At 58.6% G+C, this 215,801-nt stretch overlaps 15 protein-coding genes across 28 annotated transcripts; 7 read left to right on the forward strand and 8 right to left on the reverse strand.

Moving 5' to 3' along the window:
- Positions 1-42: 42 nt before the first annotated feature.
- On the forward strand, positions 43-9,631 carry LOC142004791 (advanced glycosylation end product-specific receptor-like). Its single transcript, XM_074982482.1, has 8 exons — positions 43-115; positions 596-634; positions 1,648-1,944; positions 5,143-5,472; positions 5,714-6,043; positions 7,086-7,406; positions 7,900-8,004; positions 9,180-9,631. Exons 1-8 carry the CDS (start codon positions 85-87, stop codon positions 9,275-9,277), a joined length of 1,551 nt encoding a protein of 516 aa, XP_074838583.1. The 5' UTR covers positions 43-84; the 3' UTR covers positions 9,278-9,631.
- A 3,379-nt stretch (positions 9,632-13,010) lies between these two features.
- LOC142004999 (basement membrane proteoglycan-like) lies at positions 13,011-17,268 on the forward strand. 2 transcript variants are annotated; one of them, XM_074982674.1, is made up of 6 exons: positions 13,011-13,082; positions 13,743-13,781; positions 14,395-14,676; positions 15,383-15,703; positions 16,156-16,257; positions 16,924-17,268. In XM_074982674.1, exons 1-6 carry the CDS (start codon positions 13,055-13,057, stop codon positions 17,007-17,009), a joined length of 858 nt encoding a protein of 285 aa, XP_074838775.1. In that variant the 5' UTR covers positions 13,011-13,054; the 3' UTR covers positions 17,010-17,268. The 2 variants fall into 2 exon arrangements, with proteins under 2 accessions (XP_074838775.1, XP_074838776.1); XM_074982675.1 differs by lacking the exon at positions 15,383-15,703.
- A 5,575-nt stretch (positions 17,269-22,843) lies between these two features.
- LTB4R2 (leukotriene B4 receptor 2) lies at positions 22,844-24,001 on the forward strand (the record flags this gene model as incomplete). Its single annotated transcript, XM_074982222.1, has 1 exon — positions 22,844-24,001. A coding segment is annotated over one exon (1,158 nt), but the record flags the coding sequence as incomplete, so codon positions are not given.
- A 16,186-nt stretch (positions 24,002-40,187) lies between these two features.
- Positions 40,188-41,610, forward strand: LTB4R (leukotriene B4 receptor). The gene is made up of 2 exons (XM_074982223.1): positions 40,188-40,203; positions 40,438-41,610. The coding sequence occupies exons 1-2, from the start codon at positions 40,188-40,190 to the stop codon at positions 41,499-41,501; spliced, it is 1,080 nt and encodes a 359-aa protein (XP_074838324.1). The 3' UTR covers positions 41,502-41,610.
- Positions 41,611-44,191: 2,581 nt separating this feature from the next.
- ADCY4 (adenylate cyclase 4) lies at positions 44,192-71,579 on the reverse strand. 3 transcript variants are annotated; one of them, XM_074982431.1, is made up of 26 exons: positions 71,435-71,579; positions 70,022-70,433; positions 68,269-68,466; positions 68,024-68,185; positions 67,460-67,609; positions 63,692-63,834; positions 63,346-63,457; positions 61,277-61,404; positions 60,979-61,137; positions 60,572-60,704; positions 60,056-60,232; positions 59,581-59,624; positions 56,822-56,908; positions 56,646-56,715; positions 54,698-54,795; positions 54,510-54,594; positions 54,258-54,395; positions 53,554-53,652; positions 53,222-53,406; positions 49,273-49,357; positions 48,751-48,909; positions 48,154-48,300; positions 47,844-47,951; positions 47,459-47,573; positions 46,792-46,916; positions 44,192-45,647 (listed from the first exon to the last, which is right to left on the reverse strand). In XM_074982431.1, the coding sequence occupies exons 2-26, from the start codon at positions 70,175-70,177 to the stop codon at positions 45,495-45,497; spliced, it is 3,216 nt and encodes a 1,071-aa protein (XP_074838532.1). In that variant the 5' UTR covers positions 70,178-70,433; positions 71,435-71,579; the 3' UTR covers positions 44,192-45,494. The 3 variants fall into 3 exon arrangements, with proteins under 3 accessions (XP_074838532.1, XP_074838533.1, XP_074838534.1); XM_074982432.1 differs by lacking the exon at positions 53,554-53,652; XM_074982433.1 differs by lacking the exon at positions 70,022-70,433 and having other exon boundaries at positions 44,193-45,647; positions 71,435-71,468.
- Positions 71,580-71,916: 337 nt separating this feature from the next.
- LOC142004736 (ubiquitin carboxyl-terminal hydrolase CYLD-like) lies at positions 71,917-136,483 on the forward strand. 6 transcript variants are annotated; one of them, XM_074982405.1, is made up of 18 exons: positions 71,917-71,946; positions 100,097-100,217; positions 101,685-101,790; positions 113,224-113,372; positions 127,277-127,706; positions 127,988-128,317; positions 128,423-128,528; positions 129,332-129,642; positions 129,776-129,944; positions 130,036-130,177; positions 130,851-130,973; positions 131,948-132,039; positions 133,259-133,322; positions 133,389-133,530; positions 133,622-133,730; positions 134,192-134,310; positions 134,391-134,607; positions 135,109-136,483. In XM_074982405.1, exons 5-18 carry the CDS (start codon positions 127,293-127,295, stop codon positions 135,291-135,293), a joined length of 2,523 nt encoding a protein of 840 aa, XP_074838506.1. In that variant the 5' UTR covers positions 71,917-71,946; positions 100,097-100,217; positions 101,685-101,790; positions 113,224-113,372; positions 127,277-127,292; the 3' UTR covers positions 135,294-136,483. The 6 variants fall into 6 exon arrangements, with proteins under 6 accessions (XP_074838506.1, XP_074838510.1, XP_074838511.1 ...); XM_074982409.1 differs by having other exon boundaries at positions 127,277-127,505; positions 135,109-136,481; XM_074982407.1 differs by lacking the exon at positions 71,917-71,946 and adding an exon at positions 81,726-81,811.
- On the reverse strand, positions 91,648-104,575 carry RIPK3 (receptor interacting serine/threonine kinase 3). Of its 2 annotated transcripts, XM_074982413.1 has the most exons (12): positions 103,564-104,571; positions 102,643-102,973; positions 102,368-102,528; positions 101,756-101,805; positions 100,027-100,197; positions 99,812-99,894; positions 97,563-97,728; positions 96,687-96,778; positions 96,403-96,472; positions 95,771-95,862; positions 95,463-95,496; positions 91,648-91,901 (listed from the first exon to the last, which is right to left on the reverse strand). In XM_074982413.1, the coding sequence occupies exons 1-12, from the start codon at positions 103,707-103,709 to the stop codon at positions 91,783-91,785; spliced, it is 1,515 nt and encodes a 504-aa protein (XP_074838514.1). In that variant the 5' UTR covers positions 103,710-104,571; the 3' UTR covers positions 91,648-91,782. The 2 variants fall into 2 exon arrangements, with proteins under 2 accessions (XP_074838514.1, XP_074838515.1); XM_074982414.1 differs by lacking the exons at positions 91,648-91,901; positions 95,463-95,496; positions 95,771-95,862; positions 96,403-96,472 and having other exon boundaries at positions 96,758-97,422; positions 103,564-104,575.
- NFATC4 (nuclear factor of activated T cells 4) lies at positions 106,170-124,845 on the reverse strand. Its single transcript, XM_074982412.1, is given in 11 exon segments — positions 106,170-108,007; positions 108,341-108,850; positions 108,947-109,073; positions 110,306-110,361; positions 110,987-111,127; positions 111,367-111,539; positions 113,202-113,401; positions 114,577-114,739; positions 116,816-116,917; positions 116,919-117,687; positions 124,622-124,845. Coding segments are annotated over 11 exon segments (2,406 nt in total). The 5' UTR covers positions 124,719-124,845; the 3' UTR covers positions 106,170-107,939.
- On the forward strand, positions 136,482-142,525 carry LOC142004740 (uncharacterized). 2 transcript variants are annotated; one of them, XM_074982416.1, is made up of 2 exons: positions 136,482-136,531; positions 139,327-142,525. In XM_074982416.1, the coding sequence occupies exons 1-2, from the start codon at positions 136,487-136,489 to the stop codon at positions 140,365-140,367; spliced, it is 1,086 nt and encodes a 361-aa protein (XP_074838517.1). In that variant the 5' UTR covers positions 136,482-136,486; the 3' UTR covers positions 140,368-142,525. The 2 variants fall into 2 exon arrangements, with proteins under 2 accessions (XP_074838517.1, XP_074838518.1); XM_074982417.1 differs by lacking the exon at positions 136,482-136,531 and adding an exon at positions 136,649-137,284.
- A 4,663-nt stretch (positions 142,526-147,188) lies between these two features.
- Positions 147,189-164,353, forward strand: KHNYN (KH and NYN domain containing). Of its 4 annotated transcripts, none has more exons than XM_074982452.1 (10): positions 147,189-147,316; positions 148,051-148,169; positions 150,056-150,126; positions 150,561-150,823; positions 157,491-159,055; positions 159,663-159,793; positions 160,135-160,231; positions 161,217-161,324; positions 161,868-161,969; positions 162,436-164,353. In XM_074982452.1, the coding sequence occupies exons 4-10, from the start codon at positions 150,596-150,598 to the stop codon at positions 162,749-162,751; spliced, it is 2,547 nt and encodes an 848-aa protein (XP_074838553.1). In that variant the 5' UTR covers positions 147,189-147,316; positions 148,051-148,169; positions 150,056-150,126; positions 150,561-150,595; the 3' UTR covers positions 162,752-164,353. The 4 variants fall into 4 exon arrangements, with proteins under 4 accessions (XP_074838553.1, XP_074838555.1, XP_074838554.1 ...); XM_074982454.1 differs by having other exon boundaries at positions 150,060-150,126; XM_074982453.1 differs by lacking the exon at positions 147,189-147,316 and adding an exon at positions 147,704-147,840.
- A 4,251-nt stretch (positions 164,354-168,604) lies between these two features.
- Positions 168,605-170,579, reverse strand: LOC142004789 (uncharacterized). Its single transcript, XM_074982480.1, has 2 exons — positions 170,242-170,579; positions 168,605-169,685 (listed from the first exon to the last, which is right to left on the reverse strand). The coding sequence occupies exon 2, from the start codon at positions 169,669-169,671 to the stop codon at positions 168,646-168,648; it is 1,026 nt and encodes a 341-aa protein (XP_074838581.1). The 5' UTR covers positions 169,672-169,685; positions 170,242-170,579; the 3' UTR covers positions 168,605-168,645.
- A 14,879-nt stretch (positions 170,580-185,458) lies between these two features.
- On the reverse strand, positions 185,459-189,051 carry LOC142004787 (uncharacterized). The gene is made up of 3 exons (XM_074982478.1): positions 189,020-189,051; positions 188,401-188,463; positions 185,459-187,863 (listed from the first exon to the last, which is right to left on the reverse strand). The coding sequence occupies exons 2-3, from the start codon at positions 188,425-188,427 to the stop codon at positions 186,781-186,783; spliced, it is 1,110 nt and encodes a 369-aa protein (XP_074838579.1). The 5' UTR covers positions 188,428-188,463; positions 189,020-189,051; the 3' UTR covers positions 185,459-186,780.
- Positions 189,052-196,074: 7,023 nt separating this feature from the next.
- On the reverse strand, positions 196,075-199,659 carry LOC142004788 (uncharacterized). The gene is made up of 3 exons (XM_074982479.1): positions 199,606-199,659; positions 197,974-198,036; positions 196,075-197,436 (listed from the first exon to the last, which is right to left on the reverse strand). The coding sequence occupies exons 2-3, from the start codon at positions 197,998-198,000 to the stop codon at positions 196,393-196,395; spliced, it is 1,071 nt and encodes a 356-aa protein (XP_074838580.1). The 5' UTR covers positions 198,001-198,036; positions 199,606-199,659; the 3' UTR covers positions 196,075-196,392.
- Positions 199,660-202,725: 3,066 nt separating this feature from the next.
- Positions 202,726-203,646, reverse strand: LOC142005026 (olfactory receptor 10D3-like). Its single transcript, XM_074982704.1, has one exon. It carries the CDS (start codon positions 203,632-203,634, stop codon positions 202,726-202,728), a length of 909 nt encoding a protein of 302 aa, XP_074838805.1. The 5' UTR covers positions 203,635-203,646.
- A 4,771-nt stretch (positions 203,647-208,417) lies between these two features.
- LOC142004604 (olfactory receptor 10D3-like) lies at positions 208,418-209,350 on the reverse strand. The gene has a single exon (XM_074982224.1). The coding sequence runs from the start codon at positions 209,348-209,350 to the stop codon at positions 208,418-208,420; it is 933 nt and encodes a 310-aa protein (XP_074838325.1).
- Between the last annotated feature and the right edge of the window lie 6,451 nt (positions 209,351-215,801).

Raw genomic sequence — 215,801 nt, forward strand, 5'->3', positions numbered from 1 at the left:
AGCTTTGGTCAGACGCCCTTGTGGAGGAGACCAGACTGGTGGCTGACCAAGACCTCAGCTCCCAGCCCAAGAGACTAGCTCAGTATGGTGGAAACTCTGCTTCTGCACCTGCTAGGTAAGTGACCTGCCTCATGCCCCATCCTTCTGTGTCTCTGTCTGGAGTCCCTCCCCTTCCTGCCCCATATCCTCCTCTGCATCACGTCCCCGGAGCTCTCGCCACCGTCAGAACAGAGGGGCCCATTCCCTTAATTGTGTGTAACCCACACACCTCCTGGGTGTGAGTGACTGTCCCATCGAGTGGCACCCAGACCACTTACAGCTACAGAACTAGCCTCTTCTGCAGCCTTAGCTGAGTGGCGGCTGGAATTTAGCTCAAACTGTAGAGGCTTCTGCTCTGAGCTCCAGAGGTCCCAGGTTCACGCCCCTCTCTTAGGGGTTACATGTGCTCACATGGAGAACAGCCCAACGTGGTGCTAACTCCTCCTCCTGCCTTTCCTAGGTAAGTGACCTCTTTCTCCTGTTACCCACTCCCCTCTCCTCCCAACATCCCACCTCCTGTGAACTTGGATCTCATCAGCTCTCCTCTCACTTCCAGCCTCTCTGCAGCTCCTTCCCCGGCTGGTGTCCTCTGCAGGTAAGACTGATCCCTGTCCATGCTGAGATGCCACTGCTGGGGCTGGGAATCTCTTAGGAGCCGGGGTGAGGTGTCCCCCCTCCCCACACTGAAGCTGTGGGATGTGGAAGTGTAGGCAGCTGTGTGTCTAGAAGCCTCTGACCCACTCTCTGCTCCTGACAACAAGCCAGCCCCTGCTCCTCCTGACCCAACAGGGTTCTCAGCCCAGGTCTTAGCTGAAAGGCTAAGGCCAGGTCAGACCCTGGAAGCTGAATGCCTCTTGGCCCCTTAAAGGGATGGGGGCCTTCCATGGGTGGGCTGGATTTTCTGTGTGTACAGGAGAATGATGAGTCGAGCTCTGGAAAATGCTGAAGCCGCACTTTCTCCTGGGAATGTGCAATGTGCTTTCTGACCCCTCCCCCTCTGCCCTGGCCCCATGCCTGCATGAAGCTCCCAGTTCCTCTTTCTCCTTCATCCCGTTTCCACCATGCCACGGGGCAGCCGTGAGGAGACGGGATGCCGGGAGGTCCCCCCTGCCCAGCTGTGTTCACCTCAGCCCTGTTGTATGAAGGCCAGCTCCCCCTTCTTCCAGCAAAGAGAAGGCATAAGAATGGCCACAGTGGGTCAGACCAAAGGTCCATCTAGCCCGGTCTCCTGTCTTCCAACAGTGGCCAATGCCAGGTGCCTGGAGGGAGTGAACCAAACAGGTCATCATTGAGTGGTTCCTCTCCTGTCATCTGTTTCCAGCCTCTGACAAACAGAGGCCAGGGACACCGTCCCTCCCCATCCTGGCTAACAGCTCTGGGTGGCGCTAACCTCAGTGCAGAGCAGACTCTTAACCCTGCATACAAGGAGTTCACCTTAACTCTTGAGTTCTGGGACTCCAGAAGCAAAGCCCAAAGGAAAAGTCTGTGATAGCTCCAAGTGAGCCTCCCCACCTTGGTGGCTTGGAGGTCGGGCAAATAGAAAGCTCTCCCTTGTGGTTGAGTCCATGTTGGTTATGAGCTGGTGACAAGGGACCTTTCTTGTCCCAGTTCTACACCCGGCCCCGAGCTTCTCTGTGACCCCGCAGCAGGATGAATACCTGTTTGGAGATGTCGTCAACCTCTCTTGTTCGGCCCCCGCTACGAAGGATAATCTGCGGGAATTCCACTACTACAGCGATGTGGGATGGGCTGTGACAGCCAGGGTGTCCAACAGGAAACACACATACAAGCTCAATGTCACAAACCCACAGCAGAGCGGCGTGTACACCTGTGCGTATTACACAGAGAAGCACGGCAGTTACACCAAGTCTGAGGAGAGCCATGGTATCGCCATCAAAGTCAAAGGTGAGATCTCTCTATCTACACCGCATCTATCTACCTATCTATCTATCTATCCCCACACACCGTATCTATGTATCTATCTATCTATCCCCACACACCGTATCTATCTATCTATCCTCACACACCGTATGTACCTATCTATCTATCTATCCCCATACTCTGTATCTCTCTATCTATCCCCACACACCATATCTATCTATCTATCTATCCATCCCCACACACCATATCTATCTATCTATCTATCCTCACACACCGTATGTACCTATCTATCTATCTATCCCCATAATCTGTATCTCTCTATCTATCCCCACACACCATATCTATCTATCTATCTATCTATCCCCACACACTGTATGTATGTATCTATCCCCATACACCGTATCTATCTATCCCCACACACCATATCTATCTATCTATCTATCCCCACACACCGTATGTATGTATGTATCTATCTATCTATCTATCCCCATACTCTGTATCTCTCTATCTACCTATCTATCTATCTATCCCCACACACCGTATCTACCTATCTATCTATCTATCCCCAGACACCGTATGTATGTATGTATCTATCTCTCTATCTACTTATCTATCTATCCATCCCCACACACTGTATCTATCTATCTATCTATCCATCTATCCCCACACACCGTATCTATCTATCTATCTATCTGTCCATCCCCATACACCGTATCTATCTATCCATCCTCACACACCGTATCTATCTATGTCTATCTCTCTATCTACACCACATCTATCTATCTATCTATCTATCTATCCCCACACACCGTATGTATGTATGTATGTATGTATCTATCTATCTATCCCCATACTCTGTATCTCTCTATCTACCTATCTATCCATCTATCCCCACACACCGTATCTATCTACCTATCTATCTATCTATCCCCACACACCGTATCTATCTACCTATCTATCTATCTATCCCCACACACCGTATCTATCTACCTATCTATCCATCTATCCCCACACACCGTATCTATCTATCTATCTATCTATCCCCATACACCGTATCTATCTATCCATCCTCACACACCGTATCTATCTATGTCTATCTCTCTATCTGTCTATCCCCACACACTGTATCTAGCTATCTATCTATCCCCATACACCGCATCTGTCTATGTATCTATCGATCTATGTATCCGCATGCACCGTATCTATCTATCTATCTATCTATCTATCCATCCCCATACACCGTATCTATCTATCTACCTATTGTCGGGGAAGCCACTTTCCCCTGGGGTACAGTGTCTCCCAAAGGTCCAAGGCTGGAGGTCAAAGCAGTGAGGCAAGAGTGAGATCTAAAAGGAGACTTTATTTGCATGCATGCAGGCTGCCAGCTTCCAAAGAAGTGGGAGCCCTGAGAACCAGTTCCAAGGACTCTTTGTACAGTTTGTTTCGACAGTTTAGTCATTAATTGTTTTCTTTAACATGTGAAAGTCTCAGCAGAATTGTCCTGAGACATGTCTGTAAGCACCAGCTGTGCCAGAGGCCAGTTTACACCACAAAGGTACCTGATAACCCAGACAGAAGAGCCTACAGGATAAATTGTCTCTAGGTGACCAGGTAGGGACTTCACAGAGGTGCAGATGACTCCCTAGTATCCCTTACAGAGTGAGGTCTGGTTAGTGTGGAAAAAACTCTTTTAACCCTTAGAGCAGTTTTTCCCCTACACTATCTATCTACACCGTATCTATCTATCTCCGTACACCATATCTATCTATCTATCTATCTATCTATCTATCCATCCCCACACACCGTATCTATCTATCCATCTATCTATCTATCTATCCCCATACACCGTATCTATCTATCTAACTATCTAGCCCCATACACCATATCTATCTATCTATCTATCCCTCCCACATTCAATAAATGCACAGCTATATCAGTGTGAGACCTCCTTCTCTATTAAGGTCACCCACCACTTCCATCCCTGTTGGGAAGGTATTTAACACTCTCCCAATCCCAAGATGCACCGTTAGCTTTTGAAGGTAAATGAAGGTCTATGGGTTTCCATGATGGAGGAAGGTCTCTCTGGCCCTTTGTTGCTCAACAGCAGGGGGGTCTGTGCCATGGGTTATCTGTCATGGCTAATTTCACCCCGTTCTCTCCAAAATCATGGGCATCCAACATGGCTGCCCGCCCAAATTGGCAAGTCGCACTGCACAAATGGTGGGTAAATACGGCTGCTCACGTGGGAAAAGCTTCTCTGCCCAACATGGCCACCCAAACACAGACACAGTGGACGCTCACCCTGGGCGTAATAAAAGGGGCTGCCCAAATTCCCACCCAGCTCAAACATAAGAATGTAAGAATGGCCACACTGGGTCAAGCCAAATGTCCATCTAACCCACCCTGGTCAACGCCAGGTGCCCCAGAGGGAATGAACAGAACAGGGAATCATCAAGAGAGCCATCCTCTGTCACCCATTCCCAGGCAAGAGACACTGTTCCCACTGACCGAGTCTGAGGGCCATTGATGGACTCTTTTCCAGGGATTTATCTAACTCCTTTTTGAACCCTCATAGAATCCTACAGCTGGAAGGGACCTCAGGACGTCATCTAGTCCAGCCCCCTGCTTCAAGCAGGATCAACCCCCACTAAGTCATCTCAGTCAGGATCTTGTCCAGCCAGGACTTAAAAACCTCAGGGGATGGGGAATCCACCACCTCTCTAGGCAACACATTCCAGTGCTTCACCAACCTCCTGGTGAAGTAGTTTTTCCTAATATCTAACCTACACCTCTCCCTCTTCAACTCCTTGTTCTGCTGTCTGACACCACTAACAACAGTTCCTCACGCTTCTTAGAGCTCCCCTTCAGGAAGGTGAAGGTTGCTATTAAATCACCTCTAAGTCCGCTCTTCTGTAAACCTGACAAAGTCCTGGTCTTTCCGACATCCTCTGGCAGCATGACGGCCCAGCTGAGCTGGGTACCGGGCCACCACTCTGAGTGCCCAAAGAAAATCAGGACTCGAAGGGATTGAGGAGCCTGGTTGCCCCACACAGTTGCCCAATGGCTACCTGCACCCCCCCCCCCCGGAGCTTTTTGGGAAAGGAGTTCCCAATTCCTGCCCACAATCCTGAGCCTAACCCATTCCATTATCCAAAGCACGTCTCCTCTGTCCTCCATCCCCCACCCCGGCTGACCCCCCTCTGGTTTTGCTGTCCACCTCAGACTTTCCTCCAGCACCAAAGCTGACTATGGATCCCCTGTCTGGAGACGTGGGTGAGGGGCACCCACTCGTCCTCACCTGCACTGCCCCCGGGGATGCTGCAGACCGGAGGTTTCATTTCTACCACAATGGCGCCCAGGTCCTCCCCGAGGACATGGGATCAGAAGTCAGCACCTTGGAGCCCATCGCTGGAGGGATGAAGGTCTCCTCGCTCAGCATCCCACAGTTCAGCGTCAACCGCACCGGACAGTACAGCTGCCAGTATGATGAAGTGGACAGCGGCAGGTGGATCCCGTCTACCATGAGCCAGGCGATGACGGCCACCTTGAAAGGTGAGGCTGTCCATGGGAAAAACACCCAGCCCTGGATGTGCTGACCACGTCCTACAGCACAGGCAACCACATCACACAAACGCACACACACAGTCACAGAGTTCAGCTCTCAAACGCTGCCACCCAGCATGGTCACCCCATCCCTGCTCCCCTAGTGCCCATTATAGACTATAGCTGCCTCTTCATTGCACTCGGCACTGGGGTTCCCTGGCTGACCTCCCCTCTCTGATGTTCCCCACAGATCCCCCTTCCCCGCCAGTGCTGAGCATGGATCCCCCCTCCGGAGTGGTGGCCGAAGGGCTCCCCCTGCTCCTCACCTGCACAGCCCATGGGGGCCCAGCTGAGCGGAGGTTTCACTTCTACAAGGACGGAGCAGAGCTGGTTCCTGGAGACGCTGGGTCTGATGTGAACATGGCCAAGCCCGGCACCGGCTCAGCGAGTGTCTCCATGCTCAGCATCCCCCGGACCGGTTCAGACAGCGCCGGGATATTCGCCTGCGGGTACGAGGAGTCCGTGAACGGGAGATGGGTCTTGTCCCCCAGAAGCCAAGCGCTGAACGTCACCGTGAAGGGTGAGGCTGCCTCAGAATCCCCCATTCCAGGCTGGGTATGGGCAGGGCTTACTCAACCAGGGGGCGGGCGGGACCCTTGGGCATCGGTAGCTGTTCAGCTGCCCTTGAAGGGGAACAACACTTCAATGAGACAAACGATTCCACCACACGTCCACTTAATTCTGCCCATCGATTGCTCTAACGTCCCGTTGACTGACGTTTACCGTGGCGATGGGCTCGCCAGAGAGGTTTGCAAAAGGGCAGCGCGTGCAGCAAGCTAAACGAGGATCGAACGCATCCATGTTTCCAACCCGCCACCGAATACGCCGCCCGCCAGCGAGCACGGACGCGTTTCCAGCGTCTGCTCAACGCTGTGCCGGGGACGTTGCGTAAAGGTGGAAATACTGGGCACGGCTCCCCTCCCCGCCAGCCCATTGGAGCCAGGACTTGGCTTTGAAACAGCTGCGGTTCCCCCTCCCCTTTTGCCACAGCAGGGAGTGGGGGTGGGCTCTGTTACAGCTCTTATAGGCAAGGAAGCAGCATTTCAGCTGCCTCCCAGCACGAGCAGGGCCCTGTCGGGGTCGGCATTTCCCCTCAGGCTGGCTCTGCAGAGAGTCGCCCTGCAGGAGAAACTGATGAGCCCCTCGCCAGTTGGGACTCGGGCAGCCTTGCTGCTTCAGCTCCAGCTGGCCTGGGGTCGTCTATTTCCCCCTTCCCCGTGGCTCTGCAAAGAGCCACCGGGGGGAGAAATGGATGAAATTTCACGGCACACCGGAACAATTCTCAGGACACACCAGTGTGCCACAGCACACCAACTGAAAACCACTGCCCTATGTTGTCCCAAATTGCCTGCCATCATGAAGACCTGTCCCTCTGCTGCCCTGGGTGCCCGTTATACGGTATAGCCACCGCTTCCCCCCCGAAGCTACCCTAGAGCCCACTCTACAGGATTGCCACCTATTCCCCACCCCCACCCTCTGCAGGCCCTAGTTATATGACCTTGGTGTGTCTCACACAATATGCGCTGTGGGTCTCTAAGTACCCAGGCTTATGTTCCCCTCAGAGCCCCCTCCCCAGCCACAGCTGCATGTGGATCCCCCTGCCGGAGCCGTGAGTGAAGGACTTCCCTTGCTCATCACCTGCACGGCCCCTGTGCCCTCTGGAGGGCAGAGGTTTCATTTCTACAAGGACGGGGCCGAGATCATCCCCGGGGCCTCAGGACCGGAGCTCATTACCCCCAGGCCCGGCACCGTCTTGAAGAGTCTCAGCATTCCAGAGGCCGGTCCTGACGCTGCTGGTGAATTCACCTGCACGTACGAAGAGAAAGTGAGCGGGCAATGGGTCAGCTCCCCGAGGAGCCAGGCTGCAACGGTCACCGTGAAAGGTGAGTGGCTGAATTCTACTGGGTAGATTCCCAACATTAAGTCCCCCCAGCATCACAGCAGGTGCTCTAACATTAGAAGGTGGGCAGGGAGAATGCAGCGGTTTGGGCATTGACCTTGTAACCCAAGAGTTTTAGGAGGCTATTTAGGGGTCTGGGGTAAATAGACTTAAAAAATATCAGTGAGGGACGGTCCTTGGCCAGGACTGGACTTGATGACTTCTCATCTTTCTTTCCAGGTCTATTGACCATGTATAGCTCCATATCAGAAATAAAGATGCTGCAAACCTGGGGTAGTATCCATGTTCAACCAACAGGTGGCAGCAAGTCCTTTAGCAAAAGTCTCTGGCAGGCAGAAAACCATCCCTTAAAGGGATGGACGCTGCAATGCCCTGCACCAGCTGGTTTATAGTGATGGTAGGAGATCCTTATTTGCTGTCCTCCTTACCCTGTGATCACCGTCTGGTACCTCCTGCTTTTTTCCCTCTTTCTCCAGGTAGGGCGTCTCTGCTCATCCCCCTGGTGGCTGGGTGCAGCGGCGTGGCCGTGGCTCTGATTTTGCTGCTGCTTCTCATCTGTCTCTGCAAACGGACGAAGAAAGGTGCGTGGGGAGGGGAGAAGGGGCTGGGACACGGGAGACAGAGCCCCAGGTGTTCAAGCTGTTCGTGTGAGTCCCCACATCCCACTCCCACTCTCTTGGACCCTCTTGCAAAGGATGGGTTGACTGGCGACAGCAAGACTGCTCTGCAAGGGTTCATGGGACTGCATAGAATCGTGGAGTCCTGGAGCTGGAAGGGACCTCAGGAGGTCATCTAGTCCAGCCTCCTGCCCAAAGCAGGATCAACCCCCACTAAATCATCCCAGCCAGGACAAGTCCAGAATAGCTTATTTGGAAATAACCCTGCGGTGTAGGTATGTCATATTGAATTAGAGCAGGGCTCTAATCGGAAACGGGCTCTATTGGGTGTGGACGCACTATTTCGGAGTAAGTTCTGCATGTTTTGTGGCTTCCCTGTAGTGTGGACGCGTTATTCCAGAATAGCTTATTTTGGAATAACAACTCTGGAATAACTCTGTAGTGTGGACGCGTTATTCCAGAATAGCTTATTTTGGAATAACAACTCTGGAATAACCCTGTAGTGTGGACGTAGCCCCGGAGGCTTGCACGTGGGGCTGTGCGAGCAGGCAGTGGGGTCAGTCCCTGGACATGATTAGACATCAGATCAGTGGCGAGTGCGTGGGTTCCAGGGTGCAGCTTGGAGGTTCAGAGACTCGGAGGTCCTCACTTAGTTCTCTGGGTTCTCAGAGTGAGGCAGATGGCCCAGGGGCGTCGTTAGGTTTTGACCCTACAACTCTGCCACATTGTTAAATATAGTTGCATTACCCACCCGTGCTCCGGTGAAGCTCTGTGCATCCTCTCACCCTTGGGAGACAAGTCTAGTCGAGTCAAAATGTAGCCAGCTCGTCTTCTCTGAAAGCCACCTTTGTATCTCCGGAATACTGTCAACTCTTCTGCTTTCCTGCCTGAGGTTAGCTTAAGAAAGAGTGTAGAGGCTTTTGATCCCTTAACCACTACTACTAGGCTTCAGTTTCAACCTTCTGCTCAGCAGACGAGGCAGAGCATGCCGCCTCCTCACTTCCATACAACATCCCCTTCTGGCATCCTCCCTTTGCCGTTGCTTGTTGGCCTCCCATCTAAGCCCGTCCTCAGAACAGAAATGCACCAAGTACGTTGGCGTTTCAGTCGCAAATATGGTTGTTTCTCTCATCCGGCAGGATCCAAGTGGCAGCTGAGGACGAGAACCCAGAACGATGGCTCCATCAGCAGTTACTCTCCGATACCTCTGGCAAGCTACAATACAGACACTGCTTAACTTCCCAGGCCAAGGACACCACCCCACAACTCTTGGCCTCAGTTTCCCCCACAGTGTCATAAGGCCAAAGAAGAGCTGTGAAGCTTACCACACTCACTACATGTCCCGCCAAGGTCTCACACAAGGGGTGGGTGGAGACCGCCTCGCAGTGAAAACATCGCTGGCAGAATCAGATGGGGTTGCGTCTCTTTGTCCACCGCAGAGAGTCTGGGACTGTTTAAAAGGAAGAAGGAAGTTTCTAGTCTCTTAACTTCTCAGCAAATCATGCCCTGTCTTTGCTGTGAACATTCAAGCTGATGTAAATTGCTGTAAATTGCCTGTCTCCTGTTTGTTATTAAACCTCAGTGTAATCTCCCATGGTCTTTTCCTCCCCATGAGTGTACAAAATGAGGTGTGTTGGGCTGGCAGAAATTTGAATGACCATGAAGTCCAGTTCTGGTCACTAAGGTAGGACCATGTAGACCATCACTGACCAATGATTGTCCAGCCTCGTCTTCAAAACCTCCAGTAATGGGCCTTCCACAACCTCCCTGATGTGTCAGTTCCAGAGCTTGGCTAACCTTCTAGTTAGAAAGCTACCTACTCTCAAGATCCCTTGCTGCAGAGAAAGCCCATTACTTCTTGCCCTCCCTTCGGTAGACATGGAGAATATTTATCATAGAATCCCAGGGTTAGAAGGGACCTCAGGAGAGCACCAAGTCCAGCCACCTGTCCAAAGAGGGACCAACCCCAACTAAATCATCCCAGCCAGGGCTTTGTCCAGCCGGGACTCTAGGGATGGAGATTCCACCACCTCTCTAGGTAACACATCCCAGTGCTTCACCACCCTCCTGGGGAAATAATTTTTCTTAATATCCAACCTGGACCTCTCCCGCTGTAACTTGAGACCATTGCTCCTTGTTCTGCCGTCTGTCACCACTGCGAATAGTCTGTCCCCAGCCTTTTAGAGCCACCTTTCAGGAAGCTGTAGGCTGCTACCAAACCACCCCTCATTCTTCTCCTCTGCAGACTAAATGAGCCCAAATCCCTCAGCCTCTCCTCATAGGTCATGTGCTCCTGACCCCTAATTATTTTGGTTGTCTTCTGCTGGACCCTCTCCAATGCATCCACATCTTTTCTGTATGGGGGGACAGAGGCAGGAGTGGGTACAAAACTCACCAGCGCCAATTAGAGGGGAATAATCAGTTCTCTAGATCTGCTGGACGTGGCTCCTCGTGGGTACGACCCCAGAGAACATTCATCCATTGTCCTCTTTGTAACAGCCCTTCACATATCGGAAGACTGTTCTCTTCTCTTCTCTCAAGAAGACCGAGAGGACCTGAGAACATTGTCCCCTCGTCCTTTTCACCTTTCCTCAGAGATCAGGTCTTCAAAACCTTTGTTCCTCTCCTCTGGACCCTCTCAAGTTTCTCCACAACTTTGCTACGATCCTGGAATTAGAAGGTGTTCTCCAATTCAGCCACAGATAAGCCCATGACCCAGACTCCCCATGTGTTACATGTGACCCCCCTGCTTGTGTGCCTCAGAATTATATTAGCCTTTGTCACAGCTGCATCACATTGGGGATTTCTCTTCAATTTGTGGTCCACACCACCTCTCCTACCTTATTCAGCAGTGCTATCAAGTCATCAGTCATTCCCCACTCTGCATTTGTGCATTCAATATATCTTTTCTCTGTGAAGTACTTTGCAGTTACCTTTGTAGTATTTCACTCTGGTGATTTCAGGCCAGTCCCCCAACTGGCCAAGATTGTTCTGAATTTTAATCCTGTCCTTCAGTCCCGTAGGCCCAGCCATAAAACGCTTGCAACCCCTCCCAGCTTGGTGTCATCCATAAAATGTATATACCCAATAAAAGATTTACCTGGTGTCATTGGGGTCCTTGTGGGGTGTCAGGGCAAGGGGTGGGGTGCAGGAGTTTCAGCCGATGGCCGGGTAATGAGTGGTCTGTGAGCCTATTTTACATCCAATTCTTTAGTTGCTAGAATGGCCTGTCCCTTCGCAGCGGGCAGCCAGAGAGGCTGACGGATGCCCCGGGAATGGGCTCAGTGGAGGCAACACGACTCAGCGCCCAGCTTTTACTGCACCTTACCACTGACCAGGCTGAATACAGCCAAACCGGCTAAGGTTCTTTGTGTTTGGCCGAGTTACAGCAACTAGGAGTCGTCAGGCTGAAGCTTAAACATGGTTACGCTTTATTACAAAGCAGAAATGAAAATCTTCATGCTTGCAGAATTATACAAAGTCGTAACGGTTACAGTTGCAGGGAAAGTTAGATAAAATCTTAATGGTGACACTGTTATCGCTCTATCTGCTTAGCTACTGTAGTAGGATGATACAAATGACATGTCAATTAGAGAAAGTTACTCATTTGAGGACCGGACGCCTCAGCCTAAAGACCTCTTACTATTAAATGTGCACAAAAAAACCCATTGCAGGTATAATTCTCACCTGAGTCCTTCGACTCCGACGTAGCCAAGGTCGTTCACTGAATCCCTTGGGAAGAATTGTACGAGGAAGGGGGTCCCCTGGGTCCCCGGGAGGCAAAGATCTTACCCGACCGGCAGGCCCAGGAAATTGGAGCTCATTTAGAGTAGGCTGCCGGGCCCCTCTTTATACCCCTTGGAGCACGTAGGTTCTTATCCCAAGGTACCAATTTGGCTGGTTCGTCTCTGACACCAGCACTTACAAGGCAGTTACACTTGTCAGGACAGAGAGAACTAAATTTACAGAAACGGGGCAAACTTTCACACGGGCAGGAAAATTCCCCCTCCTGGGACCAAGTGTGGGCGGATCAACTATCAACACCAGCCTAGGACAGCTTGAAGCCTTGAGGCCGCCGGCTAGGCCGTTAGCCCTCTTATCGGTATTCTCCAGTCCAGGGTCATGAGGACATAGCACATCTCTCTGTGAGGCACCAGGTGGACAGTGCGCCCTCAAAACACTCCAGGACTGTGCTGTTTCCTTGTGCTGTGTGCTCTGAGGCACCGAAGAAGGGCAGGCAAGATGGAGTAGAGCGGGGGGGAGTCAAGAAAGGAGGCTGGGAGTTGTGGGGGACCTGGTTCCTGGAGTGTGGATGTGGGGGTGGGGCCTGGGAGGTCTTGAGAGGGCAGGGGTGTGTAGTGGTGGGAGCAGGGGGGTAGGGGCTGGGTGTCAGGACTCCTGGGTTCCAAGATGGGGGCATTATTTCCATGAGCTGGGAAGACACGCCACCAGGTTTTCCAAACCTTACAAGGCATTGTAAGTGCTTGGAAGCCTGAGTCCCAGCTGCTTCCCCATCCTCATCACGGGTGTTCAACTCCTTCAGGCTCTGCATAACCAGGCAAGTTTGAAAGGGGTGCAAAATTTCAGCGCAAATGGGGGTGAATTAGTTATTTTCTTATTCATTGGCCACCGCAAAGATCTGCCTCCCCATGGGGACCGTAGAAAGGATGGTGGCCCGGGCCTCAGTTTCCCCAGGTAGCGAGAGAAGACACCTCTCTGGGGGTGGAGCTGAGCTGGCCCAGAGCCCAGTGGCATTTGCAAAGCACCGAGAGAGAAATGCAAAGAGCCAGGCTTGTTTGTGGTCACCAACCGTAGTCACGTTTTTCAACACACCAGCATATGACCAGCCCTGAGATGGTGCAACTTCAGCTCGCAGAGGAAACAGGCGTTAGAAGACACATTCACAGTGGGGTTTGACTTCCTGGACAGGAAGGGCCTGTCACATCCTGGGCAGAGTTGGTGGAGGGATGGTCAGCTGTGAACCCAGCTCCTAGCAGAGACAGTCCCGCTCAAGATGGTGCTGACTCTGCTACCGCTGCTGGGTGAGTGACCGCCTTAGTCCACTTTCTTTCTTTCACCGTCTCCTCTCTCGTTTGCTGGCTTGTTCGCCATCCTTCCCTCCCTCATTTGTCTCACTTTTCGGCTTTCTCCAACTCCTGCTTTTGCTTTCCCTCACTTCTATTTCTTTTGAGTTCTGCGGCTTGTCGCTCCCGCTCGCTTCTGTGTCATCTCTGCCAGTCTCCCTCCTTGCTCGCGTTCTCCTCTCCTTGCTGCCTTTCTCTTCTCGCTTGCTTTCTGCGCTCCTTTTACGGGTTTGCTCGCTTTTCTGATTCTGCTTCCTTTCCCTTTTGTTTCTTTCTTCTTTCTGTTGTTTTTTAATTTCTAGCTCACTTTCATGTCGTTCTTCGACGGCTTGTTTTCTTGCTCTCTCTTTTCTGTCTCACTTGCAGTCCATCCTCCTGTTCACGCCATCTCTTGCTTTTCTTACTTGCTTGCTCATTTTTCTGCTTACTCCTTATATCTTTTCCTCATATTTCCATCTTGCTTTCCTGCCGTGTCTTTTCTCGCTTGCTTTCTCATCTGAGCTACGCAATCCCACCATCCACTCTACCTCCACCCCTTGACTTTTTTTCCTGGCGTCTCTAACTCTGAACAAGCTCACCCCTCCCCAGATCTATGACTCACCTTCTCTTCTCTTCCAGCTGCTCTCCAGCTTTTCCTCCAGCCGGTGTTCCCTCAAGGTAATGCCAATGCCTGTGTTTGCTGAAATGACTTATTTTGGGGTTGGGTGGCATCCAGAATTTCCCTGTAGTTATGCTGCGGGGGTTGGAATATCAAGGGGTGATTTCTCAGGACCCCCTATGGAAGACCAAACTCCCCCTTCATCCAGCCCAGCTCCAATGCCAGCCCCACCCTAGAATGGCCCTTAGGTCCCATGGATGGATAAGGTGGCAGGGTCTCAGCCAAGAAAGTCCAGGGACTGGATGGGTGCTGTGCTGTCTTCGAGTGGGGAGGGTGTAGGATGGGGTGTTTTGGGTAGACCTCATCCCATGAGGGCTTAAAAGACCAATTTAGGAACACATCCCATTGTTGGAGAACATTTGCTTCCTTCCCCACCCGACCCCTTTTCTCCTGCTCTCACCCATAGTTCAGCGTCTGCATGCCCCAGGTGGAAGTGGGTGGATCCTCCTTTGCCCTTAATGGCCTCCTCTTCCTCATCTCCCTAAGTCTTCAGCCTGGCCTGTAGGTAGCCCATGTCCAAGGGCTGGGTGGAGGGTGGCTGTGGGTTCCTTTTTGGACTGCCACATCTGCTTTCCTTCTCAACCGGTGCCCACAGGATCTTTCCTTTGCCAGGTGTCCCTGCAGCCCCATCCCTGTCCGTGCAGCCCCCAAAGCAGGAGTACCTCGCTGGAGACACAATTAATTTCAGATGCACCGCCCCGTCGTCGGTGAACGGCATTCAAGGATTCCATTATTACCACACCAAAGAGAGCACCTCGTTGACCTCTCCATTGCGAACCCATACTCACCAGAAGAACCTCACAGGGCCTGAGGATGGTGGGCCATACCAGTGCAGCTACTGGACAGACCAAAGTACGTCCAACAAGAGCAATGCAATCTACATCAAAATGAAAGGTGAGCTCAGCATGACCTCTAACCTTAGGGGCAGGGTGGACACACGAGAGACGTATAAACTCCTAGGCAGACAACAATATGGCAAGCAACCAGGCATTGACGCAGTCCCCCAAAATGTCTTTGAGATCCCCAAAGATGGCTGCCCCCCATGGGGTGATCTCTCAGGCAACGTCACCACTAATATGGCTGAAAAACTGTCCCCAACCAAGCCGCCTCATATGGCTGTCCAGCAACGAACAACATGATTGCTCCGTGGCAAATCAAATGGCACCTAGGGGCCAGCCACTTCAACATGGCAACCCAACGACCAACAACATCACCCAATTTGCCCACCCAATGGCCGAAAACCAGGAATCCAACATTTCTAACCAATGGCCAAACACGGCACTCAACATGACTACTCCGTTACCAAAAGCGTGGCCCCCCCAAAATCCCTGTTTTGCTGCCAACAGCGTGGAGGTTCAGCCTGGGTACCTCACTGAGAACATCGGGCTATCTAATCTCCCAGAAACAGGTCATCCAGTGTGGTAAATTAATGGCTAGCAGTGCTCTTCTGGGAGATTCTTGAGGAAGGGCTAAACGTTAGGCCACTCAACGGTCCTCTTCTCGGGATGTACAAGTTTCAACCTTATTCGTGTTGAGTTTTGGGCAACCTCTCTGGTTTCACCTCCTCTTGATTCATTGTCATTGCCTTTCTTAATTTCAGGCTCCCCTCCCTGGCCAGCGCTGAGAATGAATCCTCCATCCAGAGTGGTGAGTGAAGGGCTCCCCATGTCCTTCACCTGCACAGCCCCGAGAAGTGCTGGTGAACAGAGGTTTCACTTTTACAAGGATGGAGAAGAGATCATTCCCAGGGATGTGGGACCTGAGGTCAAAATAACAGTGACAAAGAATGACTCTGTGAGGCTCAGCATCTCACAAGCCAGTCCCAAAAACGCTGGGGAATTCACCTGTGCCTATGAGGAGAACGTGAATGGGAAATGGTTTCTCTCCATCATGAGCTTGGCTATGAATGTTACTGTCACAGGTAAACTTGCAAGGACCTCATCAATCTCCCACTACATCTACACTACCAGGTAGATCAACTGGGTCAAGGTTGAGCTTCTGGGATTTGATTTTGCATGCCTAGTGCGGATGTATGAAATCAAACTATCAAGGACCAACCGTTGACCCATTCACTCCTCATAAGCATGAAGCACAAGGGAAGTCTGTGGGTGAGTTTCTCCCATCGACCTCCCTCAGGAAGGACGGCCAGGTAAGTCAAATCGATTCCAGCTACTTAATTGCTGTAACTGAGATTGAGTAGCTACAATTGACTTTACTGTTGAGTGTAGACCTGGCCTGAGACATACTTCGTGCTTTCTGAAGGGGGCGGACGCCGTGAATTCACACACAGGGTGGGGCTCATGCCCTCCAGCAGGGGGCAGCCCATACACACACACCTGCCAGTGTGTTATTTTCCATCGGTTCTCTTTTTAGCACGTGGCCATTCCTGGGCAAGGCAGCTGGTGGTGGGTGGATCTTTCTTTGCCATTAATGGCCTCATCTTCCTCATCTCTCACCTCTGCATGAAGAGTGAAGGTAATTGTCAGGTTCTGGGGTTCTGCCCAGCTTGGAGTACCACAGACACATGAACCCTGAAATTTCTCCTCCCGATTCCACCTGGGATAGTGGCTCCAGCTGGAAAGAACCCTGAGAATAATATTTGCCTGATAGCTACACATCTGCTGTTCCAACCCCTCTCTTCCACCTACTGAGCTATGGCTGGCTCTGGGGAGGAGCAGCTGGGTAACTGCCTGGTAATACTGCCTAGCGATCCCCCAGGCAGAAAGACAGCTGTTTCCCGGGGGAGGCGGGAGGTAGCCGGCTTAGAGTAATGCCGCAGAAGGATGGCTCCTCCAGATGCAGCCACCTCTGGGGTGGGGTGGGCCGGGGCAGTGGTTTGGCCGCTGGCGGTATATTAGGGAAGACGCAGCAAGCCAAACAAACCTGAGAATGCAGACTCCTGGAGAAGCCACAGGTTCAGCATCACCCCTGTGGGGACAGAGGCCCTCAAAGCTCACCCCTCCCTCTCGCTGTCCCCTAGCACCCCCTAGGCAGCCCCCTACCCTGTCCCCAGCACTTCAGCGCCCCCTACTGATGACCCACAGCTGCTCCCCACTTGTTTCCCGCCCCCATTGCTTGCTCTAAAACTGTATCTCATCAAAACATGGCTTACGTGTCTTTCTTATGTGTTCTCCTTCTCAGCTTCCAAGCAGGCACGCACAAGGGACGTCAACCAATATCAGCCCAGTATTTACTCCACCCCCGATTACTCCAGCCATTCTGCCTGAACCATGGCAAGCCACGCACCTAGCCCCGCGCTCCCGGCCCGTCGGCAAAACTACTGCAAGGAACAGCCCTGAAGGCTCTGCCATTGACTGAATAAATCTCTCCCCGCCCCGCCAATCCCTCAGCCCAGCTGGGCTCTGGTGGGAATCTACTTCTGAAATATTACAGACACCTCCTCCTTCCGTACATACAGCCAAGGGTGCATGAAACCGTCTCTTTTGCTCCACATTCCAGTCGTTAATTAAACCGCTCCGGCCTTGGCGCTCTGGTTCCTTCAGCGTGGGTGTTTTGTCCCGGAGAAAGCATTAGTCATTGGCCCCGCACTGCTGACACACGAAGGTGAGTGGCTTTCGGGCCGCTTCCTCTGCTGAGCCGGGCTGAGGCTGGCAGCTCCCACGGATCTCTGAGCAGGGAAGAGTCACCTCGCCCTGAATTTTGAAGGCCACAACGGGCAGGGAGCTGGCTGGACTTCCTTGGCAGCACCCCAAACTCCTGGTTGCTCTTCATCCTTCATCCCACCCTGTCTCCTGGCCATGTTCAGCTGGGACACGCAGGCAGCTGGACTAATCATGGTGTCTCTGATCCAGCCCCTGCTCTGGGAAGGGAGGGGAGGCTAGTGGTTAGAGCAGGGTGCTTGGGAGGCAGAAATTCTGGGTTCTCTGCCTCGCTCTGGGAAGGGAGTGAGGTCTAGTGGTTATAACAGGGAGGCTGGGAACCAGGACTCCTGGGTATTAGTCCCTGCTCTGGAAAGGGAGTGGGGCCTATGGTTAGAGGGGGAGAGCTGAGAGCCAGGATTCCTGGGTTCTCTCCCCAGCCCTGGGAGGGAGGTGGGATTTTGTGGTTAGTGTACAGGGGACTGGGAGCCAGGACTCCTGGGTTCCATCCCCAGCCCTGGGAGGGGAGTGAGGCCTAATGAGATAGACCTGGGGGCTGGGAGCCAGGACTCCTGGGTTCTCTCCTCTTCTGTGGGGGGGGGAGTGGGGGCTAGTGGTTAGAGCTGAGTATAAGGACTCCTGAGATCTCTTCCAAGCTCAGTGAGGGGGAGTCGGAGATGGTACCACCCCACCGTTCAGCACAGCTCTGTAGGCCTTATCAGGGCTATGTTGCAACCAAACCACTGGTGCAACCTCCAGCTTCCTTCCTCCTTCCAACACAGCTGGTCTCTTCCATTCCCTCCACAGCACTTTACACCATCTCTGATGAATCTTTCCACCCCCGCCCCCCCGCCACCACAGAGGCCCTAATGTGACCCCAGAGTCCCATGGTCCTATCTGGAGAATGGATCCCAGGTGGTCTCCAAAGAACCTGGTGTAAGGTCTCCACCGATTTAATCCCTGCCTTCTGGAGACAGGTGGGTGAGTCAGCCTCCAGAACCAAGCAGGAAAACCCCTGGCCAAGGTGGCTATACCAGGAAAATACCACGGGTCAAACACACCGGATTTCACCAGCTGCAGAGATCATGAGCTGGGCTGGTGAGATCACGGCAGGCGTTTCACTGAGGAGGGGACAAAACCCGGCTGCAGAAAATTACGAATCACTAATCTGATGAGCCACGAGGCTTGACGATATCTGGCAAAATGGTCACCAGAAGAGAAGGGGGACAAAGGGGCATGGAGACACACCCCATCCCCTCCAGCAGGGGGCGACAGGTACGCACGGAGCAGGTCCCCTCCCCTCCAGCAGGAGGCGACAGGTACACACGGAGCAGGTAGCTCCCCTCCAGCAGGGGGCGACAGGTACACACAGAGCAGGTACCTCCCCTCCAGCAGGGGGCGACAGGTACACACGGAGCAGGTCCCTTCCCCTCCAGCAGGGGGCGACAGGTACACACGGAGCAGGTCCCTTCCCCTCCAGCAGGGGGCGACAGGTACACGCGGAGCAGGTACCTCCCCTCCAGCAGGGGGCGACAGGTACACGCAGAGCAGGTCCCTCCCCTCCAGCAGGGGGCGACAGGTACACACGGAGCAGGTCCCCTCCCCTCCAGCAGGGGGCAACAGGTACACGCGGAGCAGGTCCCTCCCCTCCAGCAGGGGGCGACAGGTACACAGGGAGCAGGTCCCCTCCCCTCCAGCAGGGGGCGACAGGTACACAGGGAGCAGGTCCCCTCCCCTCCAGCAGGGGGCGACAGGTATACGCAGAGCAGGTACCTACCCTCCAGCAGGGGGCAACAGGTACACGCGGAGCAGGTCCCCTCCCCTCCAGCAGGGGGCGACAGGTACACACGGAGCAGGTCCCTCCCCTCCAGCAGGGGGCGACAGGTACACAGGGAGCAGGTCCCCTCCCCTCCAGCAGGGGGCGACAGGTACACACGGAGCAGGTCCCTCCCCTCCAGCAGGGGGCGACAGGTACACGCGGAGCAGGTTACCCCCCCCCAGCAGGGGGCGACAGGTACACACGGAGCAGGTCCCCTCCCCTCCAGCAGGGGGCGACAGGTACACACGGATCAGGTTACCCCCACAGCAGGGGGCGACAGGTACACACGGAGCAGGTCCCCTCCCCCCCACCAGGGGGTGACAGGTACACACGAAGCAGGTCCCCTCAGGGGGAGCTTTGGGGGGCCCAGCCCCACTTCTCCAGGCCAGACCCGCCTGCACCGTTGCAGCCCTGAGACTCGAAACTCACAGTGGGCTCCTGAGGGCAGCCAATCAGGGCGCACGGGGGCAGAGGGCTGGGGAGCCGTCAGGAAGGCAATGCCTCCGAATATGCAAACGAGCCCCTCTAACGAGCTCAGTAATTACCCTCCCTCTTGGAGCCGGCGCTCGTGGGGCGCCCCTGCGTGCAAAAACCTCCCCTGGAAGCCGCCATGGGCGTTTGGGGGGTCGTTCTCAGGGGCCATTTGCATATTTGGCCTCCTCTCAGTTTTGGCCCCGCCCCCGGATCCGCTCACCTGGCCGATCGTTTTGCTGTTCCTCCGCCTCCGTTACGCCGTGTGGGGCTCGGGGCTCAAGCGATGGACGCGGCCCTGGCGTGGCTGTGCCTGGAGGGGTGGGGCTGGGCCCCCAAAGCTCGCCCCCTAAGCAATTCTTTGCTGTTGATGGGATATGGCCTAGCTGGGTTTCTCCACCCTGCTCTGCCCCACAGTTCCCTCCCAGCCCCCTCGCTCACCATGGCCAGGTGCTGGCACCCCCCCCACCGCCCCACATCACAGCTCCCACTTCTTTCCCCAGCCAGGCTCTCCCCCTGCCCCCTTTCCGCCTGCGGCTCCGTGGGTCCCAGCCCGCGCTCTGGGGCCAGCCAGGGGCACCGGTTTCTCCTCGCCCTCCGCGCCAACCCGGCACCGCAGCACCCAGGCCATGGCGTTGCTGTGGGGTGGGGGAGGGGGGGCCAGGACTCCTGGGTTCCATCTGGGGCACAGAGGGGAGCAGGGTCTACTGGTTAGAGCAGGAAGCCAGGATGCTTGAATTCCATCCATGGCTCTGGGAGGGCGGGAGCGGGGGGCTGGTGGTTGGAGCAGGGGGCCGGGAGCCAGGACTCCTGGGTTCTCCCCGGCTCTGGGGGGGCAATGGGGGCTGGTGGTTAGAGCACAGGGGCCAGGAGCCAGGACTCCTGGGTTCTCTCCAGCTCTGAAGGGCAGTGGGGCCTGGTGGTTAGAGTGGGGGGGCTGGGAGCCAGGACTCCTGGGTTCTCCCGGCTCTGGGGGGGCAATGGGGGCTGGTGGTTAGAGTGGGGGGGGCTGGGAGCCAGGACTCCTGGGTTCTCCCGGCTCTGGGAGGGCAGTGGGGCTGGTGGTTAGAGCCGGGGGCCAGGAGCCAGGACTCCTGGGTTCTCCCCAGCTTCAGCCCAGGGTGCCCATTACATAGCTGAGCTGACAGCAGGAATTCAGAGCTCCCTCTCTCCAGTCCCAGCACGCCCAGCCGGGAACCGACACTCCCTGGCGGAGAACTGCGGCTCGCGTGGGCGCAGGGGCTGGGTGGGGCCCTGCGTCCTCCAGGCAGGCCAGAGCGTCTCCCCCCTGAAGTGGGGCTCCTGTCTGGGTCCCTCGGCGCGCAGCGGGGCTGTGGGCACAGGTAGGGGCGCGTGGGGGTCGTGACTGGGGGTGCTGGGAGGCTGCCGGGTTCAGTCCCGGCTCTCGGGCAATGCGGACTAGTGGTTAGATCGTTGGGGCCGGGGGGCGGTGGCAGAAGCCTGAGGCGAACCTCTGTCATATGAGCATGTCCCACTGGGGGCAATGCCAGAGCCTGGGGGGCAGGGCTGTGGGGCTGGAGCCAGGGAACCGTCAGGGCTGGGGGGGCAGGGCTGTGGGACTGGAGCTGGGGGGGCACCAGTAAGGCTGGAGCGGGGGCACCAGCAGGGCTGGGGGCAGGACAGTGGGGCTGGAGCCAGGGCACCAGTAGTGCTGGGGGGCAGGGCTGTGGGGCTGGAGTTGGGGGGCACCAGCAGGGCTGGGGGGCAGGGGGAAGGGGCACCAGTAGTGCTGGGGAGCAGGGCTGTGGGTCTGGAGCGGGGATGCCAGCAGGGCTGGGGGGCTGGAGCTGGGAGGCAGAGCTGTGGGTCGGAAGTGGGGGGCACTGGCAGGGCTGGGGAGCAGGAGCGAGGGGCACCGGCAGGGCCGTGGGGCTGGAACAAGGGGCAGAGCTGTGGCCGTTCCCGGAGCCCTCCAGTTAATCTCCCCGAGGGATCCTGGCCCCTTATCAGCCCCCCACACCCATCCTGCGCCGGCAGCGCCTCCCTGAGCCAGTGGGGCCGGGGGAAGGACAGACACTCAGGCTCCACCAGCCACATCCTCCAGCCGGGCGCTGCCAGGGGTCCCCCAGTCCTCACCCCACCGCTCCTCCGCCCAGCCCCACACCTCACCCAGAGGGTCCCGTCTCCACCTTCCTCGCTTACCGCCAGCCCCACCCAGCCATGGAGGGACCCGGCTAGAAGAGGAGGGGACACGCCTCTGGCGGGGTATGTGGGGCAGGAGTGAGGGGCCCAGGGGGTCAGCAGTGAGAGGCTCTGGCAGGGCTGGGGGTTGGGAGTGAGGGATCCAGCAGGGCTGGGGGGCGGGGGCTGTGGGTCTGGAGCAGGGGCCCTGCAGAGCTGAGGGGCAGGAGCTGTGGGTCGGGAGCGAAAGGCACTGGGATTTCTTTCTTTCAGACCTTTGGTCTGCTCTATTGCTGGGTCTTTCTATCTGTTTGTCTGTCTGTCCATCCGTCTAGCCCCACACATCCCACACCTCTAACCACCAGGACCTATGCCCAAGCTGAGAAGAGAACCCAGGAGTCCTGGCTCCCAGCCCCTGCTCTAACCCCCAGCCCTCACTGCCCCCCCAGAGCTGGGGAGAACCCAGGAGTCCTGGCTCCCAGCCCCTGCTCTAACCCCCAGCCCTCACTGCCCCCCCAGAGCTGGGGAGAACCCAGGAGTCCTGGCTCCCAGCCCCCTGCTCTAACCACCAGCCCCCACTGCCCTCCCAGAGCCGGGAGAGAACACAGGAGTCCTGGCTCCTAGCCCCTGCTCTAACCACCAGCCCCCACTGCCCCCCAGAGCTGGGGAGAACCCAGGAGTCCTGGCTCCCAGCCCCTGCTCTAACCCCCAGCCCCACTGCCCTCCCGGAGCCGGGGAGAACCCAGGAGTCCTGGCTCCCAGCCCCTGCTCTAACCCCCAGCCCCACTGCCCTCCCGGAGCCGGGGAGAACCCAGTAGTCCTGGATCCCAGCCCCCTTTGCTCTTTCTCTATCCCCATTCACTGTATCTATCCGTCCGTCTTTCCATCTATGTGTCTGTACATCCACCCCTCTCCCCACACACCAGATCTATCTAACTGTGTCTGTCCATCTGTCCCTGTGTCCGTGCATCTGTCCATCCATCTCCATACCTCCCACCTAATCCCAGGATTCCCTTGAAACCTCCTCCCCTCCCCTCCCAGGGAAGCCCGGCCCAGCCCCACGCCCCACGCCACCATGAACAGCTGCCAGCAGATCTCCGGCAATGTCACCCTGCTGTCCTCCCCGGGCTCCAGGGTGGCCGGCACCGTGCTCCTCCTGCTGGCCGCCCTGATCGGGCTGCCGGGCAACTTCTTCGTGGTGTGGAGCATCATGTGGAAGATGAAGCCCAGCCGCCGCTCGGTCACCTGCCTGTTGGTCCTCAACCTGGCCATGGCTGATGGGGCCATCCTGCTGTTGACACCTTTCTTCATCCTCTTCCTCACCTTCAAGACCTGGTTCTTCGGCCTCTTCTTCTGCAAAGGCGTCTACTACCTCTGTTGCGTCAACATGTACGCCAGCATCTTCATCATCACGCTCATGAGCGTGGACCGGTGCTTGGCCGTCAGCAGGCCCTACCTCTCCCAAGCCATCCGCAAGAAGCACCTGGTGGTCAAGATCTTGGCTGCCCTCTGGGCCGCTGCCGTCCTCTTGGCCGTGCCGGCCTTCCTGTACCGCCAGCTGCTGTCGGACTCCACCGGGCAGCATTACATCTGCGAACCGTGCCACGCCACGCCGGGCCTGGCCATCTTCCACTTCACCATGGAGACGGTGGTGGCCTTCGTGGTGCCCTTCACCATCATCGTGGGCTGCTACTCGGCCATCTTGGTGCAGCTGCAGGGCCGGCGGTGGCATCACCGGGGAGCCCGGACGGGGAAGCTGATCGCTGCGGTGGTGCTCTGCTTTGTTGCCCTCTGGGTGCCCCACCACGTGGTCAACGTCTTGCAGGTGGCCTCCAACATGGTCACGGGCCGGGCGGCGGAGAGGCTGGGCCAGGCGTGGAAGTCCGGCCGGGCAGGAGCCACAGCCTTGGCCTTCCTCAGCAGCAGCATCAACCCCGTCTTGTACGTCTTCGCCGCCGGGGACCTCATCAAGAGCTCGGGGGCCAAGTTCATCGCCCAGTTCTTCGAAGGGGCGTCCGGAGAGATGGACAAGAAGTCCCTCTCGCAGCGGGACCTGGCCAAGGACGCAGTGGTGGGGCAGGGGGCAGAGACAGGGCAGAAGCAGGTAGCGGAAGAGCTCCGGCAGGAGGGGGATGTGGGGCAGGCAACCCCCCCTGGACAGGATCCCCACCAAGCTCCAGCTTCTTAGGCCACCGCTACGGACGGCCTCCTCCCGAGAGTGGAACGTTTCCCGGCCGGATTTGGTTTCTCATGGACACTTCCCCTTTAAGAGCCAAATTCTTCACTGCCAGATGAGTCATTTGCTCTTAAAGGAGAGTAGCGCGCTGCCCAACTTTTCTCCCTGAAGAACACACACGTCTTTGTGGACTCGGCTCCTTTAATTTGCTCTTAAAGGGAAATGTATTGGCGCCAAGTGTATCTCAGCACCAGAGTCTGATCCATGAGGCTGCTTCCCCTTTAAGAGCAGTTTCTCACAGGCGAACTTTGGTCTTGTGGATACTTCCCCTTTAATTGGCTCTCAGAGAGGACTTTTGCACTGCCAAATGTTGGTCCTCGTCAATGTTTCCCATTTCGTTTGCTCTTAAAGGGAAATTTCACACTGCCAAACATTTCTTACTTCCAGATTCTGGCTCTCATGGACGCTTCCCCTTTAATTTGCTGTTAAAGGGGAATATCTCAATATTAAACATTTCTCACTGCCAGACTCTGGCCCTCCTGGACGTTTTCCTTTCAAGTTGCTCTTAAAGGGGAATTTCGCACTGCCAAACATTTCGCACTGCCAGATTCTGGCCCTGGTGGATGTTTCTCCTTTAATTTACTCTTAAAGGGGAATTTCTCATGATTAAACATTACTTACAGCCAGGTTCTGGCCCTCATGGATGCTTGCCCTTTAATTTACTCTTAAAGGGGAATTTTTTTACAGCCTAGAAACATTGTGCCTTTCCTGCGTCATGGGCCAGGCTCTTCCCAGGGGCACTTTGTCTCTGCCAGAGGCCCAGCATTGGTTTCTCACTGCCACGTCATAGGCTTCCCCTTTAAAGACAAACTTGGGGGTCGCTGCCCCTTTAAGGAGCCCTTAAAGGGCCATGGCCTTGTGCTGGCCGACCAGGGTGACACCCACGACGCCTCTTTGTAGAAGACACTTGGCACAAGCCTGGCTCCAGGGCTGGTGGTGCTGTGCCGTGCCCTGGGGGGTCCCAGGTAGCACCCATAGGTGCCTGGACCACAGCTCTGCACGAGGACCCCCTCATGCCCCACAGGCAGTGGGGGAGACAGGCCAGCCCTGCGAGTCGCCCCATGCAATGAGTCTCGGGTTCTGGCCTGGAGCTGGGAGGAATGTGGGGTCTGGTAGGTTACAGAAGGGCAGGAGCCAGGACTCGTGGGTTCTCTCCCAGCTCTGGGAGTGGGGACTAGTGGTCAGAGCACAGGGCTGGGAGCCAGGACTTCTGGGCTCTCTCCCGGCTCTGGGAGTGGGGACTAGTGGTCAGAGCAGGGGGCCGGGAGCCAGGACTCCTGGGTTTTCCCCCTCCCTGGAGAAAGGAAGTGGGGGCTAGTGGTTAGAGTAGGGGGAGGCTGGCTGACAGGACTCCTGGTTGTGGTCCCAGCTCTGGCAGTGGATGGGAGGCTAGTGGTCACATCAGGGGGCTGGGAGGCCAGGCCTCCTGGGTTTCATTCCCCAGCTTGTCCACTGGAACTCCGCTGCCTCGGTTTCCCCTCCCATCCCTTTGCTCAGGGCCTGCCTCTCCCTCTGACCCTGTGCCCTCAGAAGTGCCCTGCTGTTGGACGGGGACCGTGCAGGCCACAGCTGAACAGGACCCTGACCTTGGACGAGGTCCATGCCCGGCCTTGCCCCACAAGGCCGTGACGTGGCTCTGTTTTTTGATGCCAGTATTAAAAATAGCTCCGGTTTGACTCATGGCCTGATATCAGCTCTGCTTGTCAACCACAATGCTCCTGCACCTGCCCTTGTGAGTGCCTGCCAGAGGCCCTGGGTTGCGTGTGACATGGCTTGGGCAGATCGGCCGATAAGAGGGTGGCTGGGGTGTTCTGCTCCCAGGGCTGGGTTACGGGGTGCTGGTTGTAGTAAACCACTCCATCCGGCCTCGCAGCTTTCCCGTTCAGCATCGGGCATCGCTTCCAAAAGGCTGCGAAATGGGCTGACTCACCAAAGGCGGCTTCGCGCCCTGGTTTTGAGCGAGGGGTGGGAGGGTGAGCCAGGACGCCTGGGTTCTCTGGCAAGAGAGTGGGTGGTGGTTAGAACAAGAGAAAAGTGGGGCCCACAACTCCTGGGTTCTGTTCCTGGCCCTGGGAGGGGGGGTGGGATTAGTGGTGAGAGTGCAGGGGGTGCTGGGAGTCAGGATGCCTGGGTTCTTTCCAGCCTTAGGAAGTGGGGTCTAATGGCTAGAGCAGGGGGTGTGCTGGGAGTCAGGATGCCGGGGTTCATTCCAGGGTTAGGCAGTGGGGTGTCATGGTGAGAGCAGATGGGTGCCAGCAGTCAGGACACTGGGGTTCATTCCAGGGTTAGGCAGTGGGGTGCTGTGGGTAGGGCAGGGGGTGCTGGGAGTCAGGACGCTGGGGTTCATTCCAGGGTTGGGCAGTGGGGTGCCATGGGTAGGGCAGGGGGTGCCAGCAGTCAGGATGCCGGGGTTCATTCCAGGGTTAGGCAGTGGGGTGCCGTGGGTAGGGCAGGGGGTGCCAGCAGTGAGGACGCCGGGGTTCATTCCAGGGTTAGGCAGTGGGGTGCCAGCAGTCAGGATGCCAGGGTTCATTCCAGGGTTGGGCAGTGGGGTGCCATGGGTAGGAGTAGGGGGGTGCCGGCAGTCAGGACGCCGGCGTTCATTCCAGCGTTAGGCAGTGGGGTGCCATGGTGAGAGCAGAGGGTGCCAGCAGTCAGGACGCCGGGGTTCATTCCAGGGTTAGGCAGTGGGGTGCCATGGGTAGAGCAGAGGGTGCCAGCAATCAGGACGCCGGGGTTCATTCCAGGGTTAGGCAGTGGGGTGCCAGCAGTCAGGATGCCAGGGTTCATTCCAGGGTTGGGCAGTGGGGTGCCATGGGTAGGAGTAGGGGGGTGCCGGCAGTCAGGACGCCGGCGTTCATTCCAGCGTTAGGCAGTGGGGTGCCATGGTGAGAGCAGAGGGTGCCAGTAGTCAGGACGCCGGGGTTCATTCCAGGGTTAGGCAGTGGGGTGCCATGGTGAGAGCAGAGGGTGCCAGCAGTCAGGACGCCGGGGTTCATTCCAGCATTAGGCAGTGGGGTGCCATGGTGAGAGCAGAGGGGTGCCAGCAGTCAGGACACCGGGGTTCATTCCAGGGTTAGGCAGTGGGGTGCCATGGGTAGAGCAGGGGGTGCCGGCAGTCAGGACACCGGGGTTCATTCCAGGGTTGGGCAGTGGGGTGCCATGGTGAGAGCAGAGGGTGCCAGCAGTCAGGACGCCGGGGTTCATTCCAGCGTTAGGCAGTGGGGTGCCATGGGTAGAGCAGGGGGTGCCGGCAGTCAGGACGCCAGGGTTCCCCTGGCTTGGGAGGTATCGCACACGGCAGAACCACAGCTCATCTGGGTCCTGCTCCCCGCCCTACCTTGCCCCACTTTCCTGTGGGTTGGGCTTGCCTGCGCCCACGCAACAAACAAGCCAAAGTAGGTCAGGGAGTGGGACCTGCAGCACGTGGTATATACTCCCCTCATGGTTGGCCCGGGGGAGGCGCTCGCAGGCCCTGTGCTGCTGGGAGGTGGAGGGGAGTGAGTGGCGGGGGGGCTCCTGGACTGTCAGTGCAGCACTCGGGGGGAGGGGGGGCTGGGCTGTGGGGACCAGGGCAGGGGGTTCAGTGGGGGTGCTGAGCTGTGGGGACCAGGGCAGGGGCTCAGTAGGGGGGGCTGGGCTGTAGGAACCAGGGCGGGGGCTCTCATTAGGGTGCTGTGCTGCAGGGAGCAGTGCGGGGGCTCTCATTTGGGGTGCTGGGCTGTAGCGACCAGTGCAGGGCTCCCACTGAGGGTGCTGGGTTGTAGGGACCAGGGTGGGGGATCAGTAGCAGGGCTGGGCTGAAAGGACCAGTGCAGGGCTCTTTTTGGGGGTGCTGTGCTGCAGGGGACAGGGTGCTGGATCCCAGTTGTTGCTCCCCCTCCCGCTGCGGGCGGGTTGACTCACCCAAGGCTGATTCATCGTGTGAGGACCTGTTTCCCGGCTGCGGCAGGTATCCCAGGGACATGTGCGATGGGCGGGAAGGAGCTGCTGCAACTTCCCTTTTGCCTTCCTCCTGTGGGGCTCCACTGGGGAGGGGAACCGGCGCAGGACGCCTGGGTCCCCAATCCAGGTCCCTTCCCCGCTCGAGCCAGCATGACCCGGTGACACCATCCAATGAGGGCCAGGCTGCTCTTGTCCACACCGTTATCCCCTCCTGCCCCACCGGCCCCCGCCAACGTGTCTCCCAGTATTGCTTTCAGGTCACCCTACCTTCACGTCTGTCCAGCCCCTGCCCCCCAAGCCTCACCGCACTCAATCTGATGGTGAGTTAGTCAACTCTGCCCTGACTTCCGCTAGATGCTCCCACCCGCTGACTCAGCCTTCTCGCAGTTGCCAGACGGACTGGGGCGCTTCTGAGAGACGGGGCTGGAGGAAACGTGGACCTGCGTGAGAAAGTGATAAGGATGAATCGTAAGTGCCCGGCACGTGCCCACCTCGGGCCGGGGCGGGGGGGGCGGGGAGCCTGTATTAGAAGTGTGGGCCTCCAGCACAGGTGGTGTGGGGAGAGACCAGGCGTGGGTAGGCAGGTGCTGTGAGTCCAGAATGAGGGACACCAGTGGGGTTGGGCTGCTTGGAGGCTGTGGGTCAGGACTGATGGGCACTGGCCAGGCTGGGATGGAAGCCAGGGCTGAGCTGGTAGAGGCTGTGGGTCAGGACTGATGGGCACTGGCCAGGCTGGGATGGAAGCCAGGACTGGGCTGGTAGAGGCTGTGGGTCAGGACTGAGGGGCACTGGCCAGACTGGGATGGAAGCCAGGACTGGGCTGGTAGAGGCTGTGGGTCAGGACTGAGGGGCACTGGTCAGGCTGGGATGGAAGCCAGGGTTGGGCTGCTCGGAGGCTGTGGGTCAGGACTGAGGGGCACTGGCCAGGCTGGGATGGAAGCCAGGGTTGGGCTGCTCGGAGGCTGTGGGTCAGGACTGAGGGGCACTGGTCAGGCTGGGATGGAAGCCAGGGCTGGGCTGGTAGAGGCTGTGGGTCGGGACTGATGGGCACTGGCCAGGCTGGGATGGAAGACAGGGCTGGGCTGGTAGAGGCTGTGGGTCAGGACTGATGGGCACTGGCCAGGCTGGGATGGAAGCCAGGGCTGGGCTGGTAGAGGCTGTGGGTCGGGACTGAGGGGCACTGGCCAGGCTGGGATGGAAGCCAGGGCTGGGCTGGTAGAGGCTGTGGGTCGGGACTGATGGGCACTGGTCAGGCTGGGATGGAAGCCAGGGTTGGGCTGCTCGGAGGCTGTGGGTCAGGACTGAGGGGCACTGGTCAGGCTGGGATGGAAGCCAGGGTTGGGCTGCTCGGAGGCTGTGGGTCAGGACTGAGGGGCACTGGTCAGGCTGGGATGGAAGCCAGGGCTGGGCTGGTAGAGGCTGTGGGTCAGGACTGAGGGGCACTGGCCAGGCTGGGATGGAAGCCAGGGTTGGGCTGCTCGGAAGCTGTGGGTCAGGACTGAGGGGCACTGGTCAGGCTGGAATGGAAGCCAGGGCTGGGCTGGTAGAGGCTGTGGGTCAGGACTGATGGGCACTGGCCAGGCTGGGATGGAAGCCAGGGCTGGGCTGGTAGAGGCTGTGGGTCAGGACTGAGGGGCACTGGCCAGGCTGGGATGGAAGCCAGGGCTGGGCTGGTAGAGGCTGTGGGTCGGGACTGATGGGTACTGGCCAGGCTGGGATGGAAGCCAGGGCTGGGCTGGTAGAGGCTGTGGGTCGGGACTGAGGGGCACTGGCCAGGCTGGGATGGAAGCCAGGGCTGGGCTGGTAGAGGCTGTGGGTCAGGACTGATGGGCACTGGCCAGGCTGGGATGGAAGCCAGGGCTGGGCTGGTAGAGGCTGTGGGTCAGGACTGATGGGCACTGGCCAGGCTGGGATGGAAGCCAGGGCTGGGCTGGTAGAGGCTGTGGGTCGGGACTGAGGGGCACTGGCCAGGCTGGGATGGAAGCCAGGGCTGGGCTGGTAGAGGCTGTGGGTCGGGACTGATGGGCACTGGTCAGGCTGGGATGGAAGCCAGGGTTGGGCTGCTCGGAGGCTGTGGGTCAGGACTGAGGGGCACTGGTCAGGCTGGGATGGAAGCCAGGGTTGGGCTGCTCGGAGGCTGTGGGTCAGGACTGAGGGGCACTGGTCAGGCTGGGATGGAAGCCAGGGCTGGGCTGGTAGAGGCTGTGGGTCAGGACTGAGGGGCACTGGCCAGGCTGGGATGGAAGCCAGGGTTGGGCTGCTCGGAGGCTGTGGGTCAGGACTGAGGGGCACTGGTCAGGATGGGATGGAAGCCAGGGCTGGGCTGTTAGAGGCTGTGGGTCGGGACTGATGGGCACTGGTCAGGCTGGGATGGAAGCCAGGGCTGGGCTGGTAGAGGCTGTGGGTCGGGACTGATGGGCACTGGTCAGGCTGGGATGGAAGCCAGGGCTGGGCTGGTAGAGGCTGTGGGTCAGGACTGATGGGCACTGGTCAGACTGGGATGGAAGACAGGGCTGGGCTGGTAGAGGCTGTGGGTCAGGACTGATGGGCACTGGCCAGGCTGGGATGGAAGCCAGGGCTGGGCTGGTAGAGGCTGTGGGTCAGGACTGATGGGCACTGGTCAGGCTGGGATGGAAGCCAGGGCTGGGCTGGTAGAGGCTGTGGGTCTGGACTGATGGGCACTGGTCAGGCTGGGATGGAAGCCAGGGCTGGGCTGGTAGAGGCTGTGGGTCTGGACTGATGGGCACTGGTCAGGCTGGGATGGAAGCCAGGGCTGGGCTGGTAGAGGCTGTGGGTCGGAACTGATGGGTACTGGCCAGGCTGGGATGGAAGCCAGGGCTGGGCTGGTAGAGGCTGTGGGTCTGGACTGATGGGCACTGGTCAGGCTGGGATGGAAGCCAGGGATGGGCTGGTAGAGGCTGTGGGTCAGGACTGATGGGCACTGGTCAGACTGGGATGGAAGACAGGGCTGGGCTGGTAGAGGCTGTGGGTCAGGACTGATGGGCACTGGCCAGGCTGGGATGGAAGCCAGGGCTGGGCTGGTAGAGGCTGTGGGTCTGGACTGATGGGCACTGGTCAGGCTGGGATGGAAGCCAGGGCTGGGCTGGTAGAGGCTGTGGGTCTGGACTGATGGGCACTGGTCAGGCTGGGATGGAAGCCAGGGCTGGGCTGGTAGAGGCTGTGGGTCAGGACTGATGGGCACTGGTCAGACTGGGATGGAAGACAGGGCTGGGCTGGTAGAGGCTGTGGGTCAGGACTGATGGGCACTGGCCAGGCTGGGATGGAAGCCAGGGCTGGGCTGGTAGAGGCTGTGGGTCAGGACTGATGGGCACTGGTCAGGCTGGGATGGAAGCCAGGGCTGGGCTGGTAGAGGCTGTGGGTCTGGACTGATGGGCACTGGTCAGGCTGGGATGGAAGCCAGGGCTGGGCTGGTAGAGGCTGTGGGTCTGGACTGATGGGCACTGGTCAGGCTGGGATGGAAGCCAGGGCTGGGCTGGTAGAGGCTGTGGGTCGGAACTGATGGGTACTGGCCAGGCTGGGATGGAAGCCAGGGCTGGGCTGGTAGAGGCTGTGGGTCTGGACTGATGGGCACTGGTCAGGCTGGGATGGAAGCCAGGGATGGGCTGGTAGAGGCTGTGGGTCAGGACTGAGGGGCACTGGCCAGGCTGGGATGGAAGCCAGGGCTGGGCTGGTAGAGGCTGTGGGTCGGGACTGATGGGCACTGGTCAGGCTGGGATGGAAGCCAGGGCTGAGCTGGTAGAGGCTGTGGGTCGGGACTGAGGGGCACTGGCCAGGCTGGGATGGAAGCCAGGGCTGGGCTGGTAGGAGGCTGTGGGTCAGGACTGAGGGGCAACATCAGGATTGTGGGGAAATGCATAGGGGGTACCACCTAATCAATTAGTCAACTTCACATCTCTTACCCTTTCTCACCAGAGTGACCCAGCCCATATCCTTCCATCCCCATCGGCCTCTAGACCCTTGAATGGCTCTTCCTTCCCCTCTCCTTGGGGAGCAGCCCCACCGCCTCAGCCACTCCCCACCATCCACTGCCCTGAGCTACCACACTCTGAGAGAATTAACACCACACAGAGCTAGTACAGGGAGGAAATTGCTCCATCATGCCCCACATTGTCTTCAGGAAACCATGCACTTCTTTCCGCCTTGAGAACCACCCGTTCACCTCCTCCACCCGCCTGTAGAGCTGTGGGATGGAGGTCCAGAGATAAGGGTAGAAATTTAGATAGGATCATGGCTTCATGGACAGGTGGGCACACATGCAGGTGGGTGGAGAGGTAGAAAAGGGATGTAGGGCTATTTACAGGGAAGTCTGGGTGGATGGGGTGGGATATAGGGGGCTGGTAGGAGCTCTCAGGATCTGCAGGGGGTGAGCTACCAAGGTGTGTATGAGGACCGATAAATGTATATGGGTTTCATGGAATGCTGAAGGTTTAGGGGATTACTAGACAAAGGCATGTGGGGTAGATGGAGGGGGTGTGAAAAGAGGTGGATGGATGCACATGGGTGTGGGTGGATGGAGGGGTGCATAGAGAGGTGGATGGAGGCACATAGGTGTGGGGTGGATGGAGGGGAGTGTAGAGACATGGATGGGTGCACACGGGTGTGGGGTGGATGGAGGGGTGTGTAGAGAGGTGGATGGATGCGCACAGGTGTGAGGTGGATGGAGGGGTGTGTAGAGAGGGGGATGGATGCGCACAGGTGTAGGGAGGGGTGTGTAGAGAGGTGGATGGATGCACACGGGTGTGGGGTGCATGGAGGTGGGTGTAGAGAGGTGGATGGGTTCACATGCATGTGGGGTGGATGGAAGGGTGTGTAGACAGGTGGATGGATGCGCACAGGTGAAGGGTGGAGGGAGGGTGTGTAGAGAGGTGGATGGGTGCACACAGGTGTGAGGTGGATGGAGGGGTGTGCAGAGAGGTGGATGGAAGCGCACAGGTGTGGGGTGGATGGAGGGGTGTGTAGAGAGATGGATGGATGCACACGGGTGCGAGGTGGATGGAGGGATGTGTAGAGAGGTGGATGGGTGCACACAGGTGTGAGGTGGATGGAGGGGTGTGTAGAGAGGTGGATGGGTGCACACAGGTGTAGGGTAGATGGAGGGGTGTGTAGACAGGTGGATGGGTGTACACAGGTGTAGGGTGGATGGAGGGGTGTGTAGACAGGTGGATGGGTGTACACAGGTGTGAGGTGGATGGAGGGGTGTGTAGAGAGGTGGATGGGTGCACACAGGTGTAGGGTGGATGGAGGGGTGTGTAGACAGGTGGATGGGTGTACACAGGTGTGAGGTGGATGGAGGGGTGTGTAGAGAGGTGGACGGGTGTACACAGGTGTGAGGTGGATGGAGGGGTGTGTAGAGAGGTGGATGGACACACATGGGTGTGGGTTGGAGGGAGGGGTGTGTAGAGAGGTGGATTGACACATGCGTGTGGGGTGGATGGAGTGGTGTGTAGAGAGGTGGATGGACGCGCACAGATGTGGGGTGAATGGAGGGGTGTGTGGAGAGGTGAATGGACATGCACAGGTGTGGGGTGAATGGAGGGGTGTGCAGAGAGGTGGATGGGTGCACACAGGTGTGAGGTGAATGGAGGGGCGTGTAGAGAGGTGGATGGACGCACACGGGTGTGGGGTGGGTGGAGGGGCGTGTAGAGAGGTGGATGGGTGCACATGCGTGTGGGGTGGATGGAGGGTGTGTAGAGAGGTGGATGGGTGCACAGAGGTGTGAGGTGGATGGAGGGGTGTGCAGAGAGGTGGATGGAAGCGCACAGGTGTGGGGTGGATGGAGGGGCGTGTGGAGAGGTGGATGGGTGCACACAGGTGTGAGGTGGATGGAGGGGCGTGTAGAGAGGTGGATGGGTGAACACAGGTGTGAGGTGGATGGAGGGTTGTGTAGAGAGGTGGATGGGTGCACACAGGTGTGAGGTGGATGAGGGGCGTGTAGAAAGGTGGATGGGTGCACACAGGTGTGAGGTGGATGGAGGGGTGTGGAGAGAGGTGGATGGGCGCACACAGGTGTGAGGTGGATGGAGGGGTGTGTAGAGAGGTGGATGGGTGCACACAGGTGTGAGGTGGATGAGGGGCGTGTAGAAAGGTGGATGGGCGCACACAGGTGTGAGGTGGATGGAGGGTTGTGTAGAGAGGTGGATGGGTGCACACAGGTGTGAGGTGGATGGAGGGGTGTGGAGAGAGGTGGATGGACGCACGCAGGTGTGAGGTGGATGGAGGGGTGTGTAGAGAGGTGGATGGACGCACGCAGGTGTGAGGTGGATGGAGGGGTGTGTAGAGAGGTGGATGGGTGCACGCAGGTGTGAGGTGGATGAGGGGCGTGTAGAAAGGTGGATGGGTGCACACAGGTGTAGGGTGGATGGAGGGGTGTGTAGACAGGTGGATGGGTGTACACAGGTGTGAGGTGGATGGAGGGGTGTGTAGAGAGGTGGACGGGTGTACACAGGTGTGAGGTGGATGGAGGGGTGTGTAGAGAGGTGGATGGACACACATGGGTGTGGGTTGGAGGGAGGGGTGTGTAGAGAGGTGGATTGACACATGCGTGTGGGGTGGATGGAGTGGTGTGTAGAGAGGTAGATGGACGCGCAAAGATGTGGGGTGAATGGAGGGGTGTGTGGAGAGGTGAATGGACATGCACAGGTGTGGGGTGAATGGAGGGGTGTGCAGAGAGGTGGATGGGTGCACACAGGTGTGAGGTGAATGGAGGGGTGTGTAGAGAGGTGGATGGACGCACACGGGTGTGGGGTGGGTGGAGGGGTGTGTAGAGAGGTGGATGGGTGCACATGCGTGTGGGGTGGATGGAGGGTGTGTAGAGAGGTGGATGGGTGCACAGAGGTGTGAGGTGGATGGAGGGGTGTGCAGAGAGGTGGATGGAAGCGCACAGGTGTGGGGTGGATGGAGGGGTGTGTAGAGAGGTGGATGGGTGCACACAGGTGTGAGGTGGATGGAGGGGTGTGTAGAAAGGTGGATGGGTGCACACAGGTGTGAGGTGGATGAGGGGTGTGTAGAAAGGTGGATGGGTGCACACAGGTGTGAGGTGGATGGAGGGGTTTGTAGAGAGGTGGATGGGTGCACACAGGTGTGAGGTGGATGGAGGGGCGTGTAGAGAGGTGGATGGGTGCACACAGATGTGAGGTGGATGGAGGATTGTGTAGAGAGGTGGATGGGTGCACACAGGTGTGAGGTGGATGGAGGGGTTTGTAGAGAGGTGGATGGGTGCACACAGGTGTGAGGTGGAGGGAGGGGCGTGTAGAGTGGTGGATGGGTGCACACCGGTGTGAGGTGGATGGAGGGATGTGTAGAGAGGTGGATGGGTGCACACAGGTGTGAGGTGGATGGAGGGTTGTGTAGAGAGGTGGATGGGTGCACACAGGTGTGAGGTGGATGGAAGGATGTGTAGAGAGGTGGATGGGTGCACACAGGTGTGAGGTGGATGGAGGGGTTTGTAGAGAGGTGGATGGGTGCACACAGGTGTGAGGTGGAGGGAGGGGCGTGTAGAGAGGTGGATGGGTGCACACAGGTGTGAGGTGGAAGGAGGGATGTGGAGAGAGGTGGATGGGTGCACACAGGTGTGAGGTGGATGAGGGGTGTGTAGAAAGGTGGATGGGTGCACACAGGTGTGAGGTGGATGAGGGGTGTGTAGAAAGGTGGATGGGCGCACACGGGTGTGAGGTGGATGGAGGGGTGTGTAGAGAGGTGGATGGGTGCACACGGGTGTGAGGTGGATGGAGGGGTGTGTAGAGAGGTGGATGGGTGCACGCAGGTGTGAGGTGGATGGAGGTATGTGTAGAGGGGTGGATGGGCGCACACAGGTGTGAGGTGGATGGAGGGGTGTGTAGAGAGGTGGATGGGTGCACACAGGTGTGAGGTGGATGGAGGTATGTGTAGAGGGGTGGATGGGCGCACACAGGTGTGAGGTGGATGGAGGGGTGTGTAGAGAGGTGGATGGGTGCACACAGGTGTGAGGTGGATGAGGGGTGTGTAGAAAGGTGGATGGGTGCACACAGGTGAGAGGTGGATGAGGGGTGTGTAGAGAGGTGGATGGACGCACACAGGTGTGAGGTGGATGGAGGTATGTGTAGAGGGGTGGATGGGCGCACACAGGTGTGAGGTGGATGGAGGGGTGTGTAGAGAGGTGGATGGGTGCACACAGGTGTGAGGTGGATGAGGGGTGTGTAGAAAGGTGGATGGGTGCACACAGGTGTGAGGTGGATGAGGGGTGTGTAGAAAGGTGGATGGGTGCACACAGGTGTGAGGTGGATGAGGGGTGTGTAGAAAGGTGGATGGGTGCACACAGGTGTGAGGTGGATGGGTGCACACAGGTGTGAGGTGGATGGAGGGGCGTGTAGAGAGGTGGATGGGTGCACACCGGTGTGAGGTGGATGGAGGGGCGTGTAGAGAGGTGGATGGGTGCACACAGGTGTGAGGTGGATGAGGGGTGTGTAGAGAGGTGGATGGGTGCACACAGGTGTTAGGTGAATGGAGGGGTGTGTAGAGAGGTGGATGGTTGCACACAGGTGTGAGGTGGATGAGGGGTGTGTAGAAAGGTGGATGGGTGCACACAGGTGTGAGGTGGATGAGGGGTGTGTAGAAAGGTGGACGGGCGCACACAGGTGTGAGGTGGATGGAGGGGTGTGTAGAGAGGTGGATGGGTGCACACGGGTGTGAGGTGGATGGAGGGGTGTGTAGAGAGGTGGATGGGTGCACGCAGATTTGAGGTGGATGGAGGGGTGTGTAGAGAGGTGGATGGACGCACGCAGGTGTGAGGTGGATGGAGGTATGTGTAGAGGGGTGGATGGGTGCACACAGGTGTGAGGTGGATGGAGGGGTGTGTAGAGAGGTGGATGGGTACACACAGGTGTGAGGTGGATGGAGGTATGTGTAGAGGGGTGGATGGGCGCACACAGGTGTGAGGTGGATGGAGGGGTGTGTAGAGAGGTGGATGGGTGCACACAGGTGTGAGGTGGATGAGGGGTGTGTAGAAAGGTGGATGGGTGCACACAGGTGTGAGGTGGATGAGGGGTGTGTAGAAAGGTGGATGGGTGCACACAGGTGTGAGGTGGATGGAGGGGTGTGTAGAGAGGTGGATGGACGCACGCAGGTGTGAGGTGGATGGAGGTATGTGTAGAGGGGTGGATGGGCGCACACAGGTGTGAGGTGGATGGAGGGGTGTGTAGAGAGGTGGATGGGTGCACACAGGTGTGAGGTGGATGAGGGGTGTGTAGAAAGGTGGATGGGTGCACACAGGTGTGAGGTGGATGAGGGGTGTGTAGAAAGGTGGATGGGTGCACACAGGTGTGAGGTGGATGGAGGGGTTTGTAGAGAGGTGAATGGGTGCACACAGGTGTGAGGTGGAAGGAGGGATGTGTAGAGAGGTGGATGGGTGCACACCGGTGTGAGGTGGATGGAGGGGCGTGTAGAGAGGTGGATGGGTGCACACAGGTGTGAGGTGGATGGAGGGGCGTGTAGAGAGGTGGATGGGTGCACACCGGTGTGAGGTGGATGGAGGGGCGTGTAGAGAGGTGGATGGGTGCACACAGGTGTGAGGTGGATGGAGGGATGTGTAGAGAGGTGGATGGGTGCACACAGGTGTTAGGTGAATGGAGGGGTGTGTAGAGAGGTGGCTGTATGTTCAAGGGGGTGGGGTGCACAGTGGGTGGAGGTAGGTATGGAGACATCTCGAGTGGATGGAAGGGTCACAACTGGCTTTGGGTCAGTAGACAGCAGGCAGGCGCATGGATGTGAATGGGTAGCTGGGCGCGTGGGTGTGGATGTGGATGGGTAGATTGGGGTGTTGTTGTGGATGGGTAGATTGGGGCATGGACGTGGTTGGGTAGCTGGGCGCGTGGGTGTGGAGGGGTAGCTGGGGGCGTGGGTGTGGAGGGGTAGCTGGGGGTGTGGATGTGGATGGGTAGCTGGGCGCGTGGGTGTGGATGTGGATGGGTAGATTGGGATGTTGTTGTGGAGGGGTAGCTGGGGGCGTGGATGTGGATGGGTAGCTGGGCGCGTGGGTGTGGGTGTGGATGGGTAGATTGGGGTGTTGTTGTGGAGGGGTAGCTGGGGGCATGGACGTGGTTGGGTAGCTGGGCGCGTGGGTGTGGAGGGGTAGCTGGGGGCATGGACGTGGTTGGGTAGCTGGGCGCGTGGGTGTGGAGGGGTAGCTGGGGGCGTGGGTGTGGAGGGGTAGCTGGGGGTGTGGATGTGGATGGGTAGCTGGGCGCGTGGGTGTGGATGTGGATGGGTAGATTGGGGTGTTGTTGTGGAGGGGTAGCTGGGGGCGTGGATGTGGATGGGTAGCTGGGCGCGTGGGTGTGGGTGTGGATGGGTAGATTGGGGTGTTGTTGTGGAGGGGTAGCTGGGGGCATGGACGTGGTTGGGTAGCTGGGCGCGTGGGTGTGGAGGGGTAGCTGGGGGCATGGACGTGGATGGGTAGCTGGGCGCGTGGGTGTGGAGGGGTAGCTGGGCGCGTGGGTGTGGAGGGGTAGCTGGGCGCGTGGGTGTGGATGGGTAGCTGGGCGCGTGGGTGTGGAGGGGTAGCTGGGGGCGTGGATGTGGATGGGTAGCTGGGCGCATGGATGTGGATGGGTAGCTGGGCGCGTGGGTGTGGATGTGGATGGGTAGATTGGGGTGTTGTTGTGGATGGGTAGATTGGGGCATGGACGTGGTTGGGTAGCTGGGCGCGTGGGTGTGGAGGCGTAGCTGGGTGCGTGGGTGTGGAGGGGTAGCTGGGGGCGTGGATGTGGATGGGTAGCTGGGGGCGTGGGTGTGGAGGGGTAGCTGGGTGCGTGGGTGTGGAGGGGTAGCTGGGGGCGTGGGTGTGGATGGGTAGCTGGGGGTGTGGATGTGGTTGGGTAGCTGGGCACGTGGGTGTGGGTGTGGATGGGTAGATTGGGGTGTTGTTGTGGAGGGGTAGCTGGGCACGTGGGTGTGGAGGGGTAGCTGGGGGTGTGGATGTGGATGGGTAGCTGGGCACGTGGGTGTGGAGGGGTAGCTGGGGGTGTGGATGTGGTTGGGTAGCTGGGCGCGTGGGTGTGGATGGGTAGCTGGGCGCGTGGGTGTGGAGGGGTAGCTGGGGGCGTGGGTGTGGATGGGTAGTTGGGCGCGTGGGTGTGGATGGGTAGCTGGGGGTGTGGATGTGGTTGGGTAGCTGGGCACGTGGGTGTGGATGGGTAGCTGGGGGTGTGGATGTGGATGGGTAGCTGGGCACGTGGGTGTGGAGGGGTAGCTGGGGGTGTGGATGTGGTTGGGTAGCTGGGCGCGTTGGTGTGGATGGGTAGCTGGGCGCGTGGGTGTGGATGGGTAGCTGGGGGCGTGGGTGTGGAGGGGTAGCTGGGGGCGTGGGTGTGGATGTGGATGGGTAGATTGGGGTGTTGTTGTGGAGGGGTAGCTGGGCGCGTGGGTGTGGAGGGGTAGCTGGGCGCGTGGGTGTGGATGTGGATGGGTAGCTGGGCGCGTGGGTGTGGAGGGGTAGCTGGGCGCGTGGGTGTGGATGGGTAGCTGGGCGCGTGGGTGTGGATGGGTAGCTGGGCGCGTGGGTGTGGAGGCGTAGCTGGGTGCGTGGGTTTGGATGGGTGGCTGGGGAAGTGGGTGTGGATAAGCAGATTGGGGTGTTGGTGTGGATGGGTAGATTGCGGCATAGACGTGGATGGGTAGCTGAGCGTGTGGATGTGGATGGGTAGCTGGGGGGCGTTGGGGGGGTAGTTGGGTGCGTGGGGAAGTGGGTGGGGCTAGGTAGCTGGGGGTGTGGGCATGGACGTGGACGGGTAGCTGGTTGCGTGGGTGTGGAGGGGTAGCTGGGGGCGTGGGTGTGGAGGGGTAGCTGGGGGCGTGGGTGTGGACGGGTAGCTGGGCGCGTGGGTGTGGATGTGGATGGGTAGATTGGTGCGTGGACGTGGTTGGGTAGCTGGGCGCGTGGGTGTGGAGGCGTAGCTGGGGAAGTGGGTGTGGATAAGCAGATTGGGGTGTTGGTGTGGATGGGTAGATTGCGGCATAGACGTGGATGGGTAGCTGAGCGTGTGGGTGTTGATGGGTAGCTGGGGGGCGTTGGGGGGGTAGTTGGGTGCGTGGGGAAGTGGGTGTGGACGGGTAGCTGGGGGTGTGGGCATGGACGTGGACGGGTAGCTGGTTGCGTGGGTGTGGAGGGGTAGCTGGGGGCGTGGGTGTGGACAGGTAGATGGGGGTGTGGACAGGTAGCCGGGGGGCGCGGGTGACTGCAATGGTGTGCAAGGGGATGGATAGACACAGGGCCGGGGGAGGGACGGACGTGTGCAGAGATTGCTCACCAGTGGGGTATGGGAGCTGGAGAGAGGTGTGGGGCAGGCCAAACCCTGCATGCACGGAGAGGCGTTTGGGGGCTGTTGTACCTGATGATGGAGAACCAACAGACCATCCCGCTTGTCATCGTTAACCCTCCTTTCCTCCAGACACGTCTCGCCCCTTGGTGCTCAATGCCACCACCAACGCCACCCAGCAGCTGGGCGCGCTGCCCCCCTTGCCCGGAGCCAAGCTGGGGCTGGCCGTGCTCTCCTTGGCCTTCATCCTGGGCTTCCCAGGCAACGTCTTCGTGGTGTGGAGCGCTCTTTGTCGCATCCAGAAGCGCACGGTCACCAGCCTGCTCATCCTCCACCTGGCCGTGGCGGACTGCGCCGTGCTCCTCACCGCCCCCTTCTTCCTCCACCTGCTGAGCGTCGGGAAGTGGGAGTTCGGCCAGGTGGTCTGCCAGCTGTGCCACTACGTCTGCGGGGTCAGCATGTACGCCAGCATTGCCCTCATCACCCTCATGAGCCTGGACCGCTGCCTGGCCGTGTCGAAGCCTTTCATCTCCCAGAAGATCCGCACCGCGGCGGTGGCCAGGTCTTTGGTGTTGGCCATCTGGGTGGTCTCCTTTCTCCTTGCCAGCCCAGTGATCTTCTACCGCAGGTTGGTCCTCAAAGGTCCGCACCTCCTCTGCGACCTGTTCCATCCGTCGCCCGGCCACCTCGTCTTCCACAACGTCTTCGAGACCCTGACCGGCTTCGTGTTGCCCTTCACGGCGATCATCTGGAGCTACTGCATCATTGGGCGCCGGCTGCGGGAGACCCGCTTCCGGAGGAAACGCCGCACCAACCGGCTCATCGTGCTGATCGTGGTCGCCTTTGCCCTCTTCTGGCTGCCTTTCCACATGGTGAATATCCTAGACGTGGCCGGGGCGCTGAGCCTCTCCAAGACACTCATCAAGGCTGGGAAGATGGCCAGGCCCACCCTGACGGCCTTGGCTTTCTTCAGCAGCAGCGTTAACCCCATCCTCTATGCCTTCACTGGTGGTGCCTTGATCAAGACGGCCGGCATCGGTTTCATGGCCAAGCTATTTGAAGGGACGGCCTCGGAGATGTCCAGCACGCGGGTGGGGACAGGGCGGACCATCCAACGGCTTGGGGAGGCCAAGCTGGAGATGGCACAGGATGGGAACCCAGAGAGTCTTACCCTCTCCACCAATCCACTGGAATAGCCCTAGGCCGTGTGGGACAGGCTCTCCAACTATCCCACCTCATTCATCAGTGCCCAGTCCTAGACACGGGGCCATGTGGGACAGGGAGCTCCAACAATCCCTCTGCATCCACCAGCATTCTGGGCTAGCTATCCCACTGCATCCACCAACACCCTGAGTCACCCCTGGTTGGGGGGCCATGTGGGACAGGAGCTTTACAAATGCCAGGCCCTCCACCCTCACTCTGGAGTAGTTCTGGGGACTTGTGGGATGGGAGCTCCAAAAAAAATCCCACTACATCCACCAAGACCCTGGGCTAAACTTACGTCCGTGGGGAGCAAGAATGGGCCATACCTCCTTGAGGGATTCAGAAGACAATGATGCAGCCTTGACAGCAGCTGGGACCAGTCAAGCTACACATGGAAAACAATTAGATTTGGTGGAATTATGGGACAGGGACTTGACCCTGAATGAGGGGTGTTCAATTTTAGGCCCAAAGGAGCTGTGATTGGTCTATGGACTGGAAGCCGCTCATCTGCTCAGGCACCCTCTGAGCCAGCCACCGCTTCTGGGCCCCTGCAGCCTAAGTGGGCTGAGGCAGGCTTTATTTTGCAAATGGGGAAACTGAGGCAGGCAGGCTCTGCAATGACTTGTCCCAGGTTATAGAGGGGGTCTCCGACAGTGCCAGGAATAGAGGGCTGTGGTCACAAGAGCCAGGGCCACCAGTGGGGGCAAGGCAAAGTGGGCTGTTGCCTAGAAGCCCGGCCATTCAAAAGGACCCCAGCGTCCTGGCCGCTACGACTACCACTGCAGGAGTCCTGGGGCCCTTTAAATCATCCTCAGCCCCGCCCCTTCCCCGCTGAGCCCTGCCCCTTCTGCCATCAGCCCCGCCCTTTTCAGGAGCACAGCGCTGCCTCCCCAACCTTGCCGAGGGGTCCAGCCAACCTGTGGGCCCTCCTGACAAGGCCATTCTCACCGGAGGACTATTTTCCCGGCCAGCTCGTAAAGAAAATCTGGGATTTCGATGGAGAACTTTCTCGTCTGCTCTCCACGCTCAGATGTGCGTATGGTGGCTCCCACTGGCCGCCTGGGGTATTCAAATCCGTTGTTCCCTAGTGGCCCAAGGATGAGTAGCAACTTCCCGTCCAATCACCTGATCAATTCATCCCGTCTCGGGGGTTCCAGCTCACATCCAGCCCCATCTTGGTTGGGGGACCGGCTGCCTTAGGAGAGCAGGGAATGGGTCACAGGCTCACTCCTCCCATGGAGCCCCCGCAGGTGTGTCTGTCCCTCCCTCCCTCCCTGCCACCCCCCTTGCTTGGGGGGTGAAACCTACTCCCTGTGTGTCCAGAAGACAGAATAACAGCGAGCCCCAGGAGTGCCTTTTAAAAATCAATAATGTTGTGTACTTCGACCTGAACTTTTCATGTCGCTTGGAGAAGTGACTTCTGGCCTTTCAAAAAAATAAACTAATGAGCACACAGACAGCCCCTACTATGGCTCCTCTGCAGGGCTGGAATCCACAGTGCACAGCTCTGCAGCAATGGTAAGTTGTTATCCTTTCTGAGGACCTGCCCAAGCGGCGGACAAGGATGGGCTGAGCAGCGGATTGCTTGGGAATGGGGAGATGCAGGGAGCCAGGACTCCCTCCCAAACGCTGGAGCGGGGTATGTTCAGGTGGTTCTCAGACATCTCTCTGTCTCCTCAAGGTTGGCCCCCTGACTGCCCCCTGAACCTCGTGGTCTTCGCCAGGCAGTCCCCGATCCCCATACCGGTGCATCAGCAGCATGCTGTGTCCTCACTAACCTCTGTGAGTTCCCAGCCCCCAACCTTCACCTCCCACCTTTCACTTCTCTCTCTGGCTTTTAGGCCCACTCTCCATGTCCAGCCAAGCCCAGTGACCGCTGAGGTTAGACTAAATGAGCTATTGTTCTGTTCTGGTCCAAAAATCCCCCATCCCTGTGTCTCGTATTGGCTCCCAGCATCATGAACCAGCCAGCCCTGGTCTCACCTCCTGATCCCACCCTCCCTGTCCAGACAGCCCTGTCCCCTTTCTTTGCTCCTGGTCCCATTCTCCGTCTGTTTCCAACTGTTCCCCCTTCTACTTTCCAGCACATCTACTTCTACTACCCCTTTTCTTCCACCATCTCTCCAATTAGGCAGCTGCCATCTCCTGGGCAGGGGAGGCACGGACAGAAAAAGCATCCATGTTCCCAGTCCTTGTCCTCAGCATGATCTCCGCCCAGCACAGAGGTTCTCACCTCGAAGCTCTCAGCAGTCTGTGCTGAGCATATGCAAAACGTGCCTTTCTCCTAAGGTTTATAACCTGGCCAAACCCAGGCAGATGTTCTCAGCCATGGTGAAAGGTGCTCCCTGTCCTTCTAAGCCAGCTCCCGGCCAAGTTTCCAAACAGAGGCATTTTCACCAGCCGCGCTCTCTCAAAGGGCTGGATTGAGAGAATCATGGAACACAAGAACTGGAAGGGACCTCAAGAGGTCATCCAGTCCGGTCCCCTGCCCTCATGGCAGGACCAAGCACTGTCTAGACCATCCCTGATAGACGTCTATCTGACCTGCTCTTAAATATCTCCAGAGATGGAGATTCCACAACCTCCCTTAGCAATTTATTCCGGTATTTAACCACCCTGACCATTAGGAAGTTTTTCCTAATGTCCAACCTCAACTTCCCTTGCTGCAATTTTAGCCCATTGCTTCTCGTCCTATTTTCAGAGATTAAGGAGAATCATTTTTCTCCCTCCTCCTTGTAACACTCTTTAGGTATCTGAAAACCGCTATCATGTCCCTTCTCAGTCTTCTCTTTTCTAAACTAAACAAGCCCAGTGCTTTGTCTTCCCTCATAACTCATGTTCTCTAGACCTTTCATCATCCTTGTTGCTCTTCTCTGGACCTTCTCCGATTTCTCCACATCTTTTCTAAAATGTTGTGCCCAGAACAGGACACCATGGTGCAACCGAGGTCTAATCACCACAGCGTAGAGCGGAAGAATTACTTCTTGTGTCTGTCTCACAACGCTGCTGTTAATACATCCCAGAAGCATGTCGGCTTCCCCCCCACCCCAATAGCATCACACTGTTGACTTATACTCCACTTGCGCTCTTACTTAGCTGGTGCTGCTGAAGTTTTCCAGAAAAAAAGAAAAGAAAAAAAAAACCCAAACAAAAAACAAACAATCCACCTGAGACGGACGCCCCCGGTGTGGGAAATTTCAGCCTGAATGATTCATGGTCAGCAAGGTTGTTAGAAAAGAGGATCTTGTAACAAGAACTGCCGGTCAGTCGGTAAGCAAGCTCATGGGCCTACCTCTACTAAATCAATCAGGAGTATCCCCTACCTTCACGACCTCTAGAGATCAGTGCCTTTAGCCACACAATTCCCACCCCCTTCAGGACGCCCAGCCCCCAGGCTTTGGTGTGCTCGGGGGCAGCTGATCTCACCGGAGAAGCCAGTTTTGGTCTCTCCGGAAGTTGAGGCTTCCTGATCTGGGGTAACAGGAAGCACATACACATATCATGCTGAGACCACAGCACATCCGGAGGTTAGTAGTTGGCCTCCAAGGAAGAGGCTTGAAAAGGGTAGAAGGGGTAATTTTCCCTCTCTGCCTCCCCAGCCTCTCATGGCGGGGAGGGTCATTTTATTCCAAATTCTCCCTTTACTCTCATATTTACTCCCCCGCCCCGGCTCACTCAGTTTCCCCTCTGACTCTGCCTTCCTGGTGTCTGTCACAAAACAGGTCTCCTCCAGGCCTCCTTCAAGTGGAGTTGATCTCCCTCTGTGCCCCACCCCACCCCCAGAAAGTCTCCCCCGGCTCTTCCCTTCTCCCACTGTGAAAAGCTGAGTCCAGGGATCAGTTCATCACATGAGTGGGATGAACGCAAAGCCGTTACTATCCTGGGCCAGCTCCCCCCATTGGAGGGGAGGAAGTACTTCAGTAGGGCCAGGGGGAGGCTGGCCCTGCGTGGACTGGGCTGCGTCCATTTGTCCAGGTGGGGAGCTCTCAGCTGAGCATGGGAGCCTGCAGGCTGGAGCGGGATAGGTCTGTGCTGACATAATAGGTCCGTAGTTGGCCTTTGCCTTTCACCTTGATGACTCCACGCAAGTAGCAGGAGTAGCCCAGGGTCTCCAGGGCTCTGGCCGTTTCTTCTGTGACCTGGTAGGCAGGAGGAGAAGAGGAAGGTGTGAAATTTCTGGGGTTTGAAATTCAACGTGAAAGCCATTCCTACCGCCATCATATGCAATGGGCACCCAACCTCCTGCCAGGTGGGCCAAATGAGGGAGCTCATGAAAGCTGGTGATGCCCTGAAGCTGTTTACGTTACTTGCACGTCTGTGCCGGGTTTGTAAACTTACGGCCATTGCCTTGCTACCTGAATGAGAAATGTTTTAGTGCAAGGATTCCCTCCCCGGTCAGGTGACCTGGCTGGGACTGATCCTGCTTCGGGCAGGGGGCTGGACTTGATGACCTCCTGAGGTCTCCTCCAGCCCTAGAGTCTATGACTCTATGATCTGGACTGAACAAACGGATGGATGCCTGGATGCTGAGCCCGTATTTTCTGGAAACGGACTGGGACGTGCCGGCTAGCCCAATGACCAATGACAGAATGCCACAGCAGAACACCTGCTCCGGCAGTTCTGCAGCGTCTCCGTACCAAGCAAGAAACCGTTCCTCAACATGCCAAGCTGGAAGATGACCCTGGCAAGAAGGGTCTTTGTTCTCCATCCTGATGCACTAAGCCTGTGTGGGCTGGGGCCCATCCCTTGTGGGGCGTATTTTCGGATACGTTCAAGAAATCAGCAGATAACTGCATCGGCAGCTCTAATCCATGTATGGAATTTAACGACCTTAATGATATTTCTCTCACTCCCTATTCTTTCTTTCTCTATTAATAAACCTTTCGATTTTTGAGTCTAAAGGATTGGCATGGTAAGATCTAAGTATATATTGACCTGGGACTGAGGCTGAACCCTTTGGGACCTGAAAGGCTCTGAGTGGATTTGGTGAAATAGGTTTTAATAACCTTTCACGTGAGTTAAGGAGGATTCCTGCTTAGGGCATGAGGAGCAGCTGGAGAACCTCTGGGATTACTTGTGTAGCTTCTGGCTGGCCAGTGGGGCTGGTGGAGGTGCTTTTGTGGGTAGCTTCATTTGCCCCAGTGATGACACAGTCCTTGAGTAGCTAAGATCTAGGGAAGGTGGGGGACCACCCTGCTCCCCCAACTTTCTCCCCTCCAGTCTCAACAGTGTGCATGCCCAGCTGGGGACCAACATTTTCCGTGGCACAGTCATTCTTCATACCTGGATCTTCCCCAGAACCCCCGTGCTCTCCATGCGACTTGCCACATTCACTGTGTTCCCCCATATGTCATACTGGGGTTTCTGGGCTCCAATCACACCAGCCACTACGGGGCCATGGTTTATACCTGGGAAGGTGGAGGGGAGAGAGAGAGAGATGGAGGAGGATGCAGCTGTTCAGATTGAGGCAGGGTGAGACCACATGAAGTTGTCATGGGAGTTTCAAAAAGTATCTGGCGTGGTGCAATCTGCCGGAACACCCCTGAAATCTCACCACCGAATCTCAGCACCCCAAGAATCCCAGCACCAAACATTGAGATCCTGACACCCAAATACCAATCTCGTTCCCCAAAGTCCCTATTTTGCATTTTCCTGTTCCTAATTACGTATCCTTCAGTCAACTGGGAAGGGTCAATGCTTCCCATTAGGCATGTAGCCAAGTGTGTGGGGCCATCACTAGAAATTGGGGAAGTACGACCAGTCGGATGATGTCAACATTGGCCATAGTCAGTGCGCCCAACATGCAAAGCCAGCGTTGGCCGATGGCCATGATCAACCCTCAGGTTGAACGCTGGCCATCCTTCAGGGCCAACATTGGCCATGCATGGACAGCAACGATAACAGACTGGGGTGGACAATGGTTCCTGCGTCTACGTTGGAGAGGACTCACCCACACGGAGCTTGAAGCTGTTGAAGGAGTGTTTGTTGATCATGTCCAGCTTGGCTATCAGGGCGACTGCAAACTCCACCATGATCCCCAGGTGGGTATAGCTCCTCTCGCCATCCTGAAGGTAAATCCCACCACCACCACCACCACCACAATAGGAGAGGAGGAGAAACCATCAATCAGGAACAGGGAGCCAACAGTCAACTCCACCCGCAACCAATGGGAAAGCAAATCAACCCACCAGGCGACCGTACATTCAGGAGACGAGGAAGGGTCTAAGGGAGATGGACAATGGGGAAGCCCAGGAACTGTCACCCAGCCCCAAGGAGTTCTGGGAAACATCGGGAAATTTTGATGGTGACCCAAAAAGCTGCAAGAAAGGAAGTACCTGCTGGTTCTCCTGGCCAGAGGCGGCGTTTAATCCTGTAGCGGCCATGTAGGTGCTGCCAATAGTCTTGATTTTCTCCACACCACTGAATTTTGGCTTCGAGAGCAGCTGCAGGATAGGAAATCACCAACTCACTGGTCCATTCAGCCTCTTCTCACCCCCGTCCTGCCTTTGGATTGGGTCCTGAGCTCAATCAGCTGTACTGAGAGAGCAGCCCAATGCCCCCCAATCATCCTCCCGGCCCATTCTCAACACACCGAGATGCTGCCCACTTTCCAGTGCCCAGATCTCCTCTGAACCCCCCTCAGACCTCATCAAAATCCGCAATGATCTCGTTGAGCAGCCGCAGACATTCCAGCCCTTCATGGTTGACGTTGGACTCGGAGTAGAACTCCTTGAAGTCGGGGATAGAGGCAAAGAGAACACAGACGCAGTCATAGGATTGGTGGTAAAGGTCCTGGATAGGTGGGAGAGAGGCGTGTTATTGACACAAAGTGTGGACATGGTAGGTAGACACAAATCCAACCACAACCACCACCCATCCATCACAGCCAACTCAACTCAACCTCCCCCAGGTTAGTTTGGCAAGGATCTGGGGAGGGCAGGTTTCCAGCTTTCTGTGCAACACCGGGTAAAGGTGTCCTGCTAGGACCACCTGGGGACAGGTCAACAAACCAATTTGCGGGGTCCTTGGGCACTGACAGAATCTCAGGGTCTCCAGTGGCCCCAACAGTTCAGGTCTAACCCAACTTGGGTTGAAAACTCGGGTGAAGCTACAGCAAGTCAAAGTAGATGCGCTTGTCGTCCCTTCCGGCCTTAAATTGGAGGCCATTCCAGCTTACGCCCTTCCGACCGCTCTCCCTTGCCTGGCCACTGGGTGGTGGTGTTGGGAAACCATCGGCCTCACCTCGTTACGCCGGTTCTGGCCGATGAACTGCTGCGCCACGTCGGCCGGGAGCACGTTCTCCAGCAGGACGCGGTTCAGGTTCTCCATGGTCTCGATCTCCTCGCGCTCCTTCTTAAACTTCTTCTTCCACAAGAAGTCCAGTCGGCAGTAGTACTCGTTCTTTGAGGGAGACGCAAACAGGCCTGAACCAACGGGCTGGGCTGGGCAGGGTTCCCACCCTGCTGGCCCATGCGCTTCCCAGCCCTCAGAAAGGCAGGAGTGGGATGGGACCCAGGCGTCCGGGACTGGGACTTTGGAGAGCCGTACATGGCACTCGCTTCTGGAGGCACCGCAGCAGGGCAACGAGGACGGAGAAGGCCATAAGGTGCCACAGGACTTCCTGCTGTTCGCTAGGAGGGAGAAGGGAACCCAGGACTCCCCCCCAGGGGGACCCTGCAGCTCTCGGCCCCCAAAGGGGGAAGAAGCAGGAGGGGGAGTGGGACCTACTTGTCTGCCTCACCCCTCGGGGGCCCCAGGGCGCACCTGTCGAGCCAGGGCCAGCAGGGTGAAGAAGAAGACAAAGAAAGACACGGCTCCCATCAGCTTGGGCTCCTTCAGGACCCCCGGCCTGTGGACAGAGGGGTGGAAATAGAAGTCTTCTGCTGGTGGACAACCAGCCCCCTCTGCCCCGCCCCAGGCCTCAAGGCCCCACCCTCTGCCCCGCCCCTGCCCTGAAGGCCCCGCCCTCTGCCCCACCCTTGCCCCCTGGCCTCGGCCTCTTCTCCCCCTCCCCCTTCCTCTTCGCTGAGTCCTCCCCACCGCCTGGGATTCCCTCTCCAGTGTGATGCGGCCCCCCCAGTTCAGGCTGTGGGGACGGGGGGTCAGTAGGGGGCCCCACACTTCGACACTGGGGGGCGCAGTGCCATGGGAAGGGGGGGCACTAGGGGGGCTCTGCCCCTGTAGTCATTGCTGTGAGGCAGGGGTGGCGGGGGGGACTGGGGGGTTCTGCTGGTCACTAGGGGGTGCAGTGCAGCAGGGACGGGGGGGGCACTGGGAGGGGCTCCGCTGGTTCCAGTATCACACTAGGGGGTGCTGAGCAGCGGGGAAAGGGGGTCACTAGGAAGGCTCTGCCGGTCACTGGGTGGCGGGTCACTGGGGGGCCCTGCCGGTCACTAGGGGGCCCTGTGAGGCAGGGACGGGGGGGTCACTGGGGGGCACTGTGCCACAGGGACGGGGGGTCACTAGGGGAGCTGTGCTGCAGGAATGGGGGGTCACTAGGGGGCCCTGTGAGGCAGGGACAGGGGGTCACTGGGGGGCTCTGCGGCAGAGACGGGGGGTCACTAGGGAGCACTGTGCGGCAGGGACTGGGGGTCACTAGGGGAGCTGTGCTGCAGGAATGGGGGGTCACTAGGGGGCTGTGCTGGTCACTAGGGGGGTGCTGTGCCGCAGGGACAGGGGGTCACTGGGGGGCTCTGCCAGTCACGGGGGGGGCTGTGCGGCGGGGACGGGGGGTCACTGGGGGGCTCCTCCGGTCACTAGGGGGCACTGTGCGGCAGAGACGCGGGGTCACTAGGGGGCTGTGCCGCAGGGACGCGGGGTCACTGGGGGGCTCTGCGGCAGAGACGGGGGGTCACTAGGGGTGCTGTGCCGCAGGGACGGGGGGTCACTAGGGGGCTCTGCTGGTCACGAGGGGGGTGCTGTGCCGCAGGGACAGGGGGTCACTGGGGGGCTCTGCCAGTCACGGGGGGGGCTGTGCGGCGGGGATGGGGGGGCACTGGGGGGCTCTGCCAGTCACTAGGGGGCACTGTGCGGCAGAGATGGGGGGTCACTGGGGTGCTGTGCAGCAGGGACTGGGGGTCACTAGGGGTGCTGTGCAGCAGAGACGGGGGGTCACTGGGGGGCTGTGCAGCAGGGACGGGGGGTCACTGGGGGTGCTGTGCCGCAGGGACGGGGGGTCACTAGGGGTGCTGTGCCGCAGGGACGCGGGGTCACTGGGGGGCTCTGCGGCAGAGACGGGGGGTCACTAGGGGGCACTGTGCGGCAGAGACGGGGGGTCACTGGGGGGCTCTGCGGCAGAGACGGGGGGTCACTGGGGGGCACTGTGCAGCAGAGACGGGGGGTCACTAGGGGGCGCTGTGCCGCAGGGACGCGGGGTCACTGGGGGGCTCTGCGGCAGAGACGGGGGGTCACTAGGGGTGCTGTGCCGCAGGGACGTGGGGTCACTGGGGGGCTCTGCGGCAGAGACGGGGGGTCACTGGGGTGCTGTGCCGCAGGGACGGGGGGTCACTGGGGGGCTCTGCGGCAGAGACGGGGGGTCACTAGGGGGCACTGTGCGGCAGAGACGGGGGGTCACTGGGGGGCTCTGCGGCAGAGACGGGGGGTCACTGGGGGGCACTGTGCGGCAGAGACGGGGGGTCACTAGGGGGCTCTGCGGCAGAGACGGGGGGTCACTGGGGGGCACTGTGCAGCAGAGACGGGGGGTCACTAGGGGGCGCTGTGCCGCAGGGACGCGGGGTCACTGGGGGGCTCTGCGGCAGAGACGGGGGGTCACTAGGGGTGCTGTGCCGCAGGGACGTGGGGTCACTGGGGGGCTCTGCGGCAGAGACGGGGGGTCACTGGGGTGCTGTGCCGCAGGGACGGGGGGTCACTGGGGGGCTCTGCGGCAGAGACGGGGGGTCACTAGGGGGCACTGTGCGGCAGAGACGGGGGGTCACTGGGGGGCACTGTGCGGCAGAGACGGGGGGTCACTGGGGGGCTGTGCGGCAGGGACGGGGGGTCACTAGGGGTGCTGTGCCGCAGGGACGCGGGGTCACTGGGGGGCTCTGCGGCAGGGACGGGGGGTCACTGGGGGCTCTGCGGCAGGGACGGGGGGTCACTGGGGGCTCTGCGGCAGAGACGGGGGGTCACTGGGGGGCACTGTGCGGCAGAGACGGGGGGTCACTGGGGGGCGCTGTGCGGCAGAGACGGGGGGTCACTAGGGGTGCTGTGCCGCAGGGACGCGGGGTCACTGGGGGGCTCTGCGGCAGAGACGGGGGGTCACTGGGGGTGCTGTGCCGCAGGGACGGGGGGTCACTAGGGGGCTCTGCGGCAGAGACGGGGGGTCACTGGGGGCTCTGCGGCAGAGACGGGGGGTCACTAGGGGGCACTGTGCGGCAGAGACGGGGGGTCACTGGGGGGCACTGTGCGGCAGAGACGGGGGGTCACTGGGGGGCTGTGCGGCAGAGACGGGGGGTCACTGGGGGGCTCTGCGGCAGAGACGGGGGGTCACTGGGGGGCGCTGTGCGGCAGAGACGGGGGGTCACTAGGGGTGCTGTGCCGCAGGGACGCGGGGTCACTGGGGGGCTCTGCGGCAGAGACGGGGGGTCACTAGGGGTGCTGTGCCGCAGGGACGCGGGGTCACTGGGGGGCTCTGCGGCAGAGACGGGGGGTCACTGGGGGTGCTGTGCCACAGGGACGGGGGGTCACTAGGGGGCTCTGCGGCAGGGACGGGGGGTCACTAGGGGGCTCTGCGGCAGAGACGGGGGGTCACTGGGGGGCGCTGTGCGGCAGAGACGGGGGGTCACTGGGGGGCACTGTGCGGCAGAGATGGGGGGTCACTAGGGGGCTCTGCGGCAGGGACGGGGGGTCACTGGGGGGCACTGTGCGGCAGAGACGGGGGGTCACTGGGGGGCTGTGCGGCAGAGACGGTGGGTCACTGGGGGGCTCTGCGGCAGAGACGGGGGGTCACTAGGGGGCTGTGCGGCAGAGACGGGGGGTCACTGGGGTGCTGTGCGGCAGGGACGGGGGGTCACTAGGGGGCGCTGTGCGGCAGAGACGGGGGGTCACTGGGGGGGGCTCTGCGGCAGGGACGGGGGGTCACTGGGGGTGCTGTGCCGCAGGGACGCGGGGTCACTGGGGGGCTGTGCGGCAGAGACGGGGGGTCACTGGGGGGCTCTGCGGCAGAGACGGGGGGTCACTGGGGGGCTGTGCGGCAGAGACGGGGGGTCACTAGGGGTGCTGTGCCGCAGGGACGCGGGGTCACTGGGGGGCTGTGCCGCAGGGACGCGGGGTCACTGGCGGGCTCTGCGGCAGAGACGGGGGGTCACTGGCGGGCTCTGCGGCAGGGACGGGGGGTCACTGGCGGGCTCTGCGGCAGGGACGGGGGGTCACTGGGGGCACTGTGCGGCAGAGACGGGGGGTCACTGGGGGGCTGTGCGGCAGGGACGCGGGGTCACTGGGGGGCTGTGCGGCAGAGACGGGGGGTCACTGGGGGGCTCTGCGGCAGGGACGGGGGGTCACTAGGGGTGCTGTGCCGCAGGGACGCGGGGTCACTGGGGGGCTCTGCGGCAGAGACGGGGGGTCACTGGCGGGCTCTGCGGCAGAGACGGAGGGTCCCTGGGGGGCTCTGCGGCAGAGACGGGGGGTCACTAGGGGGCTCTGCGGCAGAGACGGGGGGTCACTGGGGGGCTGTGCGGCAGGGACGGGGCTCCATGCCCCAGCAGGGGGGGGGTACCTGAGCGCACTCTGGTTGCGGTAGAGGTGCCCCACGTAGCAGTCGGACAGCCAGGCGTGGCTGCGGAGGAACAGGCTGTTGTAGACGACCAGACAGAGCAGCAGAAGCAGCAGCTTGAGCTCGAAGTTCATGTGGAGGAAGAGGGAGCAGGAGACGAGCCCCAGGATGCAGCAGTAGATGTAGTACTGGGGGGAGAAGTGGGAGGGGCATATGCAGAAGGGGCGGGGCCCAGAAAAAAGGGGGCGTGGCCAGGGAGAAAGGGGACGGTGACGTCAACACCGTCCCAGTCCCTCTTCCGCACCGCCAGCCCCCCACCAGCGCCCGACGCTCACCGGGATACTGAATAAATCATCACTCGGTTCTCGAGTGACGTTCCCCGGCACCGCGGGATTGTGGGATGCTGGAGGACACCAGGGCGTGGGGATGAAGAACTGCTCAAAGGGGGGGTGTAAATCAGAAGCTGTGAGCTGCTCCCCCCCCCCAGCTTTGACCACTAGACCCCACTCCCCAGCCCAGAGAACCCAGGAGTCCTGGCTCCCGCCTCTAACCACTAGACCCCACTCCCCAGCCCAGAGAACCCAGGAGTCCTGGCTCCCCCTCTAACCACTAGACCCCACTCCCCAGCCCAGAGAACCCCAGACTCCTGGCTCCCACCTACTCCCCAATCTAACCACTAGACCCCACTCCCCAGCCCAGAGAACCCAGGAGTCCTGGCTCCCGCCTCTAACCACTAGACCCCACTCCCCAGCCCAGAGAACCCAGGAGTCCTGGCTCCCCCTCTAACCACTAGACCCCACTCCCCAGCCCAGAGAACCCCAGACTCCTGGCTCCCACCTACTCCCCAATCTAACCACTAGACCCCACTCCCCAGCCCAGAGAACCCAGGAGTCCTGGCTCCCGCCTCTAACCACTAGACCCCACTCCCCAGCCCAGAGAACCCCGGAGTCCTGGCTCCCCACCCCCCCGCTCTAACCACTACACCCCGCTGCTCTCCCAGTGCCAATGACGGGCCCCCCCTTTCCCTCCGGTTACTCACGAGGTTGAACACGGCCATGGTGAGGACGACCAAGATGGTGGAGATGCCCAGGGTGACCCGGAGCCAGGGCTGGGTGCAGACGGCCACGGAGAGGGGGGGCACCCAGCTGAGCACCTCGGGGCCTTTGTGGAAGCATTTCTGGGAGGGGGGCAGCGAGCAGAAAGGGAGCTGAGACCGACCCCGGCTGGGGGGTGGGAGGGGAACTCGGGAGCTGCGAGCTTCCCCCAGCAGTGCCCGGCCCGGGTTACCTACCACCAGGTTCCCCGAGAAGCAGGCGAGGAGGAGGAGGGTGAAGAGGAAGAAGGAGACGCCATAAGAGAGTCCCAGAGCCGGGGTCCTGCCGGGGAACAGGAGACACTGCAAATTACAAGCGTCCCAGGGGCAGGGGCAGGGGCTGGGGGGCAGGAGTGGGGAGATCCTGGCCCCCGTCGCAGCCTCACTTGTGGGCCACCAGCATCTGGATGAGGAAGTTGGAGACGAAGACGAAGAAGGTGCAGCCGGTGTAGTACTTGAAGGCCGGCAGAGGAGAGAGTCGGTACTGCAGGGGGGCAGAGGGCTGCGGTGAGGGACTGTGCCCACCAGGGGGCCCGTGGGGCAGGGAGTGGGTCCCACGGGGGTGAGAGGGCTGCGGTGAGGGACTGCGCCCACCAGGGGGCCCGTGGGGCAGGGAGTGGGTCCCACGGGGGTCAGAGGGATGCGGTGAGGGACTGCGCCCACCAGGGGGCCCGTGGGGCAGGGAGTGGGTCCCACAGGGGGCAGAGGGATGCGGTGAGGGACTGCACCCACCAGGGGGCCTGTGGAGTAGGGAGTGGGTCCCACAGGGGGTCAGAGGGCTGCAGTGAGGGACTGCGCCCACCAGGGGGCCCGTGGAGCAGGGAGTGGGTCCCACAGGGGGTCAGAGGGCTGCAGTGAGGGACTGTGCCCACCAGGGGGCCCGTGGGGCAGGGAGTGGGTCCCACAGGGGGCAGAGGGCTGCAGTGAGGGACTGTGACCACCAGGGGGTCCATGGGGCAGGGAGTGGGTCCCACGGGGGTCAGAGGGATGCGGTGAGGGACTGCGCCCACCAGGGGGCCCGTGGGGCAGGGAGTGGGTCCCACAGGGGGCAGAGGGATGCGGTGAGGGACTGCACCCACCAGGGGGCCCGTGGAGTAGGGAGTGGGTCCCACGGGGGTCAGAGGGCTGCGGTGAGGGACTGCGCCCACCAGGGGGCCCGTGGAGCAGGGAGTGGGTCCCACAGGGGGCAGAGGGATGCGGTGAGGGACTGTGCCCACCAGGGGGCCCGTGGAGCAGGGAGTGGGTCCCACGGGGGTCAGAGGGCTGCAGTGAGGGACTGCGCCCACCAGGGGGCCCGTGGAGCAGGGAGTGGGTCCCACAGGGGGTCAGAGGGCTGCAGTGAGGGACTGTGCCCACCAGGGGGCCCGTGGGGCAGGGAGTGGGTCCCACAGGGGGCAGAGGGCTGCAGTGAGGGACTGTGACCACCAGGGGGTCCATGGGGCAGGGAGTGGGTCCCACGGGGGTCAGAGGGATGCGGTGAGGGACTGCGCCCACCAGGGGGCCCGTGGGGCAGGGAGTGGGTCCCACGGGGGTCAGAGGGATGCGGTGAGGGACTGCGCCCACCAGGGGGCCCGTGGGGCAGGGAGTGGGTCCCACGGGGGTCAGAGGGCTGCGGTGAGGGACTGAGGCCACCAGGGGGCCCGTGGAGCAGGGAGTGGGTCCCACAGGGGGCAGAGGGCTGCAGTGAGGGACTGTGCCCACCAGGGGGCCCGTGGGGCAGGGAGTGGGTCCCACAGGGGGTCAGAGGGCTGCAGTGAGGGACTGTGCCCACCAGGGGGCCCGTGGGGCAGGGAGTGGGTCCCACAGGGGGCAGAGGGCTGCGGTGAGGGACTGTGCCCACCAGGGGGCCCGTGGAGCAGGGAGTGGGTCCCACAGGGGGCAGAGGGCTGCGGTGAGGGACTGCGCCCACCAGGGGGCCCGTGAGGCAGGGAGTGGGTCCCACAGGGGTCAGAGGGCTGCGGTGAGGGACTGTGCCCACCAGGGGGCCCGTGGGGCAGGGAGTGGGTCCCACAGGGGTCAGAGGGCTGCAGTGAGGGACTGTGCCCACCAGGGGGCCCGTGGGGCAGGGAGTGGGTCCCACAGGGGGCAGAGGGCTGCGGTGAGGGACTGTGCCCACCAGGGGGCCCGTGGAGCAGGGAGTGGGTCCCACAGGGGGCAGAGGGCTGCGGTGAGGGACTGCGCCCACCAGGGGGCCCGTGAGGCAGGGAGTGGGTCCCACAGGGGGCAGAGGGCTGCAGTGAGGGACTGCGCCCACCAGGGGGCCCATGCAGGAGCCCATAGAGGGTTGGGGTCCTGGGTGCTGCCAGCTCATTGCCCCCCCAGAGCCCAGCTCACCTCCTTCTCCATCAGCGTCTCCTTGAAGTAGAGGGTGATGCGGTTAAAGTCCTCCAACTTCTTCCACTGCCTGCAACGGGGCAGAGGCGAGATGTGGGGGGTGTGGGGCAGAGCCCCACCGACGGCCCAGCCCCTCTGCTCCCCAGACCCCGCCCCCCGGCTCCCCTGGGACCTACTTCTGGGAGTTGAGCTGCTCCAACAGCTGGAAGAATTTCTCGTCCACCCCGTCCAGGTCGTCGTCCGGGCCCTTGGGGGCTCGAGCCCTGAGAACGGAGGAGGGGATGAGCCGTGGGGGGGACACAGAGAGCCCTTAGTGGCAGCGGCTCCCAATGGGGGTCTGACCCGGAGCCCCCAGGCGGGAGGGGGGGAGCTTCTGCTGTGCTGGCGCTGTGGGGTGGGCAGTGGGGTGGCCCCGGAGCCTGGTGCTGCTGGGGGGTGAATTGAGCTCCACAGTCCTTGGCCACCCCAAGAGAAAGGGGGAACAACAGGGGAGTTTTCCCGGCACGCACCGTCGTACCCCAGCCCGGTGCCCTGCGCTACCTCCCTGGCTCTGCACAGCCCCGGGACCCCCCTGCCTTCCCCCCACCTGCACACACCCTGGTCTCCCTGCCTGTCCCCCACCCACCCACACATGGTCCTAGTCCCCCCTGCCTTCCCCCCACCTGCACACGGTCCTAATCCCCCCTGCCTTCCCCCCACCTGCACACACCCTGGTCTCCCTGCCTGTCCCCCACCCACCCACACATGGTCCTAGTCCCCCCTGCCTTCCCCCCACCTGCACACACCCTGGTCTCCCTGCCTGTCCCCCACCTCCAAACAGCCCCTGGTCCCCCCTGTCTTCCCCCCACCCGCACATGTCCCCTGCTCCCCCCTGCCTGCCCCCCACCTCCAAACAGCCCCTGGTCCCCCCTGTCTTCCCCCCGCCTGCACAGGTCCCCTGCTCCCCCCTGCCTGCCCCCCACCTCCAAACAGCCCCTGGTCCCCCCTGCCTTCCCCCCGCCTGCACAGGTCCCCTGCTCCCCCCTGCCTGCCCCCCACCTCCAAACAGCCCCTGGTCCCCCCTGCCTTCCCCCCGCCTGCACAGGTCCCCTGCTCCCCCCTGCCTGCCCCCCGCCTCTAAACAGCCCCTGGTCCCCCCTGCCTTCCCCCCACCTGCACACGGTCCTAATCCCCCCTGCCTTCCCCCCACCTGCACACACCCTGGTCTCCCTGCCTGTCCCCCACCCACCCACACATGGTCCTAGTCCCCCCTGCCTTCCCCCCACCTGCACACACCCTGGTCTCCCTGCCTGTCCCCCACCTCCAAACAGCCCCTGGTCCCCCCTGTCTTCCCCCCACCCGCACATGTCCCCTGCTCCCCCCTGCCTGTCCCCCACCTCCAAACAGCCCCTGGTCCCCCCTGTCTTCCCCCCACCCGCACATGTCCCCTGCTCCCCCCTGCCTGCCCCCCACCTCCAAACAGCCCCTGGTCCCCCCTGTCTTCCCCCCGCCTGCACAGGTCCCCTGCTCCCCCCTGCCTGCCCCCCACCTCCAAACAGCCCCTGGTCCCCCCTGCCTTCCCCCCGCCTGCACAGGTCCCCTGCTCCCCCCTGCCTGCCCCCCACCTCCAAACAGCCCCTGGTCCCCCCTGCCTTCCCCCCGCCTGCACAGGTCCCCTGCTCCCCCCTGCCTGCCCCCCGCCTCTAAACAGCCCCTGGTCCCCCCTGCCTTCCCCCCACCTGCACACGGTCCTAATCCCCCCTGCCTTCCCCCCACCTGCACACACCCTGGTCTCCCTGCCTGTCCCCCACCCACCCACACATGGTCCTAGTCCCCCCTGCCTTCCCCCCACCTGCACACACCCTGGTCTCCCTGCCTGTCCCCCACCTCCAAACAGCCCCTGGTCCCCCCTGTCTTCCCCCCACCCGCACATGTCCCCTGCTCCCCCCTGCCTGCCCCCCACCTCCAAACAGCCCCTGGTCCCCCCTGTCTTCCCCCCGCCTGCACAGGTCCCCTGCTCCCCCCTGCCTGCCCCCCGCCTCCAAACAGCCCCTGGTCCCCCCTGCCTTCCCCCCACCTGCACATGTCCCCTGCTCCCCGCTGCCTGCCCCCCACCTCCAAACAGCCCCTGGTCCCCCCTGCCTTCCCCCCGCCTGCACAGGTCCCCTGCTCCCCCCTGCCTGCCCCCCGCCTCCAAACAGCCCCTGGTCCCCCCTGCCTTCCCCCCGCCTGCACAGGTCCCCTGCTCCCCCCTGCCTGCCCCCCGCCTCCAAACAGCCCCTGGTCCCCCCTGTCTTCCCCCCGCCTGCACATGTCCCCTGCTCCCCCCTGCCTGCCCCCCGCCTCCAAACAGCCCCTGGTCCCCCCTGTCTTCCCCCCGCCTGCACATGTCCCCTGCTCCCCCCTGCCTGCCCCCCGCCTCCAAACAGCCCCTGGTCCCCCCTGCCTTCCCCCCGCCTGCACATGTCCCCTGCTCCCCCCTGCCTGCCCCCCGCCTCCAAACAGCCCCTGGTCCCCCCTGCCTTCCCCCCGCCTGCACATGTCCCCTGCTCCCCCCTTCCTGCCCCCCGCCTCCAAACAGCCCCTGGTCCCCCCTGCCTTCCCCCCGCCTGCACATGTCCCCTGCTCCCCCCTGCCTGCCCCCCACCTCCAAACAGCCCCTGGTCCCCCCTGCCTTCCCCCCGCCTCCAAACAGCCCCTGGTCCCCCCTGTCTTCCCCCCGCCTGCACATGTCCCCTGCTCCCCCCTGCCTGCCCCCCACCTCCAAACAGCCCCTGGTCCCCCCTGCCTGCCCCCCACCCCCAGGCAGTTCCCCATCTCTGCCCCCCAAACGCACCCAGGAGGGGGTTCAGGGTGCAGAAGGGGAGGGGTCTGCAGCCTGAGGAAGGGCCCTCCCATCACCCCCCCAAAACCATCCAGCCCCCAGCCCTGGGGGGACAGAAGGGGGACTTCTCACCGCTCTGCCGTCCGGGCCTGGCTGAGGGAGCCCACGGAGCTGTCCTGTGGCAAGAAAAGGGGGTTCAGAGATCTGGGGTGCTGGGGGGCTCAGTGGGGGACCTGGTGGGGTCGTGCTGCAGGGACTGGGGGCTCAGTGGGGGGACCGTGCTGCAGGGACCGGGGGCTCAGTGGGGGGAACCAGGGGGCTTAGTTGGGGGGGAGCGGGGGTTCAGTGGGGGACCCACAGGGCGGTCATGCCACAGGGACGGCGGAGGAGGGCTCAGTGGGGGACCCACAGGGGGGTGGTGCCACTGGGACTGGGGGACTCAGTGGGGGACCCACAGAGGGGTCATGCTGCAGGGATGGAAGCGTCAGTGGGGGACCCACAGGGGGGTCATGCCACAGGGACCGAAGCTCAGTGGGGCAGACCGTGCCCCAGAGAGGAAGGGGGCAGGGTTGCCCCCGCCCCCCAGGCCGCCCCCCACGGGACGCACCGAGTGGTTGCTCCGGGGGCCGCCGGGCGGGTCGGCCGGGCCGGCGTCGCGCTGCTTGAGGTTGGCGAAGGGCTTGGCTGCGCCCCAGGACTCCAGGTAGCGGGTCATGCGGACCGAGGCCCGAATCTTCTGGCCCTCGCCGGGCACCGGGGACAGGGCGTCAACCTTGGCTCCCGCCTGCCACCGTGGGAAGCAACCCAGAGAGCCGCTTACCCGCTAGCCTGGGCCCTGCCCCGAGCCGTCTGCCGGAGGCCAGAGTGGGCCCAGCCCCCTGGAAGGGACACGCCTTGCGCCCCATTGCCTGCCCTCCAACAGCCAGCCTGGGCTGGGGTTAGATGGGGACCAGCGCCCCTATATGGGAAGGCCCATGCCCCACTTCCTGGCCCCCCAGGAGCCCACCGGGCCCCCATCCCGGTGGGTGGTTCAGGCTGGTGTCCCCCAGAGGGACGCCCACCTGGGACCCACGCCCCCTTTAACCCTTTGCGCCCCAGGGTCCGGTCACCGGCGGGAACTCACCCAGGGGTCAACCACCAGGAAGGTCTTCACCTTGTTGTCCCTCAGGAAGGGGTCGCTCTGCCAGCGGCATGTCTCCTCCACGGCGTAGGCCCCTCCCAGGTGGGCCAAGGTGGCCTCGGTTATGTGCACCCTCCTGCGGGAGAGGGGCTGGCGGTCCCACTGGGCTCCCCTGGGGGGCGGCTCAGCATGCGGGGACATGCCATTGCTTCATGCACCAGTAGGGGGCAGCCCTACACACCAGGTCCTCCATCCACCCTTGGGGGGCAGCCCTACACGCCAGGTCCTCCATCCACCCTTAGGGGGCAGCCCTTTCCACAGACATACAATTGCTTCATGCATCGCTTGGGGGCAGCCCACCCCCGCCCCCCAATTTCCTCCATGCACCACTGGGGGCCCCGGCCTCTCACCCCGGCACGCCTCCTGCCTCCATGTGGTTAGCCAGCGTCACGTCGTGGGACCAGACGTCATATTGCCACTTCTGCAGCCCTATGACTCCGCACAGCACGTTCCCCGAGTGCACCCCGACCCGCATGTTGATGTCCACGCCGGTGGCATCTCGCAGCTTCCTGGCGGGGGGCACAAGAGACAGGGGGGAAAGCAGCCCATGAGCATGGGGCTCTGATGCCCCTCACAAGCCAGTGCCGGGCCACCTGCGTTGTGTCCAACCAGAGTCATGGCCTTGTCTTGGCATCCAACTCCACTCACTTGATGGCCTGGCACATGTCCAAGCCCATCTTGACACAGTTGCGGGCGTGGTTCGGCAGCGAGACCGGCAACCCCGAGACGCAGTAATAGCAGTCACCCAAGATCTTGATGCGCATGCATTCGTTGTCCTAGAGAAAAGGCGAGAAGAGAAGGTCCTTCAGTACCTCCCAGCCTCACCGCGAGACGCGACCGTAGGATTATCCAGTCCGACCTCCAACGCTTCTCACCCGGCTCCCCCTGGAGTGACTCAATCACTCCTCCCCCGTAGCGACCGCGTCCCCAAGCAGCCAAAACATCTTCCAGAGAGGCCTGAAGACATGAGGAGATGAGGAAGCCACCAACTCCCGGGGGAATTTGTCCCACTGGTTCATCACCTCCGCGCGGCAATGTGGATTTTCTTTCCCGTTTGAGGTTCTCCACTGAAGGGAGGCTGCAAAGAGGCTGGAGAGAGGCTGTTCACAGCGGTCACGGACGGCAGAACACGGAACAACGGTCCCAAGTTGCGGTTGGGAAGGTCCAGGTTGAACATTAGGAAAAACTTTTTCACCAGGAGGATGGTGAAGCATTGGAATGGTCTACCCAGGGGAGTAGTGGAGTCTCCATCCCTGGAGGTGTTTAAGTCTCTCCTCGACAAAGCCCTGGCGAGGCTGATCTGATGGGTTTGGTCCTGCTTAGAGCAGGGGGCTGGACTCGATGGCTTTTTTAGGTCTCTTCCAGTTCTATTGGTCGATGATTTTTAACGTTAACTTCCAGCCATGGGCTCGTGTTCCTTCTCTAGTAAACAGGCCTCTGGTACCTGGAATTTTCTCCCCAGGGAGGTCTTTGAGGACTTCTCAACTTTCCTGGGGAGAAGCTCAGAAGAACAAAGCTTTGAAGTCTCAGAGGAGGTCGACGCTTGACCTGGGTTGATCTTGCAGGTAGTGAAGAGGTACCCTCAGGCATTTCTCCAGCCCACGAGTTATTTTTGTCTCTCTTTCCCAGCCCCTCTCCAAGTTTCCCTTGGTAAGAGGCGGGCACCAGAACTGGATGTGACGTCCAGTGTCTGTGTCAGCAACGAGGCTATAATCACCGCCCCTTGCTCCTGCTCTGCTCGAGGTCCACGTTCATCCCATTTTGTCCCAGCATTGAGTTGCTCGTGTTGAACTGCTGGTCTCCTCCACCAGCACTCATGAGAGAAACACCCGGGGAGGGAGAGGCGTTTCTGATGTTCAGAAGCAACTTTGGCAGGAGAGCAAAGAATCTCAAACGACCCCTGCTAAGTTTAGACTTGAAACGAAACAGAGATTTCTGACCATCGGAGACGTGGAGATCTGGGACCAGACCCCCAACTGGCGGCTAAGTTTTGTGTCTCCGATGGCACATGGCCCATCTGTACTGGCTGAGGGCAAATATCTCCGGGTGGAGGAGGGCGTTGAGTCGCCACAGGGAAAGACGTGAGGTCAGAGGAAAGGATCATGATGGCCCCAATCATGATGGCCCCATCTGGCCTTTAGGTCTTTGAAAGAGATGAGAAATTCCTCCTTTCTGTGGCCAGTCCTTGGAGACCCGGGCAGGGCAGAGGGGGTCCCCAGGAGGTTCCAGGGAGAACGTAGGTGGCCCCGTGGAATGTTGCCTCCACTTTTTCCACACGTGGATGGAATAAATATTGTTCTGTGCTCTGAGGCATGGTCAGACGTGCTCACTGCCTGTGGAAACACAGGCTGCCGGCGGTGAGCACGCTGCTAATCAGCTGAGGGGTACCCGAGTCTCTCCAGGGCAGCTGCCAAAGCTCTCAGCTTACAGAGAAAGCTGGTTCTATGGAGCTGGAGGACTTTTGATCTGAGGCACTGGGTCTCTCAAAAGGTGGGGTTCCCACGGGGTGCAGGGAATAAGGATGGCACAGGAAGGAGCCAATCTCCCGGGCAACAGAGGAAGTGGAATTGTGGGGTGGTGCGGGGGTCCTATAGGAGGCATAAGGGGATCCCAGGTGGGACTGGGAAACCAGGAAGCTGCCAGGGTTCCCCACATGAGGTTGAGGAGCCATAGGGGGGCTGGGGTCCCTCAGGGAGGTGGGAATCCAGCCGTCTCACCTTGGCGATCTGGTCGAACTTGCCGAAAAGTTCATTGAGCATCAGGACCAGCTCTTTGGGGGAGCAGTCGCTGGCCAGCCGTGTAAACCCCACGATGTCAGCGTACAGGATGCTGGTGGGGGAGGGGAAACGTGGTCAGGATCAAGGGGTAGCTCAGAGAGTTGGGGAGACACCCCAAACCCTGCCCCTCCCCACCTCACCCCAGGACGTCCCCAACCTGGCACCCATCGGCAGAGAGGGGGCTTACGAAGAGGAGTCGTTGGGTTGACCCCAACCTCCCGCCCATCACCCCTCCTGTCCCAACATCCTTTCCCCTCCACCCATCCCTTGGGTGGGGATTTGGTACCTGACGTTCTTGTGATGCTTGACATAGAGGTTGTGGAAGTTGTTGGGACTCTCCTGCTGCCCCCCGTCCCGCAGGCGCTCAATGATCTCGGCCTTCATCTCCAAGGCAATGTATGCCGGCAGGATGGAGAGGAGGAGGTGCTCCTGGTGGTGGAGGCGGGTGGCAGAAGGTGCCCGGTGTGAACGAAGAGGGTTAGGGGTGAGCGGAGTGGTGTGTAAGGAGACGGGTGGACAGATGGAAGCAGTGGATGGAGGGAGGGTTGTGTGGCTGTCAGATGGAAGGATGGGGCAGGTATGTGGATGGATGGATGGATAGGGGGTTATGGGGCTATCGGATGGAAGGACGGGGCAGGAATGTGCAGAGAGGATGGATGGATGGATGGAGAGTTATGTGGCTATCAGATGGAAGGACGGGGCAGGAACGTGCAGAGGAGATGGATGGATGGAGGGTTATGTGGCTATCGGATGGAAGGACGGGGCAGGAACGTGCAGAGGAGATGGATGGATGGATGGAGGGTTATGTGGCTATCGGATGGAAGGACGGGGCAGGAATGTGCAGAGAGGATGGATGGATGGATGGAGGGTTATGTGGCTATCGGATGGAAGGACGGGGCAGGAACGTGCAGAGGAGATGGATGGATGGATGGATGGAGGGTTATGTGGCTATCGGATGGAAGGACGGGGCAGGAACGTGCAGAGGAGATGGATGGATGGATGGATGGATGGAGGGTTACGTGGCTATCGGATGGAAGGACGGGGCAGGAACGTGCAGAGAAGATGGATGGATGGATGGATGGAGGGTTACGTGGCTATCGGATGGAAGGACGGGGCAGGAACGTGCAGAGGAGATGGATGGATGGAGGGTTATGTGGCTATTGGATGGAAGGACGGGGCAGGAACGTGCAGAGGAGATGGATGGATGGATGGATGGAGGGTTATGTGGCTATCAGATGGAAGGACGGGGCAGGAACGTGCAGAGGAGATGGATGGATGGAGGGTTATGTGGCTATCGGATGGAAGGATGGGGCAGGAACGTGCAGAGAAGATGGATGGATGGATGGATGGAGGGTTACGTGGCTATCGGATGGAAGGACGGGGCAGGAACGTGCAGAGGAGATGGATGGATGGAGGGTTACATGGCTATCGGATGGAAGGACGGGGCAGGAACGTGCAGAGGAGATGGATGGAGGGTTACGTGGCTATCGGATGGAAGGACGGGGCAGGAACGTGCAGAGGAGATGGATGGATGGAGGGTTATGTGGCTATCGGATGGGAGGACGGGGCAGGAACGTGCAGAGGAGATGGATGGATGGAGGGTTATGTGGCTATCGGATGGAAGGATGGGGCAGGAACGTGCAGAGGAGATGGATGGATGGAGGGTTATGTGGCTATCGGATGGAAGGACGGGGCAGGAACGTGCAGAGGAGATGGATGGATGGATGGATGGAGGGTTATGTGGCTATTGGATGGAAGGACGGGGCAGGAACGTGCAGAGGAGAGGGATGGATGGAGGGTTATGTGGCTATCGGATGGAAGGATGGGGCAGGAACGTGCAGAGGAGATGGATGGATGGATGGAGGGTTATGTGGCTATCGGATGGAAGGACGGGGCAGGAACGTGCAGAGGAGATGGATGGATGGAGGGTTATGTGGCTATCGGATGGAAGGACGGGGCAGGAACGTACAGAGGAGATGGATGGATGGATGGATGGAGGGTTATGTGGCTATCGGATGGAAGGATGGGGCAGGAACGTGCAGAGGAGATGGATGGATGGAGGGTTATGTGGCTATCGGATGGAAGGACGGGGCAGGAACGTACAGAGGTGATGGATGGATGGAGGGTTATGTGGCTATCGGATGGAAGGATGGGGCAGGAACGTGCAGAGGAGATGGATGGATGGAGGGTTATGTGGCTATCGGATGGAAGGACGGGGCAGGAACGTGCAGAGGAGATGGATGGATGGATGGATGGAGGGTTATGTGGCTATCGGATGGGAGGACGGGGCAGGAACGTGCAGAGGAGATGGATGGATGGATGGATGGAGGGTTATGTGGCTATCGGATGGAAGGATGGGGCAGGAACGTGCAGAGGAGATGGATGGATGGATGGATGGAGGGTTATGTGGCTATCGGATGGAAGGACGGGGCAGGAACGTGCAGAGGAGATGGATGGATGGAGGGTTATGTGGCTATCGGATGGAAGGACGGGGCAGGAACGTACAGAGGAGATGGATGGATGGATGGATGGATGGAGGGTTATGTGGCTATCGGATGGAAGGACGGGGCAGGAACGTGCAGAGGAGATGGATGGATGGATGGATGGATGGAGGGTTACGTGGCTATCGGATGGAAGGACGGGGCAGGAACGTGCAGAGGAGATGGATGGATGGATGGATGGATGGAGGGTTACGTGGCTATCGGATGGAAGGACGGGGCAGGAACGTGCAGAGGAGATGGATGGATGGAGGGTTATGTGGCTATTGGATGGAAGGACGGGGCAGGAACGTGCAGAGGAGATGGATGGATGGAGGGTTATGTGGCTATCGGATGGAAGGATGGGGCAGGAACGTGCAGAGAAGATGGATGGATGGATGGATGGATGGAGGGTTACGTGGCTATCGGATGGAAGGACGGGGCAGGAACGTGCAGAGGAGATGGATGGATGGATGGATGGATGGAGGGTTACGTGGCTATCGGATGGAAGGACGGGGCAGGAACGTGCAGAGGAGATGGATGGATGGAGGGTTACGTGGCTATCGGATGGAAGGACGGGGCAGGAACGTGCAGAGGAGATGGATGGAGGGTTACGTGGCTATCGGATGGAAGGACGGGGCAGGAACGTGCAGAGGAGATGGATGGATGGAGGGTTATGTGGCTATCGGATGGGAGGATGGGGCAGGAACGTACAGAGGAGATGGATGGATGGATGGATGGAGGGTTATGTGGCTATCAGATGGAAGGACGGGGCAGGAACGTGCAGAGGAGATGGATGGATGGAGGGTTATGTGGCTATCGGATGGAAGGATGGGGCAGGAACGTGCAGAGAAGATGGATGGATGGATGGATGGATGGAGGGTTACGTGGCTATCGGATGGAAGGACGGGGCAGGAACGTGCAGAGGAGATGGATGGATGGATGGATGGATGGAGGGTTACGTGGCTATCGGATGGAAGGACGGGGCAGGAACGTGCAGAGGAGATGGATGGATGGAGGGTTACGTGGCTATCGGATGGAAGGACGGGGCAGGAACGTGCAGAGGAGATGGATGGAGGGTTACGTGGCTATCGGATGGAAGGACGGGGCAGGAACGTGCAGAGGAGATGGATGGATGGAGGGTTATGTGGCTATCGGATGGGAGGATGGGGCAGGAACGTGCAGAGGAGATGGATGGATGGATGGATGGAGGGTTATGTGGCTATCGGATGGAAGGATGGGGCAGGAACGTGCAGAGGAGATGGATGGATGGATGGATGGAGGGTTATGTGGCTATCGGATGGAAGGACGGGGCAGGAACGTGCAGAGGAGATGGATGGATGGATGGATGGAGGGTTACGTGGCTATCGGATGGAAGGACGGGGCAGGAACGTGCAGAGGAGATGGATGGATGGATGGATGGAGGGTTATGTGGCTATCGGATGGAAGGACGGGGCAGGAACGTGCAGAGGAGATGGATGGATGGATGGATGGAGGGTTATGTGGCTATCGGATGGGAGGACGGGGCAGGAACGTGCAGAGGAGATGGATGACTACCCAGGTGTCCCTCTCCTCACCTGGTGCTGCTTCTCAGACTCCAGCTTGACCCGGGACTGGATGAGTTTGAAGGTCTCCTGGAAGGTCTCCCGCAAAGCCACCTCCATCAGGTGCTTGTGATATGCCCCCACCAGGTTGCCACAGACGAAGATCACCATGTTGGCCAGCAGCTGGGGCAGGGGGGCAGAAGAATGAGTTAGGGCATGAAAGAGGAATCAATGGGGCACCGGGGAGGGGGTGGGGGCGCTGGGATGGGAGATGCCAAGGAGATGGACGTGAGGTTAGGGGACAGAGATGGAAGCTGGGGGAAGGAATGTGCAGAGGGATGGAAGCTAGAAAGGGGACAGGGAGACAAGTGGGGGGCTGGGAAATAGGGGGCATGAACTGGATGGAGGACAGGTAGCTATGGGGCTGGGGACCAACAAGGGGCAGTGAGAGCAACAAGAAGTCCTGTGGCACCTTATAGACTAACAGATATTTTGGAGCACCAGCTTTGGTGAGCAAAGACCCACTTCATCAGATGCATGAGGGGCAGTGAGGGAACTCAAGGTGAGAAAAGTGGGGCGGAGAGGGGGGGCTCTCACCTGCACAGCCAGGTCTGCCCTGGAGCCCTGCCTGGCCGCCAGGTAGACCCCCAAGACGACCAAGTGGGAGAGGGAGGAGGTGCAGCCGGCAATCACCGCGTCCCGCATGCAGACCGGCAGCATGGTGTACACGGTGAAGATGATGAAGAGGAAGAAGGAGACCTGGAGGGGAAGGCAGGGGTCAGCATGGGGCACGGCCGGCCCCCCCCCCGCCACCGGCCCCCCGCCGCCCCCCTAGGGCTGACCTGGTCCCAGGCATTCACAGCTCCGCCGGTGAAGACGAAAACGTAGCCCATGGCGAGGAGCCCGGCCCAGATGACGGCGGAGAAGAACCGCGTGCAACACCGGAAAACGCGCTCGATGCAAACCAGGAGGAGGACGAGGGAGAAGACCGCCAAGGCCGCGAGCAAGGTGAGGAGGAAGCTCAGGTTGGGGGAGAACTCCTGGGGGGCAGAGGCGGGGTGGGGTGAAACCCCAGCCGCGGCGACGCCCCTTTGGGGGTCCTGGCGGAGCCGGGGGGGGCTTGCAGAGGTGGCACAGGGTTTGGCCACCAGGGGCAGCGACTGGTCTGTGAATGCTTTGGGGGGCAGGTGGAGATCTGGGGGGGATGTCAGCCAAGGGGGACGCAGACCCCCAGCTGCCCCACTCTGGTGGCTCTCACCTGCCTCAGCAGGGTGTCGGCCTCCCCCCCCCCCGCACCCCCGGCCTGGAGGGTCCTTCCATGAGGGCCACGTGGGAAGGGGTGGGGGATTTGTGGTTGGGGGTCAGGAGGTGGGATGGAGGGGATGGCGGAGGGTGGCTGGGGGCCAGGAGGCCGTCGGGGCTCAGAGTGGCCGGGATGGGGACTGGGAGCAGCCGCAACCCCCCTGCCAGCAGATTTCCCTGTGGGTCAGGCGGAGGGGCAGCGCCCCACTTTCCCCAGAGCCCCTTCCTGCCCCTCCCTCAGGTCCCTGGCCCACACACTAGCCCCCCAACCCCTAGCAGTGCCCTCCCCCTGTGCCAGCCCCCCGGCTCCTCCACCCCCAGCATCTTTCCCCTGCCAGACCCCCAGCCCCTCCAGTGCCCTACCCCTGTGCCAGCCCCCTCAGCGTCTTCCCCCTGCCAGCCCCCAGCCCCTCCAGCGCCCTGCCCCTGTGCCAGCCCCACAGCTCCTCCACCCCCAGCATCTTTCCCCTGCCAGACCCCAGCCCCTCCAGCGCCCTACCACTGTGCCAGCCCCCTCAGCGTCTTCCCCCTGCCAGCCCCCAGCCCCTCCAGCGCCCTGCCCCTGTGCCAGCCCCACAGCTCCTCCACCCCCAGCATCTTTCCCCTGCCAGACCCCAGCCCCTCCAGTGCCCTACCCCTGTGCCAGCCCCCTCAGCGTCTTCCCCCTGCCAGCCCCCAGCCCCTCCAGCGCCCTGCCCCTGTGCCAGCCCCACAGCTCCTCCACCCCCAGCGTCTTCCCCCTGCCAGCCCCCAGCCCCTCCAGCGCCCTGCCCCTGTGCCAGCCCCACAGCTCCTCCACCCCCAGCGTCTTCCCCCTGCCAGCCCCCAGCCCCTCCAACGCCCTACCCCTGTGCCAGCCCCCTCAGTGTCTTTCCCCTGCCAGACCCCCAGCCCCTCCAGTGCCCTACCCCTGTGCCAGCCCCCCAGCGTCTTCCCCCTGCCAGACCCCCAGCCCCTCCAGTGCCCTACTCCTGTGCCAGCCCCCTCAGCGTCTTCCCCCTGCCAGCCCCCAGCCCCTCCAGCGCCCTGCCCCTGTGCCAGCCCCACAGCTCCTCCACCCCCAGCGTCTTCCCCCTGCCAGCCCCCAGCCCCTCCAGCGCCCTACCCCTGTGCCAGCCCCCTCAGTGTCTTCCCCCTGCCAGCCCCCAGCACCTCCAGCGCCCTGCCCCTGTGCCAGCCCCACAGCTCCTCCACCCCCAGCGTCTTCCCCCTGCCAGCCCCCAGCCCCTCCAGCGCCCTACCCCTGTGCCAGCCCCCTCAGCGTCTTCCCCCTGCCAGCCCCCAGCCCCTCACCCTGCCACTGGCCAGGTGGGTGACCAGCAGTCCCAGGCAGGTGGCCAGCGTGATGACGAGCAGCAGCAGCAGCAGGGGGTACAGCTGGCTCAGGGTGTAGTAGGTCGCGTAGAACAGGTCCTCGCGCTGGGCCGGGGGGCGCCGGCGACAGCCCATCCTGCCCTGGGGGCACCCCAAAGCCCTCCGGGACCCCCCAGGCTCCCCCTTGGGACGCCCCGCTCAGGGTCGAGCCGGCGTCACCTCTTAACCATCAGCCCCCTTGGGGTCCCCCTGCTGCCTCAGCCGGGTGGGGAAGGGTTAACTGGCCCCCCAGAGATGGAGCCAAGGGCCCGGGGCAGGACCCCCCAGGGAAGTAGGGGTGTGGAAGGGGCGGGGCCTCTAGAAACGTGGGGGGGAGCAGGTGGTTATCAACCTGGGGGGAATAGAAAGGGTTAATGGGCAGTTACCCCCAGCCCTGCCAGTGCCCCCCACTCCTGACCCACAGCCCCTGCCCCCCGGCTCTGCCCCACCCAGCCCTGCCGGTGCCCCTCACTCCCGACCCACAGTCCCTGCCCCCCAGCTCTGCCCCACCCAGCCCTGCCGATGCCCCTCACTCCCGACCCACAGCCCCTGCCCCCCAGCTCTGCCCCACCCAGCCCTGCCGATGCCCCTCACTCCTGACCCACAGCCCCTGCCCCCCGGCTCTGCCCCACCCAGCCCTGCTGGTGCCCCTCACTCCCGACCCACAGTCCCTGCCCCCCAGCTCTGCCAGTGCCCCTCACTCCCGACCCACAGCCCCTGCCCCCCGGCTCTGCCCCACCCAGCCCTGCCGGTGCCCCCCACTCCCGACCCACAGCCCCTCCCCCCGGCTCTGCTCCACCCAGCCCTGCCGGTGTCCCTCACTCCCGACCCACAGCCCCTGCCCCACAGCTCTGCTCTACCCAGCCCTGCCGGTGCCCCCAACTCCCGACCCACAGCCCCTGCCCCCCGGCTCTGCCAGTGCCCCTCACTCCCGACCCACAGCCCCTGCCCCCCGGCTCTGCCCCACCCAGCCCTGCCGGTGCCCCTCACTCCCGACCCACAGCCCCTGCCCCCCAGCTCTGCTCCACCCAGCCCTGCCGGTGCCCCTCACTCCCGACCCACAGGCTCTGCCCCCCGGCTCTGCCCCACCCAGCCCTGCCGGTGCCCCCAACTCCCGACCCACAGCCCCTGCCCCCCAGCTCTGCCCCACCCAGCCCTGCCGGTGCCCCTCACTCCCGACTCACAGCCCCTGCCCCCCGGCTCTGCTCCACCCAGCCCTGCCTGTCTCCCCTCCCGCGCGTCCCCCGTGCCTCAGTTTCCCCCTCTGGCCGGGTGCCCCGGGCTGATGGTGGGGCCCGAGGGACACGCTGGAGGGTTAACGGCCCCACCCCAGGTCCGGCCCCGGCCCCCTACCTGCCCGCTCCGGGTCGGGCTTGCCCCAGACTGGAGCGTCTGCGGCCGGGCGCTGAAACCCGGCTCCCCTCCCCTTTAACCCTTCCCTGGCCGGGGCGGAACCCAGAGGAAGGGACCCAGGCGTCCGGGTGCGCTGAGGAAGGGCCCGGCCCGGGGAAGAGGACCCAGGCGTCCGGGAGCGACCCTCCCCCCCACCTCCCTCCTCCGCCCGTCCGATCGGGAATTGGACCCAGGAGTCCGGCTCCTCTGGGGAGGGGGAGGGGGAGGGGGAGGGGGAGGAGCCCCATAGTCTCAGCCTCCCGCCCCCCCGGGGGAAATTGGACCCAGGAGTCCGGGCAGGAGCCTTCAGCCCCGCCCGGTGGGTGGAGGGGAAGGAAGGAAGACGGGGGAAGGGACCCAGGCGTCCGGGCGGGCCGAGTTCCGTGGGGTTAACCGAGGGGAGGGGCGGGAGTGACCTGCCCCCCCCCCCCCCCCCCCACCAAGCGGCTCTTCCCGGCAGGACCCAGGGTCAGGTAAATGGGGGGGAATTCCAGCAGCCCGGGGGGTCCCAGTGCGCCCCCTTTCCCACCCCACAGCCCTGCCCCATGTGTGCCCCCCACTCCTGCCCCCCAGCCCTGCCAGTGGCCCCCTTTCCCACCCCACAGCCCTGCCCCATGTGTGCCCCCCACTCCTGCCCCCCAGCCCTGCCAGTGCCCCCCTTTCCCACCCCACAGCCCTGCCCCATGTGTGCCCCCCAATCCTGCCCCCCAGCCCTGCCAGTGCCCCCCTTCCCACCCCACAGCCCTGCCCCATGTGTGCCCCCCAATCCTGCCCCCCAGCCCTGCCAGTGCCCCCCTTCCCACCCCACAGCCCTGCCCCATGTGTGCCCCCCACTCCTGCCCCCCAGCCCTGCCAGTGCCCCCCTTTCCCACCCCACAGCCCTGCCCCATGTGTGCCCCCCACTCCTGCCCCCCAGGCCTACCAGTGCCCCCCTTTCCCACCCCACAGCCCTGCCCCATGTGTGCCCCCCACTCCTGCCCCCCAGCCCTGCCAGTGGCCCCCTTTCCCACCCCACAGCCCTGCCCCATGTGTGCCCCCCACTCCTGCCCCCCAGCCCTGCCAGTGCCCCCCTTCCCACCCCACAGCCCTGCCCCATGTGTGCCCCCCACTCCTGCCCCCCAGCCCTGCCAGTGCCCCCCTTTCCCACCCCACAGCCCTGCCCCATGTGTGCCCCCCACTCCTGCCCCCCAGCCCTGCCAGTGCCCCCCCTTCCCACCCCACAGCCCTGCCCCATCTGTGCCCCCCACTTCTGCCCCCCAGCCCTACCAGTGCCCCCCCTTTCCCCCCCCACAGCCCTGCCCCATGTGTGCCCCCCACTCCTGCCCCCCAGCCCTGCCAGTGCCCCCCTTCCCACCCCACAGCCCTGCCCCATCTGTGCCCCCCACTCCTGCCCCCCAGCCCTGCCAGTGCCCCCCTTTCCCACCCCACAGCCCTGCCCCATCTGTGCCCCCCACTCCTGCCCCCCAGCCCTGCCAGTGCCCCCCTTCCCACCCCACAGCCCTGCCCCATCTGTGCCCCCCACTCCTGCCCCCCAGCCCAGCCAGTGCCCCCCCTTTCCCACCCCACAGCCCTGCCCCATGTGTGCCCCCCACTCCTGCCCCCCAGCCCTGCCAGTGCCCCCCTTCCCACCCCACAGCCCTGCCCCATGTGTGCCCCCCACTCCTGCCCCCCAGCCCTGCCAGTGGCCCCCTTTCCCACCCCACAGCCCTGCCCCATGTGTGCCCCCCACTCCTGCCCCCCAGCCCTGCCAGTGCGCCCCCTTTCCCACCCCACAGCCCTGCCCCATGTGTGCCCCCGACTCCTGCCCCCCAGCCCTGCCAGTGCCCCCCCTTTCCCACCCCACAGCCCTGCCCCATGTGTGCCCCCCACTCCTGCCCCCCAGCCCTGCCAGTGCCCCCCCTTTCCCACCCCACAGCCCTGCCCCATGTGTGCCCCCCACTCCTGCTCCCCAGCCCTGCCAGTGCCCCCCTTTCCCACCCCACAGCCCTGCCCCATGTGTGCCCCCCACTCCTGCCCCCCAGCCCTGCCAGTGCCCCCCCTTTCCCACCCCACAGCCCTGCCCCATGTGTGCCCCCCACTCCTGCCCCCCAGCCCTGCCAGTGCCCCCCTTCCCACCCCACAGCCCTGCCCCATGTGTGCCCCCCACTTCTGCCCCCCAGCCCTGCCAGTGCCCCCCCTTTCCCACCCCACAGCCCTGCCCCATGTGTGCCCCCCACTCCTGCCCCCCAGCCCTGCCAGTGCCCCCTTTCCCACCCCACAGCCCTGCCCCATGTGTGCCCCCCACTCCTGCCCCCCAGCCCTGCCAGTGCCCCCCTTTCCCACCCCACAGCCCTGCCCCATGTGTGCCCCCCACTCCTGCCCCCCAGGCCTGCCAGTGCCCCCCCTTTCCCACCCCACAGCCCTGCCCCATGTGTGCCCCCCACTCCTGCCCCCCAGCCCTGCCAGTGCCCCCCTTTCCCACCCCACAGCCCTGCCCCATGTGTGCCCCCCACTCCTGCCCCCCAGCCCTGCCAGTGCCCCCCTTTCCCACCCCACAGCCCTGCCCTATCTGTGCCCCCCACTTCTGCCCCCCAGCCCTACCAGTGCCCCCCTTTCCCACCCCACAGCCCTGCCCCATGTGTGCCCCCCACTCCTGCCCCCCAGCCCTGCCAGTGCCCCCCTTCCCACCCCACAGCCCTGCCCCATCTGTGCCCCCCAATCCTGCCCCCCAGCCCTGCCAGTGCCCCCCCTTTCCCACCCCACAGCCCTGCCCCATGTGTGCCCCCCACTCCTGCCCCCCAGCCCTGCCAGTGGCCCCCTTTCCCACCCCACAGCCCTGCCCCATGTGTGCCCCCCACTCCTGCCCCCCAGCCCTGCCAGTGCCCCCCCTTTCCCACCCCACAGCCCTGCCCCATGTGTGCCCCCCACTTCTGCCCCCCAGCCCTACCAGTGCCCCCCCTTCCCACCCCACAGCCCTGCCCCATGTGTGCCCCCCACTCCTGCCCCCCAGCCCTGCCAGTGCCCCCCCTTTCCCACCCCACAGCCCTGCCCCATGTGTGCCCCCCACTTCTGCCCCCCAGCCCTACCAGTGCCCCCCCTTCCCACCCCACAGCCCTGCCCCATGTGTGCCCCCCACTTCTGCCCCCCAGCCCTACCAGTGCCCCCCTTTCCCACCCCACAGCCCTGCCCCATGTGTGCCCCCCACTCCTGCCCCCCAGCCCTGCCAGTGCCCCCCTTTCCCACCCCACAGCCCTGCCCCATGTGTGCCCCCCACTCCTGCCCCCCAGCCCTGCCAGTGCCCCCCCTTTCCCACCCCACAGCCCTGCCCCATGTGTGCCCCCCACTCCTGCCCCCCAGCCCTGCCAGTGCCCCCCTTTCCCACCCCACAGCCCTGCCCCATGTGTGCCCCCCAATCCTGCCCCCCAGCCCTGCCAGTGCCCCCCCTTCCCACCCCACAGCCCTGTCCCCAGCTGTGCCCCCACTCCTGCCCCCCAGCCCTGCCAGTGCCCCCCTTTCCCACCCCACAGCCCTGCCCCATCTGTGCCCCCCAATCCTGCCCCCCAGCCCTACCGGTGCCCCCCTTTCCCACCCCACAGCCCTGCTCCCCATCTGTGGCCCCCACTCCTTGGCTCTGGGGGGGCAGTGGGGGCCGGTGGTTAGAGCAGGGGGCCGGGAGCCAGGACTCCTGGGTTCTCCCCGGCGCTGGGAGGGCAGTGGGGGCTGGTGGTTAGAGCAGGGGCGGGAGCCAGGACTCCTGGGTTCTCCCCGGCTCTGGGAGGGCAGTGGGGGCTGGTGGTTAGAGCAGGGGCCGGGAGCCAGGACTCCTGGGTTCTCCCCGGCTCTGGGAGGGCAGTGGGGGCTGGTGGTTAGAGCAGGGTTGGGAGCCAGGACTCCTGGGTTCTCCCCGGCTCTGGGAGGGCAGTGGGGGCTGGTGGTTAGAGCAGGGGCTGGGAGCCAGGACTCCTGGGTTCTCCCCGGCTCTGGGGGGGCAGTGGGGGCTGGTGGTTAGAGCAGGGGCGGGAGCCAGGACTCCTGGGTTCTCCCCGGCTCTGGGAGGGCAGTGGGGGCTGGTGGTTAGAGCAGGGGCCGGGAGCCAGGACTCCTGGGTTCTCCCCGGCTCTGGGAGGGCAGTGGGGGTGGTGGGTAGACCAGGGGGCGGGAGCCAGGACTCCTGGGTTCTCCCGGTTCTGGGGGCAGCAGGCCTGGTGGTCAGCGCAGGGGGAGGGGTCAGGACTCCTGGGTTCTCCCCGGCTCTGGGAGGGCAGCGGGGGCTGGTGGTTAGAGCAGGGCCGGGAGCCAGGACTCCTGGGTTCTCCCCGGCGCTGGGAGGGCAGTGGGGGCTGGTGGTTAGAGCAGGGGCGGGAGGCAGGACTCCTGGGTTCTCCCAGTTCTGGGGGCAGCAGGCCTGGTGGTCAGCGCAGGGCTGGGCAGCGGTGCCCGGCGGGTGGGGGCTGGGCTCAGCCCCAGGGTGAGGCCAGGCCCGGGGAGGGGCGAGGCGCCTGGGTGGCAGAGCTGGAGCAGTAAAGCAGGTTGGGCCGGTTCCCCCTCGCTCGGTGCCTCCCCCGCAGGGGTCCCCGGCCCCCCACTTCCTGGCCCTCCTCTGCCGCCCCCACCCCGGGAATGAGCCGCCAGCCAGGTCTGGCACTGGGCCCGCTGGCAGGGCCCATGGGGGGGGAGGGAGGGGTGCTGGCAAGGCTGGGGGTGGGACTGTGGGGGCAGAGAGAGGGGCACCGGGAGGGCTGGGGGGCAGGGGCTGTGAAGCAGGAGTGAGGGGGCTGGGGGCAGGGGCCGGGGGACAGGAGTAAGGGGGCCAGAGCCAGGGCTGGGGGGCAGGAGTGTGGGGCATTGGCAGGGCTGTGGGGCTGGACTGTGGGGCGGGAGTGAGGGGCTCTGGCAGGAGTGAGGGGGCTGGGGGCTGATGCCAGGAAGCAGAAATGAGGGGCACTGGGAGGGCTGGGGGGTGGGGCTGTGGGGCAGGAGTGAGGGGCACCAGCAGGGCTGTGGGGCTGGGCTGTGGGGTGGGAGTGAGGGGCTCCGGTAGGGCTGGGGGGCAGGAGTGAGGAATGCAGAAATGAGGGGCACTGGCAGGGCTGGGGGGTGGGGCTGTGGGGCAGGAGTGAGGGGCATTGGCTGGGCTGTGGGGTGGGAGTGAGGGGCTCCGGTCGGGCTGGGGGGCAGGAGTGAGGAATGCAGAAATGAGGGGCACTGGCAGGGCTGGGGGGTGGGGCTGTGGGGCAGGAGTGAGGGGCATTGGCAGGGCTGTGGGGCTGGACTGGGGAGCAGGAGTGAGGGGGCTGGGGGCCGGGGCCAGGAAGCAGAAATGAGGGGCACTGGCAGGGCTGGGGGGCTGGGCTGTGGGGCGGGAGCAAGGGGCACCGGCAGGGCTGTGGGGCTGGGCTTGGCTAGGGGGCAGGGAGGGGGCAGACGGAGGGTCCCTGCCCCACACGTTTCCCCTGCGTCAGAGGAAGGACCCGCCCGGCCTGGCAGCCCCACACCCCCGGCTCCGTGTTTCCTTCCTGCGGCCGTGCCCAGCGCCAGCTGCTCCGTGAGCCTGGGGCCGGCGCCCGCTCAGGCAGCCCCTGTGGGGGTGTGATGGAGTGGGGGATACCTGTGTGTGTGTGGGGCTCACAGAGGGTGTGGGGCTCCTGCTGAGGGTAACCTGGCGCCCAGGTAACACCTTTGTACTGCAGACAAAGTGGGAGGTGGAGCCTGAGGGGTTTGAATGGGAACTGGGAGTTGGAAGCAGTTAGTCTGGGCTGGGAGAGAGACAGACACAAAGGAGGGGGCCAGGCCCCGGCTCTGGGGGCCCCTCAGGGCCTCCTCTCCCCAACATGGATGGGACTGGCTGTCTCTGCCTGCTGTACTGACTCCTCTGTACGATGCTGTGTCCTGTCGGCTAATAAACCCGCTGTTCTCCTGCTGAGTGAGAGACTCTCCTGCCTGCGGATGGGTGCAAAGCTTGGGGGACCCCAGAACCCCATCACACTGGTGTCAGGAGTGGGATGTTCTCTACCCCGAGGATGGAGCATCCAGCAGTAAGTGACCGGGGCCCTGGAAGAAGTGGGGCCTGTGAGACCCAGGTGTGCTGAAGGGCAGTGAGGTGCAGTTCCCCAAGGCGGAGGGGCCTGCGGCCGAACCCAAGCAACTGCGGTCGTGGTCCTCGAGAGGGGGTGTCACACCCGAGGAGGGGTCACTCCTGGGAATCTGTTGGAGTCGGTCCCAGAAGGTGGAGGGGCCGAGAGCCCAACCCCCAGGAACAAGTGACCCCTGAGGAGGCTGACGCTGAATGAGTCCTTCCCAAGACAGGGTGCTCATGGTCCTTGAGAGCGGGTGTCACACTGAAGAAGTGGTTCCGCTGGGAGTCTGTTGGAGTCAGTCCCAGAGGGCAGAGGGGCCTACGGCCTAACCCCGGGCAGCTTGTGACCCGCAAGGAGCCTGGCACACTGAAGGATTCTTCCAGGAATCGTGGGGTGCAGAGGGCATCAGCCTGAGAGCCTGCAACCACGCTGAGCAACTCCACTGTGAAGTGGCAGCACCTGGAAACCGAATCGAGATTAAAGAAGCTGGACAAGGCAGCGTGGATGTGCAGTGGCAGAGCTGAGGGTTAAGGAAAATCCTGCAGAGGTGAGCCCGGATCGGGGCAGGGAACCCTGGACTGCCTGGAGCTCTGAACCGAGTGGCCTGCCGCAGCTCAAGGAGGGAAGGAGCGATTCCAACCCATCATCTACTAGTGGCCAAGACAGACCTGCGAAGAGTTTTCCAGGCCTGGGCCGAGGAAGGTGCCTGTGTGTCTCTGCAGGAAAGCAGCTGATCCACTGGGAATGGCAAGTTGTCTGTGAGAGAAGCTGCTCCACCTTCTATGTGTGTGTGGAGACCAGCCGGGGGGCTGGGACAAAGGAGAGAGTGTCTCCCATTGTCTGTCTGTGTTGAACAGCAGCAGCAGCCTGGGGAGAGAGCAGAGCCTGCGTTTGGAAAAGGTGCCAATGAGGAAACTAGCCCATTGTCTGAGGAAGATTCCCCAGCCTGGGGTGGCTGGAGAAGGATCCACCAGAAAAGAGCATTCCAGGTGTGTCTCTGAATCCAGCCATGGGGGCTGGAGCAGAGGGAATGGCTCTGGGATGGGCAGTGGTATCCCTGCTAAGGACACTGGTCCTTGGTGCAAGAAAAGTGCTTCTGCTTCTGGGGAAGTGAATCCTTTGCCTGAGCCTGTGGGGGCTCCAGATGGAGCCAAGATCCCAGAGCTGGATCTGAGGGCAGCTGAAGCCCAGATGGGAAGTGGGCCTACCTCTGTGTCTCTCAGGGGGGGTGATGCTTTAACTCGGTCTGATCCAGTTAGTATCATCAGGGAATCCCAGAGACCAGACGATTCTGGTACTTGTTCTTTGCCTGATGCTAAGGTGTTACTGGGAGGGGGTGAGAGGACTCTGTCCTACCAGAGTCATCCTCTCGCCAGGACACAAGAACAGACGGGCAATGGAGTTACGCTGACTGATGAAGATAAAGGAGCTGGTAGCAGAAGGGAGGAAAGGGACCCTGACCTTCTGTCCGGTGGTACTGGCTGTCTGCCTGGAGGGGGATTACGTGGGAATCTGCCTAATGGGCCAGAAGTGATCCTGGGTGTAGGTGAACCCCAGGAGCTGGTTGTGGCTCAAGGGAGCAGTGCCCCCGTGGAGGCAGACAGGGGTGAGTTATTGTTTGGGGGAGCTCTTGAGGAAGAGAATTTCCCTGAAACTTTTCCTGACCCGTCTGTGGGGACTGCAGAAAATGGGAGTGAGGTGAAGGAAAGTGAACAGGAAAGGTGCTTGTCTGTAAGAGCCAGAGCAACCCTTTGCCTGGGGAGAAGTTTGTTTCAGCTCCTGATGGTCAGGACCTGCCTGAGTGTGAAACCACTGGCTGTGCTCTGCAAGGGTCCAAAGCAGGCAGGGTAAAAGTTTCTCAGGAATTGGAAGTTGATGCAAGTAAAGTAAAAACTCTCAGGGAACGTGAGCAGCCCTGTGAGAACCAAGTAAAACAGCTGCACAGTCAGTCTCTGTAGGATGCAGGAGAGCGCCAGCAATTCCCCATCTCCAGATGGTGGAAACACTTATATTCTCGTACTGGATTCGACTTCTGATTCCATGGGGAGGCAGTAGTTGGAGGTAAAAGGACAAAGATGCTGTGGGCCTGGTGGGCCAGTAAGGGATAAACAGGGATTCCTTCATGTGGATTCTGCGTCTGGGACTCACAAAACAACTCTCAGAAAGCAGTTTGGTTTGCAAATTTCCAGACTGGCAGGAAGGGGGCCATTTCCCTGAGATCATCAATGGCCCAGCTCTTGTTAGAAGGGAGGGCACAGCCAGAGAGATCAAATTTCCACCCCAGGGGGCAAGAGAGAAGATTAGAACTTGATGGTGCTAAGAAAGGCCTCAGCCATTTATCCCCAAAATACCAGATTCTCAAGGAGGTTACTGTGATGGGGTTCAGGGGTCCCCCTGCACTGCACCCCGTCCGCTGGCAGGAGAGACTCTCACTCAGCAGGTACAACAGCAGGTTTATTAGGCAACAGATGTCCAGTTTCTCACAGAAGCGACAGTACAGCAGCCAGAGACAGTCCTTCCAACCCGTCCTGGGGGGAAGACCCCGAGGGGTGCCCCTCTGGGGTGTAGCTTTCCCCTCCTCAGGCTGGCTGCCTTCCAGCTCTCCCTTTTCCTCGCCTCTAACTGCCGCCCCTGATTCAAAAACCCCGCTCAGCTCCTCCCTGCTCTTTGTTCAGGCAGAGGTGTTATCTGCCAGTTGTAGCCCCAGGGTCATCCTTAGCCACTGGGAGCTGCTGCTTGCCTCGGACATCCAGCCTGACTCACACAGGCACTCCCCCCACTCCATCACATCTCTCCCCCCTTCCAGACCGCACTGAGCGGGGTCACTTAGCCAGTGACCCGGGGAAGTTCGGGGCCCTCCCTGCGTGACAGGGCATCGGCTATGGTGTTGTTGTTCCCCTTGACGTGGACCACCTCCATGTCGTAGTCCTGCAGGAGCAGACTCCACCGCAGGAGCTTGGCGTTGGCCCCTTTCATGTGATGCAGCCAGGTCAGGGGTGAGTGATCGGTGTACACGGTGAAACGCCGTCCAAACAGGTACGGCTGCAGCTTCCCCAGCGCCCACACCATGGCCAGACATTCCTTCTCTATGGCCGCGTAGTTCTGCTCCCGGGGCAGCAGCTTCTTACTCAGGTACACGATGGGGTGTTTCTCCCCTTTGTCAGTCACCTGCATTAGCACCGCCCCCAGCCCCACGTCCGAGGCATCGGTGAACACCAGGAAGGGTTTGTTGAAGTCTGGATTTGCCAGCACTGGGGCCCTGACCAGAGCCTCCTTCAGCGCGCAGAGGGCCTCTTGGCACTGCTCGGTCCAGACCACCTTGTCAGGCTTTCCCTTTTTACACAGCTCCGTGAGGGGGGCTGCGACGGAGCTAAAGTGGGGCACAAACCTCCGGTAGTACCCCGCCATCCCAATGAAGGCCTGGACCTGCTTCTTAGTCTGGGGTGTGGGCCAATCTCTGACAGCCTCCACTTTAGCTGGCTCTGGCTTTAAGCAGCCGCTGCCCACCTTGTGGCCCAGGTAGGTCACCTCAGCCATCCCCACCTTGCACTTCCCTGCCTTGATAGTCAGACCAGCCTTCTGGAGTCGGTCCAGCACCTGCTTGACTTGGGACACATGGTCCTCCCACCTCTGGCTGAAGATGCAAATGTCGTCCATGTAAGCCAGGGCAAAGCTCTCCATCCCTTTCAGTAGCTGGTCCACCAGACGCTGGAAGGTAGCGGGTGCCCCCTTGAGGCCAAAGGGCAGGACCAGGAACTCGTAGAGCCCCACAGGGGTGATGAAAGCCGACTTCAGCCGGGCATCTTGGTCTAATGGCACTTGCCAGTACCCCTTGGTGAGGTCTATGGTGGTGAGGTAACGGGCTCCCCCCAGCTTGTCTAAAAGGTCATCAGGCCTGGGCATGGGGTAGGCGTCCGAGACAGTGATGGCGTTGAGCTTGCGATAGTCCACACAAAACCGAACAGACCCATCTTTTTTAGGGACTAACACCACGGGAGAGGCCCAGGGGCTGGACGAGGGTTGGATCACCCCCAGAGCCAGCATGTCTTCAACCTCCCGCTCTATGTCCTGAGCCGTCCTCCCTGTGGCTCTGAACGGCACACACTTGATAGGGGCGTGGATGCCTGTCTCTATCCGGTGGACAGCCAGGTCAGTGCGTCCGGGCGTGTCCGAGAACAGCTGTTGATGCGAATGCAGCACCTCCTTGATCTCCGTCTGCTGGGCAGGGGTCAGCTGGTCTGAGAGGGGAATAGACTCCAGCAAGGAGCCGGCTCCAGTCCTTGTGAGTAAATCCACCAAGGGATCATCCCCCTGCCCCTCCCAGTGTCTGCACACGGCCAGCACCAAGTTCTGTCTGTCCCAGTAAGGTTTCATCATGTTCTCATGATAGACCCGGTGGCTGTGGGCCCGGTTCGACAGTTCCACCACGTAATTCACGTCATTTAGCTGTTTGACGACCTTGAAGGGCCCATCCCAGGCCGCTTGCAGCTTGTTTCGCCGCACAGGTATAAGGACCATCACTTGATCCCCGGTGGCACAGGCTCGGGCCCTGGCGTTACGGTCATACCAGACCTTTTGCTTCCTTTGGGCCATGGAGAGGCTCTCCCTGGCCAGGCCCATGAGCTCGGTGAGTTTTTCCCGGAAGGTCAGTACATACTGTACCACTGACTCCCCTTCAGGGGAGGCCGTCCCCTCCCACTCTTCTCTGAGCAAGTCCAAGGGTCCCCGTACCCTCCTTCCGTACAGCAGCTCAAACGGGGAGAACCCCGTGGATTCCTGGGGCACCTCCCTGTATGCAAACAGCAGGTGGGGTAAGTACTTGTCCCAGTCATGGGGGTATTGATTCATGAAGGTTCTCAGCATCTGCTTCAGAGTCCCATTGAACCTCTCCACCAGCCCATTGGTCTGTGGGTGGTAGGCTGTGGCCCAGGTGTGCCGGACCCCACACTTGTCCCACAAGCTTTGCAGTAGGGCCGACATGAAGTTGGACGCCTGATCTGTGAGGACCTCCTTGGGGAACCCCACTCTGCTGAAAATGGACAGCAGTGCATCTGCCACGGTGTCAGCGTCGATAGAGGTCAAGGCCACTGCTTCTGGGTATCGCGTGGCAAAATCTACCACTACCAAAATATATTTCTTCCCCGAACGCGTTGCCTTGCTGAAGGGGCCCACTATGTCTATAGCCACTTTCTGGAAAGGCTCCTCTATGATGGGCAGTGGCCTCAAGGCAGCTTTCCCCTTGTCCCGGCTCTTCCCCACCCTCTGGTAGGGATCGCAGGACAGGCAATACAGACGGACAGCTGCAAAGATCCCTGGCCAGAAAAAGTTCTGTAACAACCTTCTCCTGGTGCGGTGGATCCCCTGGTGTCCTGCGAGCGGGACATCATGGGCTAGGTACAGCAGCCTGCACCGGTACTTTTGGGGAACCACCAGTTGCCTCTGGACCTTCCATGGCTCCGCTTTGCGTCTGGGAGCCCATTCCCGATACAGGAATCCCTTTTCCCACAGGAATCTCTCCCTGCAGCCCTCCCCCAGCTGTGGAGCTGGGCTGAGACTGGCCAGTTCCCTCAGCTTCTGCAAGGAGGGGTCTCTCTGCTGCTCTGCCTGGAATTCTTCCGCTGGGGCAGGGGCGGAAGCTACTTCCCCATCCCTGCCTGGCTCCAGCACCCCTGGCCTGTGAGATCTGGTTTTTGGGAACCCCCTTTCTCTCAGGGTTGGCCCCTGTGGCTTTGGCTGGGCCTGTACCCCTGAATCTGGGGAGCGCACCCCTCGTTTTCTTTGGCTACGGGTCAGGACCAGGGCACGAGGGCGTTCACCTTGCCAGTTCTCCAGGTCAGCCCCCATCAGTACATCTGCTGGCAAATGGCTGTGCACGCCCACTTCCTTGGGGCCTTCCTTCTTCCCCCATTTCAGGTGCACCCTGGCCATGGGCACCTTGAAAGGGGTCCCATCAATTCCTGTTATCGTCAGGTGGGAATCGGGTATCATACCCGCATACCCGCAGGGAGATCATCTGCTGGCAAATGGCTGTGCACGCCCACTTCCTTGGGGCCTTCCTTCTTCCCCCATTTCAGGTGCACCCTCGCCATGGGCACCTTGAAAGGGGTCCCATCAATTCCTGTTATCGTCAGGTGGGAATCGGGTATCATGCAGCCCGGTACCACCACCCCGGGTCGGGCCAGCGTCACGTCAGCGCCTGTGTCCCAGAACCCCGTGACCTTTTTCCCGTCTACCTCGAGGTGTTTGAGACACTTGCTCCACAGAGGCATTGCCGCCCCCACTCTGTAAACTGGCCTCTGAGCATTTGGTCCCCCTGAGGAGCTGGTCTGTGGGGCGGATTCGGCCCAAGCTGAGTGCCCATTGTCAGCACCACCCGCCTTGGCCGCCAGCCCCTCTGACTTCTGGGACCCCACCCAGTTGACTCCATGACCCCCCGGCCTGCTCAACCTGTCTGGGAGCCTGGGGCACTGGGCTGCTCTATGCCCCTTTCGCCCACAGCGGTAACAGCCTGGGTCTTGTGTCCCTCGGGCCGGCTGCTCTGTCCGGGCTCTGTTTGGCTCTCTGGGGGGTGGGTGGCTGGCCCCTCTTTCCTGGGCTTGCCCAAGAGGTGGTCCCCTCTGTCGTACAGTTAGGGACCGGTCTCTCTGAGATTCTCGGTTTCTCCAGGACTCCCTCTCCCTCCGGGACTCCCTCTCTCTCCGAGACTCCCTCTCCTTGTGGGGCTCACTTTCAAACCTGGCCCGGCTGTTTGTGAAGTCATCTGCCAGTTTCCCTGCATCATGTGAGTCCCCCGGCTTCCGGTCCACGAGCCACACCCTCAGGTCAGGTGCGCACATCTCGTAGAATCGCTCCACGACCGCCAGCTCGATCAGGTCGTCTACGGACTGGACTCCCATTCCGAACGCCCACTTCTGGTAGTATTGCTTCAGGCGGGCGGTTGTATCTACATGGTTTTCCTCTGGCCTCTTCTGCGCCTCCTGGAACTTCTTCTTGTACATCTCCGGAGTCAGCCCGAACTTATGCAGCAGGGCCTGTTTGAACCGTTCATAGTCCCCAGGCTGCAGCCCCACCAGCTGGCTGAGCACCGCTGCGGCCTTCTGGCCCAGCAAGGGGGTGAGGTGCCGGAGCCGCTCATCTGGGGGAACCTCATGCAACTCACAGGCTCGCTCGAAGGCGGTAAGGAACTCGTCCATGTCCCCTGTGTCCTGACACTGGGCCAGCACACGCGTCTCCAAGTGACTGGCCACCCCGATCCGTCTGGCCCTCTCCCCGCTTACCGCAGCTGGGGTCTCTTGGCGTCTCGCCTCTGCCATGGTTCGCTCATGCTCCCGCTCTCGCTCTCTCTCCTCACGCTCTCTTTCTCGTTCCTGGCGCTCGTGCTCACGCTCTCTTTCTCTTTCCTGGCGCTCGTGCTCTCTTTCTCGTTCCTGTCGCTCACGCTCTCTTTCCCGTTCCTGGCGCTCACGCTCTTTTTCCCGTTCCTGGCGCTCACGCTCTCTCTCCCGTTCCTGGTGCTCCAGTTCCCTTAATTTCACTTCGAGCTCCAGCCGTCGCAGCTCTGCGGCAGGGGACTCTGCCCGCGATGGACCACCGCTAGCTGAGCGCGACCTGGCGGGCACCGCGTCTGTCTGACGGCGTCGAGCCCCTGCTCCTGTCGGAGAGTCCGAAACGCTTCCCGAGGTGGACCGGCCACTTTCTGTCGGGACAGGCTCTGCCCCCCCGGATCGGTCATTCTCTTCCAGCTGTGCCATCAGCTGGGCCTTGGTCGCCTTCCCTACGGTCAGGCCCCTCTCTCTGCACAGCCCTGCTAGCTCTGCCTTCAGGAGTCGGGTATAATCCATCTCCCCGCTATCTCCCGGGGTATCCACTCACCAGCAGCAGCAGCAGGAATTGCTCTGTTCCACCTCTGGCTCTTGTGAGACTCCTTCCTTCTCTGGTGCTCAGTCAACCACTGCTGGGAGCTCATCCGTGGGTGCAGTGCATCCCACTTCTGACACCAGTGTGATGGGGTTCAGGGGTCCCCCTGCACTGCACCCCGTCCGCTGGCAGGAGAGACTCTCACTCAGCAGGTACAACAGCAGGTTTATTAGGCAACAGATGTCCAGTTTCTCACAGAAGCGACAGCACAGCAGCCAGAGACAGTCCTTCCAACCCGTCCTGGGGAGAAGACCCCGAGGGGGGCCCCTCTGGGGTGTAGCTTTCCCCCTCCTCAGGCTGACGGGGGGACACTGGGGGTGCTGTGCTGCAGGGAGTGAGACGGGGGACACTGGGGGTCGCTGTGCTGCAGGGAGTGGGACGGGGGGACACTGGGGGTCGCTGTGCTGCAGGGAGTGGGACGGGGGGGCTCTGGGGGTCGCTGTGCTGCAGGGAGTGGGACGGGGGGACACTGGGGGTCGCTGTGCTGCAGGGAGTGGGACGGGGGGCTCTGGGGGTCGCTGTGCTGGAGGGAGTGGGACGGGGGGCTCTGGGGGGCGCTGTGCTGCAGGGAGTGGGACGGGGGACACTGGGGGTCGCTGTGCTGCAGGGAGTGGGACGGGGGGACACTGGGGGTCGCTGTGCTGCAGGGAGTGGGACGGGGGGCACTGGGGGTCGCTGTGCTGCAGGGAGTGGGACGGGGGGACACTGGGGGTCGCTGTGCTGCAGGGAGTGGGACGGGGGGGCTCTGGGGGTCGCTGTGCTGCAGGGAGTGGGACGGGGGGACACTGGGGGTCGCTGTGCTGCAGGGAGTGGGACGGGGGGCACTGGGGGTCGCTGTGCTGCAGGGAGTGGGACGGGGGGACACTGGGGGTCGCTGTGCTGCAGGGAGTGGGACGGGGGGGCTCTGGGGGTCGCTGTGCTGCAGGGAGTGGGACGGGGGGACACTGGGGGTCGCTGTGCTGCAGGGAGTGGGACGGGGGGACACTGGGGGGTGCTGTGCTGCAGGGAGTGGGACGGGGGGGGCTCTGGGGGGCGCTGTGCTGCAGGGAGTGGGACGGGGGGACACTGGGGGTCGCTGTGCTGGAGGGAGTGGGACGGGGGGGCTCTGGGGGTCGCTGTGCTGCAGGGAGTGGGACGGGGGACACTGGGGGGCGCTGTGCTGGAGGGAGTGGGACGGGGGGCTCTGGGGGTCGCTGTGCTGCAGGGAGTGGGACGGGGGGACACTGGGGGGTGCTGTGCTGCAGGGAGTGGGACGGGGGGACACTGGGGGTCGCTGTGCTGCAGGGAGTGGGACGGGGGACACTGGGGGTGCTGTGCTGCAGGGAGTGGGACGGGGGGCTCTGGGGGTCGCTGTGCTGCAGGGAGTGGGACCGGGGGACACTGGGGGTGCTGTGCTGCAGGGAGTGGGACGGGGGGCACTGGGGGTCGCTGTGCTGCAGGGAGTGGGACGGGGGGACACTGGGGGTGCTGTGCTGCAGGGAGTGGGACGGGGGGACACTGGGGGTCGCTGTGCTGCAGGGAGTGGGACGGGGGGGGCTCTGGGGGGCGCTGTGCTGCAGGAAGTGGGACGGGGGGACACTGGGGGGCGCTGTGCTGCAGGGAGTGGGACGGGGGGACACTGGGGGTCGCTGTGCTGCAGGGAGTGGGACGGGGGGCTCTGGGGGTCGCTGTGCTGGAGGGAGTGGGACGGGGGGCTCTGGGGGGCGCTGTGCTGCAGGGAGTGGGACGGGGGACACTGGGGGTCGCTGTGCTGCAGGGAGTGGGACGGGGGGACACTGGGGGGCGCTGTGCTGCAGGGAGTGGGACGGGGGGGACACTGGGGGTCGCTGTGCTGGAGGGAGTGGGACGGGGGGCACTGGGGGTCGCTGTGCTGCAGGGAGTGAGACGGGGGACACTGGGGTGCGCTGTGCTGCAGGGAGTGGGACCGGGGGACACTGGGGGTCGCTGTGCTGCAGGGAGTGGGACGGGGGGGACACTGGGGGGCGCTGTGCTGCAGGGAGTGGGACGGGGGACACTGGGGGTCGCTGTGCTGCAGGGAGTGGGACGGGGGGCTCTGGGGGTCGCTGTGCTGCAGGGAGTGGGACGGGGGACATTGGGGGTCGCTGTGCTGCAGGGAGTGGGACGGGGGCACTGGGGGTCGCTGTGCTGCAGGAAGTGGGACGGGGGGCTCTGGGGGTCGCTGTGCTGCAGGGAGTGGGACGGGGGGCACTGGGGGTCGCTGTGCTGCAGGGAGTGGGACGGGAGGCTCTGGGGGTCGCTGTGCTGCAGGGAGTGGGACGGGGGGCTCTGGGGGTCGCTGTGCTGCAGGGAGTGGGACGGGGGGACACTGGGGGTCGCTGTGCTGCAGGGAGTGGGACGGGGGGCTCTGGGGGTCGCTGTGCTGGAGGGAGTGGGACGGGGGGCTCTGGGGGGCGCTGTGCTGCAGGGAGTGGGACGGGGGACACTGGGGGTCGCTGTGCTGCAGGGAGTGGGACGGGGGGACACTGGGGGGCGCTGTGCTGCAGGGAGTGGGACGGGGGGGACACTGGGGGTCGCTGTGCTGGAGGGAGTGGGACGGGGGGCACTGGGGGTCGCTGTGCTGCAGGGAGTGAGACGGGGGACACTGGGGTGCGCTGTGCTGCAGGGAGTGGGACCGGGGGACACTGGGGGTCGCTGTGCTGCAGGGAGTGGGACGGGGGGGACACTGGGGGGCGCTGTGCTGCAGGGAGTGGGACGGGGGACACTGGGGGTCGCTGTGCTGCAGGGAGTGGGACGGGGGGCTCTGGGGGTCGCTGTGCTGCAGGGAGTGGGACGGGGGACATTGGGGGTCGCTGTGCTGCAGGGAGTGGGACGGGGGCACTGGGGGTCGCTGTGCTGCAGGAAGTGGGACGGGGGGCTCTGGGGGTCGCTGTGCTGCAGGGAGTGGGACGGGGGGCACTGGGGGTCGCTGTGCTGCAGGGAGTGGGACGGGGGGCTCTGGGGGTCGCTGTGCTGCAGGGAGTGGGACGGGGGGACACTGGGGGTCGCTGTGCTGCAGGGAGTGGGACGGGGACACTGGGGGGCGCTGTGCTGCAGGGAGTGGGACTGGGGGGCTCTGGGGGTCGCTGTGCTGCAGGGAGTGGGACGGGGACACTGGGGGTCGCTGTGCTGCAGGGAGTGGGACGGGGACACTGGGGGTCGCTGTGCTGCCGGGAGTGGGACGGGGGACACTGGGGGGCGCTGTGCTGGAGGGAGTGGGACGGGGGGCACTGGGGGTCGCTGTGCTGCAGGGAGTGGGACGGGGGGACACTGGGGGGCGCTGTGCTGCAGGGAGTGGGACGGGGGGACACTGGGGGGCGCTGTGCTGCAGGGAGTGGGACGGGGGGACACTGGGGGGCGCTGTGCTGCAGGGAGTGGGACGGGGGGACACTGGGGGGCGCTGTGCTGCAGGGAGTGGGACGGGGGGGACACTGGGGGTCGCTGTGCTGGAGGGAGTGGGACGGGGGGCACTGGGGTGCGCTGTGCTGCAGGGAGTGAGACGGGGGACACTGGGGTGCGCTGTGCTGCAGGGAGTGAGACGGGGGACACTGGGGTGCGCTGTGCTGCAGGGAGTGGGACCGGGGGACACTGGGGGTCGCTGTGCTGCAGGGAGTGGGACGGGGGGGACACTGGGGGGCGCTGTGCTGCAGGGAGTGGGACGGGGGACACTGGGGGTCGCTGTGCTGCAGGGAGTGGGACGGGGGACATTGGGGGTCGCTGTGCTGCAGGGAGTGGGACGGGGGCACTGGGGGTCGCTGTGCTGCAGGAAGTGGGACGGGGGGCTCTGGGGGTCGCTGTGCTGCAGGGAGTGGGACGGGGGGCACTGGGGGTCGCTGTGCTGCAGGGAGTGGGACGGGGGGCTCTGGGGGTCGCTGTGCTGCAGGGAGTGGGACGGGGGGACACTGGGGGTCGCTGTGCTGCAGGGAGTGGGACGGGGACACTGGGGGGCGCTGTGCTGCAGGGAGTGGGACTGGGGGGCTCTGGGGGTCGCTGTGCTGCAGGGAGTGGGACGGGGACACTGGGGGTCGCTGTGCTGCAGGGAGTGGGACGGGGACACTGGGGGTCGCTGTGCTGCCGGGAGTGGGACGGGGGACACTGGGGGGCGCTGTGCTGGAGGGAGTGGGATGGGGGGCACTGGGGGTCGCTGTGCTGCAGGGAGTGGGACAGGGGGACACTGGGGGGCGCTGTGCTGGAGGGAGTGGGACGGGGGGCTCTGGGGGTCGCTGTGCTGCAGGGAGTGGGATGGGGGGCTTTGGGGGTCGCTGTGCTGCAGGGAGTGGGACGGGGGAACACTGGGGGGCGCTGTGCTGCAGGGAGTGGGACGGGGGGCTCTGGGGGTCGCTGTGCTGCAGGGAGTGGGACGGGGGGACACTGGGGGGCGCTGTGCTGCAGGGAGTGGGATGGGGGGACACTGGGGGGCGCTGTGCTGGAGGGAGTGGGACGGGGGGCTCTGGGGGTCGCTGTGCTGCAGGGAGTGGGACGGGGGGCTCTGGGGGTCGCTGTGCTGCAGGGAGTGGGACGGGAGGCTCTGGGGGTCGCTGTGCTGCAGGGAGTGGGACGGGGGGCTCTGGGGGTCGCTGTGCTGCAGGGAGTGGGACGGGGGGACGCTGGGGGTCGCTGTGCTGCAGGGAGTGGGACGGGGACACTGGGGGTCGCTGTGCTGCAGGGAGTGGGACGGGGACACTGGGGGGCGCTGTGCTGGAGGGAGTGGGACGGGGGGCACTGGGGGTCGCTGTGCTGGAGGGAGTGAGACGGGGGACACTGGGGTGTGCTGTGCTGCAGGGAGTGGGACCGGGGGACACTGGGGGTCGCTGTGCTGCAGGGAGTGGGATGGGGGGGACACTGGGGGGCGCTGTGCTGCAGGGAGTGGGACGGGGGGCTCTGGGGGTCGCTGTGCTGCAGGGAGTGGGACGGGGGACACTAGGGGTCGCTGTGCTGCAGGGAGTGGGACGGGGGACACTGGGGGGCGCTGTGCTGCAGGGAGTGGGACGGGGGGCTCTGGGGGTCGCTGTGCTGCAGGGAGTGGGACGGGGGGACACTGGGGGGCGCTGTGCTGCAGGGAGTGGGACGGGGGACACTGGGGGGCGCTGTGCTGCAGGGAGTGGGACGGGGGGCTCTGGGGGTCGCTGTGCTGCAGGGAGTGGGACGGGGGACACTGGGGGGCGCTGTGCTGCAGGGAGTGGGACGGGGGGACACTGGGGGGCGCTGTGTTGCAGGGAGTGGGACGGGGGACACTGGGGGGTGCTGTGCTGCAGGGAGTGGGACGGGGGGGACACTGGGGGGCGCTGTGCTGGAGGGAGTGGGACGGGGGTGCTCTCGGGGTCGCTGTGCTGCAGGGAGTGGGACGGGGGAACACTGGGGGTCGCTGTGCTGCAGGGAGTGGGACGGGGGGACACTGGGGGGCGCTGTGCTGGAGGGAGTGGGACGGGGGGCTCTGGGGGTCGCTGTGCTGCAGGGAGTGGGATGGGGGGCTTTGGGGGTTGCTGTGCTGCAGGGAGTGGGACGGGGGAACACTGGGGGGCGCTGTGCTGCAGGGAGTGGGACGGGGGGCTCTGGGGGTCGCTGTGCTGCAGGGAGTGGGACGGGGGGACACTGGGGGGCGCTGTGCTGGAGGGAGTGGGATGGGGGGCTCTGGGGGTCGCTGTGCTGCAGGGAGTGGGATGGGGGGACACTGGGGGGCGCTGTGCTGGAGGGAGTGGGATGGGGGGCTTTGGGGGTTGCTGTGCTGCAGGGAGTGGGAGTGGGGGCTCTGGGGGTCGCTGTGCTGCAGGGAGTGGGACGGGGGAACACTGGGGGGCGCTGTGCTGCAGGGAGTGGGACGGGGGGACACTGGGGGGCGCTGTGCTGCAGGGAGTGGGACGGGGGGACACTGGGGGGCGCTGTGCCCTCTCAGCCAGTTCGGGCCCGAGGGGACACGGTGCTGCAGGGCATGTCTAGGGGGTATTCTCCCCTCCTGAACAGTGCCTTTTCCCCCCCATCTCAGCTCCCCACACACACGAGCAGTCCCCAGAATACCTTCTCGTCCTGCGCACACCCTGCCCCAGCGGGCCCCCCCATCCCCCTCCCCCTCCCCGTCACTACCAGCCCCCCGGCCAGCAGCAGCAGAGACACAGGGCCTCACGCTGGCCCCTTGGTGTGGGGCAGGGGATGGCTTTGGGGGTGCCTTGACCGCGCCTGCTTTCACGGGATCACGCCAGACCAGGCTTGGGAGTCTCCCTGGTGGTTTAATGTGGCTACAAGGACCCCCCATGGCCTAGAGATGCCAGCTCCAGAGAAGGAGTCTCTGCTCAGGTGGGAGGGGGAGGCCCAGACGCAGCCAGCGACCAAGGGAGGAAGTCGTTATTTCTTCTTCTTCTTCTTCTTCTTCAGCTTCTGCACTGACATCTCTGTCACCTTCATGTAGTTGTTGTGGCCAATCTGTATGTTTGAGCACGTCCCGGTGAAATTTATGTCGCCAACTGAGGAAGAGACGCCGAGACAAGTCGGCGAAGAAAGAAAGATGGATGAGTGTGGACAGGAATGGATGGTTTCAATGATGGATGGACGGATGGCTGAATATGGGGGTGGACGGATGGATGGGTATAACGAATGGACAGATGGATATGGTGATGGATGGACGGATATGGGGATGGACGGATGGATGGGTACAACAATGGACAGATGTACCCATCCATCCGTCCATCCCCATATCCATCTGTCCATTGTTGTACCCATCCATCCGTCCATCCCCATATCCAACAATGGATAGAGGGATATGGGGATGGATGGACGAATATGGGGATGGACGGATGGATGGGTAGAACAATGGACAGATGGATATGGTGATGGATGGACGGATGGATGGGTACAACGAATGGACAGATGGATATGGTGATGGATGGACGGATATGGGGATGGACGGATGGATGGGTAGAACAATGGACAGATGGATATGGTGATGGATGGACGAATATGGGGATGGACGGATGGATGGGTACAACAATGGATAGAGGGATATGGTGATGGATGGACGAATATGGGGATGGACGGATGGATGGGTACAACAACGGATAGAGGGATATGGTGATGGATGGACGAATATGGGGATGGACGGATGGATGGGCACAACAATGGACAGATGGATATGGGGATGGACGGATGGATGGGTAGAACAATGGACAGATGGATATGGTGATGGATGGACGGATGGATGGGTAGAACAATGGACAGATGGATATGGTGATGGATGGACGGATGGATGGGTACAACGAATGGACAGATGGATATGGTGATGGATGGACGGATATGGGGATGGACGGATGGATGGGTAGAACAATGGACAGATGGATATGGTGATGGATGGACGAATATGGGGATGGACGGATGGATGGGTACAACAATGGATAGAGGGATATGGTGATGGATGGACGAATATGGGGATGGACGGATGGATGGGTACAACAACGGATAGAGGGATATGGTGATGGATGGACGAATATGGGGATGGACGGATGGATGGGCACAACAATGGACAGATGGATATGGGGATGGACGGATGGATGGGTAGAACAATGGACAGATGGATATGGTGATGGATGGACGAATATGGGGATGGACGGATGGATGGGTACAACAACGGATAGAGGGATATGGTGATGGATGGACGAATATGGGGATGGATGGATGGATGGGTACAACAATAGACAGAGGGATATGGTGATGGATGGACGAATATGGGGATGGACGGATGGATGGGTACAACAATGGACAGATGGATATGGGGATGGACGGATGGATGGGTACAACAATGGACATAGGGATATGGTGATGGATGGATGAATATGGGGATGGACGGATGGATGGGTACAACAATGGATAGAGGGATATGGTGATGGATAGACGAATATGGGGATGGACGGATGGATGGGTACAACAACGGATAGAGGGATATGGTGATGGATGGACAGATATGGGGATGGACGGATGGATGGGCACAACAATGGACAGATGGATATGGGGATGGACGGACAGATATGGGGATGGACGGATGGATGGGCACAACAATGGACAGATGGATATGGGGATGGACGGATGGATGGGTAGAACAATGGACAGATGGATATGGTGATGGATGGACGAATATGGGGATGGACGGATGGATGGGTACAACAACGGATAGAGGGATATGGTGATGGATGGACGAATATGGGGATGGACGGATGGATGGGTACAACAATGGACAGATGGATATGGGGATGGACGGATGGATGGGTACAACAATGGACAGAGGGATATGGTGATGGATGGATGAATATGGGGATGGATGGGTAGAACAATGGACAGAGGGATATGGGGATGGACGGATGGATGTGTACAACAATGGACAGAGGGATATGGTGATGGATGGATGAATATGGGGATGGACGGATGGATGGGTACAACAATGGACAGATGGATATGGGGATGGACGGATGGATGGGTACAACAATGGACAGAGGGATATGGTGATGGATGGACGAATATGGGGATGGATGGGTAGAACAATGGACAGATGGATATGGTGATGGATGGACGAATATGGGGATGGACGGATGGATGGGTACAACAATGGATAGAGGGATATGGTGATGGATCGATGAATATGGGGATGGACGGATGGATGGGTACAATAATGGATAGAGGGATATGGTGATGGATGGACGAATATGGGGATGGATGGGTAGAACAATGGACAGATGGATATGGTGATAGATGGACGAATATGGGGATGGATGGATGGATGGGTACAACAATGGACAGATGGATATGGTGATGGATGGAAGAATATGGGGATGGATGGGTGGGTGGATACAAGAATGGATGGATGGATGACTATGGGGATGGACGGATGGGTACAATAACAGATGGAGGGATGGATGGACGAATATGGGGATGGATGGATATGGGGATGGACAGACGGATGGGTAGAACGATGGATGGATGAATATGGGGATGGACAGGTGGATGGGTACAAAAATTGATGGATGGATGGAGGGAGAGAGGGATGGTTGGACGGGCAGAGGCCATGGGTGGGAAAGGCAGGAGGGAGGGATGGATGGATGTGTCCAGGGATGGAGGGAGGGTTGGATGGATGGACGGACGCGTCCAGGGATGGAGGGAGGGTTGGATGGATGGATGTGTCCAGGGATGGAGGGAGAGTGGCACAGGTGGAGGCCGTGTGTGGGGAAGGCAGGAGGGAGGAATGTGTACAGGAATGGATGGAGGGAGGTTTGGATGGATGGATGCGTCCAGGGATGGAGGGAGGTTTGGATGGATGGATGCATCCAGGGATGGAGGGAGGGTTGGACGGGCAGAGGCCGTGTGTGGGGAAGGCAGGAGGGAGGGATGGATGGATGGATGGAAGGAGGTTTGGATGGATGGATGCGTCCAGGGGTGGAGGGAGGGTTGCACAGGTGGAGGCCGTGTGTGGGGAAGGCAGGAGGGATGGATGGATGGATGGATGGAGGGAGGTTTGGATGGATGGATGCGTCCAGGGGTGGAGGGAGGGTTGCACAGGTGGAAGCCGTGTGTGGGGAAGGCAGGAGGGATGGATGGATGGATGGATGGATGGAGGGAGGTTTGGATGGATGGATGTGTACAGGGGTGGATGGAAGGAGGTTTGGATGGGTGAATGGATGCGTCCAGGGATGGAGGGAGGGTTGGACGGGCAGAGGCCGTGTGTGGGGAAGGCAGGAGGGAGGGATGGATGGATGGATGGATGGAGGGAGGTTTGGATGGATGGATGCGTCCAGGGGTGGAGGGAGGGTTGCACAGGTGGAAGCCATGTGTGGGGAAGGCAGGAGGGATGGATGGATGGATGGAGGGGTACAGGGGTGGATGGAAGGAGGTTTGGATGGGTGAATGGATGCGTCCAGGGCCGGAGGGAGGGTTGCACGGGTGGAGGCTGGACTTCCCACCCCAGCTATCTGGGGTGGCCAGAGCCTTGGTGCTTATCTATCAGGGAGCAGGCGGCCCCATGGAGCCAGCCTGCTGCTCCTCACCTGTGCAGAGTGGCGTGTACCCGTAGACTGGTGGCTGAAAGACAGGTGGGATGGGGGGAGGTTAGTCAGCAAGGACGGGAATGGAGCCCCTGCTCATTGCAGACCCCTCCCCTCTGTGCCGGCATCCCCACGCCCCCTCCTCTCCCTTGTTGAGTTCCCATCCTGTACACGCCCTCCTCCTCCCCTCCATCTCCCCAGAGGCCCCTCCCTCCCGACCCCTTCCTCATTCCCTTCCAGCCACACACCCACAACCGTCGTGAATTCCCTGCACCCCAGCCCCTCCCCCCTCTGGGGGGCCACCCCCTCACCTGTGGCCTGGGTGAGAACATGGGTTGGTTCGGCTCCTGGGCGAAGTAGTTTGGTCTCAACTGGGAGGGGTGCAAAGGCCTTGGGTGAGTCTCTGGTGCGAAATAAAAAAACGGTGTCGTGAGCACTTCCCCTTTAAGGGTGGGATTTTTTCACTGCCAGACTCACACCACCAAACTGCAGCCTCTTCGCCATCCTCCTTCCTTCACTGCCCTTGTAGATGCTTTGCCTTTAAGGGTGGAGTTACTGACTGCCAGACATCAGGACACTTTCCCTTTAATTTGCTCTTAAAGGGGAGTGTCTCCTTGGCAAACACAGGGATCCACTCTGCACCTTGGAAACGGCCATTTAAGGGCAAAGTTTCTCACTGCCAGATGGTAAATGTCATGCACACTTCTCCTTTAAGGATGACATTTCTTGCTGCCAGATGTCAAATGTCACACTTCTCCTTTAAGGGGGCTCTTAAAGGGGAGTTGGTCTCCCTATTAATCGTAACGAAAAGCTGCCACCTGGTGGTGAAATGCGGAACTGCAATGTGGAGGTAACATCCCACCTGGGGTCCGCTCCTCAGATTGCCCCTTCAGTCCCCCAGCCCAGCCTCTACCCCCCCACCCCCGAATCTGCCCCACGGTACCTGGGGGTCTGAATGAAGATGAGGTTATCCTGGGGGAGCCAAATTCCCCATGGTGGGGACCTTCTGCGCCCTTGAAAGAGAAGACAGACTCATGGTCCTTAGACGCTCCATTATGACCTGATCCCTTCAGAGATACTTGATGGGGTCCCCACCCCCCCGTGCCGAGATGGGGCCCCTCGGAAGTGGGGTGCAGGGTTTGGTTATGGAGGAACATCTCTCTCCATCCAAACAGAAGCCCGGGGCAACAGCATGCACCCATCCCGCCATCCCTCCATCCATCCAACCTGTGTGGGACCGGTGCTGGCACTGCAGAGCCTTGGGGTACCAGGTTCATGCTGGTGCTCCATCTGCATCGTGTTCCTCAGGGGTGCAGCTTCTGAGGGACATAAAGACACCCCATTGTTCAGAGCTTATGGGGATCCCCTGGGCATCTCGGCTTCTATCCCCTTTCTCTGAATATCACAGACACCCTCATACACGCAAATTAACCAAAGCAGCCAGCTCAGGAAGTCCCACCACTCAAGAGGTGGGACTTCCTGTTTTGGCATTCTGGAAGTGGCTGCCTGTGTTGGCATTGGAGAGGCAGGACTTCCTGTCTTGGCACTTCTTGGCTTGCTCTATTGGAGGCAGGAATTTCTGTCAAGTCACCCCGTAGGCAGGACTTCCTCCATTGTCCACATTTAGTGTGGCACAGCCTAATTTCCTGAACTGAAGACACAACGTCCTGCCTGGGCTGCAGGATTTCTCCTAATGCCCCCCTGTGGGTGGGACTTCCTGCCTTGTGACTTTTGGAAGCAGCACTTCCTGCTTTCCTGCATGGGAGGTAACTCTTCCTCCACAGCCACCCATTTGGGCGGGACTTCCAAGGTCACCCGATGACACATCAGAGACAGGGCTTCTGAGATGGCCACTCTTGAGGTAGGACTTCCTCCGTGGCCACATTTAGGGCGGGACTTCCTGATTCAGCAGAAGAAAGGGGCGGGGAATTCTCACTCAGACACTGCCGATGCGGAAGTCCACCTGTGGACCCATGAGAAAGAGAATCCTGCTCGGTTACCTTTGACATGGGATTTCTTCTGCTGCCACCAGAGGATACCCAGAATTTCACCAGCTGGTGCCTGAGGCAGATGGTTTGAGAGCAAGACGGAGACCCCACTCACCGTTTTCTCCAGCTGGGTGATCACCAAAGTGAAGGGTCTCAAATTGCTCTGGGAGCCCGACAGAAGACGCAGGAGGGGTAGGAGGACGGGAGCCTTCTGCTGCTGCAGGCACAGACATCTTTACCAATGGGCTGGACTCATTGCTGGTGGAACTGGCCATCTTCATCTGGGGAGACAGTTTCGACAACGATAGATAGATAGATAAATAGATAGATACGGTGTATGGCGGTAGATAGATAGATAGATAAATACGGTGTATGGGGACAGATAGATAGATAGATAGATACAGTGTATGGGGATGGATGGATAGAGAGATACGGCGTATGGGGATGGATGGATAGATAGATACGGCATATGGGGATGGATGGATAGATAGATACGGTGTATGGGGAGGGAGAGAGAGATGTGGTGTGTGGGGATGGATGGATAGATAGATACGGCGTATGGGGATGAATAGATAGATAGATAGATAGATAGATACGGTGTATGGCGGTAGATAGATAGATAGATACGGTGTATGGCGGTAGATAGATAGATAGATAGATAAATACGGTGTATGGGGACAGACAGATAGATAGATAGATAGATAGATAGATACAGTGGAAGGGGATAGATAGATAGATACAGTGTATGGGGATGGATGGATAGAGAGATACGGCGTATGGGGATGGATGGATAGATAGATACGGCATATGGGGATGGATGGATAGATAGATACGGTGTATGGGGAGGGAGAGAGAGATGTGGTGTGTGGGGATGGACGGATGGATAGATACGGCGTATGGGGATGAATAGAGAGATGCGGCGTATGGGGAAAGATAGATACAGCGTATGGGGAGACACAGATAGATAGATAGATAGATAGATACGGTGTATGGGGATGAATAGATAGATGCGGCGTATGGGGAGACATAGATACAGCGTATGGGGAGACATAGATAGATAGATAGGTACGGCTTATGGGGATGAATAGATAGATAGATGAAGTGTGTGGGGAAAGATAGAAAGATAGGTAGATATCGGTGGATGGGGAATGAAAGGACAGACAGATGGGTGTATGGAGACAGAGCAGAGGTCCCACACTTCCATCTCTAGGCAGGTGGTCTCTGGATATTTCCCTCTCACTTGCACACCTGGGTGGTCATGCGGGGAGAAGGAAGGGCTGCCCACCCAACTGGGGACTCAGAGCCATGGCTGCTCTAAGGAGGCGCCTGGACTCTCACGTGGAAGGCAAGGTGGTGGTCTTGGGGGATGGGGCGGTGGGGTGAGGTGGGGGTAGGCACCACCTCGTGAGCCCCTGACTCAACCCCTGCTCCACTCCGCCCCCCGCAGAAGAGGCGGTGGGGATAATTTGACATGCGCAGGGCTGCGGCAAACACAGAAAGAGGTGACTTGCACAGCTCCGGCACTGTGGCTCCTGGGGAAGAGATGATGAAGAGCAAGAGGAGGAAGAGATAAAGGCCCTTCCCAACCTCAGCTCTGGGGCTGCAATGGTGGTCTACGCTGGACCTTAAATGAAGGGGGTCTGGGTCTTAGCGAGGAAGGGGTCCTCACTCAGATCCAGAGCCCCTTCATTAAAGGCGGCTGTAGATACACAATTCCAGCAACGGCAATTGCGTGGCTGGAATCAACTTGCCTACAACTGACCTACCTGGCTGTCCTCGCTGAGGGAGGTGGATAGGAAAATCTCTGTTGACCTCCCTAAGGGTATATCTGCACTATGCAGAAGATCGACCTAGTCATGGTCCATCTTCTAGGGTTTGATTGCGAGTGCCTAGTAGGGACGCAAAATTGAACTATCTGGGGTCGGCCGTCGACCCCAAACCCCTTGATATCACGAGGAGTAATGGAGTATGACCAGGTAAGTCAGTTGTAGGCATGTCAATTCCAACTCCACAACTGCTATAACTAGAATGGTGTATCTATGATCGACTTCAATGTCTAGCATATACCTGGCCTCCCTGACCGTTGGACTTGGCGTGTCCCCCACAAGTTGCGTGAAAGCAAAAACTTCATGTGATGTCTCTCCTTGCGCAGCACCACCCCCTCGTAGCAGGAGATGAGAACAGCAGGGAACGAACTACTTCAATCCCGTGTTCGGAGACGGCAGATTTAGCCTAAGCAAAGTGGTGGGGTGGGAGGGATTGGTCTGAGGGGTCCCATCCTGCCCTGGGTGTGACTTGGAATCGGGTGGGGCCAGCTGCGGTAGTCCAGAGGATGGAACGGGAACGGGGTGGGTGGGGCCTCACCAGGACGTCCTGCACCTGACGCACAGCCGGCACGATCTGGGACTTGTGGCAGGAAAAAATCTTCTCTGTCTCCTGGCTGCAGTCTGCGGCAGAAAGGCAGCAGGGGTCAGGGCAGTACAGAACCCCTCTTACCGCTCCCCAACCCACTCCCCCCGAGCACAGCGCCCTCGTCGTCATTTCAACTTCAGCCCTGACCCCACAGGCAGGGAGGCTACCTTTAAAGGAGGGTCTCTCCCTGCTCTCGTTGTGCCAACATTTCTTCATTAACGCCTTCATGTCCTCCAGGCCCTCCACGCCGGTGACCGTTTCCAGCTCCTCCATGTCAGGTCTCTGGCCCCGGGGGATGTGCAGCCGGAGCAGGGAGCTCATGCATTTCGGCAGGAGATCTGGACCGACGGAGGGAAGGGTAAGCGCAAGCGAGCGCCGGAGTGGAAACTGCCCCCGGTGGCGAAAGTTAGGGCCATAACCGTTCCGGCAACAATTTCTGCCGGTACCCCGGGGCCGCGCTTTCGGAAGCTCTGGGACTTGAATTCCCAAGCGGTGGGCGGTGGGATGTTGCGGCCTCTTCCCATGGTTTTTAGAAGGAACCTGGGAGAGGCAATCCCCGCCGCGGCAAGGTCACAGTGACGGGAGCCTGGTAAAACCCTGCGCCGTGGTGGGTAAACTGAGGCTGAAGCGATTTGCCCTTGGCTGCGGCAAAAAAAAAAGCCCATGAGTCGTACGTCCCAGGCTCCCTAGTTCGAAATCATTGGATCCACTCCCCTCCCAGAGCTGGGGAGATGGATCCAGGACTCCGGGTGCTCAGCCTCCCTTCTCTAACCACTACACTTTATTCCCTTGAAGAGCTGGAGAGAGGCCCCAGGAGCCCTGGTGCCCACCCGCCGAGCGTGGGAGAGGGCTCAGGGCTGGGGCAGAACATAAGATTAACGAGCCTGGGACTTTTCACCCTGGAAGAGCGATGACTAAGGAGTGGGTACGACAAGGCTACAAAATCATGCCTGGTGTGCAGAAAATGGGGAAGTGTAATTCACTCCTTCCTGTAACATGAGAACCGGGGGGGGTCACCAAATGAGATGAATATGCAGCAGATCTGAACACAAACAGAAGGAAGCATCTCCTCCCCCCGCCTGCCTGGGGACCTCCTGGCCAGAGGAGCTTGTGAACACCAGGCCTTTGACGGGGTTGACAGACAAGCCAGAGCAACGCGTGGGACTGGGCCAGCAATGGGTATTAGCCAGGATGGGCCGGGCTGGTGTCCCCAGCCTCCGCCTGCCCAAAGGGAGGAACGGGCAACGCAGGTTGGGAGACTCGATGAGTCCCTGGTCTGGGTATTCCTGTTGGGGCATCTGAAATTGGCCACCGGTGGGAGAGAGGACACTGGGCTAGACGGGCCTTTGGTCTGATCTATCTATATATGTCTGTCCCCATTCACTCTGTCCATCCATCCATCCCTCACCAAACACTGTATCTATCTATCCCCATACACCGTATCTCTCTCTCTCTCTGAGAGCCTCTCTGTCTTCTTATTCATCCATCCATCGCTTCATCCATCCATCCATCCATCTCTGCTGCATGTACCTGCCCTGTCCTTCCATCCGACAGCCACATAATCCTCCCTCTGTCCATCCATCCATCCATCTCTTCCTCTCTAATAAACGCCCCTTCCATCAAACGATGTCCCGAGCCAGCTCTCCATGCGTTTTCACGTGTCTCCACGGCTCATAGGCCAGGAGGCCTACGCCCATGGAAGCTCTGTGACCTCCAGTGGACAGACTGAGAACAGCACCAGTACGAGCCATGAGCCCTCTACCGCTGGCCTAGAGGAGATTCTCCTTCAGCTCAGAACGGGTGTTTCTTTTGTTTCTGTGCCCAGGGAACCCTGAGTAGCCCCCTCCTCCCAGGTCATGCGTGGTGCTCCGGGGCAGAGACAGGACGAGGACTCACTTGGGTAGGGCTGTTCACCCGTCAGCACGGACCAGGTGAGGATCGCGTAACTGCAGAGGCAAAAGAGGAGGTAGACCGAGATTGAGGGTGGGGAATGCGCCCACCCCACATGCAGCTCCCTGCAGCACGGCGCCCCCTAGTGCCCCTATGCGTCCCTGGGGTCAGAACAGCGCCCTCTAGAGCCGATATGGGTCCCTGGGGTCAGAACAGCGCCCCTAGAGCCGATATGGGTCCCTGGGGTCAGAACAGTGCCCCCTAGTCCCCCTATGGGTCCCTGGGGTCAGAACAGCACCCCCTAGAGCTGCTGTGGGTCCCTGGGGTCAGAACAGTGCCCCCTAGAGCCGATATGGGTCCCTGGGGTCAGAACAGCGCCCCCTAGAGCTGCTGTGGGTCCCTGGGGTCAGAACAGCGCCCCCTAGAGCCGATATGGGTTCCCTGGGGTCAGAACAGCGCCCCCTAGAGCTGCTGTGGGTCCCTGGGGTCAGAACAGCGCCCCCTAGAGCTGCTGTGGGTCCCTGGGGTCAGAACTAGCACCAACTGCTGAGCCTCCTGCCCCACTCCCTGCAGCACAGCGCCCCTGAGTGCCACATGGGGGCCCTGCCCTTCCCTGACCTGTAGACATCCATGGCTGGCGCAGGCTTGTAGTTGACCTCGACGAGAGATTCGGGGGGCATGTACTCCAGGGTGCCCCCATAGCTGTCGTCTTCCTCAGCCCGGTCCGCTCCCGGCTTGGTCGTCCCCCGCTTGAACTTGGAAAGGCCAAAGTCTGCCAGCTGGGGGGTGAAAAAAGGGCAGTGGGAGGGCCATGGAACGGGGCCCAAGGGAGTCCCCCATCTAGGGGGTGCCGGCGCCGATCCGGCTCACCTGGAGGGGCAGGACTTTCTCACCCTGACGTCCAGCTCCAGGTTCAGCAGGACGTTGCTGGGCTTGAGGTCCAGGTGGAGCAGGGGCGGTTGCAGCCCATGCAAGTAGTTCATGCCCAAGGCCACCTGGTGCAGAAGGCGGAAGCGCAGGGCCCAGGGCACCGGCCGGACCCTCTCCAGCAAACCGGCCAGGCTGCCGTTCTCCATGTACTCCATGACGATGCCCAGCCGGGGGCCGCAGTCCCAGCCCTCGTCCTCCTCCTCGTAGAGGCCGAAGAGCCGCAGGATGTAGATGAAACGAGCTTTGTCCATGGCCCGGGCCTCTGCCAGGAGCTCCTCTCGGCTGCAGGTGTCACTGCACGGTGGGGCGGGGACAGGGGAGAAAAGACGGGAGGAGGACGGAGACAGGAGAACGGAGGTTGGAGACACCACGCGAACGGGAGAACTTTGGGCAAGGGGGGGCTGGACTCGATGACCTCCTGAGGTCCCTTCCAGCCCCAGGCGTCCAACAGCCAGGCTGGGGCTGCATCTCAACAGCCTGGAAGATCAACCGGCTCCGGGATGAACTTCTGGGGTTCAATTTCGCGAGGAGGCGCAAAATCGACCTGTGGCAGGTGGGGGAGTCGGTCCTTGTACTCTTGTGAGGAGCACGGGGGAGAGGTCAACCTCCCTTCCACCTCCCTCCGAGAGGGCGGCCGGCTAAGTCGCCTGCCGAGAAGTCGATTCCGGCCCCACGATGGCCACCGCGAGGACTTCGTGCCCAGCGTAGATCAAATCTTAGCCTCGTCCGAGGTCCGCCTGGCCCGGCGGCCGAGGGAAGGGAGATGGGGAAGGGATGGGACAACCGGGTGCCAGACCCGGACCAGGCGGGGGAGGAGACCAGGGATGGCCAATGGGAGTGGTGGAAGGAGGACCCGCCCCCGCCGTCTCCGCCCCCGGCGTTACCGGCTCAGTTTCTTCACGGCGATGGGGATGCGCCAGTCGCGGTGCCGGGCCCGGTAGATGGTACCGAAGCCCCCGTTGGCGATGAACTGCAATTCTTCCAGGCACTCGCGGGGGATCCGCTCCCGGAACTCGGTGCCGGCGGCCATCCCTGTGCTGGGACACGGGGGGGGCTCACTCCCGACCCACGGCCGGCCCGCTCTGGGGCCCTCGCCCCCGACCCACGGCCGGCCCGCTCTGGGTCCCCTCGCTCCCGACCCACGGCCGCCCCCCCTCTGGGTCCCCTCGCTCCCGACCCACGGCCGCCCCCACTCGGGTCCCCTCGCTCCCGACCCACGGCCGCCCCCCCTCTGGGTCCCCTCGCTCCCGACCCACGGCCGCCCCCACTCGGGGCCCCTCGCCCCCGACCCACGGCCGCCCCCGCTCTGGGTCTCCTCGCTCCTCACCCACGGCCGTCCCCGCTCTGGGTCTCCTCGCTCCTCACCCACGGCCGCCCCCGCTCTGGGGCCCGCGCTCCCGACCCACGGCCGCCCCCGCTCTGGGGCCCGCGCTCCCGACCCACGGCCGCCCCCGCTCTGGGGCCCTCCCTCCCGACCCACGGCCGGCCCGCTCTGGGGCCCTCCCTCCCGACCCACGGCTGCCCCCACTCCCGACCCATGGCTGCCCCCCCTCTGGGCTCCTCGCTCCCGACCCACGGCTGCCCCCACTCCCGACCCACGGCTGCCCTCACTCTGGGGCACCTCGCTCCCGACCCACGGCTGCCCCCCCTCTGGGCCCCTCGCTCCCGACCCACGGCCGCCCCCGCTCTGGGGCCCGCGCTCCCGACCCACGGCCGCCCCCGCTCTGGGGCCCGCGCTCCCGACCCACGGCCGCCCCCGCTCTGGGGCCCTCCCTCCCGACCCACGGCCGGCCCGCTCTGGGGCCCTCCCTCCCGACCCACGGCTGCCCCCACTCCCGACCCATGGCTGCCCCCCCTCTGGGCTCCTCGCTCCCGACCCACGGCTGCCCCCACTCCCGACCCACGGCTGCCCTCACTCTGGGGCACCTCGCTCCCGACCCACGGCTGCCCCCCCTCTGGGCCCCTCGCTCCCGACCCATGGCTGCCCCCACTCCCCACCCACGGCTGCCCCCCCTCTTGGGCTCCTCGCTCCCGACCCATGGCTGCTCCCGCTCTGGGGCCCGCGCTCCCGACCCACGGCTGCCCCCCTCTGGGCCCCCTCGCTCCCGACCCACGGCTGCCCCCCCTCTGGGGCCCCTCGCTCCCGACCCACGGCTGCCCCCCCCGGGCACCTCGCTCCCGACCCACGGCTGCCCCCACTCTGGGGCCCGCGCTCCCGACCCAGGGCTGCCCCCCCTCTGGGCCCCCTCGCTCCCGACCCACGGCTGCCCCCCCTCTGGGCCCCCTCGCTCCCGATCCACGGCTGCCCCCGCTCCCCACCCACGGCTGCCCCCCCGGCTCCCCACCCATGGCTGCCCCCCCTCTGGGCTCCTCGCTCCTGACCCACGGCTGCCCTCACTCTGGGCCCCCTCGCTCCCGACCCACAGCTGCCCCCCCTCTGGGGCCCCCCCGCTCCCGCCCCCCGGGGCTTCTCGCTGCCCCCCAGCGCCCCACAGGGTCCCCCTCAGTCTCGACTTGCGCCCCCTGCCCGCCCCCCAGCGCCCCACTCCCGGCCCTCGCGGCTACCTCGCTTCCTGCTTCCCCGGCCGGCCGGGAACTGAACCCGCACCGCCCCGGCCAGCTCCGCCCCGGCCCTGGGGCCGGAGCAGAGACTGGAGCGCAAAGCGAAAGCGAAAGAAGAGAAGAGACGCCGAGAGAGGGGAGGAAAGAAAGAAACGGAGCGAAAGAAAGGAAGGAAAAAGACATTGAATGAAAGACAAAAACCTGAGTGAAAGAAAGGGACAAATTGAAACTTGAGAGAGAGAAAAATTTGAGCAAAAGGAAAAGAAATTGAAAATCAAAAGACAGAGAAAGAAAAACAATTGAGCGAGGGAGCAGGAGAAGAAGAAAAAAGAAACCGAGTGAAAGAAAGAAAAAGGAAAAATTGAGCGAGTGAAAGAAAGAGAAAGAAAAAAATTGAGCGAAAGAAAGAAATTGAAAATTGAAAGCGAAAAAGAAGAAACTGAGCGAGCGAGTGAGCCAAAGAAAAAGAAAGAAATTGAGTGAGCAAAAGAAAGGAAAAGTTGAGCGAATGAAAGGAAGAACGAAATTGAGTGAGCGAGCAAAAAAAAAAAAGAAAGAAAAATTGAAAGCGAAAGAATGGAAGAGAAACGTTGAGAGAAAAAGAAAAAATTGAGTGAGCAAGTGAGCGAAAGAAAGAAAAAGAAGTTGAAGGAAATGAGTGAAAGAAATTGACAAATTGAAATTGGAAAGCGACAAAGAAATTTGAGCAAAACAAAGAAAAATTGAAAATCAAAAGACAAAGAAAGAAAAATTAAGCGAGCGAGCAAGAAAAAAAGAAACTGAGTGAGTGAAAAAGAGAAAAATTGAACGAAAGGAAAAAAAAGAAATTGAAACAGAAAGAAAAAACTGAGCGAGCGAGCGAGCAAAAGAAAAGAAAGAAATTGAAAGAATTTGGAAATTGAAAGCGAAAGAGAGAAAAAATTGAGGGAAAGAAAAAACAGCGAGCGAGCGAGCGAGCAAAAGGAAAGAAGAAGACGGAAAACTGAATGCAAGAAAGGAAAAATTGAGCAAGTGGAAGAAAGAGCGAAAGAAATGGAATGACAGAACGAAACAACTGAGTGAAAGAAAAATTGACAGAAACTGAAATTTGAAAGAGACAAAGAAATTTGAGCAGAAGACAGAAAGAAATGGACAGAAACTGAAAATCAAAAGACAAAGAAAGAGAAAGAAAAATCTGAGCGAGCGCAAGAAAGGACGAGCGGGCAGCTGGACGAGAAAACGGAAGGACGGGCGGGCTGGAGAGCTGAAGGAGAGGGAGGAGGGACGTCGGACGGACAGACAGACAGACAGACAGACAGACGCAAGGCCAGCCGGGACACTGGGCCTACCCATCCCAGGGCTCAGCCAGGCGTATCTGGTCAACCTTTCCCTACCCTCTCCTCTCGGCCACGCCAGCACCTGGGCGCTGCCCGCCGGGGTCACACTCCAGAGAGCCAGGACACAGCCCCTGGCCCCCCGGCTTTGGGGGCACCCTGGGACCCCCCCCAGCGCCACCTCCACCCTGCCAGGCGGGATTCCCGGGGGGGTGTCCACCTCCCTTTGCCCACCCCCACCAATCAGAGACACCGGGACTGTACTTAGTTGGGTTTTAATTGGTTCTGGTACAAGACACACTGGGAAGGAAGAAGGAATGGGGGTGGGGGGATAACAAATCACCAGGGCCCCCCTTTTCCCAGCCCCCATGATGTCCTTCCTGCCCCTGGGTAGACAGGGGAGGTGGCTCTTGTGTGGCCCCCCCCCCACGCGGTGGAGGGCGGGTGACAGATATTTGTCCGACCCAATGGGATGGCGCGAGATCCGCCCCTCCCCCGCCCAGCGCCGCTCCAGCCCCTCCCCTTTGGGGGCCGCGCTGTGACGCCCGGGGGTGGGGGGCGGGAAGGAGGTTGCACCGCGGGGGAGTCGGGGCGTGGTGCTCCAGAACCTGCCCCCCCTTCCCTGGCGCCGGATGAGGGAGCCGGGTGGATGGATAGACGGACGGACGAGCAGAGCTCGCGGTGGGGGGAATGAGGGGCTGTGAGCAGGGGGGATGGAGGGCTCGGCGGGACGGACGGGCAGACAGGTAGACAGACAGCTAGCACGTCCAGCTGGATGGAGAGCTGGGGGCGCGCAGACCTACGGACAAATGGGGAGCTGGGGCACATGGACAGATGGATGACCGGAGGTGTCCAGACAGGTGGACGGATGCAGAGCTGGGACGCACAGAAAGATGGACAGACGGATGGACGGAGAACTCGGATACAGAGAGCTCGGGCACAAGGACGGACGGAGAGGTACGATGGACAGACGGAGCGCCAGCATGGAGGGAGGGACGGACGGACAGAGGGCTAAGGTCCTTGGATGGATGGATGGACAGACAGACAGAGGACTACGGTGCACAAGAGAATGGAGAACTAGAGCACTTGGACAGATGGACGGAGAGCTGGGGCGCACAGACGGACAGAGAGCTGAGGGCACAGAGACGGATGGACAGATGGACGGAGAGCTGAGGGCACACAGACGGATGGACAGATGGACGGAGAGCTGGGGCGCATGGCCGGACGGATGGATGGAGAGCTGGGGCGCATGGCCGGACGGATGGACGGAGAGCTGGGGCGCACGGTCAGACGGATGGACGGACGGAGCCGTGACCGAGGAGAGCTGGACCGAACAGCCAGGGGTGGATGGCGCTGGGGTGGGCCTGGCCGGCCCGGGGAGTAGCTCAGCTGCCCAGACCCTCGCACAGGGGCTCTGGGAAGTCACTCAGGTCCCGGCCGATGATCTCGGTCACTTGGGGAAAGGAGGGGATGCCAGCGTGAGGGGACCCCCAAACCAGCTGGTCTCCTGACCCCCCAAACCAGCCAGTCCCCCAGCCCCCTGAACCAGCTGGTCTCAGACCCCCCCCCCACTCAGCTGGTACCCCGGCTCCCAAACCAGCTGGTCCCCGACCCCCCCCAAATCAGCTGATCCCCCAACCCCCCAAAGCACCTACTTTCCCCCACCCTACAGACAGTTCCCTGACCCCTGGGCTGGCTCAGAGCCAGCGCCCCCTAGAAGGGACAGGCCATGCGATGAACCCCGCCCCACATCCTGCCGCTCCCTAGAGGTGACCAGCCCCATTACCTTCCTCCAGCGTGATCCCCTGGAACGCCGTTCGGTACTCACTGCCCTGGGGCTTCTCCGCCACCTCGGTCTCCCCAGACTCTGCCTCCCCCCAGCTGCGGGTCCCGGCCCCCTCTGGTGGGGGGGTGAGCTGGGCAGGGGCCTGGAAGTGTGGGGGGTGGTAGCCCAGTGGAGGGAAGTGGGGCGGCACCGTCAGCCCTGGGACCCCGTACTGCTCTGGGGGTGGGTAGCGGAGGGCGGGCTCAGGGGCCAGGCAGGGGGAATAGGGGGATGACAAGGGGAGAAGCGGGGAGCCGTCGGGGTACGGGGAGGGGCTCCCAAAAGCCGTGGGGGAGGGGGGGTAACCAGCCCTGTAGGTGGAGCCCTCGGGGTAGCAGGGGAAGTGGGGGTGGCTGGGGGATACCTCCATGTGCCTGGGGCCCTCAGGGGGGTAGAGGGGTCCCGAGGGGGAGGGGCAGGGGGGGAAGCCACAGAGAGGGGAGTCGGGAGGCGGCTCCTCCTTGAAGATCACTGTGGGGGAGGGAGGGAGAGTCAGCTGGGGGGACACATCACAGCACCCCCAGTCTCGGCTGCCCCGTTCCCCTGCCCTCCCGCCGCCCCGCTCACCGGGTAGGTACTTGAAGGCCTGCGTCGGGCTCCGTTTCCGCCGCCCATTGGAGACGTAGAAATACACCTGCACCGGCCGGGCCACCTGGGGGTTGCTGTACTCCGGGACCGTGAGGGTCAGTGTGGTCTGGGGGGTGGAGGTGGTGGGGTGAGGGGAGCAGCCTGGTTCTGGGAGAGGGAATCTCTTCCATGAGTCCAGAGCTAAGGTGGATCCACTCCGGGATTTACCTCATGCCCAGTTCTCCTCCAGGAGGAGCCACCCCAGGATTTCCCTTATCCCCAACCCTGATTCCCAATGGTCCATCCGCTCCGGGACTTCCCTCATCCCCCAGCCCTGGTCCCCTCCAGTGAACTCGCTCCAGGATTTCCCTTATCCACAACCCTGATTCCCTATGGTCCATCCGCTCCGGGACTTCCCTCATCCCCCAGCCCTGGTCCCCTCCAGTGAACTCACTCCAGGATTTCCATTATCCTCAACCCTGATTCCCTATGGTCCATCCGCTCCGGGACTTCCCTCATCCCCCAGCCCTGGTCCCCTCCAGGGATTTCCCTGATCCACAATCCTGATCCCCTTGGGGACATCACACATCCCCACCCCATTCCTCCACAGTCAATCCACTCCGGGATTTCCCTTATTGCCCTACCCTGCTCCCCATGGCTGATCCGCTCCAGGGCTTCCCTCATCTGCCCACCCTGCTCCCCTCCCGTTAATCCATCCTGGGATTTCCCTCATTCCCCTACCCACTCCCCCATAGCCCAACCACTCTGGGATATCCACCAACCCGCACCCGCTCCCCCCACAGTCAGTCCTTTCCAGGATTTCCCTCCTTGCCACATCCAGCTCGGGGTGTCCCCTATTGTGCCCCATTGCTCCCTCTGGGTCGATCCACTCCGGGATTTCCCCCACCTGCTCCCACTCCCACAGGGTCAATCCACTCCAGGATTTCCCCCACCCGCTTCCACTCCCACTGGGTCGATCCACTCCGGGATTTCCCCCACCTGCTCCCACTCCCACAAGGTCAATCCACTCCAGGATTTCCCCCACCCGCTTCCACTCCCACTGGATCGATCCACTCCGGGATTTCCCCCATCCTGCACCCGCTCCAACAGGGTGGATCCACTCCGGGATTTCCCCCATCCCGCACCCGCTCCGACAGGGTTGATCCACTCCAGGATTTCCCCTATACTGCTCCCACTCCCACAGGGTGGATCCACTCCAGGATTTCCCCTATACTGCTCCCACTCCCACTGGGTCGATCCACTCCGGGATTTCCCCCATCCTACACCCGCTCCCACAGGGTGGATCCACTCCGGGATTTCTCCCATCCCGCACCCGTTCCCACGGCTGGATTTTCTCACCTCGTTGCTCTTGAGCCGGTTGACACAGGCCTCCTCTTCCCATTGGAGCTTCCCGTCTGACAGGAGAGAGCTCATTGGCTGAGAGGCCACCGAGGGGCGGAACCAGGGGCTGGGAGGGCTGGGGCAGAGAACTGTGGGGGGGTTCACTGGGGCAGAGGGTGCTGTGGGTCCAAGGGTCTCCCCTGCTTGCAGGAGGGTCTGTACATTGTAGGGGCTCAGCAGGTGGGGGGCAGGCAGGGGGGTCACCGCAAGGGACCTGGTGGGGGGCAGGCAGGGGGGTATATAGGGAGGGTCCCGGTGGGGGACAGGAGGGGGGTCCATGTGGGGGGTAGGCAGGGGGGTTACAGATCCTGCTGGGGGGCAGGCAGGGGTTTGGGGGGGTAACAGAGTGGGGCCTGGTAGGGGACAGGCAGGTGGGTTATAGGGGGGCCCCGGTGGGGGGCAGGCAGGTGGGTTACAGGGGGGCCCGGTGGGGGGCAGGCAGGGGGGTTACGGGGGGCCCAGTGGGTGCAGGCAGGGGGGTTTCAGGGTGGGGCCCGGAGGGGGCCAGGCAGGGGGGTTTCAGGGTGGGACCCGTGGGGGGCAGGCAGGGGGGTTACAGGGTGGGGCCCAGAGGGGGCCAGGCAGGGGGGTTACAGGTGGGCCCGGTGGGGGGGCAGGCAGGGGGGCTCCAGCACTCACCGGGGCCCCTCTCGATGAAGATGACCTTGGAGTCGGGCAGGAAGTTGGCGCCCGAGAGCACCAGCTCGTCCCCCCCGCGGCCCCCGCCCGCCCCGAGGCTGCACCTCTCCACCTGCGGCAGCTCCTGCGCCGAGCGCTGGGCTGGGGGGAGACAGGGAGCCGGCGGTGAGCCCCACGGGCCGACCCCCCACAGCCCTGCGAGCCCCTCCCCACCCCGGGGGGGGCCACGGCTGGTCCCTGCCCCACAAGCCTGGGCAGCTCCGCCCCACAACCAAGCAAGGACCCTGGCTGGACCCCCGGCTGAGCCCTGCCCCCGGCAGCCCCCCAGCTGGACTCTCGGCCGGCCCCCCAGCCCCCGGCAGCCCCCCGGCGGCACTCACAGCACTCGACGGGCGCGGAGGCGACCTGGAGGGACAGCACCTTGCCGTTGCCCTGGGGCACGTGGGTGCGGAAGACCAGGCGCACCCGCGTGTTCTTGCGCCCGATGTCGGTCTCGCCCTTCCGCAGCTCGATGTCCGAGTTCCGCAGCTTCAGGATCCCCGCGCAGTCCACGCTGGGGGCGGGGCCACAGGTCGGGGGCGCAGCCGGGGGGGGGGGTCGCAGGGAGGGGGAGGCAGGGAAGTTGCCCCCTCCTCCTTCTTTAGAAGCTGCTCCCAGAGTGCAATCCAGGGAGCTCCAGGATCCGGCTCCGGGTTTTCTCCCCATTCTTTATAAGCTGCCCCCCCAAATCCCATCCCAGTGGGGGGCAGACAGGGGGGTTGCAAGGAGGGATCCAGTAGGGGGCAAGCAGGGGGGTTACCCTGGTTACCACCAAACCCCATCAAGGGACTGGGAAAACCCAGAGCCGGATCCCTGCACAGTTTGGATTGGACTCTGGGGCAAAGTCAACCAGGAGGGGGGAGAAAACCTGGATGTGGACCCAAGAGTGCCCTGGATTGGACTTGGGGGGCAGCTCCTATAGGAGGGGAGAAAACCCAGAGCTGGATCTTGGAGCCCCCTGGATTGGACTCTGGGGGTGGGGCAGCTTCTAAAGAAGGGGGAGAAAACCTGGAGCTGGATCCTGGCACTCCTGGGATTGGACTCTGGGGTGGAGAATATGATCCAGGAGAGGGAGAAAACCTGGAAGCAGATCCCTGATCCCCTGAGAATGGACTCTGGTGGGTGTGATCCAGGGGAGGATGAAAACCCAGAAACGGATTGCTCATCCCCTGGGAACGGACTCTAGTGAGTTTGACCCAGGAGTGGGAGAAAACCCGGAAACAGATTGCTCATCCCCGGGAATGGGCTCTGGTGGGTGTGATCCAGGAGAGAGAGAAAACCTGGAAGCGGATTGCCCCTGCCCCAGGAATGGACTCTAATGGGTACAATCCAGGGGAGGGCGAAAACCTGGAAGCGGATTGCCAATGCCCCGGGAATGGACTCTAGTGGGTACAATCCGGGGAGGGCGAAAACCCGGAAGCGGATTGCCCATGCCCCAGGAATGGGCTCTGGTGGGTGTGATCCAGGAGAGAGAGAAAACCCGGAAGCGGATTGCCCCTGCCCCACGAATAGACTCTGGTGGGTACAATCCAGGGGAGGGCAAAAACCCAGAAACGGATTGCCGATGCCCCGGGAATGGGCTCTGGTGGGTGTGATCCAGGAGAGAAAGAAAACCTGGAAGCGGATTGCCCCTGCCCCAGGAATGGACTCTCTGGGTTTTTGCCTTCCCCTGGATTGTACCCACTAGAGTCCATTCCTGGGGCAGGGGCAATCCGCTTCCAGGTTTTCTTTCTCTCCTGGATCACACCCACCAGAGCCCATTCCCGGGGCATCGGCAATCCGTTTCTGGGTTTTTGCCTTCCCCTGGATTGTACCCACTAAACGGATTGCCGATGCCCCGGGAATGGACTCTGGTGGGTGTGATCCAGGAGAGAGAGAAAACCTGGAAGCGGATTGCCAATGCCCTGGGAATGGACTCTAGTGGGTACAATCCGGGGAGGGCGAAAACCTGGAAGCAGATTGCCGATGCCCCAGGAATGGGCGCTGGTGGGTGTGATCCAGGAGAGAGAGAAAACCCGGAAGCGGATTGCCCATGCCCCAGGAATGGACTGTAGTGGGTACAATCCAGGGGAGGGCGAAAACCCGGAAGCGGATTGCCGATGCCCCGGGAATGGACTCTGGTGGGTTTGATCCAGGGGAGGGCGAAAACCTGGAAGCAGCTCCCCAGGGAACTCACTTGGCCGCCATGTTGTTCTCAGGCAGCAGGGACATCTCCAGCACCTTGGTGCTGTTGACGATGGTCTCGTAGCTGGCGGTGGCCACCATCTTGCCGGTGATGCGGTGCACCTGGTAGAAGGCGTGGGGCCGGAGGTTGCGCTCGTCCGCCGTGCCAATGAACATCTGCAGGGTCAGTGGCTTCTCGTCGTAACCCAGGAGCTGGGGGGCGGAGGGGGAGGCAGGTCGGGACCAGACTCCTACTCCGCTCGGCCCTCGCTCCGCAGCCGGGATTTCCCAGGGGCCCTCCTAGGCGTGGGGGCAGGACTGACGCCTTGGGGAGCCGGGGAGGCGTCCTGGCTAGGACCGTACCTGGCCCAGATCCCGGGCCGACGCTCCCCCTCCCTGGGCCTCAGTTTCCCTGCCTCGAGGGAGCTCGGGCTGTCTCGGACCCCCCTCGCGTGCCTTGTCCTCCCCCCCCACACCGCAGCCGCTGGAGTCTGGCCCTCAGCCCGGCTGGGGTGGGGCGGCGCCGGCGGTTTGGTGGTCTCCCCCCGGGGCGGGCCCAGCTGTTTCCAATCAGCGGGCGGGGCCCACAGCTGGGCTGGAAGAGAAACCGGGGGGGTGGGGCGGGGGGCTCCTCTTCGGCCCTGGGTGAAATGGAATGTTCCGGGGGGGGGGGTGGATCGTGGGGCGAGCTCCCCCCGCCTCTGAGATGGGAGGTGCTCGCTGGGGTGGGGGGGAGGAAAATGGGGGTCTCCGGCCACTCATCTGTCCCCTCCCCCTCCAGCCCCCTGCGGCCACTTACAGCGGGGGGTGCCTGTTGTAGGGGCCAAGCCCGGCTCTGGGGGGGGGCAGGGGGCCCCCACTTCTCCCTCCCCCTGGACAGATGGTCTCTCCACCCCTTCCCCACCCCCCACACACGCACATCCGGCCTGTCCCCGGTCCGGAGCGTGGGAACGGGCACCCCGACAGGGGCCCACCCGCCAGCCCCGCCCCACTGCTTCGGCGGGGGCCAGGACCCATTTCCTCCCCCCAGCTGTCACCCAAGTGGGCGGCCCGGGGCAAGCCAGGCCAGCAGAGCAGCTGCACAAGGCCCAGGGCTGTGGCGAGCTGCCCCCCATCTGTGGGGCGCCCCCCAACCACAGGCCTGAAAGATGGGGGGACACCAGGGGGGTTTCCAGCCCCTGCTAGCAGGAACCCTGAAGGTGCAGGGGAGCCGGGCCAGCAGAGCAGCTGGACAAGGCCCAGGGCTGTGGCGAGCTGCCCCCCATCTGTGGGGCACCCCCCAACCGCAGGCCTGAAAGATGGGGGGACACCAGGGGGGTTTCCAGCCCTTGCCAGCAGGGTCCCTGAAGGTGCAGGGGAGCCGGGGGAAGCCAGGACGGGTCTGGTACCTTCACCACGGGGTGTCCCCCTGGGGCAGCCTTCACCGCCCCCCGGCTGCCCTCCGTCTCGTAGTGGGCGCGGTGGTGGGAGCGGGGTTGGACCTCGATACGCAGCTGGTACTGCTCATACTGGCTGGGCAGGGGCCAGTCCAGGGGGGGCAGCGCTGAAGACCTGGGGCAGAGAAGGAAAGCGAGTCCCGGGGGTGCCCTGGCCACTGGGGGGCGCTGGGGGGCTCCCCCCCACCAGCCAGGGCTGACCCCAGAGCGGCACCAGCGGGTGCTGTGGGTCAGGAAGTGGGGCTGGGACCTCCCCCCTATCCCCCCCACCAGCCAGGGCTGACCCAGAGTGGCACTAGGGGGTGCTGTGGGTCAGGAAGTGGGGCTGGGACCTCACCCCTGTCCCCCCCACCAGCCAGGGCTGACCCAGAGTGGCACTAGGGGGTGCTGTGGGGCAGGAAGTGGGGCTGGGATCTCCCCCCTATCCCGCCCCCCTGCAGCCAGGGCTGACCCCAGACTGGCACAAGGGGGCGCTGTGGGGCAGGGAATGGGGCTGTGGTTTCCCCTTGCCCCCACAGTCAGGGCTGACCCAGAGTGGCACTAGGGGGCACCGTGGGGCAGGGAATGGGACTGTGGTCTCCCCCTTGCCCCCACAGCCAAGGCTGACTTCAGTGTGACACTAGGGGGTGCCGTGGGGCAGGAAATAGGACTGGGGTCTCCTCGCACCCCAGCCAGGGCACTGGGGGAGCCGTGGGGCAGAGGGCAGCTGGGGGCTTCAGTGGGGCATGGTGCTGTGGGGTGGAACCTGGGGCACCACAGCAGCTCCCCCAGCCCTCCCCCCACTGCAGCACTAGGGGGGACCCCACAGAGCCCAGCTGGCAGGGTCCCCCCGGGGTGTGGGGCCTGACCTCTCTGGGGGCACTGGCTGTTACACCCCCCGGCAGGGACCAGCCAGCTATGGGGCAGGGATGGGGCCTGACCCCTCTGGGGGCACTGGCTGTTACACCCCCCCGGCAGGGACCAGCCGGCTATGGGGCAGGGATGGGGCCTGACCCCCCTGGGGGCACTGGCTGTTACACCCCCCGGCAGAGACCAGCCAGCTATGGGGCAGGGATGGGGCCTGACCCCTCTGGGGGCACTGGCTGTTACACCCCCCCGGCAGGGACCAGCCGGCTATGGGGCAGGGATGGGGCCTGACCCCCCTGGGGGCACTGGCTGTTACACCCCCAGCAGGGACCAGCCAGCTATGGGGCAGGGATGGGGCCTGACCCCTCTGGGGACACTGGCTGTTACACCCCCCCGGCAGGGACCAGCCGGCTATGGGGCAGGGATGGGGCCTGACCCCCCTGGGGGCACTGGCTGTTACACCCCCCGGCAGAGACCAGCCAGCTATGGGGCAGGGATGGGGCCTGACCCCTCTGGGGGCACTGGCTGTTACACCCCCCCGGCAGGGACCAGCCAGCTATGGGGCAGGGATGGGGCCTGACCCCTCTGGGGGCACTGGCTGTTACACCCCCCCGGCAGGGACCAGCCAGCTATGGGGCAGGGATGGGGCCTGACCCCTCTGGGGGCACTGGCTGTTACACCCCCTGGCAGAGACCAGCCAGCTATGGGGCAGGGATGGTGCCTGACCCCTCTGGGGGCACTGGCTGTTACACCCCCCGGCAGGGACCAGCCAGCTATGGGGCAGGGATGGGGCCTGACCCCCCTGGGGGCACTGGCTGTTACACCCCCCGGCAGAGACCAGCCAGCTATGGGGCAGGGATGGGGCCTGACCCCTCTGGGGGCACTGGCTGTTACACCCCCCCGGCAGGGACCAGCCAGCTATGGGGCAGGGATGGGGCCTGACCCCCCTGGGGGCACTGGCTGTTACACCCCCCGGCAGAGACCAGCCAGCTATGGGGCAGGGATGGGGCCTGACCCCTCTGGGGGCACTGGCTGTTACACCCCCCCGGCAGGGACCAGCCGGCTATGGGGCAGGGATGGGGCCTGACCCCTCTGGGGGCACTGGCTGTTACACCCCCAGCAGGGACCAGCCAGCTATGGGGCAGGGATGGGGCCTGACCCCCGTGGGGGCACTGGCTGTTACACCCCCCAGCAGGGACCAGCCAGCTATGGGGCAGGGATGGGGCCTGACCCCTCTGGGGACACTGGCTGTTACACCCCACCGTCAGGCCCCCCCCAACCCTGCAGGAACAGGGCCTGCGCCCCCTAGGCAGCGCTGTCCCCGCCGGGCGCAGGGGGCCGGTACCTGAAGATGGGGCTGTGACCCCCGCTGCGGGCTTTGGCCCAGCCCAGTGGGGCCGGCACGGCCAGGTAATCCATCCCCTCCTTCCGGCCCAGCCCGCCCCCCCCCGTCGTCGGCGCCGGTGCCCCCGTCCTCCTTGCGCGTCAGCGCCACCGTCTGCTCGCTGGAGGTCCGGCGCGCCTTCTGGGGGATGCTCTCGGGCGGGGGCCGGGGCCCGGCCCCCTCGTGTGGCGCCCCCTCCCCGCCTGCCCCCTCCGCCCCCTCCTCCTCGCCCAGGCTGCCCCGGCGGGACAGGCACGGCGAGGCCGAGGACTGGGTCTCCGAGCTGGAGTAGCGCCGTTTCCCGCAGGGCGAGGCCGGCCGCAGGGCCCCCCAGCCCTCCTCGGCCCCCCGCCCGGCGGGGTGCAGCCCCCAGGGCTCCGGCGAGCCGCAGGGGGAGCTGAGGGCGAAGCGGGCGGCCGCCTCGCTCAGCTCCTCGTCGTCGGCACCCGATGCGTCTTCGTCCGAGAAGAGGCTCCAGGGGGAGGCGCTGCCGCTGCTGGCCGGGCTGGGGGTGAAGAAGCCCGTGGCCGGGCCGGCCTCGCGGTAGCCGCTGTAGGCCTCCAGCGGCAGGTAGTCCCGCGGGGAGGAGTCCCACTCGGCGCCTGGCGAGATGGTGGTGATCTGGATGCTGGGGCACTCCAGGACCCGGGCCTCGGCCCCCAGGCGCACCCAGCGCGCCGGCTGGCTCTGGAAGGTGTCATCCTGCGCCGGGCGGGGCGGGGGGGAGTGCATGCCGGCCCGGGGCGGGCAGGGGATGCCCAGGGGGCAGGCGTAGGCCGGGGGGTCGCCCAGCGCCAGGGCGCAGCACACGGGGAGGTCTTCCGAGTCCAGGTCTGGGGAGGGAAGAGAGGAGAAGGGATGGAGCTGGGGGGCGGCAGACGCAGAGGAGCGCTCCCCCCGCCAGGCAGCAGGAGGAGGCTGTTATCTCGCACACGGCAGGAGTAGGTTGTTATCACACACACACACACACACACACACACACAGAGAGAGAGAGAGAGAACAGGACCAGGTTATCTCGCTCCCACACAGCACGAGTAGTAGGTTGTTATCTCTCTCACATGAACACAGAGCAGGAGTAGGCTGTTATCTCCCACACAGCAGTAGCAGGTTGTTATCTCTCTCCTCCCAGCACCAGTAGGTTCTTCTCTCTCTCTCTCTCTTTCTCTCTCACACACTCACAGCAGTAGTAGGTTGTTATCTCTCTCCCACCGTCCCTCCCCCCACAGCAGTACTAGGTTTTTATCTTTCTTGCTCACACACAGCGGTAGCAGGTTGTTACCCCTCTCTCTTACACACACAGCAGTGGTCGGTTGTGATCTCTCGCTCACACACAGCAGCAGTAGGTTGTTATTACTCTCTCTCACTCAGACCCACACAGCTGTAGTAGGTTGTTGTCTCTTACACACACAGAACTAGTAGGCTGTTCTACATCTTTTACACACGGCAGTGGAAGGTTTTATCTCTTGCACACATACACACATGGCAGCGGCAGGTTCTCTCTCACTCACACATGGCAGCGGTAGGCTGTTATCTCTTACACACACAGCAGCGGTAGGCTGTTATCCCTAACTCACACACACATGGCAGTGGTAGGTTGTTATCTCTTACACACACGGCAGTGGTAGGTTGTTATCCCTAACTCACACACACATGGCAGTGGTAGGCTGTTATCTCTTACACACACAGCAGCGGTAGGCTGTTATCTCTTACACACGCACACAGCAGTGGTAGGTTGTTATCCCTAACTCACACACACAGCAGCGGTAGGCTGTTATCTCTTACACACGCACACAGCAGTGGTAGGTTGTTATCCCTAACTCACACACACATGGCAGTGGTAGGCTGTTATCTCTTACACACACGGCAGTGGTAGGTTGTTGTCTCTCACTCACATGCACACACGGCAGCGGTAGGTTGTTATCTCTTACACACACAGCAGTGGTAGGCTGTTATCCCTCACTCACACACACACACACACACACACACACACAGCAGTGGTAGGCTGTTATCCCTCACACACACAGCAGTGGTAGGCTGTTATCCCTCACTCACACACACAGCAGCGGTAGGTTGTTATCTCTCACTCACACACACACACACACACACACACAGCAGTGGTAGGCTGTTATCTCTCACACACATGGCAGCAGTAGGCTGTTATCCCTCACTCACACACACAGCAGCGGTAGGTTGTTATCTCTCACTCACACACACACACACACACACACACACAGAGCAGTGGTAGGCTGTTATCTCTCACACACATGGCAGCAGTAGGCTGTTATCTCTCTCTCACACACACACAGCAGCGGTAGGCTGTTATCTCTTACACACAGCAGCGGTAGGTTGTTATCTCTCACTCACATGCACACACACAGCAGCGGTAGGCTGTTATCTCTTACACACACAGCAGCGGTAGGTTGTTATCTCTCACTCACACACACACACACGGCAGCGGTAGGCTGTTATCTCTTACACATACAGCAGCGGTAGGTTGTTATCTCTTACACACCACAGCAGCGGTAGGTTGTTATCTCTCACTCACATGCACACGGCAGCGGTAGGCTGTTATCTCTCACTCACATGCACACGGCAGCGGTAGGTTGTTATCTCTTACACATACAGCAGCGGTAGGTTGTTATCTCTTACACACCACAGCAGCGGTAGGTTATCATCTCTCACTCACATGCACACGGCAGCGGTAGGTTGTTATCTCTCACTCACATGCACACGGCAGCGGTAGGTTGTTATCTCTTACACACCACAGCAGCGGTAGGTAGTTATCTTTCACTCACACACACACACACACGCAGCAGCGGTAGGTTGTTATCTCTCACTCACATGCACACGGCAGCGGTAGGTTGTTATCTCTTACACACCACAGCAGCGGTAGGTTGTTATCTCTCACTCACATGCACACACACACAGCAGCGGTAGGTTGTTATCTCTCACTCACATGCACACGGCAGCGGTAGGCTGTTATCTCTTACACACCACAGCAGCGGTAGATTGTTATCTCTTACACACCACAGCAGCGGTAGGTTGTTATCTCTCACTCACTCACACACACACACACACACACACACACACACAGAGCAGCGGTAGGTTGTTATCTCTCACTCACATGCACACGGCAGCGGTAGGCTGTTATCTCTTACACACACACACACAGCAGCGGCAGGTTGTTATCTCTCACTCACATGCACATGGCAGCGGTAGGTTGTTATCTCTTACACATACAGCAGCGGTAGGTTGTTATCTCTTACACACCACAGCAGCGGTAGGTTGTTATCTCTCACTCACATGCACACGGCAGCGGTAGGTTGTTATCTCTTACACACCACAGCAGCGGTAGGTTGTTATCTCTCACTCACATGCACACGGCAGCGGTAGGCTGTTATCTCTTACACACACACGCACACAGCAGCGGTAGGTTGTTATCTCTCACTCACATGCACACGGCAGCGGTAGGCTGTTATCTCTTACACACACACGCACACAGCAGCGGTAGGTTGTTATCTCTCACTCACATGCACACGGCAGCGGTAGGCTGTTATCTCTTACACACACGCACACACAGCAGCGGTAGGTTCTCTCTCACTCACATGCACACGGCAGCGGTAGGTTGCTATCTCTTACACACCACAGCAGTGATAGGTTGTTATCTCTCACTCACACACACACACACACACACACACACACACACACACACAGCAGCGGTAGGTTGTTATCTCTTACACACCACAGCAGCGGTAGGTTGTTATCTCTCACACACACACACACACACACACACACACACACACACAGAGCAGCGGTAGGTTGTTATCTCTTACACACCACAGCAGCGGTAGGTTGTTATCTCTCACTCACACACACACACACACACACAGCAGCAGTAGGTTGTTATCTCTCACTCACACGCACACGGCAGCGGTAGCTGTTATCTCTTACACATACAGCAGCGATAGGTTGTTATCTCTTACACACCACAGCAGCGGTAGGTTGTTATCTCTCACTCACACACACACACACAGCAGCAGTAGGTTGTTATCTCTCACTCACACACACACACACACACACAGCAGCAGTAGGCTGTTATCTCTCACTCACACGCACACGGCAGCGGTAGGCTGTTATCTCTTACACATACGGCAGCGGTAGGTTGTTATCTCTTACACACCACAGCAGCGGTAGGTTGTTATCTCTCACTCACACACACACACACACACACACACACACACACAGCAGCGGTAGGTTGTTATCTCTCACTCACACACACACACACACACACACACACAGCAGCGGTAGGTTGTTATCTCTCACTCACATGCACACGGCAGCGGTAGGCTGTTATCTCTTACACACACACACACACACACACAGCAGCGGTAGGTTCTCTCTCACTCACATGCACACGGCAGCGGTAGGCTGTTATCTCTTACACACACACGCACACAGCAGCGGTAGGTTGTTATCTCTCACTCACATGCACACGGCAGCGGTAGGCTGTTATCTCTTACACACACGCACACACAGCAGCGGTAGGTTCTCTCTCACTCATATGCACACGGCAGCGGTAGGTTGCTATCTCTTACACACCACAGCAGTGGTAGGTTGTTATCTCTCACTCACACACACACACACACACACACACACACACACACACACAGCAGCGGTAGGTTGTTATCTCTTACACACCACAGCAGCGGTAGGTTGTTATCTCTCACTCACACACACACACACACACACACACAGCAGCAGTAGGTTGTTATCTCTCACTCACACGCACACGGCAGCGGTAGCTGTTATCTCTTACACATACAGCAGCGGTAGGTTGTTATCTCTTACACACCACAGCAGCGGTAGGTTGTTATCTCTCACTCACACACACACACACAGCAGCAGTAGGTTGTTATCTCTCACTCACACACACACACACACACACAGCAGCAGTAGGCTGTTAAATCTCACTCACACGCACACGGCAGCGGTAGGCTGTTATCTCTTACACACCACAGCAGCGGTAGGTTGTTATCTCTCACTCACATGCACACAGCAGCGGTAGGTTGTTATCTCTCACTCACACACACACACACACACACACACACACACAGCAGCGGTAGGTTGTTATCTCTCACTCACATGCACACACACACAGCAGCGGTAGGTTGTTATCTCTCACTCACATGCACACGGCAGCGGTAGGCTGTTATCTCTTACACACACGCACACGGCAGCGGTAGGTTGTTATCTCTTACACACCACAGCAGCGGTAGGTTGTTATCTCTCACTCACACGCACACGGCAGCGGTAGGCTGTTATCTCTTACACATACAGCAGCGGTAGGTTGTTATCTCTTACACACCACAGCAGCGGTAGGTTGTTATCTCTCACTCACACACACACACACACACACAGAGCAGCGGTAGGTTATCTCTCACTCACACGCACACGGCAGCGGTAGGTTGCTATCTCTTACACACCACAGCAGTGGTAGGTTGTTATCTCTCACTCACACACACACACACACGGCAGCGGTAGGCTGTTATCTCTTACACACATGCACACGGCAGCGGTAGGCTGTTATCTCTTACACACACGCACACGGCAGCGGTAGGTTGCTATCTCTTACACACCACAGCAGCGGTAGGTTGTTATCTCTCACTCACACTCACACACACACACACAGAGCAGCGGTAGGTTATCTCTCACTCACACGCACGCGGCAGCGGTAGGTTGCTATCTCTTACACACCACAGCAGTGGTAGGTTGTTATCTCTCACTCACACGCACGCAGCAGCAGTAGGTCGTTACCTCCCCCTCACACAGACCCCCAGGAGGGGGCAGCAGAGACCCAGTCCTCCCCCCCCCCCCCCAGCCCTGGGGAGCAGGGCCAGGCCGGACCCCGCGAGCTGCCAGGTCCCGGCCCACCCGCCCAGGGCCGTGGCATTTCCGCAGGGCCCGGGCGAGAGGGCCAGGAATCCTGCGGGTGGAAACGTCTGAGCCCAAAGCCGCCGGCCCACCAAAAGGCACAGCCGTGGAGCAAGGCACCATGGGGGCTCGGCCAGGAGCCCAGCTCCGAGCGCACCTGCTTCTCATTTCCGGGCCCGGCTCTGCCGCTACCCTCAGCACGGCTGGTGGGACGGGGCAGAGCGCAACGGCGGTGGCCACGTGGGGCGGGCTGGGGCTGCGAGCTTCCCACAGCAGTGTCCTCGGGGGGGGGGGACTCAGGGCTGCGAGCTTCCCCACAGCAGTGCCCTAGCTGGGAGTGGGGGCACCAGGCCTGTGAGCTTCCCCCCAGCAGTGTCCTCACAGGAGGGGGGCTCAGGGCTGCGAGCTTCCCCACAGCAGTGCCCTAGCCGGGGTGGGGGGGGGGGCACCAGGCCTGTGAGCTTCCCTGCAGCAGTGCCCTAGCTGGGGGGGGCCACCAGGCCTGTGAGCTTCCCTACAGCAGTGCCCTAGCTGGGGGGGCAGGCTGTGAGCTTCCCCGCAGCAGTGCCCTAGCTGGGGGGGCAGGCTGTGAGCTTCCCCGCAGCAGTGCCCTAGCTGGGGGGGCACCAGGCCTGTGAGCTTCCCCGCAGCAGTGCCCTAGCTGGGGGGGGCAGGCTGTGAGCTTCCCCACAGCAGTGCCCTAGCTGGGGGGGCAGGCTGTGAGCTTCCCCGCAGCAGTGCCCTAGCTGGGGGGGCACCAGGCCTATGAGCTTCCCCGCAGCAGTGCCCTAGCTGCGGGGGGGCACCAGGCCTGTGAGCTTCCCCGCAGCAGTGCCCTAACTGCGGGGGCAGGCTGTGAGCTTCCCCGCAGCAGTGCCCTAGCTGGGGGGGCAGGCTGTGAGCTTCCCCACAGCAGTGCCCTAGCTGGGGGGGCACCAGGCCTGTGAGCTTCCCCACAGCAGTGCCCTAGCTGGGGGGGGGCAGGCTGTGAGCTTCCCCACAGCAGTGCCCTAGCTGGGGGGGCAGGCTGTGAGCTTCCCCACAGCAGTGCCCTAGCTGGGGGGGGCAGGCTGTGAGCTTCCCCACAGCAGTGCCCTAGCTGGGGGGGCACCAGGCCTGTGAGCTTCCCCGCAGCAGTGCCCTAGCTGCGGGGGGGCACCAGGCCTGTGAGCTTCCCCGCAGCAGTGCCCTAGCTGGGGGGGGGGCACCAGGGCTGCGAGCTTCCCCGCAGCAGTGCCCTAGCTGGGGGGGCAGGCTGTGAGCTTCCCCGCAGCAGTGCCCTAGCTGGGGGGGGCAGGCTGTGAGCTTCCCCGCAGCAGTGCCCTAGCTGGGGGGGCACCAGGGCTGCGAGCTTCCCCGCAGCAGTGCCCTAGCTGGGGGGGGGCACCAGGCCTGTGAGCTTCCCTGCAGCAGTGCCCTAGCTGGGGGGGGCCACCAGGCCTGTGAGCTTCCCCGCAGCAGTGCCCTAGCTGAGGGTGGCACCAGGGCTGCGAGCTTCCCCGCAGCAGTGCCCTAGCTGGGGGGGGGCCACCAGGCCTGTGAGCTTCCCCGCAGCAGTGCCCTAGCTGGGGGTGGCACCAGGGCTGCGAGCTTCCCCACAGCAGTGCCCTGGCCGACGGGCCCGGGAGGCCCAGCTGAGACCCCCCGCCCTGCCCCTCTCCCCCATATCGTGAGAACCCAGCCGAGGGGGGGTGGGAACTGAGCCCCTCTCCCTCCATCCCTAATAGGCCAACATTTGCTATCCTCCCCCCACTCCGGCCCGCCCGTTCAGGCTCCCTCCCGGCCCGCGCTGGCCCTTTAAGAGCAGCCCCCCCAAAATCCTCTGCACCCCTTCACCTTCCAGCGACACCCCCATTCCCGGGGGCTCTTTGTCCTCCTCTCCGAAGAGCAGCTTGAACTCCAGGTCCTCGTCCTCGCAGCTGGCCGCCCCCATGGAAGCAGCTGGGCTGGGGGGGTTCCCCAAAAGCCTGGGGGACGGGGGGCTCCCCCAATGTCCCTGCCCCCCCCCCTTTTCCCAGCTCCAGCCCCTCCCGCCTTCACCCCGCGGTCCTGCGCTTATGATAACGTCCCGAGAAGAAAAAAAAAAAGTTGTGCCAAACTTTTCCCCAAGCCCCGCCCACATTCCCCCTCCTGGCTCCGCCCCTTGCCATTGGGCCCAGTCCCACCCCCCCTCCGTCTGGCACATTGAAGGGTCCCACCCCCCTCTCGTCTCCCTCCGGATGGAACAGCCCGCCCCGTTTTGATTGGCAGCTCCGCCCTCCGCCCCGGGGGATACACGGGCGGGCGGGGCTCCGGCCGCTGGGGATTTAAAGGGGTAGCGGCTGATTTTTAGAGAGAGGGAGAGAGAGCGAGCTGGCTCAGGGGGTCAAGGAATGGGGTAGGGGTCTGCCCCTCTAGGGATGCTGGGTCCCATCAGCCCCAGGGCAGGACTGGCTGGCTTAGGGGGCAGAGAATGGGCCAGGGTCTGACCTCTAGGGGGCGCCGGGTCCCATCTGCCCCATGGCAGGAACAACTGGCTTGGGGGACAGGGATGGGGCAGGGTCTGTCCCTCTTGGGGGCGCCGGCTCCCATCTGCCCCATGGCAGCAATGACTGGCTTGGGGGGCAGGGACCTGACCCTCTAGGGGGCGCCGGCTCAGCTCCTGATTTCGGCCCCCTGGCTCCAGTCCGTTCCTGTTGAGCAGGATCCGCTCCGGGTTTGCGCTCTGACTTGTGGCTGGGGGAAGACGTTCAACGCCGGGCGGAGGCCAAGGCCCGCCCGCCGGCCGGGATTGAAACGGGGGGTGGGCTGCTTGGAAAACCTGGAACGGAATCCCCATTGCAAGTGGAATGGGCTCTCTGCAACCTAACGCTGGGCCGGAGCCCCTCCCTCCTGCCCCCCAGCTCCTGCCCCCAGTTCCGCCGGTGTCCCTCCCTCCTGCCCCCAGCCCTTCAATTGCCCCTCACTCCCTGCCCCCCAGCCCCACCTCCTGCCCCTCCCGCCCGCCCCCCAGTCCTGCCCCCCGGCGACCCTCCCTCCTGCCCCCCAGCCCCGGAGGGGTTAACCCTCCCAGCCCCCTTTCCCCGGCCCAGGGGGCCCCGACGCGGCTCAGACATCCCAGCGCAGCCCGGCTCTGCCTTGTTCTCATTAAACTAATGGGAACCAGGCGGGGGGCTGGGATCGGGGCCAAACTCGGGGGCCGGGCCCCAGACGGACTCCCAGCCCCTCCTCTGAGCCGACCCGGCCGCGGGGGGGGGAGAACCCCACGGCTCTCCCCTGAGTCCCTCCCCCTTCTGCCCCTCCCTGCTTCTCTGCCCCCCAACAACACTGGGGCTGCGAGCTTCCCCCCCAGCAGTGCCCTGTCTGGAGGGAGGAGGGCACTGGGGCTGCGAGCTTCCCCCCAGCAGTGCCCTAGCCCCCCAAGGCCCCTCCCCCAAAGCTCCTAGCGCAGGCCCCCGTGTCACCCCCCCCGCCCCATAGGCTAAGCCTCAGCCCCCCCATTGGAGAGCAGGGGAAAGAGGCACAGTGGGGCATCCTCTGAGGAGCCTTGTGGGGCCTGGGGTCCCGGCCCGGGATATGGGTCCAGGCCAGGAGCCCGACAGCGAGTGGGATGGGGGGAGTCCCCCCTGTGGAAAACTGCACCATGGCCGTGGGGCAGGGGGAGGGTGGGGCAGAGGGGTGGACGAGGGCTCCTGCCCGTCCCCAGGAGCAGGTGGGACAGACAGACAGCCCCTGGCCCCCTCTGGCTCCAGATCCCCCCTCCTAGACAGGCTGGGTGTCCGTCCATCTGTCTCCTTCTTCCTTCCTTCCTTCCCCCGCCCTGTCCCCACCTCTCTGCCCTCATTGGCTCCTCCGCCCCATCACACCCTTCCAATCACACCCCCTAGCCACCCAGTCCCTCCCCCCCACCCCCCCCTGCCTCCACCACTTCCCCATCTCCGCCTTTCCCCGGGGCCTCCAGGCAAGTCCCCGGCTGGTGGTGGTGGTGGTGGTGGTGGGATTTAGGCCTGTCCTCACCAGCCCAGCCTGGTCCCCGGCCCCCAGGCCAGGCGAGGTGGGGTGGGGGGACCGGACTCCCTAGGGGAAGAGTTTCGGGGTGGGGCCCTGCTTCCTCCCGCTCTGAACTTTCTTGGCGTGCCGGGGTTCGTGGGGGAAGCCCAGCTCAGGAGATGACATCTGGCCGTGGCTGACCCGGGACAGGTGGGTCTCTGAGAGGTTCCCCAACTCTGGCACCCAGGCAGGAGGCGACCCCCTGCCACGGGGCAGGACCCCAGGCTCCCTTGGGTTGGGGGGCCCTGCCCCACTGCCCCCAACCCACCTGGTCCCTGCAGGTGCCCCCCATCCTGGGTTCCTCACCCATCTTCTTCCAAAGAGCCTCTCAGTCCGGCCCTTCAACTTGCTTTCCCCTCCTGCCCCGTCTCCCCACGGCTTCCCAGCCCCACCAGTGCTGACCCCGGCTCAGTTGTGCCCCCCAGCTCAGCCCCTCTCTGATCAGCTGTCTCCCCCTCTCAGGTCCCACCCCCCAGCCATGCGCCCACGCCGATTCTTCATCGCGGTGCAGGACTTCCCGGGGGACGGTGGGGGGACGGTGCCCCGGGGCAGCCTGCTGAGCCAGGCGGGCGACCCCCCGGCCCCGGGCCGCCCCTTCTGGGCCACGCTGCTGGAGACGGACGTGGCCGTTCACGTGCCTGCCCGGGCGGTGCAGCCACTGAGCAAGGACCAGGCCGGGATGCTGCAGGCGGTGACCAATGGAGACGAGAGGCTGGGGCTCTGGCGGCAGGAGGGGCTGCTGGGGAGTCGAGGGGCCCTGCGCTCAGGGGACCGGGTCCGGGTCCAGATCACCTCGGCCTCCGGGGAGAAGGCCCAGGGGGTCTTGCGTTACCGGGGGCCCATGGCAGGCAGCAAGGAGCAGGCGGGGGTCATCTTTGGTGTGGAGCTGGTGGTGAGTGCCATGGGGACCTCTAGGGGGCGCCAGCTCCCATCAAAGTCCTGCCAGACCAGTGGGGGGCTGGGACATGGGGTCTTACCCCTCCAGGGGGCACCAGCCCCATTCCAGGTGTGGTGAGACCAGGTAGCTGGGACATGGGGTCTTACCTCCTCCAGGGGGCACCAGCCCCATTCCAGGTGTGGTGAGACTGAGGGGAATGGTTCATGGGCTCTGGCCCCCTGGTGGGGGGCCGAATTGGTCATCCACACCATGCCCCCCATTCTGTCCCGCTCCAGGGATCAGCAGCTGGCAAGGGCTTCACCGACGGCTCCTTCAGAGGCCAGAAATTCTTCTCGTGCCAGGAGAACTGTGGGGTCTTCGTGCCCGTGAGCCGGATTGAGCCGGATGAGGAGGCCGAGGGCAGCACCCCAATGGCCCCCCGGGGCAGCCGCCGGGCATGCCCCAGGGTCCAGCTGGCCACAGGGGACCCCCTCAACTCTCCAGCCCTGGAGCTGGGCGATCGAGTTGTCTTCAAGATGGACGACAGCACCCCCACTGGCATTGTGGTTTTCTGTGACCTTCTGCCCAATAAGGAGATGGCCGGGGTCTTTGTGGGGATCCTCCTGGTGAGAGGGCACTGACCCCCAAGTTCTGGGGGGGACCAGATGGCAAGATCCCTGCTGAGAGGGTGATAACTGGAAGCCCCTTTCCTGAACCTCTTTATTTTCCAGGATCAGCCTGTTGGCTCATGGGATGGCAAATTCAAAGGCCACTCGCTCTGCCACTTCCCCTCTCCAGAGTATGGGATTCTGTTGCCCATCTGCAAAGTACAGAAAGGTAGGACCTACAGTAAACACCAGGGGCGGGAGGTTCTCTGGAGTTGGCTTTATTGCACGGGGGCTCTGTAGGGCAAAAATGGGGTGCACTCGCTGAGGTACGTTAGCTTTTTTGGCCAACAAAATGGCTGCCCTCACGGCCTCTCTCCTAGCCAGGTAACGTGACATAATGATTTCTCTCCCAGACCTTCTGACCTTCCGTCTCAGCCGTGATCACTTTCTGCCAGCCAAAATGGCCAACCCTGCAGTGGTCAGTGATTGTTGGCCAAGATGGGCACTCCCAGTGGAGGTCAATGACTGTTGGCCAGTGAATGTTTGCCAAGAATGTCACCCTAGTAGCCGTCAGTGACTTTTTGCCGGGATGGTCAACCTGGTAGTCATCAACAACTGTTGGCCAAGTTGGTCAACATAGTAGTAGTCAATGACCGTTGGCCAAGATGGTCACACCAGTGGTGGCCAGTGACTGTTGGCCAAGATGGTCACCCTAGTAACAGTCAATGACCGTTGGCCAAGATGGTCACACCAGTAGTGGCCAGTGAGTGTTGGCCAAGATGGTCACCCTAGTAGCAGTCAACGACTGTTGGCCAAGATGGTCACACCCGTAGCAGTCAATGACTTGGCCAAGATGGCTGCTCTCATGGTAATCTATCCCTGTTATTCAAACTGAGCGCTCCAGTGCCGGTCAGTGTCCAGCAGCCAAGATGGCTACCAAAGTGACGGTCCATTCCTGCCAGTCATGATGGCCATGCAGAAGACCACGCCTACCGACTGTCAACCATTTTGTTTTGGTTCCTTTCCCTACAGAAGAGGCTGATGAAGGCCCCAAGGTCTTGAGCAATGACCCCCCAGTAGGTCTCCTTGATGACCCCCCATCGCCCACCTCCATCCGGTATCCTCCCCGGCCAGAAAGGAGGTCCCAGCCTGGCTCCCCCTCCTCCCTGTTGACGGGGGACCGGGCAGAAAAGGGGAAGGAGGAAGCAGAGGAGAAGGAGTTGCCTTTGCCCCAGCTGGAGGTCAACTCCATGGTGGAAGTGCACGACCCCCCAATCTATGGGGTGATCCGCTGGATTGGCGAGCCCCTGGATGTGGGGGAGACCATCGCAGGGCTGGAGCTGGTGAGGCAACAGGGGTCAGCCCAGGAGGGATTATGAGAACCACCCCTCAAGTTGTCCTTAGTGGGGGGTTATGGGACCCACCTAGAGGACTATCCCCCCCGCCAGCCTCCTTGACATGGTTTCTGCCGCCCAGGAGGACCCGCTGCCCTCGGGCTGCACAGATGGGATCTACCGGGGGGTGAGATACTTCCAGTGCCCCCCCGGCAAAGCCCTCTTCGTCAGGCTGCGCCACTGCCGGCCCGACGCCCGCTTCGGGGCACCCCAGCCCGCCGAGAACCCTGTGCAGCGCTGCAACTCGCTGGGTAGGACGCTGGGGAGCCGGGGGCAGAGCTGGGGGTGGATGGGAGGGGCAGAGATCCCACTCCAGGCCTGTCCCCTCACCCCCCCCCCCAGATTTCCGGGTCTATGCCAGCGAGCGGGTGCCAGAGGACACCCCCCCAGTGCTGGGTGAGGAGGGGGGGCAGCGTCTGACAGGCTGGAAGAAAGGCATCCAGGGGCACTGCAACTCCTGCTACCTCGATGCCACCCTCTTCTGGTGAGTGACCCCCCAACCACTAGGCTGCATTCCCCTCCCAGAGCCGGGGACAACCCAGGAGTCCTGGCTCCTGGCCCCTCTGCTCTAACCACCAGCCCCCACTGCCCTCCCAGAGCCGGGGAGAACCCAGGAGTCCTGGCTCCCAGCCCCTGCTCTAACCACCAGCCCCCACTGCCCTCCCAGAGCCGGGGAGAACCCAGGAGTCCTGGCTCCCGGCCCCTGCTCTAACCACCAGCCCCCACTGCCCTCCCAGAGCCGGGGAGAACCCAGGAGTCCTGGCTCCCGGCCCCTGCTCTAACCACCAGCCCCCACTGCCCTCCCATAGCTAGGGAGAACCCAGGAGTCCTGGCTCCCGGCCCCTGCTCTAACCACCAGCCCCCACTGCCCTCCCATAGCCGGGGAGAACCCAGGAGTCCTGGCTCCCGGCCCCTGCTCTAACCACCAGCCCCCACTGCCCTCCCATAGCTGGGGAGAACCCAGGAGTCCTGGCTTCCGGGCCCCTGTTCTAACCACCAGCCCCCACTGCCCTCCCAGCACCGGGGAGAACCCAGGAGTCCTGGCTCCTGGGCCCCTGCTCTAACCACCAGCCCCCACTGCCCTCCCAGCACCGGGGAGAACCCAGGAGTCCTGGCTCCCGGGCCCTGCTCTAACCACTAGGCCCCGCTCCCCGCAGCATGTTCGCCTTCAGCTCGGTGCTGGACTCGCTGCTCCTGCGCCCGGCGGACAAGAACGATGCGGCGTCCTACGAGGAGACCCGGGACCTGCTGAGGACAGAGATTGTCAACCCTCTGCGCAAGTGCGAGCCCTGGGGGGCGGGGGTGGGGGGGGTGCTCTGGGTATCTGGTGGGGGGAGGGGTCGGTGTGGGGGGAGGAGGTTTGAGTGGGTGGGGGGTTCTCTCTGGGCGGGTGGGGGTCATTGGGGGTGGCAGTGGGACTGATGGGTCAGCGGGGGTGGGGGAGGGGGGAAGGGAGGGGTGAGTGAGGGTGGGGGCGTGGGAGGGGGGTCCTTTGGGTATCTGGAGGAGGGGATGATGGGGGAGGGAGGGGGTCACTTTAGGGAGAGGGGTCTCTCCAGGCTGATGGGTCAGTGGGGGGCGGGGGAGGGGGAAGGGAAGGGTCAGTAAGGGTGGAGGCGGGGATGGGGGGTTCCTGTGGGTACCTGGTGGGAGGAGGGGTTGGTGGGGGAGGGGGGAGGGGGTGTGTGGAGGGAGGAGGTCTGAGCGGGTGGGGGCCTCTCTGGGGCGGGGGGGTTGGTGGGGGTGGGGGGTGTCTCCGAACTGATGGGTCAGTGGGGGGCAGGGGAAGCGGGCTGGCAGAGAGGGCGGGGTTTGTGAGGGTGGGGGCGGGGTCTGTCTGGGGGAGCAGGTGAGGGAGGGGGGCCTGCAGGGGAGGGGTCTGTGGGTTGAGGGCGGGGGTCCCCCTGGAGAGAGGGGTCTGGGGGAGGGGGCTGTGCGGGTGGGGAGGAGGTCTGAGTGGGAGGGGGTCTTGCTAAGGCGAGCACGTCTCTGGGGTGGGGCATATCTGGGGGGGGACATGGGGCAGGGGGAGTTCCGTCCCTGGGCAGAGGGTCCCAGGGGGCTGAGGGGGGTAGGCAGGGGGGTTCCATCCCAGGGCAGAGGGTCCCAGGGGAGCGAGCGTGGGGGGTGCAGAGGGCTGACGGGGGGTAGGCAGGGGGGTTCCGTCCCTGGGCAGAGGGTTCTGGGGGAGTGAGCAGTGGGGGGCCCCGTGGGCAGGTTCCCAGTGGGGTGACCCCCGTCCTGCTCTCCCCAGACATGGCTACGTCTGCGCCACCAAGGTGATGTCTCTGCGGCGGGTCCTGGAGGCGGCTGGGCACTCGCCAGGCTTCACCTGCGAGGAGAAAGGTGGGGGTCGGGGGGGGACTGGGGGTGGGGGTGCAGGAGAGCGGAAGGGGATGTGGGGTACAGGGTGCCAGGCAGGGGGCCCAGGAGAGCGGAAGGGGATGTGGGGTACAGGGGTGCCAGGCAGGGGGTGCAGGAGAGTGGAAGGGGATGTGGGGTACAGGGGTGCCAGGCAGGGGGTGCAGGAGAGCGGAAGGGGATGTGGGGTACAGGGTGCCAGGCAGGGGGCCCAGGAGAGCGGAAGGGGATGTGGGGTACAGGGGTGCCAGGCAGGGGGTGCAGGAGAGTGGAAGGGGATGTGGGGTACAGGGGTGCCAGGCAGGGGGTGCAGGAGAGCGGAAGGGGATGCGGGGTACAGGGGTGCCAGGCAGGGGGTGCAGGAGAGTGGAAGGGGATGCAGGGTGCAGGGGGATGCGGGGTACAGGGTGCCAGGCAGGGGGTGCAGGAGAGCGGAAGGGGATGCAGGGTGCAGGGGGATGCGGGGTACAGGGTGCCAGGCAGGGGGTGCAGGAGAGCGGAAGGGGATGCGGGGTACAGGGGTGCCAGGCAGGGGGTGCAGGAGAGCGGAAGGGGATGTGGGGTACAGGGTGCCAGGCAGGGGGTGCAGGAGAGCGGAAGGGGATGTGGGGTACAGGGTGCCAGGCAGGGGGTGCAGGAGAGCGGAAGGGGATGCGGGGTACAGGGTGCCAGGCAGGGGGTGCAGGAGAGCGGAAGGGGATGCGGGGTACAGGGGTGCCAGGCAGGGGGTGCAGGAGAGTGGAAGGGGATGCAGGGTGCAGGGGGATGCGGGGTACAGGGGTGCCAGGCAGGGGGTGCAGGAGAGCGGAAGGGGATGTGGGGTACGGGGGTGCCAGGCAGGGGGTGCAGGAGAGCGGAAGGGGATGTGGGGTACGGGGGTGCCAGGCAGGGGGTGCAGGAGAGTGGAAGGGGATGCAGGGTGCAGGGGGATGCGGGGTACAGGGGTGCCAGGCAGGGGGTGCAGGAGAGCGGAAGGGGATGTGGGGTACAGGGGTGCCAGGCAGGGGGTGCAGGAGAGCGGAAGGGGATGTGGGGTACGGGGGTGCCAGGCAGGGGGATGCGGGGGGTGCCAGGCAGGGGAGCAGCAGGGCTCGGGGTGGCGAGGTCGGGGTGCCAGGAGGCCCGGGTGTGCCGGGGGACAGGGTGGGGGAGTCACTGAGCGGAGCTGGGGTCCCCGCTCACCCCCGCACCCTGTCCCCCCCAGACCCCGAGGAGTTTCTGACCCTGCTCTTCCGGGTGCTGAAGGTGGAGCCCCTCTTTAAAATCCGGTAAGACCCCCCCCATCCGCCCGCCCTGCTGGCCCCTCCCCCCGCTAACCGCCCCTCCCCCCGCAGGTCCGTGGACCAGGACCCCCAGGGCTGCATCTTCTACCAGATCTTCACGGAGGGGGGCGCCGGGGGGGCCGGCCGGGGGGTCCCCACGGTGCAGCAGCTGCTGGAGGGGTCGCTGGCCGCCGGCGACCTCAAGTTCACCGAGGTGAGAGGGGGTGGGGAGCTGGGGGGGGAGGGGCTGGCGCCCCAGGGGTGCCCCTCCCCCGCGCTGACCCCCCTCCCGGGCCCCCCCCCAGGCCCCCTCCTGCCTCATCCTGCAGATGCCCCGCAACGGGAAGGACTACAAGGCCTTCCCCACCATCCTGCCCAGCCTGGACCTGGACCTCACCGACCTACTGGAGGACAGTGCGTGGGGGGAGGGGCTGGGGGGCAGAGAAGTGGGTGGAGGGGCTGGGACAAGGGGCGTGGGGGAGGGGAGCAGGAAAGTTGGGGGTGGGGGGAGTCAGGGGAAGGGCGGGGCTGAAGGTGGGGGAGAGGGCGGGGTCAGGTGGGGCTGGGGGCGGGCCCGGGGAGGTGGGGCCCCAGTGAAAGGGAAGCGGGGGAGGGGCGTGCGGCCGAAGGTTGGGGGGCGGAGAGGGGCCTGGGGAGGCGGGGGAGGGGCCCCAGTGAAAGGGGGCTGGGAGAGGGGGTGGGGAGGAGGGGGAGGGGAAGGGGGCAGGGTCAGAAGGCGGCAGGGTCAGAAGGCGGCAGGGGAGGGGTGCAGCGGCGGGGGCGGGGCTGGGTCAGAAGCAGGGCGCTGGGGGGCGAGGGGCGGGGAGGGCCTGGCCCCCCCACCGCCCCCTGACCTCCCCCCCGTGTGTCGCCAGCCCCCCGGGAATGCTGCCTCTGCCAGGCGCTGGCTCTGTACGAATGCCCCCGGTGCTATGGGGACCCCGGCATCGTGGGGGGCTCCCTCCGCCAGTACTGCGACATCTGCTGCCGCCAGGTACCGCCCACGGCCGCCGGCGGGGGTGGGGGCCGGGCTGGGACCCGCTGCCCCCCCCTGAGCCCCCCTTCCCTCCCCAGGTTCACCGCCACCGGGCCCGGCGTTGCCACCAGCCCCGCGCCCTGCGCCTGCCCCCCGAGCTGGCCCTCCAGCCGCCCCCGGCCGGCCCCCCGCCCCGCCAGACCATGCACCTCTTCGCCGCCCTCTGCATCGAGACCAGCCACTACGTGGCCTTCGCCCGCCATGGCCCCCGCCGCGACCAGTGGCTTTTCTTCGACAGCATGGCCGACCGCCTGGGTGAGCTGCGCCGGCCCTTTAAGTGGGGGGCACTGCTGGGGGGGTACAGCCAGGGGCCCCCAGTTGGGCACTCCCGGACTTTCTTTCTTTCTATCACTTGTTCCTTCCCCTCCTCTCTCGCTTTGGCCGCTCCATCTCTCTCTCCATCCCCCCGTTCTCCTCCTCGTTTTCCGGTCCCGTTTTCCATACCCACCTCTCCCTTCCTTGCTCCCAGCCCCCGCCTCGTTCGTTTCTCCACCTTCTCCTTCCTCGGGCCGTCCCGCCTCTCCCTCCGCTCCTTCCTTCAGAAGGTTGGGGAGTCTCCATCTAGACCACCCCCGAGAGAGGTCCATCCAACCTGCTCCTAGGCGTCTCCAGGGATGAAGATCCCACCACCTCCCTCGACAGTTTGTTCCCGTGTCTAACCACCCAGATGAGTTAGGAAGTTCTTCCTCGTCTCCAACCTCAATGTCTCTTCTCTGTTTCCCCTCTCTCCTTTTAACCCCCATCCTCCTTTTCCAGGAGGTGAGAACGGCTTCAACATTCCCCAAGTCACGCCTTGCCCGGAGGTGGCCGACTACCTCGAGATGAGCCCCGAGCAACTCCAGACGCTGGACCCTAAATCTTTGCTGCCCTGCGCCCGACGCCTGCTCTGCGATGCCTACATGTGCCTCTATCACAGCCCCACCCTTGGGCTCTACAAATAGTCCCCACGCAAGCGGAGGGACACAGCGAATGGGGAGAGGGTGACAGGATTGGGATGGGCCTGGGAACTCTTTGGACTTATGCCTCACTCTTGTATCCTTATGCCCCTTAAAGGGGTAGGATGGCAGCTGGTGCTCCCTCGAGGGGGAACGCCCCATAGCCCTTTACCCACCCCCCTGAATTAGCCAGTCCCCTTCCTCGGGCCAGATGGGAGCTGGCACCCCCCTAGAGCCGGAAAGGACGATGTCCGATTTGTCCATCTCCATTTGGGTGGTCCAACTTCTGGAGCAAGAGCTCGTCTACACCACGCAAGGGGGTGCCCCAAGGACTCTGGACCGCATGCGTCTTAGGGGCTGTCTCTGGGCCCCACATCTTCTGCTGCACTGCCTGCTGCCTGGCCAGTGGTGCGTCATTGTAACCTCCCTCTTGAAAGCAGAGTGGCCTTTAAAATCTCGTTGCCTTGGGCCTCGGCCGAACCAGAGTAGAGACTCATCCTTTGCAAGGCCGCCGGTGCGGGCTGGTTCCTTCCCGCCTCACAGTGCCCAGGAGGATGGGACCTCCCTGGTCTCTCTCCGTCGGCAGCTGAGCGCATCATTGCACAGGCTTACGGCACCTAGCGGCTGTTGGAGGCATCTTGGAGGGCTTCCAAGAAGGGGGAGGTGTGTGGCTGCACCTGGACAAGACCAGAGCTTGGTTGCCCTCCAAGCTGCATTTCTCGGCCCGCCCCCCCCGAAGAGCTGCTTGGACAACGAGGGGAGCAGAGAGCCGCTCTCTCTTGGTCTTGTTTAGTCTAGCACAGCCGGCCAAGAGGGGAATCTGTCAGCCGTCTATAAATACATTGTCCGGGGGCGGCTGAACAGCAGGGAGGGTGAAGATCTACAGAAGCTAGAAGACAATGTTGGCGTGCGAACAGATGGCTGCAAACCAGCCACCAACCAACCCCGGCTGGAAAGAAGGTGGAGATTTCCCACCGAGAGAAGGACGGCTCCCAGGAGGAGCTGCGGTGCCAAGGAACCCAGGCGCTTGAAGGGGAGCTCACAGCGCCCTTGGACGGTGGGGAATGAGCCCTGGAGCTGGTCGTAGAGGTCATGCTTCAGGGTCCCCACCTGCCGGAGGTCAGGAAGGGATTCCCCCTGCCGCAGTGTATTCTGGGAAGTTGATCTGAATCATCAGAGGGGGCGGGAACAGGTCTGAGATGGCTCCCGGCATCCATTTTTGGCTGTTCCTCTGGCTGGTTCTGGTTCGTGTGCTCATGGTTTCAGTGTGTGGGGTGGGGAAGGGGCTTCCCTCTGCAGCGTGTGGGTTCACAAGAGGGGTACAAAGTCCCCCCCTCCATATCCAGTTTCTCTCCCTTCCCCCCATTGCTCTGTGCCAGGGAAGCCTGCAGGGCGTGATGGGGGAACCCAAGGCACCCTGGGAGCTGTAGTTCCTTGGCCAGCTCCCTGACTAGAGCACTGGTCCCGGAGCAGGGAAGGGACTACATTTCCCAGCATGCCCTTGGCCACTAGCAGCAGGGAAGGAATCGGGATGAATGCCCCAAGAAATTCCTGCTTATGGGCCTGATGGGACGAGCTGGGCTGCTTGAGGATCCATTGGCTGGGACCTACTTCTGCCCCACTGCCATGCCTGGGGCTTGTGCAGTCAGGGCTGGGGCCAGAACCCAGCCCTTAGGTTAGGATCTGGGAGCACTGAGGTGGGGGATTTGGAACCTGGGGCAAATCTGGTGGGTGAACCCAACTACCAACCCCAGTGGGCAAAGCCCTCGTGAAAGCCAGGTGTTGAGATCTCAGCTGTCCTTAGGGGTGGGAGAGGGAGCAGAGAAATGGTTCTGTCTCTCGCACAGCCTCTTTCTGGACCGCCTCCTGAGTTTGAATAGGGCGCCGGGGCCAATCCGAGGCCGGGAGGAAGCTGTCACTCAGCCCGGCCCTCCGAGGCGGTACTTCCTGCACTGCTGCTCTCCAGTAACGCCCAGCTGATTACTGCCCACCGCTGGGTTAGTGTTTCTGTAGGTGGTGCGTGTGACTTGGTGCGCATATAAAATTATTCTGCCCACGGAGGGAAAAAAATCGGCACCAGGCTGGAAAAGATTAGAGGGAACATGGCGGTGGACAGAGACCGAATTGAAGGATGTGCTGAGGTCCCCAACCCCAGCAGGGAGAAGGAAAGCGGAAGGGACCCACAATGCACCGGCTGGGGTCTCCCGAGAGGGGAGAATGGGGGAAGCAGGACAGAGCTGGTCAAATAGCAAGGCACCCACCAAGCCAATCAGGCACAATGACCAACTAACACTGGGAAATGTACCAGTGCAACAAGTTACGGTCAGGGCCTGAGGTTGGACATGGGTCTCAGAGATCACTGAAACATCCATGTCTTCAAGACAACAGTCACGGGTCTCAGAGATCCCTGAAACATGCAGGTCTTCAAGATGACGGTCACGGGTCTCAGAAATCCCTAAAACATCCGGGTCTTCAAGACAACGGTCATGGGTCTCAGAGATCGCTAGAACATCCAGGTCTTCAAGACCCACCACAAGCTATAGAGACCTCACCAGCCACATGGGCATTTGACACCATCACAGGGCCTTGCGGTACCATGGTGGTCATGGATTAGTCCAACCTTGGTGGGGCAGATGGCCTGTGGAGGATTACATACAGGCCTCATGATTCAAACATGACTACAGGTTGAACCTCTCCAATCCAGCACCCTTGGGACCTGACTGGTGCCATTCAAGAGAATTTGCTGGACCATGGGAGGTCAATAGTGTCTCGCAAATTACTAACACCACCACGGCTTACTGGGCTCTGAGAAGACATTTAGGGCTGAATTACAGCTGAATAACTTCTCAAGATACTGAGAGCCAGGTGTGGTGGCTGGAGACACACTTTATGGGACCTCAGGAAACTCGGCCACACCCAGGATAAGTGGGTCTGGCTAACTAAGAGCATGCTGGATTATGGAGGTTGTTGGCTAAGGGAGCTACAAATTAGAGAGGTTCAACCTGTACTACTGGCTTGGAAGACGTCTTGGGTCCCTTGGGCTTCGGGTAGGCTGCCCGGACCCTCCGTTTCTCCACACACATCACATTAGACCACTAGTTTCATGATGTCTCTGGTGGAGAGACCAGCACCCAAGGGGACTGGGAAGGAAGAGACAGGGGCGCAGGTCTGAGGGTATCTCCATGGGCTTTCTGGACCCCAGATTGGGAGCATTTATGAGTTCCGTTGTCCAACCACGTGGGAGGAAGAGATGGATCAGGGTCCGTGAGGGAGGCCCTGTTGGCCTCATTTCCACAGCCTGGAGAAAGGAATAAAATTAAGTCTGATGCAGGACCTCCCAGGCAAGACCAGACCTCACCCCCTCCCCGTGCAGTACATACCCACGAGGGGAGAAAGGCCCTCTCCAGGTTACACGGGCCAGAACAGAGGTGAACCCAACTTCCCTGGCTTCAGGGACATAACACCCAGCCTACAGCTATACCCACTAGCCAAAACTGCCTGCCCCTGCAGAGAAATTAGGGGCCCTGGCACATTATGTCCACTGGGATCGCTCCTCCATTTTGCCCCAGTTACAGTTCCTTTAGGGGTCCCCTGAACTTGAGGCCCGGGTACAACCGCCTCCCCTCCTGTCCCCCCTCTTGCTAGGCCTTACAAACTCAGCTTTCCCCACCCACCCCAGTCTCTTAAGACCAGGATACGGGGTTTACGCAATCTTGTCCCTCCTCCCCGCCTGTCTTGTAACATCTGTTGCTTTGCCTCCCCCACTTCCTGGCCCAGGGAGGGTGACACTAGCTAAGCAGAATGGAGCAGCGGCCATTTCTCTGCTCTCCAGAGGGCTTCTGGGTCTCTATCTCTATGTGGCCACCGGATGTTTCCCGGCGCTCACCACACCCGTGAGTTTCTGGTTGTAAACGCTCCTCAACGTGCGGCAAGAGAACAGGAAAGTTGCAACTCGCGAGCGTTAAACCGTCTCAGATCGGGACCAGCTGGTCAGGGCCGTACCTGGCATTAATTCTTTTCTCCCATCCTCTCCCTCAAGGCCTGGATCTCCATGGCCAGGATCGTCCCACAGAAAGATGCCCATGGCACCAGCATCTTCCGGAACAGACAGGGGGACTTGGTGGTCCGCTCCGACCTGGGCTGCTACTTGCGGACGGAGCGGCTGGAAACCGGACGTGGCATTGAGATCCGGGGCCTGCACCCTTCGTGCCAGGGTGGGGACCATTACCTGGGCTCCACGAAAGACCCCAACATCTACATCCTCAAGGGCGACTCCTATCGGGTGGTGCAGGACCTGAGCATGGATGAAGGAGCCAAGGTCTACCAGCTGCATCCCAACTGCTGTGGCGGTGATCACTATGTGAAATGCGCCAACTTCTTCTTCATCCTCTTCCTTGGCCGGGGGGTCGTGCGGGCTGTGGGTGATTTAAGCACAGACTCCCATGGGGAGGACAAACCCCTCCATCCCCAGTGCTGTCTGGGGCTCTACTACTTTGGCATTGGGAGCTGCTGGGCATCGGTCATGGTGGACCAAAGATGGGGAGCTCAGGTGTACCTCTACAAGAGCTTGATCAAAGCCAGCTTAGGTGCGATCTACTCCATCCACCCCGACCTGGTGAATTTCCTTCCTGGGGGACTGGCCCTGACCAGGGGACCCTCCTTTGGTGGCTGGGAGTGCATTAAGACCCTCTCGAATGACTCAGACACCCCCATCACCTGGACCCACTCCGTGTCCAGGAAGGTCGGCTTTGCTAAGGAGAAGGTGGCCAGCATTGGGCGCAACTGGGAGGTGGGCGCCTCCACCTCTCTCGAGACTGGGCAGCTGATGGCTGCTGTTGTCAAGGCCCAGTTCTCCCTTGCGGGCAAGTACGGCGGGAGCAACGTCAAGACGGAGAAAGAGGAGTGGACTGAAGCCCGCGAGGAAGAGGAGACCTTCCAGGCTACCCTGGAGCCCAAACAAAGTCTCTACGTGTGGCAGTACCGTCTCGGGCTAGGCCAGGAGCCCATATTATTCTTCCGGGACATCAAGTTCACCAAAGACCCCACCCCGCCCACCACCAACCCCCTGCCCCAGTTCTAAGGCTACTTTGAGGTGGACCAACCAGTGTTGGCTAGCCCATTCTGCTGCATTCACGTGGGACCTCATCCTTTACGGTTGCTGGCCCAAGAGCGAGGCTCAGCTACCCAAGGTGGGTCCATTAACTCATTCACTGTGTTCCCAAGGTTCGATTCCCCCTGCCAACAGTCAAGAGCAGGGAGCAGCTTGAGTTTCTTTGACTTGATGTTGTGTTAATATTTGGAGTTCAGGGGGGTGGCTGGGCAGACCAGTGGTGTTAGCTAGTAACGCAAAGGCTGGTGCATTAATAAGGCCAATGCCATAGAATTCAGCAGCCCTGCATTTAATTGCTGGCTGAAACTCAACCATCTCCCATGATCCCCATCCCTGGAGGTGTTTAAGTCTCGCCTTGACAAAGCCCTGGCTGGGCTGATCTGATGGGCTGGCTCCTGCCTAGGGCAGCGGGATGGACTCGCTGGCTTTTTTAGGTCTCTTCCAGCTCTATTGTTCTATGATTCAGGCACCTTGGCTCCATGGAAGCCTTCCCGATGCAACAAGTCACTGCTAAAAATGGTGTTTGGCTGCTAAAGCTATGAAAATAATTAACTCTTCCGCAAAGCGTGACTCAGTTCCTCCTCCTGGACAAGGCGGCTGGTAGCATTTCTGTACTGTGCAGGGCGTAGCGAAGATTGGAGGCCGACTTGGGGCTCAGTTTTATGATTTGCTGAGGCACTTCTTCGATTTTCCACCCAGCAAAATACACATGCTGGTTGGAGGAACTTTCTGGTCCACAGCCGCCTGGAAATGAATGAGGATAACCCCTGTTTTGTGAGTCCAGGCAGCTTATTTGTTTCCGAAGCTAACTTCTGCTATTTCTCAGCTCAGGAGCTTGCACGTTCTTAACCAATCAATGCAGCTAATAATTAACCACAGACTGCATAGGTCATGAGCAATCACTAGATTTAGAAATCACAGTTAACCCAAAACACGTATGCCCTCACCTAAGCCAGACGAGCGTCGTGCCCAGCCGTGATAGACTGGTGGATAAGATTTCTTCTCAGCATTTACCTCTAACCATCAGCTATCAATTCCCTAAAACATCCGGGTCTTCAAGGCTGCGGTCATGGGTCTCAGAGATCCCTAAAACATCTGGGTCTTCAAGGCTGCAGTCATGGGTCTCTCAGGTCGCTAAAACATCCAGGTCTTCAAGACTCACAAACTATAGAGACCTCACCAGCCACATGGGTGTTTGATACCATCACAGGGCCTTGCAGTATCATGGAGTTCATGGATTAGTCCAACTTTGGTGGGGCAGATGGCCTGTGGAGGATTACATGAAGGTTTCATGGTTCAAACATGTTACTGTTACTTTTATCACTCTCCCAGGAGTGAGTGGTCTCTTAGGGAACTTCGAGGAACTTGTCATAGCTCTGGTCTGGTTCAGAAGCGGTTGTTCTGGAGGTCAGTTTCTGGACTGCGTTCAGGGCAGGTGATCCCCCCGGTCCCCTCTGGCTTGGAAGCGTTGCTCTTGGAGGAACCCAATATCCAAAGCGAAATTTTATTGCACCTTCTCAGCCGTGGGAATCCTGCAGTGCAGGGCGTCTTGCCATGGGGCTGGTCCAAACGTTGGCGGAACTTTTTCAGCTGCCTTGGAGGAAGGGTGCGTAGGACCAATGGAAGATGTGCTACTTCTGGGGCCCAGAGGGTATTTTTTTTTTCATCTTGATTTAAGGGCCAATGGCTTCTGATTTCTACTGGACACTTGTAACATGACCGTCAGCCTTTGGTTGTCTGCGTAGATCTCCTGTGTATTTTATAGATTTTGTGTCTGTCTGTGTGCGAGCCAATTGGTTCAAGAACGCCTCCTGAATGGTAAGAGAAGGGATCACCCAATTGCGTATGCATCTTCCTCGTCTTCTGATTGGAAGCCGGTTGGGGTTGGGCTGTGCCAGGACAATGGGATGTGCCTGGAATGGGATTGTTTCTCCCCAGACAGAAAGGGAGAGGTGTGAGAGCAGGGACAATTGTACTCGTGAATGACCACATGGGGGCAGCAAGCGCCCCAGCTCTAGGGAGGAGCTGATGGGCAGCCCCACTCCCTGCCCTGAACCCGCCCCCCCACTTCCATGTCCCCTTCCCTGACTTCTGCACCCCCACATCCTCCTCTGAGCCCCCTCACACCTTCCACCCCCTGCCCTGACTCCTGGCCCTACTGCCTCTCCTGAGTCCAACTCCACACCTGCAAACTCTACCTCCTGCACCCTAAAACCCCGGCCCCGAGCCCCTCATTTCCCCACGCCTGACTCCTGCACCCCCATGTCCCCAACCTCCTGCCTTGAGACCCCCCACATTCCCAAGGCTGTGCCCTTATTCCTGCATCCCACCTGCCCTGAAGGACCCAAGCTGGGTAAGTCTTTTAGTAAGACTTTAAGAAGGTCAAACCAAAGGTCCATCTAGCCCAGTCCTGTCTTTCAAAAATGGCCAAAGTCAGGAGCTTCCAAGGGAATGAGCAGAATTGGTCATGTGGGATCCGAGCTCATGAGAAAGAAGAGGCGGGTCAGGTGACACCTGTTATCGGACCAACTTTTTTTCAGTGCAAGACAAACTTCTGAAGCTCAAACTCAAAAGCTCGTCTCTCTCGTCAACATATGCTGATTCCCAGAAAGGTATCAACTCGACCCTGCTCCCAGCCTCAGGGGGGAACCAGCCACATTCGCCTGTAGCTTCACCAAAAACCCAAGCAGTCCTGGAGCACCAAAAAGACTAACAATTTCAGTTATGAGGAAAAGAGCTTTTGTGGGTAAGACCTACTTAAGTGTCTTTAGCTGCTTCTATGGATGTCCAGTAGATGGTGCAGGTGGCCAAGGAATATCTTCTGTTCTTTCCTTGGAGGGTTTCACCAGCTACATCTACACTTACCTGGAAAGTCGATGGCTTCTGCACGATTTTTGGTATGTCAATTGTGTACCCAACTGCATAGCTGTCAACTTCCGTGCCTGGTCTTCACAGCAGAAGGTTGATGGGAGCGGTTCTCCCATCGCCCTCCCATCATCCTCACAGCTCACAAGGAGTTCTGGGGTCAACGTTGACCCTGGAACGCACCGTTTCATGCAAGCACAAAACGGCATCCTGGAAGAGCGAACCTAAGCGGCCGATCTTCTGGAGTTTGTGTAGATGTAGCTTGAGTTATTCATGTCGATGACCCTATTCCTCTATCTCCACGCCAGCTATCAGTTGACGTCGTTCTGCTTTCAAGCTCCATTTGTTGACCGACTCTTCATTGATTTCAGATCTTTGTCCTTCTCCAGCCCAACCAAGCGTGTGATTACACAGGCGCAACTTTGGGCAGGGGGCTGGACCCAATGACCTCCTGAGGTCCCTTCCAGCCATAGGGTTTTATAAGGGTGCCTTCTGAAAGCCAACACACTCCATGAGTGGGTTTCTGCCCAGGAAAGCTTATGCTCCGAAAATGTGTTACTCTATAAGGTGCCGCAGGACTTCTTGTTGTTTTGTGGATGCAGACGAACACGGCTACCCCACTGATACAATCCGTTAGAGCTCCTCAAAAGTTTTCGGGTGTTGCTTTCACCGCCGTATGCAGGGCACGTTCACAAGGGCATCCAGAGAGCTCTGAAAATGCTCTGGTGTCTGCTTCATACCCCTGGCCATCCCTCCTCCTCTCCGGATGTGAATGCAGCTATCCAGGGATCATTTTGGGGGGTGCAGATTAGGTCTGGGTGCAGGGCTCTGATAACTTGATGCAGATCTGAAAGACAAGGGAGGAGTAAAAACACGTTATCCAGAGGGATATTTTTCCTAATCTTCAAGGGCGGTCCTTCAATGTTAGCTCAGCTGAGGCGCCATATGGCTTATGGGTGTTTTCCTGGCATTGCTAGTTTTCAGCTGGGCTGCAAAACAAACCTATTTTGGGGTGACCAGAGGTGGGAACTAGCTTTTCTGCTCGTTGAGGACCAAGAAGAGCTAATTTTCATCTGCCAGCATATTCAAAGCTGACTTCTAACCGGCTAGAACCCATTTGCATCTGGGAAACAGATGCAGATATCTGGCTGGGCATTGGACAGCTGGATTCGGTATTGGGTAACTAGGCCTGAGTCCGTGGTCCCATAAATCCAGGAATCTGAGCAGCTCTGTGGACTGTTTCCCCGCTCCCTGCAGCCTGCCTCTGGGCCGCCGGCCTCTGAATTCAGCTGGAGAAATTTAACAGCGGTGACTTAAAAGCAACAGAAAGGAAATTTACCCGGTTACAGAGTCTGGTATTGCTTCTGCTGGGGGATTTCCCTCGTGATGGGGTTTGGGTGGGTTTTTGTTGAAGGGGAAGAACAGAGAGGGAAAGAGCTAGGAATGGCAGTGAGGTGTAAGAGGAAGAGGTGTGGGCTTAGCATCTGGACGCCTGGGTTCTCCCCAGCTCTGGGAGGGCAGTGGGGGCTGGTGGTTAGAGCAGGGGCTGGGAGCCAGGACTCCTGGGTTCTTCCTGGCTCTGGGAGGGCAGTGGGGGCTGGTGGTTAGAGCAGGGGCTGGGAGCCAGGACTCCTGGGTTCTCTCCTGGCTCTGAGGGGGAAGTGGGGGCTAGTGGTTAGAGCAGGGGCTGGCAGCCAGGACTCCTGGGTTCTTCCTGGCTCTGGGAGGGCAGTGGGGGCTGGTGGTTAGAGCAGGGGCTGGGAGCCAGGACTCCTGGGTTCTTCCTGGCTCTGGGAGGGCAGTGGGGGCTGGTGGTTAGAGCAGGGGCTGGGAGCCAGGACTCCTGGGTTCTCTCCTGGCTCTGAGGGGGAAGTGGGGGCTAGTGGTTAGAGCAGGGGCTGGCAGCCAGGACTCCTGGGTTCTCTCCTGGCTCTGAGGGGGAAGTGGGGGCTGGTGGTTAGAGCAGGGGCTGGGAGCCAGGACTCCTGGGTTCTCTCCTGGCTCTGAGGGGGAAGTGGGGGCTGGTGGTTAGAGCAGGGGCTGGGAGCCAGGACTCCTGGGTTCTTCCTGGCTCTGGGAGGGCAGTGGGGGCTGGTGGTTAGAGCAGGGCTGGGAGCCAGGACTCCTGGGTTCTTCCTGGCTCTGGGAGGGCAGTGGGGGCTGGTGGTTAGAGCAGGGGCTGGGAGCCAGGACTCCTGGGTTCTTCCTGGCTCTGGGAGGGCAGTGGGGGCTGGTGGTTAGAGCAGGGGCTGGGAGCCAGGACTCCTGGGTTCTCTCCTGGCTCTGAGGGGGAAGTGGGGGCTAGTGGTTAGAGCAGGGGCTGGCAGCCAGGACTCCTGGGTTCTCTCCTGGCTCTGAGGGGGAAGTGGGGGCTGGTGGTTAGAGCAGGGGCTGGGAGCCAGGACTCCTGGGTTCTCTCCTGGCTCTGAGGGGGAAGTGGGGGCTGGTGGTTAGAGCAGGGGCTGGGAGCCAGGACTCCTGGGTTCTTCCTGGCTCTGGGAGGGCAGTGGGGGCTGGTGGTTAGAGCAGGGCTGGGAGCCAGGACTCCTGGGTTCTTCCTGGCTCTGGGAGGGCAGTGGGGGCTGGTGGTTAGAGCAGGGGCTGGGAGCCAGGACTCCTGGGTTCTCTCCTGGCTCTGAGGGGGAAGTGGGGGCTAGTGGTTAGAGCAGGGGCTGGCAGCCAGGACTCCTCGGTTCTCTCCTGGCTCCGGGAGGGGAGCGGGGGTCTAGTGGGTTGTTCTCTCAGCTACCCCCCCGCACCCCCGAGCTGGCTGCATCTCAGCCACTCCCTCTGTGGGGCGGCCCCCGAAGGTTAAGCGAGGGCGGAGGGGGCAGGACTGGCTTTAGGAACGGCCCCGCCCCCAGGAAGCGAGCGGCCCTCGGGGCCTGGAACCCCCCGCTCGGAGAGCCGGGGTAAGTCCCTCGCCCCTCTCTGCCTCAGTTTCCCCCCACGGTGGGCCGCGCCGGGGGAGAAGGGATGTGCAGCGCCGGGCACACGGGGGGGTCCGGGGCCAGAGTCAGCCCTGGGGAGGCGGGGGGGAGCGATCCGACCTTCCAGCCAATCATTGGACGATCCCGCGGCGCAACCCCCACCCTTCCCTCGCGTCACAGCCCGGAATTTCCCAGGGGGCGGGGCGCGGGAGGGGGCCGCCAGGGGGGCTGGGGAGAGCCGGCGGGTGGGGGGAGCCACAGGTACCCGGAGGGGGAAGGGGCTGGTGGAAAGGGAAGCGGGGGGGTGACAGAGACTGGCAGGGGGGGCTGATGGAGGGGGGGCCGGCGGGGAGAACAGGGGCTGGGGGGCTGATGGAGGGGGGCGGTAGGGGGGCTGATGGAGGGGGGCCGGCGGGGAGAACAGGGGCTGATGGAGGGGGGCGGCAGGGGGGGCTGATGGCTGGGGGGCTGATGGAGGGGGGCCGGCGGGGAGAACAGGGGCTGGGGGGGCTGATGGAGGGGGGCGGCAGGGGGGCTGATGGAGGGGGGCTGGCGGGGAGAACAGGGGCTGGGGGGCTGATGGAGGGGGGGCGGCAGGGGGGGCTGATGGCTGGGGGGCTGATGGAGGGGGGGCGGCAGGGGGGGGCTGATGGCTGGGGGGCTGATGGCTGGGGGGCCGGCGGGGAGAACAGGGGCTGGGGGGGCTGATGGAGGGGGGCTGGCGGGGAGAACAGGGGCTGATGGAGGGGGGCGGCAGGGGGGCTGATGGAGGGGGGCTGGCGGGGAGAACAGGGGCTGATGGAGGGGGGCGGCAGGGGGGGCTGATGGAGGGGGGGCGGCAGGGGGGGGCTGATGGCTGGGGGGCTGATGGAGGGGGGCCGGCGGGGAGAACAGGGGCTGGGGGGCTGATGGAGGGGGCTGGCGGGGAGAACAGGGGCTGATGGAGGGGGGCCGGCAGGTGGGGGGCTGATGGCGGGGGGCCGGCAGGTGGGGCCGGGGAAGTGAAACCGCAGCGGAGCCGGGGCCTGCCCGGCCCTGTGGGAGCCCCGCGGGGAGGAGCCGCGGCGGCTCTTCCGTCTGCCGGGGGAGCCCGCACCTTGCTGGGGCAGCCGGGCCGGGCTACGGTGGGTCCGTCCCGGGGCTGGGAGCCAGGACTCCTGGGTTCTCCCCGGCTCTGGGAGGGCAGTGGGGGCTGGTGGTTAGAGCAGGGGCTGGGAGCCAGGACTCCTGGGTTCTCTCCCCGGCTCTGGGGGGGCAGTGGGGGCTGGTGGTTAGAGCAGGGGCCGGGAGCCAGGACTCCTGGGTTCTCCCCAGCTCTGGGGGGGGCAGTGGGGGCTGGGAGCCAGGACTCCTGGGTTCTCTGTGGCTCTGGGAGGGCAGTGGGGGCTGGTGGGTAGAGCAGGGGGCCGGGAGCCAGGACTCCTGGGTTCTCCCCAGCTCTGGGGGGGGCAGTGGGGGCTGGGAGCCAGGACTCCTGGGTTCTCTCCCAGGCTCTACCCCGAGCCTGCTGGCTCCCCTTGGGCAAGTCCCACCATCCATGACTCAGTTTCCCTGTGCTTACAAGGGGGAACCCAACCCTGCCCAGCTGCAAAGGAGCCAGGCATCCTGGTCACCCCACTCAAGGGGCTGTGGTACTTCTGGTGTGGAGGTGCTGAGGATGTGGGGCAGTTAATTATTCCTTATTTTCTAGGGGTGGTTCTTTGGGGGTCTCAGTTTGGTTTTATTTAGCATCCTGTTTAACATCCAGCATTAACGACTGAAAATACATCACCAGTTAACGACTGAAAATACATCACCAGTTCTGAAAATACCATCACCCTTCTTACCAGTTTTTTCCTGTTGCTGGTTTTCTCTGCAGCTCTTCCTGGGCGGCCCTATGCATGGTACAGTCATGGCCAGGTATGGATTATAGATCAGTGACCTCTCAGCAGTCACTGGGGCTCATTCAGCGGCAGTCTGCACCCTCTATTTATTAAGGTAATTAAGATGGCCTCGGAGGAGCCATCGTTATAATTTATAGTGCACCACTTCCAGCTGGTAATGACTGGTTGCTTGGCCTTGCATAGTCCTTGTGACTGTTCCCTTCATCTGTTATTGAAACATACAATTCATTATCCAAAGTGGGCCAATTAATTATTACCTAATTATTTATTATAAGAATTCATACCTTACTTGTAATCCACGACTTACAATTAATTGTTCATTAGTATTTCAGTTAATCATTATGTAATTATTTAGTGTAATCATTTCATATTTATAACCCGCAAGTTACCCTTTTCTTAATTACTTCAATTAACCATAATGGAGTTATTTAGTAAACCGATTTCTTATTTATAACCCGCAAGTTATGCTGTTATTAATTACTTCAATTAACCATTTTGGATTTATTTAGTAAACTAATTTCTTATTTACAACCCGCAAGTTACCCTTTATTAATTACTTCAATTAGCCATTATGGAGTTATTTAGTAAACTGATTTCTTATTTATAACCCGCAAGTTATCCTTTTATTAATTACTTCAATTGACCATTATGCAGTTATTAAGTAAACTGATTTCTTATTTATAACCCGCAGGTTATCCTCTCATTAATTACTTCAATTAACCATTATGGAGTTATTTAGTAAACTGATTTCTTATTTACAACCCACAAGTTACCCTTTTATTATTAATGATGTCTATTAATTATTGAGTGATTGCATAGTATAATCATTGAGTTTATTATCTGGAACCCATTCAGTGTCATTTCTAATTTAATGCTGTTATATACTGTGTATTAATACAGCTGTCACTTTCATTATGCCTGGCACCTTGCTCTTTATAACTCACGTCGGAGATTGTTTATTGAGGTTATAATTTATGCTCTGATCAGTTGTACATGGTTTCTAAAGCCCTGCTGCTGGGTGCTTGAAATTCGTTGGTGCGGTTATTTTAATAGATTTTGCTCCATCGTATATGTTTCAAAATTCGCAGTTAACTACTGGCCATTTCATGGGTTTTGATCATGGAAGCTCTTGACTCAAAAAATTTGTTAGAGTCTAAAGTGCCACCAAATACAATTTATGAGTTCCTTTCATTTATTGAGTCCGATTGGTTATATATTGTTTATTAACCATCTATTGCCATTTGTAATTCAGTGTTAACATGGCCTGATATTGAGTGAGAATATTGCAACTGACTCATTATGAGCAATTATTTACATTTCATTAATTAGTATGGATATTTCATTATTATTAGCTATTGCATATTCATTATTACGATAATCCAGTGATGATGAATGAGCACACACTTTGTAATTCATTAGTCCCTGGCTAAAAGCCATTGTTACATATTGTATCTGCTTCTGATTTGTTTATTAGATTGGTTCCACAGAAGACCAATTAATTCTATCCAGTCTCTTAATTATTATAATTTATTCAGTTGGGCTGATTGTAGATTTAAAAGTCTCTTTATGACCAGCATCTGATGAAGTGCGTCTTTGCTCACGAAAGCTCATGCTCAAAACTTTTCTGTTAAGTCTTTTAGGTGCCAAAGGACCTTTCGTTGCTGTTACTTTATCGTTATTGTTATTCATCATATGTTAACGAGTGTGATTAGCATAGATTAATGTTTATTATATTGGTTCCACAGAGTACCAATGAATTCTTACAGTCACTTAATTATTATAATTTATTCAGTTGGGCTGATTGTAGATTTAAAATTCTCTTTATCATTATTGTTATTCATCGTATGTTAATGAGTCTGATTAGCATAGATTAATGATCAATGATATACAATATATAATGATATATCATTTGTAAGTCAGGGTTATCTTGTAGTTTTATTAACCAGTGATGTCGTGTATTAATTATTACGTATTTTTAAGGCAGCGGCACCCCAAGGCCTCAGCCAGCGACGTTCAAAACGTTTGACCGGACGGAAACATTTGAACAGCCGGTAAGAACACCTCGACCCTGTCCCATGGTGCGCCGAGGGAAACTGATTCTCCACGCGGATAGAAAAGCGTCCCTATCGTGGACAGAAACGATTCGAGGGAACGTGGGTGGCTGGGGGTGATATTTTCCCATCTCCCGGGACAATCTCTAGCGTGGATATAACGTGTTGCAAGCTGAGCGTATTCCCCTTCCTGTCTGGCACTGGGCCGTTCCGAAGCTCGGGGCTGGGGTTATGTTGTCTCCAGAGTTGGTGGGCGGCGTATCAACAGGGGCGTGTTTTTATGGCACGTTCCCCCATACCTCCCCAAACCCGCCTTCCTCTAACTCCTGTCCCTCGTCCCTTCCGCACCTCCATTCCCCCCACGCCTGCCCTCTGCCATGCTGTCTTCCACTCACAATGACCAGTAATTAACCCGCCCTCCCCTCGTGGTCCAGGCCAGGTGAGGTGGGCGCCGTGGCACCAGGTTACCATGGAGACGGGCACCGTGGCGATGGGAGGCCTGGATGAATTTGCGGTCCCCGAGGAGGCCCAGGCGGCCGTCACAGAGCAGCGGCCCCACATCGAGAGGCTCTTTGGTGTGGAGCTGAACGTGCTGGGAGTGCTGGGTGCCCGGACGAGCCCCGCCTGTGCCTCGCCAGGCACCGGGCAGATCTGGCTGCAGCTGCAGGGCACCCGACAGGATCTGTATAGAGCAAAGGTAACGTGCGGGGGAGCGGGTTCGCCCTGACCTACTGCATCTCCCCGCATGCCCTCCTTTCCCCCCCACACCTGTCCCCATCCCCGACGCCCTCCTGCCTCCCCCACACCTGTCCCCCAGCTCCCGCATGCCCCGCCCGGCTCCCCACTGCAGCCCCCCAACTTCCGACACACCCTTGCCCCTCACAGACTTTTGCTCTCCATCCTGACTTCTGACAGAAACCCCCGTGACCTGGCACCTCCACCTCCCCTGCCAGGCCCTCATCCGCCCGGCACACCCCATGCCTCTCTCCCGCCATGCTCCCCTCCCAGCGAAACAGCCACCCTTCCCCCGACAGCCCCATCTGCCCTCCAACCCCAGAGGTTCACCCCCATTCCTTCCTCACCCATCCCCAAACAGACCTCCGTCTCCAGACATTTCCCCACTCCCCCTGCAAAAATTCCCATCCTCCCAAGCCCCGACCCTCCGCCCTCACACCCCCCTCTATCTATCACCACGATAGCCCACTCGCTGGGTAGATATAACTACTCCTTCGTACAACCCCCTCCATCCTTTCATTTCCCCAGGTACCCTTCCACCCATCCTGTCTACCCATCCATCCACTTCGTCCACCCACCCACCTACCCCATCCGTCCATCCATCCACAGGCCTCCACTTCTTTCACCCACTGCGTCCTCCCGTCCATCCACTCATTCATATGTCCGTCCATCTATCCATCCATCCACAGGCCTCCACCTATCCACCTACCGTCTCTTTCACCCACTGCGTCCTCCCATCCATCCACGCATTCATACGTCCATCCATCTATGCATCCATCCATCCATCCACAGGCCTCCACCTATCCACCTACCATCTCTTTCACCCACTGCGTCCTCCCATCCATCCACGCATTCATACGTCCATCCATCTATGCATCCATCCATCCATCCATCCACAGGCCTCCACCCATCCACCTCCCCTTTCTTTCACCTTCTGTCCATCCATTTATCCATCCACCCACCCGCCCACCTATTGATACGTCCATCCATGTATCCGTCCATCCATCCAGAGCCCCCCCACCCATTTACCTACCCATGTTTCTGTAACCCGTGTAGTGGCTCCTGGCCCGCTTACATAAGGAGAGAGTACGAGTCTTCACTGCAGCCTTAGCTGAGAGCCAGTTGGCTTTTCGCTCAAACTGTACAGGCTCCTGCACTAAACTCTGGAGTTCCCAGGTTCAAGTCCACCTGCGGGTGGTTCCACTTCTACATACTTTGTCCATCCACCCTTCCTCTCACCCTCTCCCTCCTTTCACCACCGTGATGGGGTTCAGGGGTCCCCAGGCTCTGCCCCCTGTCTGCAGGCAGGAGTGACTCTCACCCAGCAGGTAGAACAGGAGGTTTATGAGGCGCCAGAGGCCCAGCTCAGCACAGAGGGGTCAGTACAGCCGGCAGAGACAGTCACTCCAACCCGTCCTGGGGAGAGGAGCCTGAGGGGGGCCCCGCTGGGGTGCAGCTCCCCCCTCGCCGGGCTGGCTGACCCGCCCCCCCCCCCCGGCTTCTAACTGCCACCTCCCATTCAAACCCAGCTCAGCTCCTCCCTCCTCTTTGTTCAGGGCAGAGGTGTTACCTGCCAGCTTAGGTTACAGCCCCAGGGGGTCAAAGCCGCTCTGCCTGTCTCACACAGATGTCCAGCCTGACCCTCTCACACGCACCCATGTATCCCCACTCCATGACACCCACGACCCATGTCTCCCCACACCCTGGCCGTCCACCTGTTCATCCTTCCATCCCACCCGGCTTTCGCACACCCGATCCACCTGTCCATCCCATCCGCATCCTTTCACTCACCCTATCCGTCCATCCCAAACTCCCCTCCCCAGCTTCTGAGCCCTTGATAACAAAGGACGACTTCTTCCCGCTTTTGTACAGAGCTCTGAGTCTCCCCACAGCCTGGGGGCAGCTGCAAGAGGTGAGTGTGGACACACCCACGTGTGTGCGTCCCAACCCCACTGGGTAAATATATCACAGTCCTGGGGTGTGGTTAGTGACCACGCCTGGTTGTTGATACCGATCACAGACTAGTTCCTGTGCAGAGCATGGCCTGGTGTGGGCCATGCCCAGAATGTATCTCCTGCCGCTGGGTGTGTGAGATAACACACAATGGGTTTCATTCAGGAGGGATTTGACACACACAGCTCCCTGGCACAACCCGGGATGCAGGCGTCACAGCTCCAAGGGGATGCAGGCTGGAAGAAGCGGACCGTGCCACCCCCGTGCGCATCCCCCCACCACTTGTCCTGGGTGTGTGATGGCCCTGGATGTAGCTCGGCCGCCACCCTGTGTGTCCTTCCACCTGGTTGTGACTCTGCTTCTCCCTGGGTTTACACGGGGTAGCTGACTCCTCTGGGCCTGAACCTCCCCACCAATGGCCGCACCCTGGGTGAATGTCCGCAGGCCCTGCTGCTGCCTCCGGATTGGGCCCCGCTGCCTGACTCGGTGCCTCTTGTTAGAACCTTGAGTCGCGGTGAAGTCACACCTTTCCTGGCCTCTGAAACGGATGCTCTGCACCGGCTGGACGCTCAACGGGGGCAGATCCCAGCTGGGGTGAATGGCCTGTATCTCCATTAGAGTCAATGGGGCAGATCGCAGCTGGCGTCAATGGGCCATACCTTCATTGGAGTCAATGGGGCAGATCCCAGCTGAGGTCAGTGGGCCGTAGCTTCATTGGAGTCAACGGGGCAGATCCCAGCTGGCGTCAATGGGCCATAGCTTCATTGGAGTCAATGGGGCAGATCCCAGCTGAGGTCAGTGGGCCATAGCTTCATTAGAGTCAATGGGGCAGATCCCAGCTGAGGTCAGTGGGCCATAGCTTCATTAGAGTCAATGGGGCAGATCCCAGCTGAGGTCAGTGGGCCATAGCTTCATTAGAGTAAATGGGGCAGATCCCAGCTGAGGTCAATGGGCCATAGCTTCATTGGAGTCAATGGGGCAGATCCCAGCTGGGGTCAATGGGCCATAGCTTCATTGGAGTCAATGGGGCCGATCCCAGCTGGGGTGAATGGCCTGTATCTCCATTAGAGTCAATGGGGCAGCTCCCAGCTGGGGTTAACGGGCCATAGCTTCATTGGAGTCAATGGGCTATAGCTCTGTTGGGGTCAGTGGGACAGATCCCAGCTGGGGTCAATGAGCCGTCACTCCATTGTGGTTAGTAGGGCAGATCCCAGCTAGGGTCAATGGGCCGTCACTCCATTGTGGTCAATGGGGCAGATCCCAGCGGGGGTCAATGGGCCGTCACTCCATTGTGGTCAGTGGGGCAGATCCCAGCGGGGTTCAATGAGCCGTCACTCCATTGTGGTTAGTAGGGCAGATCCCAGCTAGGGTCAATGGGCCATAACTCCACTAGGGTCAATGGGCTGGATCCCAGTTGAGGTCAATGGGCCATAGCTCTGTTGGGGTCAGTGGGACAGATCCCAGCGGGGGTCAATGGGCCGTCACTCCATTGTGGTCAATGGGGCAGATCCCAGCGGGGGTCAATGAGCCGTCACTCCATTGTTGTCAATGGGACAGATCCCAGCTGGGGTCAATGGGCCATAACTTCATTGGAGTCAATGGGACAGATCCCAGTTGGGGTTCGTCAGCCATCGCTCCCCTGATTATGATGTGAGCAGACCCCCGTGGAGTGACTGTGATTCATGGTCCGTTGGGGACTCGGCTTTTTTATTTATATCCCCCTGTCCTTCCATGGCTTAAGAATGTGTCACCAACCTCAGGGCTAACCAAGGAACTAGGCACAGAGCCCCGACGAGCTGTGCATTCTCCGCTGAGACATCACCAGTGGTTCTCAGCATGGACTCACAGACAATTCCCTGGGGTGCCACCCAGGAGACTCTGCCTTGGTGACAGGTTATCCCTTTCCCCACTGATCACGACCACATCAGCTTCCTCCCAGCCCACAAGAACTGGTTGCTTATCCCAGGTCAACTGATGCTAAGACGCCACTCCAAAGACAACCCTTGTCGCCAACCCTAGGACAGATACATATCCAGATTCATCATGTAGGAAAAGAAAACAGGAGTAAAGCTGGTGAACTTATAGACACCAATAGTTTCCAGGCTTAAGTATCAAAAAGTTATAGATGTTTCTATAATAAGGTAGGTGAATGTGTCCACCTGGGCTAACCCAGGCCAAGCACTGGGTATCTTTGGCTTGTGCTTTGTCACCGTTGCCCTGTCGTTGTCCAAGCAACACGAAGATACAGCTCCTGGGGGGTTAAGACTCTTTTTTGCCCCCTTCCCACTCGTCTGCTCTGTGCCATGAGCTCAGCTGATGGAAGGACACAGCGTGAAGGACGAGGTCACCAGGCCTCTAACGTACTGGGAGTGGCTTGTGTCACTAGGCCAAGGGACAGGCCTTTGCATAGAATCCTGGGGCTGGAAGGGACCTCAGAAGGTCATCGAGTGCAGGCCCCTGCCCAAAGCAGGGTCAACCTCAACTAAGTCATCCCAGCCAGGGCTTTGTCAAGCTGGGACTTAAAAACCTCTAGGGATGGAGATTCCACCACCTCTCTAGGTAACACATCCCAGTGCTTCACCTCCCTCCTGGGGAAAGCGTTTTTCCTAATATCCAATACTGTAACTAGAGACCACTGCTCCTTGTTCTGCCATCCATCGCTACTGAGAACAGTCTCTCTCCATCCTCTTCAGAGCCGCCCTTCAGGAAGTTGAAGGCTGCTATCAAATCTACCCTCAGTCTTCTCTTCTGCAAACTCAACAAGCCCAAATCCCTCAGCCTCTCCCCATCGGTCATGGGCTCCAGCCCCCTAAGCATTTTGGTTGCCTTCGACTGGACCCGCTCCAATGCATCCGCATCCTTTTGATACTGGGGGGCCCAGAACTGGACGCAATACTCCAGGTGTGGCCTCACCGGTGCCGAAGAGAGGGGAATAATAACTTCTCTACAGCTGCTGGAAATGCTCCTCCAAACACACCCCAATATGCCGTTAGCCCTCTTGGCTACGAGGACACACTGCTGACTCCTATCCAGCCTCTCATCCACGGTAGTCCCCACATCCTTTTCTGCTGCACTGCTGCTTAGCCAGTCGGTCCCCAGCCTGTAACAACGCTTGGGATTCTTCTGTCCCAAGTGCAGGACTCTGCACTTGTCCTTATTGAACCGCACCACATTTCTTTTGGCCCAATCCTCCACTTTGCCTAGGTCACTCTGGATTCTCCCATCCCCACCCTTTGCGGCGTCTGCCTAGAGGTCACCACACCAGGTCTTTCTTGTGTGCCCTCTTGTCCGTTTCCCTTATGGGCTTCAACTGAAGGCCTGCCCTGAGAGGTTGGTGGTTGGTTTTCTGAGGGTATGTCCAATCCATCGCCTTCTTCTTCGGCAGGATGTTGGTGAGTCATTTGGTGCAGGACTTGGTTGCTGATGGGGTAAACTCCAGGCCGGTTGTGGAGGGCTGGTAACTGTCTCACCCACGCGGTGGGGAGACAGACAGGGGATGCCTTAGGTGTGTTGGGGTTCAGCTCAGGCCTGGGGGCTGTGGCACGAGCTGGCACCCGCTCTGGTTTATTGGGAGAGCTGAGCTAGAAAACGGTGGCATTTCAGACTCCTTCCACCCCCCACCTGGCTGCTTTCACTTTCACTTCCACCCCCAGCGTCAGGGAAATTTTCTTCTGCAGTGGGTGTGAAACCGACAGGGGGGAAAACGGCCACCAAAATAACCGTCTCCCGCCTCCCCTTCGCCAGTCACGCCCACGCGCTGAGCAGCTCTGCACAGAGGGGTGCAGGAAGGAACCGCAGCTCTGGGAGGCCAGGGCTGGGCTGGCAGGTCTGCAGATCCAGAGTGAAAGCCATCATCAGACTATTTGCATTTACTATTAATTCTGGTCTAGGCAAATTCGAACTCCTCATACAGTCTAATCGGTGGGTGGATGGCTAGATGGATGGACAGACAGATAGCAGGTAGATAGATAGATAGATAACTCCTGCTTTGGGCAGGGGACTGGACTTGATAGCCTCCTGAGATCCCTTCCAGCCCTACGATTCTATGATATGAATGCGTAGGTGGTAGACCTCGTATGAAGTCAGTGATGGAGAGATGTGTGTGTGTGGGGGGTGGGGGTGTACAAGGATAGAAACGTGTGCTCATGTAATTAACACCCACGTGGTGATGTGCGGGGGGGGGACGGGGCAGAGTTAAGGTTACCCAGACATCTGCAATTCGGGCATTTGGTAACTTTTGAGCGATGGGTTCTCCAGCCTAACAAAACGTAAGAGAAATGCAGATTGTGTTTCTATACAAGCATATAATTATGTGTATCGGGACCGAGGGCCCCATCCTGCCAGGTGGCAGAGGGGTAGCCGTGTTAGTCTGTACCCATAAAGAGAAGTTGAGGGGCACCTTATACGCATCTGACAAAGTGCGTCTTTGCCCATGAAAGCTCATGCTGAAAAAAATCTATTAGTTGATAAGGTGCCACTGAATTTCTCGTTGATCCTGCCAGGTGTTGCAGACAGTTTTTGCCTCAGAAGATAGCTCCAAGCAGGCCCCTGGAGACTCCCCTTCTGTACTCGACAGTAGAGGGCTCATGACACACAGTGAGCAGTTCTGTTTCCAGCCAGCAGCGGGCATCCTGCCACAGGCTGTTCTAACCCTGCCCCTCTCTCGTGTCCTGCAGGAGTACATCAAAGGGCTCTGCAGCCCAGAGTTGAGACAGGAGGTCTGCTACCCGAAGGACATGCAGTGTGTCTTCGTGGGAGCTCAAGGTCTCTTCCTGGACTGTCTCACTAGGGGGACCTCTGCCAGCCTGGTCCTGCTCAGCCCCGGTTCCCTGCTGGTCTCAGGCCTCGCCGAGGCCTTTGTGATGGCCCAGAGCCGCATCCAGGAGTTCGTGGAGAAGTACCACAAGACGCCGCGGCTGCCTGAGGAGAAGGAGGCCCTAGTGAAGAAGACCTTCCGGGAGCTGGTGGAGTGTCACGATGACAAACACGCCATAGACCTGCTCATCCTGCCCACCCCGCTCAAGGAGGAGCTGCTCCGGCTGGTGCAGGAGACCGAGGAGGAGTCCAGGGAACAGGCACCAAGGAACGGGGCGTGTGGGCCACCAGATGCCAGTCGAGACCCGCCATTGAAGTGGGAAGCCAAAGTGGCTGGTGGCGCTAGGCCTCACGGAGGGCCCCAGGGTTTCTTTGACATCAGTAGACCTCCAGACCACGCCAGGCCTCAGGGCTCCCAGCCAGGCTTCCCAGGCAGCTCACGGGACCAGACAAAGCTGAAGGAGGAGAGGCCAGTGCTCTCCAGACGGTCGTCGAAACTCAGCCCAGGTATGGGCGCCAGCCAGCAGGCTCAGGAAGACTTGGTGTTCCTTGGCACTCAGGACTGGGTGAGATGTGTGGAGGAAAGGGGGCCGGAGGAGGAGGAAGAAGAACCATCGACAGGAGCCCTGTCGTCGTCGTGGACGGAGAAGGAGTTCAAAATGAGGCTGAAATTCTTCAAGACCATGGGCTACGAGGAAAGGGTGGTGGAGAAGGTTCTGCTGGAGGGCGGTGTGCGGGAGACCCCCTTGCAGATCCTGGACAGGGTCCAGATGGAGCAGGCTTTCTCCTCCAAGCAGGAGCATGGCCCCGTGCCTTTCGAGGACTCAGGGTCCAGGCGGACGCCTTCTCCTCCTCCACCGTCACTGGAGACGAGCCAAGAGGACAACGAATACCTGCTGGAGGTCATCAAGTCAGCGGCGGCCAACTGTGGCCACTCGCCCAGTGAGATCCCACCGGAGATCCGGACAGGGGCCCCCTTAGCCGGCCTGCTGAGAAGGCTGAATGAGAAATTCAACCACCAGGAGGAGGCCGGAGCTGAGGCTGGTGCAGAACGTAGAGGCAGCCGCAGAGACAGAGAACCAGCTCTCTCAAACGGCAAGGAGTATCCTCAGGTTCAACCTCACGGCGAACCAAGGAGGAAAGATGGGTCTCCTATCAACAGGGGAGTCCGTGCTCCACCTCCCGTCCCAGAAGGCCCTGATTTCCCCATGGAAGTGACCCAAGCTGCTTCTCCCACATGGGCTGCCGAAGAGAGCCAGCCCGCTGAGGATGTGTACCCAGTGCCCACGGGCCCAGTGCCGACGGTGACCGGAGCCCAGCGGTTCCAGGAAGCCATCCAGACCCCCTTCAATCTCAACTTGGCCAACACTCCTGGGAAGAAGAACCTGCGGAGGATCATTATCGATGGCAGCAACGTAGCCATGGTGTAAGTAGCCTGCGCGGCCACGTCTCGCCCCCAGAGACCCAGGTCACGGTGGGTGGTGACCCTGACTACGCAACTGGGACGCGCGTTACCCGTTAGCCCCGTTGACTTAGGTCCTGTGTCAATGCATCTGAAGTAGGTCTCAAGGCTGTAGGTATGGCTTGACCGTTGACCGCAAGATCAACCTAGATGTTTCCGTTAGGTTTTCCTGTTCTCCAAACCAGTCAAGGCCCCAAAACCAAGGTTCGGCTTGTCTGTAGGGCCTTGTCTTCGCTCAAGGTCACCCCGGAACGTCAGGCTCGGAGTCCTGAGGGCTTGTTTGGTCTTCAGGACTATGCACACGGCAGTCTTGGGTTCCTGGGATCTCCTCTAGTCTTGGAGCCTATGGGAACATCAAGCCATTGATCTTGGAGCTTCATCCAGATTTGAGGTCCCCTAAGGACCTAGCATGACTTGTCGGTCGGCTTCCATGGGCTTCAAGACCCAACCAGTTCCCGTTCCTTTCCCACCGCTGGCGTAGAGCCGAGAACTCTAGGGCCATCCTGTTGCGTTGGCCGCTCTCCTTCCTGGTTGTCCAATGTGGCATCGGCTCTTCCTGTCCCTCCCGCAGGCACGGCCTGTACCAGTTCTTCTCCTGTCGGGGCATCGCTCTGGCCGTGCAGTACTTCTGGGACCGGGGCCACCGGGAGGTGACGGTCTTCGTGCCGCAGTGGCGGATGGAGAAGGTGGCCAAGGTGGAAGGTAAGCAGGAAGGTGGCCGATGATGGCGCTCCCTTTACCAGCTGGCCTTCCGTCTCCGTGCGTGAGGACTCACCTGTATGGCTGTGTGTGACATTACCCAGGCCTGCCCTCCTGGGCCCTTTGCTTCCCTGCCCAGCCTGGCCCCCTAGGGCCCCTCCATACCCTGTCATGAACTTCCCGCTGGGGTCCCTCACTCTCTCATGCCACTTTGCCCCCTAGGGCTTGATACTCACCCACACAGACCAACCTCCTCGGGCCCCACCTTTCCCCTCTGCCTCCCGCTCCCTGGGGCCCAGCCCTGCCCCCCAGCCTTACCCTCTGCTCCCCCCATCCCCTCCCAGAGAGACACTTCCTGACCCAGCTGCGGGACCTGAGCCTGCTATCGCTGACGCCCTCGCGCCAGGTGGCCGGGAAACGCATCTCCTCCTACGACGACAGGTAAATCTGGGGCTCCCCCTCTGCCCTGTGCAGGGACCCCTCCCCTGCTGCTCCTGGAGGAGCAGAGGGCTCACGGCAGCCCCCACTGAGCTGGGCTGCCAGAGAACCCCAGGGCCAGGCCTTGGTGACCCGCCCCACTGGGCCTTCCACGGTGCAAGGTGCTGCACCCCCCATCGGCTTACAGGAGGGATGAGGGGGCGGCTGTGAAGCAGGAAGTCCCTGTGACTGCAGCTGTTGGTTAATGGAAAGGTGAGCTCTGGGAGTGGGGATGAATGCAGATGGATACACCCTCATCCCAGCTCGGCTGCTGCCCCACACTCCCGACCCACAGCCCCTGCCCCCCCAGGTACTCCTCACTCACAACCCACAGCTCTTGCCAGCTCAGTCCTGTCCCCCCACAGCCTTGCCAGTGCCCCACACTCCTTACCCACAGCCCCTGCCCCCCAGCCCTGCCTGTGCCCCACACTCTCAACCCACAGTGCTGCCAATGGCCCACAGCCCCCTGCCCCCCAGGTATCCCTCACTCCTAATCTGCAGCCCCTGCCCCACATCCCTGCTGGTGCTCCACACTCCCAACCCACAGCCCGTCAGCCCAGCCCTGGCCCACAGCCCTGCCTGTGGCCCACACTCCTGACCCACAAGCTCCTGCCCCCCAGGTACCCCTCACACCTATTCTGCAGCCCCTGCCCTGCCAGTGCCCCACACTCCTGACCCACAGTCCCCCTGTCCCCCAAGTGCCCCTCACTCCCAATCTGCAGCCCCTGCCCCCCCCCAGCCCTGCCACTGCCCCACACTCCTGACCCACAGCCTGCTTTGAGCAGGCGGACCAGGATGCTCTCAAATCCATCACCTCCCTGTTTCCCAATGGGGGCACCTGGGTTCCGCTCCTGTGGGGTCAGGGTCAGTGCAGGCAGGACACAGGTCTCAGCCTTGTCCACGAGCACAGCCTGGGGGGCTGGGGTCTCACTCTGCGCCCTTGGGGTAGGTTCATGCTCAGGCTGGCGGAGGAGACTGACGGCGTCATCATCACCAACGACCAGCTCCGGGACCTCATACAGGAGTCCAAGAAATGGGTTGGAATCATCAAAGAGAGGTGAGGGGGTGGGGCTGGGTTGGGGGGGTGTTTCCCCTCTAGGGGGCGCCAGGTGCCACCCAGCCCTGGGGGCGGGGCCGCGCTGGCAGGCCCCTTCCCCTCTGGGGGGCGCCAGGTCCCACCCAGCCCTGGGGGCGGGGCCGCGCTGGGAGGCCCCTTCCCCTCTGGGGGGCGCCAGGTCCCACCCAGTCCTGGGGGTGGGGCCGCGTGGGGGGGCCCCTTCCCCTCTGGGGAGCAGCAGGTCCCACCCAGTCCTGGGGGCAGGGGCGCGCTGGGGGGGCCCCTTCCCCTCTAGGGGGCGCCAGGTCCCACCCAGTCCTGGGGGCGAGGCCACGCTGGGGGGCCCCTTCCCCTCTGGGGGGCGCCAGGTCCCACCCAGCGCCAGCATGGGGTGGCTCACAGAGCGGGAAATGGACCCCCCAGGGGGAGACACCGGCTGTAACCTAGCCCCATGGCAGGAGACCAGCTGGCTAAAGGGTACAGGGAATGGGGTCACCCAACTCCGATCCCCATTGAGGGTCTGACCTTCTTCCGCCCTCTCAGATTGCTGCAGTTCACCTTTGTGGGGAACATCTTCATGGTGCCGGACGACCCCCTGGGCCGAGAAGGTCCCACCTTGGACGAGTTCCTGCAGAAACCCCTCAGGTAACGAGTCAAGCGGGGAACCACCTCTCCCAGCCGGAACCTCCTTCCAGTTGTGCAGAAATGCCCCATGGGCCAGCACAGACTCCCAGGGCTGGAAGGGACCCCAAGAGGTCATCGAGTCCAGCCCCCTGCTTCAAGCAGGATCGACCCCAGCTAAGTCATCCCAGCCAGGACTTAAAAACATCTAGGGATGCAGATTCCACCACCCTCCGGGGGACATAGTTTTTCCTAATATCCAACCTAGACCTCTCTACATCCAACCTAGATCCTTTAAGGAGATGCCGATTCCTCCCCTTTAAGGGTGGCATTTTTGACTGCCAGACACCTGCCCGCCCCCTGGAGGCCAGGCTGGAGACCTGCACGCATGCCCCACTGCCAACCATCCTGGGGCGGGAGGGAGTCAAGCATGGGGTGGAGGGTAGCTGGGAGAAGATGCTAACTTTTGCCTCAATGGTCGCTACTGCAGGCCAAAGCCCCCCACTTGCCACTCCTTCGCGGGGCGCCGGGTCCCCTCTCCCACCCCTAGCCGGCCGTCGTCCCAGACGGAAGTGCTGCGTCTGCGGGACAGGAAACCGCCGGGGGAACAGCCGCGGAGGAGACCGCCCCAGGAGGACACGGGAGAGGAGAAGGTTCGGAAGCTGCAGGAGACGGAGCGGCTGAGGACGGCCCTTCTGGCCATCTTCACCGGTCAGGACCAGAAGGTGGACTTTGTCCTGCACAGAGAACCCTGTTGCCGTGATCTGAACAAGCTCTCGGAAACCCTTCTGAGCCTCAACTTCTGAGCTGGCCATTGCTCTCCTCCTGGGGATCTATCTGTGTCCTCTCACCAGCAGGGAACGTGTCCAGCAAAAGCCCAGCTGAACGCCGTTAGCAGCAGTAAGCTCTTAACCTCCTGCGAGGACCAGGTCTTTGTCTGACAGCCTCCCACGGTGCCTCACGAAGGACAGATTCGATGACTTCCAAGGCTAAAATGGGGGGTTTTGTCCCATCGATCTCCACTGGCTGGTAGCAGTAGAAAGCTGTTATCTCTCATGTGGACAATTTTCCCTCCCCTCGCCCCACAAATCACCAGCAGGGCTTCGATCCACAGCCCCAGGAATCCCTGACCCGTCAACAGAATGACGGGACGAAGCTGGTGGGCTGGCAGCAGTAGCAGGTTGTTAGCTGGCGTGAACCAGCAGGCTAGATAGCAACTTGGTCACCAGCAGCGATGGAAGCCACAACCGTTCAGTGCCAATGCTGTCGACGGAGCAGCCGGTATCACTCTGGCTGGCAGCACCAGTAGGCCGTTGTCCTCTTTTGTGGACCACCCAGAGGGCAGCTGGGTTACCAGCCAGGGCCCTCACTCTTCTCTGGTTTTGAGGTGGGGCCTGGCAGCTGATCCCCAGTTAGGACTTTGACAAACCCTAAAAAAACGACTTATAAGCTCACCCCGGGTCCCTTCCTTCAGAGAGACATTCAGTAGCCCCTCTCGGGCTCCGGGGGAGATTGGTGGAACTCTCCCAAGCTTGCCTTAGCACCCGTGGTGGAGACGGGGCAGGCCACGGCGTATTTATTCTGCAAGACAGACTGCTATACTTGGGAGCTGCAACCAAATCTTTGCTGCGGAGAAGCACTGGCTGGTCTGTATCCAGGGCCCCGCTCAGGTCCCTCCCACCACAGAGAGATGCTTGTCCAAGTCGCTGCCCCATTCTCCTTGATCTACCTCCAGCGTCCATGCAGCAGAACCCAGGGATGGGTGCGTCGGGGGCCTTAAAACACAACTCGGTGGGGCTTGAGCTCAAAGACCGGTTGGAGGAAGGTCAACCTCTTGCCAGAAGGTCTCTCCAAGTTTCGCTCACCGTCCCACCTGTCTCCTTCCCGCCTTATTCTGTCTGTCTCCTACCTCTTATCCTCAGCCACGCCAAAAATCCTGCTTCAGGTCCCCTTCTTTGCTCTACCCAGCTTTTCTAGAGTCTGTTACCTACCAGCTCCGTGTTTCTGGGGAACCAGAGCATGACCACCTATCAGCCTTGTGCTCTTGGGGAGCCAGGCAGTGACACCCAGGGAAAACAAACCCCCTTCCCCCAGGCCTCTGCCTGAGTCAAAGACAAAGCACTGAAACCGGCAGGCGTAGACACACCTAAATCATGCAAATGAGGGTGACTGGATTCAGGAAACACCTCCAGCCTGATCTGCATTGAAGATGGAAGAGAAAGACATCCTCATTAGCATCCTCATTAGAATGGAGAACAGCAATTCCAAACCAGAAACGCCACTGAACGATGGGATAACGACAGCAGAGAAGCACTGCCTGATGGGAAATCTCTGCTCCAGCTGCGAATAAACCCAGGCCTGCTTACCTCCAAATGAATCATCACCAGACCAATTCTAGTCCTGGATCCTACTGAAGCTGCTTAGTTGCATTGTAAGCACGTTCCAGGAACATCACCCATAGCCAGGCATGATCGGTCTCTACTGTCTCGGCTTCGTTTACCCATAATCCCATCCAGAGTTCTTGAGCCATTGCCCTGGCTCTACAAAATCACAACCCTTGCTCAAGAAACTGGTCTGATGCCTGGATGAAAACTACATCAGTTCCATTGAGACGTCATCTCCTGCCTGGTCATGCTGGGGGCTCGGCTTGTCTCCTGCCCTCCGCACCTCTGGCTACCACCACCATCTGGGACCCCCATCAGTGCAAGCTTCACAGAGTGCGGAGCTCTCTCCAGACATAGCCTCCAAACCTTGCCTTATGAAATTCTGTGGTTTGCTGGGCTTAACATTTGTAATCAGTCTATTTAACAGTTTCAGTAGTAAATAGATATTTCTGGATAGTGCATAAATAATTTTTATTGTTACACTGGTTGCTTCGCTTTCTTTCTTCCTCAGGGGTGTTGTTTTGGCTTCCCCATTCACTCTGCCACGCTTCTTGACCCTACACTAAAAGCTCCCTGTGGTGGCCACACCACCTGGGGGGTTTGCCCAGTGAGTGGCTCATGGTTAGAACAATCGTGCTGTGAAAGAGAACGTAAGAATGGCCATTACTGGGTCAGACCAAAGGTCCATCTAGCCCAGCATCCCGTCTGCCAACAGTAGCCAGTGCCCCAGACGGGGTGGACCGAAGACAATGATCAAGCGACTTGTCTCCTGCCATCCATCTTCAGCTTCTGACAATCAGAGGCCGGGGACCCCATTCCTACCCTTGGCTAATTGCCTTTGATGGACCTAACCTCCAGGAATCTATCCAGCTCTTTCTTAACTTCTGTTCCAGTCCCAGCCTTCACGGCCTCCTCTGGCGAGGAGTTCCACAGGTTAACTATGCCCTGAGTGAAGAACAACTTTCTTTTATTAGTTTTAAACCTGTCACCCATTCATTTCATTTGGTGTCCTCTAGTTCCTCTATGATGGGAACAAATAAGGAGAAGTTATTTATTCACCCTCTCCACACCGCTCGTGATTTTACAGACCTCTATCGTATCTCCCCCTCAGTCTCCTCTTCGCTAAACCGAAAAGCGCCTGTCTCTTTAGCCTCCCCTCACATGGGACCTGTTCCAAACCCCTAAGCGTTTTCGTTGCTCTTTTCTGGACCTTGCGGATTGGGGATGGTCGGCTTATTAACCAAGCTACTGAGTCCAAGGGCACATGGTACGGCCACGCGACCAGCCCACTGAGTACAGGGACATAAGAGGTCTGTTTGTAAGTGCCGATGAACTGGTCCTCTCAGACGTGGACGTGGGTTGGGCAGAAGAGCTCCCTTGGGAGCGAATTAGCAGCCGGGAGAATGACACGAAGCTAGGGGGAGAGGTAGATACACTGGAGGGAAGGGACAGGGTCCAGACTGACTTCAACAAATTGGAAGACTGGGCTGCAAGAAATCTGATGAGGTTCATTAAGGACAAGTGCAGAGTCCTGCACTCGGGCTGGAAGAATCCCAAGCATTGTTACAGGCTGGGGTCTGACTGGCTCAGTAGTAGTTTTGCAGAAAAGGACCTGGGAGTTGTAGTGGACGAGAAGCTGGACGTGAGTCAATGGGGTGCCATTGTAGCCAAGAAAGCTAATAGCATATTAAGTTGCAACAAGAGGAGCGTTGCCAGGAGATCCAGAGAAGTGATTATTCCTCTTTATTCGGCTTTGCTGAGGCCGCATCTGGAGTACTGTGTCCAGTTCTGGGCCCCCAGTTATAGCAAGGATGTGGTTACACTGAGGAGAGTCCAGTGGAGGGCAACCAAAATAATGAGGGGGCTGGAACATATGACTTATGAAGAAAGGTTGAGGGAATTGGGACTGTTTAGTCTGCAAGACGGGGGAATTGGTAACAGCCTTCAGCTTACTGGAGAGAGGCTGTTCACAGTGGTCACGGGTGGCAGAACACGGAACAATGGTCTCAAGTTGCGGTTGGGAAGGTCCAAGTTGAACATTAGGAAGAACTTTTTCCCTAGGAGGGTGGTGAAGCATTGGAATGGTCTCACCTCAACAAAGCCCTGGCGGGGCTGATCTGGTGGGTTTGGTCCTGCTTAGAGCAGGGGGCTGGACTCGATGGCTTTTGCAGGTCTCTTCCAGCTCTATTGTTCTAGGATTAAAGCTCCTTTGGAACACTAGTAACCCCCGATAAACGAGCCGACCTCAGAGGAACAGGCACATCTGGTAACAAAGTCCCACCTCCTTCCCCAGCCTATCCATCTTCTCCTTAAAAAGTCCTCCAAGATCTGGTCTCCCCGGGCCGGCTGCGCTCTCCCTAATCCTGTGCTCAGAGCAGATCCACACCGCCTGGTTGTGGTGGTGATCTCACTGCAACCCAACGGCGTCCTTCCGGCCACCTCCCACGGACATCTGCCTCCTCTCTGAGGCCAAGGGCTCAGCTGGCCAGGTGGCAGCTTTACTGCCCCTCCGTCAGCCAGCGGCTATTTCCGGAAACCCGCTTTCGGACCACGAGGACAAATAAGTGGTGACAGGACGGCACTGCCAGCCCCACACTGAGAGGCTCCGAAGGGTGGTGGGATGGACGTCAGGCCAACCACGGCTTGCTGCTCCCTTCCGAGAGCTGCGGCTAGAACCCAGGTGTCCTGACGCCTCACTGAGGACTGCCCGTGTCACCTCAGCACACGTCCTGGATACTTCTATGCCAGCGTTACCCCTTCAGTGCAGTGGTGTTACTCCAGGTTAACTCTGTATGGATGGGAGGGGAGGGGAACTCTGATCCCAAGGCAGTAGGGGTTGACTCTGCATTGACCTTAGGGGAGCTGAAGTCCTACCAGGATGGAGCACCCGGGAGGGTATCTTGGAAGGGCTCCTGTTCCCTGGACAACTGCGGTGGCCTGGTAACAGATAGGATGTTCTCGGTGTTCCTGGAGAGAACCGAGGTCACGCCAGGATAGAGCACCTGGGAGGGTATCTTGGAAGGGCTCCTGTTCCCTGGAGAACCCCGGTGACCCAGTAACAGATTAGATGTTCTTGGTGTTCCCGGAAAGAACCAGAGAGACAGGGCTCCCCTTGGCACTTGGTTCCTATCTCGTACCATCCTACCGGACCCTGCTTGGACAGGGCACTGCTCCCTGAACAGAGGGTGGGGGTAAGGGGGTTAGAGAGAGTGTGTGATGGGGTGGAGGGGGAGAGAAGCAAATTGGGTTGGAAGGAACAGCTGGAGTGAGATCATGGGGCGCTGCCAGACGCTGGCCGAGATCAGGGCCCCGTCAGCTGCTGAGACCTGGACCGAGATCAGGGCCTCATTGGGCCTGGGAGGGGGTTGTGACCTGAGGCAGAGGATCTGGGAGAGGGTGGTGACCCAGGGCAGTGGGGCAGGGCCTGGGAGAGGGTTGTGATGTGGGTCAGGGGATTGGGAGACAGGGTCTCGGTGCAGGAGAGGGGAGTAGGCTGTGACCCAAGACAGGAGGGGCTGCAGAGGGTGGGGGATGGAAAGCCTGGGGTGCCGACAGGGGGGCTCCTCACCCCATCTACAGCCAGGGAAACTGAGTCCTGGAGAAGAACCTTCCAAGGGGCGTGGAAGATCTCCAACCAGCTGTGGTGGGGAACAAGGTCCCAGCCCTCTGGGCTTCTCCCTCGTCCTCCTCAGACCCCAAATGCCCACCACCCCCAGCACAATTGTCACCAGGATCTAGAAGCTGACGCATCCCTAAACCCCTGTACCCCAGAGCCCATGTGACCTGGATAGCCCAGGGCTGAATCTGCCCAATGGACGTGACACCCGTCAAGGACCCTGAAGGACCTCCAAGGAAGAAAGAAGCATTACCGGCCTTCAGCATTCCTGGCTCTGGATGAGGGGGTGGGAGTGGGGGCTAGTGGTTAGAGCACAACCCTGGGAGCCAGGACTCCTGGGGTCTCTCCCCAGTACTGGGAGGGGAGTGGGGCTGGGACCCTGGCACTCTGGATTCTCTTGAATTTTGGCCCATCCGAGGGCAGAATAAATCTTTTACACACACCAAGGCCTGTGCCAACGTGCACCCCCAGGAGACGCCGCGGGAGTTCTGCTAATCGGCCGGACAGCCCGTGACCCTCCCCTGGGCGGCCGAGACATGCTCCGCTTACGGGGAACACTGGCTCTATCCCTGCTCTGGCGGGGGAGCGTGGTCTAGTGGTTAGGGCTGGGAGGCAGCCCACCCGGACGCATTCGTTTCCTCATCCACAGCCAGTACCATCGGGCATCATTTATTCTGCAACAACATTAACCTGTCCCCGCTCAGACACCCACGGCCCTGGCGTCCGACCGGGGCAGAGGGATGTTGGCAGGTGGAGCGGGGCTACGGGTCACCTTGAGGCAGCGGCAGAAGAGTACAGGGCGGGCCCCCAAGCCCAGGCGATACTGCCACCAGAAGAGCTTCTGGTGGGGCTGGAGAATGACTCGCAGCTCCTCCTCCTCTTCGGCCACGGCCTCCCACTCCTCCTGCCCTGTCTGGAGCCCCAGCCCGCCGTAGGCGGGCGGCAGGGAGAACTGGGCCTGGAGCAGGGCCACCGAAAGGTCCGAGGGTGCCGGGGAACCAGCTGCGGAGAAGGTCCAGTTGGCCAACTTCTCCTCCGCGTGTCCCACCTGCCGGGTTATCTCGTAGCTGCCGGGGAGCGGCCCATCAGTCTCGTTCTGGATCAGCTTGATGCATTCCCATGTCCCAAAGGTGCCCCCGTGGACCAGGGCCAGGCCGCCGGGGAAGAAGCTGGTCACATCCGCGTGGACAGGGAGGTCCTCCTGGTGGCCCGAGCTGGAGAAGACCTGGCTGCGCAGGCCCCGTTCTTCATCCACGTGCAGGAAAGCCAGGTGGAAAGCATCAGGGGCGTAGTAGTAAAGGCCACAGCGGGACGCTGGTTCCAGGGGCGTCTCCTCGGCCTCAGCCCCCGTGGTCAGGTCGGCCACGGAGAGGACCACGCCGCGGGCCAGGAAGATGATGGAGAAACAGCCGCCCCAGGAGGCATAGTGGTCGCCGCCGCGGCAGGAGGGGTGCAGGGGGAAGGGGTCCGGGCTGGGGGCGGCACTCAGGTCTGTGGTTCGGTGGAACGTGTCTCCCCGGAGAATGCAGACGCAGGCTCCATCGCCCACGTAGTGGGCCCCGCCTCGGCAGGCAGGGTGCAGGCTCCGGAGCTTCGGGGCCTCGGGGGCGTGGCAGTGGGGCACGCACAGGAAGCAGCCCAGGTCGGAGCGGACGACGAAGAACCCACCGGGGCTGGCGAAGACGTCGGTGCCAGGGGAGTCTGCCCGAGGGACGACCCCGGCCATTGGGAGCTGAGAGCCTGGGGACACCAGAAGAAAGTGATGGGGTGGGGTGATGCAGACACAATCGGGACAGGCCAAGACCAGCCAGACCAGCCAAACCCGGAGGCGGGGGGGGATTCAGGTTGGCTGATGCTGCGACAGACCCCAGAAGAGGAGGCTGGAAGGGGCGCTAGGCCCCTTGTGTGGGGGTGGTGGGTGCTGGGGAGGTACATGGAGCAGGAGAGGGTGTGGGGTGGGGCGGGGAGCCCTGGGCTGTATATGGGCGGGAGGGGGACGGGCCCTGGGGATGTGGGGAGGGGAAGGTCGCTGTGGGAGGGCCTTAGGCCCTGCGGGGCGCTAGCCCTGGGCTGTATGTGGGCCGGAGGGGGGACGGGCCCTAGGGAGGATTTGGGTCCCAAGCGGGGCTGGGAGGCAGCCGGCCGTAAACCTCGCCCTGCGGGTGAACAGCAGCGCCGCGCGGCCCGTTCTCCCCCACCCCAGAAAGTGGGGATCCCCCCGCCCTTACCGAGCTCCCCCCAGGGCAGGAGCTGTGGGGCAGCCCGGGAGGGGGCGGGCGTGGGCCTCGAAACTCACCGCTGCTGGGAGCAGAGACGTGGCCGTGCGCCCCTCTCCAAGCGCTGCTCCCGGGGCCGTGCGCCCCTCTCCAAGCGCCGCGCTCCGGAACCGTGCGCCCCTCTCCAAGCGCTGCTCCAGGGGCCGTGCGCCCCTCTCCAAGCGCCGCGCTCGGGAACCGTGCGCCCCTCTCCAAGGGCTGCTGCCGGGCCGTGCGCCCCTCTCCAAGCGCCGCGCTCGGGAACCGTGCGCCCCTCTCCAAGCGCTGCTCCAGGGGCCGTGCGCCCCTCTCCAAGCGCCGCGCTCCGGAACCGTGCGCCCCTCTCCAAGGCGCTGCGCCGCCAGCCGGAGCGTAGAAACCGGACCCTCGTATGGCCGCAGATCCGCCGGGCCGCCCTCCACGGGAAGTCGTAACTAAAGGGGAGGGGAAGCGTCCTGCCAGCTCCGCCCCACTGCACGCCCATTAAAGGGGCAGGAACGAGATTCTCGGGGAAGGGAGGCTTGGCCGCCTGGGTTTATTTCCTGCTTGGAACAGGGGGTGCAGGATGTCTGGGTTCTCTCCCAGCTCTGGGAGCGGCCTGGTGGGTGTCTGTGGAAGGGAGTTCGGCCCAGGAATCCTCAGGTTACTCCCTGCTCAGAGATGGACAGAATCCCAGAGCTGGAAGGGACCTCAGGAGGTCATCTAGTCCAGCCCCCTGCTTCAAGCAGGATCAACCCCCACTAAGTCATCCCAGCCAGGACCTTGTCCAGCGGGGACTTAAAAACCTCAAGGGGTGGAGAATCCACCACCTCTCTAGGCAACGCGGCTGTCTAGTGGTTAGAGCTGGGGGAGTGGGGTGGAAGGGGCAGAGGTCAGGGGAATTGGGGGTTTCAGCCTCCCCATCTGTATAGGAACCCCCTTTTGGAGAGTCCTGGGGGGCAGCTGCCAGCTCTCTGGCCAAAATTATTCCATATCTTGCCCTGCATTGGCTCCCCCCATCCTCTGCGGTGCTGGGAGTGACCGCACAAACCTCCCACTGACTGTCTACTGAAATCCCTGTGGCGGTGAGTTCCCCGGCCGTTCCTGTCCCCTATGGTTCTCAGGCTGCCGCTCCCACCAGCTCAGTGCGGTGGGGGTATTTTTGTAGCTCCGTGCTAGGGGCTCAGGAGGGAGAGGGCAGGGCAGAGGACTGGGCCAAAAGACACCTGACGAGGTTCAACAAGGAGAAGTGCAGAGCCCTGCCCTGGGGGTGGAAGAATCCCAAGCATTGTTCCAGGCTGGGGACCAACTGGCTAAGTAGCAGTGCAGCAGGAAAGGACCTGGCGATTATAGTGGAGGAGAGGCTGGATATGAGTCAACAGGGTGCCCTTGTAGCCAAGAAGGCTAATGGCATATTGTGGTTCATTAGGAGGAGCGTTTCCAGGAGATCTAGAGAAGTTATTATTCCCCTCTGCTTGGCACTGATGAGGCCTCATCTGGAGTTGTGCGTCCAGTTCTCTCTTGGCATGGATATTACTGAATTCTTCCAAGCCTAGTTCCAGGCTTAATCCATCTCGGTGTCTCTCCTCTGACTGCGCCAAGGTTTCACCCACCAGATACCTTTTTCGGGTCAAAAATCGCCCCCTCTCTTCCCATTGGCTCCCCTGGCTGCTTGTGAACACTTCCCGGAGATTTGCGGGGACCTGCTATCTCTGGGTTTAACCCTGTGTGGACAATTTGGTTCACTGAATACGGGGATGTCCAGAAAGGGAGTCTACGCCCTTCCATCCATCGCAGAAGTAGGAGTTGTCTCGGAGAAAAGAAAACTTGAGTTCTCGAAAAGCAGAAGTACGTGACATTTGTCTGGCTGAAAGGTGAAAATAAATGGCTTGGTGAAAGGGAGGAACCCAGATAATAGGCTGGGTAGATACAGAATCTGAATGTAAAGACTGACGCATAAAGGAACTCTTATAAGGAAAGAATAAAAGAAAATATTGGCGGCCTGATGCCATCTACTGGGTAGTGCTGGAAGCAGCAGAAAGTAAGAGCATTGCCGTCCTTCGAGCACAAATCAAGTTCCATGAATGGAGGTTCTCATGGTGGACCAACTCATAACCAAGGAAGCTGGTGAGCCCCCAAACGCCACCAGTTTGTTGGACAGTTCCAAGGGAAAATGAGAAGATTGGCTTCCATCAACTAGCTCCAGAAATGGGGCTGGTACGATGGGCCTCAAAGTGACCCAAGGCCACCAATGAAGCTGGAAAACCTGGAATTGAGAGGGGACAAAGAATCACAGAATCACAGGGCTGGAAGGGTCCTCAGGAGGTCATCTAGTCCAGCCCCCTGCTTCAAGCAGGATCAACCCCCACTAAGTCATCCCAGCCAGGACCTTGTCCAGCTGGGACTTAAAAACCTCAAGGGATGGAAAATCCACCACCTGTCTTGGCAACGCGTTCCAATGCTTCTCCACCCTCCTGGGGAAGTAGTTTTTCCTAATATCTAACCTACACCTCTCCCTCTTCAACTTCAGACCATTATTCCTTGTTCTGCCATCTGACACCACTGAGAACAGTTTCTCACCCTCCTTTTCAGAGCTCCCCTTCAGGAAGTTGAAGGCTGCTATTAAATCACATCTAAGTCTTCTCTTCTGTAAACTAAACAAGCCCAGATCCCTCAGCCTGTCCTCACCGGTCTTGTGCTCCAGACCCTTAATCATTTTTGTTGCCCTCCACTGAACCTGCTCCAGCAAATCCACATCCTTTAATACTGGGGGGCCCAAAACTGGACACAATATTCCAGATGAGGCCTCACCAGTGCCAAATAAAGAGACACAAGGACAACCTTGGGTCTTCCTCTGCCCTATCTCAGGGTTATCCAGGAAAGTGCATTTTGGGGAACCGCTCTGAGGGAAAACTGGATTTTTGTTGGTGAAAGGAAAATATTCAAGGAAAGTTTCCCTCGAAAATTGTACTGTTCTGGGAGAAAATTTGAGATGTGGCTTGGATCCAGCCCCAGAGCTTGGTGCGTGGGGGCTTGAGTGCTCAGGGAGGAAGTGAAGGAACTAACCCACTGCAGGGGACCGATTAAGACAGGGGTCTTAGAGGGATGCAGTCCAGAGGCCCCTTTACCCGAGACCATTGGATGCAGTCCTAAAGCTGCATTATGGGATAGCTCTGTTTGGCTGCGAGGGGTGGGGAAGGCTTGGCAGCAATGAGAGGCTATAAGGGCTTTTATCTTGGTGAGGTCGCAGAATCTGCCAGAATCGTATAAACTCTGCAAAATGATGGAATAATAGCATGGAATTTATGACACTTAACAGTGGCGTTTACAATCAGATATCTAGAGTGGTTACATAAAAAATTCATTTGCCTCAATTCGTTACAGAAAAACCGGTATGGAAGTACAGGTAGCTACCTCCATACTCACACTCCCTCCCGAGGGGCTTCAGGAGTTGAAGGTGGTGAAACGTGGGACAGTGTTAGATCCAAGGGAAACCTTCGCAACTTGAGCATGAGTAAAATAAATGAAAAAAAAAAATGAACAGAGGGTCCTGGAAACTGCGAAAGAACCAGCGGGAGAGAAGAAGTGAGGAGAACCCTTTGGTCGTCGGGTGTTCTAGATTGTCCTCCGTCACGTTAGCCCAGCATTCCCAAGCTAAAACTGGAGTTCCCCACCTAAGATTTTGGCGGTACGCACGCCTGATGGGAGAATGGTATTACTCCCTTGGAATATGCGTAAGATACGACATTCCAGCCTCATGAGGAACTTCCAAAAATGGGCACCTGCCAGTCTTGGTCACTTTAGCCTTCACTTTGCAGGATGGTTGATGCCATGGGGCCATAACCTCGACGACGGTGTCCCTGGCCTCTGATTGTCAGAGGCTGGAGAGGGATGGCAGGAGACAAATCGCTTGATCGTTGTCTTCGGTCCCCCGCCCTGGGGCACCTAGCAAAGGCTACTGTTGGCAGACAGGCTGCTGGGCTGGATTGGACCTTCAGTCTGACCCAGTGTGGCCGTTCTTATGTTTCTTATCTTCCTGGCACCACATAAGATACAAAAATGCCATCGACTAGCTAAACTGAAGTCTGGGAACACAGATGCACTCCCTCTTATCTATATCTGTCTGGTAATGTCCAGACATCCACACCTACCTAGCTCAAGCCAACGTCTTACAGAATATGACCTCTGTAGGCCCCTTGCATTACTGCTAAAATGGAATAAAATAGTGAAAGGTGAAAGAAAGAGAAAGCAATATGTAATATAGGGGTAGGCTAGAAGATATATAAAATAGCCTAATCTATCAATTGCGGCTATGTCTTCTTTTGCTTCCATTTCTTACCCTTCTGTGGACCTTCAGCCGAGGAGAAAACCAAGGGAATTCAAGCTCAACAACTCAGTGAATGCTGAACATTGGATTCTTAATTCAGCCTTGAGAATTCCTTTGCTCTTCAGCGGCAGATTCAACCCCAGAATGATCCCAAAGCAGAACTATCATGAGGGTTATGATGCGAGAAGAGGAAGAGAAGATGTCATGATATGACATGCCTTGTAACAAGAGTTTGGAGAGAGATAGGGGAAGGGAAGGTGGTTGAGCTGGGTGGGAAGGAAGGCGGGGAGGATGGATTTGTCAGGACTGATTCGATCCCATCGATTTCCAGGAAGCCAGCCCATGACTCAAACCAAGCTGTCTTTCTTGCAGACATCCACACTGTTAATTACAAACCCAGTCTGCACCTCTAGGTACCTAAATACTTTTTTAATATCTGCCCCCTTGTCCACTACCATTAGAGGACCCGTACATGATTGTTTGCTTCCTTTCAAATATCATTTTCCTGAGATGTAGAAACTCATAGAGTCACAGAACACTACAACTGAGTCCAGTCCCCTCTCCCCATGGTTTCCTGTCCTGTCCTCAGTGACCAAGGAGAGCAATTTTTCCTCCCTCCTCCTTGTAACTCTCTTTTCGGTACTTGAAAACCACTATCATGTCCCCTTTCAGTCTTCTCTTTTCGAAACTAAACCAGCCCAGTTCTTTCATTCTTCCCTCACAGCTCATGTTCTCTGGACCTTTCATTATTCTTGTCGCTCTTCTCTGGACCTTCGTCAATTTCTCCACATCTTTCTTGAAATGCGGTGCCCAGAACTGGACACAATACTCCAATTGAGGCCTAGTGAGGGCTGAGTAGAGCAGAATAATGACTTCCTGTGTCTTATTCTCAGCACTCCTGTTAATACAGCCCAGACTCATGTTTGCTTTTTCTGCAACAGCATCACAATGTTGACTCATGTTTTGCTTGTGGTCCACCGTAACCCCTAGATCCTTTTCTGCAGTGAAGGGACCTCAGGAGGTCATTGAGTCCAGCCCCCTGCCCAAAGCAGGACCAATCCCAACTAAATCATCCCAGCCAGGACTTTGTCAAGCTGGGTCTTAAAAGCCTCTAGAGATGGAGATTCCACCATCTCTCTAGATAACGCATCCCAGTGCTTCACCACCTTGCTGGTGAAATAAAGTAAAATAAATGAATTGTCTTGGACAAAAAGAAAACTGAGTTACAGTCAGCATGGCTATGTCCACACTAGCACACTACGTCGAAGTTGCCTATTTCAAAGTAAGAACATCGAAATAGGCTACTTCGACGTGTATCATCTACACGTCCTCCAGGGCTGGTGCCGTTGACGTTCAACATCGACGTAGCGACGGAGAACGTGGAAAGGAGCCGCCCCGGAAGGAAATGTGCAGTGTCCACACACATAAGTGCTCCCCGTCGAAATAAGGGGCCAGCAAAGCCTGCGGAGGGGGTCACAAGCTGGACTAGCCCTTCTGGGGCAAGAGCAAGCTGCTCCCTTAAAGGGCCCCTCCCAGACACACACCCTTCACAGCATGAGGTCCACAGAGCCCACAACCAGTTGCAGACCCCCTGCACACAGCATGGACCCCCAGCTGCAGCAGCAGCAGCAGCAGCTAGAAGCCCTGGGCTAAGGGCTGCTCCACGCAGTGACCATAGAGCCCTGCAGCGGCTGGACAGAGTGTCTCTCAACCCGTCAGCTGATGGCTGCCATGGAGGACCTCGCTATTTTGATGTAGCAGGATGAGGATCGTCTACACACGCCCTACTTCGAAGTTGAACATTGAAGTAGGGAGCTATTTCCATCTTTGGATAGGAATAGCGATTTCGACGTCTCGCTGCCTAACGTTGATTTCAACATCGAAATAGCGCACGGCGCATGTGGATGCAATGTGTACTATTTCGACATTGTGCCGGCTACTTAAACATCAGCCCCAGAACCGAGCCTTGCGGCACTCCAATTGAAACTGACCGCCATCCAGATATTGAGCCATTGACCACTACCTGTTGGGCCCGACCGTCAAGCCAGCTTTCTATCCATCTTATAGTCAAAGGATTCAATCCATATTTCCTTATCTTATGGACAAGAATGTTGTGGGAAACAGAATAAAAAGGTTTCCTGAAGTCAAGGTGTATCACATCCACTGACTTCCCCTTGTCCACAGAGACTATTACCTCGTCATAGAAGCAAATCAGATTGGTCAGTCAGGACTTGCTCCTGGTGAAATCTAAACATCTAAACAGCCAACTGGGACCCAAGAAGCTCACACATACACCTCAACAACAACCTCATGGTATGGGCGATCTCCATTTTCAGAGATGCTTAGGTGTCTGGAGGCAGGGGAATGCAGTCGGGTGGGCGGTTTACTTCAGAAAAGTCCATAGTCTTTGTTCTGTGGTGGTCACAGAAAAGCCAGTTCTCTACCACTACCTCCACAGAGATCTCAACCCCCAGCCCTCTTGTGGGTCCCTCCTCCTTTCGTCTTTGGCCTCCATTTCTTTCCCATCTATGGAGCTCCAGCCTAGGAGAAAAGCGAGGAAATGAAAGGTCAAAAACTTGGTGAATGCTGAAGCATATTGCATTTTTTATTCCAATTGAGAAATTCTTTTGTTTTTCAGCAAGCGCGTCACACTTTGAATGATCAAAAAGCAGAGTTATAGGGAGGGTTATACTCAAAGAAGACAGAGAGAAGATGTTGCGAAAATCATTTGCCTTGGTAAGGAGATTTGGAGGGGAAATGAATGAGGAGGGGGAGCAGGCTGTGGGGAGCTGAGAAGTCAGTAATTTTATTCCCTTGATTTCGAGGAAGCCAACACAAGACTTAAAGCAAGAAGCTGTCACTTCTGCAGGCTGCAATGGTATTCAGAAAATTATAATAAAAAAATTGGCCCCTTCTCCACTACTCTTAGTGGATGTATGTGTGATCATGACTCTTTTTTTTTCAACTGACCATTTGCATGAGAAGTAGGAATTTTCTCGAAGAAAAGGACAACTGAATTCCTGAAAGGCAATGGGACCCAACGTGTATGCGGCTACAAAAATTGAAAGGCAATTGCTTAGAAAAGGGAGGAAGCAGCTAAGAGGCTGGCTATATACACACAACCAGTATTGCAATGACGCAAAAAGAGTCTTGCGTAGGCAGAGAATGAAAGCAAATGTCGATGCAGGAATGCCATCTACTGGGAACTGAAGGAAGCAACAAAGCCAGCAGAAGGAGGGAAATTGCAGATTTGAGGGAGGGTTCCAATAGAAAATGAGAAGATGGGTTTCCCTCAGCCAACTCCAAAAACGGGTCTAGAAACTGGGTGTGGTAGAACACAGCACACAGTGAACCAAAGCCACCAGTGAAGATGGGAGACCCAAGAGTGAGAGAAAACACCCGGACTAGCCTGGCGTCCCCTTCTTCCCTGTGTCCGGATCCCGTGAGAAAATTTTGTGAGAGTTTGTTCCAGGGGACTCCTCTAAAGGAATATCAGATGCTCTTCTCAAAAATAAACTGTTCTGAGAAAGCATTGGTTGCCCTCAAAATCTGATGTTGCTTTGTTAGGAAACCTGTAACAGGCCGTCTAAAAATACGACATAATTCATTGTCCGTTAATGTATTTTGGTTTCTTTAGAGCAGCTTTTTGCCGAAGTTTTCCATATTTTGATATAATTTTGGCTGGCGTTTCTCATTTTAGAGCAGGTTTTTGCGCAGATTTGGGAGGTTTTCACCTTGACCGTTCTTTTTGGCTTTGCAATGGAGAACCTACTTTATAGCGGGAAAATCAAACACGATTCACCAAGCAGGCATAATAATAGAGAGCGCAGGAGAGGTCATGAAATCATCTGTGTTGCAAGTGAGGTTAAGGAGAAGGGAGGCATGGGAAGCAGAATTCCAGGAGAAAGAGTTGGGTGAGGAAAGAGGAATTTTGGCTGGTTAGGGAAAGATGAAAAGGCCCAAAGCACACCCAAGAAGCTCATACACACATCAGCAATAGAAGCACTGAGGTGGCATTCTTCATCCTCCTGGCCGCTTAGGGGACTGGAGGCAACGGGATGCGTTGAGGTGGGTGTTTTTCTTTAGTAAACTCCATATCCCTGCAGAACAAGACGGGCTCCTGGCCCAAGCCGAGGCGGTACTGCCAGAAGTAGAGGTTCTTTCTGGGCTCCAGGGTGACACTGAGCGACTCCTCTTTTTCTTGGGCTTCGTTCCAGTCCTCCTGCTCCGTTCGGACGCTTTTCCCTCCGTACTCGGCCTTGAAGGAGAACTGGAACTGGGTGATGAGCTTGGTGAGTTCTCCGGCCCCGATGGACATCTCCGCCGAGATGTTCCAGTTGTGCTCGATGCTGGACATCCGCTGCTTGGCGTAGCCCACCTTGTGGGTGACCTTGCCCGTCCAGGTGATACTTGAATCAGAGCTGTTGTGCAGGGTCTTGATACACTCCCAGCTGGCAACTGAATCTCCCTGGGTGAAAATCAGGCCCCCAGGAAGGAAGTTAAGAACATCGGGGTGGATGGAGAAGTAGCCTGTTTTTTCTGTGCTATGGCGTGAATAGTGGTGGCACTGTGGCCCCCATTTCTCATCCACCTGTATCAGGGCTACATCAGAAGAGAGGCCGAAGAAGTACAGCCCCGTCTTCCATTCTTGAGGCAGGGAATAACCTTCAATGTGTTCAACTCTGCTCAGGTCATGGACAAAACTCACAACCTTGTGCTTAAGGGAGATGATGCAAAAGGCAGAAGCACAGCACAGGTATTGGTCCCCACCACGGCACTCGGAATGAAGGTCGTGGACCTGAGCCTCAGCGTCTGTGCTCAGATCCTTCACCACCCGATAGGAGTCGCCCTTGATGATGTAGAAATTTGGGGGGTTCTGAAAGTCACCGAAGTAGTGGTCCCCTCCCTGGCATGCTGGGTGCAATCTCTTGATCTTGATACCTCTTCCCTTATTGAGATCATCTGTTCGCAGGTAGCAGCCTAGGTCGGAGCGGACGATGAAATATCCTTCGCTAGTGCAGAAAATGTCAGTTCCGGGGGCATTTTTGTGAGGGACCAACGATCCGTCGGCAGGAGTCCAGTCCTGGGTGGGGACAGAAGACAGGGAGGAGGTGGATGAAGGATCCAGGCGCCTGCTGTGTCTCAGACCAGCCTGGTATCCAGGAGATGCCCCAGGTGAGGATGGTCCTGTTTGTATCAGTGGTTGAACTCTTCAGGGACACCACGAGGGAATCTCTATGTCATGGTCAGAGCCACAAGGGCTCCTCTGCACTGACCCCAAAGGTGCTACGGCCCTTTGACCCCAGCTGGGATCCAGTCCCACTGACTTCTGTGGAGCCCCAGGACATTCACACCCTCGGTCTGACCTTAAATGACTCTCCAGGGTTTGAGAACCCACCGGTTCACACTGTGACCAGGCAATGGGGGCAGGAGTGGGGCAGCCCCAGGAGGTGACTGCAGTGACCTCTCCGAGCTGTGCCCTGCCACCGTGACGCCAGGGGTGGGATTCTTCTGAGGGAGGGAGGAGAAGGGTGTGGTGGGGTTCAGGGGTCCCCAAGCACTGCCCCCCGTCGTCAGGCAGGAGTGACTCTCACTCAGCAGGTAGAACAGAAGGCTTATAGAATCATAGAAGAGTAGGACTGGAAGGGACCTCGAGAGGCCATCGAGTCCAGCCCCCCACCCTCATGGCAGGACCAAGCACTTTCTAGACCATCCCTGAAAGCCACCTATCTAACCTCTTCTTAAATATCTCCAGTGACGGAGACCCCATCACCTCCCCCCGCAATTCCTTCCAGTGCTTGATCACCCTGACAGTTAGGAACTTTTTCCTAATGTCCAACCTGAACCTTTTTCTTAATGTCCAACCCTATGAGGTGACAGAGCCCAGCTCAGCACAGAGGGGTCAGTACAGCCGGCAGAGACAGTCATTCCAGCCCAGCCTGGGGAGAGGAGCCCGAGGGGTGCCCCTCTGGGGTGTAGCTTCCCCCCTCGCCAGGCTGGCTGCCTTCCAGCTCCGTCTCCCCTCAGCTTCTAACTGCCGCCTCCAACTCAAACCCAACTTGGCTCCTCCTTGCTCGGTGCTCAGGGCAGAGGTGTTACCTCCCAGCCTAGGGTACAGCCCAGGGGTCGTCCTTAGCCGCTGGGAGCTGCTCTGCCCGTCACACACATCCACCCTGAGTCTCACACGCGCCCCCCCACTCCAACACAAAGGGGCACCCAGGATCCTGCCCGCACACGACCCCACTTACTGCTCTGATGCTGTTGGTCTCAGCCATGTCTGCTCTGCCTTTCCTTCCCGTAGAAGGGTCTGCCCTGGCTGGAGAGAGAACGGGGGACGCCTAAACAACCTGGGGTGAAGGAAGGGCCTCGTGAATATGGCTCACAACTAAAACAAAGCTGCCGAGAACTGCCTGATGCCTGATCCCAGCGCTGCCCCCAGTTGTGCCGGTACCCCTCCCTTGTGATCCACCACCCTGGGTCTCCCCCTAGCTTTGCCAGTTCCCTTCACTCTCAGCCTGCAGCCTTCTGCTACCTCTATCCTGAGGTCCCCCCCGAGCCATCCTGATTCCCCTCTGTCCCAACCCAGAACCCCTGCTAGCCTAGCCATGGGCTCTGTCCAGTCCAATCACTGTTGGGGCCCCTCTGTCTTTACTCACAGCCCTCCGCTATCCGAGCTGTGCTATTCCTGCAGGCACTCAGTGTTTAGGGTTGAGTTGGAAGGTGCTGTCCCAGCTGGGGTCTCCTCTCATGGGTTAGATGCATCTGCCCTTTCCGAGCAAGGATCCTCAACAAGCTGAGCCAGTCGAACGGGTTCTGGGTAACGTGGGGCAGACCAGGGTGTGTCTTCCACCTTCCCCCCACCTGCCTTGCTGGGCTGTAGCCTCCAGCTTCTTCAACAAATCCCAGAAAGGCCCTTGGGCACTTCACACCGCCTTGTCCTAGATTCATTGACTTGAAGGTCAGGAGCGACCATCATGGTCATGGACCCCTGCCCAGACTCTCGGGCACTCCAGGAACAAACCCTGACCGTCTGGTTGAATTTTCGTTGTCCTCAATGTCTGGCGTAGAGCCTGCAAGTGTCAGAGAATTCACCATTGACGTTTCTTGAAACCTGCATGAGCCGTAGGCTGCAGAGGCAGGCAAGCACTCCTCCGTGAACACAGGATCTCTGCCAACCTGCTCTGGGAGAAAATTCCTTCCCCACCCATGACACATTGATCGGTTAGAACTTGAGCAGGTTGGCTGTGGTTCAAAATAGTTTCTGTGGGCGCAGACCATGTATTTGGAAAGGGCCAAATGGTATTTTCAAATGCATTTTTGTGTGTAGCAGCGTAATATCGAACGAAACTATTTTGAAATAGCTTATTTCAGAATAAGGCTGCTGTGTAGACATACTCCCAAGCTACAGACATTCATAAACCGGCACCTGAGATACATCCTTCATGTCCAATGGCAAGACATAGCCACAAACAAGGAGCTTTGGAACAGAGCACGACAAGGAGCACTTGACGTTCAAATCAAGAGAAGAAAGTGGGGCTGGCTAGGCCACACTCTCAGAAAACCATCCTCCAGCATCGTCCGTCAACGTCTCGCATGGAACCCACACGGCAAACGCAAAAGAGGAAATCCTGGCACAACACGGAGAAGATCTATTGAGACTGACGGACAACAACTGGGGTCCTCCTGGAGCCAGTGAGAAGTTTTGTCCCAAGACAGAGTGAAGTGGAGGAGAATTGTAGATGACCTGTGCTCCATGCGGCGTACGTGAGTCGAGGACATGGTCTAAGCTCTGATTTTGATGCATCCAGTGTGATTAACCCACAAATAGCCTCCTCTAAGCAAGGCGCGACTCTATCTCTCACCTGGAGGAGAAATTGAGAGTGAAACGTGGCCTGTGGAACGCACCTGAAGAGGTTGGTTTTCCAGGTGGACGTATGTCCCTGCCTTCATCTCAGCTTTTCACCTGAGTTATTAGTCTTCCATTGGCTGAGTGCCTCGGGTTTTCTGATTGAAGGCAGGTGATGTGGATGGCGTTGGGGAGCCCCGTTCCCCTGGGGCTCGGTGTCCCCAGTAGCCTGAGGCTGGAGGTCAAAGCGGTGGGGCAAGAGTTAGATCTCAAAGGAAACTTTATTATGCACACATGCAGGCCGCTCGCTTACGAGGAGTGGGAGCCCCGAGACACAGTTTCAAGGACTTTTTTAACGTGAAAGCAGCCTAGTCATGGGCTGTTTTCTTTAACATATGAAAGTCTTGGAAGGATCCCCTTGAGATGTTTCTGTAAGCTAGATATGCTTGAAGTCAGTTCACAGTACAAAAGTGCATATTGAGCCAGACGGAGGAGGCTACGAGATAAACCGTCTCTACGCAACAAGATGGGGATTTCACAGAAAATTGCAGCTGACCCTCTAGCTTCTGTTACATAGTGAGGCCTAGTTTCAATGGGAAAATTCCTATGTCTCTAAGAGAGTTTTTCCCCATCAGTGTCTGAGATAAAACAGGTTAAGTGGGGTTACACCATGGACAGTGGGCGAAGTCTTCCACCGAAGGTCCCCTGGGACTCCCCAGCTGTCCCCCTCCCAGCCTAAGAGCATGGGGGGCCCAGGCTCAGCCCAGGAGGGAGGGAGATCAGGTGAGCCGTGGCTGCAGCCTCCCCCAGCCCGGGCAGGAGCATGGGGAAAGGGAGGTGGACGCCCAACCCCAACCTTGCAGGTGGTGTCACGGCCCCAGCTATGGTAAGGCTGAATCCCAGGAGGGTCTTGGAGAGAAGCCCTGAAGAGGTTTGGGCACTGGCAATCCAGCATAGCTGGAGCTGGGCTGCCACTTTATGGATGCATTGCCTTCACCCCCTCTTGTGCCCACCTCCCAGCATGCTTTTAGGTGCCCATTCACTTGGGTGTTGTGGGGGCTTCCATCCTCAGGGCTTGGCTGACTACCAGCTCCCACAGGAAGATACCCTCTCTGCAGAGACAGAAGGTGTGGGTGTGACACATGGGCCTGGGCCCTCCAAGAACCATCATCCCTTTTGTGGCTTCTACACAGAGATATTAAGGCTGGAAAGGACGATTATCACTGACACCATGTCTCCAGACAGGGGAACCATTTACTTGCATGGCAGTTATGGTAAATACCCCATGGGAGCAGAAACATGGCCCAGGAACTCAGCTGTGAGTCAAACTCTTGTGTGAGGGTTGGGAGGTCTTGTCGGGGGGCAACCAGCTGTTTGGGGGGATCATGGAAGCTGTGACTTTGGTTCTCTCTCACTGCTGGCCTGTGGAGCATTACTGCTTAGCTAAGGTTCATTATCTCCCCCCCATCTTCTCAGAGCAGTTAAATAACTTTGCATCATTTCGGTTGAACTTCGTATTTCAACCACCCATATGACAATGCAAATAACCTGGCTTCCAGCATGGTGGAGTGATATCCCAGGCGCAGTCGTACGGCTTAGCTGGAGGAATGTCAATGGTATTAATACAAGCCTGAAGCTAACGGTATGATTCATCTTTGTTAATTCCTTCTCCCTTCAGACATGGGAGACCTTCATCTCTTGCACCTCAGCTGTGGTTGTGTTTTCTTTTGACACACACGTGCACGCATTGAGCTAATGCTGGAAATGAGACCTGAAAGGTCGATCAGGTATTTCCACAATCTCAGCGCACTCTTTGCGTGGTGGACAACATTTACCCCTCCCCGTTCATTCCACACAGCTAGTGGTATTGTTGAGATAATCCATAATTTAACTCCCAAGTGCTGAGTTCTCCCAAGTTCTTTGTAATTTCAAAGTAATCTTCAAGCAGCAAAGAATGAGGAAAATGTTGAAGCGTGAATACCATCTACTGGGTACTGATGGAAGCAACCGAGACCATAAGGGAAAATCACTGAATTTGGGGGGAGATTCCACTGGAAAATAAGAAGATTGGTGTCTCTCAGCTAACTCCAAAAATGGTGTATAACGGGGTCAGCTAGATGGACCTGACGGTGAGCCAAAACCACCCATGAAGTTTGGAAAGCCCAGAAGTGAGAAAAGACAGAAGGACAAGCCATGTGTCCCCCTCACCCTTATCTCAGGCTTTTGTGAGAAGATGTGATGTGAGTCTATTCTGGGGGTCTGCTCTGAAGGAATGTTAGAATTTTTTGCAGAAATAGAAAATATTCATAGGAAGTGTTGGTTCCCCTCAAAGTCTTGTGATGTTTTCTCAAGAAACCTGTAAAATTGTGGTAAAAAATGAAGCAATTCATTTTGAAGTAATATGTTTTGGTTTCTTTGGGGAAGGTTTTGGCCAAGGTTTTTCAGGGTTTGCTATGAGTTTGGCCAACAGTTCTCATTTTAGAGCAGGCTTTCACCCAATTTTTGGAGGTTTTAGCTATTTGTAACCATTTTTTTGGTTCCTCAATGGAAAGGGTCAATTTTAGTGGGGAAAATCAAACAGTATTTATCAACAAGCTGTAATAGTAGAAAGCACAGGAGTGCTCATTAAATCATCTGTGTTGCAAAGAAGGTTTAGGAGAAGAAAGTCACAGGAAGCAGAATTACAGGAGAAAAAACTGGGTGGGGAGGGAGAAAATTTGGCAGGTGAGGGAAGATCTAAAATGCCAAACGAGATTCAAGAAACTCTCACTTACACCTCAACAATAACCTCATGGTGTGGGCGGTTCTCTGTTTTCAGAGATGCTGAGTTGTCTGGAGGCAGTGGGATGCAGGCGGGTGGGCGGTTTCCTTCATTAAACTCCATATCCTTTGTTCTGGGGAGGTTACAGACCAACCCAGTTCTCCACCACTATCTCCACAAAGACCTCAACACCCACCACTGTCGTGGGTCCCTCCTTCTTTCCTGCTTTTACCTCTTTTTCTTTCCCGTCTCCGGACCTCTAGCCAAGAAAAAAACCAGGGAAATTCAAGCCCAACAACTTGCTGAATGCTGTAGCGTATTGCATTTTTTATTCAAACTGGAGAAATTCTGTTGTTTTTTAGCAAGAGATTCAAACTTTGAATGATTAAAAAGCAGAACTAGAGGGAGGGTTATACTCAAAGAAGACAGAGAGATGTTGTGAAATCACTTGCCTTGGTAAGGAGATGCGGAGGGGAAATGAATGAGTAGGGGGAACAGGCTGTGGGGAGCTAAGAAGTCAATAATTTCATGCCCTTGATTTCCTTAGAGCCAGAAGCTGTGACTTCTGCAGACGCCAATGGTATTCAGAAAATTTTTTTTTAAGAAATTGGCCTCTTGTCCGTTACTGTTAGTGGATCTTTAAGTGATCGCATCTGTTTTCTTTTGAATTGATAATCTGCATGAGAATTGGGAATTTTCTTGGAGAAAAAGACAACTGAATTACTGAAAGAAGAGGGACACAATGTGTATGCGGCTACAAAAATTGAAAGGCAATTGCTTAGAAAAGGGAGGAAGCAGCTAAGAGTCTGGCTATATACACACAACCAGTATTGCAATGACACAAAAAGAGTCTTGCGTAGGCAGAGAATGAAGCAAATGTCGATGCAGGAATGCCATCTACTGGGAACTGAAGGAAGCAACAAAGCCAGCAAGAGGAGGGAAATTGCAGATTTGAGGGAGGGTTCCAGGAGAAAATGAGAAGATGGGTTTCCCTCAGCCAACTCCAAAAATGGGTCTAGAAACTGGGTGTGGTAGAACAGAGCACAGAGTGAACCAAAGCCACCAGTGAAGTTGGGAGAGCCAGGAGTGAGAGAATCCACCCTGACTAGCCTGGCGTCCCCTTCTCCCCTGTCTCCAGATTATGTGAGAAGACTTGGTGAGTGTCTGTTCCAGGGAACTCTAAAGGATTCTTAGATGCTTTTCCCAAAAGGAAACTGTTCCGAGAAAGTATTGGTTGCCCTCAAAATCTGGTGTTGCTGGGTTAGAAAACCTGTAAATAATTCATTCTCTGTTAATCCTTTATTTTAGGGCTGCTTTTTGCCCAAGTTTTGCACCTTTGGATATAATTTTGGCTGGAGTGGCTCATTTCAGAGCAGTTTTCGCCCAGTTTAGGGGTGTTTTCACTGTTACCATTCTTTTTGGTTTTGCAATGGAGAGCGTACCTTTTAGCTGGAAAGTCAAACGTGATCTACGGAGCAGGCGTAATCATAGAAAGCACAGGAGAGGTCATGAAATCATCTGTGTTGCAAGTGAGGTTAAGGAGAATTTAGGCATTTGAAGCAGAAGTACAGGAGAAAGAGTTGGGTGAGGAGGGAGGAATTTTGGCAGGTTAGGGAAAGATGGAAAGGCCCAAAGCACACCCAAGAAGCTCATACCCACATCAGAAATCAGAGCACAGAGCTGGCTTTGTTAGTCCTCGTAGCCGCTTCGGGGACTGGAGGCAGTGGGATGTGTTCAGGCGGGTGGTTTTCTTTAGTGAATTCCACATCCCTGCAGAACAAGACGGGCTCCTGGCCCATGCCGAGGCGGTACTGCCAGATGTAGAGGTTCTTTTTTGGCTCCAGGGTGACACTGAGCGACTCCTCTTTTTCTTGGGCTTCGTTCCAGTCCTCCTGCTCTGTGAGGACGCTTTTCCCTCCGTATTGGGCCTTGAAGGAGAACTGGAGCTGGGTGATGAGCCTGGTGAGTTCTCCGGCCCCGATGGACATCTCCGGCGAGATGTTCCAGTTGTGCTCGATGGTGGACATCCGGTGCTTGGCGTAGCCCACCTTGTGGGTGACTTTGCCCGTCCAGGTGATACTTGAATCAGAGCTGTTGTACAGGGTTTTAATGCACTCCCAGCCGGCAACTGAATCTCCCTGGGTGAAAATCAGGCCCCCGGGAAGGAAGTTAAGAACATCGGGGTGCATGGAGTAGTAGCCTTCTTGTTCATAGTTCGGTTCTAAGTAGTGATACATCTGTGGCCCCCACTTCTCATCCACCTTGATCAGGACGACATCAAGACCGTGGCTGAAGAAGTACAGCCCCGTCTTCCATTGTGGAGGCAGGGTTAACACTTCATAGTGAGGTTGGGTCAGGTTACTCACCTTGTGAACCTTCTCCTGCTCGAGGAAGATGATGTAGAATGCAGAAAAACAGCGCAAATATTCGTCCCCATTGCAGTGGTTGGGATGAAGGTTGTGGACCTGAGCCCCAGCGTCTGTGCTCAAATCCTTCACCACCCGATAGGAGTTGCCCTTGATGATGTAGATGTTTGGGGGGTCATGAATGTCACCGAGGTAGTGGTCCCCTCCCTGACATGCTGGGTGCAATCTCTCGATCTTGATATTTTTTCCCTTATTTAGATCATCTGTTCGCAGGTAGCAGCCCAGGTCGGAGCGGACGATGAAGTATCCTTTGCTAATGAAGAAAATGTCAGTTCCGGGGGCATCTTTGTGAGGGACCAACGATCCACTGGCAGGAGTCCAGTCCTGGGGTGAGGATAGAAGATGGGGGAAGGGAGGGGAGGAGGTGAATAAAAGATCCATGGACCTGCTGTGGCTCAGACCAGCCTGGATTCAGGGAGATGCCCAAGTGGGGATGGTGCTGTTTGTATCAGTGCATGAACTCTCCAGTGACACCTTGAATGATCATTATAAAGGGACCATGGCTGCCCTCCACTCACTCTCCTGGGGCTATGACCCACTGAACCGCCAGCTGGGGTGAGGCCCCACTATCTTCCATGCACCTACAACCCATACAATCAAGTTGGCTTATGCCCCCAATGAATGTCATTGACCTGCAGCCCATTCATACCAGTTGATCTAATCTTAAATGACCCTGTAGCTCTCTGACACCTCCAGTTCAAACTGGAGCAGGCAATGGGGGCCAGAGTGGGGCAGCCCAGCAAGGTGCTCCCAGTGACGTCTCTGAGCTGTGCCCTGCCATCCTGACCCGAGGAGTGGGATTGTTCAGAGAGAGGGAGGAGAAGAGGCACCAGAAACCTGCCCTGATATGACCTCACTCACCGCTCTGATGCTCCTGGCCTCTTCCATGTCTCCTCTTTCTTTCCCTGAGCAGGAGGTGCTGTCCTGGTTGGAGAGAGAGCCAGGGACACAGAAAGAACCCGGGGTTTACAGAAGACTCCATGAATACGGGTCACAACTGAAACAAATCTGCCCAGAACTGCCCAGTGACACACTCAGATTCCACTGGCCCATATTTGAAGCCCCTGCCAGGCCAACCCTGACCACCCTGTTCTCCCAGTGCTCGTCACACCCAGCCCACAGCCCCCCATCAGCCCAGGGCTGTCCACCCCTCAGCTCTGCTGGCGCCTTTCATTTTTTTATCCAGAGCACTGGCTAAGCCATACTTGACTCCCACAGCTCTCCTGGTGTTCCTCACTCCCAGCCAACAAGTCCTTCCAGGAGAGCCCTGGGTTCCCCCCAGACCTGCTGGTTCTTCTCACTCCTTAACCTCATTCACTTCCACCCCAGCCCTGCTCATCTCCCACAGTTCACGCCTGCCCCCCTGCTAGCAGAAGGCGTGAGCTCCCCCAGTCCCAACTCTCTTGGTGGCCCTGTCTGCTGACCTATTGCTCTCTGCTCTTCAAGATGTTGATATTTCTGCGCCCCTGCAGGCACTCACTGTTTAGGTTTGAGTTTGAAGGCGCTGTCTACTCGAGGTCTCTTCCCCGGACAAGCTGGAGTTCTGAGTTTGTAGCAAGAGACGTCAACAGCCTAAGCCTGTCAAGAGGCATGTGCATTATGTAGGGCAGACCTGGGTGTGTCTTTCCCCTTCCTCTTTCTGCTTTGCTGGGCCTCCCCCTCTATCCTGTTGCTCAAAACGAAACTGTCTCGTTCATCTCACGTGACCGCTTGCCTGTCGCAGGCCACGGACCCTCGCTCACTGCAAGAGCAGTAGCACTCGGTCAAAGCAGCAAGGCCGACTCACGTTGTGCTAACTTCCCCTCTCCTCTTACCTTCTTATCTACATGGGAGAGAAATTCATCTTACTTTAGCAATGAAACTACAATTCATGGTAGAAGGTTTTGGTGTCATCTCCTGCTAAACGTGTTATGGTTTGAGGTTAAATTGCTCTGTGCTATTTCGGTTCTTTATGTCTTTTTGGTTTGACACTTTTTTGGAATCAGAGCCTGATGGTATGTATTTTCTGTCATTAAAACCAGATACGATGTTACTTCGTCATGGTTGTGATACTTGATTAAATTCTAAATTCTTTGGCTTACTTGGTCGACCCTCTGCCCACAGAGACCCCCATCCATCAAGGTTTAACCGTTGAAAGGCATTGATTCGTGAGACGGGGGCACCTCATACGTATGACTTGCAAATTTGATAGGAGTTGGTTTCAAAAGAAAGGGAGGGACCCAGTGAATAGTCTGGGTAAGTAGAGAAATACAGGGTTGGAACAATTAACACTTAAATAGCCTTCTCTAAGCAAGGTGTGACTCCATCTCTCACCTGGACGAAAAATAGAGAGTGAAATGGGGCCAGTGGAAAGCATGTGCTGAAGTTGGTTTTACAGGTGGACGTACGTCCTTGTGTTCATCGCAGCTTTTCATTTGAGGTATTAGTCTCCCATGAGCTAATTTCCTCATATTTTCTGATTGGAGGAAGGTGACGTGGTTGGCTGAGAGTAAACAGTTTAACTGGGGTTACACAATGCACAGCGGGTGAAGTCTTCCACCTAAGGTCCCTTGGGACTCAAGTGGGTCTTGGAGAGAAGTGCTGAAGAGGTTTGGGCACCTTGTGGGAGACCTTGTCCATCCAGGTGACACGTGAATCAGAGCTGTTGTACAGGGTCTTGGTGCACTCCCAGCTGGCATCTTATCATGAGTGCGGCCAAGTATCCCAGGGTCCCATAAAGTTTGTTTCCACCAAGCAGTCCCGGCTCTGTGTTCTGGGCTGTTATTTAGCTGAAATTTGCCCCTAAATGTCTTCTAGGAGCCCATTAAGCAGTGGAAGTGTTGGTTACGAGGTAGAAAATATTGACCTCCGGTCATCTGGCAAATTCTCTCATCCAACCCCAATCAGGACTTGAGGGTTCTGGGTTCCTGATCTCCAAAATGTAATTCTTTCTATTTTTTGTAGTATGTTTCTGGTCTTTCTTGTTTTTTTGGAGGAAAATATCCATACATAAAAATATCACGTACAAACTAGTGTTGCTTGGAGGGTTATGGTCTCAAAAGGTTTAAGAAAGAATGCCTTAAATGAAAGGGAACGGGTGAGGGATCTTTTCCTCACTGCTGCACCCACAAGGCAATGCTCTTCAGTGTTTGTATAAATGGAGGTAGACCTTTTCATACTAGAAAGGGGACTTGGGTTGAGCTTCTGCTCAGGGTTCCTGGAGAAAATCCATGTAAACCTGGAAAGAAACATCCAGGAGGTCAGCAGAGCAAAGCCAGTATCACGGCTGGTTGGAGAAGAGAGAATCCTTTCCAGGGTGCCCAGACAAGCCTCTCAGTCTGGCTCTGATCTCTCCACAGATCAGGGCTTGATGTTTAAACCAAATCTCATGGCTGTGCTTGCACCTGTGTTAAGAGGTTCCTACCTCATGGGCCTTGATGGTCTGCACAGAGGACAGCCAGTGTAAAAGCTTTTCATCCCTCACATGTTTTTAGCCCCGAGGCCTGAGCGACAATCTGAGCATCTGAGCAGGGATATTTCCTGACCCACTTGACAGGGAAGGTGCCTCCCCATGGCCAGCCGTGTCCCAAATGGAAACAGCTCTGAAAGTCAAACACTGTGGTTCACCAGCTGAAGTGTTTGCTTTGGGAGGGGTTGATCGTGACTTTAGATTGCTGGGGATGAAAATTGGAAAAGAGGGAGACTGCAGCATGTTGGGGTGAGACCAGGGTTAGGCTAAGGGAGACTTTGAGTAAAGACTGAGGTGCATCATCATAACTGGAGGTGGCAACTCTTAAGTCCAGCCCTCTCAGGACTTGACCGGTGCTGAAAGAGAGATTTTGCCAGCTCAGGGGAGGTTAAGTTTGTCGAGCAGCATTACCAACGCTTCCTCTGCTTACTGGGCTCTGAGAAGAGCTTTAGGGGCAAATTACAGCTAAATAACAGCACAGAATCCTAAGAACCAGGACTGGGACCTGGAAACCAACTTTGTAGGACCATGGGAATGTAGGTCACCCCCAGAAAAAGTGGTTGTCCAAGTAAGAATCGTGCTGGCTTATGGATGCTGCCGAACGGGAGAGTTCTAGGTTGGAGAGATTTAACTTTCTTTCAAAGTCCACCTCTTTGTGAGTAAATCTGTCATTTTTGCACTCTCCATCTCTCTGCCAAGTCATGGCTTTTTTTTAGACTTCTTAAGAACTTCTCAGAGCAGCTGTTTTTGGGTGCAGAGTTTCGTAACCTCCGGTTCTAAGGAAAGAGCAATGCAGGGGCAAATGCTGATGTGCCAAGAATTGTCAGAGGCTGAAGTGTCAGGCTATTCAGGAGCTGGAGAGGACATCTCGTCTTCCCATGCTATAAGAGAGGCCCAAACTAACCTACCCCATCCCTGCCAGGTGTTTCCCAAGTTGGTCTTCATAACCTCCAATGGGGTTGAATCCACAGAACAATGTGGAAGCTTATCGCAAACTTTCTCTACCTGCGCAGTTAGTAAATTTGTCCAAACATTTGACCTCAATCTACCTTGCCTCTCAATAAGCCATTGTCCTACCATCCCTAACAGCGATGTGCCCATCTTGGGCTTCAAAATTTGCATTGTACAATGCTCCCCTGAATGTAAAATAGTGAAAGTCTGCAGGCGCCTGCGTTAAGTGCCAAAATTGCCAGGTTTAAATCTTGGTTTCAGGAGTTGTGCCAGATCTACCTTGTAGAAATAATAGGGTTTAAATTCTTGCAGAAGCTTATTTTTTTCTGGTTGGGATCAAATGTTTGTCCTTTGGAGTAAAATGTAGAGTAAACTTTCTTAGCTCTCTCACTGCCTGTGTCTACACTAACCCCAGAACTTCGAAATGGGCATGATAATGACCTTAATTGGAAGATGCTAATGAGGCGCTGCAATGAATATGCAGTTCCTCATTCGCATGCAAGCCGCCGAGGCAGTTCGTCTCATCTATACAGGGTCCTTTTCGAGCACTCCCACACCCTATGAAAGCTCCTTATTCCAATACCAACGAAACGCTATTCAAATTTCACGGGGTCCTTTTGAAAACGACCCCCGTGTAGACCAGTCGCATGTGAGTGAAACGCTTCGCTTTCAGAGGAGCGTGGCCGGCAGTCTGCTAAAAGGTGCCTGATTATTCATTGCAGTGCCTCATTTGTATTCTCCGATTTGGCAATTAGCATGGCCCTTTTGAAATGTTGGCCAAGTGTACGGGTCGCTTATGTGCCAGGAAATGCCATGTGGAAGGGGCGTGTGCTGCTTCAAAGGGCATTTTTTGTGTGCTTGTGTTATTTTATATTAGATATTTCAGGAGAGCTGTAGCCTCCGCCTATGCGTGGTCCTGGTGCTACGTGGTGGGAGAGAACACCCCAGGCAGGGGGCGCGTGGGCTACACATACCATGAAAAAGAAGGAGTCTGAGGTATGTTTATTACCTCTAAAATTTTCAGAGTCCTCTCTGAGATTTGGCTCTCCACCTGCACATGAATAGAATATATATTGAGCAGCGCATCTCCATTAGGTAAAGGTCTCCCGAATTGCATGTCAATAGCAGCTCCAGACTTCCAGGAGTATTTGGAAGCTGCAGATAGGTAGGTGCTGCCAGGGAGAGAGACAGAGCTTCAGAGGAACCATGCAGCCAGCACGCAGCTAGATTTGAAATGAATTTGTCTTCAAACTCATTTGCCACCCCCACAGCTCGTGCGTATCGCCGGGCAGGGATCCGATCTCTTAATTTTTTCAGAGACCCTTTCAGCTCCTTGCTCCTCAGGGTGTAAATGAACAAGTGCAGCAGAGGTGTCACCAGATTACCGAAGGTCTGAACAGGGGTTCCCAGCACTTTGTTGAGTAGCAGCTGAGTGTAGATCAGGGCCCAGGGCCCAAAAAATAATATCCCCACGGCCAGATGGGAGGCGTAAGCGGAGGCAGCTTTGCACCAGGCGTTGGCTGAGTTCATCTTCAGGAGGGAGAAGATGAACAATGAACAGTCTGGGTAAGTAGAGAAATACAGGGGTGGAACGATTAACTGGGAATAGCCTCCTCTAAGCAAGGTGTGACTCCATCTCTCACCTGGAGGAGAAATGGAGAGTGAAACGGGGCCTGTGGAACGCTCGTGATGGACGAGGTTTGACATGTGCACATACAACCCTGACTTCATTGCAGCTTTTCATCTGAGTTATTTGTCTTCCATTAGCTAAATTCCTCATGTTTTCTTATTGAAGGCGGGTGATGTGGATGGTTGAGATAAAACAGGTTAACGGGGGTTACACCATGGAGAGTTAGTCTTCCACCTAAGGCCCCATGGGACTCAAGTGGTAGACGTCTCCAGCTTTCCCCCTCCTAGCCTAAGAGGAAAACGTTGATGCATGATTGCCATCTACTGGGTACTGATGTAAGCGACAGAGACCGTAATGAGAAATAGCAAAATTTGGGGAAGATTGCTCTGGAAAATAAGAAGATTGGCGTCTCTCAGCTAAGTCCAAAAATGGGTGTATAACCTGGGTCAGCTAGATGGACCTTACGGTGAGCCAAAACTACCCATGAAGTTTGGAAAGCCCAGAAGTGAGAGAAGACACACGGACAAGCCATGTGTCCCCCTCACCCTTATCTCAGGCTTTTGTGAGAAGATGTGTTGTGAGTCTATTCTGGGGGTCTGCTCTGAAGGAATGTTAGAATTTTTTGCAGAAATAGAAAATATTCATAGGAAGTGTTGGTTCCCCTCAAAGTCTTGTGATGTTTTCTCAAGAAACCTGTAAAATTGTGGTAAAAAATGAAGCAATTCATTCTGAAGTAATATATTTTGGTTTCTTTGGGGAAGGTTTTGGCCAAGGTTTTTCAGGGTTTGCTATCAGTTTGGCCAACAGTTCTCATTTTAGAGCAGGCTTTCACCCAATTTTTGGAGGTTTTAGCTATTTGTAACCATTTTTTGGTTCCTCAATGGAAAGGGTCAATTTTAGTGGGGAAAATCAAACAGTATTTATCAACAAGCTGTAATAGTAGAAAGCACAGGAGTGCTCATTAAATCATCTGTGTTGCAAAGAAGGTTTAGGAGAAGAAAGTCACAGGAAGCAGAATTACAGGAGAAAAAACTGGGTGAGGAGGGAGAAAATTTGGCAGGTGAGGGAAGATCTAAAATGCCAAACGAGATTCAAGAAACTCTCACTTACACCTCAACAATAACCTCATGGTGTGGGCGGTTCTCTGTTTTCAGAGATGCTGAGTTGTCTGGAGGCAGTGGGATGCAGGCGGGTGGGCGGTTTCCTTCATTAAACTCCATATCCTTTGTTCTGGGGAGGTTACAGAACAACCCAGTTCTCCACCACTATCTCCACAAAGACCTCAACACCCACCACTGTCGTGGGTCCCTCCTTCTTTCCTGCTTTTACCTCTTTTTCTTTCCCGTCTCCGGACCTCCAGCCAAGGAAAAAACCAGGGAACTTCAAGCCCAACAACTTGCTGAATGCTGTAGCGTATTGCATTTTTTATTCAAACTGGAGAAATTCTGTTGTTTTTTAGCAAGAGATTCAAACTTTGAATGATTAAAAAGCAGAACTAGAGGGAGGGTTATACTCAAAGAAGACAGAGAGATGTTGTGAAATCACTTGCCTTGGTAAGGAGATGCGGAGGGGAAATGAATGAGTAGGGGGAAGAGGCTGTGGGGAGCTAAGAAGTCAATAATTTCATGCCCTTGATTTCCTTGGAGCCAGAAGCTGTGACTTCTGCAGACACCAATGGTATTCAGAAAATTTTTTTTTAAGAAATTGGCCTCTTGTCCGTTACTGTTAGTGGATCTCTAAGTGATCGCGTCTGTTTTCTTTTGAATTGATAATCTGCATGAGAATTGGGAATTTTCTTGGAGAAAAAGACAACTGAATTACTGAAAGAAGAGGGACCCAATGTGTATGCGGCTACAAAAATTGAAAGGCAATTGCTTAGAAAAGGGAGGAAGCAGCTAAGAGGCTGGCTATATACACACAACCAGTATTGCAATGACACAAAAAGAGTCTTGCATAGGCAGAGAATGAAAGCAAATGTCGATGCAGGAATGCCATCTACTGGGAACTGAAGGAAGCAACAAAGCCAGCAAGAGGAGGGAAATTGCAGATTTGAGGGAGGGTTCCAGGAGAAAATGAGAAGATGGGTTTCCCTCAGCCAACTCCAAAAATGGGTCTAGAAACTGGGTGTGGTAGAACAGAGCACAGAGTGACCCAAAGCCACCAGTGAAGTTGGGAGACCCAGGAGTGAGAGAATCCACCCTGACTAGCCTGGCGTCCCCTTCTCCCCTGTCTCCAGATTATGTGAGAAGACTTGGTGAGTGTCTGTTCCAGGGAACTCTAAAGGATTCTTAGATGCTTTTCCCAAAAGGAAACTGTTCCGAGAAAGTATTGGTTGCCCTCAAAACCTGATGTTGCTGTGTTAGGAAACCTTTAAAAGTAGGCTAAAAATTACATATAATTCATTCTCTGTGAATCTTTTATTTTAGGGCAGCTTTTTGCCCAAGTTTTTCACATTTGGATATAATTTTGGCTGGAGTGGCTCATTTCAGAGCAGTTTTTGCCCAATTTAGGGATGTTTTCACTGTTACCGTTCTTTTTGGTTTTGCAATGGAGAGCGTACCTTTTAGCTGGAAAGTCAAACGTGATCTACGGAGCAGGCGTAATCATAGAAAGCACAGGAGAGGTCATGAAATCATCTGTGTTGCAACTGAGGTTTAGGAGAATTTAGGCATTTGAAGCAGAAGTACAGGAGAAAGAGTTGGGTGAGAAAGGAGGAATTTTGGCAGGTTAGGGAAAGATGGAAAGGCCCAAAGCACACCCAAGAAGCTCATACCCACATCAGAAATCAGAGCACAGAGCTGGCTTTCTTCGTCCTCATAGCCGCTTAGGGGACTGGAGGCAGTGGGATGTGTTCAGGCGGGTGGTTTTCTTTAGTGAATTCCACATCCCTGCAGAACAAGACGGGCTCCTGGCCCATGCCGAGGCGGTACTGCCAGATGTAGAGGTTCTTTTTTGGCTCCAGGGTGACACTGAGCGACTCCTCTTTTTCTTGGGCTTCGTTCCAGTCCTCCTGCTCCGTGAGGACGCTTTTCCCTCCGTATTGGGCCTTGAAGGAGAACTGGAGCTGGGTGATGAGCCTGGTGAGTTCTCCGGCCCCGATGGACATCTCCGGCGAGATGTTCCAGTTGTGCTCGATGGTGGACATCCGGTGCTTGGCGTAGCCCACCTTGTGGGTGACTTTGCCCGTCCAGGTGATACTTGAATCAGAGCTGTTGTACAGGGTTTTAATGCACTCCCAGCCGGCAACTGAATCTCCCTGGGTGAAAATCAGGCCCCCGGGAAGGAAGTTAAGAACATCGGGGTGCATGGAGTAGTAGCCTACTTGTTCATAGTTCGGTTCTAAGTAGTGATACATCTGTGGCCCCCACTTCTCATCCACCTTGATCAGGACGACATCAAGACCGTGGCTGAAGAAGTACAGCCCCGTCTTCCATTGTGGAGGCAGGGTTAACACTTCATAGTGAGGTTGGGTCAGGTTACTCACCTTGTGAACCTTCTCCTGCTCGAGGAAGATGATGTAGAATGCAGAAAAACAGCGCAAATATTCGTCCCCATTGCAGTGGTTGGGATGAAGGTCGTGGACCTGAGCCCCAGCGTCTGTGCTCAAATCCTTCACCACCCGATAGGAGTTGCCCTTGATGATGTAGATGTTTGGGGGGTCATGAATGTCACCGAGGTAGTGGTCCCCTCCCTGACATGCTGGGTGCAATCTCTCGATCTTGATATTTTTTCCCTTATTTAGATCATCTGTTCGCAGGTAGCAGCCCAGGTCGGAGCGGACAATGAAGTATCCTTTGCTAATGAAGAAAATGTCAGTTCCGGGGGCATCTTTGTGAGGGACCAACGATCCACTGGCAGGAGTCCAGTCCTGGGGTGAGGATAGAAGATGGGGGAAGGGAGGGGAGGAGGTGAATAAAAGATCCAGGGACCTGCTGTGGCTCAGACCAGCCTGGATTCAGGGAGATGCCCAAGTGGGGATGGTGCTGTTTGTATCAGTGGGTGACCTCTCTCGTGACACCTTGAATGATCATTATAAAGGAACCATGGCTCCCCTCCACTCACTCTCCTGGGGCTATGACCCACTGAACCGCCAGCTGGGGTGAGGCCCCACTATCTTCCATGCACCTACAACCCATACAATCAAGTTGGTTTATGCCCCCAATGAATCTCATGGACCTGCAGCCCATTCATACCAGTTGATCTAATCTTAAATGACCCTGTAGCTCTCTGACACCTCCAGTTCAAACTGGAGCAGGCAATGGGGGCCAGAGTGGGGCAGCCCAGCAAGGTGCTCCCAGTGACGTCTCTGAGCTGTGCCCTGCCATCCTGACCCGAGGAGTGGGATTGTTCAGAGAGAGGGAGGAGAAGAGATACCAGAAACCTGCCCTGATATGACCTCACTCACCGCTCTGATGCTCCTGGTCTCTTCCATGTCTCCTCTTTCTTTCCCTGAGCAGGAGGTGCTGTCCTGGTTGGAGAGAGAGCCAGGGACACGGAAAGAACCTGGGGTTAAGGGAAGACTCCATGAATATGGGTCACAACTAAAACAAAGCTGCCCAGAACCGCCCTGCTACACAAGCAAATTCCATGGGCCCGTCTGTTGAGCCCCTGCCAGGCCAACCCTGACCCCTCAGTTCTCCCAGTGCTCGTCACTCCCAGCCCACAGCTCCCCGTCAGCCCAGGGCTGTTCACCCCTCAGCTCTGCTGGCGCCTTTCATTCTTGACCCACAGCGCTGGGTGCCCACTGGTGGCCGTCACTTTCGACCCTCAGCACCCTGGGAGGTCAGATTGGGGTTCCCACTAGCTCTACTGGTGCCCCTCAATCCTGATCTATGTGCTGTCTCCCTAGGAAGAGTTTTAAATTTTGCCCTCACGATCAAGGGCAGGTGTTTCACCCTGGCCTTTGTAATCAAATGTACCTTCGATTTCTTTCAACTTATGTGCATGTTTGGCTTCTCTTATTTGCTTATTTCCTGGCAATCAGTAACTTTCATTGTTAAATAGGTTCCTGCTCTGTCTCTCTCTCTCCCACACTTTGCCCTTTTTCTCTCTGCCTCTCACTAACCTGTTTTCTTCTGCAGCAATTTCTTTATCTTGCAGCTGAATTGAAGGGCACAGGAAGGTCACAGCTTGGCTCTCCTTTGCACCCCAGCCTACCAAGGCACAAAAGGGGCCGGCTCTGATGTGCTCTATAAATGGGGATGTGCCTTCATCTGATTCCAGGATGAGAAGAACCCAGCCCTGGGGAACCTAGCTTGTGCAGGACAGCTCCGTTGGGCTGGAGCAGACGGAGGGTAAGCGGGGGTCTGTCTGAGAAGACACGTGACCCATTCAGAACATTTAGACAATTACTGTTAATCCCTCTTCAAAAGCATAACCCTAATAATGAAGACGAGCCCAAAGAAAGGGGCCAATTCCATAACACACCTGATCATTTATCGACCAAGCTTAACAACATGTGCACCACCTCCCGTGTTTCTGGACTTTGGGTTGTTATATTCCCTGATATCATCCTCAAGGTATCTTGGGGCAAACATTCCTCTTTCCCACATCTGAGTAGCCCCCTTCCCTGGTGCCTAACACCCGTTGCTTCTTAACACTGCCTGCCCCACTGGGGCATTCCACCTGCCTGAAGAAAATATGTGCAGTCGGGTCCCTGAAGCTTGGATAGTCAAGTGGCGAGATGGTTGAGTTGGTGGGGCAAGGAAGGAGAAGACCATCCCCACTTTCTCCCCTCTTTTTCCAGGCCCAGGGGCTCTGGACTGCTCTTTACTCAAGTCCTTAAACTTCCAAACTGTCAGTGTGGTTAAACATTGGCATAAATTTCCTGGGAAGGTGGTGGAATCTCCATCACTAGAGAGATGTAAGAGGAGGTCCGATAAATCTCTAACAGGGATTATTTAGCTGGAGCTTGGTCCTTCCAGGAGGAAAGGAAACTCGACTAGATGACTTCTCCAGATCCCTTCCAGTTCAAGTGTTCTGGGGTTCCCCAGCAAGTTGCCTTCCTGTCCTGCCAAGGGAAAGGGATCAGACTTACTGGCTCCTGCAGCTGCTGGGCTGGCCAGCGGCAATTCAGTTCCTCAGACTTCCAAACCACACACCTGTCTTCTCACTAGTCAGCTCTGAACTGACCCAGGCTCCTTCCTCTTCTTTGTCACCACAGCCTGTCCTTGGCTGCTGGGAATGCGGGGCGGGGTTAGCCAGCCCCGAGGGTTTCTTTAACACCTGCAGTGCTGGGCTGTCTTTTATATGCTCCCTCACAATGTGCTTATGGGAAGAAAATGTCATAAGCCAGGGAGATTTATGGGCAAGATGGGTGCGTAACCTACCCTTGCAAAGGCTGTGATTGACAGGATGCGATTATCCCAGGGGTACGCAGGTGTCACTTTTGGAGATGACTTTAGGAGAATTGCTCAGAGTATCAGTAATTTTGGGCCCCACCCACTGCTGGCCCTTTCTGGTGCATCCCCATCCTTCCTATGACAGAGGCCACCGTGCTGATGGCCCATCAGAAAGAGACGATGAACTTGAACTTCCTGGGAACGGGGGGTCTACCCCTGGAGAACGGCAGCAGGAAGGTGACCATGTCACCTGATGCTGGGGCAGCTATCTTGGATTCTGTACTTTCCCTTGTGACTCTGGGAAGGGGTCAGAAGATGAAACCAAGGACTTCAGCTTTCCACCAATCCTCAAGCAAGGTGGTGTGGCCTTCCCCCATCCCGCAAGCAGAGGAATCCTCCCAGAAGCCTTGTTGGGTCGAGACAGGGCCCCCTTGCTCTGCCCCCTGGATGTTAACACACGAGGTAGGAAGTGCTTGAGATGGGGCATGGAGCTTGTTATAACAGCCCATGCCACACCTGCAGCCTGGCCAGACCACTTGGCCAGCCATCCTGACCTGACTCCCAAGGAGCACCTGGACCTGCTGCTGGTGAACTACCCCGAAGGCCCTAAGCTGCTCATGTCTTCGGACCTGCTGTCTGCCACCTACCCAAAGGACAAGGACCTGCCTGACCTCATGACAGCTGTAGCCACAGGTCTTGGCGTTACTTGGTGGGACAGAAGGTAAGAACATAAGGACGCAGGAGGCTCAAGTGGTTACACTTCTCACAAAAAACAAAGAGTCTGAGATGTGTTTATTACATCTGAAATTAAAACGGTCCTCTCTGAGATTTGGCTCTCCAACTGAATGGAGTGCACACCAAGGGGTGCATCTCCCTTCGGTAAAGGTCTCCCGAAGCGCATGTCAGCAACAGCTACAGACTTTCAGGAGCATTTTTTGACTTCCAAATAGGTAGAGGGGGCCAGGGAGAGACACAGAGGTTCAGAAACACCTTGAACATAAGTACATATGAACGGTCAAATTGAGTCGGACCATAGGTCCATCAAGCCCAGTGTTCTGTCTGCCAACAGTGGCGAGTGCCAGGTGCCCCAGAGAGAATGAACAAAACAGTAAAACATCAAGTGATCAATTCCCTGTCACCCATTTCCAGCCCCTTGCAAACAGAGGCCAAGGACATCCTCCATGACTATCCCGGCCGACAGCCATTGATGGACCTGTCCCCCATGAATTTATCTAGTTCTTTTTTAAACTCTGCTCTTGTCTTGGTCTTCATGACATTCTCTGGCAACAGGTTAACTGTGCCTTGTGTGAAAAAGTATTTCCTATGGTTTGTTTTAAACCCGCTGCCTGTTCATTTTATTCGGTGACACCTAGTTCTTGTGCTGTGAGAAGGAGTCAATAACAATTCCTTATCTATTTTCTCCCCACCAATCGGGATTTTATAGACCTCTATCATATCCACCCTTAATTGTCTTTTTTCCAATCTAAGAATTCCCAGTCTTATTAATTTCTCCTCATATGGCAAACGCGCCAGACCCCTAATCATTTGAGTTGTCCTGTTCTGAACCTTTTCCAATTCCCGTATATCTTTTTTAAGAAGGGATGACCACGTCTGTCCAGATGTGGACGTATCATGGATTTATATAAAGGTAATATGACATCTTCTGTCTTATGATCTGTTCCTTTCTTATTGATTCCCAACATTTTGTTCGCTTTTTTGACTGCTGCTGCACACTGAGTGGATGTCTTCAGAGAACTATCCATGTTTATCCATTGACACAAAACTAGGGGGAAAGGTCGATACGTTGGAGGGTAGTGGGAGAATCCAGAGTGACCTGGATAAATTGGAGGACGGAGCCAAAAGAAATCTGTTGCGGTTCAATAAGGAGAAGTGTAGAGTCCTGCACCTTGGGCGGAAGAATCCCAAATGTTGTTACAGGCTGGGGACCAACTGGTTCAGAAGTAGAATGATGGAAAGGGACCTTGGGGCTATGGTGGATGAAAGGCTGGATATGAGTAAGCAGTGCGCCCTTGTAGCCGAAGGCTAGGATGCCTTAGGAGGAGCATTTTGAGCAGATCTAGAGAAGTAGTTATTCCCTTCTATTCGGCCCTGGTGAGGCCACATCCTGAATATTGTGTCTAGTTTTGGGCTGCCCAGTATAAAAAGGATGTGGATTTGCTGGAGGAGGTTCAGCGGAGGGCAGCAAAAATGATTAAGGGGCTGGAGGACAAGACCTATGAGGACAGGCTGACGGATTTGGCTTGTTTAGTTGACAGAAGAGAAGACTGAGAGGTGATTTAATAGCAGCCTTCAACGTCCTGAAGGGGAACTGTGAAGACAAGGGTGAGAAAATGCTGTAAGTCGTGTCAGATGGCAGAACAAGGAGTAATTGTCTGAAGTTGAAGAGGGAGAGGTGTAGGTTGGATATTAGGAAAAACTACTTCCCCAGGCGGGTGGTGAAGCACTGGAACGCGTTGCCTAGAGAGGTGGTGGATTCTCCATCCCTTGAGGTTTTTAAGTCTCAGCTGGACAAGGTCCTGTCTGGGATGACTTAGTGGGGGTTGATCCTACTTGAAGCAGGGGGCTGGACTAGATGACCTCCTGAGGTCCCTTCTAGCCCTGTGATTCTGTGACTCCAAGATCTCTTTTTTGAGTGGTAGCAGCTAAGTCAGACCCCATCATCTTATACATATAGTTGGGATTATATTTTCCAAACTCCATTACTTTGCATTTACCAACATTGGAACACCTCCGCAGGTCGATTTGAAATACATTTCTATGCCAACCCATTTGCTATCGCCCACAGCTGCTACACATCAGCGGGCAGGGACTAGGCCTCTCAGTTTTTTCAGAGATGCTTTCACCTCCTTGTTCCTCAGGGTGTAGATGGCCGGGTTCAGAACGGGCGCCACCACGTTGCCAAAGATCTGAACAGGGGTCACCAGCTCTTTGCTCAGTTGGGGCTGAGTGTACACCAGGAAACAGGGCCCAAAGAAGAGCGTCGCCACAGCCAGATGGGAGGCACAAGTGGAGGCTGCTTTGCGCCAGGCATTGGCTGAGTTTGTCTTCAGAAGGGAGCAGACAATCCTAACATAGGAAGCAAAGATGAGGAGGAAGCAGGAGATGGATCCCAATCCAGTGTTGGTCAGGGTCACGGTCTCAAGGACATGTGTGTCCGCACAAGCCAGTTTCACCATTGTGAAGATGTCACAAAGGAAATAGTCCAGCACATTGGAGCTGCAGTAGGGCAGCGTGAAGGTCAGGCTGGTGAGGGTGGTGGCGTGGATGGAGCTGGTGATCCAGGTGGCCGCAGCCAGAAGGGCGCACAGCCTCCAGTTCATGATAAGGAGGTAGCGCAGAGGGTGGCAGATGGCCACGTACCGGTCGTAGGCCATGACTGTGTAGAGAAGGCACTCGGCGCTGCCCAGAAAGTGGAAGAAGAAGACCTGGGACACGCACCCTCCCAGCGAGATGACTCTGCTCTGACTCCAGAGGACGGCCAGCAATTTTGGGGTGCTGATGGAAGACAGTCCAATGTCCAGCACAGCGAGGTTGCAGAGGAAGAAATACATGGGGGTGTGCAGGCGGGAGTCAGCGAGGACGGCTGAGAAGATGAGCAGGTTGCCCAGCAGAGCACAAAGGTAGAAGGCTAGGAAGGTAAAGAAGAGGACTGTCTGAAAGCCATCGGTGTTGGGGATCCCTAAGAGGATGAAATGAGTCACCATCGTGTGGCTGACCAGTCCCGTTTGGGACTCATTCCTGCGTAGAGGAGAGAAATAATGTCAAGGACCTACTGAAACAAAACCTCTATCAAGCCATGGCTGGAATGCTCACTCCTCCACTGCCCCTGTTATGGTTCGTGTGTGTCCTTGTAATGCCATGTGGGAGGAAGGCCTCACCCAGCTGGCTTTGGTCACACAGAGGGGAAGTGTCTGCTGGGAAGATCTTGCAGTTGAGAGATAAGAAGAGAAATGGGATGTCTATTCCGTTTGTGTTGGTTTCTGGAGGCCCTTAACCCCAAATCTAACCAAAGTATCTGCAGACATTCTATTAGCCGCTAACGTTTGTCAATTGTGGTTTGTTCATGTTCTGTCTTTCCTTCCCTGCTGAGGGATGGCCATGCATGTGTACCACCAACAGACCCAGGTTGTCAGCCTCAGGGATTGAACTTGTCATCATAAAGGCTAACGCCCTGTGCTCTACCACATGGGCTAAGGGCCAGCTGGCACTCAGCTGTGGCTGCAGAGCAGAGACTTCACTCACTCTATAGTATGAGGTCTCAGTGCATCTGTGTACGACACATACAGGGAAGCACGGCCTTCTGGGAATAGTTTGTTGTTAGAAACACACGGGCTCTTCTATGTTTGCGTTAAGGAAGGGGAGGAGGATGGAACATGTGGCAACCCAGTGCCTAAGATCTCTTAATGCTGGGGGCTGTTAGGGGGGCATTGGTGGGTCAGAGAAGGAAGGAGGAGTAAAGAAAGAGAAGGAGAAAAGCCAGACCCACTGGAATTATGGGTGATGGGGTTTCAGGTGCTCCCGTTTCCATCATACTCAGAGTTCACAATCTCATTCATGGACTCTCAGCACGTCCACGGCACCAATGGTTCCAGGCCTCCCGGCCACAGTGAATTATCACTATGCCGTGACCACCTTGTCGGGCCCTGTTGAGGTCACAGCGGACGACATCTGAAGGACAAAGGCGACGTGTCTGTTTGCAGTTTGCCAGGGATGTCCCCCAGGCCGGAGAGGCCGGGTCGAAGGGAGATGCTTGGGGGTTGGTGTGATGACAGATGAGGAGAGGGAGAGAAATGATATGGAGATGGACAGGCAGGTGCTACACAGGGAAGGACAGATGGACAGAAGGTCAATTCCTCTCCAAAGAAAATATCCGGCTGAGAACTTCCCCAGCGTGTGGCCGAAGAAAAAGCCGTCCAGGAGCACTTTAAAGACGCACAAAATAATTTCTGAGGTGATGAGCTTTGGTGGGACAGACCCACTTCTTCAGCCCAGAGCCAGACCAGAACAGACTCAGGATTTAAGGCACAGAGAACCAAAAGTAGTAATCAAGGTCCGGTGATGGTCTGAAGAAGAGGGTCTGTCTCATGAAAGCTCATCACTTAAGAAATTATCTTATTTGTCTTTAAAGTGCTACTGAGCTGCTGTTTTGTTTCGACAGTATCTAGACTAGCAGGGCTTTCTCTCTGTTACTATTCAGGGTGTGGCAGAGGGACAGATTCAGAGACCGAGGGGGACACAGCGAGAAGATCATTACCAGAGCATGAGCCTTACAGTGGCTGCATCAGGAGAGGCTGCTCCAGCGGAGGAGAAATCTTCCCTCTCGTCTCCGGCCGGGACTCCGGTCTAGCACCTTCCATCTCTCTCATCCCAGTGGCCCATCGTCCAGGACAGGTGCAAGGCCTGGGTGTTTGGGGTTCACCTGGGAGCTCCAATCCACTCTGAAGCTAGAGACGGCCACCTGCAGCACATCACCCCACGCTACCTCTGATCCCACCACATCCAACCTCATTGGCTCTTGTCTTTGTATCCCTGCCGGCCTCATGGGACCACGGCTGTGACTCTCCTCCAGGTTCCTGGTCTGAAACCTCTGCAGAGTCCGCCAATTAAACAAGTTTGGTCATTGGTTGTTTGAGACAACATAGATCGGCCCCTGGGACCAGGACTCTGCCTTCATCCCCACACCCCACCGCCTGGCTGCCCGCTAATTTCATTGGATTCCCTGGGGTTTTTTCCTCTCCTGGACGCCTGCTTGGTGTAAATCAGGAGTAAATTCACTGAAATGACAGTTGCTGGGTAGATCTCTGCTAGCTGAGGATCGAACCCAAGCGTTCTAAAGGGGATGGGCCCGTCATGCTTGTCCAGGTTCTCCTGCCGTGTGACACAAGCCAGAAAATACCCCGCGAGGGTGTGAAATGGGAGTAAACTGGCTCACGCGCTCTTCAGGAGCTCTCTGTAGCCAGCTCAGCTTTCAGCTTCATCTGTTTAACCCTTGCTGCTCCCCTGCCCCGTCTCTGCATGCAGAGGATGTGTTGGTGCATGGGGTGGTTTGGTGTGAAGGTGAAATCTACTGCTCTGCAGACAGAGGAGAGCCCTGGTCCTGTGCATCACATCACATCCCCTGTTGGCTCTATGGCAGATTGTTGAAGAAGAGCATTGAGCCATCGGGGACAGGACAGAAGACCCAGGAAACACCAGCTAGATTCTGCCGCGATTCTTCTTCGTGTCTGCTCAGGTGCCAAGCAGAAGAGACCCTGCCTGTTAGTGTTCACCAGCTAACTAGACCCACACTCTGTGAATTATCAGCTCTGTTTTACAAGGGGAAACTGAGGCTCTATGTCCCTTCCAGCCCTGGTGTTCTACAGTTCTGTGATTCGACAACAAGAGATTCGCTCTGTAAATAGGGGCACTCTCTGTTCTCTAATTGGCCAAAGTCATAGCCTCTGAGGTACATCTGTCTACACAAACACAACCCAATGACATATTTACATTCTGCTGAGGTGTTCAGGGCCCCTCACTACTGGGTACCCCTTGGTTCCATCCAAACCTCTCTGCCCATCAAGATGTTCTCGTGAACTTCTCCTTACGATGGCTCGTGCCGGTCCCTGTGCTCCTGGGGGTAACGTGTCTGGCATTGAGGTCTCCTGCTACCACTGTTCTGGACTGGGCGTTTCTGCAGGATCAGGCCTGTTCCTGCTGGGTTCTGGGAGCCGGGTTTGTTCTCCTGCTTACAAGTGAACTTTGCAGTTTGGCTGTGAAGCTTCGACTACTTTACCCCAGGCCTCGGTCCTCACACCAGGCCTCTGACTTCAGGTCTCCAATCTTCTGCTAGTGGTTTTTCCATCCATGATCTCATTGTTCCGTGGGGCCATGCCCTCGCATCAGAGTGTTAATAAGGCCCCTTGAGAATCCTCTCATTAACTCTAATTTCCTCCCATTCCTCTGGTGGGCAGCTTACTTGGGAGGCAGAATTCAGGGGCAGAAGTAGACGTGATAATAAATCTCGGGAGATTTATTGTCACCAGCCTGGGCATCACATCCCACATGGGCAATGGCGTTTGGAGTTAATTAAAATGCTACTTTAATGAGAAGTTCCAGGCGAGGCCTTCTCACTGGGATGGGGACCTGGCTCAGAAGTTACTCTTGGCTTGCTTCAGCTGAGCGCCTCGTTTGATTGCCATGGAAAGCAGCGCTGGTATCACATTTGACTAGTTTTTTTTGGATCAGGACTATCTTTATCACGTGTGTTATGGTAGGACCTACAGTCTGTCCCTGAGACATGGGCCCCTTTCTGAGACATCCAGCCCAGACACATAGAATCTGTTTGCACCTGAATGTGACACACGACACGCCAGAGAGGCAAAGATTGTAAATGATCCATGTGTAACCCATGGGGAAAGTGAGTTGGCCGAGGTCAGCAACCCTGAGGAGGAACCCGTAAAGGTGGGGACACTGGAGTTGCTGGAGTTGAGAACCTCAAGGGAAAAGGGCACCACCCAAGCTACTTGGAGGTGGGTCTTCAGCTCATGGTTTACGTTGATGAACCCTGTTTGCCCTGTTTTCTCACACAACGGTGGGCTTAATTTCCTCCTTTCATTAAAGTGTTCCTTTCTGTGCTCTGACTCTGTGTTGTACCTGGGGGAAGTATGGGCGCTGGAGGTATCCCAGGCATGGTGTGAAATTTTCCCAGATCACTGGGGTGCGGAGGGAGGTGGATGGACGTTGAATTGGGTCTGTGTTGTATTAGTGGGAAGGAACACCTAGATATTAAACCTGACCCTGATTCCTGCCGCCTCCACCTAGAAAAAAGGTTGTTGGTGGACCACATAGAGATCAGGAGGAGGGACCAAAACTCACATCTCTGGAGCCTCCACTGCAAGGGGTCAGCAACTCCCGGCAAGGGAGCCAATAGAAACATTCTACCTGACTCTCATTGGAAAGCAAGACAGGAGCTCAGTCCCACCCCTCCTCCCCAAAACAGCTTGTTCAAAGCCATGCCAGCTGTGGATTAACAGAAGACCAGCTAATGCTACCAACCACCACCTTAGGAGTAAAGTTCTGCACCTTAATTTATTTATTAATGAAGTCGCGTTACTTGTGACTTGCAAATACCACCAGTACTTGGACCGTACACGGAGGTCGAAAGGTCAAATTTTGGCTCTCCACCTTGGAAAGGTTGCTGATCCCTGCTCTTCCATATAAGCTTGTCGGGAAGCCTCCTTTATTTCGCTCTCTCCGTAAATGGTCTCGGTTCTACCAGACGGCACAGAACACCACACCCAGGAGGTGTGTGAGTTTAACAGTGGTACACAAAAAGAGTTTGAGCTGTGAAGATGGGTGAAGGAAGGACGACATTTCCAATATCTTTGAGGAGACTGTGGTCGCCAACAGTCCTACCACTGAAGGCACATTCAGCGTGCCGGTCCCGCAGATAGATCTGTGCGTTCATCAACACACAGAGCTGCTTACTACCTCGATGGTTGCTGTGCGTCAGTGTGCAAGCATGTGAGTCCTCGTGAGTTTTCTCAGAGCTGCTTTCACTTCCTTGTTCCTCAGGGTGTAGATCACTGGATTCAGCACAGGTGCCACCACGATGGCGAAGATCTGAACAGGGGTCACCAGCACGTTGCTGAGTTGGGGCTGAGTGTACATCAGGAAGCAGGGCCCAAACAAGAGCATCACCACGGCCAGATGGGAGGAGCAGGTGGAGGCCGCTTTGTGCCAGGCTATGGCTGAATTCATCTTCAGCAGGGAGAAGAGGATCCTGGCGTAGGAGGCTAATATGAGGAGGAAGCAGGTGATGGGCACCAATCCATTGTTGGCGACGGTCACGGTTTCGATGACATGTGTGTCCGCACAGGCCAGCTTTGCTAGTGGGAAGATGTCACAGAGGAAATAGTCCACCACGTTGGAGCCGCAGTAGGGCAGCGTGAAGGTCAGGCTGGTGAGGATGGCGGAGTGGATGGAGCTGGCGATCCAGGTGGCGGCAGCCAGAAGGGCGCACACCCTCCAGTTCATAATGAGCAGGTAGCGTAGCGGGTGGCAGATGGCCACGTACCGGTCATAGGCCATGACTGTGTAGAGCAGGCACTCGGTGCTGCCCATGAAGTGACCAAAGAAGACCTGGGACATGCACCCGCCCAGCCAGATGACTCTGTTCTGACTCCAGAGGATGGCCAGCAATTTCGGGGTGCTGATGGAAGGGATTCCAATATCCAGCACGGCGAGGTTGCAGAGGAAAAAATACATGGGGGTGTGCAGGGAGCGATCAGTGAAGATGGCTGATAAGATGAGCAGGTTGCTCAGCAGCGTGCAGAGGTAGAAGACTAAGAAGGTGAAGAAGAGGATGGTCTGGAGGCCGTCAGTGTTGGGGATCCCTAAGAGGATGAAATGAGTCACCACCGTGTGGTTGACCAGTCCCATTTGGGACTCATTCCTGGGTGAGACAGAGAAATAATATGAATTATTGAGAGAAAAATACCACCATTCAGTAGCCCACAATTCTCTTCCATTAGGAGCAGTGTATATTTCTGTCATTGTCATGTCACTTGGGGTGGGATGGCCCTTGCTGACCTTGATCAGATGGGTAGAAAGCGTCTGCCTGGAAGATCTTACAGTACAGACATGAAGATGGAAAGGAGACGTCTGTTCTATTCTATTCTATTCTACTCTATTCTATTCTAGTAATTTCTCCTCTCTCTAGCAGTAACGAAGGGTCCTGTGGCACCTTTTAGACTAACAGAAAAGTTTTGAGCATGAGCTTTCGTGAGCACAGACTCACTCCATCAGATGCTGGTCTTGGAAATCTGCAGGGCCAGGTATAAATAAGCCAGAGCAAGGGTGGGAATAACAAGGTTAGCTCAGTCAGGGAGGGTGAGGCTTACTACCAGCAGTTGATCTGGAGGTGTGAACACCAAGGGAGGGGAAGCTGCTTCTGTATTTAGCCAGCCATTCGCAGTCTTTGTTTAAGCCAGAGCTGAGGGCGTCGAATTTGCAGATGAATTGTAGCTCAGAAATTTCTCTTTGGAGTCTGGTCCTGAAATTTCTTTGCTGTAGGATAGCTACTTTTAAGTCTGCTACTGTGTGGCCCAGGAGACTGAAGTCCTCTCCTACGGGTTTTTGTATACTGCCATTTCTGATGTCTGATTTGTGTGCGTTTATTCTTTTACGTAGAGACTGTCCAGTTTGTCCGATGTCTATAGCAGAGGGGCATTGCTGGCACACGATGGCATAAATTATATTGGTAGCTGTGCAGCTGAATGAACGCACCATGGTGTGGCTGATCTGGTTAGGTCCTGTAATGGTCTTGCTGGTGTAGATATGTGGGCAGAGCTGGCAATGAGGTTTGTTGCATGGACGGGTCCCTGAGTTAGAGTGACCCTCTCTAGGTCATTGTCCCTAATTCTACCCAAACTACTTTAAAGTTTCCATTTGTGGTTAACATTTCTCGTCTGTGGTGTGTTCACTCTGGCACTGTTTACACTGTAGCGCTGTTTCAGGATCCCAATGTATCCCAAAATAGTAACTCCCCATCTCGGAAACACACGCAGTATTGCAAAACATAGAGGAGTTGCAAATAGCGCACTCGGTAGAAATAAGTAGCGCACTCGGTAGAAATGCGATTTCAGCACCCTTTTCCCCCTTCTTGTTTCAGGAGGAGGAAGGGATGCTTCGACACAGCCCGGCACAGTCGTACCCCGAGACACACCCATTCGGGTTATGAGAATTCAAGTTGATGAGGAGTTTGATTGAAAACCCCGACCTCGTCTTATGAGGTGTTTCCTAGCATGTACGAGGAGCGATTTCAATTCCGTGAGCCTCAGCGGGACGCGGACGCCCTGGAGTGGGAGAAAGGCCACGGCTCCATGGATCAGCTGCTCGCAGCTGCATCCCGCCCAGAGCGTCTCTCCGGAGCACCCGGTGGCGGTTTCCCGGAGCCCTGGGCCCAGCCTTTACCTGTGGCTGGTCTGGTCTTCACCTTTGCTCTGCAGCAGCGGAGAGGCCCAGCCCAGCCGGCGGCTGCTGGCTCCCAGGTGCTCCTGCCAGACTTGGCTGCTGGGCATGAACCCATCCCGGCCCCATCCCTGCCGCTCGCTGCCCGTCCTGGGCACCTGTATCTCGGGTGCTGCTGGCCACCTGGGGCGTTCCTCGGCCGCTGCTGGCGGGACCTCTCTACCGCACAGCCCAGCAGGAGTGAGGCATCGCCCTTGCCCACTGGGGGCCTCCTGTGACTGCCTAGCTCCCCGCATGGCCAGCCCCTGACACTGCCCCCTCCCCGCTTAACCTAAGCTGCGCTCAGGCTGGGCTGCCTCCCCATGCCCTGCTCTGCCCTGCCCGCCCCCTTGCACCGGCCCCGCTTCTGTAGCCGCAGGCAGCCACCTGGCTTTGCGCCCCCCTCCCAGGCGCTCTTCGATTTCCTTCCTCTGTCTCTGCAGGTAAACAGCCATATTGTAGAGTCATTAATGAAGGGAAAATGCCTTGTTAGGTTGTGTTATAACTCATGTTAACTATTGAAGTAATTGTGTTCCTTTGAATGGGATTTGGTGTTGTTTTAGAGTAAATGGGTGTAAATTTTGGGGCTCAGTAATGCATAAAATTTTTTCCCGTTGAAATTAATGGTAATTACATTTTCAACTAACAAAAATTCGCCCTAAGAGGAGTTTTTCAGGAACGAATGACTCTTGCATGGCAGGGGAAGACGGTATTTTGAAATCTGGTGTTGTATAGACTGTGCAAAATCCCAAAAAGCCGGTTTTGAAATTCACTTGTAACAGGATATAAAATTTGCCTAGAGCCAATGGTGCCTCATATTTCGAGTTAAGGGCACAGGGGAAACATATCCTCTCAGTCTTACCCTCTCGGCAGAGGGACGGCCATGTGCACACGGCAGCCGTGTGTTAACGGAAAGTTTTGTTGTTATAAACACACGAGCTGTTCCACATTTGCATGAAGGAAGAGGAGGAGGACGGAGCGTATGAACCACTGGATGTGGTGGGGAATTGTAGCAGATTTACACATGCTGGGAGCTCTTGGGTGGGCATTGGTGGGTGGGAGAAGGACGGGAGAAGAAAAGGAGAAGGGGAAGAGCCACACCAACTGGAATTATGGGTACCGGGTGTTCAGCAGCTCTGTTTCCATCACACTCACAGCTCTCAGCAACCTCACTGCACAAATTCCTCCAGGCCTCCCGGCCACAGCTCGTCAGCACTCGGGCATGACCAGCGGGCCGCTTGTTGAGGTCACAGGGGATGAAATCTGAACCACAATGGTGCCAGGTCTGCTTGCAGTTTTCCCGGAGTCTCTCTAGGTCATAGAGGCCGGGCTGAGGGGTGATGCTGGTAGGTTGGGGTTATGCCAGATGGAGAGAGGGAGGTAAATGGTGCGGAGATGAGCAGGCAGGTGCTGCAGAGGGAAGGACGGCTGGATGGCTGGATTAGTTTCTCTCTAAAGAAAACATCTGGCTGAGAACTTCCCCTGGCCGAGGCAGAGGGACAGATTCAGAGGGACAGAGAGAGAAGACCTTTACCAAAGCAGGAGACTTACACTGGCTGCATTGCAAGAGGCTGCTCCAGTGGAGGGGAAATCTTCCTTCCCGTCTCCGGCCAGGACTCTGGTCTAGCCCCTTCCAACTTTCTTATCCCACCAGCCCATCGTCCAGGACAGGTGCACGGCCTGGGGGAGCCCGTATCCACTCTGACACTAGAGATGGCGCCTGCAGAATGTTGCCTCAGGCTTCCTCCGACCCCACGGCATTCTCACCCCATCCATCCTCTTTGCCACTTGTCTTTATATCCCTGCCGGCCGCACGGGACCAGGGCTGTGAATCTCCTCCAGGTTCCTGGTCTGAAACCTCTGCAGAGTCCACCAATTAAACGAGATTGGTCATTGGTTGTTTCCGATAACACAGAGAGGCCCCTGGGACTGGGCCCCAGCTGTCATTAATACAGGGAGACCAATGGCGTGAAAGGCCAGATACCTACCACCACCAGAGTCTGGATTCTGTCCTCCCTCCCTCTACCTGAGTCCCGGGGAGCTCCATTGGATTCCCTGGGGTGTTTCCCCTCCCTCATATCTATCTATCTATCTATCTATCCCCATACACCACATCTATCTATTCCTATACACCGTATCCATCTATGTATCTACCCCACACACAGTATCTGTCTATCTATCTATCTATCCCCATTCACCACATCTATCTGTCTATATATCTATCTATTCCTATACACCGTATCCATCTATGTATCTACCCCACACACCGTATCTATCTATCTATCTATCCCCCTACACCACATCTATCTATTTATCTATCTATCTATCTATTCCTATACACCGTATCCATCTATCTATCTACCCCACACACGGTATCTATCTATCTATCTAGCTATCTATCCCCATACACCACATCTATCTATCTATCTATTCCTATACACTGTATCCATCTATCTATCTATCTATCCCCATTCACCACATCTATCTATCTATCTATCTATTCCTATACACCGTATCCATCTATCTATCTACTCCACACATGGTATCTATCTATCTATCTATCTATCTATCTATCCCCATACACCACATCTATCTATCTATCCATCTATCTATTCCTATACACCATATCCACCTATCTATCTACCCCACACACGGTATCTATCTATCTATCTATCTATCTATCACCATACGCCACATCTATCTATCTATCTATCTATTCCTATACACCGTATCCATTTACCTATCTATCCCACACACCGTATCTATCTATCTATCTATCTATCAAGGTTCAGGACAAAGGGAGTTGAGAACTTTATGGCTCGTCAAAGTGAAACAATAGAGCTTCTTCATTAGCCAAGAAGGTGGACAACATATACATCTCTGTTGAACATTTCTAGAGAGGTGGGACACTCTTCAGTGGTGACAGAGCCTGAGAAGCCATGGAGAGGGGGATGTGAGAGGGACAAGGGAGATCAGGAGTGCTGATGGATGTGCCCCCATGGGCTCTGCTAACTCGTAGCAGGTAGCCCATAGAGCTGGCTCCATGCGAGCCTCCCAATACATGCGAAGAGTCAGTTTTCAGCAAAGGCAGTAGGTGAGGTTTCAATATCGGCAAAGCACAGATCTAATGCTGTGGCTCAGGGGTAACAGGTAGAGTCACATGAGTATGCTCATGGAATCTCCATCACTGGAGATATCTAAGAGCGGGTTAGAAAGACACCTGTCAGGGATGGACTAGACAGTGCTTGGTCCTGCCATCAGGGAGAGGATTTGACTCGATGACCTGTCAAGGTCCCTTCCAGTTCTAGTGGTTCTATAATTCCATAATGAGGGACCGGCTCAGGGAATGACGCACTGGCCAAAGCCATTGACTCTGAGGTACATCTTTATGTGCACATAGAAACCGGTGACCGATTTCCATTCCGTTGACATAGCCAGGGTCCCCTCGTTGCCTTGTACATGTTGGTTGCATCCAAACCTCTCTACCCATCAAGGTATTCTCGTGAGCTTCTTGCATTGGGTCACCCTGTGCTTCCTGAGGGAAATTTCTGTCACTGAGATCTTCCGCTACCACAATTATGGACTGGGAGTCTCTGCAGGATCAGGTCTGTTCCTGCCAGGTTCTGGGAGCCGGGCCCAGCCTCCTGCTTACAACTGAACTTGGCTGTACGGCTGTGAAGTTTTGACTACTTTCACCCAGGCCTCGGTCCTCACACCAGGCCTCTGGCACCGGGTCTCAAAGCTACTGCTTGGGGTTTTTCCATCCATGATCTCATTGATCCATTGGTCCATGCCCCAACATCACAGAGTTAATAAGGTCCCTTGAGATTCCTCTAATTATTCTAATTTCCTGCCCTTCCTCTGGTGGGCAGCTTATTTGGGAGGCAGAAAGCAGGGATAGAAACAGTTGTGATAACTAATCTCCAGAGATGTGTTGTTCCCAGCCTGGGCATACCATCCCGCAGGGTACAATGGCCATTGGGGTTCATTAAAATACTGTTTCTAATGAGTTCCTAGGTGAGGCCTTCTCACTGGGTTGGGGACCTTGCTCAGAACTTACTCTTGGCTTGCATCAGCTGAGTACCTCGTTTTGTCGTCATGGAAACCAGAGTTGGAACCGAATTTGACTCTTTTTATTTGGATTATCACTATTTTTGTCACTGGTATTATGTTTCTAACCGAGATGTGGGACCCTTTGTGAAACATCCAGCCCAGACACATAGACAGGGTCTGCAAACAAATGTGACATACATGTCTTGGCTGAGAGAGACAAAGAAAGTCAATGATCCATGTATAACACATGGGGAAAGTGAGCAAGCCAAGGAAAGCAACTGTGAGGGGGTCCCTAGGAAGGCTGGGCTTGTGAAAGAAACTTTGGGATTTCTGGACTTAAGGATCTGAAGGGAAAAGTTTATGGGTCTTTTGCTCATGGTGTATGTTTATATACCCTGTTTGCTATGTTTTCTCAAAGGACGAGAGATCTCATTCCCTTCTTTTATTAAAGTGTTTCTTTCCACACTCCGATTCTGTGGTAACCCAAGGAGAAGTATGGACTTTGGATGTAACCCAGGCAAGGTGTGAAATGGGAGAGACCATTGCTGTTTGTTTTGTACTGATGAGAAGGAACACCTGCTTATTCAACCTGACCCTGGTTCTTCCTTTCTCCACCTGGCAGAAAGGTGGCAGTTGGAATACCTACAGACCCAGTTTATGAGGGGTGGTGGATTCTCCATGCCTAGAGGTTTTTAAGTCCTGGCTTCACAAGGATGATTTAGTTGGGGTTGATCCTGCATGGAGCAGAGGGCTGGACTAGGTGACCTCCTGAGGTCCCTTCCAGCCCTATTATTCTATGATTGGGAAGGAGCAAACCTCAGGCCTCTGA

This window comes from Carettochelys insculpta, chromosome 32 (genome assembly GCF_033958435.1).
Source record: "Carettochelys insculpta isolate YL-2023 chromosome 32, ASM3395843v1, whole genome shotgun sequence".
Taxonomy (NCBI): domain Eukaryota; kingdom Metazoa; phylum Chordata; order Testudines; family Carettochelyidae; genus Carettochelys; species Carettochelys insculpta.

Excerpts from the sequence above, each read along its gene's own strand:
- LOC142004791 (XM_074982482.1), top strand. The coding sequence starts at position 85 with ATGGTGGAAACTCTGCTTCTGCACCTGCTAG. Across the intron at positions 116-595 it reads TCTGCTTCTGCACCTGCTAG|CCTCTCTGCAGCTCCTTCCC; the intron begins GTAAGTGACCTG and ends TCTCACTTCCAG. Across the intron at positions 5,473-5,713 it reads GATGACGGCCACCTTGAAAG|ATCCCCCTTCCCCGCCAGTG; the intron begins GTGAGGCTGTCC and ends TGTTCCCCACAG.
- LOC142004999 (XM_074982674.1), top strand. The coding sequence starts at position 13,055 with ATGGTGCTGACTCTGCTACCGCTGCTGG. Across the intron at positions 13,083-13,742 it reads GACTCTGCTACCGCTGCTGG|CTGCTCTCCAGCTTTTCCTC; the intron begins GTGAGTGACCGC and ends CTTCTCTTCCAG. Across the intron at positions 15,704-16,155 it reads TATGAATGTTACTGTCACAG|CACGTGGCCATTCCTGGGCA; the intron begins GTAAACTTGCAA and ends TTCTCTTTTTAG.
- ADCY4 (XM_074982431.1), bottom strand. The coding sequence starts at position 70,177 with ATGGGCTGTCGCCGGCGCCCCCCGGCCCAGCGCGAGGACCTGTTCTAC. Across the intron at positions 60,705-60,978 it reads GAGGCAGGAGGCGTGCCGGG|GAGGGTGCACATAACCGAGG; the intron begins GTGAGAGGCCGG and ends CCTCTCCCGCAG. Across the intron at positions 54,796-56,645 it reads AGACGCTGATGGAGAAGGAG|TACCGACTCTCTCCTCTGCC; the intron begins GTGAGCTGGGCT and ends GCCCCCCTGCAG.
- RIPK3 (XM_074982413.1), bottom strand. The coding sequence starts at position 103,709 with ATGGCCGCCGGCACCGAGTTCCGGGAGCGGATCCCCCGCGAGTGCCTG. Across the intron at positions 96,473-96,686 it reads CCAGCACCGGTCCCACACAG|GGCGCAGAAGGTCCCCACCA; the intron begins GTTGGATGGATG and ends TTCTCTTTCAAG. Across the intron at positions 95,497-95,770 it reads TGTTCTCACCCAGGCCACAG|CCACCAGTCTACGGGTACAC; the intron begins GTGAGGGGGTGG and ends CCTGTCTTTCAG.
- LOC142004736 (XM_074982405.1), top strand. The coding sequence starts at position 127,293 with ATGCGCCCACGCCGATTCTTCATCGCGGTGCAGGACTTCCCGGGGGAC. Across the intron at positions 128,318-128,422 it reads TCTTTGTGGGGATCCTCCTG|GATCAGCCTGTTGGCTCATG; the intron begins GTGAGAGGGCAC and ends TTTATTTTCCAG. Across the intron at positions 134,608-135,108 it reads CAGCATGGCCGACCGCCTGG|GAGGTGAGAACGGCTTCAAC; the intron begins GTGAGCTGCGCC and ends CTCCTTTTCCAG.
- LOC142004740 (XM_074982416.1), top strand. The coding sequence starts at position 136,487 with ATGGCTCCCGGCATCCATTTTTGGCTGTTCCTCTGGCTGGTTCTG. Across the intron at positions 136,532-139,326 it reads TGTTCCTCTGGCTGGTTCTG|GCCTGGATCTCCATGGCCAG; the intron begins GTTCGTGTGCTC and ends CTCTCCCTCAAG.
- KHNYN (XM_074982452.1), top strand. The coding sequence starts at position 150,596 with ATGGAGACGGGCACCGTGGCGATGGGAGGCCTGGATGAATTTGCGGTC. Across the intron at positions 159,056-159,662 it reads GGCAGCAACGTAGCCATGGT|GCACGGCCTGTACCAGTTCT; the intron begins GTAAGTAGCCTG and ends TCCCTCCCGCAG. Across the intron at positions 160,232-161,216 it reads ATCTCCTCCTACGACGACAG|GTTCATGCTCAGGCTGGCGG; the intron begins GTAAATCTGGGG and ends CCCTTGGGGTAG.
- LOC142004789 (XM_074982480.1), bottom strand. The coding sequence starts at position 169,671 with ATGGCCGGGGTCGTCCCTCGGGCAGACTCCCCTGGCACCGACGTCTTC.
- LOC142004787 (XM_074982478.1), bottom strand. The coding sequence starts at position 188,427 with ATGGAAGAGGCCAGGAGCATCAGAGCG. Across the intron at positions 187,864-188,400 it reads AGGCCAGGAGCATCAGAGCG|GACTGGACTCCTGCCAGTGG; the intron begins GTGAGTGAGGTC and ends TCCTCACCCCAG.
- LOC142004788 (XM_074982479.1), bottom strand. The coding sequence starts at position 198,000 with ATGGAAGAGACCAGGAGCATCAGAGCG. Across the intron at positions 197,437-197,973 it reads AGACCAGGAGCATCAGAGCG|GACTGGACTCCTGCCAGTGG; the intron begins GTGAGTGAGGTC and ends TCCTCACCCCAG.
- LOC142005026 (XM_074982704.1), bottom strand. The coding sequence starts at position 203,634 with ATGGTGACTCATTTCATCCTCTTAGGGATCCCCAACACCGATGGCTTT.
- LOC142004604 (XM_074982224.1), bottom strand. The coding sequence starts at position 209,350 with ATGGGACTGGTCAACCACACGGTGGTGACTCATTTCATCCTCTTAGGG.